The sequence below is a fragment of the Hyperolius riggenbachi genome, chromosome 10 (genome assembly GCF_040937935.1).
Source record: "Hyperolius riggenbachi isolate aHypRig1 chromosome 10, aHypRig1.pri, whole genome shotgun sequence".
NCBI classification, from domain to species: domain Eukaryota; kingdom Metazoa; phylum Chordata; class Amphibia; order Anura; family Hyperoliidae; genus Hyperolius; species Hyperolius riggenbachi.
The window spans coordinates 151,552,444-151,840,801 of NC_090655.1; the positions used below are offsets into that span (position 1 = coordinate 151,552,444).

General features: G+C 44.4%; 3 protein-coding genes and 1 long non-coding RNA gene across 9 annotated transcripts; 1 reads left to right on the top strand and 3 right to left on the bottom strand.

Annotated features, from left to right (window-relative positions):
* Positions 1 to 1,500: 1,500 nt before the first annotated feature.
* C10H10orf53 (chromosome 10 C10orf53 homolog) lies at positions 1,501 to 41,530 on the bottom strand. Of its 2 annotated transcripts, none has more exons than XM_068258838.1 (3): positions 41,190 to 41,530; positions 5,833 to 5,952; positions 1,501 to 1,695 (listed from the first exon to the last, which is right to left on the bottom strand). In XM_068258838.1, exons 1-3 carry the CDS (start codon positions 41,230 to 41,232, stop codon positions 1,631 to 1,633), a joined length of 228 nt encoding a protein of 75 aa, XP_068114939.1. In that variant the 5' UTR covers positions 41,233 to 41,530; the 3' UTR covers positions 1,501 to 1,630. The 2 variants fall into 2 exon arrangements, with proteins under 2 accessions (XP_068114939.1, XP_068114938.1); XM_068258837.1 differs by lacking the exon at positions 41,190 to 41,530 and adding an exon at positions 36,739 to 36,887.
* LOC137536591 (uncharacterized) lies at positions 36,758 to 193,097 on the top strand. Of its 5 annotated transcripts, none has more exons than XR_011024583.1 (7): positions 36,758 to 36,988; positions 59,802 to 59,906; positions 60,092 to 60,192; positions 63,565 to 63,745; positions 70,965 to 71,060; positions 72,103 to 72,160; positions 193,006 to 193,097. It is a non-coding gene; the product is annotated as an uncharacterized lncRNA (long non-coding RNA). The 5 variants fall into 5 exon arrangements; XR_011024582.1 differs by lacking the exon at positions 193,006 to 193,097 and adding an exon at positions 171,881 to 172,198; XR_011024581.1 differs by lacking the exon at positions 193,006 to 193,097 and adding an exon at positions 171,935 to 172,198.
* On the bottom strand, positions 63,459 to 210,086 carry CHAT (choline O-acetyltransferase). Its single transcript, XM_068258835.1, has 15 exons — positions 209,946 to 210,086; positions 195,105 to 195,207; positions 192,961 to 193,152; positions 189,835 to 189,953; positions 180,902 to 180,955; positions 175,018 to 175,198; positions 172,004 to 172,181; positions 142,706 to 142,875; positions 111,875 to 111,975; positions 108,078 to 108,206; positions 97,185 to 97,307; positions 92,150 to 92,291; positions 82,527 to 82,589; positions 70,486 to 70,623; positions 63,459 to 63,753 (listed from the first exon to the last, which is right to left on the bottom strand). Exons 2-15 carry the CDS (start codon positions 195,165 to 195,167, stop codon positions 63,490 to 63,492), a joined length of 1,917 nt encoding a protein of 638 aa, XP_068114936.1. The 5' UTR covers positions 195,168 to 195,207; positions 209,946 to 210,086; the 3' UTR covers positions 63,459 to 63,489.
* A 2,259-nt stretch (positions 210,087 to 212,345) lies between these two features.
* On the bottom strand, positions 212,346 to 215,350 carry SLC18A3 (solute carrier family 18 member A3). The gene is made up of 2 exons (XM_068258836.1): positions 215,067 to 215,350; positions 212,346 to 214,449 (listed from the first exon to the last, which is right to left on the bottom strand). The coding sequence occupies exon 2, from the start codon at positions 214,286 to 214,288 to the stop codon at positions 212,720 to 212,722; it is 1,569 nt and encodes a 522-aa protein (XP_068114937.1). The 5' UTR covers positions 214,289 to 214,449; positions 215,067 to 215,350; the 3' UTR covers positions 212,346 to 212,719.
* Between the last annotated feature and the right edge of the window lie 73,008 nt (positions 215,351 to 288,358).

The window sequence follows — 288,358 nt, forward strand, 5'->3', positions numbered from 1 at the left end:
ATGGGTAAATAACTCATCAGCTGCAGCTTTGTGTGTTCCTGTGTGTGTCTCTCTCTCTCTGCCTCACAGTCTAAAGTTAACAGAGTTTACCGCCAGGAACAACTCATTCTGAAAGGAAGGGGCATCCAAGACTAGGAAAAAGTACAGGTCCTTCTCTGTAGCTAAAAAAATCCCTCCACAGTTCTTATTTGATCTGTGAGGAAGCAGTGTGTATGGGCAGGGCAGTAACAAAACAGTAAATAATTCCTCTGTGAATAGTGACAGAGAAGTGGAACCTAGCTACATGGTACAGTTCTAACCCCAATGCCAACACAAACTGTTACAAAAGCTTATAAAGCATTTTTTTTTCACACAAGCTGTGAACATAATCTATTGAAAATCTTCTATTGTTGCTGGCTGGCTTTTTAGGTATGTGGGGTTTACAGAAGGACTGTTTATTTGATCCTTTAAGATTCAGGAATGGTGTGCTATGATGTGGCCTACAATGGTACCAAGCAGTGTGCATCATTCAGCATGACGGGCTGTGTAAACGGGTCCTACAGGATTGTTGATGGAAATTTTTGATGTATTTAAAGGAATACTATCGATGTATGCATTTATTTTTAAATGCTGTATGTTGTAGCACACATTAGGACAAGTACTAGGAGCAATTTGATTCCTCACACAGCTGTTCCTCTCAGCTGTAAAATCCTCCGTCAGTTTTGGCGTCAGTGTTGGATACAAAATGTATCTAATACTGGGCTCCCAGAGGGCTAGACCATGTCTCTGCAAAGGGGAGATGCTATCAACTCCTCAGTTTATAGTTTAATTATCACCTTGCTGAAAGAATCTTGTTGATATGGTGGTAAGGGGTTAAAGATTCTAGCAATGTGTGTTTATCTTTGCTTCTCTTTACTGATAAAGATACTAATAATGCTAATTGTAGACAGTGGTCTGCCCCTCTCAGCAGCTTGTAAAGTGGATGCAGCCTGGAGTGAATCGCCTCAAGCAGGCAGCCAGTCTGAGTGTAAACACAGACTCCTGGTATAGCTAGTTATATTCCAGCAATATTCCAGCTCATTTAGTTACGTTTTACCACCTCAGATCAGCCTATTTCTCCTCATGTCTGCTGCATGCTGTGAGTGACACAGTGAAATATATTTGTGAGCTGTGTGACAAAGTAACAAAGCAGCTCAGGGTGACCCAAACTACTATGAGCTGTGTGAGAAATGAATTTTTAAGCAGGGATAGTGAGAGAGAGACCTGGGTGAATAAATAAAGTGCCCCTAGCACTAGTTGTAATGTGTACACTAATATAGAGTATTAAAAAAAGTCGTTTCAATCGATAGTACTCCTTTAATCAAATACACATGCCATGTCCCCTTGTATGGTATCACTGTATTTACGTCCAACATTGAATTATTGTGTTTATTTTACAGGAAGTGGCCATATCCAGCTTCTACTATGTTTTGGTAAACCTCCTTCAGTACATCTTGCAGAAAAATACAACTGCACTAGAGATCAGTTATACAATATTTCCTGTTTATTCTCAACAGTGATGTTCAGCCTAAGCACATTATTGTCTAAAAAAGAGATGGGTGGCCATACTAGATGCAGACTATACATTTCTAAGCAGATATATATATAATCATTAGTAAGCCCTCAAAACTGCTTTTCTTGCTTCTTCACAAAGTGGGTCCAGCAATCCATCACCTCCTACAAAGTAAATCAAGCATAAAGAAATGTCATTAATCAGTCCCAATTGTCCATATTAATCAGTCTGACCATACAAGTAGGCTCAGTCCACATCTACATAAGGGCTGATATGCAATTAACTTTTTCACCTGAGTTTCCTCCAAGGTGATATTTTTTACACCTTGCCGTAAAATGCCTTTTAAAGCACTAGCAAGGAAAACACTCAAAATAAATTTGAAAGTACCTTTTCACCAACTTTTGGGTACTTTTTTAAATTGTAAAATGCTGAAAATTCATTTTTTAGAGAAGATAAAAATGATCTCCTAGGTCTTAGGAGATAACTCAGGTGAAAAAGTAGATCTTATATGGCCCCAGATCTCAAATGGCCAATAGAAGTGGACAGTGCAGTCTCCGTTCTAAGGGTCCACTGGGTTGCTTGGGGTCTGGAGCAGATGGGTTTCATACGTAGGCTTTTTTGTACAGCACATCCAATTGTCTGTAAAAATTGTGCAGGTTGGGACTTTGTTTTGCACTTGTGGACTGTGACTGACAAGTCTGAATGGAGCCCATTAATAACATACCCTCTGTTAACTCAGTTTTTACAAAAAAAGTCTGTTTTGCATTAGAATGTGAACCGAGCCATATAGGGGTTTATGCACTAAACTGGGCTAAGCAGAATTACCTACATAAAATTTTACCCCATGATGAGTACAGCATAATGTATTGCATGTAATGTATTGCATTCTCCTCTACTCATCATGCGGTAACATTTTACACATATAATTCTGCTTAATGCAGTTTATTGCATACATCCCATAGTTAATTACCCTGATGTTTTAATGACTTATTTCAAATATACGAAAATTATATTTAAGAAAGTTCAAAAACAAACAAGGTTCAAGGCAGTTTTCAAAAATATAGCCATTTTCAATGAGCTCACTGGTTGTTTTACAGTCATGGCTGAAATTGTTGGTGCCCCAGAAAATCAAGCATTTCTCACAGAAAAGTATTGCAGTAACACGTTTTGTTATACTCATTTATTCCCTTTGTGTGTATTGGAATAAAACAAACAAAGGGAGGAAAAAAAGCAAATTGGACATAATGTCACACAAAACTCCAAAAATGGGCTGGACAAAATAATTGGCACCTCTTCAAAATTGTGAATAAATAAAGATTGATTCAAGCATGTGAAGCTCCTTTAAACTCAACTGGGGCAAGTAACAGGAGTCGGCAATTTAAAAATCACACCTGAAAGCAGATAAAAAGGATACAAATTCACTAATGGCCCATACTCACGGGCAACTTCTAGGGCCTGTCGCCACCACACGTGAGCGTGTGGGCGACAGGCCGGCGACAGCTCCTCGCCAGGTCCCCCCACGTACACACGCGGAAGAGGGACCAGCGGCGCGACGTTCCTCCTCCCCCCGCCGGAACCTCCGTATACTTCAATGGAGGTTGCTGTCGCTAGTCCGCGTACTCAAGCGGACTAGCGACAGTTGCGGCGGAGTTGCGGCGGCGACTGTCGCCAGGCGATTGAGCAGTTCAATCGCCTGGCGACATCAGCGACGGGTGACAATTCGGGGTGCGCGCCCGTGCAACGGCGCATACTCACGGGCGACAATTGTAGCCCATGAGTATGAGCCATTAGTCTTTGCACTATGTGACTGTGTGTGCCACATTAACCACTTGAGGACCACAGTCTTTTCGCCCCTTAAGGACCAGAGCCTTTTTTTCCATTCAGACCACTGCAGCTTTCACGATTTATTGCTCGGTCATACAACCTACCACCTAAATAAATTTTACCTCCTTTTCTTGTCACTAATAAAGCTTTCTTTTGGTGCTATTTGATTGCTGCTGCAAGTTTTACTTTTTATTATATTCATCAAAAAAAACATGAATTTTGTCAAAAAAATTATTTTTTTTTACTTTCTGTGCTGACATTTTTCAAATAAAGTAAAATTTCTGTATCCATGCAGCACGAAAAATGTGGACGAACATGTTTTTGATTAAAAAAAACCCATTCAGTGTATATTTATTGGATTGGGTAAAAGTTATAGCGTTTACAAACTATGGTGCAAAAAGTGAATTTTCCCATTTTCAAGCATCTCTGACTATTCTGACCCCCTGTCATGTTTCATGAGGGGCTAAAATTCCAGGATAGTATAAATACCCCCCAAATGACCCCATTTTGGAAAGAAGACATCCCAAAGTATTCACTGAGAGGCATAGTGAGTTCATAGAAGATATTATTTTTTGTCACAAGTTAGCGGAAAATGACTTTGTGACAAAAAAAACAAAAACAAAAAAAAGTTTCCATTTCTTCCAACTTGCAACAAAAAAAAATAAAAAAATCTGCCACGGACTCGCTATGCTCCCCTCTGAATACCTTGAAGTGTCTACTTTCCAAAATGGGGTCATTTGTGGGGTGTGTTCACTGTCCTGGCATTTTGGGGGGTGCCTAATTGTAAGCACCCCTGTAAAGCCTAAAGATGCTCATTGGACTTTGGGCCCCTTAGCGCAGTTAGGCTGCAAAAAAGTGCCACACATGTGGTATTGCCGTACTCAGGAGAAGTAGTATAATGTGTTTTGGGGTGTATTTTTACACATACCCATGCTGGGTGGGAGAAATATCTCCGTAAATGACAATTTTTTTTTTTTTTTACACACAATTGTCCATTTACAGAGATATTTCTCCCACTCAGCATGGGTATATGTAAAAATACACCCCAAAACACATTGTACTACTTCTCCTGAGTACGGCGATACCACGTGTGGCACTTTTTTGCACCCTAACTGCGCTAAGGGGCCCAAAGTCCAATGAGTACCTTTAGGATTTCACAGGTCATTTTGCGACATTTGGTTTCAAGACTACTCCTCACGGTTTAGGGCCCCTAAAAGGCCAGGGCAGTATAGGAACCCCACAAATGACCCCATTTTAGAAAGAAGACACCCCAAGGTATTCCGTTAGGAGTATGGTGAGTTCATAGAGGATTTTTTTTTTGTTACAAGTTAGCGGAAATTGATTTTAATTGTTTTTTTTCACAAAGTGTAATTTTCCGCTAACTTGTGACAAAAAATAAAATATTCTATGAACTCACCATACTCCTAACGGAATACTTAGATCTGAGTCCAGATCTAAGTCCCATTGAACACCTGTGAAGAGATCTTAAAATTGCTTTCAAGAAAAGGTGCCTTTCCAAAAAGAGAGACCTGGAGCAGTTTGCAAAGGAAGAGTGGTCCAAAATTCTGAGTGAGAGGTGTGCATTATTATGTTTTATTGATGGTTATAGGAAGTAACTGATTAAGTAATTTTTTCAAAGGGTGTGCAACCAAATATTAAGTTAAGGGTGCCAATAATTTTGTCCAGCCCATTCTTGGAGTTTTGTGTGACATTATGTCCAATTTGCTTTTTTTCCCTCCCTTTTCTTTCATTTGTCCCAATACACACAAATGGAATAAATGTGTATAGCAAAATGTTTTACTGCAATACTTTTTTTGTGAGAAATACTTGATTTTCTGGAAAATTTTCTGGGGTGCCAACAATTTGCCCCTCCCCCCCCCCCCAAAAAAAGTTTAAAACTGTGTAAAGTGGACTTTTACTTACCTGGGGCTTCTGTCACCGCCCCCCCCCCCCCCCATAGTCTTTGAGACCCTCTCAGTGTCTTCAGGGTCCCCTTTCGTTGTGCAGCTGTCCCCCTCAGATAAAACTCTCAAACTTGGCTTGGGCGTGGGCTACTGGCCATGTATGCACCTCTATCAATTGTGCGTCCCTTGCTGAGATTGTACATTATTTCGTGAACCGTGCATTTTCTGAACGCTCCAGGTGATGGGAGCGAAATTGAGGGAGGCTTGCGGACAGGAAACGAACATTCACAGTAGCCTGCAACCAAGCCAGGTCAGAAATAATTACGGGGGGCAGTGGCATAATGGAGGGGACCCCAAAGACACTGAAAGGCCCCAGACTATGGAGAGAGGAGCCCCAGGTAAGTAAAAGTCCACTTTTTGTTCCAGTTCAGGTGTGCTGTAAGAAAAAGTTTCAAACTTGTATTTTTCAATTGTTGTCCTTGAGTATGGATTTGAATCTGGGGGCTGTGAAGCAAAAACAGGCAGTTCTTACAAAAGATACCTTCACAATTAGAAACATTGTCCCTTTCTTACCAAAGTCAAGTTGGTTTATGTTGCACTGAAATACAGTCTCTCCATTTACTACAAGTTCCACAGAATTCCGATCTGGTATCTCTTCCAGGAAAACCTTGTGTCCATCTGCGGTCAGCACAGCTGTCAAATGAACAATAAAGATTGTAGGGTTGTACACTATCTGAAAGGTACAGAATGAATAAACTCTGCACATTTATAGCTCTAGTGCTATGATATGGTCTTTGGTTGGTGGCCATACTGTATTCAGTTTGTGGTAGATCACGTAAATTAGAGCTCCAGTTTTTGAGGGCCATATCTATGCAAGGGTTTAGGATGGACTGAGAAATGTAGAGATGTGTCCTACTTGATGAACCACACTTTTCCTGATTCAGTCCCATCAATTAATAAGCTGTTCCAGAAATGTGTAAGGATCTCTACCCTTGAGGACTGGAGTTGAACAGCACAGAGGTAAATTGTTGATCTCTTCCAGAGATTGTTTACCTGCTCTGGCTTCACTCTTAACTATTATTTCACTGCTACAGCTGGTAGATATGTACTGTCTAGAAGAATATTGCATGCTGCTGCCTAAAACCCCACTTATATGGCAGGCTAAGGTGCGCAAACTTTATTTGATAAGCATTTCTTTCATAATATGGATGGAAAAGCTATAGTTTGCATGGCATAGAAGGCGGGTCTATTAGGGTTAGGCATCACGGGGAAAGTAGGTTAGGGTTAGGCATCAAAGGGGGTCGGTTAGGGTTAGCCATTGGCAGGGGTCGGTTAGAGTTAAAGGACAACTGAAGTGAGAAGAATATGGAGGCTGCCATATCTATTTCCTTTTAAATAATACCTGTTGCCTGGCAGCCCTGCTGATCTATTTAGCTGCAGTAGTGTTTGAATAACACCTGAAACAAGCATGCAGCTAATCTTGTCAGATCTGACAATGTCAGAAACACCTGATATGTTGCATGCTTGTTCAGGGATTATGGTTGAACGTATTAGAGACAGATGATCAGCAGGACAGCCAGGCAACTGGTATGAAAGCCTCTATATCCCTCTCACTTCAGTTGTCTTTTAAGCATCAGTAGGGGGTTGTTTAGGGTTGGCATTAGCAGGGGGGGTGGGGTGTCAGTTAGGGTTAGGCATCATTAGGGAGTTGGTTAGGTTTTGGTATCGTCATTGGAGGTAGGTTAAAGGAAACCTGTAATGATTTTAAAAAGTTCCAATTACCTGGGGCTTCTGCTAGCCCCTTGCAGCCGCCCTGTGCCTACTCCACGCTACGCAATGATCCTCCAGTCCCCAACCGCTGCTCAGTTTCACTTTTGCTGACTTGCAAGTCAACGACCACTGCACCTGCGTGGCCCTGGCTGTGTGCGTCCTCATTCGCTGTCCCGTCGCCAGGAGCGTCTTGCACAGGTGCAGTAGATATTTTCTCATACCGCACCTGTGCAGGATGCTCTCAGTCTCAGGTGCGTGAACGAGGACGAGCCCGGCTGAGGACGTGCGCGGCCAGGGCCACATAGGCGGAGTGGCTAGAGACTGAAGAAAGTGAACTGAGCTGCGGCGGGGGACCGAAGGATCGTTGAACACCGGCCTGGGCACAGGACGGCTACAGGACGACTGCAGGGGGCTTGCAGAAGCCCCAGGTAAGTGAAACTTGTTTTTTTTAATCATTACAGGTTTCCTTTACGTTTAAGCATTAATAGAAGGAGGGCTCGTGTTAGAATAGGGTGAGTTTTAGCTATAATGATATATTACTTGGAATTAGCACTGCCTAATAATAGAATAATGGAAATTTTACTGCTATTCTACTAGCTATTATCTCCGGCGCCCAAATTCCCCCACCACCCATCTTCAATGTACGTGATTTTACAACCATGCACACAGCTTCTTTTTTCCAATTGTAATGCTTAACCTCTTAGAATCAAGGGGTTAAATGGCAGGGCTCTTTTTCACCTTATGGCCCATATGCAATTCACTTTTTCACCTGAGTTTTCTCCTAGGAGATCATTTTTCATCTTCAAATTAAAATACCTTTCCAGCACTTTTCAACAAAAAAAGTACCAAAAAGTAAGCAAAAAAGGACTAATAAAATTATTTTGAGCATTTTCTTGCTTTCTGATGGCTTAAAATGCATTTTATTGACAAATGTAAAAATATCACCTAGGAGAAAACTCAGGAGAAAAAGTGAATTGCATATATCCCTATGTGTTTTAATGTTTGTAATGTGGAAACCTATTTTTCACCTTTATGTACAATGCATTAGCTGACCTGTTCAGTTGTGCATTATGTGTATACCCTTGTTTTTCAACTGTCTGTAGTTGCATTCTCCTTTTATACAGCACCACGGAAGATGCTGGTGCTATGTAAACCTAAAATAATACAAATAATTAGATGCAATGTTTATATAAAATCTAATGATTACATTGAAAAAAATTGAATAGTGTATAGGTACTGTCAAAACAAAGCTGTTCGATTGGGTGCGAGGAACGCCTAATGTTTTGTGTGCCACCATAGGGCACAATGCAATTTGTGGTGCAGAGTGGGTAATTTGGGCAAGGGAGGCATTAGAGTTCAATTATAATAAAGCCAAACTCCAGGCTAGCAGCGGTGAACTCCAGGCTAGCAGCGGTGACTGTGGCTAGTGGTGGTTCTTCTGTAATGTGCGCTTGGCAACTCGGTGATGCTTTGGTAAGGCCTGGAACCCACTAGCAGCCCTTTTCTAAGCCCTGTGATTTGTCAAGTGTTTGTTAATGTAATGTGGTTTGTTTGTTTTTTTAGAAAATTACATCCCTCAAGTGGGATCACATACATAGCATTACATTAGCAAGAGCTTTTCAAATCAAAAGCGCTTAGAGAAGCAATGCTAGTGGGTTCCTGGCTTAAAGTGAACCTCCAGACTAAAAATAGACTCAGCAGCACTGGAAAGGCCTGGTGTTTCTTTAACTGTTTCACAGCATCAGAACTTTATTTCTCTTATACAAGCCTCATTTTTAGCTGCACAGAAAAAAACTGCAAAAAAAAGCATGATGGGATTTCTGATGTTGTTGTTCTCGTTCTGCTGTTTTGGTGCAATTTTTTTTTTACATTTTGAATTTGACATTTGAAGCCTAGCACATGCAGCTGGGAGGGGTGATCAGGACACAGGACAGTTGGAACTGTGTCTCCTGCTCCCTGTCACCTCCTTTCAACCACAAAGATGGCTGCCCCCATAACAAAGATGGCAGCCCCCATGAATCACAAACCTTTGCCTGTTCTTTTAAAACGGGGTGGGTAAGAGATTATATTACCTATCTATTCTAATTAACATAACTAATGTAACTTAATGACAGTATGTTTGTTTAGGCTGAAGTTCCCCTTTAAGGCTAGAAACCCACTAGGAGAGCTTTTATGAGCGCTTTGTGATTTGAAAAGCTCTAGCTAATGTAATGCTATGGGTGTGATCCCACTTGAATGATGTGATTTTATAAAAATCCCCCATAGCATTGCATTACCAAGAGCTTTTTCAAATCACTCACGCATACAAAGCGCTCCCAGTGGGTTTCTGGCCTAATAGGTGATTGGCTATAGTACAGCCTAGTGCCATTTGGCTCCAGTGGGCTGTTACCGGGATTGGGGAGGGGTAGGAATTAGCTTGTGCGCAGGGTGTCCACCCAGTGGGTGTTGAGTATTAGGTTATAGCTGTAGGCCTGGTGCTAAGCTATAATGACTGGTGTAGTCAAGTTCCAGGGAGGTTACTGTTAATTGTTGAGAGGCGTAAATGGCGTGTGTGTGTGTGTGGGGGGGGGGGGGTTAGTGTTAAGTGTAATTAGGGGCAGGTTAGTGTTAGATGTAGGTAGGTGGTTAGTGTTAGGTGTAGGTTTGTGTTACGGAGGGAAGGGTTAATGTGAATGTGATTTGCGACACGATGGACAATAGCGCTGCATTGCAATACAATACAACACAATGCAATGATATTCCTATGGTGTGTTCCACAAGTGCGGTGCGGCGGGTCCAGCCACAGAAATGAACATGTGCGTTTACAGTGGCAGTAAGGTCTACTTTCATTTTACTGTGCGGTCAAACCGCTCGGTGCATCTTTTTGGCTATGTTGCGTTGCAATCTTATCACAAAGCAATGGACTCTGCGTGGAAAGGCCCTTAATTTTTCACTAAATGGGTTAAAGTGAGGTACAATTTTATACTCAAAATATTCATACGTTGTTTTCACACTTCCTAACAGATTCTAACAGATGCATTTATCTGTAAATCAAAATAAGCCTGGAATTTTGCCAGCTGGGGAGAAACACATTATCCCAGAAATTGACCAAGGTATTGAAAACCACACAATTCAATGTTTAGTAAAATTAAACTGATAAATGGTCACTTTTTTGCATTAGACAAGCAATCTAGTTAGGAAATAAGCAATTTACAGTCCATTTGCTTAAATTATATCTTGGATTCATAACAGGATAACAGTGATTTCTGAAAAGAACCCTTTTAGCCTTTAATGGATAAAGCTTGTGGTATATGACTCACCCCATGTTTAGATCAACGTAATTTTAAATCATTCTCTTCTAAAATAGAATATTTCTAACCACACTCACTCATGGAAAACCTGAAATTAGCTGGTAGGAGAGCCCAGATGTTTATGTGGTAATGTGGCTCTAAATTTATGAATTAAAGAAATTATGCATTAAAGTTTATGCATAATTTTCAAAAGAAGTATTTGTACTCTCCCACTCCCATTACAAGGTAAACAATATACATTTGTGAAAAAATATTTAGCCCAAATACCTTTTGCACACCAAAAGAACACTCAGCTTTTTAAAAGGGTCCACACCAGAGGCATAACTACAAATCATGGGTCCCTCTGCAAAATGTTTCTAGTTTCCCCCTTTCCTTGTGACCACCTCGGCCAGGAGTCCCATTTGCTGGGAGTCTAATAACAAGTGTGGCCATTATGATCCCTTTTTTTCAAAGAAGGTGGCATCCTCAACACCTGTTCTGGAGGCGGGGCCCTATATCAGAAGAAGGGAGAGTAAGAAGCTTGGCGCTTCTAGGACCTGCTAGGGCTGTAGGATGTACTCTACCAGTAATTACACCTCTGGTCCTCACTACAGTAATATATTCTTAAAGGCTACATTGCTATTCCACCTATATGTGCTTTCCTGGGCGGGTCGGGGAGGAGAAGACACTAAAAGTTCAGCTTTCTTCACAAGAGAACAAGGTAAACATGCCAGGAACATCTCTGCTATAAAATCTCTGTGGAAGGTAACAGATTTAGATATTTCCACAAACATCTGGTTTAGTCTTGTGACTCTTTTTGTGACTCTCTTTCAACTGGCAGAGCCCCAGTGGATTGGTGTACAGCCCACGTTTTCCCATTATTCAAGAAGGGCAAAAAATCAGATCCAGGAAATAATAGACCTGTAAGCTTAACATCAGCTGTTTGCAAACTATTTGAGGGGTTACTAAGAGATACTATACGTGGCTTCATAGTAGAAAAACAAAGAGTTGTGGTCAGTGGATCATACTCAAAATGGGTGACTGTTAGCAATGGGGTCCCACAGGGGTCTGTACTGGGTCCAATGCTCTTCAATTTATTTATTAATGACCTAGTAGATGCAGTAGAAAGCAATGTTGCTATCTTTGCAGATGATACAAAATTGTGCAGAATCATCTACTCTCAGGAAGATAGTGACATATTGCAACATGATCTGGGTAGGATGGCTATATGGGCACATAAATTCAATGTTGAAAAATGTAAAGTCATGCATTTTGGTTGTACCAATGGTCTAGCACCATACAAAATAAATGGGATACAATTGGGGACATCAAACTTGGAGAAAGACTTAGAAGTACTCATCGACAATAAGTTAAATAATTGTATTAAATGCCAAGCCACTGCAGCTAAAGCTAACAAAATTTTGGGATGCATTAAAACGGAAATAAAAACTTGAGATGCTAGCATAATATTGCCCGTTTAACTCTCTAGTAAGGCCACATCTGGTATATGGAATTCCGTTCTGGGCACCACATTACAGGAAAGATATTGCAGTTTTAGAGCAGGTGCAGAGACCAGCAACAACATTGACACGTGGGATGGAAGGTCTCACTTACCAAGAAAGGGTTCCTTTAGGCTGCTTTCACAGTGGGACGTTACAGGCGCACATTAGTGCAGCCTGTAACGCTCCCCCAATGCACAGCAATGTAACACAAGTGGGCTGTTCACAGTGCCCACGTTGCGTTACATGTAACGCTGCACGTTGCAGTGAAAGTGCAGCATGCTGTGCGTTCTACTAAAGCCGCGTTAGACTGTTTGCACATGCTCAGTGGGGGGCGGAGAGGAGGCGGGGAGATGCCGCTACAGTAATCACGCACATGGCTACTTAATATGCACTGCACTGGCGGCCGCTGATTGGCCAGTGGGACCACGTGATGCAGAGTGTCTCGCTCCACATCACGTGGTCCCGCCGGCCAATCAGCGCCACTCTGGGAGACCTTATGCGGACAGAGCCGCCTAACGCGGCTCACTCTAACGTCCTCTCCCGCACCAGAAGGCGTTGCGTTAGGGGACGTTATGCGACCATAACGTCCCCTATAACGCAACGTCCTGGTGTGTAAGTAGCCTAAGTCTTGAGAAAAGACGCCTTAGGGCCCTTTTCCACCAGCGCAAACTTTTTTTTACAATCGCTACGGTTTGCTTTTTAACATAGGAATCGTGGTAGGTCATTTCCACTACCGCGATTCGTTTTTTACCCGAACGCGCGGCGGAGCGATATTTGCCACGATTTTGCTATGCAGTGCATAGCATAGCAAAATCGCGGCCGCAAAACGTCGGTTTTGCGATTCAGCAATCGCTAGCGTTCAGCGTGAACGCTAGCGACTGCAGGTGGAAAAGGGCCCTTAGAGTGGATCTAATTAACATGTATAAATACATCAGAGGGCAATATAAAAGCTTGGTGGATGAGCTTTTTGTCCCTAGGCCTTCTCAAAGGACTAGAGGACATGATCTGTGCATGGAGAAAAAACGTTTTAGCCATTTATTTAGGAAAGGGTTCTTTACAGTAAGAGTGATTAAGATGTGGAATGCATTGCCACAGGAAGTAGTTATGGCAAATTCTATACCTGCATTTAAAGGGGGCTTAGATGCTTTCCTTGCGCTGAAAGACATCCATGGCTACAATTACTAGGTAATGCCTAGTGATGTTGATCCAGGGATTTTATCTGATTGCCATCTGGAGTCCTGAAGGAATGTTTTCCCTTTTGGGGCTAATTGAACCATGCCTTGTAAGGGTTTTTCGCCTTCCTCTGAATCAACAGGGATATATGATGGAGCAGGCTGGTGTTGTACTTGTTCTCTGGTTGAACTCGATGGACATATGTCTTTTTTCAACCCAAATAACTATGTAACTATGTCTTGTATAACAGTGGCATAGCAATAGGGGATGCACCAGGGCCACTAGACCGGGGGGGGGGGGGAGCCACAAGGGACCCTCTAACTGCTTTATTAGCTCTTAATTAGTGCTACGCTGATAATGATCAACTCTATATGTGCTTTAATTGGTTGTAACCATTAATAGACTGTTCTCCTCCCCTGCTTACACTTCTCTGACCCTGTGGCTTTCCTTAGCAGGTTTGGTGCTATATATAAATTATGTATAGAGCACTTGAGGGGGCCCAATATAAAACTTGCGCTTTTACATTCTCATTATGTATTTGTTGGTTAAGAAGTTTCTAGTTAAAAAAAAAAAAATCAGACATTAAAATTAATGAAATGGTTGCTTATCATTGATGACACCAACAAAAATGAAATAAAAACACATAAATATGCCTTTCTAATTAACCTTATTACTCTGTCACTGCGTAACGTTGGCATGTGTCCACTCCTCATCATTTAATTAGCTCTCCTGAATGAGAGCACACTGTGAAAGAATGATTGCAGAATTTACCATGACATGGAAGGTAGATTGTGCATACCGAGTCTCAGCAAGCCATCTCATTAACAAGGTAGTTTTCTATCATTTTCCTACAAAAGTTTGACATACTGCAAATTGTTTTCTTTGCTTATGCAAACTGTACCTATGAAGCAAAAACAGGGAACACCAAGAGCCCCAATAGTGTAATATGTACTGGTAAATGGTTACTAGATAGAGTAAATATTAATACTCACAAACCAGGGTTACCATTAGGCAACCACTGTAAAGGCAGGTGGGGAGATTTTCCTGACCCCACCCAGGAATAAGAAGTCGCTCTCTGTAGATGAGAAAAAGGGGTTCAACCTTCCAACAGGACTCAATATTATGCAGGAGAACAGAGGCTCCAAGAGGATAAAAGGAAGCTAAATGAGCTTAAAAGCCAAATTCTTGGTAAATAGAGGAGGTAGTGGTGGACTTACCTCCTCCAAGTAGACACACAACAACTGTAGTAAAGACAGTCAATATATTTTATTTATAAACTCCAAATATGCAACGCGTTTTGCAGGTTTGATCCCGCTTCATCAGGCAATAACAACAGAGCAATCGCATATGTGGTCTGTAGAAGAGCCAGACACCTCTTCTACTGACCACATATGCTATTGCTCCGTTGTTATTGCCTGATGATGCAGGATCAAACCTGCAAAACGCGTTGCATATTTGGAGTTCTTTAATAAAATATATTGACTGTCTTTACTACAGTCTTTGTGTCTACTTGGAGGAGGTAAGTCCACCACTACCACCTCCATTTATCAAGAATTTCGTTTTTAAGCTCATTTAGCTTCCTTTTATCCTCTTGGCGCCTCTGTTCTCTGTTATAATTTAAGTAGGCCTCAGTTATTTAGACTGAGTTAGTCAAAAAGGCTTGGAGTGCAGATCGGCCCTTTAAGGGGATTTTCTCTGAGAGAGAACATCTGCAGTTCTGTCAGCAGAACTAGAACATACCAAAAAGCTGTTCTAGTACAAGGCCGCAGGTCTCCCTGACCTGGGCATGTACCGCCACTAGAACAATAAACATCAGCTATGTTATGTAAATATCCACATTCCTGCATATAGGTCAGGAGCCTCATTGATTATTAATCAAGTAGGTGTGTATGATGACACCACGAGCGGGTCCACCAATAGTCTGAGTTACGGGGTGGCGAAGATGATGTCATATTTAACTCTTTCCTAGTCAGTATTAAAGGCTGAGGGAGCTATGGGAGCTCATTCTGCTCTTTACTTTCGCAATAGCTCGCAAGGCTGACTGGGACCTCTAAGTATGTGCTTCCTTTCTGTAATCTGATATAATGTCTGCTGTACATAGGTAGTCTAGATGTAACATAGAGTAGATACAAGAAGACCTGGGTATCTTAAGCAGGAAGGTACTCAAGCAGCTGTAACGCAACATGGAAGTCTGCTTTGCCAGGAGATGATAAACTGTATCTATCTGTATTTCTGTTACTTGAATAAATAACGTAAACATTGAAGAAGCCTGAGAAAGTCTATCTCCTGCTTGCTGTGTGGAGAGTCAAGTGATCTCCCAGTCTGTGAGACGTAACTGTAAGAAGTTACTGGTGTCAAAGCAAGGTGATATAAGAACAGTTTATAACATTCTCCTGTACCTATGAAGCGGCTGCCTTAAAGGACTTCCGAGGCCAATGTTAAAAAACAGTGAAATACCTGGTTCGCTTTTGTAGGTACGGAGGACGCCGTCTCCATGCGCGGTCCCGAAGAGCGCTCGCACACTGGGTGCCTCCTGCGCATGCGCAGTTCTCTAAACACTGTACTATGCATGCACAGGAGGCTGACAGCACCCGGCGTGATGACACAGCAGGAGCGCACACGGGCGACTTGCTAGGAAGTCGCCGGATTACCGGACCAGACATCGGGACCACGGAAAAGGCCAGGAAGATGCTAGTTGGCTACAGGGGGCTGGAGGAATCCCCAGATAAGTCACAATTCTCATTTTCTTCCACTGCTCAGGACAATTGTAGCAAGAGGGATATGGAGGCTGCCGCATTTATTTCCTAATCAGTGCACACTGCCTGGCTGTCCTGCTGATCCACTACCTCTAAAGCCTGGTACACACTTTCAGTTATGATTGGCCAATCACTGACCAACACAATCTGCTCATAGCATTCAAATCTGTTGACCCTTATACTACAAGGAGGTGGTAAGATTAGTCAGTGATTGGCCAATCATAACTGAAAGTGTGTACTAGACTTATACTTTTAGCCATAGACCCTGAATAGGCATGCAGCAGATCAGGTGTTTCTGACATTATTGTCTAATCTGACAATATTAGCTGCATGCTTGTTTCTGGTGTGATTCAGACACTACTGCAGCCAAACAGATCAGCAGGACTGGTATGGTTTAAGAAGACATAAATATGTCAGCCTCTATATATTCTCACTATAGTTGTCCTTTAAGAAGCAGTATTTTAGAACACATTATAAAGGGCATATTTAATCCTCTGACTATTCAAATATAACTATTACTGTATGCCTGTCGAAGGGTCATATGCAATTTGAGATGATAAAAAGCTTACATCAAAGCAATAAGAGATACCTCAGCGCTACAACCCAAATTTTAAGCCACCAGGGAGTCAACCAGTCACCGCCCTTATCCACCTAAGGGTAACTTCAATACAAAATAAAAAAAGACCGGGTCTTGACCTGGATTTTAGGCCTATTGGTCAATTTATTGCTCTGCACTGTGATATTTGCAATAAATTGGCTAAGAAGCTTACATCACTCAGAATTTACCTGCAAATTCAATTGCCGGCTTCATCTGGGCAATGTCCGAGTGTTGGGAGAAAATACTAACTATTCGCCTGAGCGATGCTCTTGTAACCTGAGCGATGTGGAAGCATTTGTGCTGTGGAGCTGTCCTTCAGCACCATGGCAGTTCCTTTCTCTCCCTGGAAGATGCATGTGCACCTGTCGCTGTTACCCGATGTCCGTCACTAGAGCTAGAAGACTCCCAACCACTTTCCTCATGTCCATGCTGTATGCCAGGCTCTGCTGACATCGTTTCCTTCCATCACTCCTGCAGGACCCACTGTGACTGCTACCGTTCTCTTCTCCATCTTCCCTGCAAAAGCATCTTTGAAGCTCCCGCTGGGGCGGAGAAGGCCTTTGTAGGAGAAGGGAAGGCTTTGTTGCTCCTCTCCTATGCTTGGGCATACATGGCTCGATTTTGCTGCTCGAGTCTCCTGCTCGATCGATTTCCCAGGCGATTCTCTTATCTTCCGCTCGTTTTTATCTTTTTCCATTGTGTTCAATGCGGAATCGACCAGCAAAATGATCGGGCGGGAGATCGGACGTGTCGGAAATGATCTATCGAGCCATCTAAATGGCTCAAAAACAAACAGTGTATTCCCAGCATTACAGAGCCCTCCATATCATGTGGGCTGGAATGGCTAGTATGGCGGAGCCAAACGCAGGTTGACTCAGCCATGCAGGCTATACCAGCCTGCATGGGTTTAACTATGCCAATTTTTTCAATTAAAATAAAAAAGTAGCCTTCCCCCTCCAAAGCTTCAATTAACTCCTTGTCACCCATGCAGGCTGCTATAGTCAGGGTGGCTGAGTCAACCTGCGAGGCATGCTAGCCAAACCAGCCTACATGGCACATGATATGGAGTGCTCTGTAAGAGAGGGGTGACAAAGCCTCATCTTCTCTTACAGAGCCCTTGTCAATACCATAGACAAGGTGCATTTTCTCCACCTCCTGGACACCATAATTTTATTTCCATTTGGTTCCTTTGAACCACGTCCATAATCATACCACCTTGTGTGGAGGGTACATCTCTTTGTTATTTTGTCCATAACTGCAGAGAGCGACATTTTAACCAAAGTGGGGTTGGGTTTGTTCTCCCCACCAACCTACTGTTGTGCCACTACTGTGGCACACAAATGTGAGTACAATTATTCATGTCAAAGTCAGAAACTTACTACGTTATATTGGCTCTTGGTTTCCTCTCACATTACCCCCCTTTTTCCCCATCAGACCTTGATTGCTTGCTCAGTCATGCCTGAGGCTAAGAGACCATCACACCTTTCAACCTGTACTTGTTCACATCTCACCCTCATCATTCATTCACTAGTTTCCACTGTTAATGCACCCACCAGCCCTGTTGTTTGCACCACTCCTATCACAGAGTTGGTAATGGCAATAACTTCTTGGTCTCTTGTCATAGGAGACTTTAAACAAGAACACACTGTTTAGAAGTACACTTGGCTTTTTATTTGCTCTTTATGAGCCAAAAGATAGGCGCAATATGAACGTTAGAGTTTAAAAACACACTTACATGCAGGCCCTTATCACAGAGACCTGGTAGAAGTATCTCAATTTAAGAATACTGATGGGCACTGTCACCTCATCCACTTTGCCCTCAAGAATGTGTCTACATTGGAATGATCTGCGGTCTGGTGAAATCAATGGTTGCTGGAAAGTAAGCTCATTTATCTGTTCAGGCCAAGTTTGAGACCTTTCTACTGGGGTTCAGCTACCACTCTGCAGCTCACTGGAGCTAGTAAAAAAGGGCGCACAGGGATAGTGGACAAAAAGGGCGCCGCCATAGACTGCAATGCAAAATATCGGCTATTCGGTGCCCGACAGGAAAAAAGGGCGCCCGAGAAATAGCGGTTACAGGGATCGTTTTAACAAAAGTTTTCGTTTACAGGATAAGATTTATAACAAATATCGTTTACAAGTTCGTTTTGACTTTATATTATACTTATTTTTTCGTTTGTAAATTTCGCTTATATGAGTTTTACCTAGTTTTTTTGTTTTAAAATTGCGCTTACAAAACTATAACAGCTAAAATTTCGTTTACACTTCTTTTATCGTTTAAAATTCGTTTTCATATGTATAATGCTTAAATACCAACCTGATTGTATTAGAAATACATCGCTTTTGGTATTAACTTTGTTTTTACACTTATAATGCATTGATTATAGTTACTAAAATATCGCTTTAAATATTACTGTTATTTTAAGATTTCTAATGCATACGTGATTGTAAGGCTATCTATTGTATTGTATGTGTATATATATTATATATACCCTTTTCTACTTATAATATTATTAATGTATACGTGATTTTAAGGCTAGTTATTCTATTACAAATATATAAATTATTTTATTCATGTTATTTGGAGTGAAGTATTTTAAGGATTAAATATATTATTGTTTATATGTGTTTAGCATGTTTGTGCAGTGGGGATGGTTAGGTTTAGGCATTACTAAGGGGTCTAGGGATTAGGGATAGGTACAGGGAGGGTTAGGTATAGTTACAGTGCAATATACACCACCAGGGGGGTGTTAGGTTTAGGCACCACCAGGGGGGTGGTTAGTTTTAGGCACCACCAGGGGGGTCTTAGGTTTAGGCACCACCAGGGGGGTCTTAGGTTTAGGCACCACCAGGGGGGTCTTAGGTTTAGGCACCACCAGGGGGGGGGTCTTAGGTTTAGGCACCACCAGGGGGGTCTTAGGTTTAGGTACCACCAGGGGGGGGGGCTTAGGTTTAGGCACCACCAGGGGGTCTTAGGTTTAGGCACCACCAGGGGGGTCTTAGGTTTAGGCACCACCAGGGGGGTCTAGGGGTTAGGGATAGGTACAGGGAGGGTTAGGTATAGTTACAGTGCAATATACACCACCAGGGGGGTGGTTAGGTTTAGGCACCACCAGGGGGGTGGTTAGTTTTAGGCACCACCAGGGGGGTCTTAGGTTTAGGCACCACCAGGGGGTCTTAGGTTTAGGCACCACCAGGGGGGTCTTAGGTTTAGGCACCACCAGGGGGGGTCTTAGGTTTAGGCACCACCAGGGGGGTCTTAGGTTTAGGCACCACCAGGGGGGTCTTAGGTTTAGGCACCACCAGGGGGGTCTTAGGTTTAGGCACCACCAGGGGGGTCTTAATTTTAGGCACCACCAGGGGGGGTCTTAGGTTTAGGCACCACCAGGGGGGGTCTTAGGTTTAGGCACCACCAGGGGGGTCTAGGGGTTAGGGATAGGTACAGGGAGGGTTAGGTATAGTTACAGTGCAATATACACCACCATGGGGGTGGTTAGTTTTAGGCACCACCAGGGGGGTCTTAGGTTTAGGCACCACCAGGGGAGTCTTAGGTTTAGGCACCACCAGGGGGGTCTAGGGGTTAGGGATAGGTACAGGGAAGGCTTTGTATGAGAGTAAGGTTAGGTATAGTTACAGTACAATATATGTAATATATACAATTTATTACATTATGTGTATTTACACAAAGGGGAAGTTTAGGTGTGAGGGATAGGGATAAGGAAAGATATCTGTGACCCTAAACTTAGGTATAATTGTAGTAAAATACCTGTAAAACCTACCATTCTAGTACTATGCTTAATACAAGTGTAAATATCGTTTTTGCTATAGACGTTATTTGACGTTTCATTTCAGAATTTGTTTACTGTTATAGACGGTATTTTGCCATTTCATTTCCGTTTATTTAACCTATTTAGCACTAAATTATCATTTATAACCTCTTAAACGAAAAAGATGGTTTTGCATTCAAACTTATAATTTCGGCTATACCCCGCGCCCTTTTTTCCAGGCGCCCTTTTTTGATACACGCGCAGCTCACTGGCTATAGCTTAAAGGTCATCCATACTATGTGCAGGGGTTATTATGGTACAGAATTCTGCCATGTCAAACTGCTTATTATGTTCCTGTGCTGCATAGTGGATTTTACTAGTCTGAGTCCTCAGATTGGCTGTGTATGCAGACCACTTACGCCTCATACCATCAATTTACAGAACAGCAATAGGTGGAATCCTTTTAAAAATGTAGGGATCGGATAAGAGCTACCTTGTGGTTTAGCTCATTAGTGATCAACACACTGACAGCATGGGATGGCAGTGTGACTGGGCTTTGCCCAGTAGTGTGTGGCACTGCCATGCAATTGTACCTGGCAGCAGATTCACTGCTGCCCTCAAGGTTTGTACCTCTCTCATTTCTGCCTCAACCTCGCTCTGAAAGCAGTTCACTGAAAGTATTATGTAGGAGGCCTCTCTTGCCAGACTGCAGCCATGAATGGCTCACAAAGCTAGCTGTTGCTAGGGGTATAGGGGTTTCCCAATTCATGCAAAATTCCTTTTTGAAGTTTCTATATTTTGTTTCAGCTAACAGACATGAATAAACGATCAACAATAAAGACCATCCAAAACCATAGGCCAAGGAGTTCAGCACTGCATTAGTAAAGACTTCCTGCTATTATTTTTTATAGGTTCTGATGTGATTGTCTATTTGTTGTGATGTGTCAAACCACCTCCCTTCCCAATGTTTGAGTTAGAACCACATTACCACTATAGTGTAGTTCTAATCAAATAAAAAAATATAATTGGTACCATAAATCTGTGAATAAGGGTGGGATTTCAGGCTATTACCACAGGTTGAAACAGCTTATTCAACAGATGGTCATAAGGGGTATGCAGTGGACATGCTTAACCACTTAAGGACTGCAGTCTTAAAACCCCTTAACCTCCGCTCAGGCCCCGCTGGGCCGATTTGAACAATTTTTTTTTAAAACACGCAGCAAGCACTTTGCTTGCTGCGTGTTGTACCTGATCGCCGCTACCCGCCGCGATACAGGCCCCTCCCCCCTAGAGACCCTGTGCGCTGCCTAGCCAATCAGTGCCAGGCAGCGCTGAGGGGTGGATCGGGACTCCCTGTGACGTCCATGACGTCACGACGTCCGTCGCCATGGCAACGAGGAAGCTCTCCTGGAAATCCCGTTCAGAACGGAATTTCCGGAGTGTCATTTTCCACTAACTTGTGACAAAAAATAAAATCTTCTATGAACTCATCAAACACCTAACGGAATACCTTGGGGTGTCTTCTTTCTAAAATGGGGTCACTTGTGGGGCTCCTATACTGCCCTGGCATTTTACAGGCCCTAAACCGTGAGTAGAAACCTAGAAACCAAATGCCTCAAAATGACCTGTAAAATCCTAAAGGTACTCATAGGACGTTGGGCCCCTTAGCGCACCTAGGCTGCAAAAAAGTGTCACATGTGGTATCGCCGTACTCAGGAGAAGTAGTATAATGTGTTTTGGGGTGTATTTTTACACATACCTATGCTGGGTGGGAGAAATATCTCTGTAAATGAGAATTTTTAGATTTTTTTTTTTTTTTTACACACAATTGTCCAATTGATTTTTATTGTTTTTTGGAGTCACTTGTGGGGTTCCTATACTGCCCTGGCAATTTAGGTGCCCAAAACCGTGAGGAGTAGTCTGGAAACCAAGTGCCTCAAAATTACTGTTCACTGGTATAAGCATCTGCAAATTTTGATGACAGGTGGTCTATGAGGGGCCGAATTTTGTGGAACTGGTCATAAACAGGGTGGCCTCTTAGATGACAGGGTGTATTGGCACTGAAGTGCAGGAAGCGCAGGATGTTCTCAAATCGTGACCTGGACATGGCAGCAGAGAACATGGGCATGTGATGTATTGGGTGCGTAGACTAATAAGACCGCAATACATTCTTTTTGACTAGAACCATGTTAGGAGAAGGCCCCAAAAAATGTTATGTTCAGAAAATTTGGAGTGGTTTCCACCGAAAAGGCTGAGCATGATAACTTCCTGGATTGGCGGTTGCGTATTGTGTGATGTGTTGCAGTGATGGGGGGTGACGGGGTGATTGATAGGTGATCAGGGTGTGATTAGAGGGGAGAATAGATGCAAGCAATGCACTGGCGAGGTGATCGGGGGGGGGTCTGAGGGTGATCTGAGGGTGTGGGCGGGTAATTGGGTGTCCGCAAGGAGCAGATTAGGATCTGATGGGTAGCAGTGACAGGGGGTGATTGATGGGTAACAAGAGGGGAGAACAGATGTAAATAATGCACTGGGGAGGTGATCAGAGGGGGTCTGAGGGTGTGGGTGGGTGTTTGGATGCCTGCAAGGGGCAGATTAGGGTCTGATCTGATGGATAGCAGTGACAGGGGGTGACCGGGTGATTGATAGGTGATCAGGGTGTGATTAGAGGGGAGAATAGATGCAAGCAATGCACTGGCAAGGTGATCGGGGGGGGGGGGGGGGGGGTCTGAGGGCGATCTGAGGGTGTAGCAAGGGGCAGATTAGGGTCTGATCTGATGACAGGGGGTGATGGATGGGTGATTGATGAGTGATCAGTGGGTGATTAGAGGGGAGAACAGATGTAAACAATGCACTTGGGAGGTGATCTGAGGGCGGGTATGCGGGCAATCTGAGGGTGTGGGCGGGTGTTCAGGTGCCTGCAAGGGGAAGGTTAGAGTCTGATCTGATGGGTGGCAGTGACAGGTGGTAACAGTGGGTGACTGAGAGGTGATCAGTGGGTGAATACAGGGGAGAATCGATGTACACAGTACACAGGGGGGGTCTGGGGAGGATCTGAGGATGTGGGGGGGGGGGGGTGATCAGGAGCCCCCAGGGGGCAGTTTAGGACCTAATCTAAAATATAGCGTTGACAGATAGTGACAGGGGGTGATTGATGGGTGATTAGGGGGGTGATTGGGTGCAAACAGTCAGTGGTCTGAGGGGGTTATCAGGTGGGGGGGGGGGGGTCTGAGGGGTGCTGTGGGCGATCAGGAGGGCAGGGGGACAGGATCAGTGTGTGTGTGTGTGATTACATACACAGCTGCCTCCTCCCCTGGTGGTCCCTCGATCACTGGGACCACCAGGGGAGGAGGCAGCCTGTATAATACACTTTGTATACATTACAAAGTGTATTATACACTTTTGCAGGGGAGATCGGGCTGTTTACAACCCGCCGGCGCTGCTAAATGGCCGGCGGGTTGACGTCGCAGGTGAGGTGAGCCTAAACTGCACGCTATCCCCGGCTAATTAGTCCCCCAGGTGCCGCCGGCGATCCGCGTTATGTGGTCCTGGGGGTGCCACTTTCCCGCCGCCGCCTATTGGTAGTGGGCGGTCGGCAAGTGGTTAAACAGTGCAAGTCTCACATTAGTGTTTTAGCTGCAAGGTTCCCCAGATGTGTCATATCATAGTCTAGTAGTGGCTCCTAAGCAGCTTCATTGACTCCCACCATATGAGGTCTTCCAGGGAGATTGGTAAGCCTCTAGAACAGGCATGGGCAAACTCGGCCCTCCAGCTGTTACGGAACTACAAGTCCCACAATGCATTTGCCTTTATGAGTCATGACTGTGGCTGTCAGACTCCTGCAATGCATTGTGGGACTTGCAGTTCCTTCAAGGGAACCAGAGAGGAATACAATGTAAAAATAGAAAAAGGCTTTTATACATACCTGGGGCTTCTTCCAGCCCCATAAGCCTGGATCGCTCCCACGCCGCCATCCTCCGCTTCCTGGAACCGCCGGTACGGGGCCCGTCACTTCCGGCGGACGCAGACAATTGTCCGCATCACAGGGGCTCCCTCCATACCCGTACGCATGCGGCTGCGCAGTAGGCAGCCTCATGCATACTTGTATAGCGGGAGCGCCGTGTGATGCGGAGAATCAGCCGCGTCCGCCGGCCGACTCGCGGCAATGACGGGACCCGGTACCGGCGGATCCAGGCAGCAGAGGACGGCGGCATGGGAGCAATCCGTGCGTATGGGGCTGGAGGAAGCCCCAGGTATGTATAAAAGCTTTTTTTTTTATCATCTCTGGTTCTCTTTAACAGCTGGAGGGCCAAGTTTGCCCATGCCTGCTCTAGAATGATGCAGTATATAGTGAATGCACAGTTGCATCCACTGCTTGTCTGTATTCCCTACATTATTTGTAGGTGGGCAGTGCCACTTAGTATTTACAGTTGAACTTTATTTTTTTCCCCTAAAGGGTTGTATTGAGAACAGTAATAACAATGATGCTTGTGTATGTAGACCAACCTAATATACAGACAATTACCTGGACTGTCATATACCTAAGGTTCACACACTTCCCCAGAAACAACCTGCAGAAGAAATGAACTCTTTCCTTATGTTACTGCTGTATACACATGCTACAAATGAGGAATGGAACTCAGTCCAAGCCTAAAATGTAGATGACATTCCAATATGTCTGCCCTTAGCACTGGTCTTAATAAATGCTAGACTGCCTGAAATCAATAAAAAAGGTAATAAGATAGCAGCAGGCAAGTCATGTGTCTGAAATTACGACTTACATACTACTACATGCACAGAGCACCTGAAAACGAATACAGTCTGTTGATATTTAAACCTAATGGCGATTTCATAGGAAATTGGGTATTTCTGACTTTCTACCCCTATCTTTTTGCAGTCCAGAGCTCACTCTTGGGCCTATGCCAGATAGGTGACTTCCAGTAATCATCAACCACCTCAAAGCCCTTCAAATGCAGGGAACAATGGGACTTGGAAAGAAGCCATCATGCCTGCCTTTCATAAGTATATTACTTAGTTATCAGCTTTGGCTAGGTTCACAGTGGTCAGTTGCATAACGCACGTGTTAAAATGTATGTGAACTGCAATGAATACTGGACATAGACTTTAATATAAAGCCTGCATGCAGCAAGTTAGAATAACACAATCCGTTACAACTCAGAACTGTGAACAGGCCCATATAATTGTATAGGTAGTGAGTTGACTTGCAGAATTATTCTGAGCACTGTGAACTAGCCCTTCGTTTAGTAGTGACACTATTGCCATCAATGAAAGGGGGAATCTGTACATTTCGCTGCTTGCAAATTCTTCTGCCCATCTTCTTCGTCTAGTACCCATGGATTATATGTCTTCTCTGTCCTGCTGTTAAATAATGAAAATCGCTGCTGCTGGGTATATTTATATACATATTTGGGTTCAGTCACTGACATCACTACCGATTGTATGACTATACCCTTTCATGGACTATGGCCTGGTGCACACCAGAGGAGTTTTTCTGAGCGTTTTGAGTTTTTAAATCTGCTGCTAATGTTATCCTATGTGTCTGTGCACACTGGAGCAATGAGGTTTTGTAAAAAACCCCATAGCATTATATTGGGAAGAGCTTTTGAAACCTCTAAAAGCTCTTCCCAATGTAATGCTATAGGTTTTTTTACAAAACCTTATTGCTCCAGTGTGCACAGACACATAGGATAACATTAGCAGCAGATTTAAAAACTCAAAACGCTCAGAAAAACTCCTCTGGTGTGCACCAGGCCAATGTTAGTGTGGTAACCCCAGTATGTGTATAACTGGCTGCTGGAAGAACACAATGAAGAGTCTGCAACAAGAATTAAAGATAACTGTACTTTTAATAGTCAATCTTTTGTGTGTCTTTGTTCAGTGAACGGATTTAAAACTTTTTTTTTATGTTTTAACCCTTAAAACCCCCCAGTTCTGCTGTAATTTATCATGTGAACATGTACCAGTATTAATGATGTCTCAAACCACACAAAAAATATGTGGCCCCTCTTACATTACGTGTGCCAGCGCGGGGTGTGTCGCACAAAATCACTGCATTCCATCGCAGGAGCAATAATAATAACCCTAAGGGTCTGTAACAGTGATCAGGGTGCGGTGGATCCAGGCATGGCAATGTGCTGCATGCAGCGTAATACCAGACAGCTTGCATGTTTATCCCAGAAGTGTGACATACTTTCACTGGAAAGTGTTGCTTCACTGATTTCATGGCCCTGCGGCTATAACATACGGGGTGACTTCTCAGGCAAAGTGTGGTGGGATCGCTAAAGATCACACTGCACCATGTGTAAAAGCAGCCTGATTCTGAATGTATTTGTCCTTGTATTACTGAATGTCCTGATGTACAAAGTTGGACGGTATATGATGGCGTTATATAAATAAATAAATAATAATTATATTAAGTCAAGTCATGTGTTATACATAGTGAAATGTGGATATGTGATTTACTTGCCGACAACTCTGGATTTGGACATATAGTACGAAGTATGTTTTTGCTTTTAATATGTTCTAGAATACGTATAACTTTTTATATAGTACTGCAACACATAATAAAAAAAACAAGTAATAAAAAAACAGTACTGTATATTGTGTACACGGATACAACTTTGTATGTACTGTATAAAACATTGTAACTAGGGATATTTGGAATTAGGTGACTATCTGTAGTTTTTTTTACATTTTGTTTTACTTTTTTAATTTAATTAAAAATTACTTTGAGGCCCCATTCACACTAGAGCGTTTTGCTGGCGATTTTGGCAAAACTCTCAAGCGCTATCGCTTTTGAAAGCGCTAGTGCTATAATACCCTATGGGCCTGTTCTTACTTGGGCGATTTGCGTTAATCGCCGGTGAATAACACAAATCGACAAACGCAAACGCGCAGTCTGCACCATTTTCAGTGCTATAGAAGTGCTAAACGCGATCGCTGGTAAATCGCTGCAGTGTCCAGTGATTTTTCTGCATTAAATCGTGGAAAAATCACTCCTGAAAAATGCCGGTGGTAATCGCAGGCGTTTTACGCTTTCAAGTGTAAATGGGGCCTGAGAGTGCAGAATTTATGCTTAAGTAATCATAGTGTTTATGTGACTAAAAGTCAATGCTGAAAACAGCTGACATTACTGAGCACTTAGAAAAATGTCAATTCATCAAGGCTGTTACCACATGGAAAGCTGAAATTACAGAGCAGTGAGGTATATTACAGACTTGTACGGTAAATACCTGAACACATGTCAGTACATGCAGGGCCGGCCCTAGACTTTTTTCTGCCTGAGGCAAATTTAGGAGAACACTGCTGCCCCCCCCCCCCCCCACACCCGTCCGTGGGTGCTGGGGGGGCGGCCGCCGAGCCGGAGGGGTAGCGGGCAGGTCGGGGGTATTGGGCCTAGCGGTGAGGAGGGGGGTCGGACCCCCCCCTTCCTCGCCTGGGTCCCCCGATCTGCGCTCCCCTCCAGCTGTAATTAGGAAGCAGCCGCTTGCAGAGCGTAAGAGGCACGGGCGGGGAGGACTCACCTTATCCGCATTCCATCGTGCGCTCCACTGACGTCACTTCCTGCATCGCCGTCCACTTACCATACAGTGGGCGGCGATGCAGGAAGTGACGTCAGTGGAGCGCTCGCTGGAAGGCAGAAAAGGTGAGTCCTCCCCGCCCGTTGCCTCTTACGATCTGCAAGCGGCTGCTTCCTAACTACAGCTGGAGGGGAGCGCAGATCGGGGGACCCAGGCGAGGGAGGGGGGGTGTGACCCCCCTCCCCACCGCTAGGCCCAATACCCCCGACCTGCCCGCTACCACTCCGGCTCGGCGGCCGGCCGCCCCTACAAGTTTGCCCCCTGAGGCAAATGTTTCACCCCGCCTCATGAGCGGGCCGGCCCTGAGTACATGTCAATTCACCAAGATTACTGCATGCAGTAAAACACAGTTCCATTACCGGCAGTTCTTCTCTGTCGGAATCGGTGCTAGGTATGCTCATCACAAGTAACCACCAGTGGTTACTTGTGATTCAAATGAAGATGAATTGCTGCAGGTGCGCGGCGGTGATATAAGGTGTTAATTATCTATAATTCCGCCGTCTGCCCTGCGTCCCAAAGAGGCTGCAAGCGTCCTATTGGATGCCATGCAAAACTCACTACTGGCGCTTCCTCCTTCAAACCGTAAGGAGAAGGTGCGTCGGTGTTAGGCTTGCAACGCAACCAATAAGACGCTTGCAGCGTCTCTGGAAAGCAGGGCGGAAGGTGGAATTATAGGTAATTAACTGCTTATATCCCCGCCGCACACCTGCAGCAATTAATCTTCATTTGAATCATGAGTACTGGTGGTTACTCATGATGAGCATGCCTGATCAGTGCGGGGACTCACAGAAGAAGAGATTACCCATGACTGAAAGGAGCAGAAGCCAACAGAAACAGCCCCTGTCTCCTGCAAGTCCCATTGATAGGACCTGCAGGCTTCTCAAGCGTGTCCAGCTTTCCTACCCCCCAGGCAGCGAGCAGAGAGAGATGTAACAAAACAGGTTCCCCATGCCTCTTAGGTTCCTGTTTGAAGATGCGGAGGAGCTAGTGGGGAAATCACCTAAGCCTGGCATGTGTACTGTTTCATGGAAGTTCTTCTAAGCTGTGGCAATTAAAGGGATGCCAGATTGCCTCTTACTATTGTAATGTTGTCTCTGCATGGAGAACAGCATGTAACAACACAGACCACTCACACTCTTCTACTGTTACCGACACTGGGCTTCGGTAAATTACCAAACTTCTACCGCACCTGTGAAAATATTGATGAATTAACACACAAAAGTCTAAAATACTGAATGCGGTATTTTCCCGACTTTTTTTTGTATCAAACAGCCTTTGATGAATTGACACCTAAGTGTTGTTGCCTAAGTTCTTGCAGGCACATTGACCGTGGCATAATCATGAAGATAAAAGTGGCTGCTTTCAAATGTGGCTTTAAAGGGAACCTAAAGTCTACAAAAAACAAATAGATCAGCAAGAGTGCCAGGCATAAAGGACATAAATATTGCAGCCTCCATTCTTATTAGTTCCGTTGTCCTTTAAAGAGAACCTAAAGTCTACTTAAAAAAAAGCCAGTTTTAGTCACCTGAGGCTTCTACCAGCCTCCTGCAGTCTCCCTGTGCCTGCATTGGTCCTCATTGATCCCCCGCCATGGCTCAGTTTTGATTTAGCCAATTGAGACTGTTGCTGGCCGCGCGCATCCTCATTTGCACTCCGATCGCCGGGATCTTCCTGCACGGGCACAAGGCGACTGCAGGGGGCCAGTAGAAGCCCCGGGTAAGTAAAACTGGCTTTTTTTAAGTAGACTTCAGGTTCCCTTTAAAGGACAACTGAACTGATAAGAATAAGGAGGCTGCAATATTTATGTCCTTTATGCCTGGCACTCTTGCTGATCTATTTGGCTGCAGTAGTGTCTAAATAACACCTGAAACAAGCATGCAGCTAATCTTGTCAGATCCGACAATAATGTCAGAAACACCTGATCTGCATTTGCTTGTTCAGGGGCTATGGCTAAAATTATTAGAGGCAAAGGATCAGCAGGACAGCCAGGCAACTGGTATTGCTAAAAAGGAAATAAATATGGCCACCTCCATATCACCCTCGCTTCAGTTGTGTTTTAACTGCTTCCGGACCGGGCTAATTGAAATCTCCACCCTGTTTGGGACCTGTTATCGCTGCCAGGGCATAGCTTTCAATTACCGCACCACACACTCCCGCCAATCTCCCTATAACAGAGTGTACATCTGTGCCTGTGTGAATTGGGTTATGTAAGCTGTAATACATGGTTTACATGTCCATTTAATGCTTATACATTAAATGTATTAGTTTTCCTCTCTTTGCAAGGTAACCATTAATAACCTCTCCTCCGAGGCAGACCACAGGATACTTACCATACTGTAATTAAATCCTTGCAGTGTCTAGTTTCCATTGAGACTGTTCATGAAAGTTAAAACAAATTCAGTGTACACACACTGCAGGATATCTAGCAATGTTGTGCCACAACCAGCTGTGCATTTAGTGCACACCATGTACCAAATTAATTGCATAGGTTTTGTATCCCTTTGAAACACCTGCATCCCATTAGAGTTAGGCCACATACAGACATCAGACCATAGTCTTTGGAAAATGAAAGATCACAGACCAATCTTACCACCCTTCATGTAGTATAAGAGCCATACTCTACTCAGTCTTTTCTATGGAGCTGAACTCCACATCAGGAAAAAATCTCTGCAGGCTGCTGCACACACAGATGCTGTACAGACACAAAAGATCAGTATCTGCAAAAGATCTGTTCCTGCCAAAAATCCATTCCTGCAAATTGCAATGATAGTCTATGAGATCTGCAGATCATCATACACACATGATTTAACTGACATTCATCTGCAGATCTGCAGATCTGAAAATCCATCCTGGTGGATCTGATCTGCAGATGAATGTCAGTTAAATCATGTGTGTATGATGATCTGCAGATCTCATAGACTATCATTGCAATTTGCAGGAATGGATTTTTGGCAGGAACAGATCTTTTGCAGATACTGATCTTTTGTGTCTGTACAGCATCTGTGTGTGCAGCAGCCTGCAGAGATTTTTTTCCTGGTGTGGAGTTCAGCTCCATAGAAAAGACTGTGTAGAGTATGGCTCTTATACTACAGGAAGGGTGGTAAGATTGGTCTGTGATCTTTCATTTTAGTCTGATGTGTGTATGTACCCTTAGGCTTGGTTCCCACTCACTAAAACAACATACCTGTTCGGTGCAAATTTTTTTTATAAGCTCCATTCAGTGCAGGAAGTGGATCCTAATGTTAAAAATAGGATCTGTTTGCCATGTTGCTTCAAACAGAATGCATAGTCTGAACTTACTGCATCTTTCCAAAATGGTTTGAAAAAAATGTATGTGATAAAAGCCTATGGGAACGGAGGCTTGTCACCGTGCCTGCTTTGTCCACTTTAATTGTGACCCACACGCACATACTGACATGTTCCCAGGTTCCGCAGCTGCTGACTGCTCTGCTCGGTCCCAGGAAACAGATTGGTGGCCAGCAGAAGCATTGGGTTGCAAAAGACCAATGGAGATCCTCAGATACAGGAATAATTATCATTGGTTCATAGTGGACCAACAAAAATTCTCCCTGTTGCTACCTCAAATTGGTCTATTGTAATCATATGGAGAGACCCATGCTCCTGCTTAAGGGGGAAAAGCCAGTAGTGGTGGAACCAGGGGACATGTGCGTTTTGGCTGCATGTAGCGCATTTTGTTATCACTGCTAATCGCAAATTGCCGGTGATCGCCTGCAATCGTGGCAGTGAGATCACTGCCATATAGTTAGTATTGCGCTAGTGCTTTAAAAAACGCTAGCAATCGCCGACTATTAGTGGTATTCGCCATAGTGTGAATGGGCCCTAACTCTTCCTCTGCTCCATGTGTAATTAGAGCGGGGCTACAAGAAAATGGCCACCAGCATCCACATTCATGGACATCTGCGGCCATTTTTTGTACCCGCGCTCTAACTACAATCAGAGCAGAGGCAGAGCAGCAAATGAGCAGCTGTGTAGGTGCCAGAGTGGGTACACAGCTCTAAGAAGCTGCACCGATAGAGGAGTAATATCACTAGTGCTAGTGTACTGCATACAGTATTTTCTTTAACCCTCATTTACATGCAGAAAGTACATACCCTCTCTAGAAATTGCTTCCACAACCAAATCTATATAAAACACGTTAAAAACATACAGTATCTTACATTAAACTTTGCTCATGTAAAACACCATTTACCTCCCTGGCAGTAATCCCGAGCTAGGCTCGGGCTAGCCGCCGGGAGCTCTATGCAGAGTATAGCGCAGTGGGCATTTTTACTCACCTCCCAGGGGATCCAGACATCAGTAGCCATTCTTCTTCCTGTCTTCCGAGGCTCTGAATCACTCTGGTGAGATCACCGTCATCGATATCACCACAGAGTTACAGCGCCACCCGGAGGATAGAGGTAAAATTGCAGCGCTGGAGCCCAGGGAGGTGAGTGAGAACAGGGGCTGCTGCAGGCATTCTGGTGGCATGATTTTGTCCTGATTTTAGGGTCTAAAAAGACCCTAAAATCCAGAAATAATCATACCACCAGGGGGGTTTAAACTATATATACTAAATGGGCCTTTTTCATACTGGTATAGAGTAAACCGGTACTTATCCGTTAGCCGGGCGCATCCGGCAGGTGGCGACAAAACTCCACCAGAGGTACATCTTTCCCTACTATCCATGTAGGTCTGGAGGGGGAATAGTAATTAGCGCCACCTGCCGGATGCGCCCAGCTAACGGATAAGTACCATTAAACCTTCAGCTGATTTCTTCCATGTTGTGCCAGCATAGTTTCCCCATCATGTTTCGTAGTAGCATTCTTTTGTAAATGAAGGAAGAACACTTGACAACACCAGTCTCATTTACTTAACCACTTTCGTACCAGCAGTCTCTGTCCCCAAGCCGGAAGGAGGAAGTGCGGTAGTGAGTCATGCAACGCGTCCCATAGGTCTATGGATGGGAACTATGTACACATTCATTGATCTCCGGGCTAACGGGCAGCACGGGTGGGAGTGCGGGACAGCACAGCAGCAGCCGCCTGGATGTAAAAATCATGTCCAGGCGGCAGGAATTTTACATCCAGGCGGCAGGAAAGGTTAAAATAAAGTTAAATTGTCCAATGCAGTATTGATGGGGCTGTGGTATGTTCCCCCCCCCCCTTTTTTGCTATCTTTTCTCAGGTAATTATCTGCAGGTGTGGAACAGCCAGCCCAGCACCAGGTGAGATAATGAACTGCAGGCTGAGAAAGTTTGCTCATTCAGTGTTGGGCTGTTAGATGAAGAGGAGTTTCCTCACTCTCTCTGTTTGTTTATGTCATATGTGATTTAATAGGGACAGTTTATCAATGTTTTGTATTGCCCTTGGCTGCCAGTGCCAGTCAATGGTTTTCAGTTTTTGGTATTTTTTCCAATGTTGGAACTTTTGTGTTAATCAATAAAATAGCCACAGTCAGTTTCACGCCAACAATTTGTCGGTTTTGTATTATTATACGTGTGTTTAAATATGCTGTTAATTAATCTGTGTGCCACCTGCACTTTGAATGGGGGCTGTGCTGTAACATATGAAGGGCGTGATGCAGTAAAGTTACAGTTACTTTTACCTTTAGTAGTTCAGGGGGAGCACCGGTTGTTAACCCTCATCGCCATGTGCGTTATTGCGGTAATACATGTGTTGCTATGGTAATGTATGTTATAACGTGAGTTACAATAGCAACACACACGTTAACCAAGTAACACGTGGGGCTAAGGGCTAACAGCCAGTGCTCCCCTTGCACTAGTAACTGTAAAACTGCAGTGGCAAAGCAACTTTACTGCATCAGGCCCTAACTGAGGGCTGTGCTCTGGCATACTGAGAACTGTGCTCTGACACACTGGCATAATGTAACACTGGCTGAGAGCTGTGGGGGCTGCACTGTGACAATACTGAGGCCTGTGCTGCAACTGGAGACTTTATTTTTACACACTATGCTCTATTCATAAAAAAATTGTGGTGAAAAAACTCGTGGAGGGAAAATACTGCATCGGTATTTTAGACTTCTGGGTGGTAATTCATAAAATGTTGGCAGCTGCGATAGCAGTGCGGAGATTTCCCGCTGTAGGCTGGCGAAAGGCTTGCGGAAACACAGAAACTGCCTGAGTCCCTCCGTGCGCTGCTCTCTCTGCTGCTTCTTGGGAGGTCTGTCCCATTCACTTGCATGTATTGCGCACGCTTCTCGCTACATCCGAGGAAGCGGATGAATAAAATGTTAGCACTTGTCTAGGATGCAGGGCATGCATTTTTCAGTCTGACAGAGGCGGTGTATGCCTGTGCGATTAACCATTCAATTGCAACATGTGTTTAGGGACGCGCAGCCTTTCCCCCCACCTTTTTTTAAGCGGTATTTCCCACCCGCATACCGCTTCCTCTAATATTTATGAATTGACATTTTGTTAGTTTTTCTAGATAATCTAGATAAATAGATAAATCTAGAAAAACAACGCACAAGGAGGAAAGTTATCGCTCTGCTGGGGAATTGTAGCTTTTCATGCGGAAACAGCTCTTATGAATGCACACTTTGCTAAATGGTTGGGAAAGTCAGCTGTTTTGAGCGGTAAACTGGCGGAAAAGTTTTATGAATAGAGCCCTATGAGGGCTGCACTGTGAGTACTGTGCTAATGCACTAAGGTGCACACACAGGGCCATTTCTCTGCAGTGCGGAAAGGGCGACCGCCCTGGGCGCAGACTGGCAAGTAGAAGAAGGTGGGGCGCAGGCAGAAGGACATAACCGCTAGGGAGTGGGTGATGTGCAGTGCAGCCAAATGGAAGAAGATTACCGGCATGATCACCTTCCTTGACTCCTCCTGGGCTTCCTGCGTCTGATGTCAAGTCATCATCACGTCACCACCGTGTGATGACACCTGATGTCCTGTAGCAGTACTGCAGACTGTCAGTGCGGGGCGCCCATAGAGGAGTCAGCTTTCAGGGTTTTCTTTGCTTGTGTGTTTTCCTAGTCCCTGCTTCCTCCTGGATGAGCGGCTGGTCACTAGTAAGTAGGCAGATCTACTTGCGACCTGTGGCTGTGTGACTGTCCCTAAAGAGTTGTTGCTTGAGAGCTGTTAGTTATGCTGTGACCCACTGACTAGTAGCAGTTCTGTAACACACTAAGTGCTGTACTGTAATATGCTATACTGTAACTCACTGACTGAGGGTTGTGGGGCTGTACTGTGACACACTGACTGGGTGCTGTATTTTAAACAGTAAGAGTTGTTTTAACACATTAACTGAGGGTTGTACTGGGATAAATTGACCTTGGGCTGTGAGGGAATGTACTATGACACACTGACTGGGTGCTGCAATGTGTTTTAAAATGTAACAAGAGGGATAAAGGCTGCCATATTTATTTCATGTTAAGCAATGCCAGTTGCATGGCTATCCTGCTGATCATCTGCCGCTAATGCTTTTAGCTATAGACCCTGATCAAGCATGCAGTATATCAGGTTTTCTGACATTGTTGTCAGATCTGACAAGATTATCTGCATGCTTGATTCTGGTGTGATTCAGACACTACTGCAGCCAAATAGATCAGCAGGGCTGCCAGGCAACTGGCATTGTTCAAAAGGAAATAAATATGGCAGCCTCCATATCCCTCTCATTACAGTTGTTTCTTTAACACACTGACTATGGGCTGTGACACACTGATTGAAGGCTGCACTGTGATGCAGTGACTGGAGGCCTAAGTGTGGCACACTGACTGTTGCACTGTTAAATACTGACTGGGAATCACACTGTGAAACACTGACCAGCAACTGGAGCTGTACTGTGACACACTGATTGTTTGTTGTGCTATGACACACTGGGTGGTTGCACTGAGAGACGCTGACTTGGGGGGACAACACACTGTGACATGCTGACTGGGGGGGGGGGGTACAGACTGGGGGTACACTGTGACACACCATAGGTTGCACTATGACACTGACTGGGGGGTACAATGTGACAAACTAACTGTTGGTTGCACTGTGACACACTGACTTGGGGAGACCGCACACAGTGATATGCTGTCGGGGGGAGGGTGAGGGGGGCGTACACACTGTGACACACAGACTGGGGGTTTGCTGTGACACGCCGTAGGTTGCACTATGACACTGACTGGGGGGAGCACTGTGAGACACTGACTATACTGTATGTTGCACTGTGACACACTGAATGTAGGTTGAACTTACACACACTGACTGCAGGTTGCACTGTGATACACAGAGACAGAGACTCACTGACTGTAGGTTATACTGAAACATAGTGACCAGGTGGAACACTGTAACACACTGACTAAGGGACACACACTGTAACACACTGGCCATAGGTTGCCCTGCAACACACTGACTGGAGGCACACTGTGACATACTGACTGCAGGTTGCACTGTGACACACTGACTGTAGGCTGCACTGAGACATAGTGATCAGGTGGCACACTGTGACACACTGTCACTGACTGCAGGTTGCACTGTGACACCAGTGGCGTAGCTAAGGAGCTGTGGGCCCCGGTGCAAGTTTGACAATGGGGCCCCCCAAAGCACTCTATACATAACAATTGATACGGCGCACCAAAACCTGCCAAAGGCAACTACAGTGTCAGAGGTGCAAGAAGGGGATGGGAAACAGTTTCTTAAGGATTACCAGTATTCAAAGTATCTATAGAAGTCATTATTATGGGCACAGGACCAATAGAGAGCTAATACTGTAGTTGGGGGAGGGCCCTTCGGGGCCCCTCTGGCCCAAGGGCCCCGATGCGGTCGCTACCTCTGCAACCCCTATTGCTACGCCCCTGTGTGACACACTGACTGGAGGACACACACTGACTAGTGGCCGCACAAAGGCACCCAGCACAGGAGGAGGCTGTGCTTGATAGAGGATGATGATTAGCTCAGTAAACTGTAAGAACAAGCAGAAGTGTGCACAATTATTTTGTGATTAGTATTAGATAATGATGTCTCGGAGGGAGGTAGTCTGAGCCGACCTCTGTGCTACATATAACGTGTATCCAAGGCAACAGCCCTTCCCCTTACCTCGCAGCCCCTGCAGCCGCGACACCCTGTGATCCACCGCCCCGGAGCAGTTCAAGTATGGACCGAAGCGCACAGTAACCAGGGCCTTCTCCGGCATGTTCTCTGCTCACAGCTCCGCCATATCCGGCAACAATCAGATCGCCATGGCAACTAGAGCCGCAGCTCTGCAATGTGACCTGCGGTAGCGCCCACTACCAGCCTAGCGCTGTGCTTGCACTGTTGCCAGCTGATTCCTAAGCACAAAACAGAGGTAGGCTACTTGTTCCATCTTCCCTCTCTGATCGGATGCACGGTCAGCTATTTTTTTCACCGTGCACTTCAACGCTGCTGAAGTTTATCATTGAATAGGGACTCTAGAAAAGTAACTACTACACTACAATTCTTTGCCTATTTCACTTTTGAAATGTGACTGTTGTTTTACCAATTTATCATGCTTATATTTAATTACTGATTATATTTATCTTAGAACATGGCTCTACTTGTTCCTATCAGAACCAGTTCTAGCTACATGGGACCCAGGGTAACCTGTCTTCAACCTTGCAGGGGTGCCTCTTCTCAGTGGCTTATTGCATGTTATTAGATAATATGCTGCAGGGTCACGGAGAAGATGTGACCAGTGAGGATGAAGACATAAGTACATAGACTGGCTGAGGAGAGTGCTTGCTGGGCAGAGGAGTCGCTCCGCTGCCAAAAACTCGGCAGGGAACCACTATGCACTTTGGAAGGGAGGAGGGGTGTCAGATGGCAGCAATCCCAGTGGCCCTGTGCAATTGCCCAGTTTGCCCCTATGGAAGCTCTAGCCCTACTTCTGTACATTGTTGATCATTGCACAGAAAAAAATACCAAGCTGTGCGGTAGCTACGGTGTGGGTAATTTTGGCGCTATTTTAATTGGGGCTATAGAGTGGGCCAGTGCATAAATTGGGTTCCGGACACAGCCGAAGCCAAAGTAACGTAAACTACAGATGAGTAGTGTTAAGTGTATGGTTAACAATAGGACTAGTTTAAAGGATACATTCGGCAAAAATGTTGCGTAAAACACATACCTACGGCAGTCAGTCCTGTCCAGCAGGGATGAATTGTGTCCCCCTTTTCCCCCGAAATGCTCCGTATTTGCTCTATTCTGTCCAGTCTGGGTCCCAACCTTGGAGGTCAGGGCCAGTGAACCGGAAGTATTCAACTTCATGCCTGCACAGTTTGAATCTGGGATTGACTACACGCAGGCGCAGTTCGTGTCCGCCGGTGCACACACAGTTAATCTTTCTGCACGAACTATGCCTTTGTGTGGCCAATCCCAGCTTCAAACTGCGCAGGCGTGAGGTTGAATAATTCACAGGACTCAACCTCCAAGGTCTGGGCCTGGACCGGACCAAATAGAGCAAATACAGTGCATTTAGAGGAGCAAAGAAGGTCTAAATCCATTCCTGCTGAACAGGACTGACAGCCGTAGCTGTGTGTTTTTATACAACATTTTCCCCGGATGTATCCTTTAAGGCATATATGTTAAACTCCGTCTCGTGGGCCAAATCTGGCCCTCAGAGCCATCAGATTTGGCCCTCAGGTGGTTTCCCCACTTTGCATTATGTTTGGCCCACTTAGGACCACCAGGGAGGCTATATTGTAGGGTAAGCCCTAGATCACCAGGGAAGCCATATGGGGAGGGGGAAAGCACTAGGTACCAGGGAACTGTATAGGAAAGGTAGGGGAGCCACTAGACACCAGGGAACTGTATAGGGGAGGGAGGACCTCTAAACATCAGGAAATTGTATAAGTAAGGGAGGGAGAACCACTAAACACCAGGGAACTGTATAGATGAGGGCCACTAGACACTAGGGAACTGTATAGGGGAAGGAGGGGGGCACTAGACACCAGGAACTGTATAGGGGATGGAGGGGGCTATTAGACACCAGGGAACTTTATAAGGGAGAGAGGTGGCCACTAGACATTGAGGTTGGCCCCAGAGCTCAATTTTGGCCCACTATTTATTTAAGTTTGACAACCTTGCTTTAAGGAGTAGCTAGAAGTAGAATACGTGTTAATATAATACAGAAGCCACCCTAAAAAAAAGACCCTAAAAAATAAAAAGATGCTCAACTATGGATGGTGGAAGGCTCTGGTTCCCTTAGTGTGTTCCAAGTCCTCTGTCTATGCTCTTGGTCCACTGCTAGTGCAATAATAACCTATGGGCCTGTTCTCATTTGTGCGATCTGCCTTAAAGTGAACCTAAAGCCAAGAAAAAAAAATGAGATTAACTCACCTGGGGCTTCCCTCAGCCCCCTGCAGCTGATCGGTGCCCTCGCAGCCCCGCTCCGAAGGTCCAGGACCCGCCGGCGAACACTTCTGGTTTGGCCGTCAGGCATGGGAACGCGAGTGATTGTTCAATGTGTAAAAGTTCATCTCGGATCCACTTTAAGTTGACAGTGCAAAGTTGGGGTAAGCGAGGAACATGCTGGTCTGATGCTGTGTCCTCCATCTTAAACCTACACTGCTGCCTACTTGCATACTACTCTGACTGAAAAAGTCAGGCCATTTGATGCAGTGTTCCAGTCATGCGACCGTTAGGGTCAAAATCAGCAATTTTAACTGAGAATGGAGTTTACAGCATCAGACAGCTAAATCTACCTACCAGTGAACTTCTCTGCTTGTTCCAACCTTACAAGAGGACCCCAGGAGGAAATATAAAGATTTACTTAGACCAGAGATGAACCAGTAATGTGGGCAGCGAGCCAACATTGCTGGCTCAAATTATTGAGATCCCAGTTGCGTGAAGCTCCCCTTTATGTGGCAAACCCTGGGGTGGATGGCACCCACCATTCCACAGTTAAGGTGGCCACTAACGATACAATTTCTAGCGAAAAATCGTTCAAGTGATCAGAAATTCTGATCAGAAGTAAAATCGTTCACTACACTATCAACGAACCAATCTTTGCTTCCTATCTATCACAACCAAGAAAATCCAGATTTTGATAAACAAAAATTCAATCAGATTGTGCCCATCAACAGAGATTATTTACAACCAATCCAATCAGAATTTCTGATTGTTCAAATGATTTTTTTGCTAGAAATTGGACTATTGGTGGCCACCTTTAGTGTGCCACTGACTGCAACAATAAAGGAAGGCTCAGGGGCCTTTCATACTGGCGGTGCGGTGCGGCATTTTACCGCAGCCTAATGCTAGAGCAATGGAAGTCTATGGGGCATATCACACTACATGTGGTGCGGCATAGCGGAAGCAGCTACTCTAAGGCGAGTGCAAACCTACGTTACCGTGCGACCTCTGCAGCGACCTGCAGCAATGTGCTGCGGACCGGAAATCATGCAAGTCTATGGCGACACACGTGTTTTAAAATGGCCGCCGCAAGTTTTACACGTTGCACTTGCATGGAAGCATATTTTAGCAATACACATCCGCGCACGTCATCAATTCGGCCACAGGAAGTGAGCATCACTTCTTGCTTGGCTTGCTGCCAGGCGGGGATTACCGCGTACTAACGCGGTAATCCCAAAAGTCTGTTTTTGGCTGCACTGCAACCGCAGAAATTCAGCATGAAACTAGCCTAAAGATTTTGTTGAACTGTTAGTACTGCCCAAGCAATTTTGTAATTTCAATATTTTGTTTTTAGTTTATCGTTATATTTTAGTTTGAAGCTATATGTAAATTCAGCTATGGGAGATGAATTTACAATGCACGCACTCACAGCCATAAAAATGATCCACCCTTTGGGCTGGTTCACTCGGGAGATTGTGACTTGTTTCCTGCTGGCCACAGAGCTCGTCGTTAAAGTGTAGCTAAAAAAGTGTAGTTAAACTGTCGCCATCTGTAGACACACCCAGTGGCCACAGTTTGCTCAGGTGCTCAGTCAGGTCTGGTGTGCAATCTTGCGCTACTCAAAACACAGTGTTGGCAGATATTTAATACAGGAACTAGCGGCTCCTCTACCCTGGCTGAAGGGTATGGCTGTGGCAACAAGAAAAAAAAGGTAGAAGGAGGAGTGCTCCGTAGTGTATTAAAACTTTTAATAGAATAACACGCAATGTTTAAAAACACTTACTCTGCAGTAAAGCAAAACAGGCATATCTTTGGGTAAACCCAAAACAAAGACCTTGGGTGGCACCCTGTTCCTCCTCTGTGGCCAGCAGTGGCGGTGTCCTTGATGGTGGTGGACAATGGGAGCCTCTCCTTTTGGTCAACGTGTGCAGTAACTTCACAACGCGTTTCGGCGTATCCACGCCTTTGTCAAGTGAGTTACTGCACTGCACACGTGGGTTTAAATACACAATAATGACAGGAAATTGGTGGTGTGAACTTTGGGTAACTATGGCAATCCCTGGTTATACTTCCGGTTCATCACCATGGACTATGACTTATTTAATAGTTTTAAAAATTAACACTGTTTTGAATGGTATTAAAATGAAGTAAAACCACTTAATAGGTTCTCAAACAGTAATTACCTTTCCTTGTGTTGCCCCCGCTGTGTAATGACAGTTGCTCCATGTGAGGAAGTGTAGTTCGACAAATACTTCCTAAAGGGGGCGTGGATCAGCCTCATGCATTCCAGGGTGCGACTCACACTGGAATGCAAGTGTAAGAGGTGCTTCATAGTGCTGGTGGGAAGGCCGGCCAGGAGGAGGGGCGGTTATAGTTAAAACCGTTGGAGCCGCTATGTTAGAGGGCATGACGCGTCACTCCGGAGCAGAAGGGGCGGCGTGGCCCCCGGTGACGCGTCACTCGGGAGCGGAAGGGTGCGTGGCGCTCTGGTTTGCTGAAATACTATAGTGTGAGGCGCATCTATGCGCCGGCGCAAAGAGGCGGCCGGGAGATGGCGGAAGTAGTGCCTTGGTTGGAGGCGCTATGTGTTAGAAGACGTGGTCACGTCGTGACGTGGACACTGGACACTGGCGTGCACCTCTTGAAGGGCTGTGGAATATTTGACTTCTCAAAGGTTATAATTTTGAAGATGTTCAGATTCTGATTCAAATAAATCTGGCTACTTCTACTTCTTTGTTAAGGCCAACTGGCGATAAAGTATTAAGCTTGAAGATCCAGAAAGCTTCCCTCTCACATAGTCTCCTGAATCTCAAACCTGCAGGTAACACAGATGACATTAATTCCACACCATCTACCGTTAGACTATCCGTAGATTGTGATGGGGTTGAAAGTGTCGGGGGACACTGTGTCCCTCTTTTCCTTCTTCAATGCCCCTCCTGTGTTCGCCAAATCTTTCCCTCAAAGGCCTCGTTGTTCTTCCCACATAATATTTCGGGCAATTGCAGGACAGTAGGTACACAATGTATGCAGATGAACAATTAATAAATTGTTTTAGAAAGATCTTTTCGTCCCCACCAGGAAGTATTTGTCGAACTACACTTCCTCACATGGAGCAATTGTCATTACACAGCGGGGGCAACACAAGGAAAGGTAATTACTGTTTGAGAACCTATTTAGTTGTTTTACTTCATTTTAATACCATTTAAAAACAGTGTTAATTTTTAAAACTATTAAATAAGTCATAGTCCATGGTGATGAACTGGAAGTATAACCAGGGATTGCCATGGTTACCCAAAGTTCACACCACCAATTTCCTGTCATTATTGTGTATTTAAACCCACATGTGCAGTGCAGTAACTCACTTGACGAAACGCGTCATGAAGTTACTGCACACGTTGACCAAAAGGAGAGGCGCCCATTGTCCACCACCATCGAGGACACCCCCACTGCTGACCACAGAGGAGGAACAGGGTGCCACCCCAGGTCTTTGTTTTGGGTTTACCCAAAGATATGCCTGCTCAGTCAGGTCACCTTTTTCACACATCAGTTGTCTGGTATGTCTGTCCACAAGACAATTTTAGAGAATTGTCTTTTGTCTGCTGAAACCATTGCAATAGTTGTCCTGAAAAGTATTTTTAACAAAAATTTAGGTTTCACTTCCAAAATAATAAATAACTTTTATTTTTAATTATTCATTTCTATATATATAGGTTTCTTTGTTTACATTTTAGGTCAACATGATACATATGCCAACAGAATACAAGTGCCTATGACAAAAATAAATAGCACTCTTCACATAACAATTTTGTAGGAAATGACAATATGCTTGTAAACTAGGTATGTCTCTTTTACTAACAAAAATAATGTAGACTGTCAACAGGTTTTTTTTCTATTTTTTAAAGATTAATTAATTGTAACATATAGGTAGTTATTAAATACAATTACAGTAACATGTCATGTTAGGTCAGATTCCTTTTCATCCCTCAGTATATTTTAGAGCCGATCCTTTCAGTAGTGTGATGTGGCAAACCATTTAGCAATGATTGAAGATTGCCATGTGTTATTCGATCCGCAGGAAGCCTCCGATTTCATAGTATTCTATGTCACATGATGCAGAATAAGCAGTTGGGTGAGAAACGAATCCTAGCACGCATCAGGCTAAGAAGGGTGTCTAGAGAGACTGCGATCAGCTGCTAATTGCAGCTCCCAGTCACTGTACTATTGTGAGTTCTGCTACAATACCCCAGGGACATTGGTACCAGACCCAAGTTAAAAAATAGATTCAGTTATACTATTCAGTGTACAAAATCAATTAGTGCTGACAGATACCACCGTCCACTCCAACTGCAGTCTTAGATGTGCACATGACCTTCTTCTGTCCTCCACTAGAATCATCTCGTCACATTCACTTAGGCCTTGTTCACATCTAAAATCACAATCGCTGACGCCAGCATTTTGCGTGTTTGTGGGCGATCTTTTTTAGCGCCTCCCTGTGCTTACCTGCGCACTGCGATTTTTATAAAGCGCTTTTCTAAGCGCTTTTGCAAAGAATTTTTTTTTCACTTCATGACGCAAGTTAGAAAGTGAACTTCGACCCGGAAATGAATAAATACAATGTATTTATTCATGAAAGCGCTTTTACAATACAAGCATTTTACGTTTTTCCTATACCTTCCATTAAAGGAGTCATCAGGCAAAAAATGTAAAATCAGCAGACCACGTGGCCATGATTGACAGCGGCGCTTCACGCAGTCGCAGTAAGGACGACCTCGAGGTTGGCACGAACAGCGTGCGGGGAGCCCGGTACGGCAGCGGAGAGTGGAGCGATCCGCGTGGGACAGTCTGCTGCAAGGGGCTGGAGAAAGCCCCAGGTGAGTAAGGCCCCATTCACACTAGAGCACTTTTCAGGTGATTTCAGCATCGCTGGAAATCGCTAGCATTTTAAAAAGTGCTTGTGCAATGTTAGTGTATGTGGCTTGTAGCGTTTATGCGATTATGTAGCGTTTTGCGATTTGCAGCGATTAACTGAAATGCAAATGCAGAGCCTGCAGCATTTTTCTGGCAATTCTGGAGAGATCGCATTAGCATATATAAAACCGCTAACCGCGATCGCTCCCAAAACTCTGCAGTGTCCATTGATTTTTCTGCGTTAATCGTCAGTTCCTAAAAAAAGGCGAAAATGCGCCCTAACTTATGCCATTCCCCTTCAACCTCTAGCCAAGTTGTACTCCTTACGAAACATAACCTAAAAACACACTGCCTCTAGGTATACATTTTGGGCTCTATTCATAAAACATTTGTGGAAATAAAAAAAATCTTGGAGGGAAAACACCGCATCGGTATTTTAGACTTTTGTGTGGTAATTCATAAAAAAGTTTACACTTGCGATGAAAGGTCAGGGAATTCCCGCACTAAACTAGCGGTGCTGGCTGAGTTGATACATTTTCTCTGTGGAGAGACAGAGTTACTATAAAGGAGGCAGCCCCAGCATCCCCTTAGATGTGCATTTTTTTTAAAACTGCCTCTCCTTGCCCTGAATCTGTCTATTAGTCTTTCTAAACAATCTATTTAATTGCCGCAGCTTAGAAGAACTTCAAGAAATGTTACACATGCAGGCTTTCTGATGTGAAATCTGAAAACAGGTACCCAAGTGGTTAAAAAACACAGCCTTGGTATTCTGGGGTGCCTTGTTTGCTTTGCTCTCACTGCTGCTGCCTGGGAGGTCTGTCTCCATTAGCTTGCCTGTTATCCGCATGCTTATCGCATTATCTAAACAGCCGGTGTTCTCTGTTCCCATTCCGCTTGCTCTAATCTTTATGAATTGACATGTAGTGACGTGTTGAGATAATCACCGCACAAGGTGGTAATTTCCCGCACTGCTCAGGAATTGTAGCTTTTCATGCGGAAACAGCTTTTATGAATGGACACTTTGCTAAATGGTCGGTAAAGTCAGCTGTTTTGAGCATTACCGCATGCGGGAATGCTTCATGAATAGAGGCTATTGTTTACTACCCCACCTCTTGTTTCCTCACTATTTCTTTAGATTGTAAGCTCACAATTGCAGGGCTCCCTAACACTTTTATGTCGTGGAATTTGCAATACATTTTCATTATGTTACATTTGTCACTGTAATTACTATGTATATCAAGTCTGTATTATGTACCAGCATCTATATCTTGTGTATACCATGTTTCCATGGTGTATCTGTTGTAGTCCCTTACGTACAACTGCTTATTTGGTCTGGGTTTGCTGGGGTCAAGCACCCATCATTTGCAAAATAAGGCAACTGAATGGAAGCGTTAGTACCCACAAGCAAGTCAGCGGCTGACACGTGGCACAGTTACCACAAGGCAAAAAGTGCTGCATGTAGCGTCCATGGCCAGCTACCGCTGGCTCGGATTCACTTGCAGTGGTTATACAAGTGCTGGATGTTTTCAGCTGTCTGCAAGCGCCCAGCACAGAAACAGGAGCAGCTGACAAGCAGTAAAGTCCACTGCTATTAGCCGTTCGTGAAAAAGAGCCCTTTGAGAAGAAAAATATGATCCATTTTTGCCTGTATCGGTCAATACATTTTTATGCATTTTAATTTGTGTTTTTTACATTTTTTTCCTACAGTTGCTGGGTGTCGCATGGGGAATGATCGCAATTTTGTGTGCGTTTTCGCATACATGATCAGTGTTGGCAGTGCAACTTCCTTCCTTTGGAAAAATCACACAAACTGAAAAGAAAAAAAAAATTGCATGAGAATTTGCATTGAAAATTTGCATACATGTATAATGTATATGCGTATTCGTAATTGAATTTTGCATCTGAAAATTTGCATGTGATTGGCATGCTTCTAGTGTAGACGTAGCTTAAAGTGAACCTCCGGACTAAAAATCGGCTCAGCAGCACTGAAAATGCCTGGTGTTTCTTTAACAGTTTCACAGCATCAGAACTTTGTTTCTCTTATACAAGCCTCATTTTTAGCTGCACAGAAGAAAACTGCCCGGGCTTTTTTCCCCTGATGCTGTGCAAAGCATGATGGGATTTCTGATGTTGTTGTTCTCGTTCTGCTGTTTTGGTGCAATTTTTTTTTTTTTTACATTTTGAATTTGACATTTGAAGCCTAGCGCGTGCAGCTGGGAGGGGTGATCAGGACACAGGATAGTTGGAACTGTGTCTCCTGCACCTTGTCACCTCCTTTCAACCAAAAAGATGGCTGCCCCCATGACAAAGATGGCAGCCTCCATGAATCACAAACATTTGCCTGTTCTTTTAAAACAGGGTGGGTAAGAGATTATATTACCTATCTATTCTAATTAGCATAACTAATGTAACTTAATGACAGTATGTTTGTTTAGGCTGAAGTTCCCCTTTAACCTAGCTACCCTTTAGATGTGACCTCATAATATGCTGTGTTTGTATGTATAATGTCATGAAAATCCTACCTCGGTTAGAACTTTATACCTTTCCTTTATTATAAGGTAACTATAATGTGGGGTACACTGGCAGGGCAGAGGATACACCCCCCCATGTGATTACTGGCATCTCTGAGGGTAGGAACACACTAGGTAGAATCGCATATGCATTTTCCACTATGTGCTATGGGGAAAATGCATGCGGTTCTGCTTAGTGTGTTACCTGCCTGAGGGCTCAAACCCACTAGAGCGATTTTCTGAGCGTTTAGGGAGCGATTCAAACCGCTAGCGATTTCCATAAACGCTCAGCTGATTTGAATGGATGGGCTAAATTCCACTGGAGCGATTGCGATTATCAAATCGCAAGACATGCAGCATTTTTCACGTTTAGCGTTTCTGCAATGTAAAGTATATAAATGATGGCATAATCGCTCATCAAAACCTGCACTGAGTGATTTTGCTAGCGTTTTGAGGTTACTGCACACTGTAACAAAATGAAAATGAATTGAAAAGACCAATCAGAATTAAAACCGCTAATCACTACACAACCGCTGGCAAATTGAATATACTTTTTAAAATCGCTACTAAAAACGCTCATGAAATCGCCTGCAAACTGCTTATACAAAACGCTAGCGAATGCGATTAGCGATAGCGTTTTGTAGTGGGTTCCAGGCCTGAATGTGGAGATAGTTCTCCTCCCATATTATTAGTAAGCATTCAGACAACTCCAAGTGATGCATTAATGAGGACTGATGAGATAAGTAGGGGGTGGAGCTATGGGTATATAATATAAGGTCCTTGAAAGCCAGAACTAGGTTGGCTCTGATTTGGGCTGTATACTTTTGTTAGTGCTGCAGTAATGTTATTTATTTCCCTGATTAAACTTAAAAACACCTTAGGTGATTTTAAGGATAATCAGGACTTGGATCTTTTCCTTATATAGCTACAGGGTAAGGGTAGTTTCACACTGGAAGAGCATTTTCTAAAAGCTTTTGATTTGAAAAGCTCTTGTTCATGTAATGCTATGTGTGTGTTCTCACCTGAGCAATGTGATTTTATAGAACTCACCCATAGCATTGTATTAGCAAGAGCTTTTCAAATCATTAGCACTTAAAGAGTGCTTGCAATGTGAGCCATCCCTAAATGTTTACAGACACCTACAAGCTGTAGGTTCTTAAATACAATTATATTATGTCCTGGATGGTACATGTGCCCTTATAGTGCATGCAGCAAAAGTACCTATTAGCCGTGCAGTGTTGATAGACTTTGGGATTCTCAGGCATACATTTGAAATCGACGCCGGTAGACTTGAGCGCAGGATACAGCCGGTATATGGCTGATCCTGATTCTGCACAAGTCCAGGCCATGTTAATTACTATTTCCCCTCCAGGACGCCATGGATAGTGGGGAATGATATAATTCGGCTTCCAGCGATTGCTGGAGGCCAAATTATTGTGTTTTTTAAGCAACTTCCTGACGTTACTCACTGAGCGCCGATGTAGATGTGATTCCCATTACAGTCTATGGTGGCGCTGGCTGCGGCCAAATGTAGCAGCGATGAAAAGCACTCCTCCGATTCTCAGGGATTATTAGTTAACCGAACAGAACAGGTATACAGTGGCGGGTTCACTGAACAGAACAGGTATGCAGTGGCGGGTTCACTGAACAGGTATGCAGTGGCAGGTTCACTGAACAGGTATGCAGTGGTGGGTTCACAGAACAGGTATGCAGTGGCAGCCTGGCAGGTTCACTGAACAGGTATGCAGTGGTGGGTTCACTGAACAGGTATGCAGTGGTGGGTTCAATGAACAGGTATGCAGTGGTGGGTTCACAGTACAGGTATGCAGTGGCGGGTTCACTGAACAGAACAGGTATACAGTGGCGGGTTCACTGAACAGAACAGGTATACAGTGGCGGGTTCACTGAACAGAACAGGTATGCAGTGGCGGGTTCACTGAACAGAACAGGTATGCAGTGGCGGGTTCACTGAACAGGTATGCAGTGGCAGGTTCACTGAACAGGTATGCAGTGGCAGGTTCACTGAACAGGTATGCAGTGGTGGGTTCACAGAACAGGTATGCAGTGGCAGCCTGGCAGGTTCACTGAACAGGTATGCAGTGGTGGGTTCACTGAACAGGTATGCAGTGGTGGGTTCAATGAACAGGTATGCAGTGGTGGGTTCACAGTACAGGTATGCAGTGGTGGGTTCACAGAACAGGTATGCAGCCAGGGACAAGCTAAGCCTAACTAATCTTTCCCTATGAGAGAGTGTGCAGCAGCTCGCCCTACTCTCACTAATGCAGGCACACGAGTGACCGTAATGGCCGCCGCTGCCTGCCTTTTAGTAGGGGGGGAGTGGCTCCAGGGGCTAGTGTAGCCTAATTGGCTACACTGGGCCTGCTGACTGTGATGTAGAGGGTCAAAGTTGACCCTCCATGGTGCATTATGGGGCGAACCGAACTTCCGCAAACGTTCGCCTGCGGGACGCGAACGCGAACCACGGAAGTTCGCATGGAACCGTTCGCAGGCGAACCGTTCGGCCCAACACTACTTAAGAGTAAAAACAGGCCGAATCCCTTACATGCAATGATAATCACACAACATTAATTTTACCAGTTACCAGTGTAACTGCATGTGATTAACATTTCATGAGCAACAGATGGTCCTATGAACTTTCTTAGGGACTTGTGTCTGCAGGAGCTGCACACAATTTCCCACAACTGTTTTGCCGCATGATATGTGCGTTTTGTCTGTGATTGAAGGCATAAATTGTTTATGTTTTTTGTTGTTTGTTTTTTTACAGTAGCCAGTCATTTCAGTGAGGAATCACAAGCGTTGTGCAGAAAAGTAGTGCAGGTTGTTTTTTGAACGTAATGCAGCAGCTACCTAGCAAATCATTACATGTGTTTTCACATTGCGGCAAAACTCTGAAAAATACACCAGTGCGATTGCTCCCTTACTGAATAATACTTATTTCTTAGCCTGTGGAGTTTGAAAATAAGCAGTATGGCAAGGTTTGTGCAAACAATAACCTTATACTGCATCCTGCACGATGCTCCAGCCTCCAGCCAGCTTGGTCAGTGTATTTGGATGCCTCTGTCTGTTAGTGGGCAATGGTTCCTACCCCCCACCTTCCCCAGTCTGCACTTGTTACTGCTTTCATATGTCCGTTATTGCATCGTTGTTATGCTTACATAGAACAGTAACCATGTGATTCCCCAGAGAAACTGAGAACCACCTATTTACTATGCCATAAACAGTTACCATACCCATGCTGGTCTGGAATGAAAAATTCATCAGCTCAATTGTGGAGAGCTACTATCAAGTGTAACAGTATATATTTTATTTGTACCCTCATATAATTGTGCCCTGACTTGGAAAGCCAGAAGCCCTGTCAAATTCCAGCACAGTACAGACATTTTAGACTTTCTTTTATTAATAAATACACCATCTCACTGTTGGGGTTTGATTTTCTAAATGATGAAGTGAAGTGAGCAGGATGAACCTTTGTTCATGTCAGGCTTCTAACGATACACAAATTAAAGGACAACTGAAGTGAGAGTGATATGGAGACTGCCATATTTATTTCCTTTTAAACAATACCAGTTGCCTGGCAGCCAAGCTGATCTATTTGGCTGCAGTAGTGTCTGAATAACACAATTTTTGTATGCAGAGTGCAGGTGATTACTGGATTCCAATCTCTGGAGGCCTTAGGCCTCAATTCACTAAGCTTTATCAAACACTTTATCAAACGTTTGATAATTTACCACATGGGTAAAATCTTATTTTGAATTCACTAAGGTGTTATATATTTGTTGAATGTTTTATCTTCAGACCTGGCTTTGCTATGACCATATTCTACACTTCACCTCTATTCTAAGCAGTTAATCTTCTGTTTCACAAAAAACAGCATACCCCCCATGCAGCAGTGTGTATCCACCTTTTCCTGTTTGCAGTGGCAGACATATTTTGGTACCTGCAGCCTCACTCTGTGTTGTGGATGGTACAGCAATGTAGTGGAAAGCACTCTTGCCTTGCATCACTGGGTTCCTAGTTTGACGTTGCACTAAAACTATTCCATGGGTTTCCTCTGGGCTCTCTACTTTACGTCCACACTTCAAAACAACATATAGATAAGTTATTTGGCTGCACCCAAAGTGGCTTTAGGCTATGGTAGGGACATATGATTAAGGTAAGGATTAGATTGTGACTCCCTCTGTGGACAGTCATTGGCATAACAGCCAATGGGCTCTATTCACTAAGCCTTGCTGCATTTGGTACTGAACTGATTTTTACTGAACATCCTATCAATTGTCAATTCACTAAGGCTGTTGCTGCATGGCAAGCTGAAATTACCGACCAATGAGGTAAATAACTCAATCAATGTCAAATGTCAATTCACAAAAATTGGTGCATGTGATGTGGTAAAACCAAGTGGGATGTTTGATATTTATCGATAGCTTTGACCAGTCGTTAACCAACAATCAAGACTCAATAGAATGTTACAGACAGAGGAGCCAGCCAATAGCAGGAGGCACCCCTTCCTGCTACTCCATTGGCACTGATATACTGACGGGCAAGACAAGTTTCTCTTGCCCAGGCAGCAGAGGAGAGACCCAGCACAGTAGAGGTTTTCCCTACAGCCCTTAGACCCCTGCTCCAAGATACCAAGGACCAACTGCTGAGATCATCCAAGCATGGTGTCTTATGTTTATTGAAAGTTCATCTAAACCCTAAGTATTAAATAAAATGTTAAGAAAGACTGATATACAAATTCAGAGGTGCTAAAAGGGGACATGTATATCTAAATGGAAGCCAGGGATGCCTCTTATATTGCCACTGCACAGAAGAGGGACAGCATCACCAGAACAGAACACAGCTTGCTGCCGACCTACCCTTTTCCCAGTGGTTACACTTCTGGGTCTAATACTTATATAAGGAATACTTATAATCAGGGATGAGCAGAAACTACGCCAGTGCGAATTTACGCATCGTAGTTCGTAGGTGAAGTTTCAAAACTACGCTTACAGATTTACGCGTAGCGAAGTACCGCTACGCGTAGCTTACGCCCACTATGCGTAGTTAACATGTGTATTGGGGAATGTACGCATAGAAGAGTTCCCGCTATAAGCATTTAAATAGGAATTAATGCGTAAAATTTTCTGCATGCAGGCATAAGCATCCGCATACACTACGCTTCGCACTACGCGTACTTGCGTATTTTAACGCGTAGTCTACGAAATGCATACAAAGCGAATATTTTATTTCAAAGCCGTAGTTTGGCAAAGCGTAATTTACGCAATTAAACTATGCGTAGTTCCAGCGTAGAGAAGTTGACTGACTACGACCATCCCTGCTTCTAATTTACACTAAACAGCATGTGTGTTTTAGAATTAACCAAATTCAATTTTGAGTCACTCAACATTTTACAAAGGGTAATGTTTATTTGTTCACACTATGGGAACTGCCAATGCAAAATATGGCTGACTTCACCTCACCTCTATTCTGGACCTGATTCTCTATTCTGAAAGGCTCACTAGGCACTAGCAGGCCTTTCTCCTGTACAGATATCCTGGCGTTACATTTGTCTTTGCACCTCCGTTCTGTTGATTTGCTGGCAGCCACATGGCCATCCTAAAGACAGCTGATATTTCCAAGGCAAGGCTGCTATGTACATGCATTTGAATTCTCCACAAATAGAAAACTTCAGGGTCATCAGTACTAGAGTACTTCCAGACTGGGTTGCCAGGTGTCCGGTTTTAGACCGGACAGTCCGGTTTTTGGCCACTGTGTCCTGTCCAAAAAGGCATGTTAAACCGGACAATTAAAATGTCCGGTTTTATGCAGTGGCGTCCGGGGGCGGCCGGAGGCGTATGAACAATTACTCACCTGATTTCCGCGTTCCAAGCGTGGAGTGCAGCGTCATGACGTCACAGGTCTCCGTCTTCAATGCCGCCCACTGTGCTTCCTGATTAGCGGAAGCACAGTGGGCGGCATTGAAGTTCCAGTGGTGAATATTCTGAATTATCTTGCTGCTGGCAGTTTCTGTGCATTACAGCCTTTTCTACCAGAAAAACACTGTTTAGGCAAATGAAATGTCTTGCCAGCCAAAAATGTGTGATTCAGCCTATCCAGTCCTGTGATTCTGGTGAGGACACTTTAAAACACCTTCTGATTAAAGTCAAGCTAGGCTGTGAAATGTACATATCATAAATCCTATCCAGTGATAACACCACTGCAGACGTTATATTGCATATCATATTGCACATTACATAGAAATACAACTGATTACAGAAATTGATTGCTTTTCTGTTTTACAGAGTTAAAACCATTGTTTCATTATCACATGCTTACATACAGGACACTATGGCTTCAATTCATCAAAGGGTGTTCGATAACAAAACCCCAGTCCTTAAAATACCGCATTCGGTATTTTACACTTCACTGTGCTAATTCATCAATATTTTCCCATGTGTGGTAGAGGTTCGTTAAGTTACCGAACTACTAGGCTTCAATTCATCAAAGGCTGTTCGATAACAGCAGAGTGGTGCAGAGCAGCTTGGAATGTCCCTGTGTTGTTACAAGCTGATAACAATAGAAGGCATCCAGACATCCCTTTGTGATGTAAAGGTGTTATAGTTACTGTTATTTATACTGCCTCTGCTGCTCTGAATCTGTCCATCAGTCTTTCTTAACATTTTATTTATTTGCCACAACGTAGATGAACTTCCTGGAGACATTACAAATGCCATGCTTGGTGATTTCACCACCAGCATCTTTGCATTATCAAACAGGGCCTGAAAGGGTTACACCACCGAAGGGAATCTGGGGATATATTTTGACCCGTTCTCTCTGCTCACTGCTTGGGGGGTCTGAAAGCTTGTGTGGAGAAGCCTGTGTGACCTATCAGCGGCACTTGCAGGAGAACAGGGGCTGTTTCTATTGGCTGCCTGCTCCTGCTAATCATGAAAACATTCACACAGAAGGCTTTCGAAGCCTGTAACGACAGGGGAGAGCTTGAGATAAACACCGAATGTGTTAGCGAATGTGGGAACCTTGATGAATTAACATTTGTTGAGCACATGTCGGTAATTTATCTCATTGCTGTGTCATTTCAGCTTCTCATTCGGTAACAGCTTTGATGAATTAACATTTTCTAAAGTGCTTCGTTAACTCAGCTGTTTTCAGCATTACCGAATGCGGTAATGCTTGATGAATTGAAGCCTATATACTATATACAGTTTGTTTATGTAGGGCTGTACAACTATACTGCACATTTACAATATACACATACATATTTGAATATTTTACTATGCATAGCTGTGTTTGCAAATTGTATTTACATTAGACAATTCTAGGAAGCAGCATTCCATTTCATATATTTTAAATGTAAGATTTGCTTTTTTCCTTTGCAGCCATGTAAAGCACACCTGCAGTGAGAGTGTTATGGAGGCTGCCATATACTACCCCCCCCCCCCCCCCCGAAGACCACATACAAATATTTATTCCTTTATTTTTTAAAATAAATTTAGCTGCTTTTTTTGTAACTCTCCCTCCCTCCCCCTGCCAGTCAATCCGCGCAATCAGCTGTCAAACTTCCCCAGGGGACAGCCAAGTGACACGGCTGTCTCCCGTACAGCGCTGCCGTAGATCGCAGCGCTGTACACAGTAAATAGATGGCCGCTGGGAGACTGATGGCGGAGCTCCGTCATCCAAGCGGAGATGCGCGCACATTGGAGCTCTTGATCTCCTGCAAAAAATGCCCCCCAGGACTTTATGCCAATCGGCGTTAGGCTGTCCTGGGACTGGCGTTGCGGTCACACCCAGTTGCGTGACGCGGTTGCCTAGAGATTAAACAATGCAGATTGCCTGACTGTGCTGCTGAGCCTCTGTCTCTAATATTCCTAGCTATAGACCCTGAATAAGCATGCAGATCTGGTGACTGAAGTCTGACTGTATTAGCCACATGCTTGTTTCAGGTGTGATATTCAGATACTACTGACCAGAAAGATGATCAGGGTTGCCAGGCAACTTGTATTGTTTAAAAGTAAATACATATGACAGCCTTTATATCCCTCTCAGTTCAGGTGTACTGTGAAGAATAGGCACCTTAAAGGGGCATATTAGTCAGAGGGATGTGAAGGCTGCCATCTTTCCTTTTAAACTATGCCAATTTCCCAGCTGATCTTGTGCCTCTAATATGTTCAGCATCAGACCCAGAATGAGTATGGTGATCGGTGCTAGCCATATTAGCCACATGCTTGTTCCATGTGTGCAGTTCAGACACTTCTGCCACCTGTATGGTTAGCATGGCTTTGCATGACTGACGGGCAACTGTTATTCTAAAGTGTACCCGAGCCAAACCTCGGGTACAAAATTATATACTTACCTAAAGAGAGGGAAGTCTCTGGATCTTATTGAGGCTTCCCTCTGTATTGTAATGTTCCCCCACCAAAGATTAGCGACAATGCATTGTCTATAATCTCATTGGAGCCACACGATCCTGCCACATATGCGCAGTAAGCTACTGCGCGGCCACGCTGCAAGATGGGAAGGAGTGCAGTCTCAATCTGGAGGGGAACCACGGTTGGCAACGGGGGACATCTGAGTACCAAGGAAGGCCTCAATAGGATCCTGAGTCTTTCCTCTCTATTTATTTAAGTATATAGTGCCGACATATTACACAGTGCTGTACAGAGTATACTGTCTTGTCACTAACTGTCCCTCAGAGAGGCTCACAATCTAGTCCCTACTATAGTCCTATATGTCGTGTAGTGCATGCATCACAGTCTAGGTCCAATTAGGGGGAAGCCAATTAACTTATCTGTATGTTTTTGGGATGTGGGAGGAAACTGGAGTGCCGGGAGGAAACCCATGCAGACACGGGGAGAACATACAAACTCCTCGCAGATGTTGACCTGGCTGGGATTCGAACCGAGGAACCCAGCGCTGCAAGGCAAGAGCGCCAACCACTACGCTCTTAAGGGGAGTATCTGATTTTGATCCTGAGCTTCGGCTGGGGTCCGCTTTAAGAGAAAATAAATATGGCAGCTTCCATATCCCTTTAAGTACGGTGTTCTTTTAAGGTTGGGCTGATGGTAGCATGTATCACACCATGGAGGGCACATGGGTTACAGGGTATTGTGCACTTGAATTAGTCAGGATCTTAGAGGATGAATCTTGTGCACAGTAGAGTGGAGTGCTCTGTGACTGCACAGAGCCTGGATGGAGTCCAGCTATGAATCGCTTGTTATTTTAACATTTGCAACAGACATACTGGCAGATAAGCTGCTGTTTACACCTATTTACACCTATCCCTCCAGTATCCAAGGAACAGTGCTTCCTGCAATTCCCTTTTTATAAGGCAGTGTTATGAATGCTACTTACAAGTTTGGCACTGGTTTATGTACTATTAAAAGACATACTATACCCTCTAGTTTGATTTGGATTGTCTACTGTATTTTATGTAATAGAAATGTATAATTTACATTTTTGAACTATTTGTTTTAATATATCAAGTTATCTGAAATTTCCCATCAGGGTTTGTGCTCAGGATATCAATATATCAATATTTATTCCAGTTGTAAATGATATACCCTGTTTCATCTCAGTGTGGTAATGACTCCATGGCCCATATGCAATTCACGTTTTCTCCTAGGTGATATTTTATTTTCACAACTTATTATAAAATGCATTTCAAGCCACCAGCAAGAAAGAAAATACTTAACATAAATTTGACGGTACTTTTTCATCATCTTTTGGGTACTTTTTCATTTGTAAAATGCTGAAAATGTAGTTGAAAGAGAATATAAAAAATTATCTTGTAGGAGATAACTCAGGTGAAAAAGTTAAAGTGGACCCAAATTAAAAATACAAGATTTCAGAAATGAAATCTATTTTCTAAATTATAATAATAAATAGCAGCCTTTTTTCAGCTGCATGCTGACAAATATAAAATATTTTACATTTATTGGAGGAACCCCTTCCTTCCTTTCATATTGCCGGAACAGAATAAAAAACAAAAGGAAATAAAAAACAAAACACATGAGACTTTACACATGCCCTGCTTAGGTTACACAGCTGGTGTGAGTATTTAAAGGGAACCTTAACTGAGAGTGATATGGATGTTTCATGTTAAACAATACCAGTTGCCTGGCAGTCCAGCTGATCTCTGTGACTGCAATAGTGGCTGAATCACACCCTGAAACAAGCATGCAGCTAATCCAGTCTGACTTCAGTCAGAGCACCTGATTTGCATGCTTGTTCAGGGGCTGTGGCTAAAAGTATTAGAGACACAGGATCAGCAGGCGATTCAGGCAACTGGTATTATTTTAAAAGGAAAAAATCCATATCCCTCTCAGTTTAGGTTCCCTTTAAGACGGCAGCATCCTTCAATATCTATATTTTTAATGGGGTAATAGCCTTGGTGAATTGAAGCTTTCCTAAGTGATCGGTAAAATCATCTGTTTTCAGCATTACCGAATGCGGTAATGCTTGATGAATTGACGCCTTAGAGTAGGTAGTGAAAATCTGTCCGGTCGGTCAAGTTTTGAATTTAGTCCCATCTTCTCATGGGGGTTTCCCAGTTATTTCTTTATTTACAAACGCACTTACTGAACAGCAGTTACTTAGTGCAACTGCCAAAATTGTGTGCAAATGGGTAGGGAGGCTTTAAGACTCTTGTATAGATCCTTTTCGGGGGTAAAAATAATAATCGGGATACTGAGAATCAAGGTGATGGACTAGTCCAACACCTGTCAGATCTGTCAGCTTTTTACAATTTAACGCAAGTGACAGCAACATAGGAAAAAAAAATTATCTATAGTGCATTGTACTCTGGGTGAGATGTACTTTTTATATGTATGTATTTAAAATTTTGAATTTTTTCACAATACCTGTCTTTTAAGTTTGTTGTTTCTTCAAAAGAAAGTTATTTTCGATTTACACTCCTTTTTAGTATGTAAGTTTTTAAAAAGATTTATTGCCTCCTATCCCTAGTATTGTAGCTTCTCTGCAGTTACGCTGATTGCCAGGCTAGTTTCACAGCTTGTACTTTTGGAGTGCAACCATAACTGGATTTTCTATCAAGATCAGACACCCAAGTGGAGACAGATAGTAGTTCTTTACCTGTACTTTAAGTGGTTACCTATTTTAGGTAACCCAGGTTTATGAGTATTGCCGCTATTATACTGGTTCCTTCACCTTTTTTTTTTACCAGTTAAAGTGTACCTGAAACAAGGAAAACATATATTCCTTAGTAGAGGGAAGCCTCTGGATCATGCAGAAGCTGCCCTGATCATCTTATGGTCCTCTGCTCCTGTGCTGGGATCCTTAGAAAATATTTCACAGTATTGTTAAATATGGTGCTTGCTGCTGCTCTCCATGTAAGCGAGGCCACACTGTGCAGGCGCAAAGTACAGCCAATGCCTGTGCAGTAGCACAGAGCCACTCTTGCATGGCCATGCTTGTACACAGAGCGGAGTGCGTCCTTGAAGAGGGTCCTGGCAAGCAGCAGAGGGATAGAGGAAGATTGAGGAAGTTCGGGGAAGGCTTCAATCTACACAGTAGTTGAGCATCAAACTTTTTTTTCCCTCTTCAGATTTGCTTTACGTAATCCAGTAAAGAAGGTATTATTTTGGCTGGCTTATCGTTTACTGCAGCCTAAAAGTGAGTTTGTGCTCCTGACAGCAAGCAAAGCAGCCATTATGTGCAATTACATGTTATGATCTGTAATAAAAATATTCCTTTTTTTCAAAATGGATTTAAAGATAAATTACCTTTATACTTTTTATAAATAAATAATTGGGTAATGTTTAAAATACATTTAAATAAAAAATATAAGCTATTGACAAACTATGGCTCATTTGATATCTATAAAAAGATAATATTATTATGCTTATAACCTTTCCACACTCTGTAAGAGTTACTGACCATGTAGTGGATTCCATAACCTCCCTGGCGGTATGATTCCTTCCTGATTTTATGGTCTAAAAGCAGTACCATTTTTTTCATGTGCTTTTAGACCCTAAGGCTACTTTCCCACCAAGACGTTGCGTTTTAGGGGACGTTATGGTCGCATAACGTGCCCCTAACGCAACGCATGATGGTGTTGAAGTTGGACGTCAGATTGAGCTGCGCTATGCAGCTCTCAAAGCAGCCGCTCCAGGTTAGTGATAGGAAGTCCGGATCTTTTTAAGGATTCGGATCATTTGATTCGGATCATTGAAAAGATCTGGATCTTTGAACCGAATCATTTGAATCATTTTACTAGGGCATCAGACTGGGTGAAATGATTAGCAGGACAGGACTTTTCCTGCACTGTACATTCTGTATGTTCCTGTTTCTTCCAGACAGACATCCACTGTGAACCGAATCTTTCATTGTGATGATCCGGATGATTCGACAAAAAAGATCCGGATCAATTGAACGATTCGTTCATGATCCAGACAACACTACAGTCCCACCAAGAGTCATCACAGTGCAGTGAATATTAATTAGCCATGTGGCTGGCCGTGGAGGAGGAGGGGAGACCTCCTCCTCCAACATTACTGAGCATGTGCAAACAGTCTAACGTGGCTTAGCCCAGTATAACGTACAGCATGCAGCACTTTGTTTAAATGTGCTGCGTTACTATGTAACCCAACGTGTGCACTGTGAACAGCACATTGATTTTACAGTGCTGTGAGTTAGGCTGCGTTACTGGCTGCTGTAACGTGGGACTTTAACGTCTTACTGTGAAACCAGCCTAAAAGCAGGAAACAAATCATACTGCAGAAATCCCCTGGATCCAGTACTGAAATTCTTCCTCCTGTCCTCCCTGTGATGCTCTACCCCTATGGTTAGATCACCCTCTGACAAACTGCGATCTCACCCAAGGGATCAAGAGCCTCCAAGGACCGAAAGAAGAAATACTGGACAAACAGGAAGATTAGCAGAGTTCCATAATCATAGCAAGTGAGGAAAAATCAGGGTAAAGGGGACACAGATATAAATAAAATCCTGGCAGAGGATTAAATCTATTTCCACTCTTTAGAAAATTGAGAAAGCTGGAGTTGCACTTTAAACTATAAGTGTACTTATAAAGTACACTGACCCTGATGCACCAAGCAATGGTAAGAGTGCCTTGTATAGGTGGCGGACAGCAAATTTAACGTGAGTACCTAAGTAACACAAGCGATGTTATGGTAACAAGGAAATTATCTAGAAACGTTTAATAGCTTGGGGGGGCTTTAAGCAAGATTTAGGTTTAGTGCACTAAATAACATTTAGCCCAACTAAACCTAAAATTGAACGATGCAGATTGTAAGTTAAGTGAATATAAAAAGTGACCATACAGCAGTGACCATGTGACTCTCAAATTTAAAGTAATAATAAAGACTGGAGTTTAATTTCCAGGCCCAGCATATTAGTAGACAATGGTGCACTGGTGATGATCTGGAGGACTCAGAGGGGCCTGTTTAACTGAAGGGCTGGAAGAAGCCCCAAGGATGTAAAACTCGAGTATCCTTTAAAATACGTTTCGAAACTTAAAAATTTAATTCTTTAAGGTAAACAACATTTTGCTTCCAGAATTTTGCTTTTAGTCTGCCTTTAAGTTACTTTTTCAAGGTGGGTTAGTTCGGCATCACATACTATTATTGCTCTTCTATATCTACATTGTAGCAACCTTAACTATTTCTACTCAGAAGTGACAGTGAAGGTATTCTACTAGGAGAATATTATTGCTTTTCTTTTTATCGTAGACATAGTTACAGCCGGAAGCGCTATAGACAGAAAAACATGTAAGGTAGGTTGTATTAAGCAAAATCAAATCTTATTTTACTTCTTGACTCACTGAATGCAGCCTAATTTAATTTATGATAGGAAATCTCTGTTTAGTTAGTGCGTATTACATGATAATTGCTGCATGGTCCCACTAATGAGAAATTAATGCTGACCTAGTGCCACTTTTTTTTTACATACTTACTATAACTATACACGATGCTAATTCTATCAAATGCAATTTTGTTAATGAATAATGGTATGATATTGCTTAACAATGCATTCTTATTGCACTTAGTGAAAATGAGAGTACATAAAAGGTTACTAGCATGGTGGCTGCTGGTAGGTAGATTACATTATTTCCACTGAAGTAAAACTTATGAACAAATCATAGCTTGCATGAGCCTAATGACCCTCCCTAATGTGGCTCACCATATAATACCTCTTTCTGGTTAAATAAACAAAAATAAAATATTATCAAAACATTTTGTCTAATAGTTAATATAATTTTTAAAATATGTTTAAAATAGATAATAGTGTAAGTTTAAATGGTTCACTTCTTTACTGGTACAGAACACCCATTAGAACACTAGAGTCACTAGAGCTTATACACAGGTGTGTTAAAATAGCCCCGTAACCCCATTGCAGGGAGGGGAGGGGATGGGGGGTAGCTGGTGGCCACTCCTGTCATAAAATGCAGACTTAAATGCAGAGGGGCGGCAGTGGAGCTTTATACATTACCTGCTTCCAGCAGCAGGGTGGGAGCTCCTCACTCCTCTTCTGTTTGTTCCTGTGCCTTGCAGTCAATCACTATGCAGCTTATGATTCATGTCATGTGCCAGGATTTACATGGTGATTGTCTTTACAAGGCGGTGCTACACTGAAGAGAAGATAGTGTTGAAAGCAGGTATTGTATAACACGCCGCTGCTTTGCATTTAACTCTGCAATGCATTTTCTGTGTTAGCATGATGCAGTAAGAAGGGTTGATCCATCAGCCAAAGAACTCTTATCCCACTGCAGTGTCCATAGAGGTAATGGATTCTGGGGCCTGATATGCGAGTACGCAATTGCCTCCTAAAAGGACCGGTAGACTACATTGTTTTTTAAAAGAAGTATAGGAAAGCACACCTACAGAATGCGTTTTTAATTGAGAATTTGCCTTGTTCCTTTGTAGGTGTTCTCAGGCTTTATAAAAAAAAGTCCAGTCCAGTTTTTGACACTCATGTCTCTCAGCAGCAGCCCAGACACTTTCCTAATTATGCACATGTGGTGATGCCCACCAAACACAAATAACATGATTTCTTCTTTTTCATTCAGAAGACGAACATTATTATAGAGAACTATTTTTGTTAGCTGTTTCTGTACACCATCTTGAACTTTATCCCATTTTTAAATGCACTCCTGGCAATTTTGTATTTTATTCCCTTATCTTACAGCAGCCTGAAGTACACATACACAATAAATGTCAAACATATGGATTGGGACTTGGGACTTAGGCCCATATGCAATTTAACTTTTTCACCTGAGATATCTCCTAGGAGATCATTTTCATATTCTATTTAAATTAAATTTTCAGCAGTTTAAAACTGAAAAAGTACCCAAAATTTGTAGAAAAGGTGCTATCAAATTATTTTGAGTATTTTCTTGCTTGCTGGCGGTCTAAAAGGCAATTTATGACAAGGTGTAAAAATATTACCTCAGAGAAAACTCAGGAGAAAAAGGGAATTGCATATGGGCCTTAGTCCCATAGGAGACAGTTCAGGCATTGAGTGCTGCAAAGATACCTCATTCTGCTATATCAGGATGGTGGTGTAGTGCATGCAGGAGCGGTCGGACTGTCCGATTGTTCCTACGCCATCCCCGGTTGAAGTTATTTGCCCTGCTAGGTAAATAGTTTCCAGGCACGCCTTGGGCAGCCTTTTAAACAACTTGTGTTCCCATATAGTTCTGAAGATAAGTGCATCTGTACTACGTAAGCACAAGTCTAGAATTGTGCATGCGTAGTATGGATGCACGAATCTGTGGAACTACTTATGGAAAGCTGCTCGAAGAGTGCCTAAGACCTAGGAGGATGAGTAACTTCAACTGGGGACAGTTCACTGAGGACTGGGCAATACTTGGACATGCTCAATTATTGATTGAGGTGGCTACAAATGGCCATCTTGGCTAAGTTTAATATAGTGTGTGTATGCACTTCTTCTTCATAATCGCCCATCTCAGGTGCACTTTAAGCATTTGGCTTACCGTAACTAACATAAATAGGGGAACTATTATTTATTCAGTAGGGGTGTATGCCTAAACTTAAAGAGAGTCTGAATCGAGAATAGATCTCGCTTCAGACCTCATAGCTAGCAGGGGCATGTGTGCCCCTGCTAAAACGCCGCTATAGCGCGGCTTAACGGGGGTCCCTGTCCCCCCAAACCCCCTCCGTGCAGTGGGGGAGCGCTTCCTGGTTGGGGCAGGGCTAACCGCCGCAGCCCTGCCCCATGCGCGTCTGTCAGACGCGTATCTCCGCCTCTCCCCCGCCCCTCTCAGTCTTCCTTCACTGAGAGGGGCGGGGGAGAGGCGGCGATGCGCGTCTGATAGACGGGACTGGAGGCAGGGCTGCAGCCGTTAGCCCTGCCTCCAGGAAGACAATCCCCACGACCAACTTGCCGACCATCTTTTGCGGGGGGTGGGTTGGGGGTGAAGGGACCCCCGTTTAGCCGCGGTATAGCTGCGTTTTAGCAGGGGCACACGTGCCCCTGCTATATATAAGACCTGAAGCGAGATTTAGTCTCGCTTCAGTGTCTCTTTAACACTGTTAAAATAAGCCATTGGCCCATATGCAGTTAACTTTTTCTCCTGAGTTTTCTCCTAGGTGATATTTTTAAACTTGTCAATAAAATGCCCTTTAAGCCACCAAAATGCAAAAAAATATTCAAAATTATTTTGATAGTCCTTTTTCATCTACTTTTTGTTACTTTTTTTAGTTGAAGTGCTGGAACGTTATTTTAAATTGAAGGTGAAAAATTATCACCTAGGACAAAACTCAGGTGAAATAGTGAATTGTATATGGCCCATTAAGACAGATAGGTGCCTTACACAATTAAATAGAGTATTTATTGGATGGGCTAATAGAATTGTGAAATGTTAGTAACTTTTGGTACTTTATATTAAATTGCTTTCTATCCTATTTGCTTTAGCAGGTTTGTTCTTTTCATTTGGCTGTATTTCTGTGACCTTTTTATCTTGATTTCTCTAATATATTTTTTCTGTTTACCAAAATATAATTACAATAAATAAATAGATACAGTTGACATATTTACACTGTTATGCCAGTTAAGTTCTGTGTCCATTCTGAGAATCCGCTTTTTTTTCTTTGACTGGTGTTTGTGGTTTACTGTTGTACTTTAGGCATAGGTCCTTCATCTCAGTAAGGCTTTCCTCTAGAGCTTTGGCAAACAAGGTAGATGAAGTCTCTTTGCAGTCTTTGAAGCTTGAGATGCAGAAAAGAATGTGTTCTGACTGTGGGTTATAGCAAGCACCATATCCATTTGGAACCACTGGACCGTAGCAGCAAAACATTTCCATTGTGGTAGGAACCTGGAAAGTCATTAAATGGAATTTATTAGAAAATCACACAGCACTTAAAGTGAACCTGGAGCAAGAAGCATTTGGAGTCTGTCATATTTTATTTCCTTTTAAACAATACCAGTTGCCTGGCAGCCCTGCTGATCTATTTGGCTGTAGTAGTGTCTGACTCACACCAGAAAAAAACATGCAGCTAATCTTATCAGATTAGACAAAAATGTCAGAAACACCTGTTAAAGATCTATAGCTAAAAGTATCAGAGGCAGAGGATCAGCAGAATAACCAGTCAACTGGTATTGTTTAACTACTTTGGCCTCCTGGACGTACTAGCTACGCCCAGGAGGCCATGTGCGCGTCCGCGCGCTCCCGAGGCCGATCGCACGCGTGCACGTGAGCTCCCGGCCGCGGTTCGTTAGCCTGGCAATCAGTGAATCGGGCTTTGGTGCCCGATCACGGATTCCTCTCCCCCGCTGAAAAAGCGACAGCTTCTCTCGGAAGCTGCGCTTTTTCTGGCTGTAACGTCCCCCATACGTCGCTCTAAGCGTATGTTACGCTTAGAGTGACGTCATGTAAACAAACTCATGGCCGCCATCTTGTGGCCAAAAAGTAAAACTACAACTAAAAGTGAAAAAAATCAAACTCAAGACACATTTACATTATAAAACTATGGCTTACATCCCACCCTCCCAAAAATGCCCAAATAAAATGTTTAATATAAAAAAAAAATGTAAATATTTACCTAAGGGTCTAAACTTTTTAAATATCAATGTAAAGATGAAATATTTCTAATTTTTTTTTATTTTAAACTTGTAAATAGTGATAGATGCAAAACGGAAAAAATGCACCTTTATTTCCAAATAAAATATTGTCGCCATACATCGTGATAGGGACATAATTTTAATGGTGTAATAACCGGGACATATGGGCAAATACAATACATGAGTTTTAATTATGGAGGCATGTATTATTTTAAAACTATAATGGCTGAAAACTTAGAAATAATGAATTTTTTCTGTTTTTTTATTATTCTTTCCGTTAAAATGCATTTATAGTAAAGTGGCTCTTAGCAAAATGTACCCCCCAAAGAAAGCCTAATTGGTGGCGGAAAAAACAAGATATAGATCAGTTCATTGTAATAAGTAGTGATAAAGTTATAGGCTAATGAATGGGAGGTGAAAATTGCTCGGATGCATAAAGTGAAAACAACTGAAGTGGTTAAAGAGAATCTGCAGTTAAAATTAAAACAAAAAAACGTACTTACCTAAGGAGAGGGAGGGCTTTGGGCCCTATAGAGCCTTCCCATTCTCCTCCCAGTCCCCTCGTTCCCTCGCAGGCTTCTCGGTTTAAATCTCCCACCGCGGGAGACTTCAGCAATCTTCAGAAGCACTCGGGCTCCCAAAACTGGTGGCTCTTTACTGGGCACGCACAATTGTGCAGAAGAGGGCGCAGTACACTGTGGCCCATCTTCAGAAGCCTCCTGAAGCTCACCAGAAATGAGAGAGCAGTCTACCACCCATGTGTTGTAGACTGCGAATGGGGATGCCTGTGGGGGAACGTGGGCACCGGGAGGAAAACAAAAAGGCTCTAAAGGACCCAGAACCTTCCCTCTCCATAGCTAAGTATCTCTTTTTTTGTTTTTAATTACGCTTCAGACTCCCTTTAAAATTAATTGAATATGGCAGCCTCCATATACCTCTTGCTTCAGGTTCCCTTCAACAAGTTTCACCAAAATAAATAATTCTTGTTATTATTAATATAATTATAATGTAATGTTTCATATTTTTGATCACTGCAAAGTTGAAAAATGCTTATTACAGAACTGTAATAGGAAGTGCCTTCTCCTTTGCCTAGGCTAGGCAGCAGTAACATGAAGTGCTTTACAACTGCTTTTCAGGAAATCTATATTATCTTCAGAAAGAACTGCTCCCTTTCTGACTTACATGGAATTATTTGTGATCAGATTTCCCATAACCACCCATGAAATGGTTTGATACATTTGTATAGAACGGATGCTTTTTCCACAACACTTTACAGGCAACATTGAGCAAATTATGACCACTCTTTAAAGAGAGTCTGAAGCGAGAATAAATCTCGCTTCAGACCTCATAAATAGCAGGGGCATGTGTGCCCCTGCTAAAACGCCGCTATAGCGCGGCTTAACGGGGTCCCTTCACCCCCAAATCCCCCTCGATACACCGGGGGAGCGCTTCCTGGTTGGGGCAGGGCTAACCGCCGCAGCCCTGCCCCACGCGCGTCTGTCAGCGCGTATCTCCGCCTCTCCCCCGCCCCTCTCAGTCTTCCTTCACTGAGAGGGGCGGGGGAGAGGCGGCGATGGGCCGCTGACAGACGCGACTGGAGGCAGGGCTGCAGCCGTTAGCCCTGCCTCCAGGAAGAGACAGCCAGCGACTTTTTTACGACACACTTTTGTGGGGGGTGGGTTGGGGGTGAAGGGACCCCCGTTTAGCCGCGGGATAGCGGCGTTTTAGCAGGGGCACACGTGCCCCTGCTATTTATGAGCTCTGAAGCGAGATTTATTCTCGCTTCAGAGTCTCTTTAAAGGGGTTACAATAAAATTGGCTATGGAGGCACTAATGTGGGGGAGTAAAGATAGTGATGATGGATAGCGGCGGTAGCTGGGCAGATAGGCTGGTGTTAGGCATAGGTATAGAGGGGAGACATGTTAGGCTTTGGTGGGGGAGTTAGTGTTAGGTGTAGGTAGGGAAAGGGTAATGCAGGAGTTCGGGTGGAATCCTACATAATAAAACCCCTTTGTCTCTGCGTCCGTGTGTGTCCGTGTATGTGTGTATCCCTGCGTTTGCGCTACTGCGCATATGCCGCAGGGACACCCTTTTGACAGAGCAGGACAACCAAGGGGCGGGCAGGTGCGTGCGCGGTGGGCGGATGCGCGTGTACGCGCGCTGGCCGGGGTGACGGACCTAGCCCATTTTTAAACTGGCTAAGTCACTGGTAGGCAATAATAGGACGTTAGTAACATTACCAATATTTTACTAACGGGAACAGGAGACAGTACACTATCAGTAATTCTACTGGGATTCTGCTATTGGTTAGATTTTGTGCCTATTTTAAATGTACCCCTCTAAAGTGCAGACAAAGCCAAAGCTAGAGCTCCTTCTTTGGATGGCTGATGTAAAGATCTGTTCACTGCGTTCTAGTGCGCCCACTCTTCAGAAGGTACAGATGACATCACTATAGTTTACAGCTGGCAACATGGACTGGGGCACGTGGCTGCAGTGGTGTGATCTTTGTATCTGGACTCGTATGTACAATATCTTACAGTATGTTATTTTTATGGGGGCTAACAGAAAACTGGAGGTAGGTACATTGCAGAAAAGCACAGCAGGATGGGAAGTGCCATTTCAGTAACAGCCTGGTGAGCCCGTTTCCGGTTTTGTTTTCTGAAGTCCCTTATTTCCGCATGGAAAACTGAAATCACTGACTAATATGGTTCATTTTTCAACTTGTGAGGTAAATCCAGTACCTCGTAAGTGTCAATTCACAAAGAATAGATGCATATGGTAAACCAAGTGAAATGTTCTGTATTTATCTCCAGCCTGGAGCAGTTGGTAACTAACAAAAAGCCGGTAACTAACAAAACCAAGCAGAGCAGGGAAAACTAAATAAATTATTCAGGAAAATAAAAAAAAGATAATAAAAACATATGGGTTTTCCCTCATTTCTGTTTTTTATGTAGTAAATACTTAGTAATGATAGTTAATAATATACAGTACAGTAATATTGGTTTTGAGCTAATACAAATGTTAATTTTGTGCACCTTGTCAGTATAATTAAAAAAAAAAATGCTATTTGTATCACATCTTTCAACCATTTTTCCTGCATTGCAATAATTCATAATCAAACATTGAATGAAATACCACACAATTCCCTAAAATTACCAAATGAAATACCGCATGAGATAAAAATCTTAGTGAATTGTCATGCAGTTTCTTGTCAAATGACTAAACTGTTATTTTAACATGTAAATCAAAAAAAGTCTACTCTGGAACACCGAATGCAGTATTTTACAGACCCTTTATTTTATTTTTTTTACCTAACCTGTCTTACTGAATTGAAGCCATTATCACTATTGTAACAAAGGAGAAATTACAATAGTACCTATAAAAATTACTACTTACTGATGCTGATTACTTGGCAATTTTTGAACAAATTTATCAAAATTAAACCAAATTCAACTTTGCTTTAAAGAAAACCTGAGATGGGCAAAAAAAAAAAAAAAAAAACACATAGCTAGGGCTTCCTCTAGCCCCCTTCAGGCCGATGGCTCCCTTGCCATTCTCTTGGTTTGCATTGATCCTCCAATAGCCTGCCTGGTAATTCCCGTAGATGCGTTCAGCACATGCAGCCACAGGTGCAGAATGGTCCCGGCGTGCACAGGAGCAAATTGCCAAATTGCTCCCAGTGATGGAGGCTCATGCGTGCACCAACTCACCCGGCTGGAGGATTTACTGTGCAGACTATCGGAGGATCAAGGAGGCCCAGGAGGATGGCGAGGAAACCTTTGGCCTGAAGGGGGCTGGAGGAAGCCCTAGGTAAGTATATTTTTTTCCATTCCTCTCAGGTACACTTTAAAATGCTAAACTACACAATGATTTCGAGATGGGTACAAAAAAAATGATAAAACATTCTTGTGCTATAAGAAAGGTAATATGTGGAAATTGTATTTGGCGTTTGTTTGATACAGGGGGACTGTGCCTGTGCTTGTGCCTACAATAATGTAAATTGTTTCAAAGAGAAACTGGAGGAAGAAAGTCAAATGTACTGATGGTCCCTTGCAGATACACTAGTGGATAGATCAGATGAGAAGACAAAGGATCTCATTTTCTGAAGTTCTCTGGTCATGAAAACACTGGAGAACATACATTTTTCATTTATAAACAGTTCTTAACTTGTTTTCCAAGACAGCATCATGCAAATCAACTTTTATAAAAATGAAAACCTGATTTTCCATTGAATAGCATACCTTCTCCCAGTTTTCTAAGATGAGATTGACTTGTACTATTTAGGACCACATATTTAGTTAAAAAGACATGCCTGCCACATCTCTAGACATGCTCCAACTACACCTCCAGACACACCTTTATGGCACTGATAAGCCACCTCACCAACCACACCTTAATCACACCTCTTTAAAGAGAACCCGAGGTGGGTTTGAAGAATACTATCTGCATACAGAGGATGGATCTGCCTATACAGCCCAGCCTCTGTTGCTATCCCAAACCCCCCTAAGGTCCCCCTGCACTCTGCAATCCCTCATAAATCACAGCCACGCTGCTGACAAACAGCTTGTCAGAGCTGGCTGTGTTTATCTCTATAGTGTCAGTCTGCTGCTCTCCCCGCCTCCTGCAGAACTGCGGTCCCCGCCTGCATCCCTTCCCTCCCTGCTGATTGGAGGGAAGGGACAGGGGCAGGGACCGGAGCTATGCAGGAGGTGGGGGAACAGCTGAGACTGACACTATAGATGTAAACACAGCCTCACAGCACGGCTGTGATTTATGAGGGATTGCAGAGTGCAGGGGGACCTTAGTGGGGTTTGGGATAGCAACAGAGGCTGGGCTGTATAGGCAGATCCAGCCTCTGTATGCAGATAACATTCTCTAAACACACCTCGGGTTCTCTATAAGGGCATGCCAATAAGAATTTACTCATATTTTAATTTTTTTACTCACTACGGTCAATTCCTCCACTACCAATCTTTCTTTGTATTAGCATCTGGAGATAAACAAGGCAATAACTTAGATGAGTACATTAGGTGAAAGGGTGTTTCAGAAAAGGAAATAAGGACAGGGATTTATTTCCAAAAAAGGGACTGATGTTCATATAAGGGTGGACGCACAAGAAGAGACATTTCTGCACTGTTAACAGCACAAATGATTCTCTAGACCAGGGCTAGTGGGTAAGAAGCAACTAATTCTGCAGGCACTTCCCATGAATGAAAACGACTATGTAAAGGTGGCCAGTAACGATCCAATCATTTTCATCCAATTTTATGAAATCTATGTATTGTGGGGTAAACTGAGTGAATATATTGAATGTATTATATAGGCAGTTCCCTTTATTACACACAAATGGTAAGAGTTGATAAAAAAAGATTGGATCGTTAGTGGCCACCTTAACATCTTTGTCACCAGCTAACTGATCACCAACTAACCGTTCTTGCTGAAATTAATGGAAACGTTTATAAAGTCAAGTCAAAAATATCTGTTAGTGCAAACTTTTGGTCAAATAAGATTGATTCTGATTTTGGTGGCTTTCAAGTGTTTAGAAAGCAGTATGCAGTGCATTACTCATTTCTGAGCAGCTGGCACATTTATTAAGCTACTTTCTAAATGCTTTGGCAGCTTTTTGCAAAAGTTCACAAAACACTAAGCATTTGATTTACTATTTTTAATGGTGCCACTGAGCGTTCAGCCAATCAAGAGAGAACCTCTCCTTTCTTACACACACACACACACACACACACACACACACACACACACACACACACACACACACACACACACACACACACACACACACACACACACACACACACACACACACACACACACACACACACACACACACACACACACACACACACACACACACACACACACACACACACACACACACACACACACACACACACACACAGTCAGGGTCATTGCATATAGCACTTACATAGCTGTTTCCACTGCAATTGATGGCTCACATAAACAAACTTACCTGACTAGTAGACAGAATGAATCTATTACTGATCAAATACATTTCATCTGTGAAGATCTCCGGCAGCTCTTTGCAGTGTTCCCTTGCTAGCTCCCTCAGTGCCAGCAAGTGGTTATCTATTGCCATGCCTGTAATGGCCTGTGAAAAAAAAGAAAATATAACAATTTTTTTTTTAAACAAAGCTCTAAAATATGGGTTGGGTATAGAGTACTTTAGTATTTCCAAACTCATAAGACTGTGTGTGTGTGTATACATTTTGGAAATCTGCAATGCAATAAAGCTCTAGAATAAAAATTGCTTTAATTCATGTAAAACATTTGATATTGGTACATTTACTTGCATTGCTTGTAAGATTTGGTGTGAGGAGTGCCAAGCGATATTCATGGTATCGGTAATGTGACTAGATTTTTAGCTGTGTTTTCCTCTGTCATTAGCCTACATTTTTCTCAACCCCTCCTTGTTTGTTCTTTTTCCTGTAGTCTAACCTCAGGCCCCATGGTAACTCCTTCCTGATGTCTAACCTTAACCTCCACCTGTAATGTTAACACTATCCAGGTGCCTAACCCTGTCCCTCCGTAAGTAGATTGTTTGCATAGTCTTAGGTGCATCAATAAATATTATATCCACCTAATGTGGTTTGCTCCTTGATGTAGGTAAGCTCAAACTACTCCTAACTTTTAAATTCATATTTTAGATTATAAGCAAATTAGGGTTCCTCCTACAGATTTCTTGCTCCCTCCGTAATTCCTAGTTCACACCATACAATTTTCTGTAAGATTTTCTGCAATTAGATTATTTTCTGTAAAGTACTGGTAGAGACTGGTCATTATCTCTGGTGCATTGTCTTCTGGTTATCTCCTGGTGAGCAGAACAATGCCTAATTGCTAGGCAGATAGATTTTCCTGCCAGATAGAGAATTTCCAACATGTTGGATATTCTCTATCTAACCATCTAACAGAAAATCTTACAGAGAATTGTATGGTGTGTACTAGGCATAAGTGGTTGAGCATCTTGTAGCACTGATGATGCCAGAATCTATACTGTAAAATCTGGTCCACCTTTTGCTGCTTGGGCAACAGTGCACCCAGTGCATATTGTCCAGTAGATTAACATACTGATTCCCTCATCTACCTGTTATTTGCTATGTTGAGCCATAGCTATTTCAGGTGGAAATCTCAGGTGACTTTTACCTTATTGATAAGATATTTAGCAGTGCATCATTATATAATTGTATACTCTTATTTCTATTTTGTTTCTCTGTTGCTAGCCTAACCACTCCACGTGCTCTCACTGTTTTCCAAAGCCTTACTCTAACCTCCCTCATTGTTGCCTTCCTAATGCCTAACCCTAAACTTCCCTACAAGCAGTAACTGCTACCCTAATCTCCTAATCCTAACAACGAAAACATACACTCCCCATGTCCTACCTCCAAGTCTTCCCTTACTCTGTAAGCCTAATTCTAATCAGTTACACTTACTGATATATACTGTATCTGCCATTTTCTTTAGTGGATGATGTTTTTAACTTTACAGTAGATGCAATTTGTTGCTAAATGATATCACGTATCTCTGTTAACCCGGCTATACATAATTAAAATTCCATGCCATATCCTTGCAGTTGTTGACAAAAAACTACTTGTAGGAAGACAAAAGGAGAAATCGAGAGTCCACAATAGGTACAGTATGTTATGTAGTTTTTGTGATATGTAGTTGTAAAATACTTTGCATGAAATGATACTTCTTCAAAAAGGTGGGTTACCACTAAGACAACCACCGTATAGGCAAGCGGGGAGCTTAGACTTGACCCCACTCAGGTTAAGAAGTTGCTCTCTGTAGATCGGAAGAAAAAAGGGGTAACGCCCCTCCACGAAGGGTGGACAGAACTTGAAAAGAATGGTAAAACAGAGGTACATAAAAGGATGATATACACTAAAAACAGTTAAAATGGGAGGTAGCGGTGGACTTACCTCATTGATGACTCCATATTGTCAGATTAAAAAAAGGACTTTATTGTATACTCCATAGAGCGATGCGTTTCACAGGTATCACGTGCTTCATCAGGCAAAATCAAGGTGTAACTGAAAAGAGCTCTGTATAAGGCCTCTTGCACACTGCAAGCGATTCAGATTCCGCTTTTTAATCAGTTTTTACATCCGATTCAGATTCCGCTTTGCAGTGTGCAGGGAGCAAACTGCAAAGCTGAATCTGAATCGGAAGTAAAATCCGATTAAAAAGCGGAATCTGAATCTGAATCGCTTGCAGTGTGCAAGAGGCCTTAAGCCAAGCACCTCCGCCTCTGTTTTTAATGTATATTATCCTTCTTGGCACCTCTGCTTTACCATTCTTTGATACTGAACTGGCATGGCCTATCCTTTGAGTGGTGGTTAAAGATGGTTTTTAAAATACATGTTTCATTTGATATTCAAATCTTATTTATGTTACAGTCCCTGACAGTGATCACAGCTGCTGGAATATGACCTAACTAAATTAGAATACTTGCCAGTAAGGTGGCCACATAAAATAGATTTTTTTATATTTCTTTTCAATTTGAAAATTTCAATAATTTTTTTTCTGATTAACAGTTGAATAGTAACATTTGAAAAATCTGACCAATGTGTCACACACATGTTCATTTTTCCCCCAATTATTTAAAAAAATGATTAAAAAGTCAGAAAAATTTGCTTTGGACTATAAATTAAGAAATTGACACTCTAACTCAGGGGTCAGGAACCTTTTTTTGCCAAGAGAGTCATAAACTCCACATATTTTGAAATGTAATTCCTGGAGAGCCATACAATATGAGTCAAACTGGGACAGTAGGGCCCACGTCACTGTTGCCATGGTGATGTGTACACAGTTTATCCGCCGGGCAGCGGAAGTGTGAGACACGTCTACCACTAAATTTTCATAAAGACTGATCAGAAAAATCAGCCTCTCCTGATCGACTTATAGTGATAAAAACAAGAGACTATCTCTTGAGCGTTCCTTGCTCAAATAAAAAAAGAAAGCCGTTAGAGGTTTTTGTTATTTTTTAATTGTACGTGAGTGGCCACCTTTTCACTAGGCATCGTTTCGTTCTAAAGAGCAAGATTTTTCCAGCATGCTAGATTGATAGCCTTGATCAATTCGGCCAGAAATCGATTGATCGGTTGTCCGTGTTGCGCCATCTATCTTTAGCTATATGATAAGTTGGGCCATAATCAGACTCCTACACACGTTGAGGATGATGCTTAGAAAATAACATAATTTTGTTTGGTGATAGTTATGCAGTTATAAGGTGTGGGCATATGCCTGTGACTTTACACAGACAGGGGTTAAAACTTAAAGGTAACAGAAGTAAAATAACACATTCTCCAGGGTTGTGTCCTGTCACTTTGATTTCCATTCAACCTCATTAAGAGAAATTGGCCAGCAGATGAGATGAAATGTCATGTTAACACATAACATTTACATTTGTCATAACACTGACATTTTGCAACATTTATCAGTGCCATGTCAGATGGGAAATTGAGAATGGCTAATATTATACAGTGTGAGGCGGCACATTTGATTAAACTGTTTGGCGTAGAATCTCAAGAGCACCAGATTTATGTCAGATAAAACCACTTGTGTATCCTAACAAATAGCGCAGCACAAGAGAATTTTACTATGAGGCATAAAATACATCCCATCTGGAGATTTATAGTTAAACCAGTATAATTTATCTCTCCTAGGATGAATCATAGTTTTGAGCTATGGGGCAGTGATCAGCACTGTAATCTACTGCTTACACTGTATTTATATAAACTATTTGTCAATCTATCGATCTGTCCATCTAGAGTAGTGTATAGCACTCTTACTTTGCATTGCTGGATCCCCAATTTGAATCCCAGCCAAGGCACTATCTACATGGAGTTTGTATGTTCTCCCTGTGTCGGCGTGAGTTTCCTCTGGGTACTCCAGTGTCTTCCTATATCCCAAAAGCAGACAGATAAGTTAATTGGCTTCCCCCTAAACTTGGCCCCAATTATGAAAGATATATAACTGTGGTAGGGATTACATTGTGAGACATGATTACTCTGTAAAGCAGTGTTCCCCAACCCTCAAGGCCCACCAACGGTGCATGTTTTGTGGGAATCCACACCAGTAGTTAATCAGCTCTGCTGAGACACTAATTAGCTCACCTGTGCTTGTTTGTGGTTTCCTGCAAAACATGTACTGTTGGTGGGCCTTGAGGACAGGGTTGGGGAACTCTGCAAAAGCATTGCGGAAATTGTCAGCTCCATACCAATAATAATAAATATGAATTGTCTATCTGTTGATTCACCTTCTCCTCTGTCCATCCATTCATCCGTAGTCTGTGAAATGTAAAATTATGCAGCATAAAGTTTTAGTTGTGTTGCAGAATAATTCTGCACGTCAACTCACTGCCCATACAATTCTATGGGCCTGTTCACAGTACTGCATTACAACGGATTGCGTTATTCGAAAGCTGGCCACTAACGGACCAATTTCTAGCGAAAAATCGTTCGAGCGATCAGAAATTCTGATCGAACGAAAAATCTTCACTACACCATCAACGAACCAATCTTTGCTTCCTATCAATCGCAACCAACAAGAAAATTCAAATTTTGGTTTGACAAAAATCCAATCGGACAACTATTTTTATAATCATTTGTAATCGATTGTACCCATCAACTGAGATTATTTACAACCAATCCGATCAGAATTTCTGATCGCTCGAACGATTTTTCACTAGAAATTGGACCATTAGTGGCCACCTTAACTCCCTGCATGCAGGCTTTGTATTAACCTCCTTGGCGGTTTGTTAAAATCCGCCAGGGGGCAGCAAATATGTTTAAAAAAAAAATAAAAAAAAAAATTTCATGTAGCGAGACAACGTCTCGCTACATGATAGCCGCTGCTCAGCGGCATCCCCCCATCCTGTTCAAAGAACGAGCTCTCTTGGAGGGCTTCCCCCGTCGCCATGGCGACGGGGCGGGATGACGTCACCGACGTCATCGACGTCGTGACGTCAAAGGGGAATCCGATCCACCCCACAGCGCTGCCTGGCACTGATTGGCCAGGCAGCGCACGGGGTCTGGGGGGGGGGGCGGCTGCGGCATGATGGATAGCAGCGGATCGGCGGGTAGCGGCGGCGATCGGAGGTTACACGCAGCTAGCAAAGTGCTAGCTGCGTGTAACTAAAAAAAAATTATGCAAATCGGCCCAGCGGGGCCTGAGCGGTGCCTCCCGCCAGCATAGCCCGACCTCAGCTCGGACTTACCGCCAGGGAGGTTAAAGTATATGTCCTGTCTGCGTTGCAGCTCACAGTCATGTGTGTTATGCAACTGACCACTGTAAATCCAGCCTATGTCCCCTGGCCCATTTAGAAAAAGGAAGGACCAATCAGCTTATTCTCAATCTACAGTTTAAAAGTAGAGATGTCGCGAACCTCCGATTTTCGGTTCACAAACCGGGTTCGCGAACTTCCGCGGAAGTTTCGGTTCGCGTACAAGTTCGCGAACCGCAATAGACTTCAATGGGGAGGCGAACTTTGAAAAATAGAAAAAATTATGCTGGCCACAAAAGTGATTGAAAAGATGTTTCAAGGGGTCTAACACCTGGAGGGGGGCATAGCGGAGTGGGATACATGCCCAAAGTCCCGGGGAAAAATCTGGATTTGACGCAAAGCAGCGTTTTAAGGGCAGAAATCACATTGAATGCTAAATTGCAGGCCTAAAGTGCTTTCAAACATCTTGCATGGGTATACATCAATTAGGGAGTGTAATTAGAGTTCTGCTTTACACTGACACACCAAACTCACTGTGTAACGCACCGCAAACAGCTGTTTGCGTAGTGACGGCTGTGCTGGACTGGTGCGCACCGTGGCCAGAGTGTAGGCCGTGGCGTTTTTCAAGCCCATATGGTCACCGGGCTGTGGTAGCTCAATGATAGAACAACAGTGAATGTCCAGCTGATCAAATTTGGTCTGACCACAATGAAGCAGCGACCTTATTATCTTTTGTGTGCCACCCCCACCCGAGACACTCAAATAGCCGGCGGTCATTGCTTCATTGTGATGCGCAAGCCCCTTCACCGCGGCAAGGTAATGATCACGAAGGAGGATGGGCACATGTACATGCCTTTTTGTTTTTTTGTTGCAGCCGCCCGCAGTGCAGCCAGAAAAATTAAGCAGGCATGTACACGCACCAGAAAAATTTGTGTAGCACCCGCTGCTAGCAGCGGCCTTAAAAATTCAGGAATCCGCCTAGAGTCCTGGACCCTGTTGGTGGTGGCGGAGAAGGCAGTCAAGCGGCCTGCAGGCAGAGATGCTGTGTGTGGGGACTGACTTGGTCTTCGGTCGTGCAGTAGCCCTCCGTGATCCATTCCTCATTCATTTTGATAAAGGTCAGGTACTGAACACTGTCGTGACTTAGGCGACTTCTCTTCTCAGTAACTATGCCTCCAGCTGCATTGAAGGTCCTTTCTGACAGGACGCTTGCGGCAGGGCAAGAGAGAAGTTGTATGGCAAATTGGGACAGCTCTGGCCACAGGTCAAGCCTGCGCAACCAGTAGTCCAAGGGTTCATCGTCGCTTTTCGCAGAGTCTACATCCACACTCAAGGCCAGGTAGTCGGCTACCTGCCGGTCCAGGCGTTGGTGGAGGGTGGATCCGGAAGGACTATGGCGAAGAGTTGGACTAAAGAATGTCCGCATGTCCGACATCACCCTGAGATCGCTGGAGCGTCCTGTCCTTGCCTGCGTGGACTTGGGAGGAGGAGGGTTACTGCCAGTGGTACCTTGATTGCGTTGTGCAGCCACATCACCCTTAAACGCATTGTAAAGCATCATCGACAGCTTGTTCTGCAAGTGCTACATCCTTTCGGCCTTGTGTTGAGTTGGTAACAGGTCCGCCACTTTGTGCCTGTACCGAGGGTCTAGTAGCGTGGCCACCCAGTACAGGTCATTCGTCTTGAGTTTTTTGATACAGGGGTCCCTCAACAGGCTGGACAACATGAAAGAGGACATCTGCACAAAGCTGGATGCAGACGTACTCTCCATCTCCTCTTGCTCTTCCTCAGTGACGGGATGCAACTCCTCTTCCTCCCCCCAGCCACGAACAATACCACGGGAACGTGGAGCAGCAGAAGCCCCCTGTGACAGCTGCCGCAGTTGTTGTTCTTCTTCCGCCGCCTCTTCCTCCTTCACAGAAACACCTTCCTCATCATCACCATCATCAGAGTCTGACTCCTCTCCTTCCCCACACGACTCCTCTTCTTCCTCCTCCTCCTCCCCTCTCTGTGCTGCCGCAGGTGTTGTGGGAACATCGGGTTCGTGTGTAAATGGCTCCCATGACTCCTGCTGCCGTAACTCTTCTCGTTCACGCTCCTCCACAGCTGTATCCACCACTCTACGCACGGCACGCTCCAGGAAGTAGGCGTAGGGGATCAAGTCGCTGATGGTGCCCTCATCGCGACTCACCAGTTTGGTCACCTCCTCAAAGGGCTCCATGACCCTGCATGCATTTCGCATCAGTGTCCAGTTGTTGGGCCATAACATCCCCATCCTCCCAGATTGTGTCCTTGTACTGTAATGATACAGGTACTGGGTGACGGCTTTCTCCTGGTCTAGCAGGCGAGAGAACATCAGCAGGGTGGAATTCCAGCGGGCTATCGCAAATCAGGCGTCTCACCGGCAAGTTGTTTCTACGCTGAATGTCCGCAAAGCGTGCCATGGCCTTGTGAGAGCGCCTGAAATGCCCACACAACTTCCTGGCCTGCTTCAGGACGTCCTCTAAGCCTGGGTACTTGGACACAAATCTTTGCACGACCAGATCCAGCACATGTGCCATGCAGGGTATGTGTGTCAGCTTTCCCAAATTCAACGCAGCAATGAGATTGCTGCCGTTGTCACACACCACGTTGCCGATCTCAAGCTTGTGCGGGGTCAACCATTGCTCCACCTGTTTGTTAAGAGCAGCCAGGAGAGCTGCTCCAGTGTGACTCTCCGCTTTCAGGCATGACATGTCTAACACTGTGTGACACCATCGCACCTGGCATGCAGCATAGGCCCTGGGGTGCTGGGGCTGTGTAGCTGGAGAGGAGATCGTGGCACCAGCCAAGGAGGAGGAGGAGGATGACGACAGCGAAGCGGTGGTAGCAGGTGGAGAGGAGGTGGCTGGAGGCCTGCCTGCAAGTCGTGGAGATGTGACAAGTCGGTCCGCTGCGCAGCCACATACTCCCTGCTTGCTGCCATCGGTCACCAGGTTGACCCAATGAGCTGTGTATGTAATGTAGTGGCCCTGCCCGTGCTTGGCAGACCAGGCATCCGTGGTCAGGTGGACCCTTGACCCAACGCTGTGTGCCAGAGATGACACCACTTGCCTCTCAACTGCACAGTACAGTTTGGTTATGGCCTTTTGTGAAAAATAATTGCCGCCTGGTATCTTCCACTGCGGTGTACCAATGGCCACAAACTTACGGAAAGCCTCCGACTCCACCAGCTTGTATGGTAATAGCTGGCGAGCTAATAGTTCTGCCACGCCAGCTGTCAGACGCCGGGCAAGAGGGTGACTGGCAGACATTTGCTTCTTACGCTCAAATACTTCCTTCACGGACAGCTGGGTACAGCTGTGGGCAGAGGAGAAGGAACCGCTGAAGGGAAGAGGCGGTGTGGAGGAGGGTGGCTGTGAAGGTGCAAGGGAGAAAGTGGATGAAGACGATGCACCTAAAGGAGAAAGAGGAGAAGGAGGGTGGCTTGTCTTTTGAGGGGTGCTGCTTTTCCTCAGGTGTTCTTGCCATAGCTGTTTGTGCCTTCTCTCCAGGTGCCTTCGTAAGGCACTTGTCCCTACATGAGTTGGCCTTTCCACGGCTCAATTCTTGCTGGCAGAGACAACAGATGGCTTTGCTCCGATCTGAGACACACACGTGAAAAAATTTCCAAACCACTGAGCCCCCCTGGGGTGATGGCGCTACGGTGGCATCAGCAGCTGATGTTGAAGGGCATGTTGGCTGACTGGCCATAGCTGGCGATACATGGCGCCGGACACTGCCCCCAGCTGTTTCTGAGGACGAGCTCCCTCTGCTTCTATCATGGAGTCGTCTCCTCCTACTCCTCTCTGACTCCTCCTCTGAACTGTCCCCCTGGTCATCTCCTCTACCGGGAACATATGTGGTATCCAAATAATCGTTATCATAATCCTCCTGGCCGGCTGCGCTTTCCTCAGACACCTCCTCAAGTGCACCAACTTCAGGTGGTCCACCATCATCCCCATCCACACACGTTACGTCCATACTATCGCCAGCTAACTCAGACGTATGAGGTGGTGTACCTGCACCTTCTTGTTGTTGTTGCAGTAGTGGCTGGGAATCAGTGATTTCACCACCACCACCAAATAACTCCTGTGAAGTGTCAAATGCAGCGGATGTGGTGCTTGTTGTAGCGCTGGTGGCTGCGGGAGATGAGGTGTTCTGTGTTAAATACTCAAGCACCTCCTCACGATTTTGGGAAGTGATGGCACGTGCCTTCTTCTGAGCACTGTATGTTGGGGCAGGTCCGCACGAAATCACAGCAACACCACCTCGCACAGACCTGCCGGTGCTATATACAGTGAGGTGGGTTCTCACTCAACACAACAGGTAGTTAGATGCAGTGAGCTGGGTTCACTGAACACAACAGGTTGTAAGATGCAGTGAGCTGGGTTCGCTGAACAGTAAAGGTACTTAAGATGCAGTGAGGTGGGTTCTCCTTAATCAACACAACAGGTAGTTAGATGCAGGTAGTTAGATGCAGTGAGGTGGCCAGGTGGGTTCTCACTCAACACAACAGGTAGTTAGATGCAGTGAGCTGGGTTCACTGAACACAACAGGTTGTAAGATGCAGTGAGCTGGGTTCACTGAACAGTAAAGGTACTTAAGATGCAGTGAGGTGGGTTCTCACTCAGCACAACAGGTAGTTAGATGCAGTGAGCTGGGTTCACTCAACACAACGCTAGGTATATGCAGTGATGAGGTGGGTTAAGTAAACACAACAGGCTCCCGGGTAGTTAGATGCAGTGAGCTGGGTTCACTGAACAGTAAAGGTACTTAAGATGCAGTGAGGTGGGTTCTCACTCAACACAACAGGCAGTTAGATGCAGTGAGGTGGCCAGGTGGGTCCTCACTCAACACAACAGGTAGTTAGATGCAGTGAGCTGGGTTCACTCAACACAAAGCTAGGTATATGCAGTGATGAGGTGGGTTAAGTAAACACAACAGGTATTGGGTAGTTAGATGCAGTGAGCTGGGTTCACTGAACAGTAAAGGTACTTAAGATGCAGTGAGGTGGATTCTCACTCAACACAACAGGTAGTTAGATGCAGTGAGCTGGGTTCACTCAACACAACGCTAGGTATATGCAGTGATGAGGTGGGTTAAGTAAACACAACAGGCTCCCGGGTAGTTAGATGCAGTGAGCTGGGTTCACTGAACAGTAAAGGTACTTAAGATGCAGTGAGGTGGGTTCCCACTCAACACAACAGGTAGTTATATGCAGTGAGGTGGCCAGGTGGGTTCACTCAACACAACAGGTAGTTAGATGCAGTGAGCTGGGTTCACTCAACACAAAGGTAGGCATATGCAGTGATGAGGTGGGTTAAGTAAACACAACAGGTACTGGAGTATATGCAGTACTGGGTAGTACAATGTGCAGCTCCCTGTCACACACACAGGTAGTCACTGGATGTGCTGGGCTGCTGGCAGTGGCACACACACTATCAATTAGCAAGGCTGTGCATGCAACAAAAGTGTCAGTTTGACACACAGAGAAAAAAAAAGTACAGGATGAGCTCTGAAAAGAGCTATTAAGGGGTGCTATAAAAGCAATAACAATCAGCCAGGAGCAAGCTAAGCAGCCAAGAACCTAACTAATCTGTCCCTAGAAGAACAAGTCTGCAGCAGCTCTCCCTAGTCTGTCTAATAGCAGGCAGATGAGTGACTGTAATGGCCGCCGGAGGCTGCCTTATATAAGGGGGGGGGGGGGGGGGCTTCAGGGCTTAGTGTAGCCTGAATGGCTACAATGTGCCTGCTGACTGTGATGCAGAGGGTCAAAGTTGACCCTCATAGTGCATTATGGGGCGAATCGAACTTCCGCAAAAGTTCGCCTGGTGCAGGCGAACGCGAACACCCTAAGTTCGCCCTGAACCGTTCTCCGGCGAACCGTTCGCTACATCTCTATTTAAAAGACATCATTAGTAATGATACAGTGGTGCATTAGTACACATAACATGAGTGACTTGCACATCTGGAATGAAAGGTTTAGGATTAACACATACTGCTATCCACAATTTTGATCCAGTGATGCTACAAAGTTATACACATGCCTCGGTACCAATTTCAATATTTTTGAACTGTGTTGTCTTGATTCAAAACCAGAAAACATATTTGTATAAAATAAATTGTTTCAACATTTGCTATGTAGTTATTATTATTATTATTTAGTATTTATATAGCACCATCATATTCCGCAGTGCTGTACAGAGTATATATTGTCTAATAACTTAACTGTCTCTCAGAGGGGCTCACAATCAAATCCCTACCATAGTCATACGTCTGTAGTGTGTAGTGTATGTATCATAGTCTAGGGCCAATTGTAGGGGGAAGCCAATTAATTTATCTGTATCTTTTTGGGGATGTGGGAGGAAACCAGAGTGCCCAGACACGGGGAGAACATATTCACTCCTTGCAGATGTTGACCTGGCTGGGATTCAAACCCAGCGCTGCAAGGCGAGAGCGCTAACCACTACACCACTGTGCTGTTGTGCAATTTTTAAATAAATAAAAGGTTTGAATGATTTGTAAATCATCACACACATTTTTAGTTACACAATATCTAAACCTATTTAAAATAGGGGTGGACAATCTACACCTAAAATCCTGCACCTCAAACTAAATCATTTGACAGGCAATAGTGTTTGAACCAAACTCAACATTTTGAAACGTGGGCCGTAAAATCACAAAGTTACAACCCTAGATTTTTTAACATCTTACATCGTTAGCAAACATATAAAGATTTTACTACATACCATAATAGTGTAATTTGTTTGACTTGCAATAGCACCTTTTAGAAAATCCATTTTTTCAGAATCCTGAAAATAAAATATAGATATTAATCTATTAAGTTAATTATTAACTGATGCATTTTAACTATATATATATATATATATATATATATATATATATATATATATATATATATACATATATATATATATATATATACACACACACTGTATATTCCTGCGTATAAGACTACTTTTTAACCCTTGCAAATCTTATGAAAAGTTGAGGGTCGTTTTATACGCCGGGTGTCATTGATGCCGGGGGATACGCCCTATCCTGTTACCACATCTCAGATCTCCCTGCTGAGGGAGTGCAATCTATTCTTCCATACTGCTCTGATAAACAGGTAGACAAGGAGAGCTGACCAGTCTACTTAAGGAGAGTTGACCAATGCAACAAGTCAATTGACTATATACTGTTATATACTTGGTAACACATACAGTACAGCACCAGTATCTGTTCATACACAGCACCAGTACATGATTTTTTTTATTTTTATTTTTATTTGGTGTGTGTTGGAAGAGCGGTAGTCTTATACGGCGAGTATATCCCAAACTCTATATTTTAACTGGAAAAGTTGGGGGGTCGTCTTATACGCCCAGTCGTCTTATACGCCGGAATATACGATGTGTATATATATATATATATATATATATATATATATAATATATATATATATATATATATATATATATATATATATATATATATATATAAATATATATATATATATATATATATATATATATATATATATATATATATATACAGTATATACTAGAACAAATTACAGGAGCTCTTTTTCCCTACTTTCCACCTATAGTCCTATTTCTCTGTGGTCAATTGCTAAAAAGATTGCCAACAATAGACTGACTACTTTATTCACTTCTAACTTTCTAACTCTCTGTTTGACCCTCTTCAGCCGGTAGACTCAACCAAAATGTTCCTTTTGAAGGCTGCAACATTACAAGTTACTCTTCCCTGCTTACTACAGGCTACAGGCCATTCTCTACTACTGTAAACCCTGCATTCACTAAACATGTGGGACACTGCTCCCTCATGGTTCTTTTCATACTTAGATTATGTTCAATAGTAGCCCATTGACAGACACCCCTATCTCTGAAGGGGTTTTCAAGACTCCACTACAGCCCGTTCTCCTGCCTCTTACTCATACCTCCATTTTAAAAAAAAAAACACACACAATTTTTCTGTTTCCAATATTATTTGCATGCTAATAAACTATTGACTAAACTATCCCTGTTCATGTATGGTAGAGCAAATATGCTTAAAATGGTTCTACTCGCCTAAATCCGCTGCAACATCTCCAATTACCCAATCTATATGCCCAAATCCTTCCTTAAAGCGGAATGAAACCCAGCATTTCTTCTTTGCTCTAAAAGATTATTTACAGCATATTATATCAGAATCAGAATCAGAAATATTTATTTCGCCAAGTACAACAGGGATTGTACCCGGAATTATTTTTGGCACATACAGGGTCGGTGATGGTACAGCAAATAACATACAATAAAAATATACATACAGCAGGCAAAACAGACAAACAGGAGAAGGAGCAAGGGGGGACAACCGAGTGCTATATTGAGAGGAGCTCCCACCTTCCATTGCGGCGCTCAACTGCTCTGCAGCGATTCGGATGCCCCGCTCTAGCCTTGGAAAGTGCAGAGAGTAGGGAGAGAGAGAAAGAGAGCAGGACAGTGAGCAGAAGAGAACAAAGGAAGGAAAGAACAGAGGAGAAACTAGAGAGAGAGACAGGAAGTCATAGAATCCTCTGGGGTTGCAGAGATGACTGGCTGGCTGGTGGCCTGGACACTGTCCTGGATGCAAATATCATCTCCCAGGCTTGTGGCCTAGTCCAGTGTGGATCTTGTGTGGCTGGACCCGTAGGCCAAAAGTAGTCCAAAAGGACTGGACAGCTGCTTCACCCTGTGCCAATCTGCAGGGCTCCAGGGCAGAGAGGTGCTGTGAGGCCATGACATAGGCCAGGGGTGCACCCTTAGGTTAGCTGGATGGAGAGCTGTGGTGGATTGGCCTTGCTGCGTGTATCTATACCCGTGGACTGTGGTGCTAGGTGGTAGCCTGCCTGATTTTATCCATGGGCAGGATGGGGGGGCGGCAGTAGTAACTGACCCACTGTGGCCACAGCGTCATTTTGACCTGTGTGCTGTGTCCCGTTGTGTGGCAGCGGTATCATCAGCCCTGTGCAGAGGGATCTGGCAGCCGGATGGCACAAGATGCCTGGAGAACCTGCGGGTCCCGGTGGCAAGGTCGCAGCCAGTGTAGCAGCGGCAGTCGGATGCTCTCTGGCCGCATCGATGGATGGCCTGTGTGACTGCAGCAGGGCAGAGGCCCGTCTCGTGTTGCAGCCAGCATGTGGCTCCATTCTGTTGAGGCTGGCATGCGGGGCGGTGATGCCCGACACCCCACGAGGTAGCAGCGGCGACCGTCGATCCGCCCAGAGATGATGACCAGTGGCTGTGGAGAGGAGAGGCATGCACAGCGAGGGCACTCCTGGCCGGCATGATGGAGCAGGAACCAGAGGGAGCTCTCGCCCTAGTACTCCGTACAGCTGGGGGAGCAGCGGCGCACAGCCTCCTGCTCATTCCGGCAGCGTCCTGGTCTCCCTGGGCAGCCGTGGTGCAGTACTCCACACGACGCTGAGCTCACATCGGTGGCCCTCCCTGCATGGATTCAGTGGACCCACACTCCATGACTTCAGGATCCAGGTCACCCACGTGCAGCCCAAGAATGTTGGATGTCTCTGGGACGATCGAGGTCACAAAGCGGCCATGGAGCCGGAGGCTGCAATCTGCCAGTGAGTTGCTGCATGACGGGGGAGGTCCAGGGGAAAAATACAGAACAAAGGATAGAAAAATAAAAAATAAGAGCCGGAGCCCTGTATGACCGTGGCTACCCCTCAGGCGCCATCTTGCTGCACAACTACCACCATATTTTTTTTTTACTAGAACAGCATTCAACTAGTTATACACAGGACTTAGAAGCTCCCTGCCGGGAAAGCTGGACGCATCCGAACTGGAGATAATGTGATCTTGTGTTTACATTCCTCACTTCATACAATTAAGTAAACACTTCTCTGACACTGCAGACTCTCCTGAACACAGTCAGACACTCAGAAAGCATTTCTGCTTACATTACAAGATGAATAAACCAGTTATGAATGTAGTGCAAAGTCATCTCTCAGAGCAAAAAAAAAAGTGTACTTTGGGAACTTGTAATTTCTAAATGAATAATAATACTTATGCACAAAAGCAAATATGATAACCATATGGCATATAAAAGGTAGGAAAACATGTTTTTATTGATTATGTCAGGGTTTTATACAGCTTTAAATACTGTAAAACACTCACCCTGGAACAAATCTAGAGCCAAACTTAAATTTATCTTGCTTAACCACTTGACCACTACAGGTGGTGCTCCCAAAATGGACCAGAGTAATTTTTACCTTTCAGCTCTCCACTGATTCATTTTCCAATAACTTTATCACTACACATCACACCAAAATAATCTATATCTTATTTTTTAGCCCCCAAATCTGCTTTTTGGGCTGTACATTTTGCTAAGAATTGTTTTATTCTAAATGCACTTAAAGGGAATAATAATAAAACATTAAAAAAGTTCATTATTTCTCAGTTTTAGCCATTATAGTTTTAAAATAAAATGTGCTACTGTGGCTTAACCCTACACATTTTATCTGCCCATTTGTCCTGGGTTTACAACATTTGAATGTTAGATTTTATGTCCCAAGTACAATGTATGGCAACAATATTTTATTTGGAAATAAAAGTGCATTTTTTCAGTTTTGCGCATGTTATATCACTAGTTACAAGCCCTAATTTGCAAAAATAACAGTAATATACCCTCATGACATACTTATTAAAAAAGTTGAGTCCCTGAAGTAACTCTTTATGTATTTTTTTATGTCACTTTTTTATATCACTTTTATGTCATGATTCCAAGTGTTTATTTTAGTAACTATGGGAGAATGGGGAGTTAATGGGTTAATTAGTGGGGGATTTTTTTTATTTTTTATTTTATGTATGTAGGTGTAATTTTACTATTACTAATTGGCAACTAGATGACCCCTCATTTTATATTCCTGTGCACTATGAACAGTACACAGTGTGTATGTTTTTAATTTCACTTTGTCAATGACCACTGGCATACCACTGATGCTGGTTATCATTGATCACAGGCACTTTGATCGGTGAATGGGAAAATGTGTTCCCATTCACCGATCAGTCTACTAAAGCAAACCCATTCAGTCTATTAGTGGGAGCACTAGAGGCGGGTGATTGCGGTGAGGTATGTATATCTATGCCCCTGGAGGTAAGATGAAGTCTCAACGGGCGTAGATATACTGTACCTGTTCCAAGAACAGGTTAAAAACACCTCTGATAAAGGTGGCATTGTACTGTCCTCTTTTTTTTTCTTTTTTTTTTAATAAATTGCCTCATAACTGACCCAACTATCCTACTGGTCCATTAGAAATAAAGTCCATCACCCAGACAGAAAATCTTCCATAGAGACAAGTTACCAAATACTACCCAATCACAGGCTGCCATAGTGTAAACCTGGACAAAGAAATGTATAAAATGAAAAGAATTATCATATTCCATTACGTCACAATCCTATGTCTGAACTCAATCTTTAAAGCTTCTAAATTTTGCATAAATCATGAAGTTACTTTCCTCGGCCAACTATTTTAACAAAATAACTTGCTCTCCTTTAAAGAGGAACTTAAAGCCAGGATTGAACTTCATCCCAATCAGTAGCTGATACCCCCTTTCCCATGAAAAATCTTTACCTTTTCTTGAATAGATCATCCCCCATGGTCTGTGTAGCTGATATTGCACTGAGACACCTCCCACAGTGTGATGTCATGACCAAAGTCCTGGCAGTTTGCTGTCTGTGAACCTCATTGCATTGTGGGAAACATTGGCTTTTTCCAACTGCCAAGTAAGCAGTATCTCCCTCTGTGCATAGAACTCTCAGTAAAATGAACATTCCGTACAGATCACCTGGCAGAGCTAAAGATGTCACCACCAGTGATACATTTCAGAATGTAAATCAGGAAGTGAAAATATTTTACAATGGGCAAAAACTGACTAAATAATCTACAAATGAATATTGTAATAAATAAGCAATTTTATTAATTATGTTATTTTCACTTCTGTTCCTCTTAAATGGCATTTTGGCCAAATTTATCATTTTCAATAAATTTGTATTTAATTGTATATTGAACATGTACTGCTAGCTAAATTCCCACAAAATTGGTTCAATATCACATTCTTCTTAATTTCAGAAATAGTAAAATGTGTTTTTTTTCCAAACATATTACCACACAAATACATTCAATTTTGATTGAAAAAACAATAACCTAGCACCTCCCTATAAATCTAAATGATATCTGCAGTAGTTGACCTTGAGGTGGAAGAGTGGAGTGATGCCTAAGTTACTGTCAAACATGACACACCATGCTTAGGACAATATCTCATGCTATTATACATTGTCCATCAGGCCTACATTACTCCTTAAAGAATTTGTAAATTTGCGAGGGATAAAACTCCAAACTGCTCTAAATGTCAAGCAGCAATCCATCCTTTTTTGCATCTCATCTAGTTATGTCCTTCCATTGTGGACTTAACAGGAAAATCTGCACTGAAACAGCTATTAATTGGTATATATGATCCATAACTTGAAGATTAAATTTTTAATTGTAACCCTTACAGGTTAAACTATCTTTCTAATAGATGTTATGGACGGTATTCAAAGTACACTGGGAACTAAAATAGCAGCATGATGTTCTCCACTTGCCTTATACCTTCCTTCCTTTTAGTCATGCCTGGATAATCTCTGTTGTAACCATCCAAGGGACATGTCATTTTTACCCTCCCATACTGGGTCTCATGCTGTACTCTGGCCTGCCATCTAAGGTGCCACCACTGTGCTACCATCCTTTCCAGACCTTGATGTCACCCTCTGGCTCCTCCTCCACTGTTTCCCTTGGCACATGTGTGACATAGGTCACTGACTTGTGATACATGCAGGGAGTGTGAGCATAGGGTTGGCACCAGCCTAGAGCTATTTTAGCCCTATTTAGCACACCAGGCTTTCTGTTTAACATAAACCTTTGTCTGCTACCTTAAAAGTGAAGGGAAATCTTGCACTTCTGGGCACCGGGGATGTGCGGGCAAGCAGATTATGGTTTCACACAGTTGGCAGCTCCTTCATGCCCGGCTGAAAGGCATCCTTGTATAAAAACAGAAAAAATGGGAAAGCGGAGGAGCGCTCCATAGTGTAAAAACAGATTTATTGAGATAAAATGCGCATAAAACAATTGCACTTACTAGAAAGCAGATGCATACAAGCATATCAGATGAGGGTGAAACCCTTTTTCTGGGACCCTGGGGCGTCGCCTTCTACGTCCTCCGTGGCCTGCGGAGGTCGTGGTCCGGATGAAAGGGACGGGGGGTGGATAGCCCAGAGAACTTTTGCGTGCTGGCAGCGTCACAATGCGTTTGGGCGAATCCTCGCCTTCATCAGGTGACCTGCCAGCACGCAAAAGTTCCCTGGGCTATCCACCCGCCGTCCCTTCCATCCGGACCACGACCTCCGCAAGCCATGGAGGACGTAGAAGGCGGCAGCACCCCAGGGTCACAGGAAAAGGGTTTCGCCCTCATCTGATATGCTTGTATGCATCTGCTTTCTAGTGAGCGCAATTGTTTTATGCGCATTTTATCTCAATAAATCTGTTTTTACACTATGGAGCGCTCCTCCGCTTTCCCATTTTGTCTGCTACCTTAATCCTGTTCTGCTGGTTGTCTTTATCTTTACCTGTGACCCTGATCTTTCCCTTCCTGTTTTAAATCCAGGCCTTTGCCTGTGACCCTGATCCTACTCCTCCAACTGTCTGTGATCTTGACTATGCTCTTCCAACTGCCAGTCCTGTCCTCAGCCTGTGACCTCAGGTGTACTCTGCCTGCCACCAGTCTTACTTTGGCACTGTTCTGCCTTGCCTTCTCTACACTACAGCTATCACACTGCTATTCTTCTTGTCTGCAGTGTGGTTATCCTGGGAGTCATGACTTGGTATAGTCACCCCTCCTAAGGTGGTTACTCCAGTGAATCTCAGTGACTGCTTAGATGCCATCCTCTTGGGTAGCTCATGTCTTTCACTTGTGCCAGAATCAACAGGGCCCTAACAGGGCAAATGCATTTCATGGAAAAGTCACCGTATATTTAAGGACCTCCTATTTTTAAGGATAAGACCATATTCATGACTTGCTCACATTATCAATATTTCCAGGAAAGCAACGTTATACACTTGATTACACCCTGATTGTCAACTTGATTTTGGTATTTAATCTATAGCATCTATTCAAACCAGTGCAATGTAGCAATGTTAAAATGCCATATAGTAGCATTTGGGAGTACTGGATGCCGTGCTCCATTCAGGTATACTGAATGGTGCACAGCATTGTGGCCAACGGTAGTATGGGGCAATGATGAGCACTCTGCACCTCCAGCAGCACTGGAACTGTTATACTGTGAGTCCTGAATCGTTTCACTGAATTCTAAATGTTAGGTGAAAATTAAACTATTGAGCAGGGTATCATTCATTCAGCATACAGAATAATAACATAATTCTCTTACCTAATCAAAGATAATTTTACAAGATCATAATCCACATGCAAGCTAAAATAGCATGAACAGCATATAAAGTAACTGTACAAGTCACATATTTAAGCCTCCATTCATACCTTTATTCATCTATATCTTTATTCTGTTCCTGAATTATTTTCTAATGAAAAGATGATATTCAGTTGAAAAGTTTTACATGTATTAAATCCTCCTATAGTCTTTGTTAAAATGTTCAGGTGTACTCTTCAAAAAAGGTTTAAATGATCAGTTAATTTTATTAGTAATCCTTCTTGAAGAACTTTAAAGGAAACCTAGGCCAAAGCTGTAATTAATTAACATAATTCAAGTGAAGATTTAATGCGCGAATAAAAAAAGATTTTTGTGATCTGTAGATGTTCTTACTGATGTTTCTCACTGCAGTTTTTCATTGTAGAACATGAACACTGCAAGTTTGCATCATACACTTTCCTTCTTCAACACAGAATGACCCCGGGAATCATGGGGGGTAACAAATTCTCCTGAGACCCCTCCTCCTCCCTCTTCCCAACCGCAAGCGCAGCCATTTAGCAAAAAAAAACCCTCCCCTTTTGCTCACAAAAACCATCCCCGCCACCCCCTCCCGCCATGTAGAGTAGTGAGTAGTGGGAGTGTGTGTAATTTTTTCCAGCTTCCACCTTTTCACAGTAGAAAACTCTCTGCTGCCATTTGCTGGCTTATGATAATGTGACCTTTTTGTTACTGTTGAATTCTCTACTGTATATAGGTGTATATGTAAAAACAAGGCATCTGGTTAATTTGGGTGCGAGATCAAGTGTTAAATTATTGGTGATAGTAGGAATCAGAGCTGGGACAAGGTCCTCCAGCACTCAAGGCTGAGACACCAAAGTGCGCCCCCCATCCCAGCCATCACACACTGATTGCTATTAGACTAAGAGGCAGCCCAGGGCCCCCAACACCTTAATCTCTAGTTATCTGGCTTGCAGTCACTGCCATGTATCTCCTTTTCTTATTTCTCTCTGCTTCAAACACAATAGAGGAATGATAGCTGAGTGAGTTGTGTGCCCCCTCCTACACTGCCCCCTGAGGCTGGAGCCTCCCTCACCTCTGCCTCGGCTCGGCCCTGGTTAGAATACATGATAGCTGGACCCCAGCCCCCCAAAAACCCTGAGTGTTGCTTACTTCCCCGCCACAATCTTCACAATTATCCAACATTCAGCTACATGATAGCTGAACTTCATGCACCACTTACTGACCCCAACCGCGGGTTACTGCTGCCATAGCCATGGACTACATTGTGATCTATGGCGCCAATATATCATATGGGCTGTGTGCCATAATTATCTGCTTCGAGGATATTAAAAGACCTTGTAAATGTTTTTGTGGTCTCTGTCTTTTAAGAAGGATAAACCAGCCCACTGCCTAGGAACTTGCTGAACTGTTATACATTTTGATTGTTAGCTGAGTCATTTGAGAGGGAAAAGTTTATTTGGTATACAATTGCACATTTTTAAATAAGTTTAGGAAGGTTAATTATAAGACAGCAAGGCAGGGTTCACGTTTGTATGCATGGAAAACACACATGTATTTTAATGGACACCACACGCAGTCGTCTGTATTTTGCCACACTAGCTAATGATAGTTAACGAGACAATGCACGTGGAATGCAAAATTATGCTGCCGACTGTAAGTTCTTTTTCCATGTGTAAAATAGCATTCAATATGAACTAGTCCATTGATTTATATTGGTTGTACAGTAATTTTCAATGTGAATTCACATGCAAAAAAATGCATGAGAAACGGAAAAGTGTAAACCCTGCTTAGACCTATCATTGCAATAATTGTTGGCAAAATCATGACTTGTCTATATTAAGTGTAAAAAGTACAATGTTAATATAAATGGTTTTACCGGTACTGTGTCTTTCCCATCCACCATTGCCTTTACAAATGCCAGAGCCTCTGCAGTAGATGATCTTATGTTATCTACTCTCCCCATCCGAAAGCGTCGAATAGAAGCACTCTCATAGGTGGGGACAAGTTTCCTATGACATCTGTAATGTAAGAAAATAATGAAAATATAAGCTTCCAAGTTCTATTGAATAATCCTAACCCTCTAAAAAAAACCTTCATTTTATTTCGAACTAGATAAGTAATCCTATGTGTAAAACTCATCAGTATTCTCCCTTGCTTTGTGTAAGGTAATTGGTGTACAGTATATCCAGAAAATGTGATTCTATTTTATCTGAATCCTACTGAAATTTACATTTGGCTACAAAGGCTCTGGGACAACATTTGTTTGTCCTTTTTCGCTGGAACCTACTTAATAACTGTCACTTAAAACATTCATTCATGTGCAGATTGGGTAACAGTCTGTCATCTTAAAATGCATTCCCCTTCCTCTGACATTGCTTGGCGAAATGGCAGTCAGATGTGTTGCATTTGTTTGAATTATATTCCCCCACCACACCTCACAGGATTCTAGAGTTATTGGAATAAAGTGAGCATTAGCTTGTATGCAAGGAGTTACAATATCACACTGGTATCAGTCCTTCTGTTATGTAGCTGTATGAGCTTTTTCGGTTCATTGCTGTGCATCTGTCACTTCATTTTCAACATAGAAAATGTTTTATTTTTTTTATTTTTTTACACATTTAGAAAGCGGTGTCTCCTTCCTCGGCCCTGTCACCTCTGTGTGCAGGTCCAATGGATCAGTCAGTTCTCCCATTCTCTTTCTTGCAGCTAACAGTCTTTCAGTTTTCTTCAGTGTGGCAGCTCCAGAGATTCTCTTCTTTCCATTTGGTTAAAGCATCATCTTGCTTGAACTGTCTCTTGATATTGTCTGAAGAGCCACAAGGTTCCTTAACCTTTCTAGCCGTAAGGATGAGCCTGACTCACCCTTAAATTACTTGCTACTAAAAGTATGTATGAGTCAGGCTCCTCCAGCCATTCCCTGCACTTGCCAATGCAATCTCACGTACTGATGCTCCCTCTATTAGCTGCAGCCAGCTCCCGATATCCCTCTGACAGCCTCAGTCCTGCGGTGAGCCTCAGAGAATGTAACATGGTGACCCCCAGGCAGTGACATGATACTCACTGATGTGTATTGTGCTCCCCTGCTGACTGGAGGCTGAATAACACCTTAACACACTCAGCAAATCAGTGTAATGCATTTCAAAGGTACATTTTAGATTCAATACGATTCAATACACCTGTATTGAATCTCAAACAATGTAAATATGTTTGTCAGTTTCTCAGTCTTTCTCTTTTCTGAGTTTCAGAGTCCATTGCTAGTTGCTTTTACAACCTCTGCAACCCCTATTGCTATGCCAATGTTTGGATTAATTTTTTGCTGCTTATTTCTGCTATAGATTTATTCAGAGTTACTGTATAGTTATTTTAATGACTGCTGTAATTTCTGGTGTTCTTTGCTGCAGATTTTTTATTTTTGCTGTCCTTTAAGTTGACCTTTTGGTGACCTGTGTCCTGCTGCTCAAGCTCCAGGAGGCGTCTCTCCAAACAAGCGCTGGTGGACATCTTGGAGGACAGTCCCTGGTGGAGTCCATGTACAGGAAGGGAGACCTGTCATAGGCATCCATGACTGACAGTGACAGTGAAACGCCATTTATTGGTGCATGCACTAGGTGCGGGACTGACTGTCTGACCCCGGCACCAACCCCGGCTTCCCTTTTATTGGGGAGCCTGGGCAAAAAGTAGGATTGTGACCACAGCCCCCTGGCCTTCTTGGAGCTTTTTCTGAGTGAGGAGGTCATCCAGAAGATTGTGGAGGAGACCAACCAGTATGCTGCACAGCAACTGGGTGCTCCTCTAAGCAGATTTTCCAAAAGCAGGAGATGGGAACCTGTGACAAGTGATGACCTCTGGCTTTTCCTGAGCCTTGTGAGCCTGCAGAAAGAGGTGGGTAATGCCCCTACAGAAGTGGTACTGGACCATGAATAGAGTTGCAAAAACACTTTTGTTTGGGTCTGTGTTGCCGGAGTATCACTTCTCCCTCATTATGTGGTACCTGCACTTCAGCAACCATGAGGACATTGATGAGGCCACCCATCCCTCACCCAAGCTCAAAAAGATATGGGAGATCTACCAGCTGATCCGCTCCAAATTTATGACCTCCTGCACACCAGAAAGAGACATCATGTTCGATGAGAGCTTCATGGCCTATAAAGGATGGCTCAACTGGATGCAGTTCATTGCTTCGAAAAAGGGCACATTTTGGGGTCAAATCCTTTATATTGTGTGACTTAACCCGCTGTCCAGAAGCAGCGGTGGACGTACTATAAAAAAAAATTAAAATTGCAAATTGCCAGTGCCTCTGGAATGCCTTTGTTTTGTACATTAAATACAGTGACAAGCCTATGCCGCAACATGATTTTGTATGAAAATTTGTGAGGCTATTTGCCTCAAACACCCCTCACCACATATCGAGGCAATTAGAGTGAGACGGCGGGTTTCCTATGTGGTAAATCCAGCTTGACTTACTTGACGCCACTGACTGCACACAACCAAAAAGTCAGTGGTGTGTTGCTCAAAAAAAAAAGTCCTGACTGAAAAAAAGGCCACAAAGAGACACGCTTTTATTGCCTGGACTGTGATGTGGATCTGTGTTTGGTCCCTTGTTTCAAGGTGTACCACACAAAGGAGGTGTGTTAGGGTAAACGCTATACGCAGGGGTCCCCAACCACCGGGCCGCGGCCCACTGCCGGTCCGTGGGCAGTTGCCAGCTGGGCCACGGCGGGTCTGGCCTCTCACCCCCCTCCCCCCGCGGCTGCCGCTCCTTATGAGCTGGCGGCCGCTTCCTGTCACTGATTCCCCGTAGCCGCTTTGAGGATTGCAACATCTCCTTTTACAGCAGCGCTTCCTGTGCAGCTGCTGTAAGGAGGGAAGAAAGCGAGACAGCGCCGGTTTCCATGGTAACGGCGATCGCCGCTACAGGAAGCCGCTGCCCCGCTTTCTTCCCTCCTTACAGCAGCTGCGCAGGAAGCGCTGCTGTAATAGGAGATGCTGCATTCCTCATAGCGGCTACGGGGAATCTGTGACAGGAAGCGGCCGCCAGCTCAAAGCAGGTAACAGAAGCGGCGGCCGCGGGGGGAGAGGGGCTACACTGGGGCACTATACTAGCTATCCTGGGGCACTATACTAGCTGCACATGGGGCACTATGCTAGCTATACTGGGGCACACTGGGCACTATACTAGCACTATACTAGCTATACTGGGGCATACTGGGCACTATACTAGCTATACTGGGGCACACTGGGTACTATACTGGGGCACACTAGGCACTATACTAGCTATCCTGGGGCACACTGGGCACTATACTAGCTATACTGGGGCACTATACTAGCTGCAGCGGGGTACCTAGACTACCTATACTGGGGCAACTGTGCTTGCTGTGCCGCCGCGAATACCCCCCGGGCCCCAGAGAAAAATGTGGACGGTTACCGGTCCCCGGGCCGAAAAAGGTTGGGGACCCCTGCTATACAGTGTTTATTTCTGCATCTGTACTTTTATTTCTGAATCCATGTCTTCATCCATATGAGTAGGTTTTTTTGTTTGTGATTAATAAATGTAATTTATTTTTGACAAGATTTGATGTTTGACACTTTTTTTTTTTTTAATTATACTAACAATGTGTACTAGACCCTTGCTTGATGCATTTTGGTAAGTTGTAGGCAAACACTTCATGAATTTCATTTTTTTTGCACCGACATCCTGCAGAAATTGAACACCAGGGAGGTTAATGTTTGTTATTTAAATCCAGCACAAAAACTAATATAAAGCCACTAGCCATGTTTACGCATATACTTTTCTGGGTTGTGTCACTGACATAACCTTGGCAGCGATATAAATATGAAATGCCTATGTCTGCTTTACGCAGTACATTGAAGAAGGAACATGGGGGGAACTTCTGGCTCTTCAATCAAAATTTGGAAACAAATCAAGTGAGCTCAGAAGACTGGAGACGGCCACTATTTAATCAAGCGGAGAAGACTCCTCAAGCAAGAAGGATGAAGATGAATCCCAGGGCCCTGGATTGGAGAACCCTGAAGTCTTCTGACAGCAGGAAAGTAGAGAGCAGTGAAACATGTTTCCTTTCCATAAAAGCCAGAATTAGTGTTTTATTTCATGAAACAAGTATAGGTAAGTTGTATGGGGAGAGAGTTGTTGGCAGCTTGCACTGGTATTTGAGAAATCTGAAATCTGATGGCAGCATATAACCTCCCTGTAACTGGGCACAAAGCCTTTACCTTTTGCCATTCATTTTCTGCCAATCATCACAAACTATGCTGGAGTTTCTATTTATATGCTAATAATAAAAAACAAAAACACAAAACATCCTAGCCACCTGGCTTTTCCATATTAAATGCAAAAGCAATTATAACATTTTTTACGTATCAGTAAACACCTGCTTCCTCCAGTGAGAGGGATATGGAGTGTGCCATATTTATTTGTTTTTCAACAATGCAAGTTGTCTGGCTATCCTGATGATCTTTTGGATCACACATCCAAAACAAGTATCCAGCCATTATAATCAAACTTTGCATACTCTTTCTGGGTCTGTGGTGTAATGTATTGTAAGTAGAGAATCATCAGGACAGCCAGGGAATCAACTTTGTGTAAAAGGAAATAAATATGGCAGACTCCATATCCATTTCACTGTAGGGTCACTCTAAGTTAGTCCCTAAGTCACACATGGTTAACATTCTGCCAGCAGCTGAAACGTTGCTCAACATTATGTTGAATGTGATTACCTGTGCATCTATACAGCAGTCGGCCCTGAACTGTCGTCTGAGAGATTGAGTACCGATCCCTGTGAGCGACACTCTTCATACATGTGCACATACCTTTTGTCTTTTGTCTGTGTGATCTGGTACATCATTTTAATTTGTAATTAAAAACAAAAAAAAATTGAAAGTGAGATTTTTACCTGTAGAATGCAAGCTGAAGTGACACTTGGATGAAAGCATCAGGACTCATTCTTTGCTTTTTGATAAACTCTTTTCCATACTGTTTAAATCTATACACTGTAAAATCAAGGTTATTCACAATCCTGAAAAATAAAAAAAAATGGCACAGATGGAGCTTGGTATAATAAATATCTTCAGGTACATTTTCAGAGCTAGTACATGCCTTGCTGATGACACATTTTTTCCAGTGTCTTTCATTATAATCTTTACATACAGTTGCAATGCTGGAACTATGCCTTAGCATTCAATATCCAATACAGCAAGTCACAACAAACGATCATTTTAAACTTTGAATTTTTTAACTGTGTGCAAAAGAAAATGGACAATAAGTAGTGAGGGTGCCATTGCTAACATCCTTCCAAAAGTGCTACTTACCCCACTGTTGTGCCACTGATTGTGTGCCTAGGGTAGTAGTTTTATGCAGACCATTTAGTATATTGCCTAGGTTTGGCGTGCTTTTAACTGAAAGTGGTTGGCGCTGCTCATATATCATCCAAGGTAACAGAGTCAGTAAGCATAATGTGTAATTTCACTGTTTAGTGGTAAAGTTTATTCCAAATGTTTCAGAGCCATTTAGGGCACCTTTCTCAAGGCAATAATACTATGTGAAAGTAACACCCTGTATGGTGGCTGCACTGTTTAATGAAAGGCTATATACCTCGAAACAGCAGGCTGCTGCTGGATACAGTCATACTTTTTAACATGTTTCTTTAAAAGAGCTTATATTTTAATCAATCATGGTGGTGCTGACCTTTGTTAGTTTCTGGATTCTTGTGTCCTCCTTGCTATCTGGGGACACTGGTCTTGGCCGATCGTTAATTTTGGCCCCATTGCATGGGCGCTTGCTCCTTCCACTTTCAGAAAGAATGGATTGGAAATAAGTCTTATTGCTATTTAATCATGTTCCAGGAATCATCTGTGTAGCAATGTGTTTTCTTCATAATTTAATTTTGACTGACTGTTGCTGTATTTGAAGTTGAATGTACAGTAATAAGGTAAGCTGGAGAGGTGGGGGTGGTTTTCTGCCCTCCACCGTTTCCCTAATTACATAGGTGGGAATCTTGCAGATTATAGATTTTTTTTAACATAAAGAATAACCTGTAAATCTAATTTGAAATAATCTCTTTCAGCACATGAATAAGGTATGTGGCTCCTAATGTGTATGCTCGGTGGGGAGTTATTCATTGTCTAGACATCAAAGCACAGGAAGAATAATGTAATACACCTGGGATGATAACTTATTTTCAAAAGAATAATGAAACTTGTGGAAAGTTTCTTTTTTTGCCAATGTCATGTCTTGCTCTTCAGTAAAGTAAATGGTAGTTCCTGCTTGTATGTGACCTCACCTGACCACTATCTGTTTTACCTCTATACAGATCTACAATACAGAATATCCACAGTCTCTCCCTATTAATTAATCCGTAGATAGATGGGGTAAACCTGGAGAGGGCCTATGATGCTTTCCATAGAAAAATCTAGAGACACAAGAACCACCCATACTCTGCCCAATCACCATCCAATGTCATAGGCTTTGGTTTTACTGACACCAAATGCCGCAATGTCTGAAAAGGCTGGTGTGTGGATGGGAGACATGAGTGCTGCAAACAACCCTGAAATAGAAATAGTTATCAGGTGTAACATGGACTCTGGATAAAGCAGAAAAACCGAGAGCCCAATATCGTGTAGTATGTATTGGAGTAGGGAAAAAAAAGGTGACTCGCAAGTATTATACTTACAAACATGGGTTACCCCTGAGGCAACCACTGTATAGGCAGGTGGGGAGATTAGGCTTGTCCCCACTCAGGACTAAGATGTCGCTCTCTGTAGATAGAAGAAAAAGGGTGTACCACCCTTCCACCAAGGGTGGAGAACTTGGTATATGGATGAACAGCGGCGCCAAAAGGATAAAATATGCTAAAAGGTTTAAAACATTTGGGTGGCGGTGGTGGACCAGCCACACCAAAACAGACACGATGCTGTCGCTTGAGGTAGAAATAAAACTGCAACGTGTTTCACGGGCACAATCCCGCTTCATCAGGCAATAAACAACCGGAGTATCACACAGCTCTGGGTCCAATAACAGCTTGGCACCTCTGAGTCCTGTAAGTTGAAAACTGGGGCCTCCATGGATAAGACTTGTTTTTTTCAGGACGTCTCACAGATGCTGAGTTAAACTGAAAACTGGGGAATATGAAGATCATGGAAACATGGTTAATCAGACCAGGCTGACTTGCTTCATTGCTTCAGCTCTAAACCTCATGTGCCCATTGCAATTGCTTTTGGTGGTAAACAGTCCTTCTTTGAATACTCATATGAAGGTTATATTTTAGGCTGACTATAAAAGACTATTGTTAAGTATTGCTGGTACTAGATTTGGGCAGGGAGTTGAATAAACCTTGTAAAGAGTACCTGTGCCCATAGCAGACATACAGTGGTTTGCAAAAGTATTCGGCCCCTTGAAGTTTTCCACATTTTATCATATTACTGCCACAAACATCTATCAATTTCATTGGAATTCCATGTGAAAGACCAATACAAAGTGGTGCTTAAAAACAAGAAGAGAATCGAGAGCCCAATATGGTGCAGTATTGTCAGGTAAAATGAAGAGTTCAATACAATTTTATGTATATATATACTCACAAACACGGGGTAACCAATAGGCAACCACTTTAAATGCAGGTGGGGAGCATTAGGACCTGACCCTACTCAGGTTAAGAAGTCGCTCTCTGTAGATAGTAGATGGGGATGCACCCCTCCACCCAGGGTGGACTAGAAGATCAGCAAAAACTCGGTATACAGAGGCGCCAGAGTAGAGTAAAACGTTTTAAAAACCGCTTAAAAGGAGAGGGGGATGTTAAGGTGGACTCACCTCCCTCTTACAAAAAAAGAAAACTCACTTGAGTCTCAATAAAATAGAATTGTCAAGTAATTTATTCAACTCCACAAATGCAACGCGTTTCGCGGGCGTGACCCCGCTTCCTCAGGCAAAAATGGGTGCACAACTCAGTGGGTTAAGTTTGAGCGCTTTTAAGCGGTTTTTAAAATGTTTTACTCTACTCTGGCGCCTCTGTATACCGAGTTTTTGCCAATACAAAGTGGTGTACACTTGAGAAGTGGAACGAAAATCATACATGGTTCCAAACATTTAAAAAAAAAATAACTGCAATGTGGGGTGTGCGTAATTATTCAGCCCCCTGAGTCAATACTTTGTAGAACCACCTTTTGCTGCAATTACAGCTGCCAGTCTTTTAGGGTATGTCTCTACCAGATCTAGAGACTGAAATCCTTGCCCATTCTTCTTTGCAAAACAGCTCCAGCTCAGTCAGATTAGATGGACAGCGTTTGTGAACAGCTGTTTTCAAATCTTGCCACAGATTCTTGATGGATTTTGATCTGGACTTTGACTGGGCCATTCTAACACATGGATATGTTTTGTTTTAAACCATTCCATTGTTGCCCTGGCTTTATGTTTAGGGTCGTTGTCCTGCTGGAAGGTGAACCTCCGCCCAGAGCCGGGACAAGGTCCTCCAGCACCCAAGGCTGAGACACCAAAGTGCGCCCCTCCATCCCTGCCACCCGAGCCATCAAACACTGATTGCTATTAGATTAAGAGGCGCCACAGGGCCCACAACCTCCCCAACACCTTAATATCTAGTTACCTGGCTTGCAGTCACTGCCATATATCCCCTTTTCTTATTTCTTTCTGCTTCAAACACAATTAGGAATGACAGCTAAATGAATTCTGCGCCCCCTCCTACACTGCGCCCTGAGGCTGGAGCCTCTCCAGCCTATGCCTCGGCCCGGCCCTGCCTCTGCCCCAGTCTCATGTCTTTTGCAGACTCCAAGAGGTTTTCTTCCACGATTGCCCTGTATTTGGCTCCGTCCATCTTCCTATCAACTCTGACCAGCCCCCCTGTCCCTGCTGAAGAGAAGCACCCCCAGAGCATGATGCTGCCACCACCATATTTGACAGTGGGGATGGTGTGTTCAGAGTGATGTGCAGTGTTAGTTTTCTGCCACACATAGCATTTTGCATTTTGGCCAAAAAGTTCGATTTTGATGTCATCTGACCAGAGCACCTCCTTCCACATGTTTGCTGTGTCCACCACATGGCTGGTGGCAAACTGCAAATAGGACTTCTTGTGCTTTTTTGTTAACAATGGCTTTCTTCTTGCCACTCTTCCATAAAGGCCAACTTTGTACAGTGAATGACTTATAGTTGTCCTCTGGACAGATTCCCCCACCTGTGCTTTAGACTTCTGCAGTTCGCCCAGAGTCACCATGGGCCTCTTGACTGCATTTCTGATCATCACTTTCCTTGTTTGGCTTGTGAGTTTAGATGGACGGCCTTGTCTTGGTAGGTTTACAGTTGTGCCACACTCCTTCCATTTCTGAATGATCGCTTGAACAGTGCTTTGTGGGATGTTCAAGGCTTTGGAAATTGTTTTGTAGCCTAAGCCTGCTTTAAATTTCTCAATAACTTTATCCCTGGCCTGTCTGGTGTGTTCTTTGGACTTCATGGTGCTGTTGCTCCCAATACTCTCTTAGACAACTTCTGAGGCCATCACAGATCAGCTGTATTTGTACTGACATTAGATTACACACAGGTGCACTCTATTTAGTCATTAGCACTCATCATGCAATGTCTATGGGCAACTTACTGCACTCAGGCCAAAGGGGGCTGAATAATTACCAGGGATGTGCAGAAAGTATGCCAGTGCGAATTTACGCATCGTAGTTCGTATCTACGCATCGTGGTTCGTAGGTGAAGTTTCAAAACTGTGCATACGAATTTACGCGTAGCGAAGTACCGCTACGCATAGCTTACGCCCACTATGCACAGTTAACGTGTATTTTCTGCGTGCGATTGTATGCTTACAAATTTACGTATTGGAAAAGGGAATGTACATATAGTTCCGGTTGTAAGCATTTAAAGAGGAATTAATGCATAACCTTTTCTACATACGGGCATAAGCATCCGCACACACTACGCTTCGCACTACGCGTAATTGCATATTTTAACGCGTAGTCTACAAAATGCATACGAAGTGAATATTTGATTTTGAAGCCGTAGTTTGGCGAAGCGTAATTGCGTAAAACTGTGCGTAGTTCCAGCATAGCGAAGTTGGATGACTACGACCATCCCTGATAATTACTCACACCCCACTTTGCAGTTATTTATTTGTAAAACATGTTTGGCATCATGTATGATTATCGTTCCACTCAGGGGCGTAGCAATAGGGGGTGCAGAGGTAGTGACCGCATCGGGGCCCTTGGACCAGAGGGGCCCCGAAGGGTTCACTCTCTATCACAGTATTAGCTCTCTATTGGTCATGTGCTGGTAATAATCACTTCTATAGATGCTTTGAATAGTAATAATCCCTAACACACTGTTCCCCATGCCCTTCTTGCACCTCTGACACTGTGGTTGTCCTTGGCAGGTTTTACTGTACCGTATCAATTGTTATGTATAGAGTGCTTTGGGGGGCCCCATGTAAAACTTGCACCGGGGCCCATAGCTCTTTAGCTACGCCACTGGTTCCACTTCTCACGTGTACACCATTTTGTATTGGTCTTTCATGTGGAATTCCAATAAAATTGATTCATGTTTGTGGCAGTAATGTGACAGAATGTGGAAAAGTTCAAGGGGGCCGAATACTTTCACAAGCCACTGTAGATCCAATGGTATTTGCAAAAGGGACCAAAAGGTTCAGGCCCTGTTCACAGTGGACAATTGCGTTGAAAAATAGTTCTGCATGTCATCTCACTGCCCATACAATTCTATGGTCTGTTCACAGTACTGTGTTGTAACGGATAACCTTATTCTAACTCACTCCATGCAGGCTCTGTATTAAAATGTATGCCTAGTCTCCATTGCAGTTCACAGTCGCTATAACACATGCATTATGCAACTGACCACTGTGAATCTAGCCTTAAGCTTTTTTCCAGACTTCAATCAATTACAAGCACAATAATTGGGACAGCAGTGGGGCTCCCTCTCTGTAAATACTACTAAAGACTACCGCTATGATGTATATTAGTCCCTTATAAAATTGTTTGACTCTTTTGACAATTTTTAAAGCAGTGTTTTTACATTTGATCTTGATCTATATCCTGATCCTAAGACAAGAATGCTGCTTATAGAGACACTGAAGCGAAAAAAAAAATTATGATATTATGATTTGTATGTGTAGTACAGCTAAGAAATAAAACATTAAGATCAGATACATCAGTCTAATTGTTTCCAGTACAGGAAGAGTTGAGAAACTCCAGTTGTTATCTCTATGCAAACAAGCCATTAAGCTCTCCGACTAAGTTAGTCGTGGAGAGGGCTGTTATCTGACTTTTATTATCTCAACTGTAAGTGAACTGTTTACTTTTTCTCTGCTAGAGGAGAGGTCATTACTTCACAGACTGCTCTGAAAGAATAATTTTGAATGCTGAGTGTTGTGTAATCTGCACATATTATAGAATAATGCAATGTAAGAAAAAACACTATATACCTGAAAATAAAAGTATGAGAATATTTTCTTTGCTGCTAATCTTCTAGTAATTATTCATAGTACACAACCAATTCATTATATCATATATTTTTTTTCGCTTCAGTGTCTCTTTAAGACCTACCTCTTTAACTATTATAATGACACGTTAATCTCCACCAATTTTGAAGAAAGATTCTCTACTGTTGGGGTTTTTGTTTGGTGTCATCAAGTATACGTTTTGAATATTATGTCCTTACATAATTCATGTTTTTTTGAGTGTCTGCTATTTTGCATAATGTTAATATTAAACATTTTTAAAAATTAAAAACTGAGCTCTTGTTTACAACAAGACAACCTGGAAAATGGCAGACTGTTTTGCCCTGTTTTGGTGGAAGTGGTTATATAAGTAATAAGCAGCAATTTACTTCTCTGTAAATGAACCTGGCAGTTTTTGTTTGACAAGCATTATCTGTTCATTTCTGAAGGGTATTTATAATCTCCACAGTACAGCAAGTTTATATACTGTACCTTTAAATTATACGAATTTGAAAAAATGTGATCTGCCAAGACTGCCATTTTGTTTTACTCAAACTGGTTGCTGAAAATAGAGTAAAAATCCATGCACCCAAAGCATTCTTTAAAGGTCGGGTGGCAGCTGGGGAGTAACTAAATATTACAGGGTCCTTCCAACGAAAATCTAATGGTGGCCCCTCCCTAGGATCCAACTTGCCTCTACCACACCAAGTAAGTGTAGCCAGTAAGCCACTCTGCCTCTCGAGTGTCCCAATATGCCACATGACATGCTTTGGGAGTTGCAGGGAGATATGTAACATAGCTCATGTGTCTGCAGAGAAGAGAAAAGGTGACTCAACACCGCTCTGGAGCAAGTAAATATAAGGCTCTGCTGTGCTATTCTACTGAAAGGGAAAAAGAACAGGCCCACCCTAGCCCCTAGGCACCCTTGCAGTGGGGGTGGTGGGTATTATTTCAGTTTTTAAGTAAGTGCTGTGCAGACTCGCTGCTTGGCCCCCAGCTATGCACTGTATGCTGCCCTGTGGAAAGGGGAGAAGGTGCAGATGCCAGAGTAGCACCAGGCATAAGGAACAGTGGTGTAGTGGACAGTACTCTCGCCTTGCAGTGCTGGATCCCCGGTTCATATCCCACCTAAGGCAACATCTGCAAGGAGTCTCTGATTTCTACATCCCTAAAACATACAGATAATTTAATTGGCTTCCCCCTAAAGTGGCGCTAGAGTCATGGACTTAAGACTGTAGTAGGTATTTACACTGTGAGCTCCTCTTAGTGACAGTTAGTGATAAAACTATATACTCTGTAAAGAGCTGCAGAAGATGTTAGTGCTATATAAACATTAAAAATAATAAGAAATTTCCACAGAACATTAAGTTATCAGGCAAGTGAGCTCTGTCCTTATGGAGCTCTTAAAGTAAGGCCAGTGATGTCTGGGGGACACCTGTATACACTTCAGATTTCCAGCCAAAAATGCTCAGGAATGATTATTTCAGCTGAGGATAATGTATTGAGGAGTCCAGAATGTGGGGAGACATAAGGCAAAAGATATTGTCTTCATTCCAGCTGCAGATGCATAGATCTGGTACTCTACGCAGATTCTCTGAGATTGCTGGGGGAGGAGACATCAGGCAACTCCAGATTTATAGATCTGGTACTCTATGCAGATTCTCTGAGATTGCTGGAGGAGGAGACATAAGGCCGAAGGTATTGTCTTCCTTCCAACTCCAGATTCATAGATCTGGTACTCTACGCAGATTCTCTGAGATCACTTTATTAGTACCGCCCCTACAGACATTCACCGATATTTATTACCCTAGCAGGTATGTCAAACCGGTCCTACGAGTGCCGAGATCCTCACACATTTTTGATACAGCTCAAATAAATTGATGGGTCTGAATCAGGAAAGGTGTGGTCCATCAGGTAGAACACATTCCTTGCTTTCTCAGTCCATCCTAAACACTGGCATGGATCTGGCCCTCCAGGCCTGGAGTTCGACACATGTGCCCTACAGCGATGTTAAGATTTAGTACTCTGCAAGGATTTGGTCTCCAGATTAGACTGAAAGCACATTTCAAGGTTACTGCGTATAAGCTGACCTGTGTTGGTAGATACTCGTACTTATGGTCAAAAATATGCAGGAGGCACACAAGTATAAAAGTTTGTTTTCAGTATTCACAATACATTGTTTTCATTAGTGATTGATTGTTTAAAACTTTTGCACATTCCTAGAATATAACCCGGGCATAAAGTTATCATTCCCTGAATAACATTTGACTTATAATTTACTAGCTGGACGCCCGGCGTTGCCCGGGTATGTATTTGGCCGGTGTTTGCTCCACCCACTTTTCCTAACCTTAACACACAATTACTCAATTACTTAAAGGGATACTGTAGGGGGGTCGGGGGAAAATGAGTTGAAGTTACCCGGGGCTTCTAATGGTCCCTCACAGACATCCTGTGCCTGCGCAGCCACTCCCCAATGCTCCGGCCCCGCCTCCAGTTAACTTCTGGAATTTCAGACTTTAAAGTCTTAAAACCACTGCGCCTGCGTTGCCGTGTCCTAACTCCCGCTGATGGCACCAGGAGCGTACTGTGCAGGCCCAGTATGGTCTGTGCCTGCGCCGTGCGCTCCTGGTGACATCAGGGGAAGCGAGGACACGGCAACGCAGGCGCAGAGGTTTTCAGACTTTAAAGTTTGAAATTACAGAAGTGAACTGGAGGCGGGGCCGGAGCATTGGGGAGTGGCTGCGCAGGCACAGGATGTCTGTGGGGGACCATTAGAAGCCCCGGGTAACTTCAACCCATTTTCCCCTGACCCCCCTACAGTATCCCTTTAATGACCAAGTTTGTGAGCTTTGCGGTCTTTGGCGTCAATAATTTGCATTGAAATAAAATACATCTGATTGGATGTGGCTCCACCCCGTTTCTGAATTTGAACCCCAATCACCCAATGGCCAACTGTACCAGGTACAGGTGATTACCAGTGCAAGAGGCTTGTGCCATTAACAGTGCAAGAATGGCAGCAATTAAATATTACCCTTAAAAATCAATAGGTGGATTTTGATTGGCTTTTGTAGGCTCCACCCACTTTTCTGCATATTATTCCCAGTCACCTAGTGACTAACTGTGCAGTTTGAGATCCCTACTATTAACAGTGTTAGAATGGCTGCAGCGTACATTTTCACAATGAAATTTGTATTTTTCTCCACCCACTAATTTCTTGACATTGTTCGGGTATGTATTTGGCTGGTGTTGGCTCCGCCTACTTTTTCTAACCCTCACACACAATTACTCAATGACCAAGTTTGTGAGCTTTACGGTCCTTGGCATCGATAATTTGCATTGAGATTAAACAAATCTGATTGGCTGTTTGTGGCTCCACCCCTTTGTCTGAATTTGAACCCCAGTCACCCAATGACCAACTGTACCAGGTTAAAGGCTTGTGCCATTAACAGTGCAAGAATGGTAGTAATTACATATTTTTCTTGAAAATCAATAGGTAAATTTTGATTGGCTTTTGTAGGCTCCACCCACTTTTCTAAATATTAATCCTAGTCACCCAGTGACCAATTGTGCAAAGTTTGAGAACCCTACCATTAACAGTGTAAGAATTGCTGCAGTTTACATTTTCTCAGTGAAATGTGTATTTGTCTCCGCCCACTGATGACCCGGTATTGCCCGATTATGTATTTGACTGGTGTTGGCTGCGCCCACTTTCCTAACAACCTCACACACAATTAATCAATTACTCAATTACCAAGTTTGTGATCTTTGCGGTGTTTGGCATCCATCATTTGCATTGAAATGAAACAAATCTAATTGGCTGTTTGTGGCTTCACCCCCTTTCTGAAATTGAACCCTAGTCACCCAATGATCAACTGTACCAGGTTTGAGGCTTGTGCCATTAACAGTGCAAGAATGGCAGCAATGTAAATATTCCCATTGAAAATCAATAGGTTAATTTTGATTGGCTTTTATAGACTCCACCCACCTTTCTGAATATTAATCCCAGTCACCCACTGACCAACTGTGCAAAGTTTGAGAACCCTACCAGTAACAGTGTAAGAATGGCTGCAGTTTACATTTTCCAGTGAAATTTGTGTTTGTCTCCGCCCCCTTTTTGGTTATGGGAATAAAAAGTATCCTATACTTTATTCCAGGTAATGAACTATGTGTGTGCCAAATTTCATTCAAATCCATTCAGCCATTTTTGCGTGATCGAGTAACAAACATCCAAACATCCAAACATCTGAACTTTCCCATTTATTATATTAGTAGGATTACATTTATGCTTTCTGTGTTCAAGGTAATAGATACAATTGGTTGCAGCTCTGCACATACCTCTGCAGCTTCTCAGCAGATGAGGCCAAATGTCCCTGAATTTCAGGAGAACACTTCCATCTAAGTCTTCTGGGAGCAGGAAGTTCGCTGACAGAATCAGCCCTCACCAACTTTTTAGGGCTGCTTTTCCTGGAAATTGAATATAAATTATGTAAAATTACAAACTCATAAATGTTAAGAGCAAGATTACTCACATCAGAGTTCATTTTCCTGGTCAGAATATATATTTTTATTCAGTACAGTTTGGTCTTTATCCTGATACTGGTATCACTTTATTTTCACAACAATATAGCAGTAGCAGAAGAAGCATGCTCTAAGGCAGTGGTCCTCAAACTATGGCCCGCGGGCCAAATGCGGCCCCCTGAGGCTTTTTCACTGGCCCCCAAACACAAAATGTATAACTTAAAGATGTGGCCCACTGCACTTTTAAATATCAGTGGCCTGCATACAGAATAGCTGTGCTGGCACCACCCGTCCACATACTGTAGAAGCCAGCAAGCAGTAATTTGCTAGCATCCAATTCTGCATTAAGTGACACTGCTGTTGTCACCTGGGTATGCTTCACTGTCTAGTGCACAAAGAGTTTCTTTGGGCACCGCATGACTGAATGGCTGCTGCTGGGAGTTCTTCTCCGGGCATGATTGGGTGGAATCAATATCTAGATTCAATGTAATGTTTTTCAACATCATTTTATGTATGTACTGGCCCCTCAGCAGTCTGAAGTAGGTTGATCCAGCCCTTTACCGAAAATGTTTGGGGACACCTGCTCTAAGGACTAGTTCACAGTGCTCAGTTGCGTTGCAGAATAATTTTACATGTCAACTCACTGCCCATACAATTCTATGGGGCTGTCCTCAGTATAACATTGCAATGAATCACATTATTCTAACTTGCTGCATGCAGGCTTTGTATTAAAGTCTACGTCCAGGCTCCATTGCAGTTTACACTTATTATAACGTGTGTGTTATGCAACTGACCACTGTGAATCCAGCCTTAGATTTCCACAAGCGCAAAGAGAACTAAGTTTTACTTTGCGCTCTGCATCCGGTGCTATATAATGCAGGCAATATCGAATAGCAAGGTGAGGTGTCCTTGTAGCCCACAAATATCTCATTTATTATTACTGTACTATAGTTCAGTTTCCTCATGCATGTATAACCAGTATCAATTGCATTTTGAATACCCTATTCAGACTCTCTGTTAATCATGCAGAGCATACATTATGATTCTAAATTACACAGAATTTTTATGGACTCAGAGAAAAAGACTAAAATTACGTAAAAATAAAGTAATACGTTAATGCAATGTCAAAAGTATTTCAAAGGTAACATGTTGATGGCATATTTTAAATGTTTGGAAAATTATAAGTGGATGTATAAAAATAAACAGTTAATGTCATAGTTCAAGTGTTTATAAAGTAAATAGTTAATGTCATATCTTAACTATTGATGACATTTTAAACTGTAATGTAATCTTTTTACGTGGAATGAGTGTAATATTCTCATTATGTCCTGAACAAAGACTCAATTTATGAGATTATCACATTTAATGACATACTGTTAGTCCTTACAATGCCTTTCATGCTGGATTTAAAGTGTTTAGTAATCTTTCTTCTATTGCTAATCTATTAATTCTAGGTATCAATCACATACAGGATATAAAAGCCGCTCTTTCATAAAAAAATTTAATTCTAACAGTTCCATCTACATCGCTAACCCATCTTTAAAGTAGTGTTTTAAATTTTAGTTAAATGTACAAAAACATTCTCGTCACTGGATTATTCAAAAGGAAGTCAGTAAAAGCCAACCATGGCTATATTAAGGGGTTACACTGCCCAAAACATCTTTGAGTGATGATATCATTGCCCCTTTGTAATTCATGGACTGCCAGTCATCTCCACAGATACAGGACAACAGTGTACACAAGCACTCAAGCCCCTAATAGTAAATAAGAGCCTGATGGCAACTTCCATATTCTGTTTTGACAAGTGTACTGTAAACATCCTTGGGACCATTTATTTGGTCTTTTGTTGTGCAACGTCAGCAATATTACCTCTGCTGAGCATCGGCAACCCTGAGGATTGCATATGACACTTTTTTCCACTACTACTTGCTGATCACTTAAGATAAGAATTCCAAATAACTTCATTTATAACCCTAAATTGCTGTTATTATGTGACCTTAGCAATGCACAGCGAAGCTATAAAAACAGCGCCGGAGATTTGGGCGTAGTCGGCGCCACCATAGCCTACCATAGGAATTATGGCTATAGCTGTGCTCAATGAGTAATCTGGGTGTTGTCAAAAGAGGGAGAACAAATTACTATAAAACACTGTAATTCAGCTGCAAGCAATAGCTGGTAGCTGAATTACATCTCCCCAATATCCACGGGGACTGGGAGGGGGAATAGTAAATAGCACCGTCGGGACTTGTGCAGGAGCAGGGTGAGCCCAAATCTCCTGGCTTCATTGTATGTACGCAGCTCAGCAGAACTTCCCTATTAGACATTTCTCAGTCCTTGATGGTGCTTGACATTCATTCTCCACATTTTTATTTTGATGGCGTCCTTTCCATATCACCCCAAACACAGCATCACCAGGCATCTCAGGAAGATAGGGCAGCTCTACCAAAAGGTAATGATGTAAATAAACCTAAGACCACACGCCACGCGCAGATAACACAGAAGTGAAAATAGACAGTGCTCTTATGACTTGTTCAATTTGGAGAACACTCACACAAGTGTGTTGGGATCAGGACATTTTTGATAATTATTAGATTGCAGCTTGACTGCATTAAATCTATACCATTCTATTTTTTATTCTTCTTTGTTTAGCACTGCAAATATGGAAGATAAATAACATTACTGCAAAAGAGGGCATTATGTAACCCCCCCCCCCAAAAAAAAAAACAAACAAACAAAAAAAAAAACAGCATAGCACAATGTTATACATGCCTCACTATACCAGACTGGAGGGGGGACCAGGAGGAAAAACCTGGTAGCAATCACCTGACCACTGGATGAAAGCAGGAAAATATTTTCTTTTTCAGAATTTTTTTAAGAATTTCTTTACACCTTGAATTTTACTCCTGAGGTGTTTAATGGTGAGGGGAGACATTGGACAATTTTCGTTTAGTTCTGATGCTGCTGTACAGAAGGTTCTATCTATCAGTCTCCTCAATATCTGTGGACTGTCTATCAGAGGAGGAGGTAATTAGTGAATGGCAAGGAAAGCTGCTGGGTGTGGGTGAACCTCAGCTAGTTCTGATTTGCTGTCCACTGCCCAGAGGACAGATACAGACAGCGTAATTCAAATCACCTAGAGGACATAAAGGAAAGCAAGAAGGTGAGTGTTACTACTGAGAATTACGTTTTACAGAGTACCTTGTTATGTCATATTGAACCAAAACTACTACGATTTTGTAAGCTCCAAAGACCACTTAGTGATGTTTACTATTTATTTTCTAATACCCAAGAGGGCGAGGGAACAGAGCTTACTGCATACAAAAGAGGGGTTGCTGCAAATGGAAAAAGGAGGTTGCAAATAGGGAGCGACATATGGAGGAGAGGAGCTAATGCCCAAGAGAACTTTTCATGAAAGATATGGGCTGTTGTACATGGAAGAGGGGGCAGCACATGGAATGGGCTGGGTGCACATGGAATGGGAGCAAACAGAAAGTTGGTCTAGGGGTGGAAAAAGTATAAAAAGCTACTGTGAGATACTGTTCAGCATTGCGCCTTACACCATGTTTTTAATTTGTTTCACCAGTATCTAAAAGGACACTTGGAGTAAAACTTACATGTATTTCAGTAGATGTTCTGTACATTGCACAAGGACTATCCCGTCAAAAGGAGAATGTTCACATATGGTTCCACAAACGCCATCTCTTCCAACAACAAACTAAAGGGTAGATTCAAAAGTTAAATGTTGAAAATATCACAAGCACATGTTGAAAATATCACAAGCAAAAGAATATCTATCTATGACATAGGAGACCAGGGTTTGAATCCTGGCTACGGTCAGTATCTATTCAGTAAGAAGTCCTTGGGCAAGACTTCCTAACACTGCAGGGTGGCCTCTTGAGTGCCCCTTTTTTGGCTGCGGCTCTTGAATGCTTTGAGTCCAACAGGAGAAAATCGCTATACAAATGTTTGGATTATTATAAAAATGCTTATACAGCACGCAAAAATGTAAAAAGTGACTTTCCTGATTTTACTCATTTCATCGGTAAAATAATGCCATGATTGTTGAATCATAACAGCATCCTATAACATCTACACAGTGTATTACTTTAAAGGCTGCGTTGGAAGATGCAAATTTCCAAAACAAAGGGCTCAAGAGCTGCACAAACTCACTAAACATAGCTTCTTCTGTTGATACCATCCAAATTATTTTAAGGGGCAAAAATTGGTTTGCAGTAGCTGCATGCCTAAGGTAGAAGTCATTTAACCACTTCACCCCCAATGGTTTTTCCCTTTAAAAAAACAGAGCAATTTTCACCCGTCAGTGCTCCTTCCATTCATTCACCTATAACTTTATTACTACTTATGACAACAAAACAATATATAGCTTGTGTTTTATCGTCACTAATTAGGCTTTCTTTGGGGTGTACGTTTTGCTAAGAATTATTTTATTCTAAACGTGTTATAACAGGAAAAATAAGAATAAAATGAAAAAAATTCATTTTTAGTTTTCAGCCATTATAGTTTTAAAATAATACATGCTACTGTAATTAAAACTCAGACATTTTAGTTGCCCATTTGTCCCAGTTATTGCAACAAATTTAAAATTTTTCCCTAGTACAATGTATGGCACCAATATTTTATTTGGAAATTAAGGTGCATTTTTTCAGTTTTACATCCATCACTAGTTAAAAGCCCATAATTTAAAAATAATAGTAAAATACCCTCTTGACATACATATTTAAAAAGTTCAGTCCCTAAGGTAACCACTTATGCTTTTTTTTAAATGTGTATATATATATATATATATATATATATATATATAATATTTTTTGCAAAACATTTTTGGGGGTAACTATTGGGGAGTGTGGGGGGTAAGGGGCTAATTTTAAATGTAAAAATATGTCTTTTAATAAAAAAAAGTTTTTAGATGTAATTTTACTATTTGGCCACAAGATTTCCTCGCGCATAACTTCCCTGTGCATAGTATTACTATGAAAAAGAGGAAGTTATGAGTGGACTTGTAAGTATCGCCCTTTGTGAATGACAACGCCATCTCATTGATGGCCCCTGTCATGCACACGGGGACTTAGATCAATGAATGGGAACTGTGTTCCCATTCATTTATCTCACGGCTAATGATCAGTGGCAGTAAGGAGTGCAGAAGTACGGGGGAGGGGGGGATGGGGTTGCAGGCGAGCGGGAAGGGTTGTCCCTGCAAGGAGATATGGGATTTTGCAGGGACGTAGTTACCCGTCTCGGGAGAAAGGAAATGGTTAAAAGAGTAGCTGAAATGTAGGGGGGCTGATCAGATCAGACATTTGGCATAACACAAGGTTGGCATAACAGCTCAACTGCATACATAGTAGGGTGTATCATGTTTATAGGCTAAAAAATTAAATATAAAGGTTATGAAGCCTTTGCATATGCTCTGAAGTCTAATAATGTAAAAATTATGTATGATAAATTTTAATCAAATTTCATACTAAAGCTATGTACACAACTGCACTAAACTTGGTAAAGGTGGCCATTGACCTCTTGCCGACCGCGTCACGCCAATGGGCGTGGCAGCGGCGGCAGCCCCAGGACCGCCTAACGCCAATTGCCGTAAAATCCTGGGGCTCTGTTTTGCAGGAGATCACGCGCAGGCTGCGCGAGCATCTCCTGCTTGGGGGGCAGAGCTCCGCCCCACCTTCAGTCTCCGAGTGGCTATTGCCGCTCGGGAGACTGTTAGACGGCGTGATAGCCGTCTATTTACTCTGTGCAGCGCTGCGATCAGCAGCAGCGCTGCACTGGGGACAGCCGTGTGACACGGCTGTCCCCCTGGGGGACAAGAGAGCGATCGGCTCTGGCCTTAAAGCTGCAGTGGCCTTTTTGACTAAAAATGGCCTGGTCACTAGGGGGGGTTTAGCCCTGCAGTCCTCAAGAGGTTATGTACCGCTTCAGGTGAGATTCTAGAATGTGTATTGGAGCTCCCCTCACAGTATCATATCATCTGGCAAGCCAGATGTTTAGCAACATCTGATGCTTGACTGAACCCCTGAATGCATTATTCTTTTACTCACCCCACCTGCCAGAAGCATCTCTGTCCTGTGCTGCGCATCATCCCTCCTCACTACTCAATAGCAACAGATGTCTTGCTGGTCTCCACATGTGTTCATGATGACAGTTCTCGTATGTGTGTTTCAGACTTTACTTGCAATACTGCTTTTCTTACTGGCATTACCTTTTTTTCTTTACATTGTCTTGGAAGTGCCAACTTTTGAAGTGTCCTTGGCCCTGCCTATTTCTTTAACTACTTGAGGACCAGATGTTTATACTCCCTAGTGACCAGCCCATTTTTTTACACTTCCGCACTTCACAAATTTAACGGTTTATTGTTCGGTCATACAACTTAACACCCAAATGAATTGTACCCCCTTTTCTTCTCACTAATAGAGTTTCTTTTGGTGGTATCTGATTGCTGCTGCAAATTTTTGCATTTTATTTATATCCCCCCATCCCTCCCCCTTTCACCCCTAAATTAGTCCTATACTACCATACATACACTATACATATATAGGCATATGACTATGATAGGGATAAGATTGTGAGTCCCTCTGAGGGATAGTTAAGTGACAAGCCTATCCCCAGTACAGCGCTGTCTAAAATAGCAGCGCTATATAAACATTCAAATGTGTTTTGCTTTTTTTACAAAAAAACAGCCTGCCAGCGCTGATCAGCCACTGGCAGGTTGATTGGTGCGGCCGTCTGTTTACAGTGACGAGAGCACGTGAGCTCCCACCTAATCTGCCTCTTTGCGAGATGACGCCATATGGCGTGACTAAGGAACAAGGAAGCCACTCACTAACTTAACCAATCTTCTGAACCATCCCTGTACACACCACGCATGATGATGTTATCAAGCAGCCTGTGTGTGTGGAAACTAATCCACGGCCAGGATGCAGGGGATTACTGAGATAAGATTTTGAGACATTTTACTGGTTAGAGAACAGCTTTAGCAGGGCAATAAGACTGCTCAGATGCAGCCTTGTTGTCAGTTACTCTTTAGTTCTATTTCTCCTCCCAACAGTCTGCCAAGCATGCATTTACTGTCACTGGCTGACAGAAAAAATTGTAGATTAAAGGACCACTACAGCGAAAAAAATAAGCAGTTAAAATCTGACAGATTTTTGACTAGTTCATCTCTTCAAGGGGGATTTCATGGTTTTGTTTGTTTTCAAAAGCATTTCCTAAACAGCAGTTGCTAAGTGTAACTACCAAAACAGTGTGAAAATAAGTAGGGAGGCTGGCTGGTATCTTACTATTTTGGCAGTTAAAGTGGACCCAAATTAAAAATACAAGATTTCAGAAATAAAATCTATTTTCTAAATTATAAAAATAAATAGCAGCATTTGTTCAGCTGCATGAAGACAAATCTCAAATATTTAACATTTATTGGAGGAACCCCTCCTTTCCTTTCATATTGCCGGGACAGAATCCGGAAAACTGGTGGAGTAGAAGGTGTCCGGCAAAGGAGGAATTGCTAATGGCTGCCACCTGTATAACCCTAGCTATGAAAAGAGAAGGGTGAAAAGTATGCACTGAAATGCTCATATGCTTGAAGGAGTGTTTATTTATCTTTGTATGTGTCAGAGTGGTGCAACTAAATATTTTGAATCTCCCAGCGTTGGGTCTCCATGGCCACAGTGGTGTCACAACGGCGGTGTCACGTGTTACCATGGAGACCCGATGCTGGAAGCGGCGATTAGGTAAGTTAACCCTTTTCTTATCGCCTGCTTGCAACTCTACAAGCAAGGGTAAGTGAGGAGAGCAATCTGACCACCCAGCAGTGGTCTGGACTCACAGCGCACCGTTTCCCAGCGCTGGTCTAAAGACTGGTGATAAAGTGAAAGTGTTTGTAAGAAAAAGGCAACCAGCGAGTCCTTAGATCTCTTCAGGAGACTAAATCAGTAATGCATTATAATGGCATTATTTATCAGGGGACAGTCTCGAGTTGGTTTGTCATATTTATTATTTATTTATTTATTTATTGTATTTATAAAGCGACAACATATTACGCAGCACTGAACATTAATTTAGGTTATAGACAATATTTAGGGGTGACATACAGCAATATGACATTACAGGAATACAAGAAAACCAGATCACACACCATAGTATGAGTACCAGGTAATGATTAGTCAGTCACTGGATGGAGCATGAAGATTAGGCAAGTTAGGTTCACTCAGATGCATAGCATGAGTTCACAGTAATGGAGGTGCATGATCAGGTAGGACACAAAAGGAGGAGGACCCTGCCCAAAGGCTTACAATCTAGAGGGAGAGGTAAGGACACAAAAGGAAGGGTGACCAGAGTTCAGCTGTAGGTTTAGAGCACTTGTGAGGGTAGTAGGCCAGAGTGAAAAGGTGAGTTTTGAGGGCTTTCTTGAAGATGTTGAAGGAGGGGGCTGCCCTAATGGGCGGAGGTAGGGAGTTCCATAGTGTTGGAGCAGCTCTTGAGAAGTCCTGGAGGCGTGCATGGGACTGGGTGATGCGGGGAGCAGTTAGGCGAAGTTCACTGGAAGAGCGGAGTGAGCGGCTAGGTGTGTACCTCTGAGTAAAATCGGAAATGTAGGTTGGACAGGTTTTGTGGACAGATTTGTAGGTCACACACAGTATCTTGAATCTGATTCTGGACTGGATAGGAAGCCAGTGGAGGGATTCTAGGAGGGGATCTGCCGTGGTGGAGTGATGGGAGCAGTGGATAATTCTGGCTGTCGCATTCATGATGGACTGCAGTGGGGCTGTTCGGGTCATAGGGAGACCAGACAGCAGGGCATTGCAGTAGTCAAGGCGGGAAATTATGAGGGCATGGATGAGGAGTTTGGTGGTGGCAGAGGTCAGGAAAGGGCGAATCTTACAGATGTTACGAAGGTGGAAGTTGCAGGACTTTGTGAGGTTTTGGATGTGGGAAGTGAAGGAGAGTGCGGAGTCCAGGGTGACACCCAGACAACAGGCTTGAGAGGTAGGGCGAATGGTAGTGTGGTTAACAGTGACATGCACATCTGGGAGGTTCGTGGATGGCCGGGGTGGGAAGATCATAAATTCCGTTTTGTCTACATTTAGTTTCAGGAACCTAGCGGACATCCAGGAGGAGATAGCTGATAGGCAGGAGGAGACCTTGTCCATGGTAGTGGTGGATATGTCAGGAGTGTGGAGGTAGATCTGGGTGTCATCTGCATACAGATGATAGTTAAAACCCATGGAGGAGATAACCTTGCCAATGGAGGATGTGTTTAGGGTGAACAGTAGGGGGCCAAGTACCGAACCTTGGGGGACTCCCACCGAGAGTTGGTTGGGGGTGGACGAGGATTCATTGAAGGCGGTTGTGAAGGAGCGGTTGGAGAGGTAGGATGAAAGCCAGGACAGGGCGAGATCGTGAATGCCCAAGGACTGGAGGGACTGGAGGAGTAGGGGATGATCTACTGTGTCAAAAGCTGCTGAAAGGTCAAGGAGGAGGAGAATGGAGTATTTACCTTCAGCTTTAGCTGTTCCATGAAAAAAAAACAAGTCGGAAAAATACCGCATTCGGTATTTTAGACTTTTGTGTGCTAATTCATCAATATTTTCACAGGTGCAGTAGAAATTCGGAAATTTACCGAAGCCCATTGTTGGTAACAGCAGAAGAGTGTGTATAGAGAAAGCATTACAATAGTAAGATGCATCCCCACACCCCTTTAGATATACATGTTTTGTTATACTGTTTGTTATACTGCCTCTGCTCGCTTTGAATCTGTCCATTAGTCTTTCTTAACATTTTATTTAATTGCCATATCTTAGATGAACTTCCAGGAGACTTAACACATGCCCTGCTTAGGTGATTTCTCCACTAGCTCCTCCTCATCTTCAAACAGGAACCTAAAAGGTTAAACTGCCGAAGGGTGACAGGGGAAACCTCTTTTGTTGTGTGATATCTCTGCTCGCAGCCTGGGGGTAGAAAAGCTAGACCCGCCGGATAAGCCTGCGGGGCCTATCAACGGGACTTGCAGGAGACAGGGGCTGTTTCTATTGGCTTCTGCTCCTGTCAGTCAAAGGGAATTGTCTCTGCTTCTGTGAGTTCTATGAGTCCCGCACTGATTCCGACAGAGGAGAACTGTCAGCAATGGAACTGTGTTTTATGACATGCTTTAACCTTGATGCATTGACAGCTACTCACATTTTTTGAGGTATTTACCGCACAAGTCGATAATTTACCTCACTGCTCGATAATTTCAGCTTTTCATGCGGTAACAGCCTTGGTGAATTGACATTTTCCTAAGTGCTCGGTAAAATCAGCTGTTTTCAGCATTACTGAATGCCATAATGCTTGATGAATTGATGCCAATATGTCTAAAAATAAGACTGAATGCATAAAACCTTTCTATTGAAATGTGCTAAAAAATATTGTTTATTCCCTTCCATATATCAGGCCTCTGGGTTGTACTGCCGGCTAATGCAGCCTGTTCCATCACTTCCTCTCACTGTATTATACTGTTATACTGTCTGTGCCTATGGGGCTTTAAAGAGACACTGAAGCGAAAAAAAATGATGATATTATGATTTGTATGTGTAGCACAGCTAAGAAATAAAACATTAAGATCAGATACATCAGTGTAATTGTTTCCAGTACAGGAAGAGTTGAGAAACTCCAGTTGTTATCTCTATGCAAACAAGCCATTAAGCTCTCCGACTAAGTTAGTCCTGGAGAGGGCTGTTATCTGACTTTTATTATCTCAACTGTTCCTGGACTATTTACTTTTCCTCTGCTAGAGGAGAGGTCATTACTTCACAGACTGCTCTGAAAGAATCATTTTGAATGCTGAGTGTTGTGTAATCTGCACATATTATAGAATGATGCAATGTTAGAAAAAACACTATATACCTGAAAATAAAAGTATGAGAATATTTTCTTTGCTGCTAATCTTCTAGTAATTATTCATAGTACACAACCAATTCACTATATCATATTTTTTTTCGCTTCAGTGTCTCTTTAATACTACCTGCTTAAAGAGGAACTCCAGTGAAAATAATGCAATAAAAAAGTGCTTCATTTTTACAATAACTATGTATAAATATTTTCCTCTCCCCGATTTACATTCTGACATTTATTACATGGTGACATTTTACTGTGGGCAGGTTATGTAGCTGCTGCTAGCTGTTTTTGCTGTTACAGACAGCTGTAAACAGCTAATTCCTGTCTGTGAACCTTGTTACATTGTAACAAACTGCCAAAAGTACAGGGGTCCCAGAGCTTCTGGTGGGAGGGGTTTCAGCACAAAATCAGTCATACAGCGCCCCCTGATGGTCTGTTTGTGAAAAGCAATATATTTCTCATGTAAAATGGGGTATCAGCTACTGATTGGTATAAAGTTCAATTCTTGGTTGGAGTTTCTCTTTAAAGTGTGGTTTTAAGCTACTTAGAGCCCAACCTTCTTCCACGGAGCTATTGCATAAAAACGGAAGTTGCAGAGGGAGTTGATTAGACTCCAAGGTCCTACATTTCTCATAGTCACATGACACTAGTTCTGTTCATTTTTAGACACATCTTGTATGTTATGAAGTCACTTATCCTCTAAGACTCTAAGCAAAAGAGAGATGGTAGAAAAACAAGAGTGGTGTTATGTTCCACTTTATGGGCTTGATTCACTAAACCGTGATAAGACAGATATCACACCTTATCAAAGTTATCACACATTATCAAAAGTTATCACACGTTATTAAAGTTAACATGCCTTATCAGAGTAGCATAGCGAGCGCTACGAACTTATGCCTGCTAATTGGCATTGGCACTTGTCTTGCCCTGAGCCACTGCGGGTTCGTAGCGCTCGCTATGTTACTCTGATAAGGCGTGCTAACTTTGATAACATGTGCTAACTTTGATAACTTTGATAACGTGTGATAACATTTGATAATGTGTGATAACTTTGATAACGTGGGATATCTTTGATAATGTGTGATATTTGTCTTATCATGGTTTAGTGAATCAAGCCCTAGATGTGAAATGTTGTTAACAAATAATAATAATAATATAACGTTACAAGTACATAATATTACAATAGTGTTTTTTAGCCATGGATTAGGCATTTTGGATTCTGTCTAACATGATGCTGTATTTTTCCCTTTCAGCTGTTGCCAAGAGAATTTGCATTAGGCAGCCACATGATTTGAGTACAATTTGCTTATAATAGGCCAATAGAGAAACATGTGAGCATAGCAGTGCTCTGAAATGTTTTTTCTCCATGAATTAACTATAACGCTGGGTTTATACTTTAAACATGGATAGTAAATGAAAGGATTGTCTATGTCCCCATGGAATTTTTCAAGAAAGAAATATACATTACCAGGTCTGTCATGAGAACAAATGAGGCCTTAAAGGATACCAGAGCTCAAAATGTTTTGAGAAACGGGAAGAGCAGGCATATACTACCACCTGTCCTGATGCCCACCGCTCCCCCCGTTCTATCTACCCCCCCCCCCCCCCCTCGTAGCTTGCCTAAAAGCCCCCTTGGATCCTCTTCGAGTTGCTAGGGTCGGGCTTACTGCGCAGGCACCGGCCAGGCTGCGCTCATCCTACTGCACGCGCCTGTGGCCGGGAGGGCCCTGCACATGTGTATAATGTCAATGCACACGGCCACGGGTGCGCGCTGACGCCGGTGCAGTAAGCCCGACCCTGGTGACAGGAAGAGGATCCCAGGGGGTTTTCAGTTGAGCTAAAGGGGGCAGATAGGAGTGGGGGAGGAGTGGGCATCAGGACAGGTAGTAGTATATGCTTGCTCCCCCCTGTTTCTCCAATCATTTTGAGCTCTGGTATACTTTAAAGGGAACCAGAGAGGATGAACTATACATACCTGGGGCTTCCTCCAGCCCCATACGCACGGATCGCTCCCACTCCGCCGCCCTCCGCTGCCTGGATCCGCCATCACCGGGTCCCGTCATTGCCGCGAGTCGGCAAGTCGGCCGGCGGACGCGGCCAATTCTCCGCATCACAGGGTGCTCTCCCCATACAGATACGCATGTGGCTGCTTACTGCCCAGCCGCATGCGTACATGTATGGAGGGAGCCCCTGTGATGCGGACAATTGGCCGCGTCCGCCGGAAGTGACGGGCCCGGTACCGGCAGATCCAGGAAGCTGAGGACGGCGGCGTGGGAGCGATTCAGGCTTATGGGGCTGGAAGAAGCCCCAGGTATGTATAAAATCTTTGCCTTTTTTCACCCCTCGTTCCTCTCTGGTTCCCTTTAAGGTGGCCATACATCTAGCAATTTGGCTGTCAATTTGATTATTTTTTCGGATCGTGAGAGAATGGAGTGTGTTCCAGTATTCCCTATTAATAAAAAGTGGCTGATATCATGTTAAATTGACCAGCTTAGTCGATCGAGCAGGATGAAAGATATCGGTCAAGCACTCAAGAATCAGCTACTGTTCGCATATCATTCGATCAACTCTGAATTGATTTTTGCACTCAGAGCATGGAGACACAACTTCGGTCAGATCAATTAGTGATGGGGAATCACATTGAATATCGCTTGTAGTGTTTGGGCCACTAGTCGATCAACTTTCGATTAAACATACTGAAGTTGATTGCCCAATATAGATGAACGCTTTGTTGATTGAATCAGAATCATTAGATGTATGGCTACCTTTATCCAATTAAAACTTTTTCTTCTGGGTTTTTACTGTGAGGAAAATTTTTCATCTTCCCTTTAAAATAACTCTTCAGAACTTTTAGTTAAAAAAGTACTAAAAAGTAAGTGACAAATTAGTATTTTATTGCTTTCTGGCAGTTTAACCACTTTGCTCCTAGACCTGTTTTCCCCTTATGGACTAGAGCAGTGTTGACATTTTATCCAGGGCTGTTTCTGGCCTATTTGGCACCTCAGACAATGCATGATATGACATTCAAAAGTTCAGAAGCGCTCAATAGCTCAGATCAACGTAAGTTCAATTCAAAAAGTCACCATCCAGTAGTTATGTTCAGATCATCCAACTGAATGTCCCAGAACTTCAATCAACCTCCTCATTGATCAGCCAACACGTCATGGAAAAGATAAAAAGAAAGGGCACATAGCGTAATTCAATTACCACAAAGTTGCCCATCACCACTCCCGAGTTAGTATAAACACCACCTCGTGCTGGGACACATTCCCCCCCAATGCGCCCGCACTCACCTAGTTAACCTCCAACCAAGGGATAAGGGGATAAGGCAGGTCTCACTCCGATTCAAACAGATTATATAACAGCGCCAAATAGTATAAAACCATTTAATGGTATAAAAATATACAAGAATTGCTCTCACAAGCGTGGATGATCAGAAAGCATGTAATCACATGTGTGGACTGCTGTCCCGGGTAGCCGCTCACACACAGGCCACCTCAGACCCTCAAGTCCTGTAGCTTCCTCGTTCTACCGGTCACGTGACGTAGCTCCGCCCTATGCATTTCATCATTGCTCCTGCTCCAGCACAAGCAGCCCCAGAGTGAGCAGCCTGGCTGCTCACTCTGGGGCTGCTTGTGCTGGAGCAGGAGTCAGCTGGATTGTTCTGTGAGCCTGGCTGCTCACTCTGGGTCTGCTTGTGCTGGAGCAGGAGTCAGCTGGATTGTTCTGTGAGTTCGGTGGTTCGTTTTTCGCAAACTTTTCTGGAAGTTCGATTCGCCCCCATAGTGCATCATTAGGGTCATCTTCGGCCCTGTACATTACAGTCAGCAGGCACATTGTAGCCAATCAGGGTACACTCCCTCCTGGAGCCACACCCCCCCTTATAAAAGGCAGGCAGCGTCAGGCATTGGACTCACTCGTGTGCCTGCAGTAATTAGAGAAGGGAGAGCTGCTGTGCAGAGACCTATAGGGAAAGCTTAGGCTCTTGTAGGCTTCTTAGCTTGCTCCTTGCTGATTCTTATTGCAAAAAAAGTACCCCTCAACAGCACTTTTGAGAGCTAATCTTGATCTTGTGATCTATTTTTTTTTTGGTGTGGCCCACTTGCATTATATACAGCCCTGTCAGTCAGTCGCAGCTGACCTTTGGCCCCTTGGTGGTATAATTACTACTGTGCCAGGTGCACATTATAACACCCATCACTACATATACATACCTGTTGTGCGCAGAGCACCCACCTACGTACGTGAGCGCACGCAGTGTCACTGTGCCTGTTCGGTACCTGTCTGTGTGTGACAGGTGCACATTGTAATACCCATCACTGCATATACCTACCTGTTGTTCTCAGTGCACCCTCCTACCTACGTGAGCGCACGCAGTGTCACTGTGCCTGTCCGGTACCTGTGTGTGTGTGACAGGTGCACATTGTAATACCCATCACTGCATATACCTACATGTTGTTCACTTCAGTGCACCCACCTACCTATGTGAGTGCACGCAGTGTGATATTTAATACCACCAGTCACTGTACGTGTGTGTGTGACAGGTGCACATTTGTAATACCCATCACTGCATATACCTCCCTGTTGTGTTCAGTGCACCCACCTACCTACATGAGTGCACGCAGTGTGATAAACGACTCCGTGCATACCTGTTAACTGCACCTATGTGACTGCACATTCTATTAGTCAAGTCGGTGCATACCTTTCACTTCATCCCCCCGATATGGACAAAACGGACAAAACAGGTAGAGGCGGAGGTAGAGGCAGACTCAGAGGAAGGTCTGTGCGAGGTCGTGCTGATGTGATTTTGTGCGCCCCTGGACCAAAATACAGTGCTCAGAAGTAGGCACGTCCCATCAACTCCCAAGATTGTCAGGACGTGGTTGACTATTTAACACAGAACACCTCATCTTCTGCAGCCACCAGCGCTACTACAAGCACCACATCTGCTGCATTTGACACTTCGCAGGAGTTATTTGGTGGCGAAATCACTGATGCACAGCCATTATTGTTACAACCAGATGAGGGCGCTAAGCAAGTTACACCACCTCATATGTCTGAGTTAGGCGACACTATGGACTTAACGTGGGAGGAGGAGGAGGATGAAGTACCTGCTGTTGGTGCAGTTTTGAAGGTGTCTGAGGCAAGGGAAGCTGGGCAGGATGATTATGATGATGACGATGATACAGATGCCATGTGGGTTCCCAATAGAGAAGATGAACAGGGGGACAGTTCAGAGGGGGAGTCAGAGAGGAGTAGGAGGAGACTAGTTCCTGAAAGAAGCAGGGGGAGCTCGTCATCAGAAACAGCTGGTGGCAGTGTCTGGCGCCATGTAGCACCACCTATGGACAGCCAGCCAACATGGCCTTCAACGTCAGCTGCTGATGCCACCATAGCGCCATCGACCCAGGGGGACTCAGCGGTTTGGACATTTTTTAATGTGTCTGCCATAGATCAGAGCAATGCCATCTGTTCTCTCTGCCTCCAAAAATTGAGCCGTGGAAAGGCCAACACCCACGTAGGGACAACTGCCTTGCAATGGGAAGATCACCTGAGCAAAAGCAGTACACAAAGGAAAAGCCACCCTCCTTCTCCTCTTCCTCCTTCAGGTGCAGCATCTTCAGCCGCTTTCTCCCTTGCACCTTCACAGCCACCATCCTCCACTCCGCCAGGTGTCTGTGAAGGAAATCTTTGAGCGGAAGAAGCCAATTTCTGCCAGTCACCCCCTTGCCTGGCGTCTGACAGCTGGCTTGGCGGAACTGTTAGCTCGCCAGCTGTTGCCATACCAGCTGGTTGACTCTGAGGCCTTCCGTAAATTTGTGGCCATTGGGACACCGCAGTGGAAGATACCAGGCCGCAATTATTTCTCTAAAAAGGCGATACCCAATGTGAAGTTGAGAGGCAAGTGGTGTCATCTCTGGCACACAGCGTTGGGTCAAGGGTCCACCTGACCATGGATGCCTGGTCTGCCAAGCACGGTCAGGGCAGGTACATTACTTACACAGCCTATTGGATCAACCTGGTGACCGATGGCAAGCAGGAAGTACGTGGCTGTGCAGCGGACTAACTTTTGACACCTCCACGGCTTGCAGGCAGGCATCCTGCCACCTCCTCTCCTCCTGCTACATCCTCTTCACTGTTGTCATCCTCCTCCTCTTTGGCTGAGGGGCTGTTCAACTCTACTGGTGCTGCGATCTCCTCTCCAGCTACACAGCCCCAGCTCCCCAGGGCCTATGCTGCATGCCAGATACGACGGTGTCACGCCATCTTAGACATGTCTTGCCTCAAAGTGGAGAGTCACACTGGAGCAGCTCTCCTGGCTGCTCTTAACAAACAGGTGGATCAGTGGCTGACCCCGCACCAGCTGGAGATCAGCAACGTGGTGTGTGACAACGGCAGCAATCTCATTTCCGCTTTGAATTTGGGAAAGCTGACACATGTACCCTGCATGGTACATGTGCTGAATCTAGTCATTCAAAGATTTGTGTCAAAGTACCCAGGCTTAGAGGATGTCCTGAAGCAGGCCAGGAAGGTGTGTGGGCATTTCAGGCGGTCTTACACAGCCATGGCACGCTTTGCCGATATTCAGCGGAGAAACAAGTTGCCGGTGAGACGCCTGATTTGCGATAGCCTGAGTAGCTGGAATTTGACCCTCCTTATGTTCTCTCGCCTGCTAGAACAGGAGAAAGCCATCACCCAGTACCTCTACAACTACAGTAGAAGGAACCAGATGTTTCCTCAACACATGCGGCAGCACAGAGGGGGGGGGGAGGAGGAGGAAGAGTCGTGTGGGGAAGAGGAGTCAGACTCGGATGATGAGGAAGGTGTTTCTTTGGAGGAGGAGGTGGCGGCAGAAGAACTGCAGCAGGCGTCGCAAGGGGCTTGTGCTAATCAACATTCCTGTGGTATTGTTCATGGCTGGGTGGAGGAGGAGGACTTACCTGACGTCACTGAGGAAGAGCAAGATGAGATGGTTAGTACATCTGGATCCAACTTTGTGCAGATGGCGTCTTTCATGCTGTCTAGCCTGTTGAGGTACCCACGTATAAAAAAACTCAAGGGGAATCACATTTACTGGGTGACCACGCTACTAGACCCTCGGTATAGGCACAAAGTGGCGGAGATGTTTCCAAATCGCCAGAAGGCAGAAAGGATACAGCACTTGCAGAAAAAGCTGGCAACTATGCTTTACAATGCGTTTAAGGGTGATGTCACAGCACAGCGCAATAAAGCTACCACTGCCAGTAATCCTTCTCCCATGTCCACGCAGGCAAGGACAGGACGCTCCAGCGATCTCATGGTGATGTCGGACATGCGGACATTCTTTAATCCATTCATCGATCTCATGGTGATGTCGGACATGCGGACATTCTTTAAGCCCTTCCGGATCCACCCTCCACCAAGCAGGCCGCTTGACTGCCTTCTCCGCCACCACCAAGGTCCAGGACTCCAGGTGGATTCCTGAATTTTTAAGGCTGTACTACTTTTTGTGGTGCGTGTACATGCCTGCCTAATTTTTCTGGCTGCACTGCAGCTGCAACAACAAAACAAAAGGCATGTACATGTGCCAATTCCCCTTCATGATAATTACCTTGCCGCGGTGAAGGGGCTTGCGCATCCCAATGAAGCAATGACCGATGGCTATATGAGTGTCTCGGGGGTAGAAGCAACGACCCAAGATAATAAGGTCGTTGCTTCATTGTGGACAGACCAAATTTGATCAGCTGGACAGTCACTGTTGTTCTATCATTGAGCTACCACATCCCGGCGACCTTATGGGCTTGAAAACCGCCACGGCCTGCACTCTCGCCATGGTGCGCACCAGTCCAGCATGGCCGTGACTATACAAACAGCTGTTCACGGTGAGTTACACAGTGAGTTTGGTGTGTCAGTGTGAAACAGTACTCTAATTACACTCCCTGATTGATGTATACACATGCAAGATGTTTTAAAGCACTTTAGGCCTGCAATTTAGCATTCAATGTGATTTCTGCCCTTAAAACGCTGCTTTGCGTCAAATCCAGATTTTACCCCCGGGACTTTTGGCATCTATCCCACTCTTCTGGCAGTTACCAGAAAATTGCAATGTGGGCAGCAGGCACCATAAAAAAAAATTTATCTGTGAAAAAAAACCAAATCACTTACCGGACAGGTCCTCACAGGTTTTTGAAATGTCACCAGTGAAGAAAGCCGTGAAGAAAGAGTGAGTCAAAAGAGCCGATTGAAGAGACAGAGAACCGAACAGCCAAGACTCAGTCCAGTGTTTTCCCCAGAGCCAATCAGCTGGGCAGTAGTGTTGTCCGGGTCATGAACAATTCGGATCTTTGATCCAGGTCGAATCATCCGGATCATTACAATGAACAGAATGATCCGGATGATTCGACTCACAAAAAAAGATCCGGATCAAAGATCTGAATCGTTCATGATCCGGACAACACTACTGCCCAGCTGATAGGCTCTGGGGAAAACACTGGACTGAGTCTTGGCTGTTCGGCTCTCTTTCTCTTCAATCGGCTCTTCTGACTCACGGCTCTCTTCACCGGAGACATTTCAAACACCTGGGAGGACCTGTCCGGGGGAAAAGAGGACATCTGGTCAGCCTAGGTTGCATCCCCAGCGCACACACATGAGCAGGTGGCAGCTGCGCTATAACATCCGTGGCTGCCGCTGCTCAGATTCAGGAGGCACTTCCGTCTCAGTGCGAGGGGGTGGTTCCAGACACCCGGAACACCCCCTTCTGTGCGCCAGTGATCAGTGATATGCAGATATTACCAATGATAACCAGAGTATATAAACTGCGGCAATGAATACCAGTATCAGGGAGGTAGTGATGGTTAGATTCTAGTGGCAGGCAGGTAGTGATCGTATATTATATTGGCTAGCTGCTAGTGACAGTTAGATTCTAGAGGCAGTTAGGTCGAGATCGGTAGATGCTTGTAGTAGGCTGATAGTGATCAATAGATTCTAGCAGCAAGTAGGTAGTAATCAGTAGGATATAGTGGTAGGCTGGTAATGATTCCAATATTTTGATGGCAGGTAGTGGTTACTAGATTATACTGGCAGGGTGGTAATGATCAGTAGAGTCAAGAAGGTAGGTAGTGAAGATGGGATGATCATAAATCAGACATCAGGATATTACACCCTGGTTAGTGCCCTACTTGTTGCTTGCTGTGAGGAGCACAGGTGTGTCCTAGCAGACTAACATTCCCTTCCTTCTGCTACAACTACAATTGGATGTGAATGTACAGTAGTCAGGGCACTAGGAAAAAAACATATTTAACCACTTGCCGACGGCCCACTGTACATTGGCGGCGGCAAAGTGGCATGCCCAGGACGACGTAACGCGTCGGGTCATCGTTGGTCGGGACGTTGACGTCGGGTCCTGGGACATTAGCTGGCCGGGGATCACGCGCTAGTATGCACGTGCATCCACCGGCAATAGGCTCCGCCCACCCATGACGTCAACCCGCCGGCCATTCGGAAGCGGCGGCGGGTTGTTAACCCCCGATCTGCCGCATGTAGAGTGTCTAATACGCTTTGTAATGTATACAAAGCGTATTATACAGGCTGCCTCCTGCCCTGGTGGTCCCAGTGATCGAGGGACCACCAGGGCAGGCTGCAGCCCTCCCTGTCTGCACCCAAGCACACTGATCTTCCCCCCTGCCCCCTGATCACCCACAGCACCCCTCAGACCCCTCTCTGCCCACCCCTCAGACCCCTGTTTGCACCCAATCACCCCCCCCTAATCACCCATCAATCACTCCCTGTCACTATCTGTCAGCGCTATTTTTTAGATTAGTCCCTAAACTGCCCCCTGGGGGCTCCTGATCACCCCCCACACCCTCAGATCCTCCCCAGACCCCACCCCCTGTGTACTGTATACATCTATCCTTCCCTATAATCATCCACTAATCACCTGTCAATCACCTATCAATCACCCCCTGTCACCACCTGTCACTGCTACCCATCAGATCAGACCCTAACCTGCCCCTTGCGGGCATCTGATCACCCACCCACACCCTCAGATCGCCCGCAGACCCGCCGTCAGATCACCTCCCAAGTGCATTGTTTACATCTGTTCTCTCCTCTAATCACCCATCAATCACTCCCTGTCACTATCTGTCAGCGCTATTTCTTAGATTAAGCCCTTAACTGCCCCCTGGGGGCTCCTGATCACACCCCCCACACCCTCAGATCCTCCCCAGACCCCCCCCCCCCCGATCCCCCTGTGTACTGTATACATCTATCCTCCCCTATAATCATCCACTGATCACCTGTCAATCACCTGTCAATCACCCATCAATCACCCCCTGTCACAACCTGTCACTGCTACCCATCAGATCAGACCCTAACCTGCCCCTTGCGGGCACCCAATCACCCGCCCACACCCTCAAATCGCCCCCCAGGCCCCCTCTGATCAACTCACCAGTGCATTATTTACATCTGTTCTCCCCTGTAATCACCTACTGATCGCCTATCAATCACCCCGTCACCCCCTCTCACAACCTGTCACTGCTATCCACCCACACCCTCAGATCGCCCGCAGTCCCACCGACAGATCACCTCCCAAGTGCATTGTTTACATCTGTTCTCTCCTCTAATCACCCACTGATCACCCATCAATCACCCCGTCACCACCTGTCACTGCTACCCATCAGACCAGACCCTAATCTGCCCCTTGCGGGCACCCAATCACCCGCCCACACCCTCAAATCGCCCCCCAGGCCCCCTCTGATCAACTCGCCAGTGCATTATTTACATCTGTTCTCCCCTGTAATCACCTACTGATCGCCTATCAATCACCCCGTCACCCCCTGTCACCACCTGTCACTGCTATCCATCAGATCAGACCCTAATCTGCCCCTTGCGGGCACCCAATCACCCGCTCACACCCTCAGATAGCCCCCCCCAGACCCCCTCTGATCAACTCGCCAGTGCATTGCTTGCATATATTCTCCTCTGTAATCATCTACTGATCAGCTATCAATCGCCCCGTCACCCCCTGTTACCAACGGTCACTGCTACCCATCAGATCAGATCTCAATCTGCCCCTTGCGGGCAACCAATCACCCGCCCACACCCTCAAATAGCCCCCCAAACCCCCTCTGATCAACTCGCCAGTGCATTGCTTGCATATATTCTCCTCTGTAATCACCTATCAATCACCCCGTCACCCCTGTCACTGCTACCCATCAGATCAGACCCTAATCTGCACCTTGCGGGCAACCAATCACCCACCCACACCCTCAGATAGTCCCCCAGATCCCCTCTGATCAACTCGCCAGTGCATTGCTTGCATATATTCTCCCCTGTACTCACCTACTGATCACCTATCAATCACCCTGTCACCCCTGTCACCACCTGTCACTGCTACCCATCAGATCAGACCCTAATCTGCCTCTTGCGGGCAACCAATCACCCGCCCACACCCTCAGATAGCCCCCCAGACCCCCTCTGATCAACTCGCCAGTGCATTGCTTGCATATATTCTCCCCTGTAATCACCTACTGATCACCCATCAATCAACCCGTCACCCCCTGTCACCACCTGCCACTGCTACCCATCAGATCAGACCCTAATCTGCCTCTTGCGGGCACCCAATGACCCGCCCACACCCTCAGCCCCCCAGACCCCCTCTGATCACCTCCCCAGTGCATTATTTACATCTGTTCTCCCCTCTAATCACCCACTGATCACCCATCAATCACCACCTGTCACTGCTACCCATCATACCCATCAGATCAGACCCTCATCTGCCCCTTGCAGGCACCCAATGACCCGCCCACACCCTCAGATCGCCCTCAGAATCCCTTCCGAGCACCTCCCCAGTGCATTGCTTGCATCTATTCCCCCCTCTATTCACACCCTGAGACACCCATCAATCACATCCTGTCACCACCTGCCACCCCCTAGCACGCCTACCCTTCAGATCAGGCCCTAATTTGCCCTGTGTGGGCTCCTGATCATTCGGCCAAACCCTCAGACCCCCTTCCGATCACCTCCCCAGTGCATTGATTGCATCTATTCTCCCCTCTAATCACCCCCTGAGACACCCATCAATCACCTCCTGTCACCACCTGTCACCCCCTAGCACTCCTATCCATCAGATCAGGCCCTAATCTGCCCCCCTGTGGGCTTCTGATCACCCGGCCAAACCCTCACCCGCCCCACCGCAGTGACAAATGTTTTTTTCTGATCACTGCTGGTACGACTTAATTGTGTCTGAGACCAACCGCTATGCCACACAATACGCAACCGCCAATCCAAGAAGCTACTATGCCCAGCCTTTTCAGTGGAAACCACTCCAAGTTTCCGAACGTAACATTATTTGGGGCCATTTGGTTTCTAGACTACTCCTCATGGTTTTGGGCCCCTAAAATGCGAGGGCCGTATAGGAACCCCACAAGTGACCCCATTTTAGAAAGAAGACTCCCCAAGGTATTCCGTTAGGTGTATGATGAGTTCATAGAAGATTTTATTTTTTGTCAAAAGTTATCAGAACTTGATTTTCATTGTTTTTTTTCCACACTTTGTGACAAAAAAAAAATCTATGAACTCACCATACACCTAACGGAATATCTTGGGGTGTCTTCTTTCTAAAATGGGGTCACTTGTAGGGTTCCTATACTGCCCTGGCATTTTAGGGGCCTTAAACCGTGAGGAGTAGTCTTGAAACCAAATGTCTTAAAATGACCTGTGAAATCTTAAAGGTACTCATTGGACTTTGGGCCCCTTAGCGCAGTTAGGGTGCAAAAAAGTGCCACACATGTGGTATCGCTGTACTCGGGAGCAGTAGTATAATGTGTTTTAGGATGTATTTTTACACATACCCATGCTGGGTGGGAGAAATATCTCTGTAAATGGACAATTGTGTGTAAAAAAAATAAGAAAATTGTCATTTACAGAGATATTTCTCCCACCCAGCATGGGTATGTGTAAAAATACACCCCAAAACACATTATACTATTTCTCCTAAGTACGGCAATACCACATTTGTGGCACTTTTTTGCACCCTAACTGCGCTAAAGGGGCCCAAAGTCCAATGAGTACCTTTAGGATTTCACAGGTCATTTTGAGACATTTGGTTTCAAGACTACTCCTCACGTTTTAGGGCCCCTAAAATGCCAGGGCAGTATAGGAACCCTACAAGTGACCCCACTTTAGAAAGAAGACACCCCAAGGTATTCCGTTAGGTGTATGGTGAGTTCATAGAAGATTTTATTTTTTTGTCACAAATTGTGAAAAAAAAAAAAACAATGAAAATCAATTTCCGCTAACTTTTGACAAAAAATTTCTCCCACCCAGCATGGGTATGTGTAAAAATTCACCCCAAAACACATTATACTATTTCTCCTGAGTAAGGCGATACCACATGTGGCACTTTTTTGCAGCCTTGGTGCGCTAAGGGGCCCAAAGTCTTATGAGCACCTTTAGGCTTTACAGGGGTGCTTACAACTTAGCACCCCCTAAAATGCCAGGACAGTAAACACACCCCACAAATGATCCCATTTTGTAAAGTAGACACCCCAAAGCATTCAGAGAGGGGCATGGTGAGTCCGTGGCAGATTTCTTTTTTGTTTGTCACAAGTTAGCAGAAATGGAAACTTTTTTTTTTTTTGTCACAAAGTGTCATTTTCCGCTAACTTGTGACAAAAAATAAAATCTTCTATGAACTCACCATGCCTCTTAATGAATATTTTGGGATGTCTTCTTTCCAAAATGGGGTCATTTGGGGGGTATCTATACTATCCTGGAATTCTAGCACCTCATGAAACCTGACAGGTGCTCAGAAGAGTCAGAGATGCTTCAAAATGGGAAAATTCACTTTTTACACCATAGTTTGTAAACGCTATAGCTTTTACCCAAACCAATAAATATACACTGAATGGATTTTTTTTTTATCAAAGACATGTAGCACAATAAATTTGGACAAAAATGTATGTAGAAATGTTACTTTATTTGAAAAATGTCAGCACAGAAAGTTAAAAAAATAATTTTTTTGACAAAATTCATGTCTTTTTTGATGAATATAATAAAAACTAAAAATCACAGCAGCAATCAAATAGCACCAAATGAAAGCTGTATTAGGGACAAGAAAAGGAGGTAAAATTCATTTAGGTGGTAGGTTGTATGACCGAGCAATAAACCGTTAAATCTGCAGTGGTCTGAATGGGAAAAAAATGTCTGGTCCTCAGCTCTCCTCTACCCGCAGACAGCATTACGGGGCCCCAGACATGTGACTCTGGCACTCGGCACTCCTCTAACTACCGACACCATTACGGGGGCCACTTCAGCCTGGACTGAACTGGACTGGTAAGTGAACACTCCATTGCAGAAATCTCTGCAGATCACGGGGGGAGGGGGCAACTCCCCCCCCCCTTCCATGTGTATCTCACTCTTCCATGTCCAGCACCCCCTTTCCATTACATGGGCATCTCCCTCTTCCATGTGCAGCAACCCCTTTCCATGTGCGTCTCCCTCTTCCATGTGCAGCAACCCCCTTCCATGTGCATCTCCCTCTTCCATGTGCACCAACCCCCTTCCAGGTGCATCTCCCTTTTCCACGTTCAGCAACCCCCTTCCATGTGCAGCCATCCCCTTCCATGTGCATCTCCCTCTTCTATGTGCATCTCCCTCTTCCATGTGCAGCAACCCCCTCCCATGTGCGTCTCCCTCTTCCATGTGCAGCAACTCCCTTCCATGTGCATCTCCGGCTTATATGCGAGTCAGTGACTTTTTCCTGCTTTCTGGGGTAAAAGTTGGGGGATCGGCTTATATGCGGGTTGGCTTATTTGCGAGTATGTACGGTAAATAAAAAATGAATGGCCTGTTAGACAATATTACTTTTTGTGGATTTGACTAGATTTTATATTCCAAAGTTATTCCCTCTGAAATGCCCCTTATTGACTGGTTCTCCTTGATTGTTATTGTAAACATTCAGATGCATGGTTGATATTACACTGTCAAAATTATTGGAATCACCAAAGTTTATTGCCCATTGGTCAGGAACAGATCATTCAAACTTCTTCCATAGTTGCACAATATAGAGAGATGCTGTTCAAGGAAGCTGTACATGAAAGAGAGGGACTTCTGTACATGGGTGTTACACTCAGAAGAGGGGGATGCACATGGAATGGGAGGGCCACTGTTGCACATGCATAGGGAACAACAAAAAAGTTGACGGAAAAAGTATAAATCCAGCCTTGACAATCAGTGCAGAAAGTGCACTATAACATATGCAATAGTTTCATTACAAAATCTATTACAAAAATGATGTGCAGTGTGTGGCAGTAATAGATCCCTCTCTGATCAGATATCAATCAGAGAGGGATCTATCTTTTAGGAATGTCAGGAGAAAGTCTGCCAGTTTATGGCAGGCTTTATCCTCCCCTCCACACTCTGGGCAACATTATTCACACAAAGTACAGATGTACACAATCCATGCTCCATTGAATGCCCTAGTCTTCATAGAATTTGATTCAATGTCTATAACCTATCTATCATCTAATCTGTTAAAAACATTTTACAATGTGCCTAGTTTAAGGTTTAGAGATGGGTCCAGTAGTAAGCAAAAAGGGAATGTGTAGTGATGTCGCAAACGTCAAATTTTCGGAACGCAAACACGAATATTTTGCAAATGTTCGTGAACCACCATAGACTTCAATGAGCAGGTGAAGTCTAAAACCTATAAGGACTCTTTCTGGCCACAAAAGTGATGGGAAAGTTGTTTCAACAGGCCTAGCACCTGGTCGGTGGCATGTTGGAGGTGGATCCATGTAAAAAGTCCCACAAAAAATTACGTAATTGATGCAGAGACGTATTTTAGTCTCTAAAAGGCCAGAAATCATATTACATTCCTAAATTTGTAAAATAAAGTGCTTTAAAATGTCTGACGTGTCTACATGTCAATCAGGTAGTGTAACAAAATGCACTGCAAACAACCACAAAGAACATTAGTTATAGCCTCAGGTGACAGATCGGTTTGTACTACTTGCAACAATCAATTCACAATATAGGCCCTGCCTGTGAGGTCTTATATAGAGGGCAGTAGTGGATACCAGATGGCAGTAGTGGTTCTGGACACTCAGCTGTTTTGTTTTTTGGGAAACTGAATGACACTCTTCACAGGTCAGGTGACAGATGGGTTAACACTATCTGCAACCATCACTTTACAAATATAGGCCCTGCCTGTCAGGCTTTATACAGGGGGCAGAAGTAGTGGATACTAGATGACAGTAGTGGTTCACTCAGCTGTTTTTTTGGGGGGTTTTTTTGGAAACAGAATGTCACTTCAGGGTTATCTAGTCGGTGCATTACTAGGACTAGCAGACCGGTCTCCAATGGCTAAAGTGTGCACTGGACACAGGGGACTGCAATATAATAATAGCAAGAAAACCAATGTACCAGCCCTTAAAGAGAAACTGTAACCAAAAATTGAACTTCGTCCCAATCAGTAACTGATACTCCCTATCCCATGAGAAATGTATGGCTGATTTTATGGTGAAATCCCTCTCACAGTGTGATGTCAGCACCTCACAGCACTGAGGTACCGACATCACACTGTGGGAGCCTTGTTGCATTGTGGGAAATAACAGCTGTTTCCAACTGCCAAAAATGCAAGCAGCATCTCCTTCCAGTGACATCACCTGCCAGCAGTAAAAATGTCACCATGTGATAAATGTCAGAATATAAATCAGGGAGAGGAACAATTTTAAAATGAGCAAACACTGACTAAATCATTTATACATAATTATTATTAAGTACTTTTTTTTATTATATTATTTTCACTGGAGTCCCTTTTTAAGGGCTGTTATGGAAGGTACTGTACCACTAGCAACAGCTAAAGTCAGTGCACTGGACAGTCCGTAGACACACAGAACTGCAATATAACAATAGCAAGAAAACCAGTGTACCAGCCCCTATAAGGTCTCTTGGATGTTCAGGATGCTGTACTAGTAGCAAGAAACTTCACTGGGGATACAGAACAGAGGCCTAACTAATGCTTTCCCCTGTTAGCAGCACAGCTCTCCCTAATCTGCCTAGCACAGCCAAATGCACAGTGTGAAATGGCTGCCGTGCTGGTGTTTTTATTAGGGGGGGTGTAGCCCTGGAGGGAGTGATACCTGGTTGGTTGGCTGACATGTGCCTGCTGATTCTGGGGTGAGGGGTCAAAGTTTGGCAGGTCGAATACGCTTTGTGTTCATCTGCTGACGCGAACGCAAACATACGTTTTTCACTGGGAACTGTCCACCGGTGAACAGTTCGGGCCATCTCTTTAAATGAGTATTGACACGGTTTAGAATATGAAGTGGTTATATCTATAATGTACATGTAAATGAAATCTAGGAAACAAAAGGATACTGTCTTGATTACATAATAAGGTATTTATATCTGTAAATATGTCAACAGATGTCATACTGGTAACCTCTACCTAAGGTTAAATATTTTACTAGTTAAGTGAAAGCTAGTCGGAATGTGATCACAACATGTTCTTCTGACTAATTAACTCATATATTGGACAGCAGTCAAGAAAAGGGCAAATCTAAAGGGATAAATCTGATATTTTTTTTTAGTAAATTTGTATTTGAAAACAGATGGAAGGGTTGATTCCCCCCACTCCAATCCCATTGGAAAGAAATGGTCTATTTAGTTGCATACTTTGCTCAGTACAGCTGCATCTGTGTTGTACATGTTGTGTTTACACACAGGCATCTGGCCAAGACATACCATTAAACTTCTAAAGAAAATAGACTCAGTATCGGTCAATAGCGCAGGAAATTGTTTGTAATGTATAATTCAATAACATAAATAAATTGCTTGTGTTAGTTGTCATATGAAAATTATTTACCATAAATATGTAAGGCATTAGCTTTATAACGTCAAACATCTATAATAGTAGACATTACATCAAAATATGGTAATAATTCTCACAGAAATACCTTGGGCTGCTTAAAGAGACTGTATAAAAAAAAATGCCCCTGGGGGGTACTCCCCTCAGGAGGGTGAAGCCTCTGGATCCTATTAAGGCTTGCCCGTCCAGGTGGGAAAACTCTGTACACATAAACCCCAAGGATAGACTTGATCTTTTTTGTATTGTTCTAAGCTCTGAATGTTCCACCACAATTTGATATGATTATTATATGCATTTTTGTATTGTCTAAACAACTGCCTGCTGTAATCAGAGATGTGGATTTCTGGATGTGAATTTGTAATACATTTCTCAGTTTCATTCCATCTAGCTTCTAAGGATTCAAGTAACCACTCCATGCTCAGAGGACTAAATACTCTCAATACAATGACAGTTATCATTTGTTTCAATTGGTGCATATATTTGTATCAATGATGCTGGTGATAGAGCAGGGCCTATTGGATAGTCTCTGTGAAAATGGTAGTTAAACAAGAAATGTTTTCACTGCACCCATTCATGCAGAGGGTGCTCTGGCATGCATGAAAAAAGGGCTCGGCTGGATAACAAAATGGCGCCGGTGGATAACGATAAATATCGTTGTTAAAACAGACAGTAAATAATAACGAAAACATATTAATGTTAAAAATCGTTGCGTAATTCAACAATACAGCTCAACCCAACCCTACTCTCGCACAGAACCCTCCCCTGGTGGTTCCTAAAACTAACCACTCCCCTAGTGGCGCCTAACCCTAACCACCCCCTGGAGTTGCCTAACCCTAACCCCCCCCCCCGGTGGTGCCTAACCCTAACCACCCCCCTGGTGGTGCCTAACCCTAACCCCTCCCTCTGCAGAAACAGCCTTTTCCACAAAGAAATGATAATATCTTTGATAACGTAAAATCTGTACATACAAACAAAATAATATGACAAAAACTATAACGTTATAAGCTTCTAAAACGATAACATACTTTAAAAACTTTAATATTCTAATGTTGTTAACGATATTTATCGCGGTGCCCTTTTTTCTGATTTTTTTCGCCGTATTAACGATAATTGCATTAAAGTTTATGGCGGCACCCTTTTCGTCCTCAGCAGGCAGCCTTTTTTCCTGCTGTCGTTCTCTGGGCGATCAATATGCAGTTTACTAAGATGAAAAGGAATGTTGCCGATCGAAACAGCACTATAGTAGTCATATGGATTAGTTGGCATGTTAACAGAGGTAACATCAGGGAGCTACCGAAGCCTCCCACCGCAGGGTTGTATGCAGACACAATTAAGGTTTTTGGTTACTCTTACTTTCCGTTGGCCTGGTTCTGACTTGGGCAATACTATGCTGGGAGGCATTTTGTTGTGAATTGGTGTGTGTGGGGATGTGAATGTATATTTTGTATATAGCACTGCCCCTTGTACAGCACTCTTGACAAAGCCCTTCAGGGTGAAACGGAGGATGCACAAGGAACAGTGATGGCACAGTGTTGTGACCTAAAAACAAATTCAGGTTACAAACAAACCTACAGTCCCTATCTCATTCAATAATCAGGGACTACTTGTACTTTGCAAGGAGAAGGAGGGTTTGCCACCCTTCATGCAAGGTACCCCTGTGTTAAAGGTGGCCTGCTGTCAACGGTTTGGGGAAGAAGAGAGATACTTCTTGCCCCCTTTTCCTGGTCAGGCACACTAAACCCCTGGATTATCCATCAGATGTCTTTGCAAAGTCTTGTCTGAAATTCTCTTCAATGTCCCAATCCCAGTCCCAGTCCATCACTAACATTTTCTTGTTAGTATGTGTTCCAGCATGTGAGTGCTGTAGGTAGCCATCTTTTTATTGAGGCACAGGGGGCAATGTACACCTAATCATGCATGCAACCAGATGCATGCTAATGCAGGTGAACATGTCATGTATGGAAATGAACCCTAGATGCTCAGTTTTGAGTTTAGATAGGATTTCAAATAAAACATAATTCAAAACGTTTTAATAAAGTAATATTTTTTTTACAAATAAAACTATTTTTTGATGAACTTGAAGCGAGCAATATGGAGGGTGCCATTGTATTTCCTTTTGATAACTTGTCAATGACTCTGCATTATATTCATGTTTTCTCTCTCATGTTAGTCTGAAGTGCTCACCCTGGCAACAGTTGTATTTCACCCTGACAGGTCACCCCTCTGCTCTCCCATTGGAATCAGCAAGAAGCAGTGATGGTAATTACTCTCACCTCTTCTGGTTCCTGTGGCCTTTTGGCTCTCTCCTCTGGCTTGATCTGATGCCGGTCTCCTGTACTGGATCATTAAACTGGGACCCAGTACATGTAATATAAGATGCTGGCATCCGTACTGGCATCCATACAAGTGAGGGGAGTAAATTGGAGGAGGAATTGGATAGGTGAGAGAAACTTACTAGCACTGCATCTTGTTGATACGATTCTCGGCAAAAAGGGGTGAAACACCCTGGTTAACACCGCAATTGTTGCCCTGGGTGATGAACACAGAAAATGTTACCAGAGAATTAATGTAAGGGGGGAGCCACTAGACTACCAGGGAAAACTATATGCATGGTGATGTTCTTTGAATCTGATTCCTGTGATGGTCAATCTTTCTTAATATTCTTAATATTTCCTACAAATTACAAGAGCTACACATATTACTGTATCTCTCAGTCTGAATCCCTAGCATCAAAAAACACTGCAAGTGGGATGAAAGTGAGATATTTTGTGCAACTTTCCCCCTGGGATCACTTGTGTGCCGCACCCAACAGCGTGCCGCTTACCGTGGATCATCTCACTCCTATTATGGGTAGTGGATTAAGCACGTGTTTTTTTTTCTGCCAACCACAGCACCCCACAAGATTCAGCAAAGAGAAATCATAGGGTATATATGGAGTGAGAGGAACCAGAAGACAACCAGGACCTACTGTAACAGGAAGAGTAGACCACTGAACTACCAGGAAAAATATAAGCAGGCGTAAGGGACCACTAGACTACCAGCAACAGCTATAAGGTGGGGAAACATGGACCACTAGACTGCCAGGATAAGCTATAAGGGGAGGGGGGGCATTAGACTACAAAGGAAAGCTATAAAGGGGAAGAGAGCACTAGACTACCAGGGGAAAATATAGGAAGAGAGGGAGACCTTTAGACTGGAGGTAATTCAGAAGGGGAACCACTAGGTCTCCAAGGCAAGCTGTAAGAAAGGGGGGATATTACTAGGAAAGTCAGTTTAGCCACCTCCTATAACCTCCCATTGCTGTCACGTTAGTGGGTGCACTTTTGAAACCACCCCCCTGCATTATAACGCAACAAATTACACTTTCTATACACCTTTGATTTTACCTTTTTACCTTTTAGATTTATGTTTACTATCATTACAGTACGTGTGCGGGTGGGGGAGTACATAATGCAGAAAAAAACAACAATAATTTTACAATAATAATGGGTGAAAAATTACATACAATACATAGGAAATAAAATAACTCCTATGGTTAAAAAACACCCCAAAAAAGTCTATTTTTTTTCTTGAAAACCGTAATGTACACAGTATATTACTAAGGTGCCATAAGAAGAGATAAAGCTATTGCTAATTCAATAGGGGCATAGCTAAAATGTCAAAACTGCTCTAGTCCATAAGGGGAAAACAGGTCTAGGTGTGAAGTGGTTGAATAATACCAGTTGCCTGATCTTTTGGCAATAGTGTCTCACAGTCTGATCTTTTGGCAATAGTGTTTTACAGAGGCACTCACCTGGAACAAGCATGCAGCCCAGTGGCGTAGCTAAGAAGCTGTGGGCTCCGATGCAAGTTTTACAATGGGGCCCCCCAAGCACTCTATACATAACAACTGATGTGGCGCACCAAAACCTGCCAATGGCAACTTCAGTGTCAGAGGTGCAAGAAGGGAATGGGGAGCAGTTTGTTAATAATTACCACTATTCAAAGTATCTATAGAAGTGATTATTATGAGAACAGGACCAATAGAGAGCTAATACTATAGTTGAGGGAGGACCCTTCAGGGGCCCTGATGCGGTGGCTACCTCTGCAACCCCTATTGCTACGTCCCTGATGCAGCCAACTTAGTAGACACTTGATCTGCAAGAACAAGTATGAAGGAGGCACTCAACAGGTGGTAATTAAACTTGCGTTTAATAAAAGTAGCTTAACACGACATGTTTCAGGGTTTCCCCTTTCCTCATGTACACCTGAGGAAAGGGGAAACCCTGAAACATGTCGTGTTAAGCTACTTTTATTAAACGCAAGTTTAATTACCACCTGTTGAGTGCCTCCTTCATACTTGTTCTTGGATCCTGTCGTGTGGAAGTGGTGACCTACAGAGGGATTGAGCACCGGTGGACCAGGCTGTCAGTCCTGGGAAAGAGGTTGCGTTGGGATCTTTGTGCTTTTGGACACTTGATCTGCACAATCATTCTGGGTCAGCAACTCAAAAATTATTAGAGGAACAGAATCAGCACAATTAACATTTTTAGAAGGAAGTTAATAACAATAACTTTCACAGCAATCCTTGGAATTGGTTAAATCATTAAAGCGGACTTGAACCCAGAACTTCTTCTCTGCTCTAAAAGATACACAACAGCATAATAACCTTGAAACAAAAACATTTCTTTGTTACATCGGATACAAATTATGCCATCCTGCTTTCATGGAAGCAGACATAGGGTAAGCATCCTGTGTTTACAAATCAGTATCTCTGTCTCATCCTGAGCTGACACGGCTGACAAGATTAAATTACACTTGTGATTAGTCACAGAGGAAGGGGAATTAAGGCGCGTACACATGCCTGATTTGTTCAAACAACGTTCTGACTACAGTATCCCCATGTGTACAGTCTGTCGGCAGGCTGATAAGGCTGGTTTTGACCGATCCGCCGAGCGAAAATCAGGCTTGTGTACGCTCCTTTAGACAGTCTAAACTATCTCTAGATACAGTGCCGGTTCTATACTTTTTGCTGCCTGAGGCAAAATTGTGAGGATGCGCCCAAACCTCTCCCCCCCCCCCCCCCCCCTCCGAATTGGAATGATCGCACAGCACCCGACAATCTGCACCGCACGTTGTAGCTGCGGTGAGCCCCCCAAAAAACAACCTCGGAATAGGTAGGTAGCCAGGTATAGGTGCCCCCAGTATTGATAGCTAGGTACAGTTGTCACCAGTATTGGTTAGCCTGGTACAGTTGCCCCCAGTACAGGTTGGCCAGGCACTCTCTTCACTTCCTGTTTCTGCCTGGTGCTGCCCTCAGACTTCTGCTTCCTGAGGACATTGCCTCACTTGGCATCATGGGCGGACTGGGCCTGTTTAAATATATACAGGGCACATTTCTCTATGTTTTCCTTCTGTCCTGTGCAAGAGTTCAGGTCCACTTTAATAAAAATATTACCATATATTGTACACTTCAAAGCTTTTCAATCCATCTCTTTTAGAAACTAAAAATAAAACCAGCAAATGAAAAAAAAAAAAGATTCATAATTTTGACACAACTTACTACTCGTGGTGTAAAGCTTTCACCCAGGACAAAATGACAGTGGTGTCTCTTTCTGGCCATACAAAGCAGTCTGAGCATCTTTTTACAATTCATTATTATCATACTTCTGCAGTAAATTACAGAATACTTATTTTAACCTTGCAAAGAGAAACTTGGAATTACCTGCATAGGCTTGTCATACCATCGATTTCCTCCATTTTTGTCAATACCTCCGCCATGCAGAAGCTGAAGTGCTCTGTTGGTTTCATTCGTCTCCAGACCTGTTGGTGCATCCAGGCACACTATACACATACATCTCTCTATCATATCTAGAGAGTCACGATTTGTGGAGTCTGTGGAACGGAAATACAAAAACACTGTTACATATGTGCTAAAATACATTGTCTACCATAAAAGAACTGGTGTACATTTTATGGTTGACTTGACATTCCCTTGGTCTATATAACGTTCTATCCAAGTCAACTATATATGCACCAAAACTAAACACATGCCCTTAAAGGGAATCTGAAGTGAAAATAAACTTATGATTTAATGATTTGTATGTGTAGTCCAGCTAAGAAATAAAACATGATCAGCACAGATATAAGTCTCATATTGTTTCCAGTACATTGTCCATACTACACATACAATTCGTTATATAATACGTTTTTTTTTTTACCTTCAGTGTCACTTTAAGTTAAGAAGTGAAGTTGGTATTTGCAGTTGCTGAATAGTGTGCTGGTTAAGGGCTCTACCTCTGACACAGGTGATCAGGGCACAATTCTTGGCTCTTGCTGTTCAAGAAGCCAGCACCTATTCAGTAAGGAGACCTTGGGCACAACTCCCTAACACTGCTACTGCCTACTGAGCGTGCCCTAGTGGCTGCAGCTCTGGCGCTTAGAGTCCACCAAGAGAAAAGTGCAATATAAATGTTTTGTGTCTTGTCTATAATAGACCTTGACGCGTCCCTCTTGTTGCCAGAAATGAAGGCTTAGCTGCCATGCAACGGGCCTAAAATAGATGAAGTGGTGGAGCTATGATGATTAGACTGCTACTACTCGTTTTAAAATGGGCAACCAGATATTCCTGACTCAGAGGCGGCCCTAGGGTACGCGGGGCCTGGGGGAGTGTCATATGCGGGGCCTAGGGCCATAAGTGTAGGCCATATACCGTACCACCACACTCACGGACTTATCCACCTCTTATGCAGTATGCCTTATTATTGTTTAAAAACTTGTTAAAGGCACTAAGCTAACTGATATAGGAACAATTACAATACGTAATGTATTCAAACGGACAATAGTACTACCATTCGCCGTTTGATGACATTACTTATTGTTGTTATTGTTATATTGGTTTTGTGGCCTTTAACCAACTGATGGGTTCTAGGCTGGCCTGGAATGGGTGCTAGGCTGAATAGGGAGAACAAAGTTTGTATTTCTATCCAGACACACTCCACAGCCAGCCAGCTTAGCACCCATCCCCAACTCCTCACTAGGAATGATCGGAAAGTGCAATTTCCGATTCCACGGAATTCCGGAATTCCGTCCGCGTTGAATTCCGTAACCGTTCCGACAGAAACATTTCAGTAATCTCAATTGAAACCTCGTTTTTGATAAACGTAGGCCATGGGTCCTAGTGACTGTTCCAGTGGGCTTTTTTTTTTTTTTTTTTGCAGCAGCAGCAGGAGTTGTTGCGTAAGCCATGGGACCTAGAGGTGGTTCCACGGCGGTCATCATAATTTTGGTTTGGAGCAGAAAGAGTTGTCGCGTAAGCCATGGGACCTAGAGGTGGTTCCACGGCGGTCATTATAAATTTGGTTTGGAGCAGCAGGAGTTGTCGCGTAAGCCATGGGACCTAGAGGTGGTTCCACGGTGGTCATTATAATTTTGGTTTGGAGCAGCAGGAGTTGTCGCGTAGGCTATGGGACCTAGAGGTGGTTTTATGGCGGTCATTACAATTTTGGTTTGGAGCAGCAGGAGTTGACACGTATGCTATGGGACCTAGAGGTGGTTCCACGACGGTCATTACAATTTTGGTTTGGAGCAGCAGGAGTTGTCGCGTAGGCTATGGAACCTAGAGGTGGTTCCACGGCGGTTATTACAATTACAATTGGTGCTGAAATAATTCCAATTTTCATGCAGAAATCCTGTAAGTTGGTTTTTGTTAAGCCTCTAATTGGTGATGAAAATCCGATTTTCATGCAGAAATCTTGTTGTTTTCACTTTAAGCTTCTTCTAGGTCTTCCTTGTGATTAGCTTAAAAAAATTCCACATTCTGACAGAATTACGCATAGAAATTCCGGAATTCCGTTGGAACGGTATAGCAACGGAAAGGAATCACCAATTTCCGACTGGAATCGCGGAAAACCGAATTCCGCGGAATGCGGTGAGCATCCCTACTCCTCACCAGCCTTGTACCCATCCCCAGCTCCTCAGTCAGCTTAGAACCCATTCCTTGCTTCCCAACCAGCCTAGTGCCAATTCCCAGCTCTCCAAGGTAGCCTAGTACTCATCCCCAGCTCCCCAGCCAGCCTAGTACCCATCCCCAGCCCCCCAGTCAGCCTAGCAACCATCCCCAGCCAGCCTAGCACCCATCCCCAGCTCTTCAGTCAGCCTAGTACCCATCCCCAGCTCTTCAGTCAGCCTAGTACCCATCCCCAACCAGCAGAGTACCCATCCCCAGCTCTCCAAGGCAGCCTAGCACCCATCCACAGTTCCCCATCCACCCTAACACCCATCCTTAGCCAGTCTGGTACACACCCCAAGCTTCCCAGCCAGCCTGTACCTATCCCTAGCTCTCCAGCCAGCTTGTACCTATTCCTAGCTCCCCATCAAACCTAGCACCAATCCCCAGCCAGTAGGAGTTGTCGTGTAAGCCATGGGACCTAGAGATGGTTCCACGGCGGTCATTATAATTTTAGTTTGGAGCAGCAGGAGTTGTCGCGTAAGCCATGGGACCTAGAGGTGGTTCCACGACGGTCATTATAATTTTGGTTTGGAGCAGCAGGAGTTGTCACGTAGGCTATGTGACCTAGAGGTGGTTCCACGGCGGTCATTACAATTACAATTGGTGTTGAAATAATTCCGATTTTTATGCAGAAATGCTGTTGGTTGGTTTCTGTTAAGCCTCTAATTGGTGCTGAAAATCCGATTTTCATGCAGAAATCTTGTTCACTTTAACCTTCTTCTAGGTCTTCCTTGTGATTGGCTTAAAAAAAAAATCCGCATTCCGACAGAATTACGCATAGCAATTCCGGAATTCCGTCGGAACGGTATAGCAATTCCGTTCCGACGGAAAGGAATCGCCAATTTCCGACCGGAATCGTGGAAACTGGAATTCAGCGGAGTGCAGTGAGCATCCCTACTCCTCACCAACCTTGTACCCATCCCCAGCTCCTCAGTCAGCTTGGAACCCATTCCTTGCTTCCCAACCAGCCTAGTACCAATTCTCAGCTCTCTAAGGTAGCCTAGCACCCATCCCTAGCTCCTCAGCCAGCCTAGTACCCATCCCCAGCCCCCCAGCCAGCCTAGCACCCATCCCCAGCCAGCCTAGCACCCATCCCCAGCTCTTCATTCAGCCTAGTACCCATCCTCAACCAGCGGAGTACCCATCCCCAGCTCTCCAAGGCAGCCTAGCACCCTTCTGCAGCTCCCCAGCCAGCCTAGCACCCATTCACAGTTCCCCATCCAGCCTAACACCCATCCTTAGCCAGTCTGGTACACACCCCAAGCTCCCCAGCCAGCCTGTACCTATCCCTAGCTCCCCAGCCAGCCTGTACCTATCCCTAGCTCCCCATTAAACCTAGCACCAATCTCCAGCCAGTCTGGGAGCTCCAGCCTGAGCCCCCTCCAGCTCCAGTCCATAGTCGACTGACCCAAATGCCCCTGGGGCCCTCAGGCTGAGGCTCTTGCATGTTACCTTAATCTGACATTTGGCAAGCTTTATGTTAGTGCAGAAATTCATTACAAAAATGCAAATGGCATAGTACAGCATGGGCGTTCCTAGGGTCCTTGGAGATCTGTGGCACCTGTGGGCACTAGGTGGGGGGTATATGTGGCACGCTCAACGCGTCGCTGCAAAAATGGGCGTGGTCATGCAGTGAGTGGGCGTGGCCTTGGGTGGGGCCAAATGTACATGAACTTAGCAGCTGTGTAAGCTACAGATAACGGGCCTGCCCATCGAAATATTGAATGGAGCCCCCTGTTCTTTATTTAGATAATTTATAATCAGTATAGGCATAGATCAAAGATGAATACGCACATACAATTTTGATTGGTCAATCACTGACCAATTTTACCACCCCCATGCAGTAAGTGGGCCAACAGACAATAACTTTATGAACAGAGCTAAAATTGGCTAATCAAAATTGTATGTGTGTACCAGACTTTACAGCTAATACTGTACATACTGAAAGTAGCAGGGATCAGCATACAATACAGCTGGTTTACAATCAGTAAAGGCACAGAGTAACACCTTATACTGTACACACTGGAGGTAGATCAGCACACAGTGCAGGCACTAGAGAACAGCTCATACTGTACATACTGTAGGCAGCAGAGATCAGCACACTTCAGCTAGCGTACCGAAAAATATGAGGGTTACGTTATGTGGCACCGATAAATGGGTGGGCCATGGACAAGAATGTGGGTGTGGTCACGGGTGGAGACAAATTTACATGAACTTAGCAATGGCGGGACATTAGATTAGGACGAGTGCCCAAACTGCAACCCAAAAGTTACTTATCTACCGCAAAGTGGCAACAGCAATTTAAACCAAATACTGTACAAACGTTTTAACTCATACATGAACATTATGGAAAATCCAAGTTGAAAATAAACTGTGAAGATAAACAATTTCATCCATCCTACTCCTGAAAAATGTATTCAATTTTTTTTAGAACCTCCCAGTTTTATTTTCTGTTTAAAAAGCTAAAAAAAAGTAGGTTTAATGCTATTGTCTTATATGATGATGATGATTCAGCTTTTCCCATAGTCTTGAAGTTAGCAATCATGTGACCCCCAACAAGACAAATTCAGCAATCATGAGGCCCCCCATCAAGACAAATTCAGCAACCGTGAGGTCCCTATCAAGACAAATTCAGCAATCATGAGGCCCCCAACAAGACAAACTCAGCAATCATTAAGCCCCGCAAGAGACAAATTCAGCAATCGTGACCTCCAACAAGACGGATTCAACAATCATGCGGCCCCCAACAAATCATGAGGCCAACAAGACAAATTCAGCAATCTTGAGGCCCCCAACAAATCATGAGGCCCCCAACAAGACAAATTCGGCAATCAAGAGGCCCCCAACAAGTCAAATTCAGCAGTCATGAGGCACATAAATAGACAGCATTTCACATAAATAGGCAGAATGCCCCCTTAATATGGTAGACACCTCTCCCCTGGCTTCTGAATTCTCCTCTACTGGCTGCTATGCCTGATAATACTGTTTTTGGCTGGATTGGGGATGATGTATAGGCTGAAAGGCCTGGCAGTGATGCTGTGGCCAGGCTGGCGGTGATGCTGTGGCCGGGTTGGCTGGCGGTGATGCTGTGACCTTTTTGACAGTGATTCTGGGCTGGTTGGCTGGTGGTGATGCTGGGCTGGCTGGCCTGGATAGTTTAGGTATTGACAGGTGCCCCCTAGTTAAGGTAGTGACAGGAGCCCCCCAGTTTAAGTAGTGACAGGCGCCCCCCAGGTTAGGTAGTGAGTGACAGGGACCCCCAGGTTAGGTAGTGAGTGACAGGGACCCCCAGATTAGGTAGTGAGTGACAGGGCCCCTAGGTTAGGTAGTGAGTGACAGGGACCCCATGTTAGGTAGTGAGTGACAGGGACCCCCAGGTTACGTAGTGAGTGACAGGGACCCCCAGGTTAGGTAATGAGTGACAGGCGCCCCCCAGGTTAGGTAGTGAGTGACAGGCGCTCCCCAGGTTAGGTAGTGAGTGACAGGGACCCCCCAGGTTAGGTAGTTAGTGACAGGCGCCCCCCCAGGTTAGGTAGTGAGTGAAAGGCACCCTCCAGGTTAGGTAGTGAGTGACAGGCACCCCCCAGGTTAGGTAGTGAGTGACAGGTGCCCCCAGGTTAGGTAGTGAGTGACAGGGACCCCCAGGTTAGGTAGTGAGTGACAGGCCCCCCCCACGTTAGGTAGTGAGTGACAGGGACCCCCAGGTTAAGTAGTGAGTGACAGGGACCCCCAGGTTAAGTAGTGAGTGACAGGGACCCCCAGGTTAGGTAGTGAGTGACAGGCGCCCCCCAGGTTAGGTAGTGACAGGGACCACCAGTTAGGTAGTGAGTGACAGGCGCCCCCCCTCACCTGACACAGCCAGCAGCGTCATACCAGCTGGCGAGTAGTTAGAGCGGGCGCACGGACCCACCACGCGCTATATGCGGAAGTGATGTCACTTCCGCATATCAGTGCGGTTTCCGCTAGGTCCTAGCGCCCGCACTAGTGGATCTGGCTGATCGAGGTCTGATGCTGGCAGCGGTGGCCAGCGCGCGGGGGGGGGGGGGGTGGCACGGGGAGGGCAGCGGGCACCCCTGTAAATAGATTAGGGGCATCCTAGGACATGTTGGGGCCACGGGCCCCCCTAACATAGGGCTAGTGACGCCGCTGCAGTACAGTAAAGTGTGCTGTAGACAGAAACCTAAGCAATAAAAGGGAGGTCGGTGCAAAATATAAGGCGCATTAAACAAAAAAGGAAGATCTGAGTATTTGTAAATTACACACTGCTTAGAACACAAACCGCTAGATTTCTGTAGACCTTTCCCTCACCAACAACAAAATGAGCATGGTATAGCGGGCATGACATGCGGGGCCCTCTTCAGGTGCGGGGCCTGGGGCAATCGCTCCACTTCCCCCCCTCCCCCCCAAAGGCCGCCTCTGCCTGACTGGATTTTGAAGCGTACAGCTACAGTAGGGTCTGGGACACTTATTTCTGAAGCACAACAGATGCATGTTCTGGACAAAACAAAAATCAAAATAATGCTTGACCTTCATAGATTCAAAAATATGGGCGTCATAGTACTTAGCGTACGTAAGGCTCCTTTTCCACTTGCAAGCACAAGCACAAATGTGTTTGCGCTTGCAAAAGCTTCTTTTCCTCCTGAGGTGGCAATAATTGTGCTATACTATGATTGAGCTTGGAAAAAATGGAAACGCTAATGGAAAAAGTGCATTGTGATTTACATGTAAATCACGGTGATGTAAATCACGGTGCACTAGAGATCGGTAAAATGCCGGCGATCGACTTGTTCAAGCGGATCGTGGCAAGTGGAGATGGGTCCTCCTTATTCTGATTTGTTTGTTTTTTCCTTCCAGTTTTTGACAATAATATATCTGACAGCCAACAAACAAGAATTTACTGGTCTCCGCAGCTGTGGTGTAAGAATTTTCATAGGACTCCCAAAATACATATGATGCATATCACAAGTTAAGTCTTGGTTATGTCTTTGTATGCTTCTGAAGTTGAGTAGTGTGTCACTACTATACTATAAAACACTCTGTTTTAGATGTACTGCATCATTACAGAATCATTTATTTGTACAGTATTTTTGAAACTGTGAAAATAAGGTTGTTTTTTTTTGTTTTTTTTGTAATACATAAAGATGTTGTCATAACAGGTTCCTGAATAAATAATGTTTAGAAAGCATCTTTACTTAATACAACAAATAAAAATATTATTCACTTCCACTGTTTTATAACTACTGCTTTAATGGCCCTTGGATGATTCAGTGATTCTAAATAAGAGTGTTGTTTCAAAAGGTTATACTGTATGTCTGGCTCAGTGACCCTTTGAAGGAAAACAGATATGAGAGGATTATGATTGCTATTGACTGCTGCCTTCTAGAGAAGTGGCTTTTGTGCTGATCCTATAATACTTTTTGAGTCAACGGTGCAGGATGAATTAGGTGTTTTGACTCCACAAGCTGCATGCTTGTTGCAGGTATGTGACTTAGACTACCGACGCCTAAAGACAACAAAGCAGCTGGTATTTTAAGGAAATAATAAAGATGGCAACCTCCATTTTCCATTCACTTCACACAGGTCCAGACAACGTCTTCCAGCACCTGACCTAAGGCAGAAATGCTAAAGTCCACACCACCACCTTCATTGCTAGCTCAGACCTTGGGGCTTAAAGGACCAATATCATAAAATAAAAATTGTAAGATTTAAAATGTGTGTAAACATACAAATAAGATGTATGTTTCTTTTTAGATAAAATTAAAGGGAAGGTTCAAGGTGAGGTAAAAAAAAATAAAAATCCACTTACTTGGGGCTTCCTCCAGCCCGTGGCAGGCAGGATGTGCCCTCGGCGCTGCTCCGCAGGCTCCCGGTGGCCGACCTGGCCAGGCCGGCTGCTAGGTCGGGCTTCTTCTGCACTCCAATCTGCGTTTCACGCGGGCGCGCTGACGTCATCGGACGTCCTCCGGGCTGTACTGCGCAGGCTCAGTAGTTCTGAGCCTGTGCAGTACAGCCCGGAGGACGTCCGATGAAATTAGCGCGCCCGCGTGAAACGCAGATTAGAGTGCAGAAGAAGCCAGACCTGACATCCGGCCTGGCCAAGTCGAGGCGGCTACCGGAGACCATCGGGAGACTGCGGAGCGGCGCCGAGGGCACATCCTGCCTGCCACGGGCTGGAGCAAGCCGCAGGTAAGTGGATTTTGATTTTGATTTTTTTTTTGGCCTCACCCTGAACCTTCCCTTTAACCATGCATTACTTTTCTCATATGTTGCTGTCACTTACAATAGGTCGGGCAGTAGAAATCTGACACACCAACAGGTTTTGGACTAGTCCATCGCTTTATGGGGGATTCTCAGCATGGCTTTTATTCTTTGTAAAGACACTCCCGCTAAAGGATATACAGGTAGTCCCCGGTTTACGAACGCCCGACTCACGAACGACCCGCCGATACTAACGCCCGCCAACCCGCCGCAATGATGTCACGCCGCCGGGGATTACCTGTTCTGCTGCCATTTTTAATGCAGAGTTGGCACAGCAGAAGGTAAATAGAGGACATCTCACCTGTTCCATGGCTGTAGAAGGTCCCAGCGTGCAGTCTGGAAGCTCGCTCCGTCCACTGTCCTCCCGGCGGCTTCACATGCGTCGCATAATGACGCAATCAGGAGAAGCCCCCTAGTGGCGGCGCCTGCTAATGCGTCATTATGCGACGCATGTGAATCCGCTGGGAGGACAGTGGACGGAGCGAGAAGATGTGCCACGCAGGCGCAGCTTCCAGGCAGCACGCTGGGACCTTCTACAGCCATGGAACAGGTGAGATGTCCTCTATTTACCTTCCACTGGGCCAACTCTGCATTAAAAATGGCAGCAGAACAGGTAATCCCTACTTAGGGACGGATTCAGGTTAAAGTGGACCCAAACCAAACATTTTTTTTTATTCAAAATATGTAGTTGCACCACTCTGACACATACAAAGATAAATAAATACTCCTTTAAGTCTATGAGCATTTCAGTGCATGCTTTTCACCCTTCTCTTTTCATAACTAGGGTTATACAGGTGGCAGCCATTAGCAATTCCTCCTTTGTTGGACATCTCATACTCCACCAGTTTGCCGGATTCTGTCCCGGCAATATGAAAGGAAGGGAGGGGTTCCTCCAATAAATATAAAATATTTTATATTTTTCATCATGCAGCTGAGAAAGGCTGCTATTTATTATTATAATTTAGAAAATAGGTTTTATTTCTGAAATCTTGTATTTTTAATTTGGGTCCACTTTAACCACTTGAGGACCTAGGGCTTTACCCCCCTTAAAGAGAATCTGTACTCTAATATTCTTACAATAAAAAGCATACCATTCTATTCATTATTTTCTCCTGTGCCCCTCTGTGCTGTTTCTGCCACTCTCTGCTGCAATCCTGGCTTGTAATTAACAGTTTTAGGCAGTGTTTACAAACAAACTAACCAGCTTGTAATAGGCTCAGCTAAGCATAGTGTGTGAGTCATTCAGAGTGTGCAGGGGGCCTGCAGAGGGTGTGTATCGCTTCTACCAGTCACAAGCAGCCCTGCACATTCCACACAATCAAGCCTTAGCCCGACAAACAGGACAGAGGAAAGATACATTGATTTATTACAGAGACAGTGCAGTTAGGAAAGACTGCAGTAAGCCAGAGCAGATTAGAACAGGCATAGGAACTAATAGGATAGAAGAACTAAGGCTGAAAAATTTGTTACAGAGTCTCCTTAAGGACCGGCCACTTTTTTTCCATTCAGACCACTGCAGCTTTCACGGTTTATTGCTCGCTCATACAACCTACCACCTAAATGAATTTTGGCTCCTTTTCTTCTCACTAATAAAGCTTTCTTTTGGTGCTATTTGATGGCTGCTGCGATTTTTACTTTTTATTATATTCATCAAAAAAGACATGAATTTTGGCAAAAAAAATTATTTTTTTAACTTTCTGTGCTGACATTTTTCAAATAAAGTAAAATTTCTGTATACATGCAGCGCGAAAAATGTGGACAAACATGTTTTTGATAAAAAAAAAACCCATTCAGTGTATATTTATTGGTTTGGGTAAAAGTTATAGCGTTTACAAACTATGGTGCAAAAAGTGAATTTTCCCATTTTCAAGCATCTATGACTTTTCTGACCCCCTGTCATGTTTCATGAGGGGCTAGAATTCCAGGATAGTATAAATACCCCCCGAATGACCCCATTTTGGAAAGAAGACATCCCAAAGTATTCACTGAGAGGCACAGTGAGTTCATAGAAGATATTATTTTTTGTCACAAGTAAGCGGAAAATGACACTTTGTGACAAAAAAAAAAAAAAAGTTTCCATTTCTTCTAACTTGCGACAAAAAAAAAAAAAAATCTGCCACGGACTCACCATGCCCCTCTCTAAATACCTTGAAGTGTCTACTTTCCAAAATGGGGTCATTTGTGGGGTGTGTTTACTGTCCTGGCATTTTGGGGGGTGCCTAATTGTAAGCACCCCTGTAAAGCCTAAAGGTGCTCATTGGACTTTGGACCCCTTAGCGCAGTTAGGCTGCAAAAAAGTGCCACACATGTGGTATTGCCGTACTCAGGAAAAGTAGTACAATGTGTTTTGAGGTGTATTTTTACACATACCCATGCTGGGTGGGAGAAATATCTCTGTAAATGACAATCTTTTGATTTTTTTTACACACAATTGTCCATTTACAGAGAGATTTCTCCCACCCAGCATGGGTATGTGTAAAAATACACCCCAAAACACATTGTACTACTTCTCCCGAGTACGGCGATACCACATGTGTGGCACTTTTTTGCACCCTAACTGTGCTAAGGGGCCCAAAGTCCAATGAGTACCTTTAGGATTTCACAGGTCATTTTGCGGAATTTGATTTCCAGACTACTCCTCGCGGTTTAGGGCCCTTAAAATGCCAGGGCAGTATAGGAACCCTGCAAATGACCCCATTTTAGAAAGAAGACACCCCAAGGTATTCCGTTAGGAGTATGGTGAGTTCATAGAAGATTTTATTTTTTGTCACAAGTTAGCGGAAATTGATTTGGTATTGTTTTTTTTTCACAAAGTGTCACTTTCCGCTAACTTGTGACAAAAAATAAAATCTTCTATGAACTCACCATAGTTCTAACAGAATACCTTGGGGTGTCTTCTTTCTAAAATGGGGTCATTTGTGGGGTTCCTATACTGCCCTGGCATTTTAGGGGCCCTAAACCATGAGGAGTAGTCTGGAAATCAAATGCCGCAAAATGACCTGTGAAATCCTAAAGGTACTCATTGGACTTTGGGCCCCTTAGCACAGTTAGGGTGCAAAAACGTGCCACACATGTGGTATCGCCGTACTCAGGAGAAGTAGTATAATGTGTTTTGGGGTGTATTTTTACACATACCCATGCTGGGTGGGAGAAATATCTCTGTAAATGACAATCTTTTGATTTTTTTACACACAATTGTCCATTTACAGAGATATTTCTCCCACCCAGCATGGGTATGTGTAAAAATACACACCAAAACACATTGTACTACTTGTCCTGAGTACGGCGATACCACATGTGTGACACTTTTTTGCAGCCTAGGTGCGCTAAGGGGCCCAACGTCCTATTCACAGGTCATTTCGAGGCATTTGTTTTGTAGACTACTCCTCACGGTTTAGGGCCCCTAAAATGCCAGGGCAGTATAGGAACCCCACAAGTGACCCCAGCCTCGGACAGGCCCACCGAACCACCGATGGTCCCATCGGTGGGCCCCGGCCGTCCCGCCTCCTGGGGGCCCCAGTGCTAAAAAGGAGGGGGGCTAAGCGCAGGAAGGGGGGACATTGTGCACAGATCGGCGGGGAGGGGCGGAAGCCTCCCCCCCCTCCCTCACCTAGGGGCCCCCCTTCTGCGCTCCCCCCCCCTCCAGAATTGCAGCCAGCGGCAGCACCGGGGAAGAATCACTTAACGGCATGACGGAGAGATCCGTAGCTCTGCGTGCCGCTGGCTGGTCTCTCTGTCTCCTGAACTGACTGTCCAATCACGCTCTCGCAGGAAGTACTGCGAGAGTGTGATTGGACAGTCAGTTCAGGAGACAGAGACCAGCCAGCGGCACGCAGAGCTACGGATCTCCGTCATGCTGGTAAGTGATTCTTCCCCGGTGCTGCCGCTGGCTGCAATTCTGGAGGGGGGGCCCCTAGGTGAGGGAGGGGGGTGGCTTCCGCCCCACCCCGCCGATCTTTGCCCGCTGCCAACCTGATTGCATTTGAGGGGGAGGGGGGGGGGAGTATCTGCCACCAACCTGCCCACATTACGATTTTCAGGTGTCTGCTACCCACATTACGATTTTCAGGTGTCTGCTGCCCACATTACGATTTTCAGGTGTCTGCTGCCCACATTACGATTTTCAGGTGTCTGCTGCCCACATTGCGATTTTCAGGTGTCTGCTGCCCACATTACGATTTTCAGGTGTCTGCTGCCCACATTACGATTTTCAGGTGTCTGCTGCCCACATTACGATTTTCTGGTCACTGCTGCCCACATTACGATTTTCAGGTGTCTGCTGCCCACATTACGATTTTCAGGTGTCTGCTGCCCATATTACGATTTTCTGGTCACTGCTGCCCACATTGCGATTTTCAGGTGTCTGCTGCCCACATTACGATTTTCAGGTGTCTGCTGCCCACATTACGATTTTCAGGTGTCTGCTGCCCACATTGCGATTTTCAGGTGTCTGCTGCCCACATTACGATTTTCAGGTGTCTGCTGCCCACATTACAATTTTCAGGTGTCTGCTGCCCACATTGCGATTTTCAGGTGTCTGCTGCCCACATTACGATTTTCAGGTGTCTGCTGCCCACATTACGATTTTCAGGTGTCTGCTGCCCACATTACGATTTTCTGGTCACTGCTGCCCACATTACGATTTTCAGGTGTCTGCTGCCCACATTACGATTTTCAGGTGTCTGCTGCCCATATTACGATTTTCTGGTCACTGCTGCCCACATTGCGATTTTCAGGTGTCTGCTGACCACATTACGATTTTCAGGTGTCTGCTGCCCACATTACGATTTTCAGGTGTCTGCTGCCCACATTGCGATTTTCTGGTGCCTGCTGCCCACATTGCGATTTTCTGGTGCCTGCTGCCCACATTGCGATTTTCTGGTGCCTGCTGCCCACATTGCGATTTTCTGGTGCCTGCTGCCCACATTGCGATTTTCAGGTGTCTGCTGCCCACATTATGATTTTCTGGTAACTGCTGCCCACGTTACGATTTTCTGGTGTCTGCTGCCCACATTACGATTTTCAGGTGTCTGCTGCCCACATTACGATTTTCAGGTGTCTGCTGCCCACATTACGATTTTCTGGTGACTGCTGCCCACATTACAATTTTCAGGTGTCTGCTGCCCACATTAGGATTTTCAGGTGTCTGCTGCCCACATTACGATTTTCAGGTGTCTTCTGCCCATATTACGATTTTCTGGTCACTGCTGCCCACATTGCGATTTTCTGGTGCCTGCTGCCCACATTGTGATTTTCTGGTGCCTGCTGCCCACATTGCGATTTTCTGGTGCCTGCTGCCCACATTGCGATTTTCAGGTGTCTGCTGCCCACATTGTGATTTTCTGGTAACTGCTGCCCACGTTACGATTTTCAGGTGTCTGCTGCCCACATTGCGATTTTCAGGTGTCTGCTGCCCACATTGCGATTTTCTGGTGTCTGCTGCACACATTGTGATTTTCTGGTGTCTGCTGCACACATTGTGATTTTCAGGTGTCTGCTGCACACATTGTGATTTCCAGGTGTCTGCTGCACACATTACGATTTTCAGGTGTCTGCTGCCCACATTACGATTTTCAGGTGTCTGCTGCCCACATTACGATTTTCAGGTGACTGCTGCCCACATTGTGATTTTCAGGTGTCTGCTGCCCACATTACGATTTTCTGGTGTCTGCTGCCCACATTACGATTTTCTGGTGTCTGCTGCCCACATTACGATTTTCAGGTGTCTGCTGCCCACATTACGATTTTCAGGTGTCTGCTGCCCACATTGCGATTTTCAGGTGTCTGCTGCCCACATTACGATTTTCTGGTCACTGCTTCCCACTTTTGGGGGGGGGGGGGGGGGTATCTGCCACCAACCTGATTGCATTTTGGGGGGTATCTGCCGCCAATCTGATTTCATTTTGTGGGGGTATCTGCCGCCAACCTGATTGCATTTTGTGGGGGTATCTGCCGCCAACCTGATTGCATGTTGTGGGGGTATCTGCCGCCAACCTGATTGCATTTTGTCGGAAAATCTGCTGCAATTTGACTACTTGATGAATTATCATGAGGCATGTAACTACTTGAATATTTTATCTAAAATGTATCTGGCCGGACCTAATCTCTGTGAATAACACCGCTACTTATGTTGTGTTTGTTTTTTTTTTAAGTCTGCCCATGACTCATCGTGACCACGTCGATGTTCCAGTGCGTGGTGACACCCATTTACTTTCTCTGCGGCGCGCTGCATGTGGACATATCCCTATTGGAGGCTGTCCTCAAAAGTGCTCACGATCTTTTCCCTACCATAAACTCATGCAAATTTTCTAGAGTACATGTGTATGTGAGCCCTAAATGGAGGGGGGGGGGGGGCAGGCTGAAACTTCCTTGGTGGGCCCTTAGTGTCCCAGTCCGACCCTGAGTGACTCCATTTTAGAAAGAAGACACCCCAAGGTATTCCGTTAGGAGTATGGTGAGTTCATAGAAGATTTTATTTTTTGTCACAAGTTAGTGAAAAATGACACTTTGTGAAAAAAAACAATAAAATCAATTTCCGCTAACTTTTGACAAAAAATAAAATCTTCTATGAACTCGTCATACACCTAACAGAATACCTTGGGGTGTCTTTTTTTCTAAAATGGGGTCACTTGTGGGGTTCCTATACCACCCTGGCATTTTACGGGCCCAAAACCGTGAGTAGTCTGGAAACCAAATGTCTCAAAATGACTGTTCAGGGGTATAAGCATCTGAAAATTTTGGTGACAGGCTGTTTATGAGGGGGCGAATTTTGTGGAACCGGTCATAAGCAGGGTGGCCTTTTAGATGACAGGTTGTATTGGGCCTGATCTGATGGATAGGAGTGCTAGGGGGTGACAGGAGGTGATTGATGGGTGTCTCAGGGGGTGGTATGAGGGGAAAATAGATGCAATCAATGCACTGGGGAGGTGATCGGAAGGGGGTCTAAGGGGGATCTGAGGGTTTGGCCGAGTGATCAGGAGCCCACACGGGGCAAATTAGGGCCTGATCTGATGGGTAGGTGTGCTAGGGGGTGACAGGAGGTGATTGATGGGTATCTCAAGGTGTGATTAGAGGGGGGAATAGATGCAAGCAATGCACTGGCAAGGTGATCAGGGCTGGGGTCTGAGGGCATTCTGAGGGTATGGGCGGGTGATTGAGTGCCCTAGGGGCAGATAGGGGTCTAATCTGATGGGTAGCAGTGACAGGGGGTGATTGATGGGTAATTAGTGGGTGTTTGGAGGAGAGAACAGATGTAAACACTGCACTTGGGAGGTGATCTGATGTCGGATCTGCGGGCGATCTATTGGTGTGGGTGGGTGATCAGATTGCCCGCAAGGGGCAGGTTAGGGGATGATTGATAAGTGGCAGTGACAGGGGGTAATTGATGGGTGGCAGTGACAGGGGGTGATTGATGGGTGATTGACAGGTGATCAGTGGGTTATTACAGGGAAGGACAGATGTAAATAATGCCCTGGCGAATTGATAAGGGGGGGTCTGAGGGCAATCTGAGCGTGTAGGCGGGTGATTGGGTGCCCGCAAGGGGCAGATTAGGGTCTGATCTGATGGGTAACAGTGACAGGTGGGGATAGGGGGATGATTGATGGGTGATTAATGGGTAATTAGTGGGTGTTTAGAGGAGAGAATAGATGTAAACACTGCGCTTGGGTGGTGATCTGATGTCGGATCTGCGGGCGATCTTTTAGTGTGGGTGGGTGATCAGATTGCCCGCAAGGGGCAGGTTAGGGGCTGATTGATGGGTGGCAGTGACAGGGGGTGATTGATGGGTGATTGACAGGTGATTGACAGGTGATTGACAGGTGATCAGGGGGGATAGATGCATACAGTACATGGGGGGGGTCTGGGGAGAATCTGAGGGGTGGGGGGTGATCAGGAGAGAGCAGGGGGCAGGGGGGGATAAAAAAAAATAGCGTTGACAGATAGTGACAGGGAGTGATTGATGGGTGATTAGGGGGGTGATTGGGTGCAAACAGGGGTCTGGGGGGTGGGCAGGGGGGGGTCTGAGGGGTGCTGTGGGCGATCTGGGGCAGGGGGGGGGGAAAAATCAGTGTGCTTGGTGCAGACTAGGGTGGCTGCAGCCTGCCCTGGTGGTCCCTCGGACACTGGGACCACCAGGGCAGGAGGCAGCCTGTATAATACACTTTGTAAACATTACAAAGTGTATTATACACTTTGTATGCGGCGATCGTCGGTTTAACATCCCGCCGGCGCTTCCGTATAGCCGGCGGGATGTTGCGGCGGGTGAGCGGCGTCAGGAGCCGGCGGAGGATCGCGTCACGGATGACGCGATCACTCCACCCATGCCCTTACAAGGACCGCCGCCTCTGTGGGTTAGCCGGTCCTTAAGGGCTCCACTTCCCGGCCGCCCCTGTGCGTTAGGCGGTCGGGAAGTGGTTAAGAACGAGCCGACAGTCCCTATCTCGTTTGTTAACCGAGGACAACCTGTATATAAAGATGCTGACCAGTCTCCCTGTTCGCTGCAAACTACATTGACATCTGGACTACCATTCACTAAGTGCTTTTGAAAATATAGAAAACCCTGAGAATCCCCCCATGAGGAGATGGGAGATGGATCCAAAACCTGTCAGTTCTGGCAGATTTCTAGTACTACTACCTACTGTAAGTGACAGGAATATAGGAGAACAGTCACTTCTAATAGACATGTACTTCTTATTTGTATGTGTTTACATGTATTTTAAATTTTACAATTTTCATGATAGTGATCTTTTACCTTCCCCCCACCCCACTCAGTTACTTGCTTTGACTGATACTGAGAGGTGGTTCCTCTTGTGCCCACCTCCATTCAATCAGAGCCTGATTGCATCTTCCTCACTTGCTCAATCAGGCATACTGAGGGAGATGCTCTCCTTTCAACACCTACTCCACTACAATCATTTATACAGAGATTTACAAACACTGACCTTAACTGTACCACTTATTATTAGTATTACAAACTGGCTAACCATGGCCTAGCATAGCAAATGTATCTATCAATCACAGCCACTTAGTGTGACCAGCATACTGATAGCATGAGAGGGAAATGCAAATGGGTTCTGTAGAGAGGAGCATGTCTGCTGTTCCCAGCTGTGGCGGTACTGATTTAAATCCGCCCCTAACCTTTCCTCTCCACCCATGGTTTGACTTGTGACACTGCATGGCCATAGCATAAAAAATGCATTTTAATCTTATACTTGTGTCATCTACTGAGGTAACCCTCCTCTTGCTTTTTCATTTTATTGTTTTTACCTCTTTTTGTTACATTCGAGTAAACTCTTTTTACTGTTTCCCACTATTTCAGTGTGGTGCATAATCTGGTTCATTCAGCTGCCAACAAAAATAAAGAATTAAAAAGCTCTCTTTTGTTATCAGTAGTGCTTGCTCACCCAGGTAAAAGTAATTTACCATTCAGGAAAGCCAAAGATGCATTTCACTTATTGTTTACTTTTTCATTTTCATACAGATAACACTGTTCTCTTAACACTTGCAATGCAAATAAATAAATCATAAAAGCAGACATAGGCAGGCTCTAGGTTGGCTGAGTACTATACATGCCCATGTTTATCTCATCATGGCTTATGTCAGATAACATATGCTTTCATTGATCATCACTTTGTAGGAAAATTTAAGCCCTCCAGCCTTATACTGCATTTGTTCACATTGACATACGAACTAGGGCGTAACAATAAGGGCCGCGGTTATTGCCGCCGCCGGTATTTGCTCTGCTCAGCCCTGGGCCCCCTTCTCTGCTCCCGGCCCCCTCCTCCAGTAAGTTAGTTTAGCTCCCATTCGGCTTCACCGCATTTAATTGCTGCACGGTAAGCTGCGGTGAAGAGGCAGTAAGTGATCAGGGCCTGTACGAGGAAGTGTGACATCACTTCCTGGCGGCCACCGTTGCCAGGCAACACTCGCTGCTTTTTCACCGAGGCTCACTGCGCGGCAATACAATGCGGTGAAGCCGAATGGAAGCTAACCTAACTTACTGGAGGAGGGGGCCAGGAGAAGACGAGGGGGTCTAGATCGGAGCAGCAGTTAGGAGCGAGGGCAAGCAGGTACTACTGGCTAACCTGCACTGTAGCCTCTATACACTGGCTAACCTGTACTGTGGCCCCTATCCACTGGCTAACCTGTACTGTTGCCCCTGTTCACTTGCTAACCTGTATTGTGGCCCCTATACACTGCCTAACCTGCACTGTGGCCCCTATACACTGGCTAACCTGCACTGTGGCCCCTATACACTGGCTTACCTGCACTGTGGCCCCTATACACTGGCTAACCTACATTGTGGCCCCATATACACTGGCTAATCTGCACTGTGACCCCTATACACTGGCTAACCTGCACTGTGGCCCCATCCACTGGCTAACCTGCACTGTAGCCCCTATACACTGGTTAACCTGTACTGTGGCCCCTATCCACAAGATAACCTGTACTGTGGTCCTTATCCCCTGGCTATACTGTACTGTTGCCCCTATCCACTGGCTAACATGTACTGTGGTCCCTATCCATTGGTTAACCTGTACTTTGGCCCCTATACACTAGATAACCTGTACTGTGGTCCCTATCCACTGACTATACTGTACTGTGGCCCCTATACACTGGATAACCTGTACTGTCGCCCCTATGTACTAGCTAAAATGTACTGTGCCCCCTCCTTCCCCCAAAACGGCCCTGGGCACCCCCCCCCCCCACCCACCGTGGCTGCACCTATACCTGGGGGGGCATCCACATTTTTGCAGGGGGGGGGGGGCATGATTTCTAGTTACGCCCCTGCATACAAAGAAAGATTTTGTAACACAAAGTACAAATAAATGTCTGAATATTATCTGGCACATTTGTACTGCTACAACAGAAAGAGCTACAATGCATTAATTCTTATAGCAGTAGAGCAGTTATTCATTTACTGCATCATCTGCTGCTGGGCACTTGTGTACTGGAATTCTTAGATCATTAGGTCACTATGTCCAACAAACTCAGTATCGACCAGTTAGCAAATTCAGCAGACAAATGCAGTATTGATCAGTTACTAAATCTTTGTCCAAGTTCAGTTTTGCTTTGTTTTTTCATCATTCAACAAGCTTATTATTGTAAATTTGCTGTAACCATCTCAGTTTTAGCATACTGCAGTTTTGGAACACATGCTTGTTTCTCTATTTCATAGCCAGACAGACACAAGATTTTCCTATGCAAATCTGACTGAAACATTATTAATCTTTGAATATAAAATACTATTAAAGTGGGATATCTACCTCAATTTTAAAGCCGAGTCTCACCTAAAAATAGAGCTAGCAGTTTATAGAGTATATAGGGAGCCTCTTAATCAATTAGAAAATATTTATTGCACATACTGATATAACTTACACAGAAAAAAACCCCTATAACCCTCCCCTTAAAAACAACCTGGCTACATACATATGGAGCTAAGCCCTGAACTAAAGGAGTGCACTCCTAATGTCTTTTAACAAAAACTGTTATCTTCAGGGCCCCCTTGATAGCTTGTAGAGCTCAATGTTATGCAGGTGATAGCATGCAAAAGCCTCCAAATAGCATGTAAGCTGTTACAGCACTCCAACAACAAGCAGCAGCGTTAAGCAGGCGGTTTGTGTGCCTCAATAGCGGTTAGTAAGCATTTTCTATGCCTTCAATTCACCCCTCTTGGAATGCGTGGCTTTCTCCGCCATACGCTTACCCGACCATACAAGGTAAACCTCCGGCTTAGCCGGGACTCACGCGTCCGTAATGTGGCGTAATTGATGGGGCGGGTACTTTCGGTGTGGTCGAAGTGAACCGAGTTCCCAGTCTTCCCAGTCTGCCCGGCACAGGGGCACTCTCGTGCATGCAGAGACGCCGCGATGTAGTTCAAGGGGGCCCTGAAGATAACAGTTTTTGTTAAAAGACATTAGGAGTGCACTCCTTTAGTTCAGGGCTTAGCTCCATATGTATGTAGCCAGGTTGTTTTTAAGGGGAGGGTTATAGGGGTTTTTTTCTGTGTAAGTTATATCAGTATGTGCAATAAATATTTTCTAATTGATTAAGAGGCTCCCTATATACTCTATAAAAAATTATTAATCTTTGGTTCGCCGAGCTCTATAATCACTCATGAGCTGGCAACATGCCCAAACTTGAGTTTGCGGCAAATTGGGCCAATTTCGCTTGCTGAACTTTTTTGCTGCAACCAGCAGATTGCAATAAAGGGTGCATTAAAATACAATACAATAATACAATACAATAACATTTGTAAAGCGCTTTTCTCCCATAGGACTCAAAGCGCATAGCTGTGTCTCAGATTAATACAGGGTTTCAGGCTGGGTTGTGTTACAGAGGAGATAGTCAGATGTTCATGAATGCCAGACTGAAAAGGTAGGTTTTCAGTTTGGACTTAAATGTTTCCAGGGATGGGGCTGTCCTGATTGGGTGTGGCAGGGAGTTCCAAAGTGTAGGGGCAGCATGACAAAAGGCTCTGTCTCCAAAGGTTTTGAGGTGGACTCTGGGGGTGACCAAGGTGTTACGTCCTTTTGATCTAAGATTGTGGGGGGTGTGATGTAGTTGCAACAAGTCCTTCAGGTATCCAGGGCCCAAATTGTGCAAGGATTTGAATGTCAGTAAGCCAATCTTAAACAGAATTCTCCATTTTATCGGTAGCCAGTGGAGTGAGCTCAGGGTTGGTGTTATGTGGCAATGGCGGGGTTGGCTCGTTAACAGCCTTGCGGCGGCATTCTGTACTAATTGCAGGCGGCGTAAGTCTTTCTTATGCAGGCCTGTGTAGAGGACGTTGCAGTAGTCTAACCTTGATGTGACGAAGGCATGAACTAGGGTTGGAAGATCCTCTGAAGGAATTAGGTGTTTAATCCTTGCAATATTCCTTAGGTGAAAGAAGGAATGTTTCACAACAGCTGAGATTTGATTCCTGAAGCTTAATTTCCCATCAATCAGTACTCCCAGGCTGCGCACACAGTCTGAGTTGTTCAGGTCTGAGCTCCCTATCCTTAGCGGTGTTGGTTGAGACTGGAGCTGCTTTGCTGTTGAGCCCTGGCCCTCGATAACAAGAACCTCAGTTTTGTCAGCATTAAGTTTTAGCCAATTATTATTCATCCACTCCTGAAGCTCAGCTAAGCATGCGTTTATTTGTGGAGTAGGGTCTGTGACGTCAGGTTTGAATGACAAATATAGCTGGGTGTCATCAGCATAGCAATGATATGTCAGGCCATGTTTTTGTATGATTTCTCCAAGTGGCAGCATGTATTTGGTGAACAGTAAAGGGGATAATATTGCTCCCTGAGGTACACCGTATTTCAGTGGTACAGGGTTGGAGAGGAAGGGCCCTAAGGCTACCCTTTGTGTTCTGCCAGCCAGGAAGGAGTTGAACCACCGGAGAACAATGCCATCTATGCCACAGTACTCTTTTAGCCTGTTGAGTAAGATTTCATGATCGACTGTGTCGAAAGCCGCTGAGAGGTCGAGCAAAATCAGGATGGAACATTGACCCTTGTCTCTTGCAATGAGCAGATCATTGCAAATCTGGGTGAGGGCTGTTTCACAGCTGTGATATTTCCTGAAACCAGATTGAAGAGGGTCAAGGATGTTGTTTCTGGAGAGCCTGGCTTCAAGTTGGAGGTAGACAGCCTTTTCAATAACTTTTCCCAGAAAGGGGAGGTTTGAGACAGGTCTGTAGCTGTTTAGAGCATCTGGGTCTAAGGATGGTTTCTTGAGTAGAGGCCTGACGATTGCTTCTTTCAGAGTAGAGGGAAACCACCCTTCTTGTAAGGAGCCGTTGACTATTTTGTGGAATGCCGGTGTAAATAGTTCAGGGCATTTCAACATGAACTTAGTGGGGCCAGGGTCCAGATCGCAGGTAGTCTGGCGAAGGTTTGAGAGGATATCCAAGATGTCTTTTTCAGTGATTACCTTAAAATCAGACCATGGTGGTAGGCTATTTTTGCACCTGTTATATGGCTCTGCATGGGTTTCTGGGGCTGTGAATTGAATGGCAGATCGTATGGAGGAGACTTTGTCTGAGAAGAAGTGGGCAAATTTCTCGCACAGTTCCTGTGAAGGTCTGATGCTGGATTTCCTGCAAGATGGATTGCAGAGACTGTCAACCGTGCGGAAGAGTTGGGCAGGTCTGTTGGCTGCATTTGCAATTTCGTGAGACAGGAATAAGGACTTCTTTTTGTTAATCATCGTTTGATATTTTTTCAGGTGAGCAATTAGGGAAAGTTTGTCATCAGGAGACTGATGTTTGCGCCACCTTCGTTCCAGTCTGCGTCCCTGTTTCTTTAGTTCCTTTATAGAGTTGTCAAACCAGCGAGCATGATGTAATGGTGCGGAACGTTTAATCTTTAAGGGAGCTATGGCGTCAAAAGCGGCTGAGACATCGTGGTTATATTTAAGGACCATGGATTCAAGGCCGAAGTTGTGATCTGTCAGTCCACCTAGATTGAGGCTGTTCTGAAGGTGTTGGGGTGTCAAACCTTTCAAGGAACGATATTTTATTAGTTCTTTCACTTGGTGTTTTGTAGCCGGTGCTGTAAAGGAGAAGTGGACAGTGTGGTGGTCTGACCAAACTACTGGATCAATTTCCACATTGGATATTAGGAGTTCTGAATGGAAAATGAGGTCCAAAGTGTGTCCTTTTTTGTGGGTAGGGAGGTTGACGTAAATAAAGTAAATAAAAACCTTTTTAACCCCTTGTCACGCATGCAGGCTGTTATTGCCAGAATTCTGCATCGGGTCTAACAGTAGGAAATCCACTACTGTACAGGATCGCATGGACAGGTCCTGGTTGGAAGGTATATTTCCCCTGCGTATATTGTGTGGTCTCATTAAATCCTGTCTGTATCCAGAAATGAGTCCAGGATTTTTGATTAGCAACCGGCAGTTGCTACGTTTGTAGTTTTGCAGGGCTGGACTCAGGAGTGAGAAGGATGGAGCGGGTGGGCCTCTCTTTCCACCCGGATACAGACCGGGTTTTTCTATTTGCCCAGCAGGAAAGCAGGTGATATAAGTCAGGTGCAGACCTGTGCACTCTGGCGAGTGTGTGCAGCAGTGAGCTGCAAGCCTCTGTGTGTGTGCATTGTGCAGCAGTGAGCTGCTGGTGGACTTAATACAAACTTCTGGAATAGTATCCCCAGCCTTCTGTGAGGAAACAAGGCTGGACTCTGCAGGACTTGTGGACTTTTCTCCTGTCATGTGGATTATACTCTTGCTGTGGACATTTGGATGCTCTCATGTGGCTGAAGTAAGCATATTTTCCTTTGCCATTTGATGCTGATTAATGAAGCTTGTTTGTTTTGAGCATTCAATAAATGTACTGTGCTTTCAACGGACTGTCTCTTGCGTGCTGGCTGCGTGTCCCAGTCCCCCTGAATATCACAATATATATACAGTGCTGCCCATAATTATTCATACCCCTAGCAAATTTTGATTTAAAGTTACTTTTATTAAACCAGCAAGTAATTTTTTGACAGGAAATAACATAGGTGTCTCCCGAAAGATAATAAGATGATGTACAAGAGGCATTATTGTGGAAAAAAAAAAACATTTCTCATCTTTTATTTACATTGGAGCAAAAAGTGTCTCGTCCAACATTATTCATACCCTTCACAAACTGTCACAGTCTGTGGGAAAATCCAAAGTTATGTACCATTCCAAATAGTCCAAGCTGTTCTAAAGCATCCCAATGACCCTGATTAATTGGGAACAGCTGTTCAACTCAACAGGTGAAAAACAGCAGCTCTCTGCAGTTGGTTTATGGACAGTCATGGCTTAAACAAAGTAGCTCAGTGAGGACCTGCGGCTGCGCATTGTGGCTGCTCACAAGTCAGGAAAGGGCTACAAGGCCATTTCTAAATGTTTCCAAGTTCCAATGGCTACAGAGAAAAGTATTATTAAAAATACAAGATGTTCTGCACTGTGGAAAAGCGAGAGGACATTGTCGGAAGCCAAAAGTGACATCTGTGCTGGCCAGGAGGATAGTAAGAAAGGTGAAAAAAATCCAAGGATCACCACCAAGGCCATCCTGGTGAATCTGGGCTCTGAAGGTGGCAGTGTCTCAAGGCAGACAAATCCAATGGACACTGCACACTGCTGGGTTCCACGGATGCAGACCTCACCTGCTGGGTTCCACGAACGGCCTCACCTAAGTGGGGTGAGGCCGTTCAGCTAAAAGCTTTGACTAAGGTTCTTCATGAATCCTGCTCTGATCACACTCAGATGCTGACCCGACAATGTGAGCCCTCGGCCGGCCGGGAGTGCTCTGTGCATGAAATCAAGATTGACATCATGCACACATGCAGAGCGCTCCCGGGTCAGCAGCTGCGCATTGCGCAAAATACCACCGACTCAGAGCCGACCGGGCAGGAAGAGCCTCAGGTGAGCCTGGACTGGAGCCGGAGGGGGCTTGGTCTGCCTGGAGCCTCCAAATACCGCTGATCCAGAGCCAACCAGGCAGGAAGAGCCTCAGTCAGGAGGGCTTTTAGGTGTGTCAGTGGAGCTGGAGGTGGTTCGGGCTGCCTGGAGCTAGAGTTGTCTCGAACCTCCAATTTTATGTTCGTGAACCTCGAATGAGAACATGCGAAAAAAGTTTGCGAACCGGCAAACATCGCGAACCGCCATAGACTGCAATGGGCAGGTGAACTTACAAAACTACAAACACTAATTGTGGCCACAAAAGTGATGGAAAAGATGTTTCAAGGGGTCTAACACCTGGAGGAGTGGGATACATGACAAAAGTCGCACGCCCCTTCACCGCGGCAAGGTAATAATCACAAAGGGGAATCGACACATGTACATGCCTTTTGTTTTGTTGTTGTAGCCCCAGTGCATCCAGAAAAATTAGGCAGGCATGTACACGCACCAGAATTTTTTTTTTTTATCCAGGAATCCACCTGGATTCCTGGACCCTGTTGGTGGTGGTGGAGAAGGCAGTCAAGTGGCCTGCAGGCAGAGATGCTGTGTGGGGACTGACTTAGTCTTCAGGCAGGCAGTAGCCCTCCGGGAACCATGCCTCATTCATTTTGTTAAAGGTGAGGTACTGAACACTTTTTTTTGACCTATGCGACTTCTCTTCTCACTGACAAATGCCTCCAGCTGCACTGAAGGTCCTTTCTAGGACGCTTGAGGCAGGGCAAGGCAGGAGTTGGATGGCAAATTATGACAGCTCTGGCCACAGGTCAAGCCTGCGCACCCAGTAGTTCAGGGGTTCATCGCTGCTCAGACTGTCGATGGTTCTTTCTCTTCTATTGTTAAAGAAAGGGTACGGCAGGGGAATCATGGTTCGATTCCGGGCCGAAGTGGGAGCCTGAGAAACGGCTACCACCACACATCCAAGGAAGACAGCAGGCACGGCACGCAAGTCCCGACTCAGGGAGGTAGTGATGAAAAATAACAATACAGGACTCTTTCGAGGCCCTGTATAATGATGAGTACACCTGAAATCCTTTAACGGAAACCTGTTATGGAGGGCAAGTCTGCCATTCATTCAACTGTGTGGTCAACTCGCTTTGGTACTTTCTGCACCATGGTGACCATGGGTAATGGCTGGGGAATCAGGGTTCAATTCCAGTCCGGAATGGGAGCCTGAGAAACGGCTACCACCACACATCCAAGGAAGGACCCAATGTGCTGTATAAGTAATGTACCTGCCCTTACCGTGCTTTGCAGACCAGGCATCTGTGGTCAGATGGACCCTTGAGCCAACGCTGTGTGCCAGAGATGACACCACTTGCCTTTAACGAGAATCTGTTATGGAGGGCAAGTCAGTCATCCATTCAAGTGAAAGGTATGCACTGACTCCCAGGTATAATACAATGTGCAGTGACAGATGCAGTGAAAGGTATTCAGTGACTGCTGGTATAACAATGTGCATTCACACAGGTGCAGTGAACATGTATGCAGTGACTGGTATATAAAACTGCGTGCTGTCACGCAGGTGCAGCGAACAGGTATGCACAGACTGGTATCAATACAATGTGCAGCTGTCACACACACAGGTGCAGTGAACAGGTATGCACGGACTGGTATTACAAATGTGCAGCTGTCTTACACTCACAGGTACAGTGAACAGGTATGCAGTGACTGGTATACAAAACTGCTTGCTGTTACGCAGGTGCAGTGAAAGGTATGCAATGACTGGTATTACAAATGTGCAGCTGTCACACACACAGGTACAGTGAACTTCTGCAGTGACTGACTGGTTTATAAAACTGCATGCTGTTTCACAGGTGCAGTGAAAGGTATGCACGGCACGGACTGGTATTACAAATGTGCAGATGTCACACACACAGGTGCAGTGAAAAGGTAGGCACTGAATGTGCTGGGCCTGGCACAGTATAGCAATTAGCAAGGGCCAGCTGCGACAGACAGGGCTGTATATGCAAGTCAGTGGGCCACACAAAAAAAAAACACATCACAAGAACATCAGCTCTCAAAAGAGCTGTTTTGGGGTGCTTTTTAGCAATAAGTATTAGCAAGGAGCAAGCTAACAAGCCTAACATGAGCCTAACTAAGCTTTGCTTTCCCTATGTCTCTGCAGCAACCTCTCCCTTCTCTAACTACTACAGCAACAGACAGCGTGAGATCATGACCGATGCTGCGGCCTTATATAAGGGGGGGGGGCCTCCAGGAGGAAGTGCAGCCTGATTGTCTGCCATGTGTCTGCTGACTGTGATGCAGAGGGTCAAAGTTTAGCCCAATGATGTAGTATAGGGCCGGGTCGAACTCGCCATAAAGTTCGTGTTTCAACGCTAACCACCGATGTTCGCGCAAAAACTTCGCAGCTGAAACCGTTTGGAACAACTCTACCTGGAGCCTCCAAAGTTTGTATCTCGATGATTAGCCAGACATGCTACCCAATCAGTCAGCCTAGTACCCTTCGCCAGTTCCCTGTTTAGCTGCCTAGTTCCCATCCCCAGCCAGTTTTATACACACCCCTAGCCCCCCAGTCCCCAGCCAACCTGTACCTATCCCAAGCTACCCAGCCAGCCTCTATGGTAGAGGCTGGCTGGGGAGCTTGGGATAGACAAATGCTGAATGTAGAGCTAGGGGAGTTTACCAGACTGGCTGGGGATGGGTGCTAGGCCTGATGGGGAGCTGGGGATGGGTGCCAGGCTGGCTGGGGAGCTGTTGATGGGTGCTAGGGTGGCTGGGGAGCGGGGGATGGGTGCCAGGCTGGTTGGGGAGCTGTGGATGGGTGCTAGGGTGGCTGGGGAGCTGAGGATGGGTGCTAGGGTGGCTGGGGAGCAGTGGATGGGTGCTAGGGTGGCTGGGGAGCTGGAGATGGGTACTAGGCGGCCTGGGGAGCTGGGTCTAGGCCCCGCATATGACACTCGCCCCAGGCCCCATGTGCTCTAAGGCCGCCTCTGATTTGGGTTATACCTTTGATAAATAACTGTACATGGTTTAATGCAAGCTTTTAAAAAATTAAGTTTCTTCTTCAGGCATTATACAGAACTGGATCCGAACCGTAGAAAAGTGACTGTAACATACTGAGACAAATATATATGATTCCGTAAGCTTATTCAGCAGTCTGACACCATGTCACATAGTCTTACCTCCTTTGACATACCTACTTTAAAAAGTAAATGTATGTTGCACACATTAGAGTCAATTCACTTTTTCTTACTTAAATTATTATTTTTTTGCTCTCCGAGGGCTTAAAAATGTAACATAGATAAGGTGAAAACAGTGAAAGAGAAAAAGCTTTGTGAATCATGCTCAATGAAGCATAAAGTCAATGAACAGAATGCGTCACTGTTACTGTTAACACACTGATTATGCAGTAACACACTGCTTGCAGTGCATTGGGATATCGCACTCTGCTAAATCGCACTGCACCTGACGCACTGAGAATGTTGCATAGGCTTTTCATTGGAATGCGACTATCCACGTTTCAAATGCTGTTGCATCTCACCGCAGTACCCCACTGACAACAGGGCCTAACATAAAGTCATTCCTATAAGCTTAACTAAAGAAATGTCTTTAATTATCTAGACGTAGGGATTGATTTCAAAGCATATCAACAGGAGAAACAGTGTATGATTATATAAGAAAGAAAGACAATTGTATACGAAAGAAAAACATAGATCTTAAAATATATATATATATATATATATATATATATATATATATATATATATATATATATATATATATATATATATTATATATATATATATATATATATATATATATATATATATATATATATTCTGATACAAGAAAATACGGCGGAGGCTATATACTGGTTGTTATTTCAAATGATCCAAAGAGAAGTTGGAGGATTTACAATAATAATCCAAAGAATAACATACAGACCCATGACAATATGCTGTTTTAATAATCAAAGAAATCTTCCCCTATGCCGATAAAAAAATTTTTTTTTATCATTATCTACTTTTTCATCCTATTACATCTTAACAGCTATGACATTCCCCTGGCTCATGTTGTCTTTTGGGTTACGGATATATATGAGAAGAAAGCTATTGTCTGATTATTACATTTTGTCCGATTGCTTACTTTTTAAAATCCACCAAATGAAGCCTCTGTCCTTTAATTTAAGATGCTAGAACTGAAGGTAGCAATGATTTCCTAATGTTAACTGAGTCTTCTTGTCTTTAGTTTGCAGAGATTGTGTTCCATACACTGAAAATAACCTTTCCTTGACCTTTCCAGGGAGAAATGTTGTACAATCTTGTAGGGAAGCAAAAAAAAAAAAAACGTTCAAGAAAACACACATCCTACCTTTCATTAGAATCTCTCTTGCTCTGGACCATTCCGATCTTCCATCTGATGTCAATAATCCAATTGGTGGAAGTCTTTCATCTTCATTTTCTGCCATCCTAACTATTTTCCTAAGCTGAGTAAACAGATCTCCCTCGCTGAGACGCCGGAAGTTGATAACCACATCTAACACAAAGAACTGCAGAACAGTAGAAAAGGGGAATATGCTATATGAAAAAACTACATAAAAAGGAACTCTACTGAAAATAATTTATAATAAAATTGCTTTAAAATATTACTTTTTAAACTACTGTATATACTCGGCTATAAGTCTATAAATTTAGGTCTGACTCACTAAATAAAAGTATAGAGGTCAACTTATACACGAGTCATGAGCAACAATGAGCACACTGAGTAAAGTGTGTACTATTAGTGACATTCCCATTTTCAGCAATGTACCCAATGGTAAGTGACACTTTCTTGATAAAAGAAATGCCAAGGAAACACAGGTCTGAAACTCCTGGCCACAACAATTCCCAAGTATAGGGGCAGAGGGGAAGATACTGGGCTGCAGGAGGAAGCGTGAATACATGCTGCACTTGGGGGCCTGGAGGAGCTACTGGCTGCACTTAAAGAGAACCTGAACTGAAAATAAAAAGTCAAAATAACTATACACAGGTCATACTTACCTCCTGTGTAGTCTACTTCTCAATCTCTTTCTCCTCTCCTGCATCCAATTTGTCCACTGTGATCAATGGAATTCCATTTTAAAAATGGCAATTGCCCCATAACAGCTTCCTGGTCAGCACACTGTTAAACTGTAATATCACCCACTTGAGCCATAGGGAAACATGGGCATTTCCTTGCACATTCAGTTGTAAGTGACAGCTGCTGATATATAACTGAAAGCAACTGGTATGTTTCAGTTCTGACAAAATATTGTCAGAACTGGAAGGGATCACTGTAAGAAGAAAATGGTGAACTTCTGAGAGAAACTGATGGGGAGGTTAGTATGTAATATTCATTTTCAGGTACATCATGTGTTTATTATAAATAATATTACTCACTTCAGGTTTCCCTTAAGGGACAGGAGAGGTTAATGGCTGCATACTTTATTCTGTGCAGTTGTCAGGGTTCTTGCAAACCGTCGGGGATCTGTTGATCCTGTCACTGGTATCAAGGGGCGAGCAGCTCCAGGGCATAGGGTCTAAACTAGCACAGGTCTTCACTAGCGCACCCCGCAAGGGATGATGGTCCATCACCCCTAGTGGGTGGCAGGCTACTTTGCTGCCTGGTGCTTGCCAGATCACGACCTCTAGGACTACCGTACCAGTGACGGAAAGAACAGAGGCTACCTGACGGTATGATAGGGGATACAGGTGGAGTGGACAGTTGGGCAAGGACAGACTAGCAGGACCAGACTGGCAGGACAGGAAGGCCTAATCAATAGGGTTCCCAGGAAGGAACTTGCAGGCTGGGGAAAACCCAGGAAGGGAGCTGACTGATTGGTTCCCTGAAGGCAATGGACAGACGGGGAATCCTGGATAAGAAGCTGACAGCTAAAATGCCAGGAGGGGTACTGACTAACATGGTAAGTCCGGGAGAACGCAGGAGAGAACGGGCAGGCTGAAGGAAACCCAGAGAAGCTGCAGGAGACTGGAGAGCTCCTGGAGGAAACGAGCATGTTGAGGGAAACCCAGGGAAGCTGCAGGAGACTGGAGAGCTCCCGGGGGGAACTGGCAGGTTGAGGGAAACCCAGGGAAGCTGCAGGAGACTGGAGAGCTCCTGGAGGGAACTGGCAGGCTGAGGGAAACCCAGGGAAGCTGCAGGTGACAGGAGAGCTCCCGGAGGGAACTGGCAGGCTGAGGGAAACTCAGGGATGCTACAGGAGACTGAAGAGCTAGCAGAGGGAACTAGCAGGCTGAGGGAAACCCAGGGAAGCAATGGACAGGGAGATGACATGGATGATCCAAAGAAAGGATCAGATATGCAGGGTTACGGGCAGGGAAATGTCTGGCAGTAGAACTGGCAGGCAGGGATCCTGTGTTAGGCTTCAGGCTGACAGGTGACTGACAGGCAAGCAGGTTTAGCAACAGGGATTAGCCAAAGAGATGTCAGAACAACCAGGGAAGCCTCTGGGCTATCCAGAGGTTTCCATCAACTAAGGTATCAAATATTGTATCAAATTTCCCCTTTTCAGGTATGCTTTAAGATGGCATGATCTTTCCAAGCTTTTCCCAAGTTCTGCTGTGACCACATTTGAGACCTGTATTTGATCACAGTGTGGAGGAAGGGGTACTCTGCACACAGTCAGAAGAGCTGGGATGTATGTTTTGGGGCAGCATTAGCGGCTTGGGCAAGTATGCTGTTCAGTAGAAATAGCATTCCTGAGACTGCTGCCTTGGCTATGACATTTGGTTTTTGGCAGCGTTTTGTATGAGTATCCTACAGGTCACTTAATCCTAACCAATTTCCTAAACATTAAATCCCCTTCCTGATACCTACCCCTAACCTCACTCCCAAATAAATGTCTTCCAGGTCCCTAACCTTCCTTTAGGGGCGTAACTACATTAAGCCCACCACCTGCAGCAATCTGTCAGTCGGGCTCTCCCTCATAACGGGGGAGGGGGGGGGGAGTTCTATTTGTAATGCAGAGCACCAGACCAGTGGCAGTGGAGCATTATACATTACCTGTTCCCGGAGGCAGGACAGGTTCTCTACAGTGTAGCTTATTGCTGCATCATGCAGCCTATCAGTCACCATGCAGCTTCTGTCTCTGTCGCATGACGTGCAGTGAGTGTATCCGCAACGTGCATGGCTGCATGGCGTGGTGTTAGGAGTGTATAAAAGTTTTACACACTCTTATAAAGCATATTTTTGGATTTCTATTGGAGATGTTTAATTTGATACGGGGTACATTCTATTATGAAAGGTCCTTTTGTCTGCTATAGATTTTCCTTTGTGTTGTAACAGTACAGTCTTTCTATACTTTAGAACTTCAAACAATGATCTATATTATTTTATTATTATATTACCTGATTATTACATGCAACGATGATATGCTCTGGCTCTGGCATAACTGCACTTTCTTGTGCCACTAATGTGTCTTTGTTGCCCCCTGGAAGACGGTAAGAAGAGAAGAGCCCGTAGTACTGCTTCATACACATAGGCTGTCCTGATAGCTGACCACGAGCATAGTCTACGGGCAAAGCATGCCTATAATAATAATATACAATAATTACTATGTACATGACATTTGCTGTATATTCAACCAATATATCAATATTCTTACATAGTTTCCTGAAGACAAGAAGTCTCAAAACCATTGAGTTCAACCTTCTATGAACTCTAGATATGTTGATCCTAAGTAATCCAAAACCTCCTCTAGCTATTTTTTTGAATTTTAGCTCTCCAGGTAAAATTGTATTAGTGGTACGTAGGGATGAATAAGAATGACACTGGCAGTCTTTCCAGAATTTCCTAGAACTTTGTGTGGTTCTGCAAATTTCTTTTTATTCTGCGCATATTCAGAAGAAAGAGGCAGGCACCAACTGTGACAATGTGTATTTATTGTGACAGGTTCTGGATACAAACGCCATGCAAACACCATTCAACATGCCACTCCTGACTTGTGATGGCTCCTGCCATGCGTGGTGAGATGGGCGGGTGTGGGAGTGGGTGGAAATGGATACATGGGCACTAGAAGGCCCTAATGATGCCCAGGGACAATAATGTGACCAAGCAAGCAACTTGCAGACGTGAAATGGCTGTCGTTAGGTACTTCTATTGCCCATGCATCCACTTCCACTCCCACGTTTGCCCATCTTATCACGCATGGCAGGAACCATTACAAGTCAGCAGTGACACGTTGAATGGTGTTTGCATGGCACCTGTGTCTGGAACTTGTCACAATAAATCTACATTGTTGCAGTCATGGTTGGTGCCTGCTATTTTATTCTGGATGTCCACAACTTGGCTTTCTCTCTTATGTTTTTCTTCTAACCCTAACAACTAAATCTAACATCCCCTTACCCTGCCACCTCACACCAACTCTGTCTTATCTATGCCTAATCTTGGCCAGCAATCCTATCCTGTACTTAAATGTTGTTATCTGTTTCGAGACTGAAAAAGTTAGATACTTGCCTATGGAGAGGGAATGATCTTGATCCCATAGAGCCTTCCTGGTCCTCTCTCTGTGCCCTCGGTCTACTGCTGTCCCCTTGTGAAAGTTATTGGACCAACTGGTCAAATACGCCTTCAGGAATCCTCCCTGAGTACATTATTCGAAGACTAGTGGGTCCATGCTGTGCATGCGTGAGAGCATACTCACAAATGCGCAGCACAGATGCACCTGGCTCTGGAAGCACTCATGGACGCAAGTACTTCTGAAGCCTTCCGCGGACTCCCGAATGCACTGCCTTTTACAGGGGAAATCGATGGCCTGAGTGAATGGAGAGAGGACCATGGTTCTATGGGATCAAGAGCCTCCCCCCTCCTTAGGTAAGTATGTACAGTAACTTTTTTCAGATTCGCTTAACATTTGCTTTAGGCTGCCTAGGGAAAACACCATTGAGTTGGGAAACCACATGGGTGAAGTGGCATGTCTACGGCACCCCAGTGCTGGGCCGAAATTACGCATTAGCGTAATTACGCATCGTAATTCACTACAAATGCACCGTAAGCGTTACGTGTAAGGTTACGGTATTACGCGTAATTTTTACGCGTAGACCGTAGGGTTACGTTTTACGCGTAACAAATTATGCGTAAGACAGTAAACTCCCATTGAAATTACACAGTCTGCCGTAATCGCGTAATATTACGCTCCCGTATAATATAAAAAAGCCGCCGACTTTAAGGGTTAATAGCAAAGCCCCCTTAAGTGCTAAGAGCCTCAAATTTGGAGAATATATTAAGGAGATCAGAAGGAATAAGAGGAAAAATTTTTTTTTTCAAAAAGACCTTATAGTTTTTGAGAAAATCGATGTTAAAGTTTCAAAGGAAAAATATATACATTTAAAACCCGCCGACTTTAACGGTTAATAGCAAAGCCTGCTTAAAATTTAGGAACACCAAATTCACAGGGTATATTAAGGGGATCAGTGGGAATAAGAGGAAAACATTTTTTTTCAAAAAGACCTTATAGTTTTTGAGAAAATCGATTTTTAAGTTTCAAGGGCGAAAATGTCTTTTAAATGCGGAAAATGTCAGGTTTTTTTGCACAGGTAACAATAGTGTTTTATTTTCATAGATTCCCCCAAGTGGGAAGAGTTTTACTTACTTTGTTCTGAGTGTGGGAAATATAAAAAAAAAACGACGTGGGGTCCCCCCTCCCAGACCTCTTTAACCCCTTGTCCCCCATGCAGACTGGGATAGCCAGAATGCGGAGCACCGGCCGCGTGGGGCTCCGCACCCTGACTATACCAGCCCGCATGGTCCATGGATTGGGGGGTCTCGGAAGGGGAGGGGCAGCCAAGCTTTCCCCTCCCCCTCCAAGCCCTTGTCCAATCCAAGGACAAAGGGCTCTTCTCCACCTCCGATGGGCGGTGGAGGTGGAGGCCGCGATTTCCTGGGGAGGGGTTCATGGTGGCATCTGGGAGTCCCCTTTAAAAAGGGGTCCCCCAGATGCCCACCCCCCTCCCAGGAGAAATGAGTATAGAGGTACTTGTACCCCTTACCCATTTCCTTTAAGAGTTAAAAGTAAATAAACACACAAACACATAGAAAAAGTATTTTAATTGAACAAAAAACATAACCACGAAAAAAGTCCTTTAATATTCTTAATTAACCATTAATACTTACCTGTCCCTTTAAAAGCCAGTTCCCACGCAATATCCTCGGAAATATACTAATCAGTTACAATGTAACAAAGTTATTACAATGTAACAACTTTGTTACTTTGTAACACCACCGCACCCGACGTCACTCGCCGCTCACCCGCCGGCCGCCGCATACACGCTAGTCCCCGCCGGCTCCCGCCGTCCACTCCGCCCATACCTGTCACTCATATACATGCTGGCACCCATGGGTGCCAGCATGTATATAGGTGACATATGGGAGAGGCGGGGAGGGCAGCGGAGCCGGCGGGGACTTAGCGTCCCTTCACCCGACAGAGCTCTGAGCTATATTAGCTCAGAGCTCTCGAAAGCATCTTTGTATTTGGGCTCCAAGGAGCCCCATTGGTCCTTAGCAGACCAATGGGGTTCCTTCAAATCAGAATTTGAATAACCTGAATTACGGTATACTTACGCGTAATTGCGTAAGTGCTATACGTAATTATAGACATGTACCGAAATTGAATGTCTATGCCGTAAGCGTAATTTCGTAATGCGTAATAGCGTAAAATTACGCGTAATGATCCGTAAGCGTAGCTTTCTCCATTACGACCAGCACTGCGGCACCCACACTTTAATGATACTACCACCATATTCTACCGCCTTTCTTTTTGTCCATAAAGTGACATTTATTCCCACAGAAGTGATGTCCATGTTTTTTTTTTTTTTTTATTATCAAAGGAACAGAATCAGCAGATCAATCGGCCAAGCAGCATTGTATAAAATGAAATAGTCTCCAATTTCATTGCACCACAGGGTTGTTTTAAGTCATTGCTAATTTTAAAACAGTAAAATGAATATAACATTGTATTGTTAATATTGTTTATTTATCTTGTAGTCAAAAGATGTAGTAAGCTGCATCACACATCATCTTGTCCCAAGGAACACTTTGTAAGACCAGAAGATACTTGTGCTCACTTTAGTGACATTTGTGTTTTACATTTCAGTGATGCAAGTTTCCCCATGCTGCTTTGTACATAAATTATACTGGTCCTTCATCCATCATTTGCTCGTCTACCCGTGCAAAACTGTCCATCTATCTCATAGGCACACCAGGGGTGCCGCTACATCACAGTGCAACTTATTTGGCCATTCCACTGTAAAATTAGGGTTAATGTCTACCCTGAAGTAATGCATCCAGTACAAACACATGAAGATTTTACATTTTTGGGATGTTTCTGTTATTCTTCAGGCTTACTATGCTACTTATTTGTATGTAAAATAAAGTGAGGGAGATGTATTATTTTTGCTTCTCACAAGGAAGTGCAAAACAGAAGCAGTGATACATTTTATGAAATTGATCAGTTATGAGGTTGGCTGCAGTAGCTAGATAGGTAGTCTATGGGAGGAGGATGGTAGGTGGGTGTAGTGCCAGGCTCATAGGCACCGCTATACTATGGGAGGGGAAGGGGGTTTGATGTTAAGAGACAAGGTAGTAAATAGTAAAATATCGGTAATAGAAAATTACTCATATTCTAACTATAGGCAATATCTTGCGCTCTTATTAACATGTGGCAATTTTAAATGTATATGTTATGGCCAAAACCAGAAATCGGCCAATTCTAGAATTGGCTGGTCGTTTCTAGAACTGGCCGATTTGACGTCGGCCAAAGTCAAAAATGCTGGGAATTTCTGACATTGGCCGGCCAGTTTGCAAAGTGGCCAAAGTCAACTGGCCAAAGTCCAAAATGTACAAGTCTCGGGTCCTTTCAAGCAGCATGAAAGGCACTCAGAACTTCGTCTCTGCTCTAAAAGATACGAAGTAGCAGAATAACCTTTAAAGAAAAGCATTTTTTTTTTACAGCTGATACAGATCCTACAATAAATCTGCAGTGTGTCTACTTACTGCTTTCATGGAAGCAGACATATTGTTAACACCCTGTATTTACTAATTAGATTCCTGAACCGACCCAGCTGACAGATCAAATATCACTAGTGATTAGTCACAGATGAGGACGAATTACACAGTAAACTCTCTAAATACATACAGGGTGTGCATTTCTGTATATTTTCCTTCTGTCCTGTGCAGAGTTCAGGTCCACTTTCTAAATACATTTCTATAAGTTTAAATGAATTTCTGAATGTTTTCCTTCTGTCCTGTGCAAAGAGTTCAGGTCCACTTTGTAAATACATACAGGGTGCATGTCTGTACGGTTCCATCCATCCTGTGCAGAGAGTTCATGCGCGCGTGGCAGGGGCCCGGGGCAGCCGAAGGGAAGCAGACGAAAGGTGGCAGAGTTGCAGGCGGAGGGCCGATGTGTTGGAGGGCAGAGAGCTCGTAGGGCCATGCTGGATAACAGTTGATGTGCAGGGGAGACAGGAGTTCAATAGCCAAGGAGGCATCGGAGACGTGGGTGAGCCGACAGGAGGCAGCAAGGAACAGCGTGGAGACGGAAGGCGGGGAGAGGAGTTGCTGAGGAGACGGAAGGCGGGGACATGAATTGCCGGGTAGACCGCAGCGGAGGAGGCGGGGTGAGCTGACAGGAGGCAGCGGGGACTAGGAACTTCGGGACTTGGCCGGCCACATCTAGTCAGAATGCGTTCTGGCCGGCCAAAGTCCGCAAATAGCCTCCGTTTCGCAAACTGGCCGCTTCAGCCGGCCATTTCTAGCTTTGACCGGCCAGAACCCGAAGTGGCCAGACTTCGGGTTCTGGCCGTAACATATACATAAAACCAAACCTCTAATGCATATACACATTTTGCGCCATCAAAATAGAAGATGACTCTGACCAATTCTTGCAGGTGTTTTTCTTCTAAACCTTACCCAATCTCTGGCATGGATGGTCAGTAACGGTAGCCTTATGTGATGATCCAGTGTTGGCTGACAATTTTGTAAGTAAAAACAGCTTGCGGCCAGAGATAAGGGTCCTTCCTTCTTACTACCCCATACTGATTGGTCTTCATGTTCATAGATTTCAGAAATCTCTGAGCAGGATGTGATCATTGCAAATCAGAGCTTTGCAAATCTATCAGCTGATCAAACAAATCACATGCTTCTCCATGAGTTCCCCTAGACATTACTATCCCTAGTTATAATTACTTTAAAATATTTTGCAAGTTCCAAATTACTGACAGAATAGTAACTTACATGTCCAACAGGGTTTTGTAATCAAGCACTCCAGAGATGAGGTTGGCAGTAAACCTGGAAGAAGAATGAAGAGTGAATGTAGTGGAAGAGAATGTAGTGAAAATAACTTCACTGTAATAAATTCATTGTAGTGTAAATAACATAATAAATAACATTGTTTATTTTTTTTAACAATATTCATTTATAAATTCTTTAGTCAATGTTTGCCCATTGTAAAATTTTTCCCATCCCAGATTTACATTCTGAAATAATCACAGGAGGTGACACCTTTGGCCCTGCCAGGTGAACTCTGCGTAATGTTTGTTTACTGGGAGATCTAAAGCCAGTAGAAACTCTGGTCTCTTAATAGCCTAGGGATAAGAAGCCTTGAAAAGACAATTTCTGGTTTTCAATTCAGATATCCGAATCCGGCCGGATACTGGGGTCGGATACCCGAATTCAGTTCGGGTATAAAAATGTCAAATTCGGATATCCAACCCGGATCGGATATCTGGATATCTGGACATCCGGATCCGAAATAGTTCCAGATAGTGAAAAGTGGTATCCGAGTATCCCTGGTTCTTCCTACTTGCAAGCAGCAAAATTGGCCAAACATTGGCTAATCAAAACTGGATATGTGTGTATGCACCCTAAATTCAGGCAAAGCATCATCTAAGATACTGTAATAGGGGGAAAAAAAAGTTATCAGTGAATTGGCTGTGGCATCACTTTTTGCCACTGCTACTGTCTTTGAATATGATTTAAATACTGCCTCAGGTAAGATGTCATTCAAATATAACATTTTTTGCAAATTTTAGAATTGTTTTAGCCGCAATTAGGAAAGCTCTTTTTAACAGCACAAAATTTCAGACTGTGTGTTTACTGGAAGAGGCTGTGACATGCCTGCCCCTCAGTTCTCACTGCTTCAAGGAGTCAAACAGTGGACACTGCGCCAACAATGCATTGGTTGTGCATGTAATCTATTTAAGAGTCGTAACTTCCAATGAAATAAAGGTAAAGATGCAGGATCTTTAAACTGGACTTTGTATTGTTCATATATACTGTATACCCTGTTCTGTGGATAAGGGCACCTGGATTCAGGGCTGTTTAACATTGAAAAAACATATGCACCCACATGTTGTCATGGGCTTTTGTATGTATAATACTGCAATGTTTTGGGTTCACATTGCTAAAAAAAGCAGCAGGCAGTATGTTGTGAAAACTTATTGTGATAAAAACGGTCCAAACCTGGTTCACAGAGAAACAAAGAAAATGTCTTCAAATGAGCTGGGTGTTTGTTGCATTAAAACTCATTGTAACACGTGCACTGTACATTAGCCCTCAGAGTGTGTATGCATTAAAAATGTTCTCTAGATGTACTCTGGTACAAAAATATTCCGGATTTATCTTGTAAAGCACATAGCCTTCTTAAAACAGAAGACTGAGGCCCCATTCACACTAGAGCGTTTTGCCGCGATTTCGGCAAAATGCTCAAACGCTAGCTTTTTAAAAGCGCTAGCGTAATGAAACCCTATGGACCCGTTCTTGGGCGATTTGTGCTAATCGCCACAAATCGCCCCAAAACGGGCAAAACCGCGAAATGCAAACGCGTCGCCTGCACCATTTTCAGGTGATTTCCCAGCTATCGCGTTTCAGTGCTATAGAAGCGCTAAACACGATCGCGGCAAAATTGGCCGCAGTGCTCAGTGATTTATCCGCTTGAAATCGTGGAAAATCACTCCTGCAAAACGCCGAAAAAAATCTCCGGTGTTTTGCGTTTCTAAGTGTGAATGGAGCCTGAGGGGCATATGCAATTCACTTTTTTCTCCTAGGTGAAATTTTTAAACTTGTCAATAAAATGCCTTTTAAACCGCCAGCGAGAAAACAAATACTCAAAATAATTTTGATAGTCTCGATTGATAATTTCCGACATGTCTGATCTCCCGCCGGATCGATTCCACGCTCAATTTCGCATAGGGAACAATGGGAAAAGATAAGAAATACGAGCAAAAGATAAGCGAATCGATCGTGGAACTGAGTGCAAAAATCGAGTGGGAAAACCGTACCGTGTATTCCCAGCATAAAACTCTATCAAAGTTTTTTTGTTTATAGAGATCTTTTTAGGATTTTTTTTAAATCCACTACATGATGGGTGCCCAAACTTGTATGGCTCGTGAGTTACTTTTGAAAATTGCAGAGTCCAAAAGATCTAGCAACATTTCAAATCCTTCTCCCCCCACTCCCAGCGTAGCAAATAGCTGCAGAATATTTCTCCCCCACCCCCACACATTGTCATGGAGTCATGGAGTTTCGAGCATCTCCACAAAAAACATGTATACATCCTCTCCTGCTCAGGAACTCAGGTTGCACACAAGATGGCGACCGACCTGTGAGGCAAGTCACAGAAGAACCGGGGAAACCTGGGGGGGCATGGCCACATTGCTGTGCAGGCTTACTGCGCACAGCCTGGAGGGCAGGAGAGGCTGTCTCATTCAGCTGCCCCATTCCCCTTCAGCTGTGCCTCTCCCCTTACTTCTCTGATTGGGTGTGTGCTGCTCTGCATAGGGCAGCAGAGCAGCACAATTTAACGGCAGCAAGATTTGACCGGCCAGCAGCAAAATTTTATGAGACATGGCCACGGGCCGCGATCTACCCTGCAGTTGTTTGAGATCCACCGTTAGATCGCGATCAATGTCATGAGCACTCCCGCAGTACATAAACCACTATGTCGCAGCTGCTTCTGGCTCATTATGCTTGCTGGTTTGACATTTTACGCAAATTTGTTTGTAAAAATTGAATTCTTTACATTTAAGTCACTGGCCGCCAACTTTAGTAGTCAATGGCAAAGCCCCTGTACTATTAACCGCTAAATTTAGCGGTTTAAAATTTGCACTAAATGCAAACGATGAACAGCCCATGTTTGCCAGGAACTGTCCACCGGAAAACTGACAAGAAGGAAATGGGTTATTGAGATCAGTATTAATGCTGGTAAGCAAATGACAGATCACAGAAATGGTAGTCACGCCATAGATGGGTAAAGGTGCTCAAACAATACTATTTGCAGCATCAATATCTTGCAAATAATGAATGATCAAATCTGCCAGAGACTGATGCTGATATGGGGCCACCTGATCATAATTTTGATCTATTTGAGATGGAAGCGATTGATCTGGCATGCTGGATAGATCTTGCTCGAAAGGGCTCGTTCGAGTGCGCATTGGTAGCAGTGTTCAATTCCCCAAAAACTGAAAATGTTTGTTTCCGCTTGATCCTACTGTCCTCATACACTGCAAATTTAGCATTTCTAGCACGTTCGGGGGCTGTGCTATTAATCTCTATCGTCGGCAGCAGATTTCACACACTCAGAACAAGAACTTTAAAATGCCCCCAGTATAGATTAGATAGGTATATGTCCCCAGTATAGATTAGATAGGTATAAGTCCTCCAGCATAAGTTAGGTAGGTATATGCCCTTAAACTGGCCATACACTGGCCTGATTTGCCGCCGTTTCGACAGCAGATTCGATCACTTGGATCTAATCTGCTGCCAATCGTTCACGCTACACGCTGAATTTCGATCCATTTCGTCCGTTCCCGTCGATCGCTCCGTGCGGAAAATTACCATCGATCGCCCGCGGGTAGGGAGCGCGTCGCTAGTGGCGTTCGAGTGCCCGACAACCGACGCAATAGAGCGGCAATACATTACCTGCTCCGCCGGCGCGACTCCAGTCCCCCGGTCACCGCTGCTCCGTCTCCGCTCTGGTCTCCGGCATGCTTCAGTTCCTCCTGCCCGGCAGGAAGTTTAAACAGAAGAGGGCGCTCTACTGTTTAAACTTCCTGCCGGGCAGGAAGAAGTAAAGCATGCCGGACCTGGAGACCAGAGCAGAGACGGAGCAGCGGTGACCTGGGGTCTGGAGTCGCGCCGGCAGAGCAGGTAATGTATGCGGGCTAGGGGTTGAGCAGCAGCAGCACCACTACCACCACAACAGATTGTGAATGGTTTCAGGCTGAAATCTGTTCACAATCTGTTTGCCGTAAAGGCAGCCATATGATCCCTCTCTGATCAGATTCGATCAGAGAGGGATCTGTCTGTTGGTCGAATCTGATGGCAAATCGACCAGTGTATGGCTACCTTTAGTATAGGTTAGATAGGTATATGTCCCCAGTATAGATTAGATAGGTATATGCCCCCAGTATAGGTTAGATAGGTATATGCCCTCAGTATAGATTAGATAGGTATATGCCCCCAGTATAGGTTAGATAAGTATATGCCCCCAGTATAGGTTAGATAGGTATATTCCCCCAGTATAGATTAGATAGGTATATGCCCCGAGTATAAACTAGATAGGTATATGCCCCAGTATAGGCTAGATAGGTATATGCCCCCAATACAGGTTAGATAAGTAGCTGCCCCCAGTATAGATTAGATGGGATAGGAAGCTGCCCCACCCCCTCCATAATGGAAGGGGGAGTCAGACCTCTCCCGGGCCGCCCTTCATGCTCCCTCCTCTGCTGCAGACTGCAGAGTTTGCGCAGGGAAGTGCTGTATAGAGCAGAAACTCACCTCCCTGCGTTCCAATCGCCTATCACTTGCCACTGGTCTGAGGTCTCCTCCTGTTTAGAAGGAAGTAAATATCAGTGTATCAGTGGCTATGCAGAGCAAGAGACCAGCGACTAATGATCGATGATTGGAATGCAGGGAGGTGTGTTGCTGTTCCATACAGCACTTCCCTTCGCTCACTCTGCAGTCTGCAGCAGAGGAGGGAGCATGGAGGGCGGCACGAGAGAGGAAGGGGGGGAGAGGTTGGGTCCCCCTCCCCGCAGTTGTGGCTCCCACTCCATCACGATGCCCCCCTTTCCCCAGCGCTCAGGACAGCCCACACGGGACGCACGGCCATAGAAAAGGGCCTGACTTTTGCCTTGCAGCACTGGGTCCCCGATTTTAATCCCAGCCAGGGCACTATCTACACTGAGGTTTTATGTTCCCCCGCGTCTGTGTGGGTGTCCTCTGAGCACTTATTTTCCTCCCACATACCAAAAACATACCAGTAAATGAATTACCCCCCTCCCCAAATTGGCTCTAGACTATGATACATACACTTCATAATACATTTGGGTTTGGGATATACTCGCCGTATAAGACTACCCCTCTTCCAACACACACCAAATAAAAAAAAAAATCATGTACTGGTGTTGTGTATGAACAGATACTGGTGCTGTACTGTATGTGTTACCCAGTATATAACAGTATACAGTGAATTGACTTGTTGCATTGGTCAACTCTCCTTAAGTAGACTGGTCAGCTCTCCTTGTCTACCTGTTTATCAGAGCGGTATGGAAGAATAGATTGCGCTCCCTCAGCAGGGAGATCTGAGATGCGGTAACAGGATAGGGCGTATCACCCGGCATCCAATGACACCCGGCGTATAAAACGACCCTCAACTTTTTATAAGATTTTCGAGGGTTAAAAAGTAGTCTTATACGCAGGAATATACAGTACATGGTCATATGACTAGGGTAGGGATTAGATTGTGACCCCTCTGAGGGACAGTTAAGTGACAAGACAATATACTCTTTAGAAAGCTGCGGAAGATGTCAGCGCTGTATAAATACTAAATAATAATAATTGAAGGAAATGAGATGACATCGCAGTGTGATCACCTAAGGGCCTGAGGCCCACTGCTGCAGATTTCAAGCATTTTTGAAACACGTTCAATGGAGTTTGTCACGGAAGAGCTGTGAGACAAGAAAACGCAATCACAATTGGTTTCCTACATCGACTGTCGTTACCAACCCAAATCAAAATTTTATGTTTAGGGATAGCAGACTGCCAAGCCTGGGGTCTCTGCCCTTTCATAGCTTCTGGCAGAGCTTCTTTTCATAAGATACATTTGATCTCTGATAAACCCTTTGCATTCAATTACCTGATTCAAAGAAACTTATCTCTCAGCTAAGTTTGATTCAGTACAATTTGGCCTAAACTACTTTAGAATGCAGGAACCACACAGCAGGGAGCAGGGAGCCTATTGAGAATTTGGTCTCTGGTAGACACAGCGGAGCCGTGCAACTAGCCTTAGGAATACATGTATATATGATTTTTGATTGTGGATCCGAGATGAAAAACTAATTTGGCTTGAGGAATGCCCTATAAACTATATGAAAGGAACACAATTATGCAACGAGTAAAAGTTTATCTGGGAACCACTTTAAGGAATACCGTTAATATGAGAGGTATGAAAGATATATCATTCTGCTGGTCCGGGTCTAGTGAATATTTTAATATTAAATTGGTGGCACGGACATCTCCAGAACCCGAGGTATTCAGTTACTTTGTGCCAGAACATGCGACACTAACCAAGTGTGATGTCATATGAACTGTCATATTCTGAGGATTCTGAATCTTTGACTGTTATGTGTGTGTGTGTGAAGCATAAACTGAAATATGAAAAATGTCATATTTAGATGACACGAATGTCCCACTCAGAAGGTTAACCGCACCCTGTCCAGTCCCTGGGCTGAACCTGAGACCCCACCCAAAAATGTTGGCCATTCAAAAGAACTTGACACGGCTCCTCCCCAGTCCTCCATATTCCCTCATTACGAAAACCTGCTGCTGGCCTGAGAAATGAGCTAGTGGCCATTTTGTCTGAACTCTGATCCGGAAACAAAGGAACTTAACGTGCTCTCCCAAAAGGACATTTTCACCTGAACTTAAGTATACATATTTTCTTCCCTTTTATTTTACACTGGCTTACCTTCTCTTTAATTGTTGATTTTAATGATTTCTGTATATATTAATTATTTATATTGCATTTATAAATAAATGACTTCTAAAAGTCATTTATTTTTCAGCAGGGCCGGTTCAAGTAGCAATTGGGCCCTAGGGCAAAATTAGCCAGGGGCCCCCCTCAACAGACACCCCCGACCAAAAAGCATCATTAAGAGCCCTTTGTTGCAGCCAAATTTCCCTCCTGGGCCCCTTAGCTGGCTGCTGACTCTCCCCCAATCACCTTCCAACTTAACTGTGCTCCCTAGGACCTCTGCAGTGTCTATGTCAGTGTAGTGTCTCACCTGCCCGCCAGCACAGATGTGACGCTACTCTGCCAAATACTCTGCAGAGTTCCTGGGTAGCAACAGTTAAGATGGGGAGGGACACCTTGGGGGCCCCTACAGGCTCTGGGGCCCTGGGGCAATTGCCCATTTTTTCCTATGGTAGCTCCGGGCCTGTTTTTCGGCTACATCTGCTATTCAGCCACACAGAATGAATCCTAGCTTTCTGAAGAGTCGCTACTACGGTTCATTATAGTTAGATTAGGGTGTCTTAACCATTTTATACGCAGGTATTAGTAACAGTCAAATTGGGCTTCTCTTCCCATTTAAACAGAGATGGTGGCAGCTTAGTATTTTGTGTTTTATAGTTCGCACGCCTCCTTCTAGTCTGTCTGCTGCCAAAATTCCAGCGGCTTCAGCTCATCGATTGCGTTCACGAGATTGGATGGTCTGTGTGCTGAAACCGATTGAAAAGCATTGTGCAGTCCGGCCACTAGTGGGCGTGTGACAGGGTTTAATGCGTTTAAATGCATTTTAACGTGTTAAAACGCCTGAAACGCATTTAAAAAATGCTTGAAAAACGCAGCAGTGGGCTCAGGCCCTTAGGAAACACAATCACATGTGTGATCACACTGCGATGTTAACTCATTTCCTTCTATTACTATTATTTTGTTTTTATACAGCGCTGACATCTTCCACAGCATTGTATAGAGTACCTCACTCTCCCTCACGCGTTTTTATGCGTTTTTAAATGCATGCAGGTTTTAACCGTTTTTTTTAAATGATTTTGGTCGTTTCAATGCATTTTCGGGCATTTAAGCGCGTTAAAATTCATCAAACGCGTTTCAGAAGCTCTTGAAAAACGCATGCGGTTTTATGCATTTTTAAAAACACTGCAGTGGGCTTAGGCCTTAACCACTTCAGGACCACAGGCTTTACCCCCCCCCCCCCTAAAGACCAGGCCATTCTTCACTAATAAGGCCACTGCAGCTTTAAGGGCTCGCTGCAGGGCCGTACATGTCAGCACTCAAGTGATTTCCCCCCACCCCTTTTTCTGCCCACCAACAGAGCTTTCAGTTGGTGGGCTGTTATTGCTCCCAAGGTGTTTATTGATTGCTCTCGTGCGTCCCAGAGGGACAACCGTGTGACATGGCTGTCCCCTGTACAGCGCTGCCATAGATTGCAGCGCTGTTCTATGTAAATAGACAGCGGTTTCGCCGTCTAACAGTCTCCTACCAGCGATCGCCGAAGGGAGGCTGATGACAGAGCGGAGATGCGCGTGCATTAGCGCACACAATCTCCTGCAAAACACGTCCACAGGACCTTACGCCGATCGGCGTTAGGCGCTTCTGGGGCTGCCACCACGGCCACGCCCATTGGCATGATGCGGTTGGCTAGTGGTTAATGGAAAATTGCCTTTACATTAATAGGCTTCTCTGTGCCAATTTCTAGCTTGAGGTCAGTACACTTACCTTGGAAAGCAGGGTATTTTGCTTTACACAACACACTTAAAAAATAATAAATTGTCTCCCCATTGTCAGAAGAAAATGGGGAGCTTCTGAGAGAAACTGATAGCAAGGTAACGATGTAATGTTCATTTGAAGTCACCTCATGTGTTTATTTTAAATAATTTTACTCCGTTCAGGTTCCCTTTAAGAAATGGAAACCTAAGATGCATTCATCTGCCTGAGACAGGTTTTATATATAGACACAAGCAGGCATTGTTCTGTCTATGCAAAATATTTTGAGGCACGGAACAGACTTTTTTGTATAGAAAATGAATTTGCATGTCAACAACTTTGTCAAATATTTCCCGCAATGCCTGAGTTAACTACAATAAATAAACACAGTTACAAGACATGGTAAACAGGAATAACAAAATATCATTTTTTTATTTTTTTTTACCTCAGATGATCATTAGCATCCTGAAAGTTGTGACGTGCGAAAGTAACTGCTGGGCTGGAATTAACGGGGAGGGGAACCCGGTTATTGAGATACATATCATCAAGCCAGTATTCATGTATCTAAAAAAAATAATAGATGCATTAAAAAAAAAAAAACACAAAAGAATCTGAAAACTTGGACTTTATAGTGTTGGTCTACATGGAAACACAAATACTATGTATTGATCTTAATATGGACAGGCTAGGTTCACAGTCCTGTAAAAACAATAACACAAAACAATGGAACGGTAAAGTCCTATTGCACGTTATGCAACTGTTGCATCTCAGTCAGGCCCCATGAACACTTGCAGACAGCATCGCATCGCGGCCCGCTTCCCTGCCACAAGAGGCATGCAAGTCTATGGAAACTTACACAGTTTGAGTGATGCAACCTGGTGTGCCGGAAGTATCAAAATCGCTGCAATCTCGCTGCAACATCTGCAGCGCATAACCGGATAATCCATAATTATGCGGTAATGCAAGGCAATGGGTGACACAGTAAGTGAATGACAGGAGTGCGGTGTGACACAGTGCGCATGCGTGGACCGACCGGAATCCCAGTGACATACTTCCTGCCCAGTAGTGAGTAAGTCATTAGCTGGGGGGTGAGCCTATGCATAATACCCTGTCGCTGCACCATGGTGCAGGGTCATATGAAACCTAATTTCTGTGGTGCGATGCGGTGCACACACCGCGACACAAATTCCAAGTGTAAAACTGGGCTCGATGAAAATTCCCCACCACTGTTAACATGCATCTCGCCATTGTTAATGTGCATCTTGTGCGGTAACGCACTGCATGCACTGCGTTGAGATACTGTGGTCCATTGGATCGCATTGCATCAGATGCACTCTGAACATTCCATAGACTTACTATTGCAATGCAATTTTCTGCATTAAAATGCCTCTGTATTGCACTGCAATGCACCACTGTGAACTTAACTGAATACATTTAAAAGCAATGAGTTACTGGTTGAACTCGATGGACGTATGTCTTTTTTTAACCAAAATAACTATGTAACTATGTAACTTACTAATGATGAGCAGGTGAATTTTGTTATACCTATTTTGGGGTGGAGAATTGCCAGATTTGTACTCTTTACCGCCCAAGGCCGCAATCACCAGCAGCCCCCTTCAGTATAGGTAGCAAAATAACCTCTTCCCACCTTCCCTCCAGTAGAGGTATCCAGATAGCTCCTCCCCTCCTTCCCTCTAGTATAGGTAGCCTGAGGATCCTCCTTCCTCTCCAGTATAGGTAGCCAGACGACTCCCTTATCCCCTCCCTTTCCCCCTTACAGTATAGGTAGCCAGCTCGCCTCCACACCACTTCAACAATCATTGTCATTCACTTCTCCGCTCATCTCCAGTGTAGAAGCTTCCAACGAGTCCCAAGTAAAAGACGGCAGTTGGAGGGACAGATACACAACGGTGGCTGATGGAGACGGAGGGGAAGAGGAAGCTTCTACGCTGGTGATGAGTGGAGATATGAGTGACTGGCAGCTGCTTTTCCACTCCCTGTGCTTGCAACTTTGCAATCCGGCCCAATCTGTAGTCACACGCCACAACTCCAAAGTGCACAGAGAGCAGGGCGTCCACTGCACAGGTGGCTGGCAGGAGAGTGCAGGCCTCCATATGCTTCTCTGGAGGTCTACTTGGCCCCCTATGTCTCCCTGGTAGTGTAGTGGTCCACATATGTTTGTCTAGTGTTCTAATGGCCTCTCATATATAGTACATCCATGGTGCTCTAGTGGCCCCAATACACGTTCATGGTAGTCTAGTGACCTCTCCTATGCTAAACTGGTGATTTAGCAAACCCCGTAGTTTACATGGTGGTCTAGTGGCCTCTGATAGTTGACCTTGTGGCCTAGTTCACAATAGTTCCCCTGGTGGTCTAGATGTCCCCCTTTCATTCCCCTGTTGGTCAGTGGTCCTCCATAGTTTTCCTGGTGGACTATTGGTTTCCATAGCTTTTTTTGGTGGTCAAGTAGTCCCCACAGCTTTCCTGGTAGTCTAGTGGTCCCCTGTAATTCCTATGGTGGTCAGTGGTCCACCAAAGTTGACCTGAGCACCCATATGCAGAGATCGGCAGCAGAAAACATGGTGGATAAGTATCTACTTACCTTCCCTAGTTCCAGCAATAAGCAGCTTCTAAGACGGTATCCCGCCTCGTACTGCCGCAAGTGCAGCAAAGGATTAACAATAAAGTGTGCCCTAGGCAAGAAACTTTGGCTTCCCTTTTTGATCCTTTTGGTATGCTGATGTAGAAAATGGATCAGAGAATCAAGCATTTGGGCCCCTTTACACCCACTAGGCCCCAAACACTTGCCTAGGTTGCCTTGTGGTTGATCCTGCGCAGTGCAAGTGCCAGGTCTAGGCTTGATGGCGTCATAAAGCCAGGTGCCAAAAACTAGAGGAGGTGCAATGCTGGATGCTGTCATGCATGAAGGGAAGCTGTTAGTCGATGGAACCAAAGATGAGTAAATATTTACCCACCATATTTTCTGCTGCCAATCTCTGCATATGGGGGCCCAGGTACTATGGGGGAATAAAGGGAGGTGAAAGCCATTCCTGCTCTTTGCCTGCCTTTAGTAATGACTATGATAAGTGGCAATATTAGTGATTACTTTGATCAGGAGCCAATTGACATGACTTCTGCCCTGTACAGGGAGATATCTATCAGCTGTCAAACTGTATTTACCCTGTTGGGTTAGACCGATTGTTGTGGGAGAATGTAGATGCAGCCTAGTAAAATCTATGGCCTGGCAGAGATATGAGGACACAAACAAGGCGTATATTTCAATTCGCTAAATCTGCAAGTGGTTGAGAAAGGGTTGGTAATGGTTGAGAAAGGGAATGGTAATTTTTGCACCTAAGAAGGTACTACCGATTAGCATAACGAAGGAATAGCATAAAAAATAATGTGCTAATTAAGCTGTAATAGTCTTGAATTTGGTCTATGTTGATTGCTGCAATTCTTCTGGATTTTCAGAAGATGCATCTGGACATATTTCCTGTAAAATATAATAATTATAACAGTAGCATAAACATCTATGTATTATTGTTATTATGACAAAAAGTGTATGTCTCACCCAATTTTCAGTGTTCTCCCTCCTTTCAATCAATTTTTGTTGCAGCATTTCCCCCAGACCTCCAGGCATCACAAGCCGTTCCACAATGGCTTTGCTTTTTCTGTATTGCTCTTCAGACACCAGATGTCTCATGCATTGCAGGTACGTATCCATAGTCTGTTTTAAAGGAGGCACTGGCAGCTTTGGTAATTCCTGCAGAAAGACCAGAGTATAACTTAGAGTAATTATAAATTGGTACAGTGTTTTCTGTTCTTGAAATATTTTAAACAGAATTACATTTAAAGGAAAACTGACCCAGGCAAAAGCTACCCGAGGTAAGAACAAAGGTAGGTTCATGCTGGATCCATATACCTCTGTGAGTTGTCCGTTGCACTCCTCATTCCCCTCAGTCCCTGTAATCACTCCTTGAAAAATCTGAGAATAGTGTTGGGGAAGGGAAAGTGCCAAAAAAGGTATAGTGCCAAATATAGCATGCCAAAGTTCCAGTGTCTCAGCTTTTCAGTTTTCATGAGTTATTTCCTGACTATCAGCACTGTTGTGTCTGAACTTCTGCTAGGATTTGTTACTTGTGTCTTGTTTATTCCACTGTCCACAGTACTTGCTAACTATTGACAAAGGCAGAGATCATCTCTGACAGAGATTGTGGCCACCTTTGACTACCAGCAGATGCTGGAAAACATCTTCGAATGCTGTCTGATATTGAGGGTCACCTATGAGTGTTGCTAGATACTGGGGACCACCTATGACTGCTGCCAGATATTGGTAGCCACCTATGACTGCTGGCAGATATTTTAAGCCACCTATGACTGGTGGATGATACTAAGAATCACTTATGATGGCTGGCTGATATTGAGGACAAGATTTGAGTGCTGATGCCTGATAGATACTGGGGACCACCTAGGACTGCTGCCAGATATTGGTGGCCACATATGACTGCTGGCAGATATTTAAACCATGTATGACTGCTGGCAGATATAGTGAGCCTATCATGGCTGGCAGATAGTGATAGCCATCTATGACTGCTGGATGATATTTAGGGTCACTTATTACTGCTGGAAGATGTTGGGAAACATTTATGACTGCTGGCTGATATTGAGGGCAACCTTTAAGTGCTGATATATATTGGGAGGCCACTATGACTTCTGAAAAGTAATGGGGGCAACCTATGAGTGATGACCTACATCGGGGGACTCCTATCACTACTGGCAGATATTTTTAGCCACCTATGACTGCTGGCAGATATTGTGGGCCACCTATGACTGGTAACAGAGATTGAAAGGCCATTTGTGACTGCTGAGCAAGGTGGGGGTAATACTGTAAGTGCTTTAACATTCAGAAACAAACTGTCAGGTATGTTCAGTTAACTAGTTAGATGGTTATTACCATTACTTGTGGAAATATCTTTATCCTGGAGGACAAGGAAGTGTTTCAGCGTTAGCAGCGGCCTGCGTGTGAGAGACGCTAGGGCAGACTGCGCAGGAAAAGACTCGGCGGTGCCCACTGGAGGGGCATCGGGGAGAGCCCATTCCTTTAAAAACTCTATGCAGTGTAACATCTGAAGCAAAATGTGAGTGTATTTTAATAATACAATTTTAAAGTTTTAAAACGGTATCAAGCTATGAGAGTTTTTACTCCCATTTGAGCTGAATGCCGTCATAGTGAAGGGAAGCCCGAATCCTGATGTACTGAGGAAACAGGATTCAACAAAGCGATTTACAACCCATCTAATAGGGGTTGTAATAGGAGGGTGAGTTGTTCCCTGATGGGTGCCCTCGTGGTGGAATTTGATTGTCTCAAATGAATGTGATTGAAGACAGATTTATACTGTACCTAATGTGGACTTACTACTTATATACGGATGTTTATGGACTAGATGTGTTGATGTGCGCTGCATTCATATATTTGAAACTAATTTATCCTTATATTACACTCTGTACAGGAGCCATTCCACACACATGGGAATGGCGGTATGTTGTATAATGCTGACAGCTACATGGTGTGTGAGCCTTTCATAACAATTGTGTTAACTATTTTGTTTTAAAAATAAACAAATGACATGTGAGGAAGTAGAACCTTATGAATAAGTGTAAATGTCACTGCTCCTCTTTGCATAGGATTCTGATATGCAAAAAAAGTTACTTTACCTCTGCTTCTTGTGAGCCTTTGCTTTCTGTTTTATCCAGTGGAGGTTTCTTTAACACAGGCATTGTGCAGCAGTGGAGTCCTTTGCCCTGGAGGAAGTTAAACCTATAAGGAAAAAAAGACATTAAGTACACAGCTGTGAAGACCATATTAAGAATTTTTTCAACAAACCCCCCCCCCCAAAGAAAAAAAAATCCTGTATCAACATGTATGTGTTACTGTATGCATTGTTCAAGGGAAAATGCATTAAACTCAGAATTATTGGCATTGTTTCTACATTTCAATAGTACCATAGCCAATCAAGGTATCTTTTAAAAAGCATCCCTATAAAAAAAAAAAGCGTGGTCATAGAGAAGGAAGGAGCTAGAAACCCAAGCAGGTAGTCCTTGCTTCTGAAGTCTTGTAGCAATGCATTGCATTATTATTATTATTGTTGTTGATTTATAAAGCGCCATCATATTCTGTGGTGCTGTACAAAGTAAGAAACAAACATGGGGTACATAATAATACAGACAATGGTGTACACCAATATACAAGATACATAATTAGTGATAAAATACAAAAATGATACAAAATACAGATTACAAAATACACAATTAGTAATCACATTGATAAAAGTAACATGATAATTAAAATGTATAATGATTTCCAAGACACAAAAGGGGGAGAGAGCCCTGCCCTTGCGAGCTTACAATCTAAAAGGAATGGTGGGGAAACAAGAGGAGGGGTAGTATACAACAACAATATAGGGGCAGTGGGCCATATGCAATTCACTTTTTCTCCTGAGGTATCTCCTAGGAGATAATTTTCATTTTCTCTTTAAACTAACTTTTCAGCATTTTACAATTTAAAAAGTACCCAAATGCTGGTGAAATAGTACTATCAAATTCATATTGAGTATTTTCTTGCTTGCTGGTAGCTTAAAATGCATTTTATGAGATGTTGTAAAAATATCACCTTGGAGAAAACTTGGAGAAAAAGGGAATTGCATATGGGCCAGGGTGTTTTAGGATACCTAGTAGGAGTGCAATTTGGTCTTAGGACAAAGGGATATGGCCTATGGTAGCGCATATGCTTGCATACTGGCATCCACTCATATTTGAAATTAGTGAAGAGTTCAACTATTTGCTAGGTTTGAGAATCATTGTGGATGCAAATAATTTATTGGAACAGTAAAGCTTCCAGCAGGGAAAAATTTGACAATCCAGCTAGAGCAAAATGTTCTAATGCAATTGTTTTCGGAGCTGTTAATTTTGGGTGCAAAAGTGAGTGTTAATACAGCACCCAAAGCATCAGTGTGGCAGAAGGTGGGTTAGTGCTATAAGAGGGTTAAGGTTGGGTTAGGTATAGTTAGAATTGGGAAGAGTTGAAAGGTTAGGAGTAGGTAAACTGCAAAGTCCCCTGCAATGAAACTGCTGTGCTCCTGTACTGGAAGGGGTTGAATGGTATTTCATAGAGGAAGACAACATGCTGTATACAAATTAAACTGTGTAAAAGAGAGTGAAATAATTTCTGATCTTCGGTTTTTGCTGTTGTTGTACCACCTTCCATCTGTATAGGAAAAGAAAGGTGAAGCTCACCTCTGGTTTCACATGATGAAAACAATCAGACAGCCTTAAAGTTTGTCACAAGATTTTTTTGGACAGGCTAACACAGGCATGGGCAAACTTGGCCCTCCAGCTGTTAAGGAACTACAAGTCCGACAATGCATTTGCCTTTATGAGGCATGACTGTGGCTGTCAGACTCCTGCAATGCATTGTGGGACTTGTAGTTCCTTAACAGCTGGAGGGCCAAGTTTGCCCATGCCTGGGCTAACAGATCAAAAGAAAACTGGTTGCTAATTTTACCTGTTTACTTTATCCTGTAGATCTGGCTAGTTAAAGACTTACCTAATATTGGCAAACCTTATAAAATTCCTGGATTTATGTGATTCTTCTGATTTAAAAAGTGTGCACTTAGGAACCAGAGAAGTATGGAAACTGAGGGAGGATTCAGAAGTTATTATTATTTGGCATATAAACACTCTAGACAGTGATCGTCGGAATGGGAGTGGTGTGAGAATAGAGGCATAAGGCATCAGTGATGGTGGAGTGAGATGGGAAATAAGGTAACCAGGTTCAGTGGTGGAAGAGGATGAAACAGAAGTCAGTGGGGGTTGATTACCATAGAGAGGCATGGTACAAGGAGCACATATTGCACAGCCGCTACATGAGTTGGGCACCGGGTGGTGCAGCTAGTAATAAATATCTGTAATTTACATTACTAGTATTTTACTATGCACTGCCTGGCACCCATTCTCATCTGAAAACTTCCATCCTAGTGCCTAAAACTAACCCCTCCACCTAATTTCTAAAACTAACCTCCCCCTCCTAATCCCTTACATGAACCCCGGAGCCCGAATAAACCGCTAGTTGTAGCCAATTGTCTACAATCAGCTACAACCATTATTTCCTAAGTAGTAGCTGAATGACTACTATCCGCATTGGGTGCGCAACTCACCACTTGGGCACCCAATTACCTATAATTAACACAGGCATCTGTTAGATGCCTGATGATCCCTAAACCCAAATGACCAGATCTGTGGTATAGGAAGTATAAAGATCAGTCATGAAGCAGGGTGGGAGATGATGCAACAGTAAACAGGGATGACAGAAATGGATGGGATAGAAGATGAAAAGCGAAATTAACTAGTGAGAAAAATTGGGATGGTGCATCAGGAATAGTGACAGCAAAGGAAGATGGAACATAGGACGAAGGGTATCAGAAACAGTGTAATGAGACAGGTGAAGAGTCATCCGTTTTTAGTAATAATGAAATAATGGGACAAGAGTTGGCAGAAATCTGTTTCAATGCAATGAGATAGGAGAGTAGGTTGAAGCAAGGCCTTAAATTCACTCTGTTTGGGCTATAGTGTGCTGGTCGATTGTCTTAAACATTGGTGGATAGCTGTTATACAGTATAACCAACAGTGATGAGCAAAAATGCCAATATTCTTTTCGACTTATTTTTGCGAAAAAATAATGCAATTTTTGCCTCTACAAGTGTAAATTCGCTTGAATATCTTAGCTTTTTTTTTCCGCCTAATATTTGCCGGCTTGTGGTTAATAGCAAAGCCCCCTTACCACCTAGAATCACCAAATTCACAGGGTATGTTAAAGAGAAAAGTGGATACAAGAGAAAAAAAATTCAAAAAGACTTTATAGTTTTGGAGAAAATTGATTTTAAAGTTACAATTAGAAAAAAATATACATTTAAATGCGGTAAATGACAGATAATGTAGCAACCTACTGGTAGTGTAAATTTACATATATCAAAAGAAAGAGCAATGAATTTCATGACGGGGTTTCCGAGGGGGTACATACGCAGTGTGTAAAGACCCCCTGGAAACCCAGTAGAAGTTATGAACTTCTTTTGTTCATAGTGTGAGAAATTAAAAAAAAAATACACAAGGGGTCCCCCCTCCCAAGCCTCTTTAACCCCTTTTCCCCCATGCAGTCTGTGATAGCCAGAATGCGGAGCATGGGGCTTCGCACCCTGGCACACTTTAGGCCCCTCAGTGCCAATTGGGCATTGTTTAAATGCCACGGGCTACCTGAGCATTGTTTCTGACCATGTCCATCCCTTCATGACCACCATGTACCCATCCTCTGATGGCTGCTTCCATCAGGATAATGCACCATGTCATAAAGCTCGAATAATTTCAAATTGGTTTCTTGAACATGACAATGAGTTCACTGTACTAAAATGGCCCCCACAGTCACCAGATCTCAACCCAATAGGGCATCTTTGGGATGTGATGGAATGGGAGCTTCGAGCCCAGGATGTGCATCCCACAAATCTCCATCAACTGAAAGATGTTATCCTGTCAATATGGGCCAACATTTTCTAAAGAATGCTTTCAGCACCTTGTTGAATCAATGCCACATAGAATTAAGGCAGTTCTTAAGGCGAAAGGGGGTCAAACACCATATTGGTATGGTGTTCCTAATAATCCTTTAGGTGAGTGTATTTTTTAAAACATTTTTTTTTGTGTTCATAGTTATTGCAGGATAGGGAGGCCGCAATAGCAGCATAGGGGGCGCTATTCTGGCTGGGAACGCGAAGAATCACTCGCGTTCCCAGCCTGTCGGCCGGTGACGGCGAAACCGGAAGTCGCCGCTGGCCGGTCCAGGGACATCTGATGGAGTCAGCGTGCGAACCGATCAGCTTTAGGGGGCTGAGGGAAGCCCCAGGTGAGTTAAACTCATTTTTTCTTCCTGACTTTAGGTTCACTTTAACTGCTTGTCCTCATGCAGGCTGGGATATCCAGAATGCGGAGTGTGGGGCTTCGCACCCTGAGCTATACCAGCCCACATGGTCCATGGTATGGTATGGCAAAGCCTCCCCCTCTCCCTGGAGCCCTTGTCCAATTCATGGAAAACTGGTTCTTCCCCACCTTCGGAGTCCCAAGAGAAGGTGGGGACGATCATGCCCTGGGGAGGTTCATAGTAGCATCTGGGAGTTCTCTTTAAGAGGGGACCCTAGATGCCTGCCCCTCCCCAGAAGAAATATGTATAGGGGTACATAGTACCCCTTATCCATTTCCACAAAGGGTTAAATGAAATAAAAACACAACCATGAAAAAAGTATTTTAATATTCTTAATTAACCAGAAATATTTGCCGTTACCTTTAAAAAAATGTTTCCACGTCAATATCCTCGGAAATGTCCCACTTCAATATCCTCTAATGTTGCAATCTTGGTTGAATATCTCCACGCACCAGCCGCAACACACCGCCGCACCCCACGCAGCTCTAGCTATACTTAATATAGCTAGAGCTCTGTCCGTCCCTCCTGCATGGCTTTTTGCTCGCCTCCCGCCCACTGCACCTATCGTGCCCAACCACGCAGGCACCCTGGAGCACCCATAGTACCCTGATAACAGAGTGCTATGGGTGCTCCAGGGTGCCAGTGTGGGTGAGGGCAATAATTGCAGTGCACGGGGAGAAGAGCCGGAGCCACGGAGGACAGAGCTCTAGCTACTAAGCTACTAAGTGTAGCTACAGTTGAAGCATCTTTAAATTTGGCTCCAAGGCTCCCCATTGGTCTATTAACAGACCATTGGTCTGTTAATAGACCAATGGGGAGCTTTGGAGCCAAATTCATTAGCTATACTTAGTATAGCTAGAGCTGTGCAGGGAGCGACGGTGTGTGGCGGCGGGTGCACAGAGATCTTCAATCAAGATTGAGGATATTGGCGTGGGAACATTTTTTTTAAAGGTAGAGCTAAGTATTTATGGTTAATTAAGAATGATAAAGGACTTTTCTCATTGTCATGTTTTTATTTCATTTAACCCTTTGTGGAAATGAGTAAGGGGTATTTTGTACCTCTGTACTCATTTCTCCTGGGGAGGAGGCTGGTATCTGGGAGTCCCCTTCTTAAATGGGACTCCTAGATGCCACCATAACCCCTCCCCCCCGGGCATCATCGCCCCTACCTCCTCTTGGGGCACTGGAGGTTGGGAAGAGCACCTTCTCCATGGATTGAACAAGGGCTCTGGGGAGAGGGGGAGGCTTGTCCGTCCCTCTCCTCCAGAGACCCGCTATTCCATAGACTATGCGGGCTGGTATATTATATGGCTCAGGGTGCGAAGCCCCATGCGGCCCGGTGCTCCGCATCCTGGCTATCCCAGCCTGCATGGGGACAAGGGGTTAAAGAGGCTTGGGAGGTGAATCCCATGTCATTTTTTTTTTAATTTCGCACACTCTGAACAAATTTTTTTTTAGAAAAATAGGTAAAGTTGCCAGGGATCCTTATACACCCTTTTGCGGCTGTATAGTGATCCCTGGCCAAAGCTTGTCACTTCAATGGACTTTCCAGATGCAGTGCATAAGGACCCCCTAGACACCCCATCATAAAATTCATTGACCTTTCTTTTGATATATGTAAATTTACACTACCGTTAGGTTGCTACATTATCTGTCATTTACCGCATTTCAATGTATACTTTTTTCCTATCGTAATTTAAAATCGATTTTCTCCAAACTATAAGGTCTTTTTGAATTTTTTTTCCTCTTGTACTCACTTTTCTCTTTAATATACCCTGCAAATTTGGTGATTCTAACTGGTAAGGGGGCTTTGCTCTTAACCACGAAAGTCAGTAAACATTAGCGAAAATGCAAAAATGTTATTGTATCATGAAATATCTCGAAAGCGAAAACGCAAAAATGTAAGCGTATTTTCAGGAAAAAATCTCAAACTAAAATGCCTTCGGCGAAAATTCGCAAGCAACACTAACCAGTGCTGACACTTGGCTATTAAACAACTGCAATTTGGCTACTGAGTAGCTAAGTATGTAGGAGGTTAACTTGGGTGCCAGTGATCTCTGATCTGAACTAGAAAGTGGTTAGCTTTAGCGTGGTGGTGGTGGGGGTGTTAGTATTAGGCAGCTGGAAAGCAAATAGTATACTGGTATCAGGGGAAAACCCAGGATTTTCAAGGGCGGGATTCTTGAATTCTGAAAGGTCTCCCTCAGCCACGCACAATACAGTATAATAATAATTCCTGTCATACTGACCGACAATGGGATAGATCAAGAGCAGTTTGGAAACAGATACTAATGAGGATAGCCGACATTGGTAATGAAGGGGAAAGTGAAGCATTCACCAGCTGGAGCACAGGACTGTGCTCATACCTGACTCTTAAGTTCCTTAGAGCTGCTCTATGCTCTGTACACATGCTACTGCTCCATGCTCAGTACACACACTGCTGCTCCATGCTCTCTCTGTACACACGCTGCTGCTACATCCAAAGTCAACTGTAGCAGGGAAAGAAAGGGAGCAGTGCTGTGAGCTGCAGGATGCCTGCAGATATTCTGGTGTCTAAACTTGCACCGGCCCTGGTCTGAGGGGGGATTCTGGGCAGCTGTAATTCCCCCCCCCCCCCCCCTCTGCATTTACCTATGGGTATCATCCGGCACCCAAGTTAATGAGCACCTTTAAAATGTGTATGTGTCTCAATTGGGTTCAGCCCAGTTCAAGCAACAATGTTAAATGCCAGCGCAATATGATGCCAGCACCTTTAAAGTAAGTATGTGTAAATAAGTTGGGTGCAACCAAAGGAACAATGTTAAAGTCCAGCCGCTATATATAATGCCAGCTGTAATGTTAGGGTTTTCTGATATCAGGTAGAGCGAGTAGGTGGTTGGCCATAAATGACCAAGTACCAACCTCAAAACATTACAGTTGGTAAAGAAGGCATTGGAAGGCATTGGAAGATGACTAGCAACAATAATTAATGGCTATGAGTATTAGTTGCCTTAAAGAGAAACTCCGACCAAGAATTGAACTTTATCCCAATCAGTAGCTGATACCCACTTTTACATGAAAAATATAATGATTTTCACAAACAGACCATCAGGGGGCGCTGTATGACTGATTTTGTGCTGAAACCCCTCCCACAAGAGGCTCTGGTACCGTAAGGTACTCTGGGCAAACTGCCACAATGTAACAATGACACACACAGGAAATGGCTGTTTATAGCTGTCTGTTAAAGCCAGAACAGCTACATAATCTGCCCACAGTAACAATGTCACCATGTAATACATGTCAGAATGTGAATCTGGGAGAGGAAAGATTTTACAATGAGCAAACTCTGACTAAATCATGTATACATAATTATTGTAAAAATTAAGCACCTTTTTATATTAAATTATTTTCACTGGAGTTCCTCTTTAAGAGGGTAAGTGTTAGTGAATAGGGTAGGGTGGGTAATAATTAACAAGGTTATAGAGTTAGGTGTCAGAAAGGATTGTAGGCTGGGAAAGGGGAAGGTGCATTTAGGCATATTAGGAAGGAGTTTATGTTGGGGGGAGGCTAGGGTAGTTCATTAAGAAGGATTTGATGTTAGACAGGGATGTTAGGGCTCAGTATTAAAAAGGAAAAATAGAATGATAGCTGAGCGACAGAGGGTTGTGCTGAAAACCCTTCTGAATGCAGATTGTAAAAGCTCAATAATCATATTTTTTTGTTATTCTAAGCTGGCCTTAGCTCATGCTCGAATGATCTAGTAAAGGTGAAGCATTAAGTGGTTTAGGTCAGGAATGCAGCAGTGAAGGTGATTGTAAATAATGTGCAATGGGAACGTGTGCTGTGGGGATCAGAAATGATAGATCAAGACGGACCTGGAAACAGAGGTGATCAGCATTGGTGCAGTGGAGGCAAAACAGAAGGCAGCAAGGGATCTATGGTAGTAGAGCATGATTGGGAGCAGGGCCAGATTCACATGTTGGGAGCCTCTAGGCACAGAAATTCTGACACCCTTAACTGCGCCCTCTGCCACTGCCACACCCACAAACCTTCTGTCCTGTCCCAACGTGAATGAGGGTTAGCCCGCCAAGCTGCACCATAAGTGTGCTGGCTGCCCCCGTTTTTCAACCGCACATCCAGACCTCTATACTCCCTCACTCCCTCATTGGTGATCAGCCCAGCTCAGTTCATGTAGCATAGAGAGCTTGATGGGACTCTATGTACTTTGGGGACTGTGCGGCTCCAGGATGGTGAGCATGGGTGCACAACCTATGGCAGTCATCTCTCAGCACACCCGTGCCTAGAGCTAAATCCAGCCCTGATGGGAAGTGCAAGGTAAAGGAGATCAGGGACTTTGGAGTGAAATAAAACATACAGCACTGGTGATGTAGGATGAAATAGCAGGCAATGGGGATCAGCAATTGCAGAATAGAATGGAAAATAAGAATCATTACTGGTAGAATAAAAAGATCATGAAGCAGTACAGTTAAGCACAATGCAGCAAGATGGTAGAAGAGAAATGAGTAAAAATGATGTCATATTGAGTAGGAGGAGATCCTGGATATATAATCTTTAAACCTTTAAAATATACTGCCAGGTAGCCATCAAAACAGGGCGTAGATTTCAATCAGTAAGGTCCATAAGTAGTTAAACTGTACCTGAGATAGGGCCTTAAAAAGAAACCATACATGGGGCTTCCTCCAGCCCCCTCTGGCCTGATCGCTCCCTCATCATCCTCAGTTGCCTCCTGGTTCATCCGCAACTGGCCCTGGTAAGCAGAGGCGTAACTGTAAGGGTGCACATAGGGCACCTGCCATAGTCGCCCCTTTCCCTCACTTGGGGGTGTGCATCCCCAAGCAAATTAATCACCCATGACTACTATTACTCTGGCTGCCTAGTGCCCGCAGCAGGAGAGGGACTGTGTGTTTGTGTCCTTGCGGCTGTACCCACTCACTGCATTCCATAATGCTCCTCCTCCCCAGCCACGCTGCCAGCAGTGATGGGCTCAAATTCGGATTCGGGTGATCTGGATAGCTGCTATCCGGATTTCACCCAGTAATGCTGTGCGGGCTGGGTGGGGGGGTCAATCTTACTTGTTGGACGTCTTCTTCGGTCCGTCCCTCGACGCCTCCCACGATGCGGTCCACGCGTGTCACGTGATTACAAACACTTCCTCCTTCAACCCGAAAGGAGGAAGTGTTTGTAATCACGTGACTGCCGCTTGGAGCGCATCGCGGGAGGTGCCGAGGTACAGACCGAAGAAGACGTCAGACCCCCCCCTCCCGCCCAGCCCGCACAGCATTACTGGGTGAAATCCAGATAGCATCATTGGCCACAGCAACATAAAGTGAAGACCCAGAGCAGTGGGAACCCCAACTACTAACCTTCTTTTCCTCCAACACAGGGGAATATTCTTCAGCTCAGGTGTTTTTGTGGCCATGCTTGTTATGGGTGTGAAGATACTGATGGCCTTACTTGTTTTATGACCCTTGTGAGATGGACCACAAGGCTATGAAGGGCACCAAGGGGAGCCAAAGAAAGGAGGGGGTGTGAACATTGGGGGGCCCCATAAAATGTATGCGGGGGGGTGGGGGGTGGCATGAACTGTAGTTACGCAACTGCAAGTAGTAGTATCATGCGATTGAGTATGTTGGGGGGGGGATCATTATGGACAAAGAAGAAAGACGACTTTAGGTATCTTGAGGTCCCTGATGTATTGCAGCAGAATGCAGTTGTATTAAATCAGCCACATACCTATACTGATTGAATATCAATCTGGTCACATTATCACAGTTCCCCTGTTTTTCATTGCCCCTGAATCTCCTTCAGAATGGACAATAAAGTGAAAGAGACGCCCTGATTTAGATAAAAGCTTTTAAAACCAGTTTAAAACTGAAATAGTATAATGAGGTATCTTACCTCAGTGACAAAATCTCTGTAAACTTACAAAACGTTTTTAATTACGCACAGGCATCGCGTTTCACGGGTCTGAACCAGCTTCCTCAGGCCAATACAGTGCCAAATGACAGAAATCATATAGCATAGGGAGACTCCTTCAGAATGGAAATGGGTAAGGTTTTCAAGCGGCTACATATTGTTAGTCAAAATAACTTGTGTGAGAACTCTGGCTCATAATGATCCACCCACTGCTCACTAGGTTGTCAGCCATGTATGCATAGCCAATACGCCCCATCAGAGTTGAAATGGGGTAAGGCTTTCGGGCAGCTGCATACTGTCAGTCACAATACTGGACTGCTCACTAGATACTTAGCAACTCAACAATGTAGCAAATCTGATGCCACTGTTTTAAATCTGGAGGTTGGGACTGGGGAAATACTGCTGAAATTGTTATTTAGAATTAAAGGAAAAGAAACCAATGAAAATGTAACAATTACTGAACATTTCATATTTAAAGGTTGATTACAGGCTGTACTAGAAGGTGCTTTTGGAGATGCTTGGAGATGCCTTAGTAATTCAGGCCTACTTCAGCATTTGAGCTACTGACTTTCACATATACGGTAAATTATTATGAATTAAAATTTCTAAATTAGCCAAATTCATATCTTGATTGTTTTAAGATTGTTATGAATAGTAAAAAAATGTAAATTAGTAATCTATTTTGCTGTAGGATGAATGTATGGATGGTGGTGCATTACATAGACTAATTAGTCATCTTTTATTGTTCTTGATGCTAAAAGGTAAAATGGTCGGTCATTATATGCTTCAACTTGCATGTTATCAATCATTACTCCATTATGCCTGTATGTGGCTTTATCAAACATTGCTGAAGTATATTGCTAGGTTGTTGTCTGGCTACATGCAAATAACTGCATTAGGTCGCTACAACTTGACCTTTTTTTTTTTCAATTTTTGTGTTTTTTTTCCCCTTCAAACCTCTTTCCATCGTGAAACCTTCATCTAATGTTGGAGCTTGATTTTGAGTTTTAGCTTCTGTAGTGAAAACAACTCATTTTCTTTGATAGGAGACTTTGAGACTGTCAGCCAAGCAATTTGATTTTAGAAAATATATTTGAATAATTTGGGAAACATGAGTCTCATGTAGAACTTCTCTGCCTCTCTTTGCTAAGTAATCTTGGCATTCACATATCTAGAATATTTATGGATATACAGATAGACAAATGCAAATGTATGATTCTGGTTTCTATTTCTTATGAAAAATCCCTATTAAATCAGCATCATTCTGATTGTTGTGTATGTTTTATTGTGTTTTGATCATGCACTCCACACCAAGAAACCATAAATTGTGCAGCACCGTCACAGCTAACAACAAAATAGAGATGAGTTTACTCGTTTTATATGATACCCTGCTTTATGATGCAAATAAATGTTGGGTATTCCAAAAGATAATCATAATAAAGTAAAACCAGGATGTAACTAGTGATTTACAGCAAATAAACTATATTTAGATACAATCAGCAGCAGGAAACATAGATATCACCAAGTGGAGAATAGACAAAGGAATTAATGAGTAATATATCTTCCCTCCACACTGAGGATGAATGGAATACATTTTCATGTTTATGACTGTAGGTGGAGAGATGAACATGCAAATGGTAGGAACTGGTTTGTGCAGCTGTGTAACAGGTATTTGTTGGTTTGCAGGGTCATTCAGTGAATTATTTCAGTTAATAATCTGTTTAGATGAGTTCTCTATCTGTTAGGCCCGGTTCACATTAGCGTTCCAGGTCCGGCTTCCCCGGACCCGGAACGCTCCGTACACAGCGGATGGTGAATGGATACATTGTTAATCAATGTATCCATTCACACTCGTGCGACCGTCCGGATCCGGATCTGATCCGGGAACGCAGCTCCAGGACGATCCGGATTTTTTCCAACAGGCTCTATTTTTCAGTCCGTCCCGGTGCGGCTGCGGACCCGGGCCGGATCCTGACCCGAACATGCGGCCATGCTGTGCAATGAGAAACGGATGTTTCTCATCACACTGGCAATAGGACCGGATGCTTCCAGCACCAGTCCTATGCCACTTGGGGGGCCCGGACTACACACCAGTATCCCCCATGCTTGCGGTGCCTTTCTGGCACTGCAATGTCTCTAGTTCCGGCTACTTTATTGTAGCCGGAACTGATACATTCCGGATCCGCAACTGGAGGCATCTTGTGGCCACCGCAGAGACCCGTATGGTCTCTTTGCGGCCCCCGGACACTTGCAGACTCGAACCGCAAGTGTGAATGGGGCCTTACTCTACAAATCACACTGGGATTGTTTTGCACAAATAAGGGCAAGTTGCCCTATAATCCCAACCAATGGCTTGACAATCACATGTGACATGTAACTAGTACCTCTGACACACTTTCTAGCATCATTTCAGCAGATGACCAGTACCTCAAGCCAATAAAACTTACCTAACTTATAATACTTGTCATCAACAATGTTTAACCAAACACCACGTATGTCTGAATGTGGCTTTCGAGCAATTGGAAAGTTTGTGCCTCTGAGCTAGAAGTATTATCAAAATTAAACTTTGGTATTTAGTCTGTAAATAGTTTGTGAGACCTGAAAATGTAACATACTAAAGATACCTAATTGATTAATGTACATATAACACAATTAATACATATTAGTAGGTTGATGTTTTGAACAGTCTCTTAAGTATTAATGTCCAGTGTCTGGATTTTGTTAGAATATCATTATACTGCATAATAACTTTTTTTTCAGATAAGAGTAGGGTATTTCCAACAATGTCTAAAGTTCTAACAAGACTTTCATTAGATGAATCATTTAAAGAGGAACTGTAGTGAAAATAATGTAATTCATATTTTTTTTTTACAATAATCATTTAAGAATTATTTAGTAAATGTTTGTGCATTATAAAATCTTTCCTTACCCCGATTTTCATCCTGAAATTTTGTCACAGGTGGTGTGACATCTTTAGGCCTGTCAGGTGATCTCTGCAGAATGTTTGTTTACTGATAGTCCCACAGCTAGTGCAAATAATACCTGGTCTCCCAAAATGCTCTGGGAGGAGAATTCCATATATTAAAGCAGCCTATGCTAAACAACACTGGGAGAGTTATATACCAATATGCAGCAGTATATAGGTTGTGTTTCTGATGCTGAAACCAGGAAAATTACCATGAAAGTGGGTATCCTGAATAATTTCCTGCCTTTTACGATACGTCACTATAGTGCCTCTTTACATAATTATCTTTTGAGAGAGTTGTTAAATATGTCCCTTTTACCACTAGATTTACAGCAATTCATTGTGGGACCCCCATAGACAATAATGTACCTAGATAAATGTTGATTTCTTCTGACCCTACTAGAAATGAGAGCGTTAATGGTCCTTTTTTAATATATTGTACACTAGGGGTTTATACACAATCTGTTGATACTTAAAACTATAGCAACTCTGACACTGAAGGGAAACATGTTTACAATGCTTATTTTTCTTATAAAATTAAATAAATGTCTTCATGCAGCTATAGTTGTATCTGGTACATCACTTACCTTATCAATGACAACCCAAGTTGCTCACTTTTGACCAAGCACATTTTAAAACATTCAGTAGGGCTTATTTGCAAAGCTCTAAAATAATGGATGAAAGGTGGAGACATTGCCCAGAACAAACAAATAACATCTGTTTAAATTAGTAAATGAAATTTAGTCAGGGCATCTGCTCCAATTGTCTTTGCAAATGTCTTTGCAAATCAACCTCACTTTACCTCATTACATTATACAGGGGTGCTCATTTGTAACTTGGGTAACCATATTACATCTTACACTTTAGGCAAGTCATTTAAGTGTCTAGAACACATTTATACATTTGTTTACGTTATAGTATAAGTTGAGATATTTCCTTAGAAGAAAGCAGCCTTCTGTAATATCTGCTGAAGGCTCTTTACCTCAGTTCTGTATTTCCTACAACACACTCTCTAAGACCATGAAGCTGGCAAACTGGAATGTATATTTAACTTTTTGTAAAGTAGATATTTACTTTGTGCCAAGGTGCATCCACTGTCCATTTTGCAAAGCAATGCAGTGCAGGAAGGGTTGCCAGATTAGGCTGCTGATGAGAGAGGCTGTCTTCATCAATAATTAAAATTAACCACAATAAACATCAGTTGGATGAGTGTAGTGCTCAAACAAACAAATCTTAGTGGCAAATAAAACTTACTGAAAACTCTGCTACAATGAAGACTTCTCTTGAAAAAAAAAAGATATTTAGCCGTCACTGTGAAAGACTTTCTGTTTTGTGTATTTGTTTAATTTGCTATTAACAGTGAGGCTTTTTCGCGGAATAATTCATTTAAACTAAAACGACCCATCTCATGAGCACTCAAGAAAACTCACATTGACACAGTGCTTAGTGCCTATGGAATGCTGAATGTATTGGAATTTCTCAGCCTTCCTTGTATCACTGGACAGCTCTTCCGCTGCGAACAGGTGCCAACTATGCACAGCATCACCATCACATTTAATTTAAAATACTATTAAGAAGGCATGACTCCCAGACTTTTAAAACTTTAAAAGCTTGCTTCTTTAAAACAGCTCAATGAATTAATGAAAGTGCTTACCTGCTTCACTCAATTGATCCGTCTCAGAAAGTATTCTCAGAAGCAGACAGTAAAGCTGCGTTCACCATCATTATTACAAGAGGTGGTGGGGCAGCAGCGCTGACGTCTGTGCCGCTGTCCATAATACCAGTCCTATCCAGGCTGCTGCGAGAACAGAGTCACTAGCCTGTAGTTGTACGTGATCTGGACAAAGGCACTAGTGTTCTGCCCCCAGCACCTCTTCCTGCCCACCTGAGGTCTTCTTGCTACATAACTCCTCCCTTTATATTCCTATTCGTGCACATTTAAATTGGTGGCGGTGACAGAACGAACCTGAACAGCCTGCCTTTAACAGCATGCGAAATTGGCGCCCTGTGGGATGAGCAGGAATCCTGAACAGGTGTATAGGGAATTTGCCACACTGTGCAGTAACAATTTCCTATCATTTCAATCATGACTGAAAAAATCTTTGGCGAACATTTTAAATCACCCTCAACAAGTTATCTTACTTGATCCCAACGTGTAAACGGACTATCAGCAGTCAGAATAATTCAGTTTTGTCAACCCATGCAGGATTTACCTTATGAAGGAAGTGAAGCATGCATAGAATTGGATTGAATTGCATGCAAGCTTTATAATTACTTGCAGACGCTTGACACAATAACTCTCTCTCTCTCTCTCCCTTCCACTCTACTTTCTGTCCCTCCCCTGCCACTGTTAAAAAAACAATTTCTCTTTCTCTGCCTCTCTTCTCTCCTTCCCCAATTTTCATCCCGTCGAAATACCCCTCCTTCTATCGACTCTCTCTTTCTCTCTCTCCTCACACTTCTTTAATTACACCTCTCTACTCCGCTCTCTTCCCTCACTCTGTTTTAACACCATCCACTCTTTCCTTTCCCCCTAGTTTTAATCCCAGTTTCTCCCTCATATTTTTCTCTCTCCCTCTTTTTCGGTTTCATCGTTTTTCTTACTTTTTCTCTACTCCACTCTTTCCTTCCCTCACTCTGTTTTAATCTCTATCTCTCCTTCTCCCTTCTCTCTCCTCTTCTCTTTCCTTCCCCTCACTCTTTCAATATTTCTCTCCTCCACTGTTTTCTTCCCCCTCACTACGTTTCAATATGTCTTTTTCTCTCTCCCTCTCTCCCGCCCTCTCTCTTCTCTCTCCTCCACTCTTTCCTTCCCCTTACTGTGTTTCATTCCCTCCGCCCCTTCACCCCTCTTGCCTCTCTACCTTCTAAATTCCTTCAAAAGTATTACCATCTATCTCTTTAAAAACGTCGCAGTCCTGATTGACGAGTCAGGAAATTCATTTGTAACTTGCTTTGGTCGCAGTATTAGACGAGCTGTTTTTTTTAGCATGTTCACAATTTGCAATGCACTCCCAACAGGATGCAAATATAGCATATGTGAAATGAGTTGTCTGGTACAGGGCTACAGTATTGTGTAGAAGTGGAACTTTGCCCCACGTTAACAATACGTCTTGTAAAGAAACGTAAAACTGCTTAGCGCAGAAGAACTGAAACCCAAAGTGTAACGCCACGTGGTTACCTAATCCAAATGAAAGACATTTCAGCACCTGGACAGCGCTTCCTATAGTATAGCTCCGGTGATCTATTGAGTGCCGAGACTCGTGTGCCAGGGGAAGTTGATTAATGACTTTCCTCGGTATTTCTTGAAAGCCGTCATCCTTTTAGACGTTTGATGGACACTCGGTATTATATATTTATTGATAGAGAACTTCTATTTTCCACAGTAATCAAAAACTGAAAGAGGAGATTCGTCAGACAGGAGAGTAATGACTCGTTGTGATGAGAGTGTGTTGGAAGACTAATAGCCCTAATCAGATACTTGATCCTGTTAATTTCAACACTCGGCAAGCCATAACAATTGTGAAATGAATCTGCGTGTTCCATTAACAGATACAATACTTAGTGGTGCGTTTAACCTGTTGAATTCTCCTTAATAGCAGATTGAGTTTGTGATAGAAGCATAAGATGGTATCAGAAGCGATCTTGTTAAGGTGTCCACTAATAATACAATCTTGATTGTACAATTTTACGAAATCTAAGTAGTAAAAGGGTAAACTTAGTGAAAATGGATACTTTAGGTAGTAACTTATATTACATAGAAGTGGTAAGTAAGATTGCACTATGAAGATTGTACCATTATAGGCCACCTTTACCCAGTCCTACCTAGATCATCTTTTTTTTTGCTTCATAGCATTATTCATGTGATTCCATGAACGAATGTATGATGTAAGAAAGCTGCTCTGCAAAATCTATGACATTTTACCTTCTAGTATCTCAGATAAAGCTCATTTTAAGTTAATTCTGAAAAATGTGCAGGTAAGTGGCAATTAACACTTCATTTTAAAGTTTATTTAATTAAGTCACAAAATATAAATATGTACAATTTCTTTGAACTTTATTTCCCTGAATATGCAGTTTTATTTCATATATTTTATTTTTTTCTTTTGTACAGATATACAGTATTTCACATAAGGTGTTTGAACGATAAAAATAATGAAACATTTTCACAATACTGCACCGATTTTTTTGGAGGGGGAGGGTCTGGAATCCAGCCACCTAGTTTGAAGTTAAAGGATTGATCATTGTGAACAACATAGTCATATTTTCAAGGAAACGGATATAATAAAAATAAGTTTTACTGGAACCGTGACTATGGTGACGTCATGGACATGAAAGCTACAATGTATAAATAAATGTCATGTTACTTGGTAAACATATGGCTGATTTGTTTTCCACTCCATTAGCTTGTGTGCATAAAGGCATAGCCTAACTATACTCGTATTCAGAGGACTCCTCGTCAGACATATATCTACCTGGCTGGTAATGGTCCATGTTATTCTCCTGCACCTCGCCATCTTTAAGGTGACCCCTTTTAGACTTAGCCTTCCTCTCCTCCATTTTAATGGTGTCATATAAGCCCTTAGGCCCCTCATCCAGTAATATATTTCTCTCAGAGTGAGAGGGTTTCATTTGGCACACGTTTCTGAGAAGCAGAAGGGCTGGGGCATACAGTACATTGACGAGTCCCATTCCAAGATTAAGTTGAGTGAAACCCATCGTATGCACAATTTGGCTGGCTACTATAGGCCCTAGGGCATAAGCCACAGAATACGATATGTCTGCTATTGCATAAACGCTCCCATATACTGAGACGTGACGGAGGTCTACAAGTAAGGCGAGAGTGGGTAGTAGTGCAGTATCGACCAAGGCAATGCCAAAGCATAAACCACACAATGGAACTATAAGCTGCTCAAAATTCTTACAAGCTGGGACTGTGCAAGAGCTGGCACCTATTACTACCATTCCTATGGCGCCATAAAACCACTGGTATTGAGGGTAATTGGCAGCAAGTTTTACAGTAAGGTAGACCCCCAGAACATGTGGAAAGAAAGCTGGCAGCCAAATGAGACCCATTTGCCACTCAGTGGCGCCCATAGTAGTCTTCATCCAGTTTGCTATGGTGGGCTCCAGAAATGCCAGAGGGATGTTACATGTGGTTAAAGCCCCCGCCACTACTGCAATGTAGGGGTCAATCATAAGTCTGTGGATGGGTGTGCCCACTGGCATATTCTCTCTAGTCCGATTGGCAAAAGGTTTGATGACCACTAGCAGCAAAATACCATCTATAAGGGAAATGCAAGCCAAGATTAAAAAAGGTACTCGTTTCCCTACAAACTCGTACAGTATCCCTCCAAAAGGGGGCGCCGCTAAACTCCCAAAGGAGATAAACGCTAAGGCTATGCCCAAGGCTTTGCTCCGCTCTGCTTCCTCAGTGTATTTGTCTGCGATCATTGCTATCCCAGAGGTGTCTGCAAAAGCAGATCCCAAGCCCTGCAAGCTTCTTGCTACAAAGAGTGTGGCATAATTCTCTGCAAATGCAAAAATCACAGTAGAAAGAAACATAACAATGAGTCCAATGAAAAGAGGGATGTCATAACCAACCCTGTCAATGAAGGTGCCACTCAAAGGATTGACAAGCAGCTGCAGGATCGCTTTGGAGGCAAACAGGACTCCAATCTTGATGTCTTCATTTTCTGTAGGGTACGTGGGTCTGATTATAGATCTGTTGGTGTAGGCTGAGCTGGAATTGAAGTCTTTCAGTGGTTTTTCATTGTCCAACCTCATACTTTTTATGTAGTCTGGGATTATAGGGACTATGACCATGTAAAGCATGTTATCAAGAAAAAGTGCCACACAGACAATGAACAGAATGAGTCTCCTCAAGTGAGGCGCTTCCTTCATGGCTGTACCCAGTTGTTTAGTTCTTTCCCCCATGGCATTAGATAGTTTCTCCATGGCAGATGTGGCTGCCCCTTGTGTGTCTTCTGAAGCCATGCTCTGCTCTTCCTACTAACTCACTGCTGATCACGAATTGCTGAGTACACCACCAGTCACTCCCCACTCTTTACGACGTCTCAGGGGAGCAGTTCAGACCACAGAAGAACCATTCAGCAGATCAGAGGTACCATTTAACCGGGGGTTCTTGCTTCAAGAGTCTAAAAAAAGATACATTGCTATCAGTGATACATATAGGATGTACAGTAGCTCCATGCCAACATTTAATTAAAAAAAAACGTGCATTATGCTATTCCTACGTCATCTATTGTTAAATATGATAGTTTCATAGGGGCTATAGTCTACTCGGCGCTGACAGTTTATCAGGTTTCAATGTTCATTGCAAAAGCATATGCACAAAGTACTTAGGATTACATAAAGACAACTCTTAGGTGCAATTATCAACAGCTGGATAAATATATCTTTATATATGTAAATCTCAGCAAGTTCTCTCTTCGAATTAATTAGTACCTTCAATGGTTTCTGCTAAAAGTGCCCAGTAATAATACAATGTTGTTGTTTTTTTCTTGCACAATCTTACCATTTCTATGTAGTATGAAGGGGTACCTGAAGTATCCATTCAAAGCATAGTCACTTAATTTCCACTTCTACTAGGGATTTGGTAAGGTCGTACAAAAATAATGATATTACCGTGCATCATAAAAGTGTTACAATAGTTATATGGTACCCCTTTCCTGATCCCCTCATACACTTCTTGTGGTGTAGTGCTAAAGTGCTGTATACCGGGAGCTTCGGGAAACAGGAAAACATCACTTACTTCTCACTCTCTCTTCCCTTGCAAAATCAATCCCAGGGCTCAGGAAGCATCTTCACAGCAGATACTGGGCGCTCAGCAGCTCTGATGATGATGACCACAGCCTTGCCCAAAACACGACGTATCTTAATTAGTGCTGGCAAGCGTTGTGCTTCCTGATTTGAGATGCATATCTTGCTGTGATTGAAGCATCGGAGAGGCATCCACTTCACCCCAGCATCCCTCCATCCCTTTGTGATGCCATTGGCACAAATTGAGTTGCATGCTTCTCGATTCCTCTACTTTCTTTCCACGGAAGGTTGTGACGCGCAGTTAGCTTTGGCCCCCAAGTGGCTACTTTGGGAGCGGCGTATCCTTATGCTAATTTAACACATGGAAGAACCTTAACCAATTACCGAGGGTTGACCCTCCCTTTTCACTGGCTTCTAGACGCCACAGATAGCATTAGCAAAGGGAGTCCCTGTCCTCAAACAGTCTTTTCCCCCTATTTTTTCCTTCCGTGTTTCATTGAGAACAACTACAATTGTATTAGCAGTGTAGCGTTTTTTCCCAGTATTCCAGGCTTGCATGGTAATATCTATGACTGCTTTACTATATCTCATTTGTTTTATGGTCAATAACAACCAATGGCAGGAATTTAAGCAGAATGCATGCTGTCTCTCTGATCAGCCAGTGATAGGACAGAAGTGTAGAGGTGGAGCTACCAACCAGATCTATGCATATGGTAATGCAAAATAATAACATTTTCACTCTTCATTACTTTAAAAAGTATATGAAATCAATAGCTTGTTTGCTATCAGTCTCGCTAACAGATGTACCCACTGTGATTTCTCCCTTCCCTCCCTGGCCAAGGTGATCTTTTACTCCACCTGGCACCCATAGTGACCTCTCCCTCCCCAGAACTAGCAGTGATCCTGCCTACTCCAGCAGCACCTACATTCAGGGGTGAGCCTGGGGTGCCTGGCACCTGGGTGCAAGATTTTTTTTGGCGTCTATGGGAGTGGTTAAATTAACCGCACCCAACCACATAACCACACCCATGTCCTGCCTAATCACACCCACACCTTCCACCTCTTTACGCCTGCATGTGATACCCCATTCCTACCCCTCTTCCATGGGCTTACTCCTGGCTGGCTTTGGCTGCCTGCGAGTCTGCTAGTATGTGGACTAACTCAGGCTGAGAGGCTCTGCGAGTGTGACACAGTCACACACTGCGTATTTATGGCTGCCTGCGGCCACCTTACTCTCGCTCGCTGTCGTCGGCTCCCCCCCGCCAAGCCCAAGCGTGAGGTTGGCTGCCTGTATCTTTCCCGTTGCGCCGCACAGCCTGCCAGTGTTGCCAACCTTTCACGTTATTTTTTTACTGACAAATACCTAAAAATTTACTGACAAAGATTATTTTTACTGACAAAATTTCCCCACTAAATGCACATAAGAGACAGCGTTTCACCAGTAAATGCACGTAATGACAGACAGCCTTTCATCAGTAAATGCACATAATAAGAGACAGCTTTTCACCAGTAAATGCACATAATAAGAGACCGCTTTTCACCAGTAAATGCACATAATAAGAGACCGCTTTTCACCACCAATAAATGCACATAATAAGAGACCGCTTTTCACCAGTAAATGCACATAAGAAACCGCTTTTCACCAGTAAATGCACATAATAAGAGACATCTTTTCACCAGCAAATGCACATAATAAGAGACAGCTTTTCACCAGTAAATGCACATAATAAGAGACAGCTTTTCACCAGCAAATGCACATAATAAGAGAGCTTTTTTACCAGTAAATGCATATAATAAGAGACAGCTTTTCACCAGTAAATGCACATAATGACAAACAGCCAGTGTTCCCAGTATATGTAGCCAGCCTGGACCCCCTTTAGGTAGTGAGTGACAGGAACCCCGTTTAGGTAGTGAGTGACAGGGACCCCTTTAGGTAGTGAGTGACAGGGACCCCTTTAGGCAGTGAGTGACAGGGACCCCTTTAGGCAGTGAGTGACAGGGACCCCTTTAGACAGTGAGTGACAGGGACCCCTTTAAGCAGTGAGTGACAGGGACCCCTTTAGGTAGTGACAGGGACCCCTTTAGGCAGTGAGTGACAGGGAGCACTTTAGGCAGTGAGTGACAGGAACCCCTTTAGGTAGTGAGTGACAGGGACCCCTTTAGGCAGTGAGTGACAGGGATCCCCCCTCTAGCCGCCGCCGCTCCCTCCTCACCTTGCAGTGTAATCAGACCTCAGGATCAGCAGCGACCCGACCAGTAAGAGTGGGCGCCGGACGCACCCGCTCTATATGCGGAAGTGATGTCACTTCCGCATATCAGTGCGGTGTGCTAGGTCCTAGCACCCGCACTATTGGTCACCAACTGATCGAGGTCTGATGTGCTAGGGGGGGGGGGGGAAGGAGCGGAGGCTAGAGGGGGGGAGCGGCGGCTAGAGGGGGTGAGCGGCAGCCGGGCGGCGCCTGTCAGAGACAGGCGCCTGGGTGCAATGTACCCGCAGCACCCGCCCAGGCGCGGCCCTGCCCACATTGATACATCCCCCCCCCCCAGCAGCCACAGTGGCCTCACCCAGCACCCACACTGTCTTATCCCTCCCCGAGCACCCACAGTGACCTTTCCCTCCTCCAGCAGCACTCCTCCTGACCCCAGCAGCACCCACAGGGACCTCCCATCCCGAAAGCAGCATCCACAGTAACCTCTCCCAACACCCAGCATCCACAGTGACTTCACCCTCCCCCAGCAACCACACTGTCCTCTTCCTCCCCTACCACTCACAGCGACCTCTCCCTTCTCCATTCTCTAAAGGGTGGATCCCGAAGGGTTCTGGCGATGCATTGGACTGAAAAAACTTTGCATGTCCGAAGATACCAACACATCTCTTAAAGGAGTACTGTAGGGGGTAGGGGAAAAAAGTGTTGAACTTACCCGGGGCTTCTAATGGTCCCCCACAGACGTCCTGTGCCCACGGAGCCACTCACCGATGCTCCGGTCACCGTCTCCGGTTCGATTCTGGAATTTCCGACTTTAAAGTCAGAAAACCACTGCGCCTGCACAGCCGTGTCCTTGCTCCCGCTGACGTCACCAGGAGCGTACTGCACAGGCGCAGACCTTACCGGGCCTGTACAATACACTCCTGGCGATGTCAGCGGGAGCGAGGGCACAGCCGTGCAGGCGCAGTGGTTTTCTGACTTTAAAGTCAGAAATTCCAGAAATGAACCAGAGGCGGGGACCGGAGCATCGGTGAGTGGCTGGGCAGGCACAGGACGTCTGTGGGGGATCATTAGAAGCCCCAGATAAGTTCAACTCTTTTTCCCTCTACAGTACTCCTTTAAGTGCCCTCTCCTTGTAGGCATGGCCATGGGAGGATTACTGGCACCTCTTTTTCTGTTATAGTCACTCCTGTGACATCACCCTGAAAAGCATTGTACAGCATATGTCGCAAGCAGCATTGCAAGTGCTGCATCTTTTCTGACCTCTGGCATGTTAGTAACAATACTGCCAATTTATGCTTATATATGATGTCTCCCAAGATGCTTCACTGCTGAATATGTAAATTGTCCTTTGTTGTCACTGTAAGCTAAACACACCTCCAGAACTGCTAAAATGCAATGATGTGTCAGCTTGCTAATTGTACAGAGCCACAATAATCATTATTAAACATGCATACAGACTGTTTCGGATTGGTTGATCATCATCAGTGCATTGCATGGATTAATGTGGCTCATTTATGGCACGTTGTTGGAGCAGACGATCAAGCATAATTTAAGTGGAATTTCAGCGAGTCTGACTGCCGCAATCTAAAAGCCTCAATGGCATGTTGTGTCACCGCCTAAATGTCAGCAATGCACGCCATGACCACGTATGCCTGAGGACGTCTTAAAATGCTGGGTACTTTGACATAAAGCATTGGACAATAAGATTTAGAACATGTGCCATGCAGGGCAGATGTGTTAATTTTCCTAATCTCAGTGCTGCCAACAGATTGCGTCCATTGTCAGAGACCACTTTTCCGATGTTCAGTTGGTGTGGGATCAGCCACTGTGATTGCAGAGCTGACAGGAATGCAGGTCCGTTATGACTTGTGGATTCCAGGCACATCATCCACAAGACAGCGTGACAATGTTGTCATGCCCCCCAACCGTCCCATTTTTTTCATCGGGACTGTCCCGATTTGGGGGGGGGGGCTCTCCCACTATCCCGCCCCCCCCCCCCCACTTGTGTCCCATTGGCTGGGCAGAGAATGGAGGCAGAAAAATGATTGAGGCGCCAGCCGCTGTAATGAGCGATGCAGGAGCCAGCTTCCCTCCCTCCCTCCCTCTGAATGCCCCCCTAATGTGTCTGTCCCCCCCCCCCTGCATGCAGAGTGAGCGCAGCGAAGCGGGTAGTGCTCTTACCGCTGATCCACGCACCGGCATCGGACTTCAATCTACTTCCTGTGACGTCATAGTAAACAGGTAGTAGATTGAAGTCCGATGCCAGTACGCGTGGATCAGCAGTAAGAGGACTCCACTGCCCGCTCCGCTGCGCTCTCTCTGCATACAGGAGGGGGGGGGGGACAGACACATTAGGGGGGAGAAGAGGAGGCAGGCCTGCATGAAATTCATGGCGAGCCATGCATTGCATGCTTCCCAGCCATCACCAAGGTTTACCCAAAGGTCAATGAATGTTATTTTTATTTAGTATTTATATAAAGCCAACATCTTCTGCAGAGCTGTACATAGTATATTGTATTTCCACCTAACTGTCCCTGAGGGGGGCTCACAATCTAATTACTACCATTCAAAATATAAAATATAAAACAAAGTGCTCACTATAATTCACATATGCAAAGTAAATGAACAGATAAAAGTGTGTCCTATAATCGTTAAAATGTGTCTTATACACCTCTTAAGACAATGCACCAACCTGTATGCAATGTTATTGTAAGAAAGAGTCCAAGTTCAGCAAACATAGTTCAGGGTTTTGCTGGTAATTACCAATGCATATTCAAGTTTTGCGGTCTCGGACTCTTCAATCTTTCTATGCACAACATAATGCAGGCCCTCCTTCAGGGTATGACTCACCAGATCCTCTGGTCTGACCGACCAAATTATGCCTCCGGGGTGTATGGCCCCTGTCGCCTCTCTGGCAGGCTGCTTTCTTCCTCTATATTTCTTTGTTTTCCCAGTTCAGATCACCACCACGTACATCCACATGTGAAGTGGCCCAGGTAGTGATCAGGTCGAATTGGCCTTCCTGTCCCACCTAAATTTAGGGTGAGGGGTCAAAAATGGCCTAATGGGATATATAGAGCGGGCGAAAATGGCCCATACTGCTCATGTCTAGTGGGAAAAAGGCAACTGTTCAACTCGTGAATGGTTCTGCCATCACCATGGGCGCCCGCAGAAAATTCTCCAGAGGGGGGGGGGAAGGGGGAGTGCACCAAAATGGGCATGGCCATGGACCAGGATGTGGGCATGGTTACGGGTGGAGCCAAATTTACATGAACTTAGCAATGGTGAGACATTAGACTAGGACTATAGTAAGAATTAGATTGCGAGGGCCTCCGACACAGGTGCCCCCCAGTTTAGGTAGTGACAGGTGCCCCCCAGTTTAGGTAGTGACAGGTGCCCCTCAGTTCAGGTAGTGACAGGGACCCCCAGTTCAGATAGTGACAGGGACCCCCAGTTCAGGTAGTGACAGGGACCCCCAGTTCAGGTAGTGACAGGGACCCCCAGTTCAGGTAGTGACAGGGACCCCCAGTATAGGTAGTGAAAGGGACTCCCAGTTCAGGTAGTGACAGGTGCCCCCAGTTCAGGTAGTGACAGGGACCCCCAGTTCAGTTCAGGTAGTGACAGGTGCCCTCAGTCCAGGTAGTGACAGGGAACCCCAGTTCAGGTAGTGACAGGGACCCCCAGTTCACATTAGGAAGTGACAGGGACCCCCAGTTCAGATAGTGACAGGGACCCCCAGTTCAGGTAGTGACAGGGACCCCCAGTTTAGGTAGTGACAAGGACCCCCAGTTTAGGTAGTGACAGGGACCCCCAGTTCAGGTCAGGTAGTGACAGGGACACCCAGTTTAGGTAGTGACAGGTGTCCCTAGTTTAGGTAGTGACAGGTGCCCCTCAGTTCAGGTAGTGACAGGGACCCCCCAGTTTAAGTAGTGACAGGAGCCCCACAATGAATGTAGTAACAGGAGCTCCCAGTTTAGGTAGTGACAGGGACCCCCCAGTTCAGGTAGTGACAGGGATCCCTCAGTATAGGTAGTGACAGGAGCCCCCCCAGTGTATGTCAGGTAGTGACAGGTGCTCCTTAGTTCAGGTAGTGACAGGGACCCCCCAGTTTAGGTAGTGACAGGAGCCCCCTGTCATAGACCACACGGGCCGGTCCTTGATCGGGTCAATCGCTCAGAGTCAGAAACTTGGTCTCGCTGTCGCTTTGCGCATAGATGCCTATATGTGGATTCGCAATCTTTGAACCGACTAGCAGAGAGGAGCGTCCTGACTCCAAGGGATTCACCACACATGTGCAATTCAAATACTTGCCACCACATGTGAGTCAGCACATGACTGTAAATATATATTAGCGCACTGTGAAAACTGTAAGTTAACCCTTAGCTGTATGCAGGCATCTGTCTATCTGTGCCCGATTCACGCATATGGGTTATAAATACAAGATACTCTAGAACACAAGGTAACGTTTTCGGAGGAGTAAGGAAGATTGTGTATGTTCAGGAACAGGTCATAACCGTAAAACGATTTTTTTAACGTTTAATAACAGAAATGCATTACACACATTTACATACACTAATTAACATATACACACAAAGCTTAAAATAAAAGGGAATAATTGTGAGAGGTTTACTTAGCCAAAATGCAGTCTGTGTGGGGATATTTCCTTCTGGGAAAAGAATTGCAAAGTCCTTGGTTTCAGAATCATAGGCCTTTAGGTATATTTTGTAATCCAAGCAGATGTTACAGTTCCAAGATGGCTGCTAACCACATGGTCCTCTGGTTAGCAGCAGCAGGCTCTCGTGAAGATGGGATTTGGAGGACTGAAGTCAGCCTGCTGGCAATGTGCTTTTGATGAAGCTGGTTTGGGGGTGTGGCAATGCCTGCCCCCTCTGAATTACCCACCAATGACAGTCCACCTCCTGCTAGGAGGATTTTGAGCTTAAATTGTAAACCACTGTAACGCATAAACTATACATGTCATATGTAGGTGGATATCAGATTCATACTTGTCAGAAAATACCGATTAATATGACATCTTGCATGAGTGTGTTAGACTGTCCTGTCCCCGAGAAGGGTCGTACACCAATAACCAGATGGTTTATGGTTATGATTTTTTTTATCAGCACATTGGGCAGATTTTAACGAACAAGGCTATATTAATTGCATAGCTGTGCTTTACACGGTTTACATTTAATATACCGAAATTAAAAACCATATGCATTTAAACCTGTTCCCCAGCGGTGCCGCTTCGGCTGGACTCCCCCTGGGAAAGCTGCCTTAGCCTTTCCTGTGATGAAAGGAACTTTTGGTGCTCAATGAGCATCTGAGTGTGACCAGCCTGAACAACCTTTGATGTATTATACTAGGATTCTAACTAGGTTTCACATCCCTTGGCTAATTAACAAGTCACTGGCCAGCAAGGAATTCTGTTTGAACAAGTTAATCAAACACACATGCCTTCACTGAAAAGAAAAAATGTAATTTTGTGCTACTTTGCGGAACGATACAGAATCGCCAATCGTCTCGACGTCCGTATCATTCACGACACCCCCCAGTGTATGTAGTGACAGGAGCCCCCAGTTTAGGTAGTGAGAGGAGCTCCCCAGTTTAGGTAGTGACAGGGACTCCCCAGTTTAGGTAGTGACAGGGACCCCCAAGTTTAGGTAGTGGCAGGGACCCCCAGTTTAGGTAGTGACAGGGACCCCCCAGTGTATGTAGTGACAGGTGCCCCCCTCACCTTAGTGACAGCAGCAGCCAGAGCCCAGAGTCAGACCTCAGAATCAGCAGGCGACCAGTCAGCCAGTGAGAGCGGGTGCACGGTACTCCATGAACATCACGCTGCAAATGCAGAAGTGATGTCACTTCCCCATATCAGTGTGGTGTCCGCGAGGTCCTAGCGCCCGCACCCACTGGCCGCCAGCTGATCGGTGGTCTGATACTGGGCTGCCTGCTGCCACTATGCAGTGGGGGCAGTCGGGGGGGGGGGGGGGACAGTCGGGGGGGGGGGGGACAGCTGGCGGCCAGGGGGGTCAGACATCCCAATTTGCCCGATGTGCAGATGCCCATGGCCATCACTAACAGAGAGATGTTGCTACAGAAAATGTAGAATGAGTGCCAATATAGAAATACAATTTTTGGTTTGTAGTTTTATTTCTTTGTTTTTTTTGGCTGTCCAGGTTCCGTTTGAGGGGGTTAAAGGTGCTAATTTATGGTACAATCTTGATAGTGCAATGTTACCAAGTCTTTGAATTGGAAGGGTAAAATGAATCAATATACTTTAAATAGATACTTTACATAGTCCTCATATTACATAAAAATGGTAAGATTATTCAGTCAGGTTTGTATCATTTATGGGCATCTTAGGAAGTGAGTACAAAAAAAATCTCACCAATGATGACATTTAAGGTGACCATACATGTTTATATTGCCACCCAATGTGGCAAAAAGATCAATCCTTCTCTAATCTATATCTAATCAGAAAGGGATCAAATCCCCTCAAACACTGGACACAGATTTTCAATAGATTTCATGGTGAAGCATACCTCCCAACATTTCAATGTCCCAAAACGGGACAATTAGGCCACACCCCTGGCCACGCCCCCCAACCCCCTAGTCACGCCCACCCCAGGAAAAAAAGTTGTTGGTTTTTAAATTGTTAAATTACTCCCAAATGGGAGGGTGCCAGGGTGGTGGTGGTGGTGAGGAGAAGGAGGAGGGGGGTGGCCAGGCAGAAAGAGGGGGGAAAAAAAGCCGGTATGCGGCATGGATGGCCGCCGCCATCATTATCCTTCTCCCTCCTCCTAATATGTCCCCCAGTGTCCCCTTCCCCCCGCACAGTAATATGGGCAGCGGAGCGGGCAGTAAGTCTTACCACTGCCTCTCCGCTGCGTACCGGGATCTCCTCTGATCTTCTCGCTTCCTGTGACGTCACAGGAAGCAGGAAGATCAGAGGAGATCCCAGTACGCAGCGGAGAGGCAGTGGTAAGACTTACTGCCCGCTCCGCTGCCCATATTACTGTACGGGGGGAAGGGGACACTGGGGGACATATTAGGAGGAGGGAGAAGGATAATGATGGCGGCGGCCATCCATGCCGCATACCGGGCGGGCTGGTGCATCGATCGGCTTTTTTCCCCCTCACTCCCCAGCGGCCGGGACCAGGGGGGGGCAGCATGGGACAGCGGGACGGCCCCCCAAAAAACGGGACCGTCCCGCCGAAAACGGGGCGGTTGGGGGCCCTGTGAAGTGTAGTGTTGTACTGTTCAATACAGTGCAACACTATAGGCTGTCGATCTACCCCAAGTCCCCTGCTCAATTGAATTTCTGGTCAATGCAGCTTGTTGCATCAAAGATAACTGGCAGATCTGATCAGTGTGATCAAATATTCTGGTAAAAATTGATGCATGCATAACCTGCTTTTGAGGTCTTTTTATAAACTGTGATCTGCAGATTGACATTGATTCTACAGCACTGGGGATCTGCAGATTGCTATATTTACGGTATAAAAATGGCAATTAGCTTAAATGATGGGCAGTTTTTAAAGGGGGCTAAAGCAGCGCAGCTTCATGTACTGTAGTGTGCGCTATGCACGCCTTACATAGCAGTGCTCCCTGACATTTAAGGAGCGTGCCTTCCTTAGGGCTGGTTCAGATGGACGTCTGCGTGGAGTCGCGTTTGGGGGCATTGCGGCGGTTGCGCGGTCAGGCTTTCAGTAGCCTTTGCGTCGCGTTCCGATGCGGTCGCGTTTTTTCTTCCCCTAGGGGAACATTAGCCGATGCGGTTGGCCGCCCCCTGGAAGCTACATGTCACTTCCAGGGGCAGCCTGAACACTAGCGAATATCGGGACCCGAACGCCGCGTTCGTGTAAACGCGCGCAAAAGCTCGGTGTAAACGCTCCCATTCACTTGAATGGGAACGTTTACTGCGACGTTCCGAACGCTTGCGGTAAACGCTCGGCAAGCGTTCGTCTGAACCAGCCCTTAGTTAGCATTAACTGCAGGTGGTCCTGCTCCTGTGAAGTATCGCTACCGTGATACTTCACTCGCATTGTATTAACAATGTAAATTAACACAGTAGCGGCCGCAAGTGAAGTATCGCGGTAGTGATATTTTACAGGAGCAGGACTACCCGCAGTTAGTGTTACTTGCTTCCTTAATTGCTTCCTTAGCAATGCGCGTACCTAAGGAAGACACGCTTCTTACATGGCAGCGAGCACTGCTGTGTAAGGACTGCATAGTGCACACTACAGCACATTAAACTGCCCTGCTGTAGCAGCGCAGCTTTATGAATCAAGCCATTTGTCTTTTGGTAGAACTCCATTTTTCCTTTTCTTTTTCTTAATTTTCTCTGCTGCCATTTTTGTGCCTGCTACTTACATGGGTTTATTGTTGTTATTGGTGTTTATTTGTTTTGTTCAGTTCCCTGGCCCATTGTCACTCCTCATCTTGGGAGGATATGAGAGGGGCTAGGCACAAATAAACATGCTATTGTACTGATTGAGATTGACAACTGGGGACCAGAGGACAGAGTAGGAAGCTTCTATAGAATCCAGAGGTTTCCCTTCCCTCTTTATTGGTAAGTATATCTGCTTTAACCTAAGGATTACCTCGGGTACACTTTAAAGAAGAACTTTAACCCAGGAGTTAACTCCATCCCAATCAAAAGCCGATACCCCCTTTACCAAGAGAAATCGTTACCTTTTCTGAAATAGATAATCAGAGACATCTGTATTGCTGATATTGCGATGAAACCCCACCTACAGTGTGATGTCAGGGCCATGGCCCTGACGGTTTCATTTCTGAGAACCTTGTTGCATTGTAGGAAAGTTTTCAACTGCCAAGCAAAGCAGATCTCTCTCTGTGCATAAAACTTTCAGTAAGTAAGTAAAATCCGGCAGAAATCACCTGGCAGGACTAAAGATATCACCACCTATGATAAATTTCAGAATGTAAATCAGGTGAGGAAAGATTTTACGGTACTTACGTATTATCCCGTCTAGCAGAATGGCTTGGCAGTTAGACAGGCTGAAAAGTGTGCACTGTGGGCCAAGAGAGATAAATACTGTACCAAACCCCACTGTCAGTTTCGCAGTCACTGAAGTACACAAAATCAGGACACCCTCAGAAGACCTTTATCAGAAAAGGGTAATGACAACATTTCTTGCAAAGGCATGGGGAACCATAGGTAGGTGCAATATAGAATGATACTGAATTGCTCTGTATTGTAATAAACAGTACTATGTTAGTGGCAGTAGCGTAATTGATATTGAATGAGATTTCGGCTAAATCTGGTCTCCAAAGTCAGTTGGGTGAATTGGTAGAGCACTAGAGATAGTATATCCATGACAGAAATTTTATATTACAAAACAGTTCAACATTATCAACGGAAATTAACATGTGGCTATAGGGTATGTGTAGAAGACAGCAAAAGATGATACAAACAAACAAACAAACAAACAAACCAAAAAAAAAAAACGGTTTTGTCTAAGCATTCCAATTTCAAAATCCATTCACACTTACATTGTAAGACAATGTGGTCTTCATAAGGACACCTAGGATTCCTATGCATACTATCTGCTTGAGGTGTTTATTTGTTATTTGTGAATCCCGAATCATTATTGAGACTAGCTTGCCTCACTTACAAACGTTGTCTTGAATAATGAGCTTGAAAATGCACAGTCAACTGTCTGAAACAGCTTGTGGTCAGTGGCTGTTGCCATTGGTAGACACAAGCATTTGCACTTTATTTTGGTGTAACTGACGCTTCACCCTGAGGCAGCTTCTGCTTTTCGACGCCTTGATTCCATTGATAAGGATTAACTATTTTTCTTATGTCTTAATTACTTTAAGTTGCAAACTGATTGTTACTGCATGAAGATTTTGACATTTGAATAAAACTTCAAGTTCATTGAGCTATTTCCAATAGGTATTGGTCCTATCTCTGTAGAATCTGAAGTATTTGCCTGTGCTCTGGCTCATAGACTGTATTTGCTCCAGCATGTTAACATCAGATTGCGGCCAAGAAAACCTTGGTTTACATTACACTCTGATATGAGATTTATAACCTTAACACTGTAGTTATTTATCAGGTAGAAGAACCTGTACTCATTCTTGTCCTGTTTTCTCCTCTCCTGTAACCATCAACAGTTTCTGCTTCATAGATAGTCCAGAGGACATGGCTGGATAATCACTTCATTGTTGCTCAATTTGTACAGTTCATTCACACAATGACATGGTACACTCAAAATACAGCAGTATTTATGCAGGGCCGGTGCTACAATAGAGGCAAATGGGGCAATTACCCCAGGGCCTCAGAATCCATAAGGGCCCCAAGTGCTCCCATCACCCCACTAAATTTTGTGGCTCTTCCCCCTGCATGCCTCCGCCACCCCCTGCAGTGTTATGGAAGCAGTGAGGATAGGCAAACACTCACCTTGTTCATGGGTGCCCCAAGGTTTCTTTTGCCATGGGGCCCCATTGTAGCTAGAACAGTCCCTGTATTTTTGATGGTAAATATCAGTCACATTTATTACAAGAAAGCATTGCATACTTTACTTAAGGAATCTCCTGTTATAAAATTGTATAGCAGGAAGTTTTGCATTTAAAACGGAACTGAATCATCCTTAAAAAAAATAACAGTTTAACTTACTTGGGGCTTCTGCATCCGACTTGTGCCCGTGCCGTTTTCAAACGATCCTCTATTTCCTCACTGAGACTGGCTTTTCTTCACGTAGTGGAAGCCAACTAAGTCAATGTTCACTGCGCCTTGGCCACACGTATTCTCATACGCGTTCCCATAGCCAGGAGTGTCCTGCGCAGGTGCAATACGAGAAAATCTCTACCGCGCCAGCGCATTATGCTCCTGGCATCGGTAGTGTGAACGAGGATGCTCGCGGCCAGAGCCGTGCAAGTGCAGTGCACGCCAACTGCGTGAAGAGAAAGTGAGCTGCAGCATGGAAACAGAGGATTGTATGGTAACTTTGCGGGCACAAGTAGGCTGCAGGGGGCTGGCAGTAGTCCCAGGTAAGTAAAACTCTGATTTTTTTAGGATGCTTCAGTTCTACTTTAATTCTGAAGACAGAAATACTGTACACATATGACTTTTGACATGAGATGAGATTGCCCTCTTAATAAGCGTCAGTGTTGAAATTGGGGTAAAATAGGTACTGGGGTATTGGAAAAAGCATTTAGGAGCTCTACGGGGGGAGGAACTCATCGTAGGCAAGAGGGGTTAGTGTCACGCATGTTCAAGGGAGAAGGTTAATTTTAGGAGAAGGTGGGGGAGGTTAGGGTTAATTGTATGGGGAGGGGGGAGTAGTGTGAAAATTAGGTTACAATAAGGTATAGTTGAATATCCCTATATTATCGATATTCCGCTATCGGGGATTGGGGTAGTAGAGTAATGGTAAAATTACCATTATTCTACTGTCTGGATTTCATTGTGCCCATTTTACTTGGTGCCTCTTTTAAATGTATGCCTAATAGCACTAAAAGCAAACACTAACCGGGCTCAGAGAAAGGCATATTAAGATCACTACTAACTCAGATGAGTTTAATCTAGCTTTAATCTAGCATGTGTAGGTAGCTTTCGCTCTAACTTGTCTTCTTTGGAGAGCTGTGACCGTAGACTAGCTTGCAGTATGTTCTCAATCTCAGCGCTAGAAAGCCAGTGATAGAATGACTGATGTTTCCTTTTTGGTGGTCCCATTATGCACCTAATGGTGTCCTTATGGAAATGTCTTCACTCTCAAAACTCTGTTCTGCATTTAACTGCCTATAAAGAAAGTTAACCTAGGATCCTTTAAAGATAGTTTGCATAAGTTCTCGCTGTGACATTTCAGTTTTGCTCCCTGAAGCCTCCTGCTCAGCATGACGAGATGCTATGGTCCATCACTTCACTGACAGCTACCCAGAAATCCGAGATGCCTTTTTCGAGCGAAATTGAGTTACAGTAGATCCTGGAAGGAAGTACTCTGCATTGTTGCAGCTGCACAATATTCTGTCACCTATAAAAAAAAAAATTTAAATTAAACTTTAGAAGAATATTCCTAATGTGGTACTTCAACCTTAACACACATTTTAGTTACAACATACATGTAGATGTGAAGGTTTTTATATATCCAGGTGATGGTATAGCCACAGGCTTTTCCTCTTTTATTTTTCATTTAATCAAGTGGTTTCATCAGTTCATTTGTATACCTTCTGGATTGTTGGTCAAAACAATCATTATAAATGAAAGAAAAGCATGGCACAGCATAGCTAATGGACCTATACCTTCATGCATTGATTATTCTTTGAATAAGGATGATACAATTTATTGGTAAGCAATAGTGTTGAGCCGAAATGTGCGTAATTTCGTGTCTCCGTAATTACGGATACGTATTATATTTATTTACGTCACAAATTTGTAATTTCGTAATTGCCAAACTGTAATTCAGAATTCCGTCAGCGTAATTTTCATTGCATAATTTTGCATTTTGGCGCAAATTTGTGTTTAATGCAAAATTTCGTAATTTCGTGTTTTCTATAGAAATCAAGTATTTTTATTCCGAAAATGGACGTAATTTTGTTTTTAATAATTATGCAAATGTAAGTAATTACTAAACTGAGAAAAGTCACTGATTGATAACAATTACGGATTGCAATTACTGATAATGCAACGGCCCCTGCACGTGCTGTCATTTTAAATGTATCAGGAGGCTATATCTGCAGCCACTTCTAAGATAGGTGCTCTTTGCAAGGTGCACTTAGCGGTCATGTATGCTGAGACACTGGGTTTTGGGACTTGCAATATCTGATAATGCAAAGATCCCTGCACATGATGTCGCTTTAAATGTATCAGAAGGCTCTACCTGCAGCCACTTGTAAGACAGGTGCTCTTTGCCAAGGTGCACCTAGCGGTCATACATGCTGAGACACTTGGTTTTGGGCCTTGCAATATTTGATAATGCAAAGGTCCCTGCTTGTGTTGTCAATTTGAATGTATCCTGAGGCTCTGGACCACAAGGAACACAATTTCGAGAACCGATGAATTTCCCCGTTAAACACGAAAGTGTGATTCATTTCCATAACAAAAACTATGGTAATTATATAATAAACTCAAAATGTTGCGTAATTTTGCAAAATTACAAATTTTCTATTGCGGCCGTAATTGTAATTTCACGAATTACGCAAAATTTTGCGTAATCGTAATTTGGTCATTAAGCTCATCACTGGTAAGCAAGCTATTAAGTAGAGATGTCGCGAATGGTTCGCCTGCGAACGGTTCCAGGCGAACTTTGGGGGTTCGTGTTCGCCTGCACCAGGCGAACTTTTGCGGAAGTTCGATTTGCCCCATAATGCACTATGAGGGTCAACTTTGACCCTCTGCATCACAGTCAGCAGGCACATTGTAGCCATTCAGGCTACACTAAGCCCTGGACCCCCCCCCCCCCCCTTATATAAGGCAGGCTGCGGCGGCCATTAGCCTCACTCGTGTGCCTGCTAGAGAGTAGAGACAGACTAGGTACAGCTGCTGCAGACTTGTTCTTCTAGGGACAGATTAGTTAGGTTCTTGGCTGCTTAGCTTGCTCCTGACTGATTATTGCTTTTATAGCACCCCTCAATAGCTCTTTTCAGAGCTCATCCTGTACTTTTTTTTTTCTGTGTGTCAAACTGACACTTTTGTTGCATGCACAGCCTTGCTAATTGATAGTGTGTGTGCCACTGCCAGCACCCAGCACATTCAGTGGCTACCTGTGTGTGTGACAGCACATTGTACTGCCCAGTACTGCATATACCCAGTACCTGTTGTGTTTACTTAACCCACCTCATCACTGCATATATCTAGCTTTGTGTTGAGTGAACTCAGCTCACTGCATCTAACTACCTGTTGTGTTGAGTGAACCCACCTCACTGCATCTAAGTACCTTTACTGTTCAGTGAACCCGGCTCACTGCATCTAACTACCTGTTGTGTTGAGTGAACCCACCTCACTGCATCTCAGTACCTTTACTGTTCAGTGAACCCAGCTCACTGCATCTTACTACCTGTTGTGTTCAGTGAACCCAGCTCACTGTATCTAAGTACCTTTATTGTTCAGTGAACCCAGCTCACTGCATCCAACTACCTGTTGTGTTTAGTGAACCCAGCTCACTGCATCTAAGTACCTTTATTGTTCAGTGAACCCAGCTCACTGCATCCAACTACCTGTTGTGTTGAGTGAACCCACCTCACTGCATCTCAGTACCTTTACTGTTCAGTGAACCCAGCTCACTGCATCTTACTACCTGTTGTGTTCAGTGAACCCAGCTCACTGTATCTAAGTACCTTTATTGTTCAGTGAACCCAGCTCACTGCATCCAACTACCTGTTGTGTTTAGTGAACCCAGCTCACTGCATCTAAGTACCTTTATTGTTCAGTGAACCCAGCTCACTGCATCCAACTACCTGTTGTGTTGAGTGAACCCAACTCACTGCATCTAAGTACCTTTATTGTTCAGTGAACCCAGCTCACTGCATCCAACTTCCTGTTGTGTTCAGTGAACCCACCTCACTGCATCTAAGTACCTTTACTGTTCAGTGAACCCAGCTCACTGCATCTTACTACCTGTTGTGTTCACTGAACCCAGCTCACTGCATCTAAGTACCTTTAAGTACCTTTATTGTTCAGTGAACCCAGCTCACTGCATCCAACTATCTGTTGTGTTGAGTGAACCCAGCTCACTGCATCTACGTACCTTTATTGTTCAGTGAACCCAGCTCACTGCATCCCAAAAAAATGTTCACGTGTGTGTTTCAGATCGGAGCAAAGCCATCTGTTTACGTCAAGGTGTACAGAGGCGCCGGAAGGATAAAAATAACTAAAAGGTTTAAAATTGTTCTGGTTGTGGTGGTGGACTGACCAACCATAAACGGACAAAAGCTGTCGAATTTCAAAACATATATACAGTTTATTCAATTACTCCCAGTACAATAGTCGCAACGCGTTTTGCAGGCAAGAACCCGCTTCCTCAGTCAATAGGGGACAGGAGCAATACACAGCGTGTAGTCTAAATGAAGCTTGGCACCTCTGTGGTGCCAAGCTTCGTTTAGACTACACGCTGTGTAGAGGTGCCAAGCTTCGTTTAGACTACACACTGTGTATTGCTCCTGTCCCCTATTGCCTGAGGAAGCGGGTTCTTGCCTGCGAAACGCGTTGCGACTATTGTACTGGGAGTAATTGAATAAACTGTATATATGTTTTGAAATTCGACAGCTTTTGTCCGTTTATGGTTGGTCGGTCCACCACCACAACCAGAACAATTTTAAACCTTTTAGTTATTTTTATCCTTCCGGTGCCTCTGTACACCTTGACGTATCCAGAAGTCCACCCTTGGTGGAAGGGTGTTTTACCCTACAATTTCTATCTATCTACGGAGAGCGACGTTTTAATCCTGAGTGGGGACAGGCTTAATCTCCCCACCTGCCTGAACAGTGGTTGCTTTTGAGGCAACCCTGGCTTGTGAGTATATTACTTACATTTCATAATACACACCACCCCTATTTATACTTACTACACTATATTGGGCTCTCGGTCTTCTATTTCAAAGCCATCTGTTGTCTCTGCCAGCAAAAATTGAGCCGTGGAAAGGCCAATTCTCATGTAGGGACAAGTGCCTTACGAAGGCACCTGGAGAGTGTTAAGCTTGGGGGTGTAATCTCCACAGTCAGCATACAACACATAAGCTGACGTGAAGGAGGTACACACACCAGCACAAGGGATCAGGATATCCCCAGTTTAGTGGAGGAGAGGACTGACTCCAATAGGAGATTGTGGTGCACAGAGCCGGTGCAGATCTGAACAGCCACAAACACTTTCGTAATAACGTCTCAGCGCAAGGTAGCGCTGAGCGCATAAACCAGGACTGAGGAGATCAGGACAGGTAGACAGAATGAACGCTTGCTAGCTAGCGATTACTTAGCGACAGCAAGCGTCCAAAACCAGACAGACTGGAATGAGGCAGCCAATGCGTTGCGGCGATGGCGTGCCTCACAAAGACAGGACAGGAGAGACAGGAAATAGCAGGATCGAGATAGATGAACGTAACACAGATAAATATACAATAAGTATGTTTTCCTAGCGTATTACAATTACAGCTATCAATGAAACTATTCGTAACGTCTGACTAACATATGTATATATTGGCAATGAACCGATATATGACATAAGCAGGAACTCTGACTAAGACTGAAGTAATACAGGGAACAGGACTCAGAAGGATTCGCTATCTCTTCGCAGAGATGAACGCAATCCACAAACAGGACCAGGAACAGGATTCAGAAGGATTCGTTATCTCTTCGCAGAGATGAACGCAATCCACAAACAGGACCAGGAACAGGATAACTAGCTCAGCACGGGTGTTCACGATACGCGCAAACTACCAAAACGTGCTGGAAAACTGACTAGCTGAACACAGGAAATAAACAGTTCGTGTACGTATATATCAGCGACACTGATATATTAACGTAACACGAATACAAGGAAAATAACAAAATGCGCAAGTATGCGTATATATTGGCGATGAACCAATATATGACACAAGACAAGCAAGTAGCAACTTCTAGAACAAGAGCAGAACTAGGAGGACTCGCTGACCCCTTCGCAGGAGTCAGCGCAGTCCACACGGACCAGGAACGAGGTGGGGCACGAGCAGAGTAACAGATAGAGTCTGAAACTATGATAGCCCATGAGGCATTGCAGGAAGCAGTTCTTTATACTGAGGTCATCCAATGGGAGCAGACCTGCAGATTCCCACACAAGTGAATGGTAATTAATCACAGGCTGATAGCAGGAAAAGGCAGACAATGATATGCAGCCTGCAGGAAAGGGACCGCCCCTCCACTGCAGCAGACAATGTTTGTTTACACAAAAGCATATTAAACTGTCATAAACTTCAGAGCGACTGCAGATGGAATCAGCAACTAGTTTAAGTGCAAACCAAACTATGCAAGCAAATGCATGTAATGACATTAGAACTGCTTGGTTTGCAATACCAGTGCAGTCAGCAGTAAACGCTACAGAAGCGATCATAACAGTACCCCCTCCCTTAAACGCGGCCTCTGGACGCCTATGAAAACTGACAAATTTCTCCTGAACCACCCAAACCAAAAAATCAGAAGTGGGAAATCCAGCAAACTGATCTGACTGAAAATTCATGAAGGTCGGATCCGTCCGACAAAACCAAATTCCCGAATCAGTCTCACCAAAACTAGACCAATTGGAACCAGAACCTACCGAACCATGCCCGTCAGCACTACAAGCCTCAGTGTGACACCCATCAGAACCACGACTTCCAGAAAACAACCCCAAGAAACTCTCTGCGCGATACCCACCGCCTTCCAAGGACTGTCCAAAAACGCCAAAGCCTTTGCAATGCCCACCGGAACTGTCCCTACCAACACAAAACCCACCGTTGAACCAGTCCAAGGTACCAGGACAAGTTTCCTCAGAGATCTCCCAGAACACTTGGAAGCTCCAAAGAGATCCCCACAGGTCAGAACGCCCCTTAGGCTCACATGGAGAACTATCAAGAACCCCTATGGAACCCAGGGCAACTCCAGAGTCAGGGTCACAAGGACAAACATCAAGATCAGGGCTTTTAGGGACCAGAACCATCTCCGGGCATGCAGGCCAACCGGCAACATCAGAACATGTCTCCACTAGGGAAGCACGTGAGCACGCTAACACAGACACATCTGGGCAGTCTGGCATACGAAGCACATCTGGGCACACCGGCACAAGAGAAACCTCTGGGCATGTCAAGGAACTGCGAACCTCAAAGTCAGTCAAGACAGGACCGAAACCAGAACTGGGCAAAAAAAATTCATCATGACTAGACTTCATAGTTACTGGATTCTCACTAAAAACTGCAGGATCAGACTTAGATGTCGCTGATTCCAGCAGGGTTATTAACAAATCATGTTCAGGGGCATTTACAAGACAGGGCAAATCTTCTGATGTATGCACTGAACTAGACAGGGTTCCCATAGCTTCTTCTGGACTAGACAGAGACTCATCAAATACACTGGACTGGAGCTCATGAAGGGCTGCAAAACAAGTCAATATTGCAGCAATCCCCACTGAACTAGGCAAAACTGAGTAACTCACTGGACAGGAAGGGGGCTCTGGAACTTCTGCCACACCGGCCAGAGAACCAGAATTTTCCAGGATACAGGGCTGGGTTTCAGAAACACTCATTAACCCGGACTGAAATTCTGAGATTTCTATTATTTTTTCCAGCGAGTCAGAATTATCCATGTTACAGGGCAAGACTTTTGAAACATTCAGAGGACAGGGCTGGAGTTCCTCGGCTGTTACAACACTGGAGAGGGACTCAACAACATTGGTTAAATCAGACTGTGTACAGGGCAAGGTATCTAACACACTTGCTGACGAGGACAATATTTCAATGGCTTCTGCTTCGCTGGGCAGAAATTCATCAAGTTTTATTAGAGCAGACTGTAATTCCAAAACAGCTGCTAGACAAGTGAATATTACTGCAACACCAACTGAGGTAAGCAGTGCTTCAGCCTCCTCTGCTAAAGGGTTTAAAGTATCCAAAGTACTGGGTGAAGCATAAGACTCTGCGACCACAGCTTCACTGGACAGGATCACTGAACAGTCCATATTGCAGGGCAAAACCATGGAAGCACCTGCTGGACAGCATAATGATTCTGTGACCTGAGTTTCATTGGAGAGATCTACTGCACAATTCATGGTACAGGGCAAATTTATTGGAAAATTTTCTGAACAAGGTAATAATTCTGCGATTTCAGGTTCACATAGCAGATGCTCTGAGCTATTCACGAAACTAGAGCGAGGTGTAGAAACAGGAAGATCAAGACACAATGTTTGCGCATCTGAATCACCATTCATTTGTAAAATTGGAAAATTCAGATGCTGGGGTTCTGAGTTTACTAGACAGGATTGCTGGGACTCGGAAACTGATGTAGTGCATCTATTGGCATCTGCTGGATCAGACAGGAGTTGAACTTTATTAACACAGGTAATTTCTGCAGAAGTGTTTGCAGAGACAGGCAAGATTTTTCTGGTGTCTGTTTCACTAAACAAAGAGTCATGAGTACTGGCTAGGCTGGACTCGAAAGTCAGCAGGACCTCTGGGTCCTCTGCTGAGAAATTTGTGCAGGGCAAGATTAAGGAAGTATTAGTAATTTCTGTCTTACTGGGAAGTAACACTGAGTTATCCATGGTACAGGGTGGAATTACAGGAACTTCAATTTCACACAAAAGGAGCTCAGAATCACTCGCTGAATCAGCCAAAGGTGCTGAAGCAGGCGAGTCCTCAGGAACTGAGGAAGTGGAACAATCTCCACTTGACAGTGTGTCTTCCCTGGTATCAACTGATTGAATTGCATAAAAATCGTCCAGAATCATTCTCCACACATCGATCAATGGAGCCACAAAGTCATACCCACACACACCAGTTTTTATTAGGTTATAAGCAGACTTAATGCATGCATTCAATACTAATTCACTTTTTGCACTGTAAAACTGACAAAATGAACTTGCATCTTTCTTCCATTCATAGACCAGAGCTTCCATCTCTCCTTTCTCAAATGGAGGATCCCATGCATATTTAACAGCTGAGCATTCCGGCTGATCATAGTTTGCAAATGTGTTAGTGGCAGAAACATACATTGGGTTATTTAGCAGGTGATTGGCCGATTTCTTATTCCTAAGGATCTCCAATACCTGTAGCAAGTATTGAACTGTAGTGTATGCAAATTTCCCTTGCTGCACGAATAAATTGATCTGTTCAATACTCTGTAATATATCTTCATAATCATATTCAGATAATTCATTTAAACAAGAACCTTTATTTTCCCTGGCTAGCAATGAAAGTTCATTAGTAGTTTCATAGGTCCATTTGACTCCCCTGAATGGTGACTGAATTTCATTATCTGCTAATGGTGGAGTCTCGTTACAGATCTGATGCGCAGTCGCCAAGGGCAACGACTCCGCTGATTGTAACGCTTTTCTTTTGGAGCGTTTACGTTTGGCTTTAGACCCTGCTGCCTTAGCAGAAGAAAAGTTATCAGAACAATTATCTGCTTGCTGATTATTTTTGTAGGCAGTAGAAGGAGCAGCTGATTGACAAGCTGCCAGGAGCTTATCAAAAGGGCTAGGCAAATCGGTTTTGCGCAGCCAGTTATGGATCACAAACGCTAGAAATTCCAGTGGTCTTTCTTTTAAATTGGTATGATCCAAGACATCGTAGGCCCACTGAAACAATCTTCCCTTAAATAAAACATAAACTAGCTGGGGGGCCCACGTTGAAACAGGAGTAGCCTGGAGCTCAGGATTGGCCAGGAACCTGGCACATTCAGAAAAAAACTCATTTTCTGTTTCAGAATTGAGCTTCTCAAATTTCTTAAAGGAACAGGAACCAAAACAAACAGTGTCATTTTTGCTGGGAACCCCCCCCACAATGGGGATTGGTAATGGGGCTATCATAATGTTAAGCTTGGGGGTGTAATCTCCACAGTCAGCATACAACACATAAGCTGACGTGAAGGAGGTACACACACCAGCACAAGGGATCAGGATATCCCCAGTTTAGTGGAGGAGAGGACTGACTCCAATAGGAGATTGTGGTGCACAGAGCCGGTGCAGATCTGAACAGCCACAAACACTTTCGTAATAACGTCTCAGCGCAAGGTAGCGCTGAGCGCATAAACCAGGACTGAGGAGATCAGGACAGGTAGACAGAATGAACGCTTGCTAGCTAGCGATTACTTAGCGACAGCAAGCGTCCAAAACCAGACAGACTGGAATGAGGCAGCCAATGCGTTGCGGCGATGGCGTGCCTCACAAAGACAGGACAGGAGAGACAGGAAATAGCAGGATCGAGATAGATGAACGTAACACAGATAAATATACAATAAGTATGTTTTCCTAGCGTATTACAATTACAGCTATCAATGAAACTATTCGTAACGTCTGACTAACATATGTATATATTGGCAATGAACCGATATATGACATAAGCAGGAACTCTGACTAAGACTGAAGTAATACAGGGAACAGGACTCAGAAGGATTCGCTATCTCTTCGCAGAGATGAACGCAATCCACAAACAGGACCAGGAACAGGATTCAGAAGGATTCGTTATCTCTTCGCAGAGATGAACGCAATCCACAAACAGGACCAGGAACAGGATAACTAGCTCAGCACGGGTGTTCACGATACGCGCAAACTACCAAAACGTGCTGGAAAACTGACTAGCTGAACACAGGAAATAAACAGTTCGTGTACGTATATATCAGCGACACTGATATATTAACGTAACACGAATACAAGGAAAATAACAAAATGCGCAAGTATGCGTATATATTGGCGATGAACCAATATATGACACAAGACAAGCAAGTAGCAACTTCTAGAACAAGAGCAGAACTAGGAGGACTCGCTGACCCCTTCGCAGGAGTCAGCGCAGTCCACACGGACCAGGAACGAGGTGGGGCACGAGCAGAGTAACAGATAGAGTCTGAAACTATGATAGCCCATGAGGCATTGCAGGAAGCAGTTCTTTATACTGAGGTCATCCAATGGGAGCAGACCTGCAGATTCCCACACAAGTGAATGGTAATTAATCACAGGCTGATAGCAGGAAAAGGCAGACAATGATATGCAGCCTGCAGGAAAGGGACCGCCCCTCCACTGCAGCAGACAATGTTTGTTTACACAAAAGCATATTAAACTGTCATAAACTTCAGAGCGACTGCAGATGGAATCAGCAACTAGTTTAAGTGCAAACCAAACTATGCAAGCAAATGCATGTAATGACATTAGAACTGCTTGGTTTGCAATACCAGTGCAGTCAGCAGTAAACGCTACAGAAGCGATCATAACAGAGAGAAGGCACAAACAGCTATGGCAAGAACACCTGAGGAAAAGCAGCACCCCTCAAAAGACAAGCCACCCTCCTTCTCCTCTTCCTCCTTCAGGTGCATCGTCTTCATCCACTTTCTCCCTTGCACCTTCACAGCCCCCCTCCTCCACACCGCCTCTTCCCTTCAGCGGTTCCTTCTCCTCTGCCCACAGCAGTACCCAGCTGTCCGTGAAGGAAGTATTTGAGCGTAAGAAGCAAATGTCTGCCAGTCACCCTCTTGCCCGGCGTCTGACAGCTGGCGTGGCGGAACTATTAGCTCGCCAGCTATTACCATACAAGCTGGTGGAGTCGGAGGCTTTCCGTAAGTTTGTGGCCATTGGTACACCGCAGTGGAAGATACCAGGCCGCAATTATTTTGCACAAAAGGCCATACCCAAACTATACCGTGCAGTTGAGAGGCAAGTGGTGTCATCTCTGGCACACAGCGTTGGGTCAAGGGTCCACCTGACCACGGATGCCTGGTCTGCCAAGCACGGGCAGGGCCACTGCATTACATACACAGCCTATTGGGTCAACCTGGTGACCGATGGCAGCAAGCAGGGAGGACGTGGCTGCGCAGCGGACCGACTTGTCACACCTCCACGGCTTGCAGGCAGGCCTCCAGCCACCTCCTCTCCACCTGCTACCACCGCTTCGCTGTCGTCATCCTCCTCCTCCTCCTTGGCTGGTGCCACGATCTCCTCTCCAGCTACACAGCCCCAGCACCCCAGAGCCTATGCTGCATGCCAGGTACGATGGTGTCACGCAGTGTTAGACATGTCTTGCCTGAAAGCGGAGAGTCACACTGGAGCAGCTCTCCTGGCTACTCTTAACAAACAGGTGGAGCAATGGCTGACCCCGCACAAGCTTAAGATTGGCAACGTGGTGTGTGACAACGGCAGCAATCTCATTGCTGCGTTGAATTTGGGAAAGCTGACACACATACCCACATGTGCTGAATCTGGTCTTGCAAAGATTTGTGTTCAAGTACCCAGGCTTAGAGGACGTCCTGAAGCAGGCCAGGAAGTTGTGTGGGCATTTCAGGCGCTCTTACAAGGCTCTTACAAGGCCATGGCACGCTTTGCGGACATTCAGCATAGAAACAACTTGCCGGTGAGACGCCTGATTTGCGATAGCCCGACTCGCTGGAATTCCACCCTGCTGATGTTCTCTCGCCTGCTAGACCATGAGAAAGCCGTCACCCAGTACCTGTATCATTACAGTACAAGGACACAATCTGGGAGGATGGGGTTGTTGTGGCCCAACAACTGGACACTGATGCGAAATGCATGCAGGGTCATGGAGCCCTTTGAGGAGGTGACCAAACTGGTGAGTCGCGATGAGGGAACCATCAGCCACTTGATCCCCTACGCCTACTTCCTGGAGTGTGCCGTGCGTAGAGTGGTGGATACAGCTGTGGAGGAGCATGAACGAGAAGAGTTACGACAGCAGGAGTCGTGGGAGTCATTTACACCCGAACCCGATGTTTTCACAACACCTGCGGCAGCACAGAGGGAGGAGGAGGAGGAGGAGGAAGAAGAGGAGTCGTGTGGGGAAGGAGAGGAGTCAGACTCTGATGATGGTGATGATGAGGAAGGTGTTTCTGTGGAGGAGGAAGAGGCGGCGGAAGAAGAACAACCGCGGCAGCCATCACAGGGGGCTTCTGCTGCTCCACGTTCCCGTGGTATTGTTCGTGGCTGGGGGGAGGAAGAGGAGTTGCATCCCGTCACTGAGGAAGAGCAAGAGGAGATGGAGAGCTTCCAGCTCTGTGCAGATGTCCTCTTTCATGTTGTCCAGCCTGTTGAGGGACCCCGTATCAAAAAACTCAAGGCGAATGACCTGTACTGGGTGGCCACGCTACTAGACCCTCGGTACAGGCACAAAGTGGCGGACCTGTTACCAACTCAACAGAAGGCCGAAAGGATGCAGCACTTGCAGAACAAGCTGTCGATGATGCTTTACAATGCGTTTAAGGGTGATGTGGCTGCACAACGCAATCAAGGTACCACTGGCAGTAACCCTCCTCCTCCCTAGTCCACGCAGGCAAGGACAGGACGCTCCAGCGATCTCAGGGTGATGTCGGACATGCGGACGTTCTTTAGTCCAACTCCTCGCCATAGTCCTTCCGGATCCACCCGCCACCAACGCCTGGACCGGCAGGTAGCCGACTGTCACGATCTGTTCGTGCTGATGACGTTTGTGAACTGTATGGACTTCCTCTGTTCACCAGCAGATGTCCCCTCTTATTTCAAGAACATTGTAAAATCTTCATAAAGTTCCCTCTGTCCACCAGCAGAGGTCTCTGCATTCAGGAACTGTCTCTGCAGCCTTGGAAGAGGTCACATGACCATCCTGCAGAGTATAAAAGTCCAGCTACAACAGAACACTGTTGCTAGTTCATTGGTGATGATAGCCTAGAGCCTGTGTTCTGGTCCTTTTCCTGTTACCTGATTTCTGTCTCCTGATTCCTGTTACCTGATTCCTGTTACCTGTAGCCTGTCTGTCTGTTACCTGATTGTTTGACTCCCTGGTTTATGATATTGGCTTTGTCTGACTATTCTTCTGCTCACTGATTGTATTGCTTGATGTCCTGGTATCTGATCTCGGCTTGTTGACTAACCTATTGCCTGCTGCATATGTCCTGCGCTTGATTGTATATTATCCTGTGTATATATTAGTTAGTTAGCTTAGTTAGACAGGGTCCGGGTTCACTGTGTGCACACTGTATATATTATATTGGTTTGTGTATGTCTGATCGTAAGACAATTGCCTGCAATCGTATTGCCAGTTTGCAATCATATTGCTAGTTGTACAGTTCATTTGTATTTATGTTCATGCACCAATTGCAGCATCACTTGTGTATATATCCTGCCCTTGTAAATAAACCATTACTTTATTTCACATTTACCCTGGTTTTGGTCTTCAGTATTTCCACATTAAGTGACATTCTCCATTCAGTGCAAATCTGCGTGCACTGCACGTTACAGAATAAACTAGCCAAAACAGTCACTAGGAAATACTGAAGGTTCATTTGTTCCAGCCATGGGGTTAAACTGGACTCCGCAGGATATAGATTACTTTGCCATATTTGCAGAGGAGGATAGAAAACACTGTTATAAATTGTTTTTAGATTACTCTTATGATGAATTGCAGCAATTAATTTCACAAATTAATTATTTTGTGCAGCAAAATATTTTTTCAGTGTCTGATGTACAAGCCCTGCTGCAGATTCTGCAAAGTCTTTTGGTAGCTAAAAATCCAGCTATAACAACCTATTATCAGCCTAATCAACAGATTAAGCCAATTAACCCTTTAAGCTATGTTCAGAGTAATCTATCTGCTCCCATTAAAAGTGACTGGGACCCTCCGTTTGGAAAATGGGAGATTGAGTGTCTGTTTAATGATTTGAATGATGATTGGAGGTCTTTTATTAGCTATTATGCTCAGAAAGATGAACAATTCGTTTCCGCATGTATAAAATCTGCAAAAACTTTGGTTGATTTGGGTGTGTGCATGCAAAGGTCTGTTTCTCCTTTTAATTGATGCATGGGAGAGAGTTCTGTCCACTTACTTTCCTTCTGCTAATCTTTCTAATGACCAGCTCACACAGTGCTCAGTGGCTAAACCTGCTTTTAATCACAAGTCAGTTCCCCTTCAGACTGCAAAAAGATCTACACCTTGGTTAAAGCAGTATCCAGTTACATACCAAGAGCCTGTTCTCGCTTTGAAAACTGTTAAGAAAACAAAGCATAAACGGAAATACTTTCCAACCTCATCTATTCACCATTCACTACCTGTTGCACCAGATCCAGGTGGAATCACTTTACAGACTTTGACACAAAAGCCTGCAGACTCTTGCACCCAGCTTCCTGCAGAACCTTGCACCCAGCTTCCTGCAGACTTTTGCCTCCAGCCTCCTGCAGAACCTCGCATCCAGCCACCTGCAGAACCTTGCATCCAGCCACCTGCAGAACCTTGCATCCAGCCACCTGCAGAACCTCTCACCCAGCCGCCTGCAGAACCTCTCACCCAGCCGCCTGCAGAACCTCTCACCCAGCCGCCTGCAGAACCTCTCACCCAGCCGCCTGCAGAACCTCTCACCCAGCCGCCTGCAGAACCTCTCACCCAGCCGCCTGCAGAACCTCTCACCCAGCCGCCTGCAGAACCTCTCATCCAGCCGCCTGCAGAACCTCTCATCCAGCCTCCTGCAGAACCTCTCATCCAGCCTCCTGCAGAACCTCTCATCCAGCCTCCTGCAGAACCTCTCATCCAGCCGCCTGCAGAACCTCTCATCCAGCCGCCTGCAGAACCTCTCATCCAGCCGCCTGCAGAACCTCTCATCCAGCCGCCTGCAGAACCTCTCATCCAGCCGCCTGCAGAACCTCTCATCCAGCCGCCTGCAGACTCTTGCATCCAGCCTCCTGCAGACTCTTGCATCCAGCCTCCTGCAGACTCTTGCATCCAGCCTCCTGCAGACTCTTGCATCCAGCCTCCTGCAGACTCTTGCATCCAGCCTCCTGCAGACTCTTGCATCCAGCCTCCTGCAGACTCTTGCATCCAGCCTCCTGCAGACTCTTGCATCCAGCCTCCTGCAGACTCTTGCATTCAGCCTCCTGCAGACTCTTGCATCCAGCCTCCTGCAGACTCTTGCATCCAGCCTCCTGCAGACTCTTGCATCCAGCCTCCTGCAGACTCTTGCACCCAGCCTCCTGCAGACTCTTGCATCCAGCCTCCTGCAGACTCTTGCACCCAGCCTCCTGCAAAACTTTGCATACAGCTGTCTACAGAACCTTGTCTCCAGCCGCCTGCAGACTCTTGCACCCAGCCGCCTGCAGACTCTTGCATCCTGCCAGCAGAACTTTGCATCCAGCTTGCAGAAACCGGTATTCAGCTCACAGTCTTCTTACTTTCGGCACAGCAGTGGTTAACTTCATCTCTTCCTGCTAGATCTTTGCAAACTACAACTTCTGACATGTCTACACAGCCTACAGCTCCTGCCAAGTCTGCAAGGGACAGCACCTCGCTCCAGCCACTGCCAACTAGCTTGCCAGCCTGTCCAGCTGCATCTCTGTCACCAGGTCCAGCAGAAAGTTTGCTATCCTGCTCAGCTACATCTTTACCATCTTGTGCAGCTGCATCCTTGCCCACCAGTCCAGCAGTAAGTTTGCCAGCCCATCCAGTTGCATCTCTGCCATCCTGTCCAGCTGCATCTCTGCCAACAGGTACAGCGGAAGGTCTGCTTCAGCCCGCACAGACTTTACTTCAGCCCGCACAGGTTTTGCTTCAGCCCGCACAGGTTTTGCTTCAGCCCCCACAGAATATGTTTCAGCTTGCACAGACTGTATTGGGGTGTCTACCAACGGTCCAGCCAGGTGCTCAGCCAACGGCCCAGCAAGGTGCTCAGCCAACGGCCCAGCCAAGCGTTCAGCTAATGGTCCAGATGCCTGAAGCCAGCCAACCTGTTGCCACCCTGCCTGGAGCTAGCCAACCTGTTGCCACCCTGCCTGGAGCTAGCCAACCTGTTGCTACCCTCTCTGAAACTACCCAGCCTGCTGCAACCCTGTCTGATGCCCACCCTCTAAAGACTTTTGTTGATGCCCACCCTCAGACTTTTGTTGTTCCTCAGCTCCTACAGACTTCTGACAGCAAAGCCCAGTTTTGCAGACCTCTGCTAAAGCCGAATCGATTGTCCTGGTTGGGGTATACTATTGAGCTGTTTTGCTGGAGACTTGTTTACATGCTGTCCTTCCTGCTGGTGTCTAGTCCACTGCCTTTCCTGATATCTGGTTCCTGGTCCTGCCTGCTGTCTTTCCTGATGACATCCAGTTCCTGGTTCTGCCTGCTGCCCTTCCTGATGACATCTGCTTCCTGGTTCTGCCTGCTGCCCTCCCTGATGACATCTGCTTCCTGGTTCTGCCTGCTGCCCTTCCTGATGACATCTGGCTCCTGGCCCTGCCTGCTGTCTTTCCTGCTGACATCTGATTCCTGGTCCTTCCTGATGTTCTTCAGCCTGCTGTGCATCTTGCCTTGTTGCCTGACGGTCTCCAGTCTGCTGTCTGCCTTTTCGCCCAATGTTTCTTGGGACCCAGGTGGATGTGAATTAGTAGTCTGGTGGAGCGTCCTGAGGCCGCTCCTCAAGGAGGGGGTACTGTCACGATCTGTTCCTGCTGGTGACGTTTGTGAACTGTATGGACTTCCTCTGTTCACCAGCAGATGTCCCCTCTTATTTCAAGAACATTGTAAAATCTTCATAAAGTTCCCTCTGTCCACCAGCAGAGGTCTCTGCATTCAGGAACTGTCTCTGCAGCCTTGGAAGAGGTCACGTGACCATCCTGCAGAGTATAAAAGTCCAGCTACAACAGAACACTGTTGCTAGTTCATTGGTGATGATAGCCTAGAGCCTGTGTTCTGGTCCTTTTCCTGTTACCTGATTCCTGTCTCCTGATTCCTGTTACCTGATTCCTGTTACCTGTAACCTGTCTGTCTGTTACCTGATTGTTTGACTCCCTGGTGTAATAAGACGGCGGCCTGACCGCATTCAGCAAGCGGAACGCGGAGGTTTGGCCGCGTCCGCATCAGCGGCACCATCCACCACATGGTCGCATGCGGAACGCGGAGAAACATCCGCATCGGCGTTGCGATCCACCGTTCGGTCACAGGCCTTTCGGCGTACTTTACGTCGAGGCTGTGGTCCGGTTCTTCCCTCACAGGCCTCAGGGCCTGCCACACACCAACGCTATCCTCAATCCAGTCTGGACCCCGTAGGGGCTGCGCGCGTGTGCAATAAAGCCTTTTATACTCTTAGAAGGAGAGTCAGCTGACCAGCTGGTCAGCTGACCTCAGTAAGGTCCTTGAGCTGTGCTGCAAGGTCCTTGAACTGTGTTGTGATTGGCTGATTGGCTGGGCGGGCTGGTTGAGCCCAGCACAGTATAAAAGCAGGCATTCTGTCAGTTGCAAGTTGTCTGCAGTAAGCGTTACTTTGTGATAGCCCTCAGACCTTAGCTAGATCCGAGAGAGACAGTCCTAGCTGGAGCAAGGCTCCTGTCTCTCATCAGTCAGTCTTTGTTGTTTTCCTGATTATTGTATATTTGTATGTAACCTGATCTCTGTTATAGTCAGCCAGTCAGTTGATCTAATAGTCAGCCAGATAGTGATCTGACAGTCAGTACCATCGTGGGCCAAGTGCGGCTTGCCGTAACTAGCCCACAACAGTCAGATTTGTTATTTTCCTGATCTGCGACATATATGGGTTTGGCCAATATATTCGCAAGCACTATTGTTATCTGTGCCATTTTCTGATCTCCCGTTGCCGAACCTCTGCTTGTCTATTTCACTACGAGTTCGGCTTTCTGACTTTGTACCTCCGCCTATCTGATTTCCGTTACTGACCTTGGCTAGATTTCTGACTCTGCTCTCTGTTTCACGATTCGGTACCTCGCAGCCAGTTTGTTACCGAACCGTTTCCGTCTGACTTTGCCCCCTTTAGTGGTTCTCCCACTAAAGGGTTTATTCTGCTGAATCCCTCCTTGTGGAGGTCTCAGTGGTTCCCCAGTATATCATTGCTGCTGGGGAACGCGATTCTAGCGTTACGTCATCTAGTCGCAGAATCGCACACACTGCGTTTCTCTTTTAGAGGTACCCAGTCCTCTTAAAGATATCAGTGTGGTGGGTTTTCCACTGTCGTTATACCCGGTATCCAGAGTTACGAATAAATATCCGCATTATTGGCGATTCCGCAGATCGCCACATAATCGGATATATCAGCATTATTGGTGATACTGCGGATCACCAACAATCTGAATACTCTGAGTGTGCACCAAACACCACACATTGTTACAGTACTGCAGACCACTTTATGAATATGGAAGGTCTGGTGGAACGATTGAATATGCTGTCAGCCACTATTGGAGAACTGTCCAAAACTGTGACCTTACAGCAAGCTCAGATCTCCCAGCTTACAGAGAGAATTAATGCCCTGTCTCCACCAGTGGTTCAACCTTCCCCTCACACAGTCGAGCCCAAGATGCCCCTTCCGGAAAAATTTTCTGGCTCACGGGCCGACTTTAGTAACTTTAGAAATCGCTGTTTAGCATATTTCCAGATGAAACCTGTGTCGTCCGGTTCAGAGGCACAGAGGGTTACTCTGATTAGGACCCTCTTACAGGGAGATTCCCAGACCTGGGCATTTAGCCTTCCCGAAGGTCATACTGCCTTGTCATCGGTGTCTGAATTCTTTAAAGCGATGGCCATTATCTACGATGATCCCGACATCGCCGGCACAGCCGAGCGCAAGCTCAGGGAACTTAAACAAGGTAGTCGCATGGTTGAGGAGTATGCGGCAGAGTTCAGGAAGTGGGCAGTCTCAGTGAGGTGGGATCAATTCACACTATTAGACACGTATATGAATGGGTTATCTGATTCCATCTCTGATGTCATCATAAGCCACCCTGAACCGAAAAGTTTAGATGAGGCCATAACACTGTCCATTAAAATTGATAGACGCATTCGATATCATAAGAAGGGCAGATCTTTAGCACTCGCCAGGGTGTCCCATGCAGTTAGTCCTCCTGAGGTCTCGGAGGAGGAACCGATGCAATTGGGGCATGGCCATCTGACAGGGTCTGAGAGAGCTAGGAGAATGAAGGAGGGACTATGCCTATACTGTGGGGAGAAGGGTCACCGAGTGCAGAAGTGCAGCAAGAGGGCGGGAAACTTGTCCGCTTAGGGCTGGTTGGAGGTACCACCCTAAGCGAGCCAACCCTACCTCCATATCACAGTAAGATCTTGCTGCCTTGTTCCCTTCAATGGGAGAATCAAGTTTGTCACACGTCTGCATTCATCGACTCGGGCTCCGCCGCCAATTTCATAGATCGTGATCTAGCTTTGAGGTTCAATATCCCCATTCTCCCCATTCAGAAGCATATCTATGTCACTGCAATCGATGACTCCCCACTGCAAGACAAGTCACCTCTTTGTCAAACTCCATTTCTCACCCTCCAGATTGGGGTTCTTCACACAGAAAACATTCAGTTCTTTGTTTTAAAGATGGCCACCTCATCAGTCATCCTGGGTCTCCCTTGGCTGAGGAAGCATTCTCCCCAGATAAATTGGAGAGAGGGACAACTGTCTGCATGGTCACACTATTGTCAGGAGAATTGTTTAGGGTCTGTATTAGTCTGTTCCTCTGAGGTTCACGTTGAAGGGGTTCCACCTCAGTATTCTGAATTCAGTGACGTGTTTTGTGCCCGGTCTGCGGACAGGTTGCCTCCCCATAGACCCTATGACTGTCCTGTTGAGCTGAGACCAGGTACTATGCCCCCTCGGGGACGGTTGTACAATCTTTCTGGTCCCGAGAAGATCGCGATGAAGGATTATATCAGGGAGAACTTGGAGAAGGGCTTTATCCGTCCTTCCAAGTCCCCTGCGGGAGCGGGGTTCTTCTTTGTTAAGAAGAAAGACGGTGGTCTTCGCCCGTGTATAGATTATAGACAACTTAACAAGATCACCATCAAAAACCGTTACCCTCTCCCACTCATCGACGATCTATTCTCACAGATTACTGATGCCTGTGTTTTTTCCAAGTTGGACCTGAGGGGGGCATATAACCTTATTCGTATCCGAGAAGACGACGAGTGGAAGACCGCGTTTAATACACCTGACGGTCACTATGAGTACCTCGTCATGCCCTTCGGGTTATGCAATGCCCCGGCGGTCTTTCAGGAGTTTGTCAATGATATCTTTAGAGATGTATCAGGCAGATTCTTAGTGGTTTATCTTGACGACATTTTAATTTTTTCGAAAGACTTGCAGCAGCATAGGCAGCATGTTAGGTTTGTCCTCCAAAAACTACGTGAGAACCAATTATACGCCAAGTTGGAGAAATGTATTTTCGAAGTCAGGGAGGTAGCCTTTCTGGGATACATTATCTCCACATCTGGGTTGGCAATGGATCCTAGTAAGGTCGCGGCAGTCCTGGAATGGCCACAGCCTTCAGGCCTCAAGGCACTGCAGAGGTTTTTGGGATTCGCCAACTATTACAGGAGGTTCATTAAGGGGTACTCTTCGGTGGTGGCCCCTATGACTCAGTTGACAAGAAAGGGGGCTGATGCTAGTAACTGGCCATCTGAAGCAGTTAAGGCCTTTGAGTTGTTGAAAGCAGCCTTCTGTTCCGCTCCCATCTTGCGTCATCCTGACGTCACCCGCCCCTTTATTGTGGAGGTGGATGCATCCGATGTAGGAGTCGGCGCAGTTTTATCACAGGCTTTTGGCCCGGATGGTAAGGTCCATCCGTGTGCATACTTCTCAAGGAGGTTTGCGCCCGCGGAGAAAAATTATGATGTGGGGAATCGAGAGCTGTTGGCCATCAAACTGGCACTGGAGGAGTGGCGCCATTGGTTGGAAGGGGCAGAGTTCCCTTTTACAGTGTATACAGATCACAAAAACCTCGAATACATCGAGAAAGCTAAGAGGTTAACGCCCAGACAGGCCAGATGGGCGCTTTTCTTTTCTCGTTTTGATTTTGTGATCACGTATAGGCCAGGTGACAAGAACGTTAAGGCTGATGCCTTGTCTAGGTGCTTTGAGCCTGAGTCTGCCCCATCTGCTACTCCCACTAATATCCTTCCTGAAAAGTACTTTCTGGCAGCTACTGAGATCTCGGAGGATCTTTCCAAGGTGCTTTCGGCATGTCAGGCTAATGTTCCTAAGGGGAAACCCGAGGGTCTCCTGTATGTTCCCATCCGCTTCCGAGGGCAAGTGCTACGTATGTTTCATGAACACAAGAATGTGGGACACCCGGGCATTGCCCGTACTCAGGAACTGTTGAGTAGGGCTGTCTGGTGGCCTTCTTTCATGTCCGACTGTGAGGAGTTTGTCAAGTCCTGTTCTGTCTGTGCCAGGTGCAAATCCTCCAGGAAGGCTCCAGCCGGGTCTCTCCAACCCCTGCCTTCTCCACAGGTTCCATGGTCCCACATCTCCATGGACTTTGTGGGTGAACTGCCTGAATCTGACGGTAAGACCGTCATCTGGGTTGTAACTGACAGGTTCAGTAAGATGGCACATTTTGTTGCTCTGCCCGGGTTGCCGTCTGCTCAGGATTTGGCAGAACTATTTGTGCATAACATCTTTAAGCTTCATGGAATTCCTGTGGATGTGGTTTCAGACCGAGGGGTACAGTTTGTATCTAAATTCTGGAGGTCCTTTTGCAAAGATTTGGGCATCTCTCTGTCTTTTTCGTCTGGCTACCATCCCCAGACCAATGGGCAGACAGAGAGAATCAACCAATCCCTTGAACAATTCTTGAGATGTTACGTGGCGGAGGCGCAACATCTGTGGGTGAAATTCTTGCCATTTGCTGAATTCGCTCACAATAATCTCAGGAACACATCTTCCGGGTATTCTCCATTTCAGGTCGTTTACGGTAGATCACCCAAATTCTCGTCGCTTCCAGTCAGGGAGTCACCTCTTCCGGCTCTCCAGGAGTGGCAAGGAGCCTTCAAGAAAATTTGGGAGAATGTCAGGTACAATCTGAATAAGGCCTTTAAGATCCAGAAAAAGTATGCGGACAAGAGACGTTCCATTGAATGGAACTTTGTTCCGGGGGATTTTGTTTGGGTATCCACCAAACATATCTCTCTCAGACAGCCATCAGCAAAACTGGGTCCCCGGTTTATTGGGCCTTTCCCTGTGGAAAGAAAGATTAATGATGTGACATACAGAGTGAAACTACCTGCCAGTCTGAGATGTGGCAGGACATACCATGTCTCCCTATTGAAACCTGCTGTTAGGGTAGACTCGGCTCCCCCTTCTCCTGTGGTGGTCGATGGGGAACTGGAGTATGAGGTTCAGGATATCCTGGATTCTCGCATTGTACGCAATAAAGTTCAGTATCTGGTACACTGGAAGGGGTATGGACCAGAGGAAAGATTATGGGTTCCCCTTCGAGATCTGCATGCCAAAGAGATAAGAAAGAAGTTTCATGAATCACATCCCGGGAAACCTGGAGAGGCATGTCCGGAGGCCACGCCTGAAAGGGGGGGTACTGTAATAAGACGGCGGCCTGACCGCATTCAGCAAGCGGAACGCGGAGGTTTGGCCGCGTCCGCATCAGCGGCACCATCCACCACATGGTCGCATGCGGAACGCGGAGAAACATCCGCATCGGCGTTGCGATCCACCGTTCGGTCACAGGCCTTTCGGCGTACTTTACGTCGAGGCTGTGGTCCGGTTCTTCCCTCACAGGCCTCAGGGCCTGCCACACACCAACGCTATCCTCAATCCAGTCTGGACCCCGTAGGGGCTGCGCGCGTGTGCAATAAAGCCTTTTATACTCTTAGAAGGAGAGTCAGCTGACCAGCTGGTCAGCTGACCTCAGTAAGGTCCTTGAGCTGTGCTGCAAGGTCCTTGAACTGTGTTGTGATTGGCTGATTGGCTGGGCGGGCTGGTTGAGCCCAGCACAGTATAAAAGCAGGCATTCTGTCAGTTGCAAGTTGTCTGCAGTAAGCGTTACTTTGTGATAGCCCTCAGACCTTAGCTAGATCCGAGAGAGACAGTCCTAGCTGGAGCAAGGCTCCTGTCTCTCATCAGTCATTGTTGTTTTCCTGATTATTGTATATTTGTATGTAACCTGATCTCTGTTATAGTCAGCCAGTCAGTTGATCTAATAGTCAGCCAGATAGTGATCTGACAGTCAGTACCATCGTGGGCCAAGTGCGGCTTGCCGTAACTAGCCCACAACAGTCAGATTTGTTATTTTCCTGATCTGCGACATATATGGGTTTGGCCAATATATTCGCAAGCACTATTGTTATCTGTGCCATTTTCTGATCTCCCGTTGCCGAACCTCTGCTTGTCTATTTCACTACGAGTTCGGCTTTTGTGACTTTGTACCTCCGCCTATCTGATTTCCGTTACTGACCTTGGCTAGATTTCTGATTCTGCTCTCTGTTTCACGATTCGGTACCTCGCAGCCAGTTTGTTACCGAACCGTTTCCGTCTGACTTTGCCCCCTTTAGTGGTTCTCCCACTAAAGGGTTTATTCTGCTGAATCCCTCCTTGTGGAGGTCTCAGTGGTTCCCCAGTATATCATTGCTGCTGGGGAACGCGATTCTAGCGTTACGTCATCTAGTCGCAGAATCGCACACACTGCGTTTCTCTTTTAGAGGTACCCAGTCCTCTTAAAGATATCAGTGTGGTGGGTTTTCCACTGTCGTTATACCCGGTATCCAGAGTTACGAATAAATATCCGCATTATTGGCGATTCCGCAGATCGCCACATAATCGGATATATCAGCATTATTGGTGATACTGCGGATCACCAACAATCTGAATACTCTGAGTGTGCACCAAACACCACACATTGTTACACCTGGTTTATGATATTGGCTTTGTCTGACTATTCTTCTGCTCACTGATTGTATTGCTTGATGTCCTGGTATCTGATCTCGGCTTGTTGACTAACCTATTGCCTGCTGCATATGTCCTGTGCTTGATTGTATATTATCCTGTGTATATATTAGTTAGTTAGCTTAGTTAGACAGGGTCCGGGGTTCACTGTGTGCACACTGTATATATTATATTGGTTTGTGTATGTCTGATCGTAAGACAATTGCCTGCAATCGTATTGCCAGTTTGCAATCATATTGCTAGTTGTACAGTTCATTTGTATTTATGTTCATGCACCAATTGCAGCATCACTTGTGTATATATCCTGCCCTTGTAAATAAACCATTACTTTATTTCACATTTACCCTGGTTTTGGTCTTCAGTATTTCCACATTAAGTGACATTCTGCATTCAGTGCAAATCTGCGTGCACTGCACGTTACACCGACTACCTGGCCTTGAGTGTGGATGTAGACACTGCGAAAAGCGACGATGAACCCTTGGACTACTGGTTGCGCAGGCTTGACCTGTGGCCAGAGCTGTCCCAATTTGCCATACAACTTCTCTCTTGCCCTGCCGCAAGCGTCCTGTCAGAAAGGACCTTCAGTGCAGCTGGAGACATAGTTACTGAGAAGAGAAGTCGCCTAAGTCACGACAGTGTTCAGTACCTGACCTTTATCAAAATGAATGAGGAATGGATCATGGAGGGCTACTGCACGACCGAAGACTAAGTCAGTCCCCACACACAACATCTCTGCCTGCAGGCCGCTTGCCTTCTCCGCCACTACCAACAGGGTCCAGGACTCTAGGCGGATTCCTGAATCTTTAAGGCCGCTGCTAGCAGCGGCCGCTACACTAATTTTTCTGGTGCGTGTACATGCCTGGCTAATTTTTCTGGCTGCACTGCGGGCGGCTGCAACAAAAAAACAAAAGGCATGTAGATGTGCCCATCCCCCTTCATGATCATTACCTTGCCGCGGTGAAGGGGCTTGCGTATCACAATGAACCAATGACCGCCGGCTATTTGAGTGTCTCGGGTGGGGGTGGCACACAAAAGATAATAAGGTCGTTGCTTCATTGTGGTCAGACCAAATTTGATCAGCTGGACAGTCACTGTTGTTCTATCATTGAGCTACCACAGCCCGGAGACCATATGGGCTTGAAAAATGCCACCGCCTACACTCTGGCCACGGTGCGCACCAGTCCAGCACGGCCGTCACTACGCAAACAGCTGTTTGCGGTGCGTTACACAGTGAGTTTGGTGTGTCGGTGTGAAGCAGAACTCTAATTACACTCCCTGATTGATGTATACCCATGCAAGATGTTTGAAAGCACTTTAGGCCTGCAATTTAGCATTCAATGTGATTTCTGCCCTTAAAACGCTGCTTTGCGTCAAATCCAGATTTTTCCCCGGGACTTTGGGCATGTATCCCACTCCACCATGCCCCCCTCCAGGTGTTAGACCCCTTGAAATATCTTTTCCATCACTTTTGTGGCCAGCATAATTTTTTCTATTTTTCAAAGTTCGCCTCCCCATTGAAGTCTATTGCGGTTCGCGAACTTTTACGCGAACCGAACCTTCCGCGAAGGTTTGCGAACGGGGTTCGCGAACCGAAAATCGGAGGTTCGCGACATCTCTACTATTAAGCAAAATTAAAAAGCAAGGTATCAATATAATAAAAATCTCAGACTTTCATCATGTGTACTAGACCTAGTTATAAAAGCACAATTTCTATACATATGAACATCATTGAGAAGCATAAAGATTGTCTTACAGGGCCAAGAGCGGGGGAGGGTCCCCTGACTTCTGATACAGTCCCTCTCTCCTAGCCATTTTCTGATAACCCCCTCATGGAGCAAGGAAGCAGGTGTCATTAACTACCTGTCTTGGCAAGTGCTGCAATGCCTCTTCTCATGATCCTTTTCTTTTCTGAAGGTGACTGTATATGGGGAGGCTTGCATAACTGGATGAGACATCTCTCAAATAGATACACATAGATCCGTGTGTGTGTGTGTAAAAAAATAAATAAATATTTAAATAAATATATTTGGCACGTGCTGACAAATGATAGATCCATAGGGGAATTTGTATCCCCTGTCCCCCAGGTAACATACAAACGCAGTAATATACTGCGCAATGCCTTAACATCGAGTCATTTCTGGGGTCCTAACGGCCCCCAGAAACACTGCACAGTTACTGGAACATATAGTTGTGGGGGTTGTAGCTATTGCCGCTATCTACAGATTGGTAAGTTTGTCATGTTACCCAATGGCCGCAATTGGAAACTACAACATTTTGTAAATTGCAACACCATTGGTGTCGTATATTTACTATATTGCAGATGTGGATGCTTTTATGTTGGCAAAACTAAAAGAGCTTTCAGGGAGAGGATTAAAAACCATGTGGGTGACATTACAAACTGCAATTTTAAATCACCCATCTCCAGACATGTACACTTGGAACATAGAGGGGACTCAAGTTTTGTCAAATTTATAGGGCTAGATAGAATTCATATACACCCCCGAGGGGGGGACATTGATAGAGCACTTTTACAACTTGAGTCCCGATGGATTTTCAACCTGAGAGCTACTGAACCTAAGGGTTTGAATGATAGCATTAACTATAGGATCTTTCTACCAAGATAATGCTGCAATGTATGCTGTTATGCATATGATTTCCCATGCAATTTCCCAATTATTCCTGATTCTTGCCTTACTGCCCGGTTCTCTTCACTCTCTTTTTCTTCCTTCCTATTGTACCTTTCCTCCTTTATTCCCCTCAGCCTGTTCCTCTTATCCCATCCCCACTTCACACTTCCCGTATTCCTTTTCATTTCTTACCCCTCCTATCCCTTCTTGTTCCCTTCCCGTGGCCCCCCTTTTCAGTGTGGACACTAATTTGTGTGGGGGGTCTCCCATTACGGCCCCCCGATTCCTTGCCTGTTGCACTCTCTTTGCCATCCGTCCCAACCTTTAGGTAGTGTGGCGTTTCGTTTGGCCTTTCTATTTGGAGGGCGGTGCTGCTATTACAAATAGCACACTCCCCCAACTATTATGATGAGATGTTCATTTGAGCTGGACCCTCCTCCTCTCTTAGCTTTTATTTTATTTTGTGATACATTTTTTTCAATGTGATAATGGTGGGGGAAGTGGCGGCCCCTGTCCGCAGATGGGACCTCTTCATTGGCCTGCGTCTGCGGGCATGGGCCTCCACGTTGTCCCAGGATAAATGTTGATGACCAATCCCTCTGCCCTGAGGGCGGGGGGAGGGATATATTTATCTTCAAATTAATGGGCTTCAGCCTAATGGGTATGTTTATATTTTGATGTTTGGGGGCGGTTCCGCCTTGTCCCGCCCTTGCCTCGCCGCCTCCCGTCCTCGCTATTGGCCGCCTGTCCCCGTTCCGCTTCCTGGTGGGCGCAGATTGCTGCTTCCGGGTATGCGGAGTTGGAGCGCAAATGCGCTCCGGCGACTTGGCGCCCACACGCCTGCGTGATACTGTGGGCGTGCAGTGGTGACGTGGGGGCGGCGGGACGCTGGGCGGGCGAAGCGGCGCTGCCTGGGTACATATTTAGAGACGCGGTAATGGCGTCTGGATGCTATCTACGCTGCCTGCCTTTGAAAAGGCCGCTAGTTGCGGCGAAACATGTCAGGCAATCCTGGCAGCAGATCTCCTTCTCCACCTCCATCCACCTGACCCAACAGGATTATACCAGGAGCCTTCCTACATTCATCCGACCACGGACCTTGGTTTGGTAACTATGTGGCATGCCTGACAACATCAATTGATTCAACTGCTTCCCACATTGCCTCAATTTTCTTGCACGGAGGGATATACATTTGATGAACACTGCATGTATTCCATACTGTTGCAATTGCCGTTTTTGCATGATGTGGGCACTAGGAATTTGCTGATGGCCGCCACTTGCCCTGCGATTGAGGGACATCCATTATAGTGTATGCTGCTTCTGCCATTGCTATTGCTTTATGTGCTTATCGCCCTGCGAGTGAGGGTTATGGACAATAGTGCACATCATTTTGCCCATCTTGCTTGCATCTACTAACAAGCTTTCTGCAACTTGCTTGGAGATACTGTGAACTATACATCCATCGCTTTATGTTTATGTGGAAGCCACACACTGCATATCCATTTATATTCATCATAACTGCCATTTATGCATCAGTCAGTAACAAGTTTGTTATGCCCCTTGGAATCCCACAGTCGGATTTTTTGTGATGATTATCAATTTTTGTGGTCTGGAAGTGGACTCTGCATCTTTTAACAACTAGTTGTGTTTTTTGGGGGACTGCAGCCCCCTCAGGTGGTATAGGTGGTTAGGAGGAGTATTTAATTCTATGTCTGTGGGTTTGTATGTATGTTTAGGGGGGATGTGTTTGTAGTGGTTTTATATATGTGATTTATACAATAAAGAAAAATTTTTTTTACTCTTTTCCATGCACCTAAGAGCCAATCCTCATTCTTTTTGCTTTTTTATTGATATTTTTGTTGGCATGTGCATGGAATAGACACTGTTCCACATTTGTTTAGCTACATGATTGGATCTATTTAGTTTCCCATTTGATGCCGTTTCCTTTTCTTGAGAAAGTTCTTTACACATATATATATATATATTTTATTTTCTTTATGCATTAGTGCTATACAGTACTTGGGTGTATATGTGTTTTTTACACCTGTGGTCCATATGTATGATTATATATTACCTCCTTGTACAATGTGTTTTATTGGTTACTGAATCTATGTATTTGTGCCCAAATTCCTGAGAGTCCCTCATTTAAACTTTGTAGGCACTGGCCTGAGGAAACAAGCTTGTACCCATGAAGCGTGTTGCCTGTACAAATAAAACCTAGTTTTAAGACACTCTGAAGTCTCTCAAAATACAGGTTTTTCTTTAATATCAATGCCCTAACTGAAACGCTGCATCCCCGCGGCTGAACACTAATTAACCCACCCCCCCCCCCCCCCGAAACTCCTGGGGAAAAAATCCATGACTTTCCTGGTCGTGGATTTTGCTGCCCGGGGAGGCAGAGCTTTGGGCTGTAGGTCTGCCTCCATGTGCGTCAATCTGCACTGATCGCCACCTCTCCCCCGCCCCTCTCAGTGAAAGAAGACTGAGAGGGGCGGGGAGAGGCGGCGATCAGCGCAGATGAACGTGAGTAGAGGCAGCTCTACAGCCCAAAGCTCTGCCTTTTCACGGAAGCGCTCCCCGCAATGTGCCCCGGGGAGTTTGGGGTGATTTATTGACTGTTCTGCTTCGTGGGTGAGGCATTTCAGTTTGTGCTTTGATATTAAAGAGGATTTTAAAAGAAAAACAGGTATTTTGTGAGAGACTTCAGTCTCTCTTTAAATTCACTTGTGTCATGTAAAAGGTAAGCCACCTCTATTTTCTTTTTACCTTGCTTTTAAAGAGAACCCCGAGGTGGGTTTCTGCAATCAATATTAGGACACAGAGGCACGCTCTGCATACTATCACCAGCCTCTGTGTCCTTATAGTGTACCCCCAGGCTCCCCCCGTGCTCTGCTGTCCCCCTTCTAAAAACCACCAGGCTAGCGACACACAGATTGACTCTAGTCGACTGTTTACATTCAGGCTGACACTCACCGCCGCTCCCCCGCCTCCTGTATAGCGCGGCTCCCTGCCTCCGTAGGCTTCCTCCAATCGGCTTACAGAGGCTAGGAGGGAAAGGATGCAGGCGGGGAGCCGCGCAATACAGGAGGCGGGGAGCGGCGGTGAGTGGCAGCCTGAATGTAAACAGTCGACTAGCGTCAATCTGTGTTGCTAGCCTGGTGGTTTTTATAAGGGGGACAGCAGAGCACGGGGGGAGCCTGGACACAGAGGCTGGTGATATGGTATGCAGAATGTGCATGTGTCCTAATATTGATTGCAGAAACCCACCTCGGGTTCTCTTTAATGAAGTTTTATGCACCCTGTGTATTTTTTCATTCGAGAACTTTCTGCCATGTGGGTTTCTGGGTTTTATTCTGTGTTTGTGTTTTTTAAATCTGCGTTTATTGATGCATTTGCATTTTTCATCTGTTTGCCACGCTTTTGCAGTTATAATAATATGCCTTTTCAATAAGAGAGAAAAATTACATTTCTAGAGTTGTTTAGCGAAAAGTAGCCAAAAAAGCAGCTACACAGAAAAGCATTGTTTGCGAATGGTATGTAAATTACATACATCTCTCTTGAAATCACCTCAGCGCTATAGGATATTCCACAATTGTTTTACCGTCACCAAACACCCAATACAGTGCAGGCTTACCGGATTTTATCTAGACCCAAATAAGGTCTTAAACGCGTGTTTGCCCAATCACATCCTCGATTACCACTTCCTCCTTGATCATCAATGATTACCTCTTCTCCTTGATTCGCTCCCAGTGAAATATAATATAAACCAAAACCACATCTAAGTGTATACCGTTTAAAAATATTTCATTTATTGCACATCCACATCAAAAATAAATTTCATAAAATCTTTGATACTCACTTCCGGGCCCTTCTGACAGGGACCCATGAAGTATAATAGCACATCAATCAATCCTCCTCTGAAGAACCTTCCCTTTCTATCGTCCGTAGGCCCGACCGGTTTCGCAGTTGTGTCATCAGGGGCTTGCTTACGGAATGATAGAAATTCTGAAGTTTAAATACCACGCCACATTACCCTCCGTGGCGTCGTTCTTCCTGCGACGTCACTTCCGCTGTCGTGTCATACAACTTCCGCCACACGGAGCGGACTCCTTCAAACACCGTGTGTTGCAAATGAAATCATGCTATGTCTACTCTGCGTGCATGCGTCAATAAAGACGCATGAAGATAGACTCTATGCGTACCACCAACTTACTTATTGGTGGAATGCACTCCTAGCAGATAATGACGGTATCTACCTGCCTCCTCTGCATATGGACGATAGAGCAGCTCCAGCACTCCAGTTACATAAAATTCATTAACACAATAAAATATAAATCATATGATGCATTACTTCATAAAACTTAAAATTAACACATACAATTAACACAATTTAAAAATTAACCTATCAGCATATAATCCTAATCATGATATACTGACATCTACTGACCACAATGTACAATTCATTTCTGACCACATATTTTCAGATTAGTGCTACTGCTACATTTATACTTCTATACTGCAGATAATTTATTCCCAAAAAAGACAACAACCACAACCACAATTTACTCATCTGTTAAAAAACAATTTAAATCTAGTTCAATATTCAAGCCATTAGGCTCCATGCAGTTTAGGGCAAATTTCCATTTAGTTTCTGCTTTCGATATATCTCTAACTCTATGTGACCCTCTCCAGTTCCCCAAATTTCTCTCTATTCCACAAAATGTCAATCCCACTGGATCCCTGGAATGATATAATCTAAAATGTTCAGATACCGAATGTTCCCTCACCCCATTTTTTATATTAATAATATGTTCCCCTATTCTTTCTTTAAGCGGCCTTTTCGTTCTTCCCACATAAAACAACCCACAGGGACAAGTTAGCAAATAAATTACAAATTTGGTTTCACAAGTTATAAACTGTTTAATTTCATAGTCTTCTAAACCAAAATTCTGTTGCACTCTGGGATTAGTGGTGCACGTTCTACATGGTAGACACTTCCTACACCTAAAGAAACCAACTTCCCCAAAGGAACTGACCCCCTGATACTGCGGAGTGTCAATAGCACTAGTTGTTAATATATCTCTCAAGTTGGGGGCCTTCCTATATATTACCTCAGGGTTGCTAGGCAGAATAGAACTCAACACTTGATCCTCCTTAAGAAGCGACCAATATTTGGTAATAATATTTTTAATTTTTTTATATTGTCTACTATACCCTGTTATGAAGGGACACACCATCTCCTTTTTTACTCTGATTTTTATCATGTAGAATGCTTTCTCTATCTATTTGTGAAACCTCTCTTTGTAACTCAATCAAATGGCTCTTATCATAACCTTTATCTTCAAATGTTTCCCTTAATTTATCTGTCTCCACAAAATAGTCATCCAAATCCCCACAGTTCCTCCTCATTCTTAAAAACTGACCTTTAGGTATTGCACGTAACCAATTAGGGTGATGACAACTTCCCTTGGGTATAAAACTATTTCTATCCGTGGGTTTAAAATAACTGCTTGTATTAATTCTTTCATTAGAATTTCTAATATTTAAATCAAGGAAATGTACTTCCAATTTACTATATTCACAAGAAAACTTAAGATTCACAATTTTCCCATTTAACCCCACTATATATTCATCCAAAGACTTCTGACCGCTCCGCCACATAAATAGTATGTCGTAGATAAATCTTTTCCAAACAATCAATCGATTATCGTCTTCATTATATATAGAGGTTTCTTCCCACAGGGACATATATAGATTAGCCATGCTCGGAGTGAATTTCGCCCCCATGGCCACACCCACTTTTTTAATATAGTAATCTCCATGAAACCAAAAATAGTTATGCTTAAGTGCAAATCTGGTACACATCACCACAAAAAATATCCGTCTTTTATTCATTTTTCCATCTTTCTTTAAAAAAATATTCAATGGCTGCTAGTCCATCCTCATGAGGTATGACTGTATATAACGAATATACATCCGCTGTTACTAAAAACAGGGGTTCTTCAAACCATAAATCCTTCAAAATATTAATAATATTTTGCTGTTGCTCAGCGGCATCCCCCCGCCCGCTTCGATTGCCTTCGGCAATCTCCGATCAGGAAATCCCGTCAAAGAACGGGATTTCCTGGAGGGCTTCCCCCATTGCCATGGCGACGGGGCGGGATGACGTCACCGACGTCGGGACGTCATTGGGAGTCCCGATTCACCCCTCAGTGAGATTATTATCTGATGAAAATACTTATGAAAAATTGAGAGGAGATCCAAAAAATGTCTTTAAGAAAGAATTGGAATATTTGGTAAATAAAGGGAAAGAAGAGGGCATTCTGAATGATAGAGAGGCCAAATATTTGGTTCCATCAGTGGTAAGAACGCCCGTGATATATTATTTACCTAAAGTGCATGAAGATGCTGTGAACCCTCCAGGTAGGCCCATTGTGAGTGGGATAGGGTCGGTTACTTATAGGTTGGGAGAATATGTGGACAAGTTCCTACAACCCCTAGTAGTGAATACTAGTTCTTATATAAGAGATTCTAAGCATATTATTAACCCATTCGCGTTCCGTCGTTTTCACTTGAGCAATGTTCACCTCCCATTGATTAGCCTATAACTTTATCACTACTTATCACAATGAACTGATCTATATCTTGTTTTTTCCACCACCAATTAGGCTTTCTTTGGGGGGTACATTTTGCTAAGAGCGACTTTACTGTAAATGCATTTTAACAGGAAGAATAAGAAAAAACAGAAAAAATTTATTATTTCTCAGTTTTCAGCCATTATAGTTTTAAAAAAATACATGCCTCCATAATTAAAACTCACGTATTGTATTTGACCATATGTCCCGGTTATTACACCGTTAAAATTATGTCCCTATCACAATGCATGGCGACAATATTTTATTTGGAAATAAAGGTGCATTTTTTCCATTTTGCATCTATCACTATTTACAAGTTTAAAATAAAAAAATATAGAAATATTTCATCTTTACATTGATATTTAAAAAGTTTAGACCCTTAGGTAAATATTTACATGTTTTTTTTATTGTAATGGTTTTTTTTTTATATTAAACAATTTATTTGGGTATTTTTGGGAGGGTGGGATGTAAACCATAGTTTTTTAATGTTCTTGTGTGTTGATTTAAATGTTTTTTACTTTTTGTTGTAGTTTTACTTTTTGGCCACAAGATGGCGGCCATGAGTTTGTTTACATGACGTCACTTTAAGCGTAACACACGCTTAGAGTGACGCATCGGGGAGGAAACAGCCAGAAAAAGCGAAGCTTCTGAGAGAAGCTGTCGCTTTTTCAGCGGGGGAGAGGAATCAGTGATCGGGCACCATAGCCCGATTCACTGATTGCCTGGCTAACAAACCGCGGGCCGGGAGCGCACGTGCACGCGCGCGATTGGCCGCGGGAGCGTGCGGTAGCGCGCATGGTTCCTGGACGTAGTTTCTACGTCCAGGAACCAAAATAGGTTAATATTTTGAAGGATTTATGGTTTGAAGAACCCCCATTTTTAGTAACAGCGGATGTAAATTCGTTATATACAGTCATACCTCATGAGGATGGACTAGCAGCCATTGAATATTTTTTAAAGAAAGATGGAAAAATGAATAAAAGACGGATATTTTTTTGTGGTGATGTGTACCAGATTTGCACTTAAAGAGAATCTGTATTGTTAAAATAGCTCAAAAGTAAACATACCAGTGCGTTAGGGGACATCTCCTATTACCCTCTGTCACAATTTCGCTGCTCCTCGCCGCATTAAAAGTGGTTAAAAACAGTTTTAAAAAGTTTGTTTGTAAACAAACAAAATGGCCACCAAAACAGGAAGTAGGTTGATGTACAGTATGTCCACACATAGAAAATACATCCATACATAAGCAGGCTGTATACAGCATTCCTTTTGAATCTCAAGAGATCATTTGTGTGTTTCTTTCCCCCATGCACTGAAGTTTCAGGCTGCTCTTTTCTTCCTGCAAACAGCTTTGCCCTTGTTTGTAATTCCTCAGTATGTGAAAGCCCAGCCAGCTCAGAGGACGATTTATCCAGCTGATTAGAGCAGCTTCTCTCTTCTCTCTTATCTAAATAACACACAGGCAGTGTGCATAGAGGGGCCAGGAAGAGTGAGTTCATAGCAGAACCACAACACTGAAGAACTTGGCAGCCTTCCAGACACAGGCCGACAAGTCTGACAGGGGAAAGATACATTGATTTATTACAGAGACTGTCATAGTAGAAAGTGCTGCAGTTAGCCAGAACACATTAGATTAGCTTTTGGAACATGTAGGATGATAAAAAACAGGATGCAATTTTTGTTACGGAGTCTCTTTAAGCATAACTATTTTTGGTTTCGTGGAGATTACTATATTAAAAAAGTGGGTGTGGCCATGGGGGCGAAATTCACTCCGAGCATGGCTAATCTATATATGTCCCTGTGGGAAGAAACCTCTATATATAATGAAGACGATAATCGATTGATTGTTTGGAAAAGATTTATCGACGACATACTATTTATGTAGCGGAGCGGTCAGAAGTCTTTGGATGAATATATAGTGGGGTTGAATGGGAAAAATGTGAATCTTAAATTTTCTTGTGAATATAGTAAATTGGAAGTACTGTACATTTTGTTGATTTAAATATTAAAAATTCTAATGAAAGAATTAATACAAGCAGTTATTTTAAACCCACGGATAGAAATAGTTTTATACCCAAGGGAAGTTGTCATCACCCTAATTGGTTATGTGCAATACCTAAAGGTCAATTTTTAAGAATGAGGAGGAACTGTGGGGATTTGGATGACTATTTTGTGGAGACAGATAAATTAAGGGAAAAATTTGAAGATAAAGGTTATGATAAGAGCCATTTGATTGATCTGCAGTATAGAAGTATAAATGTAGCAGTAGCACTAATCTGAAAATATGTGGTCAGAAATGAATTGTACATTGTGGTCAGTAGATGGCAGTATATCCTGATTAGGATTATATGCTGATAGGTTCATTTTTAAATTGTGTTAATTTTATGTGTTAATTTTAAGTTTTATGAAGTAATGCATCATATTATTTATATTTTATTGTTTTCATGAATTTTATGTAACTGGAGTGCTGGAGCTGCTCTATCGTCCATATGCAGAGGAGGCGGGTAGATACCGTCATTATCTGCTAGGAGTGCGTTCCACCAATAAGTAAGTTGGTGGTACGTATAGAGTCTATCTTCATGGGTCTTTAATGAAGCATGCACGCAGAGTAGACATAGCGTGATTTTATTTGGAATGCACGGCGTTTGAAGGAGTCCGCTTCGTGTGGCGGAAGTTGTATGACGCGACAGCGGAAGTGATGTCGCGGGAGGAACGACGCCACGGAGGGTAATGTGGCGTGTAATTTAAACTTCAGAATTTCCGGGATCCATGCCTTATTCATTTTGATAAAGGTGAGGTACTGAACACTGTTTTGACTTAGGCGACTTCTCTTCTCAGTGACAATGCCTCCAGCTGCGCTGAAGGTTCTTTCTGACAGGACGCTTGAGGCAGGGCAAGACAGATGTTGGATGGCAAATTGGGCCATCTCTGGCCACAGGTCAAGCCTGCGCACCCAGTAGTCCAAGGGTTCATCTCTGCTCACAGTGTCTACATCCACACTCAAGGCCAGGTAGTCGGCTACCTGCCGGTCCAGGCGTTGGTGGAGGGTGGATCCGGAAGTGCTAAGGCGAGGCGTTGGACTAAGGAATGTCTGCATGTCCTATATCACCATGAGATCGCTGGAGCGTCCTGTCCTTGCCTGCGTGGACATGGGAGAAGGATTACTGGCAGTGGTACCTTTATTGCGTTGTGCTGTGACATCACCCTTAAACGCATTGTAAAGCATATTTGCCAGCTTGTTCTGCAAATGCTGCATCCTTTCTGCCTTCATGTGATTTGGAAACATCTCTGCTACTTTGTGTCTATACCGAGGGTCTAGTAGCGTGGCCACCCAGTACAGCTCATTCCCCTTGAGTTTTTTTTTATACGGGGGTCCCTCAACAGGCTGGACAGCATGAAAGATGCCATCTGCACTAAGTTGGATGCAGATGTACTATCCATCTCCTCTTGCTCTTCCGCAGTGATGTCAGCTAAGTTCTTCTCCTCCCCCCAGCCACGAACCAATACCACGGGAAAGTTGAGCAGCACAAGCCCCCTGTGACACCTGCTGCGGTTGTTCTTCCGCCTCCTCCTCCTCCTCCTCCAAAACTACACCTTCCTCATCATCTGACTCCTCTTCCCCAAACTACTCTTCCTCCTCCTCCTCACCCCTCTGTGCTGCCGCAGGTGTTGAGGAATCATCTGCTTCTGCTGAGAATTGATCCCACAACTCTTCCTCCCATTCCTGTTCCTGTTCACGCTCCTCCACAGCTTGATACACCATTCTACGCACGGCACGCTCCAGGAAGAAGGCATATGGGATCAAGTCGCTGATGGCGCCTTCACTGTGACTCACCAGGTTTGTCACCTCCTCAAACGGCCGCATGAGCCTGCAGGCATTTCGCATGAGTGTGCAGTACTTCGGCCAGGACATCCCCATATCTCCAGATTGTGTCCTTTGACTGTAGTTGTAGAGATACTGTTTGACGGCTTTCTCCTGTTGTAGCAGATGGTAGAACATCAGGAGGGTCGAATTCCAGCGAGTCGGGCTATCGGCAAAGCATGCCATGGCCGTGTAAGACCGCCTTAAATGCCCGCACACCTTCCTGGACTGCTTTAGGATGTCCTGTAAGCCTGGGTACTTAGACACAAATCTCTGGATTACGAGATTAAGCACATGTGCCATGCAAGGTACATGTGTCAACTTTCCCAAATTCAAAGCCGAAATGAGATTGCTGCCATTGTCGCACACTACGTTGCCAATCTCCAGTTGGTGCGGGGTCAGTCACTGATCCACCTGTTTGTTCAGAGCAGCCAGGAAAGCTGCTCCAGTGTGACTCTCCGCTTTGAGGCAAGACATGTCTAAGATGGCGTGACACTGTTGTACCTGGCATGCAGCATAGGCCCTAGGGAGCTAGGGCTGTCTAGCTGGAGAGGAGATCGCGGAACCAGTAGAGCTGCCCTGCCACTCAGCCAAGGAGGAGGACGACAGCGAAGAGGATGTAGCAGGAGAGGAGGTGGCAGCAGACCTGCCTGCAAGCCGTGGAGGTGTCACTAGGTCCGCTGCACAGCCACGTACTCCCTGCTTGCCAGCGGTCACCAGGTTGACCCAATGGGCTGTGTAAGTAATGTACCTGCCCTGACCGTGCTTAGCAGACCAGGCATCCGTGGTCAGATGGACCCTTGACCCAACGCTCTTCGTAAGAGATGACACCACTTGCCTCTTAACTGCACGGTACAGTTTGGGTATCGCCTTTTTGGAGAAATAATTGTGGCCTGGTATCTTCCACTGCTGTGTCCCAATGGTCACAAATTTTCGGAAGGCCTCAGAGTCCACCAAATGGTATGGTAACAGCTGGCGGGATAACAGTTCCGCCTAGCCAGCTGTGAGACGCCGGGCAAGGGGGTGACTGGCAGACATTGGCTTCTTCCGCTCAAAGATTGCCCTCACGGATACCTGGCAGGATCCGCTCAAGGTGAGAGGCGGAGTGGAGGAGGTTGGCTGTGATTGTGAAGGTGCAAGGGAGAAAACAGCTGAAGAAGATTATGCACCTGAAGGAGGAAGAGGAGAAGGAGGATGGCTTTGCTTTTGTGTGCTGCTTTTGCTCAGGTGGTCTTCCCATTGCAGTTTGTGCCTTTTCAGTATATGCCTTCGTAAGGCAGTTGTCCCTACGTGGGTGTTGGCCTTTACACGGCTCAATTTTTGGTGGCAGAGAGTACAAATGGATTGCTCTGATCTTTGGCATACACACTAAAAAATGTCCACATCGCTGAGCCACCCTGGGGTGTGGGCACTATGGTGGCGTCAGCAGCTGACGTTTAAGGGCATGTTGGCTGGCTGTACATAGGTGGTGATACATGGCGCTGGACACTGCCACCAGCTGTTTCTGATGACGAGCTCCCCCTGCTTCTTTCAGCAACTCGTCTCTTCCTACTCCTCTCTGACTCCCCCTCTGAACTGTCCCCTTGGTCATCATGTCTGTTAGGATCCCACGTGGCATCCATGGCAGTATCATCATCATAATCATCCTCCAAAGCTTCGCTTGTATCAGACACCTCCAAAACTGCATCAACAGCAGGTACTTCATCATCCTCCTCCTCACACCTTACGTCCATAGTGTCGCCTAACTCAGACATATGAGGTGGTGTAACTTGCTTAGCGCCTTCATCTTGTTGTAGCAATAATGGCTGTGAATCAGTGATTTCCCCACCAAATAACTCCTGTCAAATGTAGCGGATGTGGTACTTGGAGTAGCGCTGGTGGCTGTGGAAGATGAGGTGTTCTGTGTTAAATAGTTAACCACTTCCTGACAATCTTGGGAGTTGATGGGATGTACCTTCTTCTGAGCACTGTACTTTGGGCCAGGGCCGCACTAAATCCCGTCAGCACGACCTTGAACAGACCTGCCGGGCGGCCTGCCTCTGGGTCTGCCCCTGCCTCTGCCTGTTTTGTCCATATTGGGGGGGATGAAGTGAAAGGTATGCACTGACTTGACTAATACAATGTGCAGTCACACAGGTGCAGTGAAAGGAATATGCAGCCTGAAGCCCCATGTAAACACACACCCTCTAAAGCGGGGGTGCCCAATAGGTCTATCGTGATCTACCGGTAGATCGTGACCGCCTATTTGGTAGATCGAGGCCATGTGGCCGCGTCACATAAAATTTTGCGCCGGCAGCACCCATCTGATTTTGCTGCCGGCCGCAAGTCAATAGGAGAGCAGGAGCGGAGAGAGACGGCGCGGCCGTGACATTATGGCTGGGGGCGGTGCCAGGCACAACGTATCCACTCACGCTGGCCGCCGCCCCCCGCACTCCAGCCTGCCACGTCAAGGACAAGCCCCAAATGCTGCCGCTGGAGCTGGAGGGAGGTAAGTGGCAACTACGCTACCTACACTGAGGGCACATCTACCTGGCTACCTACACTAAGGGCACATCTGCCTGGCTACCTACACTGAGGGCACATCAGCCTGGCTACCTACACTGAGGGCACATCAGCCTGGCTACCTACACTGAGGGCACATCAGCCTGGCTACCTACACTGAGGGCACATCAGCCTGGCTACCTACACTGAGGGCACATCAGCTTGATTCAAGCTGGAAGAAGAGAGCAGCAGCGAGGACTTCTGTACATAGTAAGCCACAGCCGTTGCACTGTCACACGTAAATACAGAGTCTCCGACACATAAAACAGGCAGGAATGTGCATTACCCGGACAGATCGGGGATTTAGGGGAGAAAAGAAAGCGTGTGGCTGGGCAATGCAGCCAGACACACACAAGCTGGCAGGACTGTGCTGGCCACAGTATCCAAGTTACTGATGCTTGTGTGCAGTTTTGTTAGCAATGGGAAAATACAGGGTTAGTAACAGGGATACCTGGTGTTTCTATGCTCAGTGCTATCTGCAGCTGCTTCTGGAAATTGTACACAGATCTGATGACCTCAGATTATGGGCATTTGTGGAAGGCAGCTGTGCATCTATCTTCCCCATCAGTATGTATTGGAATAAAACATGTACCAGAGACTTTCTTTTTTACAGCAGTAGTATGACATTTTTTCTATTTTTTTTGTGTCATATTATGGAAACTGTCTGGTATGTTGTAGTTACATATAAGGTATAGCAGAACAATAAGTAGAAGCTATCCCCTTCTTCCCCTCTCTATCTTTCTTTCCTTCCTTCTTACCGTGGATACTAGATGCTGGCCTGAGTACCAAGATGCTCAAATGCACCAAAATATTGACCATCAAATTATTTACTTGCCAGGAATTGTATTAAATACAGTTTCATATTATTATTATTATTTATTGTATTTATAAAGCACCAACATATTATACAACCATCTCTGGTTGTATGTTATTTTGTTGTCTTTTAACAATAAAATGATTTGTTAAAAAAAGAAATCATGGGCTCCACAACAAAACTTTAATGGGTTCTCTTCCTTTTCCCCGAAGGGCCCTTCCTCAACTGCAGTATTAGCTCTCTATTGGTCCTGTGTTCATAATAATCACTTCTACAGATACTTTGAATAGTGGTAATTATTAACACACTGTTCCCCCATCCCCTTCTTGCACCTCTGACACTGTAGTTTCCATTGGCAGGTTTTGGTGCGCCGTATCAATTGTTATGTATAGAGTGCTTGGAGGGCCCCAATGTAAAACTTGCATTGGGGCCCACAGCTCCTTAGCTATGCCACTGACTGAGGGCACATCAGCCTGGCTACCTACACTGAGGGCACATCAGCCTGGCTACCTACACTGAGGGCACATCAGCCTGGCTACCTACACTGAGGGCACATCAGCCTGGCTACCTACACTGAGGGCACATCAGCCTGGCTACCTACACTGAGGGTACATCTGGTAATATTGGAATTATGGTGCAATTGGAAAGTACCACCAAAAGTATCTAATCCTATCACTGCCAACACACTAAGAATTTGGAAAGAATTCACAAAACTTTGCAAGAAAGACCCACTAGCCAAACCCACAAAAATACCCTTAATTAATTTGAACATGGCCTTGAGAAACCTGTCAGTGAATAATTGGATTGATCATGGTATAGAATGGATAGATGATTTACTAAACAATATGGAGATCAGATCCTTTGAAGATCTGGTATCCACATATAATATTCCCACATCTGATAAACTAAAATACATTAGAATCCGCAAATTTTTGACAAAATACGAATCTAATCCCATTTTACTCCCTCCCCAAATTGGAAAATTACTTGACCCTCAAAACTACAAAACTAAAGGTACTTCAATATTCTATAGATCACTTTTGACCCTAAAAGACGAAACCCCGAAATGGCAGTTAAGGAAATGGCAGGAGATCTTACAAGAGGATATAGAACAAGATGATTGGACATCAGCATACAGATCTTTAAAAAAGGCAAGCCACTGTATATCTCATCATGAGAATTTTATCAAACTAACCTGGCAATGGTACCTCACCCCAGAAAAAATCGCAAAATTTGACGATAAAGTGTCTCCTATGTGCTGGAGAAATTGCAATAACACCGGTTCTCTTGTTCATATTTTCTGGAATTGCCCAAAGATTCGTAAATTATGGAAAGAAATTACTCAACTTCTAAAAAAATTGCCTGTGTCTCTCTCAAACATTCCAATAGGAATGGCTTTGTTGCACTTAAAGACAACGGACCTGCCTTCTAGAGAAAGGTTAATTTTCAACCACATCATGATTACTACAAAAATCTGTATCGCAGAAAACTGGAAATCCCCAGTAATTCCAACAGTTATAGAAATTATAAAAAGAGTGGAATCAAATCTATTAGCAGAAAGAGCCTGGGCTATAAGATGTGGAGATGTACAGACCTTTCTGGACAAGGCAAGTCAGTGGTCAATTATTTATCCTGAAACTAAACTCTTCAACTAGTAGACTATTCCAACCTTCCTCTCACATTTATAAATTCAAAGGTCGACACTGTCAGAAAGAAACTTATGATTCAAACTTACTTCCCCATAGCTGAAAGTATTAACCTATAAAGAGACCTACACTTAGTGAATAAGACCAGCTCATAAAGCTGCATACAATAGACTAACCTAAGGTATTCACCTTAGATTCGTCCAGCTCAGCTTAGTTCAACTCAGATTAGCTTAGTTTAGTTTAGTTTTTAGTTTTAGTCTATTTTGTTTTAGTTACTAGCTGCAAATTGTCAAACCTAACAATGAGTTACATCAGACGGGAAATAGTCATACCTTAGGAGGAATGACATAACGACACAACATGAAGTTGTTGGAAACACCATTCCCTATACCTCATTATATTTCACCAGACTTTAGAACCTATAAATTAATAATACAATATGTGGACGCGTCCTTGGGGATCTCAGAAGGCGGGTAGGACCCCCATTTCGCCTAAGGTACAGCTCCACCAGACATCTCATTTTAAACTATAATGGACAAAGGTGAAATATTCAAAATCGTTAATTAACACTCTTCAATGCTTAGTTCATACAACCAAGGTAAAAATCCAACAAGCATCCTAACAAAAAACCCTATCATAACAACAGTTTATTTGTCTATAGGATATGATGTAACAATGCTATAACTGTTATAATGAATAAAGACTACAGCAATATACCATGGGATGTATGTAATAAAAAGATGTTCTGATACGTATAATGTTCTATATAATATGTAATATCTGTTGATTACTTAATGTGTCATTCATTTGACTACTGTATGTTCAATTTGAAAAATTTTCCAATAAAAAATATTGTGATTGGAATTATGGTGCAATTAAATGTTGCAGGCTACAACCACCCCACATAACTTAAAGTGATGTCCAACCATGCTGGTCCTCCAAGCAGCAACAAGAACAGGAAACGCAGTAAGTACAAAGAGGAATTTGGCGGCTGCTAAAAAGAAAGAAAGAAAAGGAAAAGAAGAAAAATAAGAAAAAATTGGAATAAATGTCAAATACAGGATCTTCTCAAAAAATTTGCATATTGTGATAAAGTTCATTATTTTCTGTAGTGTACTGATAAACATTAGACTTTCATATATTTTAGATTCAAATACACATAACTGAAGTAGTTCAAGCCTTTTATTGTTTTAATATTGATGATTTTGACATACAGCTCATGAAAACCCAAATTTCCTATCTCAAAAAATTAGCATATTTTATCCGACCAATAAAATAAAAGTGTTTTTAAAAACAAAAAAAGTCAACCTTCAAATAATTATGTTCAGTTATGCACTCAATACTTGGTCAGGAATCCTTTCGCAGAAATGACTGCTTCAATGCGGTGTGGCATGGAGGCAATCAGCCTGTGGCACTGCTCAGGTGTTATGGAGGCCCAGGATGCTTCGATAGCTGCCTTAAGCTCATCCAGAGTGTTGGGTCTTGCATCTCTCAACTTTCTCTTCACAATATCCCACAGATTCTCTATGGGGTTCAGGTCAGGAGAGTTGGCAGGCCAATTGAGCACAGTAATACCATAATCAGTAAACCATTTACCAGTGGTTTTGGCACTGTGAGCAGGTGCTAGGTCGTGCTGAAAAATGAAATCTTCATCTCCATAAAGCTTTTCAGCAGATGGAAGCATCAACCCACTTTTGAACCAGAAACAGCAGCAGAAGCGCCTGACCTGGGCTACAGACAAGCAGCACTGGACTGTTGCTCAGTGGTCCAAAGTACTTTTTTTTAGATGAAAGCAACTTTTACGTGTCATTCGGAAATCAAGGTGCCAGAGTCTGGAGGAAGACTGGGGAGAGGGAAATGCCAAAATGCCTTAAGTCCAGTGTCAAGTACCCACAGTCAGTGATGGTCTGGGGTGCCATGTCAGCTGCTGGTGTTGGTTAGAGATGTCGCGAACCTCCGATTTTCAGTTCGCGAACCCCGTTCGTGAACCTTCGCGGAAGGTTCGGTTCGCAGAAAAGTGACGGCCGTGCTGGACTGGTGCGCACCGTGGCCAGAGTGTAGGCCGTGGCGCTTTTCAAGCCCTTATGGTCGCCGGGCTGTGGTAGCTCAATGATAGAACAACAGTGACTGTCCAGCTGATCAAATTTGGTCTGACCACAATGAAGCAACGACCTTATTATCTTTTGTGTGCCACCCCTACCTGAAACACTCAAATCGCCAGCGGTCATTGCTTCATTGTGATACGCAAGCCCCTTCACCGCGGCAAGGTAATGATCACGAAGGGGGATGGGCACATGTATATGCCTTTTGTTTATTTGTTGCAGCCGCCGCAGTGCAGCCAGAAAAATTAGCCAGGCATGTACACGCACCAGAAAAATTAGTGTAGCGGCCGCTGCTAGCAGCGGCCTTTAAAATTCAGGAATCCGCCTAGAGTCTGACCCTGTTTGTGGTGGCGGAGAAGGCAAGCGGCCTGCAGGCAGAGGTGCTGTGTGTGGGGACTGACTTAGTCTTCGGTCGTGCAGTAGCCCTCCGTGATCCATTCCTCATTCATTTTGATAAAGGTCAGGTACTGAACACTGTCGTGACTTAGGCGACTTCTCTTCTCAGTAACTATGCCTCCAGCTGCACTGAAGGTCCTTTCTGACAGGACGCTTGTGGCAGGGCAAGAGAGAAGTTGTATGGCAAATTGGGACAGCTCTGGCCACAGGTCAAGCCTGCGCAACCAGTAGTCCAAGGGTTCATCGTCGCTTTTCGCAGTGTCTACATCCACACTCAAGGCCAGGTAGTCGGCTACCTGCCGGTCCAGGCGTTGGTGGAGGGTGGATCTGGAAGGACTATGGCGAGGAGTTGGACTAAAGAATGTCCACATGTCCGGCATCACCCTGAGATCGCTGGAGCATCCTGTCCTTGCCTACGTGGACTTGGGAGGAGGAGGGTTACTGCCAGTGGTACCTTGATTGCTTTGTGCAGCCACATCACCCTTAAACGCATTGTAAAGCATCATCGACAGCTTGTTCTGCAAGTGCTGCATCCTTTCGGCCTTCTGTTGAGTTGGTAACAGGTCCGCCACTTTGTGCCTGTACTGAGGGTCTAGTAGCGTGGCCACCCAGTACAGGCCATTCGCCTTGAGTTTTTTGATACGGGGGTCCCTCAACAGGCTGGACAACATGAAAGAGGACATCTTCACAAAGCTGGATGCAGATGTACTCTCCATCTCCTCTTGCTCTTCCTCAGTGATGGGGCGCAACTCGTCTTCCTCCACCCAGCCACGAACAATACCACGGGAACGTGGAGCAGCAGAAGCCCCCTGTGACGGCTGCCGCAGTTGTTCTTCTTCTGCAGCCTCTTCCTCCTCCACAGAAACACCTTCCTCATCATCACCATCATCAGAGTCTGACTCCTCTCCTTCCCCACACGACTCCTCTTCTTCCTCCTCCTCCCCCCTCTGTGCTGACGCAGGTGTTGTGGAAACATCGGGTTCGGATGTAAATCGCTCCAACGACTCCTGCTGCTGTAACTGTTCTCGTTCACGCTCCTCCACAGCTGTATCCACCACTCTACGCACGGCACGCTCCAGGAAGTAGGCGTAGGGAATCAAGTCACTGATGGTCCCCTCATCGCGACTCACCAGTTTGGTCACCTCCTCAAAGGGCTCCATGACCCTGCATGCGTTTCGCATCTGTGTCCAGTTGTCAGGGCCACAACATCCCCATCCTCCCACATTGTGTCCTTGTACTGTAATGATACAGGTACTGGGTGACGGCTTTCTCCTGGTCTAGCAGGCGAGAGAACATCAGCAGGGTGGAATTCCAGCGAGTCGGGCTATCGCAAATCAGGCGTCTCACCGGCAAGTTGTTTCTACGCTGAATGTCCGCAAAGCGTGCCATGGCCTTGTAAGAGCGCCTGAAATGCCCACACAACTTCCTGGCCTGCTTCAGGACGTCCTCTAAGCCTGGGTACTTGGACACAAATCTTTGCACGACCAGATTCAGCACATGTGCCATGCAGGGTATGTGTGTCAGCTTTCCCAAATTCAAAGCAGCAATGAGATTGCTGCTGTTGTCACACACCACGTTGCCGTCAGGCAAGACATGTCTAACACTGCGTGACACCGTCGTACCTGGCATGCAGCATAGGCCCTGGGGTGCTGGGGCTGTGTAGCTGGAGAGGAGATCGCGGCACCAGCCAAGGAGGAGGAGGAGGATGACGACAGCGAAGCGGTGGTAGCAGGTGGAGAGGAGGTGGCTGGAGGCCTGCCTGCAAGCCGTGGAGGTGTGACAAGTCGGTCCGCTGCGCAGCCACGTACTCCCTGCTTGCTGCCATCGGTCACCAGGTTGACCCAATGGGCTGTGTATGTAATGTAGTGGCCCTGCCCATGCTTGGCAGACCAGGCATCCGTGGTCAGGTGGACCCTTGACCCAACGCTGTGTGCCAGAGATTAAACCACTTGCCTCTCTACTGCACGGTACAGTTTGGGTATGGCCTTTTGTGCAAAATAATTGCGGCCTGGTATCTTCCACTGCGGTGTACCAATGGCCACAAACTTACGGAAAGCCTCCGACTCCACCAGCTTGTGTGGTAATAGCTGGCGAGCTAATAGTTCCGACACGCCAGCTGTCAGACGCCGAGCAAGAAGGTGACTGGCAGACATTTGCTTCTTACGCTCAAATACTTCCTTCACGGACAGCTGGGTACTGCTGTGGGCAGAGGAGAAGGAACCGCTGAAGGGAAGAGGTGGTGTGGAGGAGGGTGGCTGTGAAGGTGCAAGGGAGAAAGTGGATGAAGACGATGCACCTGAAAGAGGAAGAGGAAAAGGAGGGTGGCTTGTCTTTTGAGGGGTGCTGCTTTTCCTCAGGTGTTCTTGCCATAGCTGTTTGTGCCCTCTCTCCAGGTGCCTTCGTAAGGCAATTGTCCCTACATGAGAGTTGGCCTTTCCACGGCTCAATTTTTGCTGGCAGAGACAACAGATGGCTTTGCTCCGATCTGAGACACACACGTGAAAAAATTTGCAAACCGCTGAGCCCCCCTGGATTGATGGCGCTACGGTGGCATCAGCAGCTGACGTTGAAGGGCATGTTGGCTGGCTGGCCATAGCTGGCGATACATGGCGCCAGACACTGCCCCCAGCTGTTTTGGAGGACGAGCTCCCTCTGCTTCTATCATGGAGTCGTCTCCTCCTACTCCTCTCTGACTCCCCCTCTGAACTGTCCCCCTGGTCATCTCCTCTACCGGGAACATATGTGGTATCCATATAATCGTCATCATAATCCTCCTGGCCAGCTTCGCTTTCCTCAGACACCTCCTTAACTGCACCAACTTCAGGTGGTTCATCATCCCCCTCCTCACACGCTACGTTCATACTATCGCCACCTAACTCAGACGTATAAGGTGGTGTACCTGCGCCTTCTTCTTGTTGTTGCAGTAGTGGGTGTGAATCAGGTAGTAAGATGCAGTGAGCTGGGTTCACTGAACAGTAAAGGTACTTAGATGCAGTGAGGTGGGTTCACTGAACAGTAAAGGTACTTAGATGCAGTGAGATGGGTTCACTCAACACAACAGGTAGTTAGATGCAGTGAGCTGGGTTCACTGAACAGTAAAGGTACTTAGATGCAGTGAGGTGGGTTCACTCAACACAACAGATAGTAAGATGCAGTGAGCTGGGTTCACTGAACAGTAAAGGTACTTAGATGCAGTGAGGTGGGTTCACTCAACACAACAGGTAGTTGGATGCAGTGAGCTGTGTTCACTGAACAGTAAAGGTACTTAGATGCAGTGAGGTGGGTTCACTCAACACAAAAGGTAGTAAGATGCAGTGATGAGGTGGGTTAAGTAAACACAACTGGTACTGCAGTATATGCAGTACTGGGTAGTACAATGTGCAGCTCCCTGTCACACACACAGGTAGTCACTGAATGTGTAGGGCTGCTGGCAGTGGCACACACACTATCAATTAGCAAGGCTGTGCATGCAACAAAAGTGTCAGTTTGACACACAGAAAAAAAAAGTACAGGATGAGCTCTGAAAAGAGCTATTGAGGGGTGCTATAAAAGCAATTACAATCAGCCAGGAGCAAGATAAGCAGCCAAGAGCCTAACTAATCTGTCCCTAGAAGAACTGCAGCAGCTGTCCCTAGTATGTCTCTAGCAGGCACACGAGTGAGTGTAATGGCCGGCGAGCCTGCCTTATATAAAGGGGGTGGGGCTCCAGGGCTTAGAGTAGCCTGAATGGCTACAATGTGCCTGCTGACTGTGATGCAGAGGGTCAAAGTTGACCCTCATAGTGCATTATGGGGCGAATCGAACTTCCGCAAAAGTTCGCTTGGTCCAGGCGAACGCGAACCCCCAAAGTTCGCCTGGAACCGTTCGCCGGCGAACCGTTCGCTACATCTCTAGTGTTGGTCCACTGTGTTTTATCAAGGGCATGGTCAATGCAGCTAGCTATCAGGAGATTTTGGAGCATGCTTCCATCTGCTGAAAAGCTTTATGGAGATGAAGATTTCATTTTTCAGCACGACCTGGGACCTGCTCACAGTTCCAAAACCACTGGTAAATAGTTTACTGACCATGGTATTACTGTGCTCAATTGGCCTGCCAACTCTCCTGACCTGAACCCCATAGAGAATCTGTGGAAAAATTGTGAAGCTCCGCCAATTAGAAGCAAAATGGATTTACCAGCTGGGGACTTTGAGCCCAGGAGGTCTGAATGGGGGATTTACATATACCCCATTTATCTGAGGGGGCGGTTTTTCCTGTTGTAGTGGATTTGCATATTTCGGATAAAATAGTACTGGCCTATTTACATTAAAAACGTGTAAGTTCAGGTACAGAGGCTTTATAGTGTATGATGGAGATGTTGACTATATAATGGATAAGTACAGTAGATGTGCCTTATAAGGCCATATTTGTTTGTGGGGAATAGTATAGTTATACTGATACACTAAGGAGATAGTAAACCTTTATCTATAAGGTTATTATAGGTTTTATGAGTGGATACTGCCCCTCCCCCTACATGTATAATATACACTTTTGTACTGGGTCATCAAGGTCCATATTTATATATATATACAGGATCTTCTCAAAAAATTAGCATACTGTGATAAAGTTCATTATTTTCTGTAATGTACTGATAAACATTAGACTTTCATATATTTTAGATTCAAATACACACAACTGAAGTAGTTCAAGCCTTTTATTGTTTTAATATTAATGATTTTGGCATACAGCTTATGAAAGCCCAAAATTCCTATCTCAAAAAATTAGCATATTTCATCCGACCAATAAAAGAAAAGTGTTTTTAAAACAAAAAAAGTCAACCTTCAAATAATTATGTTCAGTTATGCACTCAATACTTGGTCGGGAATTCTTTTGCAGAAATAACCGCTTCAATGCGGCGTGGCATGGAGGCAATCAGCCTGTGGCACTGCTCAGGTGTTATGGAGGCCCAGGATGCTTCGATAGCTGCCTTAAGCTCATCCAGAGTGTTGGGTCTTGCGTCTCTCAACTTTCTCTTCACAATATCCCACAGATTCTCTATGGGGTTCAGGTCAGGAGAGTTGGCAGGCCAATTGAGCACAGTAATACCATGGTCAGTAAACCATTTACCAGTGGTTTTGGCACTGTGAGCAGGTGCCAGGTCGTGCTGAAAAATGAAATCTTCATCTCCATAAAGCTTTTCAGCAGATGGAAGCATGAAGTGCTCCAAAATCTCCTGATAGCTAGCTGCATTGACCCTGCCCTTGATAAAACACAGTGGACAACACCAGCATCTGACATGGCACCCCAGACCATCACTGACTGTGGGTACTTGACACTGGACTTCAGGCATTTTGTCATTTCCCTCTCCCCAGTCTTCCTCCATACTCTGGCATCTTGATTTCCGAATGACATGTAAAAGTTGCTTTCATCCGAAAAAAGTACTTTGAACCACTGAGCAACAGTCCAGTGCTGCTTCTCTGTAGCCCAGGTCAGGCGCTTCTGCCGCTGTTTCTGGTTCAAAAGTGGGTTCATGCTTCCATCTGCTGCAAAGCTTTATGGAGATGAAGATTTCATTTTTCAGCACGACCTGGCACCTGCCCACAGTGCCAATAATTATGTGAAGGTTGCCTTTTTTTGTTTTAAAAACACTTTTATTTTATTGGTCGGATGAAATATGCTAATTTTTTGAGATAGGAAATTTCGGTTTTCATGAGCTGTATGCCAAAATCATCAATATTAAAACAATAAAAGGCTTGAACTACTTCAGTTGTGTGTATTTGAATCTAAAATATATGAAAGTCTAATGTTTATCAGTACATTACAGAAAATAATGAACTTTATCACAATATGCTAATTTTTTGAGAAGATCCTGTATATACACATACATACAATTTTGAGCAATCATGCAGCCCTGTTTATGGATTTATTGGTACGATAAATGCCATTCTCCTAAGATGAGCTTTATATATTAGTGTGGGGATCATCGGTATGTTTACAAATTATGCCCCATTTATGCTCATTGTGATGTATAGGTTTTTTTCTGAGGTATGCGGATCTATATAGTTGGATTTTCCACTTTGAACAGTATGTGGATATCTATGAAACTTTTTTTGGTAGAACTGATAATATACTACATAATCCGCGCTTTGATAGTATGCGGATATTTGTATGAATAAAACTGCCTCTGCCAAGACTGACAGAAAACAGAAAGGGTCTCCATAGTAACGGGATGGATATACGTAGATAGGTTTTTAATAGTATGCGGATATCTGTACGAATAAAAGCTGCCTCTGCTAAAAATGCCAGTAAACAGAAAGGGTTTCCATAGCAACGGAACGTTTACCCGGCTGCTGATATACGCAGATTGGCTGAACAGCAAGAACTCGCCGCCCCACTCCCGCCCTGTCCTAACATATGATCATGTTATTGGTTGGCAAAGGGGACTCTGACCCGCCCTGCACCTAAGCACGAATTGACAGCACAGCACTCGATGGAGATGAGTGCCGATTGGCTATTGGAACAGATATGTTCCAATGAGAGCTGAATACTGCCTCTCACGAATGAGCATTGAGGATTGGAGGAAAGTAGGTGGGGAAAGATACAAGCCACCAATGGGATTCGCCCAATGCATCTCTATGGTGGAGAAAATGATCTCTGGCTCTTTGCTATTTTCAGAGGATATATAGATGTAAATCAAAGTGGTTTGAACTGAGGGATTTATATATACCCCATACAGCGAGTTTGGAAGGTTATACTTACCTGTAAGTGATGTTTTTTGATATCATTGGATTGGATATGACAGCCAATCATTTACAGAGTATAATGATTAATGGACGTTTGGGCCAATTGTGGCTAACCTCTGTGGGGAAGGATTAAATTTGCATGACACTCCCACAGGGGAGAGTATATAAGACAGCCTTCAGATGGAGCTCACTTGATGCCTGACTGAACTAGAGAGCACAGCTCTCATTTATTGCTTTCTATATGTGATGATTGTTAATTTATAAGATATGCACCTTGCACCCTAGCACTTAGCACTTTATTCCCTGACGACGGCTCCAAATGGGGAGCTGAAACATGTCGGATTGGTGGTGGGGGGTTTCTTTATAGCACTTTAGCAATCTTAGTGAGGAATAGGTTGATCAAATGTATGTTTACAAATGATTAATATCTGATCATTGATTTTGTAACCTATCTCAGTTAGGTCAATTAGGCATCTGATTTTATTTTAATTATATTAATAAAAGTTATATTTTATAATGTACACACTCTAGATAGGAATTATCCTTGTGTTTTCTAAATATTAATCAGGTTATGTGAATTGTGAAAATTGTGAAGAGAAAGTTGTGAGACGCAAGATCCAACACTCTGGATGAGCTTAAGGCCGCTATCAAAGCATCCTGGGCCTCCATAACACCTGAGCAATGCCACAGGCTGATTGCCTCCATGCCACGCCACGCCACGCCACTTTGAAGCAATCATTTCTGCAAAAGGATTCCCGACCAAGTATTGAGTGCATAACTGAACATAATTATTTGAAGGTTGACTTGTTTTGTTTTAAAAACACTTTTCTTTTATTAGTCGGATGAAATATGCTAATTTTTTGAGATAGGGAATTTGGGTTTTTATGAGCTGTATGCCAAAATCATCAATATTAAAACAATAAAAGGCTTGAACTACTTCAGTTGTGTGTATTTGAATCTAAAATATATGAAAGTCTAATGTATATCAGTACATTACAGAAAATAATGAACTTTATCACAATATGCTAATTTTTTGAGAAGATCCTGTATATCATAATTCCATCTTCACAGATACAATACATTAAAGTATTATTAAATAAAAGGCCACAGGTCATTGAGGCCTGTGTTCCGCATTCATACCAAATGGAATCAAAGTTTGTAAAGTTTTAATCCAACGAGCCTCCTTATGTAACAGAACTGCCTCTCTATTGCCACCTCTTCTCAAGGGTGCAACGACTTCCAATACAAAAAAGCGGAGCTGGTTTGGCGGATGGCCCATTTGTGCAAAATGTTGAGCTACAGGGAGTCGATCTCAAAAATAGTTTGTTTACGGTGAAAGGCCACATTAATTTTTGATCTATATTCTATAATTCTGTCCTTAACCGCTCTTGTAGTTTCTCCAAAATATAATTTACCACAGGGGCATTTGGTTGCATATACCACGTATGAAGTTTCACACGTGGCATAATGGAAGAATTTAATCTGGTGGCCTCGCATGGGGTGATTGAAACTCCTGCCTTTTAAAACTAATTGGCAGCATGAACAGTTCAAACAGGAAAACGTGCCTTTTCTGATCGGGCCGAGGGCTGTCTGAGGGTTGACCCGACCAGAGCCTAAATCTGCTCTAATAAGGTGGTCCCTTATTGATTGTGCCCTCATATAGGCATATATATATATATTGGTGGTGTTTTAAAGGTCGGTACTTCTGATCCCTTAGATTTTAAGATCGGCCAATGACGTCTGATGACTGAGGAAATTTGTGTTAAAGGATGTGGATAGGATCATGCGGTCACTGTCCCTTGAAAATCCAGATTCACATGTGAGCAACAACTCAGATCTCTCACAAGTAAGAATTTGTTTTCTGGTACGTTCAACCAAGCCCCTGGGATAATGTCTCTCGAGAAACTTGGTGGCTACCTGACATGCACTGAACAGTTTGAGTTTCATCACTGTCCATACATCAAACACGCATAAACTGCAATTTAGGTAGTGATTCGCGTAAACTCTTAGGGTGAAAACTCCTATAATCAAGTAGTGTGTTGCGGTTGGTCGGCTTAGTATATAAATCAAAGGAAGGTAACCGCCCCCTCCTACACACATCCACATCCAAAAATGCTATTTTATGTGTTTCAACACTGCACGTAAATTTCAGTGAGGTCGATGCCTCTTGTAGCTGACTGTAAAAGGTCTCAAAGGAGGACAGGGGCACAGACCAAATCAAAAAGATGTCGTCTATGTACCAACGCAGGCGTGGTTTTTAAATAAAGAATTCTGGTAGACCCTAATCTCTCCACAAAGATATTTGCATAAACGGGTGCCACATTGGATGTAAGGATCCCTCCTGTAGTGTGTTCTGTCTGTTGCAGTGGAGCTGTAAACGGACAGTTCTGGCTTATCTGCTTGCATTCGGTCGTGCATTCACAATAAGTCTCATTGTCATTTGCAATCGCTCTGCAGTTCTGGGCAGCTCAGGATGCTGTCATTATTCCACCAATTGCTTTTTGCAGCTGAGCTGCGGCCAGATAGCCCTGGATTTCCTGCATGCATGTTGTTACATAATACTGCATGTATTTCTTATGGGAGTCCTTTGTATTCACAGTCAGCTAGCAAATGGTAATCAAGCTAGCTCAAGATTGAATGATTACCATTCAACAGTGTGGGAATTTGCATACCTGCTTCCATTGGCTGATGCCAGCATAAAAGTCTGCCTCCCATTTTGTACCTCGCCCGTCATAGTGTTCAGCTCTCTGAGTTGTCGTTGGGTCTATGCTGTGAAAGTTGTTATTGTAAATGTATAATGCCTTGCTCTGTATTGTCATGTCTGCTGGATGTTTGCTGACCTGCGGGGGCTCAGTGAAATCCTTCTGATCCTGATAGTTAGATTCTGCCAGCACCACGTTGATGACTGGTAGTATTCCTTCTAGCCTTGTTCTTGAGGATGAACTATAGCAGCGGTTGCCATTAGTTCGCTCCTAACTGTTAGTCTTGTCTATCTCAGTGTGAATGTCACTGTTACTGAAACAGCGACTAGATTGGCTGAGCATTCCATCTGTCTGTCTGTTGTCTGTCTTGTTAATTATCATTACTTGTGCTTTAGCTAGTGAGTTATTTGAAAGCTACATTTCATATATTGCGCATCAGCACGATATATATGTACTCTAGTCAGTCAGTCTTGTACTTTGTAGTTATATTATATATCTTGTAATTCATTTGTAATATTCTAGTAATATTATTGAAGTAACATCTATTGTAATATTGTATTGTGTACCAACCTTTGCCTGCTTCTCGACTACGAATCTGCCTAATCCTTCCAATACGACACATATGAATTAACGTGTATGACCCAAATCTGTTACCGACTACGTCTGTTGTGTATTGTATCACATAGCATCTAGCCTGATAAGCGGCCCAGAGCTGCATTTGCTCTGGGCAATCTTGCTCCCTTGTTTACTACTCATGTGTCCATCTGTGGAGCCTCTTACATTATCCAGCTCTTAGCCTTGTTATGCTGGGTGGTCAGAAAGTATGGCCCCCCAGCATTACATTATGACGGGCCAAACACAAACCAACATGGAGGAGGGCTCTGACACAGTAAGTTATGGTTCTTTGTTTTTTAAAAGATTTGAAAAGCTTGACCCTGAAACTGCAGACAAGTTTTTGCATGAATGTGTTAGATTTTTGTCAGACCCAGAGTTCCAAGCTACACCTGTCTCTACTTGGGCTGTTCAGTTAGCTTACATTCTGTTCAAAGGTAAGCTTTTTGATTGGGCAATTGATGTTTTGAATAACTCTAATTTTAGAGAAAAAACTTTAGAATTTATAGCCTTTGTGATTCATAACTGGTTAAAAATATCTCCATTACCATATCCTCTTAATGAACTCCTGGCAGCAAAAATCAGGATGCAGGTGATTCCTATCAGCTTACTCAACCTGCAGTGTCATTGCCCATGCCCATAGCAACCAGTCATTTGTGTAGTCGCACTAATTTAAGACATTCCATTTTTGATCCTGTGATGCTGAGAATCCCTAAGCAATTACCTTCTGTAAAGAAAAATGCTCATTCTGTTTTGTTATTGCCCTTAGCAACCATGCATCAGGTTCCTAGTAATGAATGATCCAGTTGATTCTCTGTAAGGAGTAAACCAAGCCAAGTCCACTCCAGCTAGCTTCCTGCAGACTGGCCCAACTGTAAATTATGCCCAGAATAATTGTTTAATTCCTGACAAAAATGAATTGGATCCTCCATTTAAAAAATGGGAAATTGACGCATTGATTTATGAATTGGAGAATGATCGAGAATATTTCTATGAATTTTAAACTGCTAAGAGTAACATAACTTTGCATGCATGCATTGAGTCTGCTTTTTCTTTGATTGAAATGAATCTGTGTGTGCATGATTTTGTAACCCTTTTAATTGGTGCATGGAATGAGATCTTGAATGATCACTCTGGGAGTCAGTGTGAGCAACACTCAGTAACCAATGTCAATTCTGTCTCTCTGTTGCCCCTAGCAACGACATCACCTGCTAGTCTTGTTCCAGATGGACACCTTACTTCTTTAGCCTGTTATAATGGTGGCAATAAGTCTTTTTTTTTATTTCTTGCAGAATTGCAGCATTTTGAATTTGTGTTCTTTTTTTTTAGATCAGCTACTGCATTTCAGCAGTCCAGGTTTATTATCTTATACCTGCTTGATAGCAAGATGAACTTGGGCTGAGTAGACCTACAACAATAAAACATGCAAAGCATAAACTTATTCAATTTGTGATGTCACAAGCCAAGAGGCATTTGGCACATAGTTGGAAGAGAGAGTCCTTATCGGTAGAGGCAGTCTTCCGTGACCTCAATGACACTATGTCATCGGAATATATTAGAGCTAAGATCTTTGACAATCTTGAAAATTTTTATAAGGTTTGGGTTCCCTGGATTGAGTGGCAGAACAATATAGGTCTCTCCCATGTATTGCACTCTTTCTAGTTGGAATGTTCTTCTTTCCTCTCTTTTATGGATGGAACTTTGATTGAAGTTCAATACCTCTGTTGTGGTAGGACTATGATTTTCCTCAAGAAGATGACCGGCCGGAGAAGTACTATGGCTGACCAGCTTTAAAATGTTCTTGATGTTATCTCAACTCACCTCCCTACCCACCCACTGTCCCCCCCTTTTCCTCTGGGTGTTGCCGTTGGCATGATGTGGATACTCCACCCATGGTACATCCTTGAATCCTCCTTCCTTTCTCCCACTTTATCCTTACCTTCCTACCCCTCCTATATCCTCCCTTCATCCCCAATAAAAATTAAGCAACATAAGATCATTACATTGATATATGCATTATGCAGAATTATTTTGGCTTGTTAATGATTGTCAAATGAATGTTCATGTGATAAGCTATATTGTAAAACTCCCCACATGTGGGGAATAACTGTGAATGTTTTTGTTTGATTTTGTCATGTGAACTACTTTTACAACAAACACCCTTGGAACGAAAATGAGGAGGTTTTTGATGACCCCCTGGAATTTGTTAAATTGATCGCAAAACGTTTTGCGAAAAAATCCCAAAAATTCCTACTGATTTGTTTTCTGCATCCTGCAAACCATATGATCCAGCAGACACCAATAGATGCACTACATCAGTTCCTGAGTCTCAGCAATCATGTTTGGTAACCTTAGAACCCCAGCATCTGAATTTTCCAATTTCACAGTTGAAGAACTGTGGTTTGGATTCGCAAACTCTGTATTCTGATCCTCCTGTTTCAGCACCTTGCTCTAGTTCCTTGAATGGTTCAGAGCATCGGTTATGTGAACCTGAAATCACAGAATCATTGCCTTATCCAGAAAATGTTCCAGTAAATTTGCCCTGTACCATGGATTATTCAGTAGTTCTGTCCAATGAAGCTCAGGTCACAGAAACATTATGCTGTCCAGCAGGTGTTTCCATGGTTCTGTCCTGCAACATGGATTGTTCAGTGATCCTGTCCAGTGAAACTGAAGTCACAGAGTCTTATGCTTCACCTAGTACTTTGGATGCTTCAAGATCTCTAGAAGAGGACTCAGAAGCTCTGCTTACTTCAGTTGGTGTTGCAGTAATATTCACCTGTTTAGCAGCTGTCTTAGAATTACAGTCCACTCTAGTAAAATTTGATGAATCTCTGTCCAGTGAAGCAAAAGCCATTGAAGCATTGTCCTCGTCAGCAAGTGTTTTAGATACCTTACCCTGTACACAGCAGGGTTGCCAACCTATTTTCTAGTTTGTGATGGACAAAAGGCCCAAAAAAGCAGGGCACCCAAAATTTTAGATGGGCAGGGGGCGGAGTTGGGGGCGGAGTTAAAAGAACACTTTTAAGTAGAGTTGTGGGTGGCACTAAGCTCTGGCCATTATTATAATTTTTAATATTTATATAGCCAGGGCTGTGTAGTCGGAGTCGAGGAGTCAGAGCAATATTTGGGTACCTGGGGTCGGTGGTTTCATAAAAGGCATCCGAGTTGGATGACTTTTGTACCAACTCCACAGCCCTGTATATAACAATGACATCTTCTGCAGCACATTACAGAGTACATAATCATGTCACTCAATCCTCAGAGGAGCTCACAATTTAATCCTGTCATAGTCATAGTCTAATGTCCTACCATATTATTAGGTATTTATATAGCACTTAAATCTGCTGCAGCAATTCACAGAGTAAATTATCATGCCTCTGACTGTCCTCAGAGGAGCTCACAGTCTACTCTAATCCAGGGGTGGGCCAACTTTTGACTCAAGGGCCACATTGGGTTTTCAAGTTTGATTGGGGGGTTGGACCAGAATAGGAGTGTGGCGCGCATAGCGCACTGTGGCAAAAAAATGGTGTGGCCATGACAGGATGTGGGCTGAGCTAACTGTTATGTAACAGAGTAACACAAATACAGTGGGCCCAAGTTCACTCCCAAAACACAGGCAAAGTCACCCTAAAAGTAATTAGACAATGTTCCACCACCCACAAACAACAAAGGTCCAGGGGCAGTAAACAGACCACCTCAGACAGCAAGTCATGCAATGCAGCAGTGTTTCACCAGAAAATACACATAATGGTGCAGCGTTTCCCCAGTTGGACACGACACCTTCCACCGAATTTACAGTGCATTTTAACCAGCAGCAGGCCTACAACAAGCTACAGCACGATATACAGTACATATAGATTGGATTGAATGCATTCCTCTAATAGTCCTTACCACTTACGGTATATTTTTTTCTTCAGAGAGAGCCAGGCTGCCAGACTCCAGTAGTGGACTGACTGTTCCTTATCCTCGGCTTCCTCTAGGCTCCAGCACCAGTCCAGTCTCCAGCACTGCATGGCAGTAGGCCTGGCTAAAAGGGATTGCTAATCCTCTCTGCTGCAGTGGACACCAGGCAGGCGGGTCAGTGGGCCACTCTCACTCACGACACTGTGACTGTCACTGACTGTCACTCTCAGTCAGCGCAGTGTGTGGTCTGTCTTTGTCTGCTACTGGTCGCATGGTCTGGTGCCAGTGCATGGCCGCGGTGCGGTGTGTTGTTCAGGCAAGCTGCAGTATAGTCTTAATCGCCTGCTCCTCAGGTGATCATCCTTTGCAGCACAGTCAGTGGTCCCTGCTCCTCAGGTGTCCACTGGCTGCAGTATAGTCTTAATCGCCTGCTCCTCAGGTGATCATCCTTGCAGCACAATCAGTGGTCCCTGCCCCTCAGGTGTCCACTGGTTGCAGTACAGTCTGAATCACCTGCTCCTCAGGCGATCATTGGCTGCAGTACTGTCTGAGTCACCCGCTCCTTGGGAGATCTCCTCTTCCTCATTACTGTTGCACCAAACACTATCTCACATTGGTTGTCCTGTGTCTGGCTATACAAGCATTATTGGTGATTCTGCAGATCACCACATAATCAGGTATAGCATCTGTATTATTGGTGATACTGCAGATCAGAATCAGAATCAGAAATATTTTAATCGCCAGGCACGACTGGGTCGTGCTCGGAATTGGGTTTGGCACATACAATTGCTCAGAAAAAGGGTTCAAAGGTGTAGATAACAGAAGGCATAAATAATAACAATAGGCATAAACAGGAGTGCAACTTGATAAACAGGCAGGACTGCAGATTGATAATTAGTTATAGGATGTGTGCAAGTTGGACTGAATAGCACAGAGTGCAGAGTGTAGTTGCAAGCATAAAAAATTTCTTCCGGTACTGGCTGAAGATGAGTGTGATTATACGCAGGAGGACAAGTTAATAACTGAGGAAGGGCAAGGTGCCATACAGTTCACAGAGGTGGAGGGGGTGGGATGACCCAGATGGAGTTCAGGAGGTTGACAGCACAGGGGAAAAAGGAGTTCCTGTGCCTTGAAATTTTGGTGGCAATGGCCCGAAACCTCCGGCCCAGAGGGAGCCGGCTGAAAAAGCGGTGACCAGGG

Bases quoted from the DNA above. Each gene is read 5' to 3' on its own strand.
- SLC18A3 (XM_068258836.1), bottom strand. From the start codon at position 214,288: ATGGCTTCAGAAGACACACAAGGGGCAGCCACATCTGCCATGGAGAAA.
- CHAT (XM_068258835.1), bottom strand. From the start codon at position 195,167: ATGCCTGTGTTAAAGAAACCTCCACTGGATAAAACAGAAAGCAAAGGC. The intron at 172,182-175,017 runs GTAATATAATAA...ACTGTTCTGCAG, and splicing joins TCGTTGCATGTAATAATCAG to TTCTTTGTGTTAGATGTGGT. The intron at 111,976-142,705 runs GTAATTCCAAGT...TCTACCCTTTAG, and splicing joins GGTATGACAAGCCTATGCAG to TTTGTTGTTGGAAGAGATGG.
- C10H10orf53 (XM_068258837.1), bottom strand. From the start codon at position 36,835: ATGCCGGAGAAGGCCCTGGTTACTGTGCGCTTCGGTCCATACTTGAAC. The intron at 5,953-36,738 runs GTAAGGGGAAGG...TTCATTTGACAG, and splicing joins GCGGCTGCAGGGGCTGCGAG to CTGTGCTGACCGCAGATGGA. The intron at 1,696-5,832 runs GTAAGAAAGGGA...TTTACTTTGTAG, and splicing joins CATAAACCAACTTGACTTTG to GAGGTGATGGATTGCTGGAC.